This window comes from Bombina bombina, chromosome 6 (assembly GCF_027579735.1).
Source record: "Bombina bombina isolate aBomBom1 chromosome 6, aBomBom1.pri, whole genome shotgun sequence".
Classification (NCBI taxonomy): Eukaryota; Metazoa; Chordata; class Amphibia; order Anura; family Bombinatoridae; genus Bombina; species Bombina bombina.
In genome coordinates, this window is record NC_069504.1 from 952,049,707 (window position 1) to 952,338,064 (window position 288,358).

Consider the following 288,358-nt stretch of genomic DNA (forward strand, 5'->3'; position numbering starts at 1 on the left):
TGCTTTTCTGAGATACCCTTTGTTCAGAAGTAGCAGACTTATATGGCTTTGGCGTTGCTTTTTGGTAATTAGAAGGCCAGTAAATGCTGCTGCGCACCACATGTGTATTATGCCCAGCAGTGAAGGGGTTAATTAGGGAGCCTGTAGGGTTAATTTTAGCTTTAGTGTAGTAGACAACCCAAAGTGTTGATCTAGGCCCATTTTGGTATATTTCATGCCACCATTTCACCGCCAAATGCGATCAAATAAAAAAAAAAAAAAAAACATTACATTTTTCACAATTTTACGTTACTCACTGAAATTACTTACAAACCGCTAAATCCTGCTGCGCACCACACTTGTATTATGCCCAGCAGTGAAGGGGTTAATTTAGGTAGCTTGTAGGGTTAGTTTTAGCTTTAGTGTAGAAATCGGCCTCCCACCTGACACATCCCACCCCCTGAACCCTCCCTGACCACCCTCAAACAGGTCTCTTCCCTTCCCCACCTCACAATTGTCACCGCCATCTTAAGTACTGGCAAAAAAAAAAAAAAAAAAAAAAAAAAAAAAAAAGGTATTGAAGTTGCCTCGGTATTGAGGCATCACTGTAACACCTTAGAAAGCGTTTGGAAGCGATCAGGATCGCTTCCGCCGCTTGAAATCCCTAAGGACGTACAGGGTACATCCTCGGTCACTAACTGACAGTTTTTGTAGGACGTACCCTTTACGTCCTTGGTCCTTAAGGGGTTAAATAACTTTCCAATTTATTTATTTTATCTAATTTGTTTTCTCTTTATATCCTTGGTTGAAAGTTATACTAAGGTAGGCACAGAAGCTGCTGATTGGTGGCTGCACATATTTGCCTCATCTTCTTGGCTTTTAGCTAGCTCCCAATAGCTGCTCCTTTGAAGGGAAATAAAACCCCAAAAATGTTTTCACGATTCAGACAGGAGCATGCATTTGTAAACAACTTTCCAATTGACATCAAATTTTCTTAATTCTCTTGGTGTCCTTTCTTGAAGCAGCAATGCACTACTGGGAGCTAGCTAAACACAACGGTAAGCCAATCAAAAGAGGTATATATGTGCATCTGCCAATCAGCACTTAGCTCCCAGCTCCTGAGCCTACCTAGGTATGCTTTTCAACAAAGGATACCAAAAGAAAGCAAATTAGATCAAATAAATAAATTAGAAAGCTGTTTAAAATGACATGCTCTATCTGAATGATAAAATAATTTTTTGGGGGTTTCATGTCCGTTTAACAAAGGATACCAAGAAAAGGAAACAAATGTAATTATAGAAGTAAATTGAATGCTCTAACTGAATCATGAAAAAAAAATGTTGTGGTTTCATGTCCCTTTAAGTTCACAGTCCAAACACAAATGTTAGCGTTAAACCAATAATACAATCTTTGTAGTATTTGGCCTATATTTGTTACAGATAAAATAGAAACCTAGACATGTGAGATATTCCTAATATCAGGACAAAATAATCAAATGTATTTGGAGGTATTTTTCTTTAGCTACACAATTTTTGTAATTTTTTTAATTGAATTCGTACTTTTTATTTTATTTACCCAAAAGGGTATCACAAGAAAGCCCTGGTTTTTTTTTTATAATATGTATGGTGCACTTAACAAGAGAGAAGATAATTATGGTGAAACCAATACAGAGCAAACATACTAAAATTGCCTGTCATTTAAGCGTAGAAACTGGGGAAATTATTTGTCCTTAAAGGGACATTAAACCCCCAAAAAATTATTTCATGATTTAGGTAGAGGATACAATTTTAAACAACATTCTAATTTACTTCTATTATCTAATTTGCTTTATACTTTAGATATCTGTCGTTGAAGAAATATCAATGCACATAGTTGAGCCAATCACACAAGGTATCTATGTGCAGCCACCAATCAGCAGCTACTGAGCCTATCTAGATATGCTTTTCAGCAAAGGATATCAAGAGAATGAAGCAAATTAGATAATAGAAGTAAATTAGAAAATTGTTTAAAAGAAAAAAATTGGGTTTCATGTCCCTTTAAGGGAATAAACAAAAGTCTGTAATCTAATATAAAGCAGTTATCTTAATTACAATGACAATAATAACGACACTACGTCATCACATCACTTTGGACATACATCTGAAAACTAATTGCAACATCTAAAATCTGAGTCACTAGAGGAAACTCTGCCCTCTGCTCATCTATTCCTTATGCTTCGCCTACCTGCTGGAGGGGAGCCCTGTAAAGGTACAGGCACCCTTTTATTTAGCGCTGTGCGTTTGCCACTCCCTGGCTGGTTTTGAAGCCCATATGAAAACTGTGGAGGATCATTCCAGCCCTTCTCCCGGTTACCTATTAAATAATAACAACAAACACAAAAGTAAATCTCACAATGAATGTGCGTAACTCCATTTAGTACCTGGAGCATGGTCCTCATTTACCAAAATGCTTGTTCAATTTCTTCTTTTTATTAAGATATTTCAGATCCTCGGTAAGTTACACAGTATGGCCACAGTCATCAGTGAGTTATTTCACCACATGAAGCATACAACACTGCATCAATTAACAGTTACTGGCAATATCTGATAATGATTCCTACTATGTTATGTTTTAGATTATTCTATAGACCTATTTACAAAAATATTTGCTTGCTTCAAAAAAAAAATAATAATAATAAAAAAAAAAAAAAAAAAAAAAAAAAAAAAAAGTTATGCTGGCTCTTCAGTTTTAAATTAATTTGTTAATATAATATATATTTTTTGTCCATTTACACCTGCAGTTTTAAAGTGAATCTAAATTTGAATGAATACATGCACGGATTTTAAAAATACTATTAAAAACAGGGGCACTTTCAGTCATTAAAATTTACATTGAAGCGTTTTTTTTTTTTTTTAATTATCTTTTTCTTTAGGAAAAACAGACCGGCGATCCTCTGCCCACTTCTACTGCTGTACTTAGCGTATCAATGACAAAACTAACTTCCTCCAATCGTTGCTCGGCCTCACGAGTTGAACGCCTTGGGGTGCTTGCAACGATTGGAAGAAGCCGGTTTCGTCATTGCGGTGCTAAGTACAGAGGAGCTGCGTGCGGAGGATCTCCGGTCTGGTTTTCTAAAGAAAAGAGTATTTAAAAAAAAAAAAAAAGCTTCAATGTTAATTTTAATAAATGAAAGTGCCCCTTTTTTAATAGTATTTTTAAAAACTGGGCACTTATTCATTCAAATTAACATTCACTTTAAGACACGGAATTCTGAGCTTTTCTGCCATTACACAAAATTAGAGGTCACAATAATTGCAAGGGTTGACAAGAATGAAAGGAGGGGGGGATATTTTGGGCCCAAGAAGGATTTATAGGAGCTTGTGTGAAGAAAGGAACTAATTGTTTAGGACAATTGGCAATTCACATGGATACATACTGTACATATATATTTTAGGCCCAAAAGTAAATGTTACTGTATTGGTACTTCTATCAACAAATAAACAGTTCACATTTGCTTTGTTAGAACCTGGGGGACTAAACATTGTCACTGTCATATTAAAGGGACAGTCTACACCAGAATTGTTATTGTTTTAAAAGATAGATTATATTTCCTTTATTACCCATTCCCCAGTTTTGCATAACCAACATTGTTATATTAATATACTTTTTACCTCTGTGATTACCTTGTATCTAAGCATCTTCTGGCAGCCCCCTGATCACATGTTTTTTTATTTATTTATTATCTATTGACTTTAGCCACTTAGTGCCGTGTTGTGCTGACTCTTAAATAACTCCACGGGCATTAGCACAATGTTATCTATATGGCCCACATGAACTAAGAAGTCTCCTGTTGTGAAAAGCTAATAAAAAGCATGTGATAAGAGGCTGTCGTGTAGTGGTTCAGAAACAGGCAGAAATTTAGATGTTTAAATGTGATAAAGTACAGGTATATTAATATATCAATGTTGGTTGTGCGCTGGGGAATGGGTAGTAAAGGCGTTATCTATATTTTAAAACAATAACAATTTTAGTGTTGACTGTCCCTTTAATAGGACATATTACTTAAAGAGAAAGTCTAGTCAAAATTAAACTATCCAGGGTGTTGAACCAAAAATGGACGGCTCCTAAGCTTACATTCCGGCTTTTTCAAATAAAGATACCAAGAGAAAAGAAGAAAAAAATAATAATAGGAGTAAATTAGAAAGTTGCTTAAAATTGCATGCCCTATCTGAACCATGAAAGACAAAATTTGGGTTGACACACAGTAGAAGTGCCACTCAGGACCTGCGGTTCACTGCTGGCCCGAGCAGAACCTGCCGCTAATCCAATCAGCAGTTCTAGTTGAACGACTCAGGTGTGCAACTAGCGCTGCTGTTTGGATCAGTGTCAGGTTTTCACGTTACTTTTCATCAAACCTATATTTAATAATTAAAAAATATAAACATTTTCAAAAGAACATCGTCTCTTATTAATGTTCCCCCCACTAAGATGATTCTGTAAATATAAGGGCTCTAGAAAAGTGAATCAGAAATATAGCAAAAACATGAATATGGGAGATTCCACACTGTAATGATTATGTTATCCTAAGAAACATATTCACTAAAGTATGATTATTCCCATTGTCTCATCTCTATAGAACACAGGAATTGGATTTATTGTTGTCACTAGAGAATTGTTTGAAATCTTAGTGAATTTTTTTTAACCTATGGAAATGATTAATTGAAGCAAGGTTCTTCAAACCACGAATCAGGACCCATTACTAAGTCGCAACACCATGTTTACTGGGTCGCAACTTGTGTGTGTTGCAGGAGAGTGTGTGTGCGTATATGTTGTAGGAGAGTGTGTATGGTGCATGTGTTGTATGAGGGTGTATGTGGTATGTGGGCGTGTGTGCTGTATGAGAGTTTGTGTGTTGTCTGTGTGAGTATTGTACGAGTGTGTGTATGTGTTGTAGGAGGGTGTGTGTGTCTGGTGTGTGTTGTATGAGAGTTTGTGTGTTGTATGAGAGTTTGTGTGTTGTCTGTGTGAGTATTGTATGAGTGTGTGTATGTGTTGTAGGAGGGTGTGTGCTGTATGAGAGTTTGTGTGTTGTATGAGTGTGTATGTTGTGTGTGTGAGTATTGTATGAGTGTGTGTATGTGTTGTAGGAGGGTGTGTGTGGTGTGTGTGTGTGCGTTGTATGAGTGAGTGTGAGTATTGTATGAGTGTGTGTATGTGTTGTAGGAGGGTGTGTGGTGTATGAGAGTGTGTGTGTTGTATGGGAGAGTGTGTGGTGTGTGTATTGTATAAGAGTGTAGTGTTGTATGAGTGTGTTGTGTGTATGAGAGTGTGTATGTTGTATGAGTGAGTATTGTATGAGTGTGTGTTGTAGGAAGGTGTGTGTGGTGTATGAGAGTGTGTGTGTTGTATAAGAGTGAGTGTGTGTGAGTGTTGTATGGGAGAGTGTGTGGTGTGTGTGTATTGTATAAGAGTGTAGTGTTATATGAGTGTGTTGTGTGTATGAGAGTGTGTATGTTGTATGAGTGTGAGCATTGTATGAGTGTGTGTTGTATGTGTTGTAGGAGGGTGTGTGTGGTGTATGAGAGTATGAGTGTTGTATGGGAGAGTGTGTATTGTATAAGAGTGTAGTGTTGTATGAGTGTGTTGTGTGTATAAGAGTGTGTGTTATTACCTTTTACAACACTTTCAAGTTTGACTACAACCAGGAATAAAGTACACACACATTTTAGTCACTTTGCCATAAATTGCAGCTATCCTGTATTTTATTTCATAAATTTCAGCCCAAGCATAAAAATAGGGTTGTGGTGGTATGTAGTAACATGGCACTGGGTCTAGGGAAAAAAAAGATTGAAGAACCCTCCATTAAAGTATTTAGAGGTTCTCAAAAATGTAGTGAATCAGCTATTTAAAACAAAATAAACTTGAGATATTGTCCTATCTCCAAATTCCTAGGGAAGTTAGGTAACTATTGTAAACCAGGAAACTATAGCTGAAAACCTGAGTATTACAAATAATAAAACTCCCAGCTCTGTCTAGTGTTAATGTCATTAGGTCTCCCTGGCAACTGCAGTTACCCAAAAAAAACTACCTTGTTCTTTCAGGCTGCTGTCCCTAATCCCTAACATACCTAAATTACTAGAGATCATCATCACATTTAATACAAATCATCCTTTTTCTCAAACTAATTATGCAAGCTCACCTTCCTTTCCAGTGATCAGAACTCAGCTCACATTCTTACCCCCTACCATAGCCACCAGTCTGACTTACCCGGCTTCACATACAGCTCAGCCATGTCACCTCCTCCCTTCCCAGTTCCCAGATCGACTCTGCCCATACAGGAAATCCCATGCTGTCACAGCTGCTTCGTGGCTTCTCTTTTTTTTTTTTATTATGATAATCCTTTCACAACTTTATTTAAAAAGTCCAGACAAACGAACATAAAATCTAGACGAATACTGTAGTTAGTTCAGGTGGATACACATGTGTTATTAAATTGTTAATTGTTCTGAATATTATGGTATGTAGTGACACTAGTCTTATACATTTCTTTGAAATAAAAACTGGGAAATATTACAATGCTACTTTTACATGATAAAGTGGTTATTATCCAATGTATATGTTTAGAGGACAGAAGGGCCAATGAAAAAAAACTCTTTAAAAATAGTTTCCAATAAACTTCTATTATCACACGTTTTGTTCTTATTGTATTCTTTAAGGGGATACCTAGATAGGTAGTTTGGTGGCAAACTGCTGCCATCTTGTGCTCTTTCAAATGTATAGCATTGTTATTTATCTATAAATACATAAACACCTGAATATAGAAAATGCTTTCTAATTGGAGACAACAATTTCAAGAGCAACTTCAAAAGTAAGTATATATACAGAAGGACTTTCCAGCAGAGTTAGTAAAACAAAACTATAATTAAAGAATTGTACAAATTCATAAGGCCTTTTGGTGGCTTTCTGTGACAAACATTCTGAAAAATGTATCTCATACAATTTACACAAATGAAATATTCATGTGGGTAAGCATACAATATAGGTACTGTATATTAAAATGAATGCACATTGATATTTTATACAGATATATACTTCTTGATTTTTTGTGAAGTGTTCCTGCTCTGCTACTGATCTTAGAGAAGAAAAGTTAGAATAAGCACATTGGTTGTTCTCAGTTACTAAAATGAAATTAATAAACCTGACTTAAAAGGGTATGAAACGCAAAATTAAACTTGCATGATTCAGATTTGAAGACACCTGCAATTAATTTTTAGACACTTTAAAAACATTCTAGTAAATTTACTTTGTTCTTTTGGCATTGTTTATTGAAAAACATATGTACATATCCTTAGCAGCAGCAATGCACTACTGGGAGCTAGCTGGTGATTGGGAGACTACACACATTTGTTTATTGCCATTGACTCACCAGATGTGTTCAGCTACCTCCCACTAGTGCATTGCTGCTCTGAACTGACTTTAACTACGTGTTTAACCCCTCTGAAAGGGGTTAAACACATAGTTATATGCAAGCAATAGTGCAATAATAAAATACTCTATCTTTTTTTTTTGCAATTGTATTTCCCTTGATTTAACACATAGCGAGCAAATACAAATTTTGGATTTGGAAAAAGATTTTTGAAACGTGTTGCTCAGTTCAACCGTGGGCTTCCTTAGTGGAGCACACTTGTGGATCAGCTGTGTATCATCCTGCAGAAACAGACTGCTCTGTTGTTGATTATTTTACAGGCTTAAGTTTGACCGTATCATTGCTAGAGGTGGAGGAGCTACCTGTTAATCAAGAAAGAGGATTGGTTGCTGTAAATTTCTGGTTCCACACACAGGAGAAGTCACGGCTGCAAAAGAAGTATCTGTTACACCCTGACCACATCTACACCGGATTTCTTACACTGAGATGTAAGTACAGATGTGTGAATATATCTGTTTACTGTTACCACATACAAGAGATTTCTTTCTCCCTGCATTAGGATCTGAAAGCCTCACCTTTGGTCCACACCCAGGACTGCTCTTTCTTCAGTTAGCACCTGGACTTCCATTACTCAAGGGGCAAGATTACATATGCGGCACAGGCTTCAGCGCAACTGCTGAAACCCACGCCACCTGTAATTTCACCTCTTACATCGGGGAATCACATTAACCCCGCCGCAGTTCATAAAGTGCCGTAAGTCGGATAAACTAGTGATGTCCAGAAATGTGCGGAAATACACATTTCATGGAGTCGCCAGTGATTTACGGCACTTTAGAAACTGCCGGCTCCTAAGAAAAAAATAAATAAATTAAATCTCCCGTAAAAGTGTAACCCGCCTCCCAGAAATAAACCCGACTCGTAAAAGCCCCTATATCCGCAATCCCCCCACATCGTAACTAATAATACAAGTATTAACCCCTAAACCGACAACCCACCACAAAGCAATATGCCCAATTAAACTATTAACCCATAATCCGCCATTCACCCACATCGCAATCTACCTAATAAAGTTTAACCCCTAATCCGCCATTCACTCACATCGCAATTTACCTATTACAAGTATTAACCCCTAAATCCGCCAACCCCAACATCGCAAACTACCTAATAAATCTATTAACCCCTAAACCGCCAAACCCCCACATTGCAATAAACCTAATTAATCGCAACCGTCAACCCCCCACAACGCAAATAACTAATTTAATTACTAAGCCCACTAACCTAACACCCCCTAAATTAAACCCAAATTACATAAAATACTAAATTACAATTAAAATTAAAAAAAAATGATAGTAAAAAAATTAAGATTAAATTAAATTAATCTAAAATTACAAAAAATACTAAATTACAATTAAAATAAAAAATCGTTATAGTAAAAAAAAAAACTAAGATTAAATTAATCTAAAATTACAAAAAATAAAAAAGTCTAACATTACAGAAAATAATAAACCAAATTATCAAAAATAAAAAAAATTAAACCTAATCCCTATGAAAATAAAAAAGCCCCCAAAAATAAAAACACCCCCTAATCTAATACTAAAATACCAATAGTCCTTAAAAGTCCCCCCCAACAGTAAAACCCACCAAACTCCCCAAAATAAAAAAAAAATAACACTAAAAAACCCATTGCCCCTAAAAGGGCATTCAACTCTTTTACTGCCCTTAAAAAGGCATTCAGCTCTTTTACCACCCAATAAAATCCCTAATCTAAAAAATGAAAAAAAAAATGTTTTTTAAAAAAAAGCCTTAGTCTAACCCCCAGATAGGTTCTCACGGTTCCTAAAGTCCGGCGGACTTCATGTATATTGTGATTCTGGCAGAGCGTACAACTTTAAAAAAAAGTTGTTACCATAAAATTTTTTGTTGCAGAGATATCTAGGTAGTCATACCCCCCAACTGTCCCGATTTTCTCGGGACAGTCCCGATTTTAGGCGTCTGTCCCGCTGTCCCGGGTTGCTAGCCATCTGTCCCGCATTGCCCCATGCATTAAAAAAAAAATTTTTTTTTCTAATTCTATTGGGCAAATACTCAGAAGCAGCTGGTTTTTCTCTCCCAGGGTTATATACCTATTAGATTCTTTGTGAAAAATTAATGGTGTGTGGGTTAAGCAGGAGTATGAAGGCTGTATACCCTCTGATACCCTCAGGTAATGGTAACCTCTTACCCCTGGTAGTGATGACTTCTAATCCCTGATGATAATACTAGCATGCCTTCAGTTTTATATGATGAGCAGTGCTAACACCAGGGTAATGAACAGTGGCAGCCTCAGACTGCCAGTTAATGTGCTTGCCAACCCCAGGACCCCATACAATAAGTTACAGATACCCATATATGATGTAGTGTGCGTCTATCTGTATCTTTGAGTATGTGTGTGTATCTGCATATATAAGTGTAAGCTGTGTATGTGTGTGTGTGTGTATCTGCATGTATACGTGTATGCTATGTAGTGTATGTGTCTGCATGTATAAATGTAAGCTATGAAGTGTGTGTATCTGCATGTATAAGTGTATACTATGTAGTGTGTGTGTGTGTGTATCTGTATGTATAAGTGTAAGCTGTGTAGTGTGTGTGTGTGTATCTGTATGTAAAAGTGTGTGTGTGTATCTGCATATATAAGTGTATACTATGTAGTGTGTGTCTGCATGGGTAAGAGTATGCAATGTAGTGTGTGTGTATCTGCATGTATAAGTGTATGCTATGTAGTGTATGTGTCTGCATGTATAAATGTAAGCTATGAAGTGTGTGTATCTGCATGTATAAGTGTATACTATGTAGTGTGTGTGTGTATCTGCATGTATAAGTGTAAGCTGTGTAGTGTGTGTGTGTGTATCTGTATGTAAAAGTGTGTGTGTATCTGCATGTATAAGTGTATGTTATGTAGTGTGTGTCTGCATGTATAAATGTAAGCTATGAAGTGTGTGTATCTGCATGTATAAGTGTAAGCTATGTAGTGTGTGTGTATCTGCATGTATAAGTGTATGCTATGTAGTGTGTGTGTTTCTGTATGTGTAAGTGTATGCTATGTAGTGTGTGTGTGTGTGTGTATCTGCCTGTATAAGTGTATGATATGTAGTATGTGTCTGCATGGGTAAGTGTATGCAATGTAGTGTGTGTGTATCTGCATGTGTAAGTGTATACTATGTAGTGTGTGCGTGTGTATCTGCATGTATAAGTGTAAGCTGTGTAGTGTGTGTGTGTATCTGTATGTAAAAGTGTGTGTGTATCTGCATGTATAAGTGTATGCTATGAAGTGTGTGTCTGCATGTATAAATGTAAGCTATGAAGTGTGTGTATCTGCATGTGTAAGTGTATACTATGTAGTGTGTGTGTGTGTGTATCTGCATGTATAAGTGTAAGCTATGTAGTGTGTGTGTATCTGCATGTATAAGTGTATGCTATGTAGTGTGTGTGTTTCTGTATGTGTAAGTGTATGCTATGTAGTGTGTGTGTATCTGCATTTATAAGTGTATGCTATGTAGTGTGTGTCTGCATGGGTAAGTGTATGCAATGTAGTGTGTGTGTATCTGCATGTATAAATGTAAGCTATGAAGTGTGTGTATCTGCATGTATAAGTGTATACTATGTAGTGTGTGTGTGTATCTGCATGTATAAGTGTAAGCTGTGTAGTGTGTGTGTGTGTGTGTGTATCTGTATGTAAAAGTGTGTGTGTATCTGCATGTATAAGTGTATGTTATGTAGTGTGTGTCTGCATGTATAAATGTAAGCTATGAAGTGTGTGTATCTGCATGTATAAGTGTAAGCTATGTAGTGTGTGTGTATCTGCATGTATAAGTGTATGCTATGTAGTGTGTGTGTTTCTGTATGTGTAAGTGTATGCTATGTAGTGTGTGTGTGTGTGTGTGTGTATCTGCCTGTATAAGTGTATGATATGTAGTGTGTGTCTGCATGGGTAAGTGTATGCAATGTAGTGTGTGTGTATCTGCATGTGTAAGTGTATACTATGTAGTGTGTGTGTGTGTGTGTGTGTGTATCTGCATGTATAAGTGTAAGCTGTGTAGTGTGTGTGTGTGTATCTGTATGTAAAAGTGTGTGTGTATCTGCATGTATTAGTGTATGCTATGAAGTGTGTGTCTGCATGTATAAATGTAAGCTATGAAGTGTGTGTATCTGCATGTGTAAGTGTAAGCTATGTAGTGTGTGTGTGTATGTGTGTGTATCTGCATGTATAAGTGTATGCTATGTAGTGTGTGTGTATCTGCATTTATAAGTGTATGCTATGTAGTGTGTGTGTTTCTGTATGTGTACGTGTATGCTATGTAGTGTGTATCTGCATGTATAAGTGTATGCTATGTAGTGTGTGTCTGCATGTATAAATGTAAGCTATGAAGTGTGTGTATCTGCATGTGTAAGTGTATACTATGTAGTGTGTGTGTGTGTGTATCTGCATGTATAAGTGTAAGCTATGTAGTGTGTGTCTGCATGTATAAGTGTAAGCTATGTAGTGTGTGTATCTGTATGTATAAGTGTATGATATGTAGTGTGTGTCTGCATGTGTAAGTGTATGCAATGTAGTGTGTGTGTGTGTGTATCTGCATGTATAAGTGTAAGCTGTGTAGTGTGTGTGTATCTGTATGTATAAGTGTGTGTGTGTATCTGCATGTATAAGTGTATGCTATGTAGTGTGTGTCTGCATGTATAAATGTAAGCTATGAAGTGTGTGTATCTGCATGTGTAAGTGTATACTATGTAGTGTGTGTGTGTGTATCTGCATGTATAAGTGTAAGCTATGTAGTGTGTGTCTGCATGTATAAGTGTAAGCTATGTAGTGTGTGTATCTGTATGTATAAGTGTATACTATGTAGTGTGTGTGTGTGTGTGTGTATCTGCATGTATAAGTGTAAGCTATGTAGTGTGTGTCTGCATGTATAAGTGTAAGCTATGTAGTGTGTGTATCTGTATGTATAAGTGTATGCTATGTAGTGTGTTTGTATGTGCATGTGTAAGTGTATGCATCTGCATGTGTAAGTGTATGTTATGTAGTGTGTTTGTATGTGCATGTATAAGTGTATGCTATGTAGTGTGTGTGTATATCTGCATATGTAAGTGTATGATATGTAGTGTGTGTGTGTGTGTGTGTGTATCTCAATGTGTAAGTGTATGCTATGTAGTGTGTGTGTATGTGCATATGTATGTGTATGCTATGTAGTGTGTTACTGTGCATTTTTGCTAACTTTAAAGGCCAGAATCTAGAATATTAATGGGGAATGCAGAGAGCAGTTTTAAAGAATCTATTATTAAATGTCCAATTAAAGGGACACTGAACCCCAAAAAATTGATTCTGTGATTCAGATAGAGCATACAATTTTAAGCAACTTTCTAATTTACTCCTATTATCAATTTTTATTCGTTCTCTTGCTATCTTTATTTGAAAAAGAAGGCATCTAAGCTTTTTGTTGGTTCAGATCTCTAGACAGCACTTATTTATTGGTGGATGAATTTATCCACCAATCAGCAAGGACAACCCAGGTTGTTCACCAAAAATGGTCCGGCATCTAAACTTACATTCTTGCATTTCAAATAAAGATACCAAGAGAATAAAGAAAATTTGATAATAGGAGTAAATTAGAAAGTTGCTTAAAATGTCATGCTCTATCTGAATCACGAAAGAAAAAATGTGGATTCAGTGTCCCTTTAAGATAAAAATATTTAGCACCGTCTCTGCAAAGGTTTGAGCTTGTGTTTGATTGGCTGCCTAAGAGTATTAAAAGATATGACTTTATTTAGAATTTTATTTATATTACTTTGGTCTTATGATTTTTTAAGCCCCGCCCCTGCTCCTGCCCACCACATTTCGAATTTTGAAATGTTGGGAGGTATGGGTAGGTGTCTGGAACACTAATAGAAAATAGAAAATAGCGCTGCTATCTATAATGCTCTTGCAAAAGGATAACATTTTTATAAAACTGCTGCATATAGTCAGGGTGGATTTGATTTAAGGGTTTTTTGGTGGGTTTTATTTTTAGATTAGGGTCTGGGCATGTAAAAGAGCTAAATGCCCTTTTAAGGGCAATGCCCATACAAATGCCCTTTTAAGGACAATGGGGAGCTTAGGTTATTTTAAATAGGTTTTTTTATCTGGGGGGGTTGGTTGGTTGGGTGGTGGGTTTTACTCTTGGGGGGTGTTTGTATTTTTTTTTACAGGTAAAAGAGCTGATTTCTTTGGGGCAATGCCTCATAAAAGGCCCTTTTAAGGGCCATTGGTAGTTTATTTTAGGCTAGGGTTTTTTTTATTTGGGGGGGCTTTTTTATTTTGAAAGGACTATTAGATTAGGTGTAATTCTTTTTTTTTTTTTTGATAATTTGTTTCTTATTTTTCATAATTTAGTGTTTGTTTTTTTTGTAATTTATTTATTTTATTTTTTTGTAATTAGATACTTTTTGTAATTTTTAGAGTAGTGTTAGGATTTTTTTAATGTGTAGTTTAGTTTAAATTAATTGGTAGTTAGTTTAATTGTAGTTTAATAATTATATTAGTTTAATTGTTAGTTTCAAATTAATTTATTTAATTTGACAGGTAATTTTTTAATTTAAGATAGGGAAATTGTAATTTTAATATAAAGTTAGGGGAGCGTTAGGTTTAGGGGTTAATAGTTTATTTTAGTATATTTTGTTGTGGGGTCTTGCGGTTTAGGGGTTAATAGGTTTATTATAGCAGCGGTGTGGGCGGACGGCAGATTAGGGGTTAATTATATTTAAATAGTGTTTGCGATGCGGGAGGGCGTCATTTTAGGGGTTAATAGGTTTATTATAGTGGTGACGATCTCGGGGAGCGGCAGAATATGGGTTAATACATTTTAACACTTTATTTATGAGTTTTATGTTACAGCTTTGTAACATAAAACTCATAACTACTGACTTTAGATGGCGGTACAGATCTTGTGGTTATAGAGTGGACCACTAACTTTTTGGCCTCCCAGGCAAACTCGTAATACCGCCGCTCTGGGAGTCCAATTGAAAAAGGACTTTTTAAAAAGTACAGTACTGACGTTGCATGACTGGCTAAAAGGTGTGCGGTACACCTATACCTACCAGACTTGTAAAAGCAGCGTTAGGGAAAATGAAGCGTTATGAGCCATAACAATGCTATTTGACTCATAACGCAAAACTCGTAATCTAGCTGATTGTTTTTCTTTAGTAGTTTACTTTTACCCTTCAAATGTAAATGTGCTTTGACATTAAAATTAAGGAAAGGGGTTTTAAAGTTTCTTCATCCTTAAAATGCATTTTCTGTCATTGGGAGTTTGACCCAATAATAGAGCATGAGATCAGTTCAGTGTAGGACTGCCAGTTTAGGTTTTACATATTGTAACAATGTCCCATTTTTAAATTTAAAAAATCCTTTGCCAAAAAAATATCTCAGTGAAGCCATTCTTCCTGACATCATCAGATAGCGCCAGTTTGATGTGTTTTCATGAGAGCTGGTCATATCTTATGTACGGTCACAAATGCTCATCCAAGATTACAAGTTCAATAATATATGCCCTGTCTTAAAGGAGTTTGTACTTTTTTTTTTTTTAAATTATCTTTATTAGTCTTAGCCATTTAGCAACAAAATGAAAATAACACAAAAATAACAATTTCTGAGTCACGCAGGACCAAAAAACAACAAAATATATATATTCAAAATTTTCGGTCAGCGTTGCCCCTATCAATTTCACAAATGCAATTCAGCTAAAAAAGGCTAATTTTCAAATAACTACCAGCCCCTCAGGGTAAAAAAGAAACTAAACAAAAACACAGAAGGAAAGAGAGAAAAAAAAAAAAAAAACGCATAAGGCCCCCCCCCCCCCTCCCACCTCCGGGCTCACTCCATGCCATCATATTACCTGGGGATCAAATTTTTAAGTATGACTACTCTATCCCGTTTCATTGGTAAACCAAGTATCAGGAAACACCTGGAGAATTACTAGTTCCGCAAAACTAATTGAGGCCACAAATGGGTTTAAAATCTGGCTTTGAAGGGAGATTGGAAATAACTTAATAACCGGAGACCAACCAACCAAGAATTCCTTAATTTTTCTTTCAGATACTTGCGACAAATGGAAAGATTCAAAAATAATCTGCGCTTGGATGTCTCTTAAGACAAGAGACAGGCTTGGGGGGTTCTTTGCTTTCCATTTTTTAAAGATGTTAAATCTCACTATTAATAAAATGGTATTTAAAATGCGCGTTTTAACACTCCCACCTATTACTGGAAAGAGTAACACAATGTCCTCGAAAGAAAAAAGGATGGAACTTTCAAAGACTCTATTATACCAAAATTGGACTTTCGCCCATAATTGAGAAATTTTAGGACAGGACCATAACATATGGCGGAGATCTGCAGAAATGTATAGACAATGCTCACATTTAAACACTTTGTTGGGAAAAAATTTAGACAATCTAGCCGGAGAGAAATAACAATTATTTAGTAATTTCAAGTGAGATTCTTTCCAGCTCACTGGAACAGGGAAACTGGCCACTAGCGCAAGGCTTTTACATAATTTCCCACGATCGATTGAAGAAATATAGGGGAGCCAAGGTCTAATTAATCTATCTTCATCTAGTACCCCTTGTTTGGTCAACATAATATCATAGATCAAAGAGATAGAAGCATCACCAACAATACATTTTTTGATACACAACTTAACCTCCGACCAGTTACCATAACTATCAGGGCACCAATTTTGAGATCTAACAAAATGCCGGATCTGAAAATAAGCAAAACGATTTGACCAGGGAAGAGAATACTGCTCCTTAATGGATTCCCAAGAAAGTAACTGTAGCTCATCATTCAGCAGTTGATGTACATATTCTAGACCTTTCACCTGCCACTCATAAAAACACTTCTGGTCAACCCCAGGAGGAAATAATGGATTCCCCTTAATGGGTAAAAATTCGGAAAGGGAAGGATCAATTTTTAGCAGTTTACAAAACCTATGCCATGCCACAATTATATTCCTAAAGGACAGAAGTGAAGACACCCCTGCAGGTAGAGAGCGAGGGGTACAATGCAATAGAGCTTTCAAGGTCCACGGTTTAATCATATACGCTTCACTATCCAAAGTAGTGACTAGATTAGTCTGGGAAATCCAGTCAATTGCCATTTTACATAATGATGCATAATTATACAGTCTAAGACAGGGTAAAGCTAACCCAGCCTCCACATATTTCTGAGAAAGCCTATTTAACGAGAGTCGAGGTTTTTTAGATTTCCAAATAAACTTTGAAAATGCAGAAGACAGTTTCTCAAGATCTTTATTTAAAATCAGGCGTGGGAGATTTTGTAAATGATACAAGATTTTTGGAAAGATTATTGTTTTAATCAGATTAATTGAAGCCGATAACGATAAAGGAAATGAAGCCCAAATCTTTAAATCATCTAATATTTTCTGAAAGAGCCGACCGAAATTCGCCTGATACCATAATTTAGGATTACTGTTAATTTCTAATCCCAGATATTTCACAGCCTTTACCTCCTGAAAGATTGTGGAGGGAAGATCTGAACGCTGCTGGCCAAGCCACATCAATTCACTCTTCTGCATATTAATCTTGTAGCCCGCAAATGAACTAAATAGGTTAATTGACTGGATTACTTCCGGTATAGTGACAGCCGTTTTGTTCAAAAATAAAAGAATGCCATCTGCATATAGCAAAATTTTCAAATTTTGGTCTCCCAAAGGAATCCCTGGTAAAATTTCACGAAGTTTAATAGCTAAGGGTTCCAAAACTATATTAAAGAGCAGGGGTGAGAGTGGGCAACCTTACCTTGTTCCTCTGTGAAGAAGGATCCTAGGGGAGATCAAACCATTGACTAACATATAAGAGACAGGTTTCTGATAAATCTTTTGAACAAAATTAAAAAAGTTACCCGAAAAGCCAAATTTAGATAGAGTGGAAAACATATGTCTCCAGGAGATGCAGTCAAACGCTTTGACTGCATCTAGGGTAAGGACCGCAATATCCTTAAGCTCCTTCCTCTTCTTACACTGATCTGTATTCCATAAAAAATCAACTAACGTTATAAGTTTCCTTATATTTTTAGCAGAACTCCGGGATGGCATAAAGCCAGCCTGATCTGGATGAATCAGTTTATCCAAACACTCGACTAGTCTATGGGAAATGATAGAGGCAAGAATTTTATAATCCGTATTAAGGACGGAAATAGGCCTATATGATGTAGGATCTTCCTGGTTTTTCCCTTTTTTCAAAATCAAGGAGATATTGGCTGCGGAAAAAAATGCTGAAATATTACTACTGTTTAAAAAATAACTATTGTATAAGTCTCCTAGAATAGGTATAACTTGCCTAGATAGGCTTTTATATAACTCTGCTGGTAAACCATCTGGCCCAGCTGCTTTATTAAGTTTAGCCTGGTAAATAGCCTTGCTTATCTCCTCAACCGAGATAGGCGCATTTAGTAAATCAAGATCTTCAGTTGAAATTTTAGGGACAATAATCTGAGACCAAAAGTTCATCTGATTTTCCTCATTAAACTCCCCTTCAGCATATAATTGCTGATAGAACTCTAAAAAGATTCCCAAAATCTCATCAACCTCAGAAGTACGTTTGCCCCTATATTGGATCAAGGGGATCAAATTCTTCTTGTCCCTAGCTTTAACCAATCTTGCCAGATTTTTAGCTGAGGAGCCATGAAATCCCTTAAACCGTAAAGTAGTTTTTAACTCCTCCTCCTGATGTTTCTGCATTAAGAAGACATCTCTCTCCTTCTTACTATTTGAATATGTGGACCAGTTTTCTCTAGAACGGTCACCACAATATTTCTTAAAAGCACTTGATTAGACAATTGCCTGTCCCTGGCTCGAGATTTCTTATATCTTATATCCAAGAAGCTCTTAATATCACCCCTTAATACGGCTTTGCCTGCTTCCCAAAAAACTTCTATTTTATGTGAGTATGAACCATTAAGCCTAGTATATTCCTCCCACTTCTGTTCTAACCAGGATAGAAATCTAGGATCACTATATAAGTACCGCGGGTAAAAAAATCTGGGAAATTTACCTTGAGTTCTATCATGAGAATGCAAGACAAGAAAAATTATGGCATGATCCGAAATTGCGATCTCTCCGATCCCTGTCTCCGGTTTACCCAACAGAAGTGACTCAGCAACAAGGAATAAATCTATACGTGAGAATGTTCTATGTGCTTTGGATTCACAGGTAAAACTTAGAAGATCTGGATTCTGTCTCCGCCATATGTCATAAACCTGTAATTTCTGGCAAAAATTTAAAAAATACTTAGAACTTCTACTGTTCTCCCGTGAGTTTCTACCTACCAACCTGTCTAGTTCTGGATATAGGGTCATATTAAAGTCCCCGCCAATGACCAAATTCTCTTTAACAAATGGAAACAGCTTACTTTTAATCATGTCCCAAAAGCTCCGATTAAATTTATTAGGACCATAAATATTACATAAAGTAATTTTGATATTATCTATACATATATGAAGAATAATAAATCTAGCCTTAGGGTCAATTTCAAACTGAATAATCTTGTAATCTAAGGATTTATTAAAAAGAACCGCCACCCCACATTTCCTACTTCTAGCCGAAGAAGAAATCACTTCTCCTACCCATTTTATCTGTAATTTCTTGGCTTCCATTTCTTCCAGGTGCGTCTCCTGCAAGAGTGCAATATCTGGTTTACTTCTGGCAAGAAGTTTAATAATCATTTTACGTTTAATGGGTGAAGACACCCCACCCACATTCCACGAAACTAGTTTAAGCTTCATATACTAAAAAATAACTAGAAAACCCCTGTACCAGATGTAAGGGAAGAAGGTGGGGGAGAGAGGAGGGAGAGGAAAAAAAAAAAAAAAAGGAGGAAGAGGAAACCTTAATCCAACATAACAACAAAGCATACCAGCATTTTCATAAAATACCTGAGAAAAAAAAATAAAAAAAGTTAAAAGAAAAAGCAAATATTTGGCATCAACATTAAATACTTGAAAAGACACCATTATAATGAAAAATAAAGAGGATTCGCTCTTATATAGGACTGACCCAGAACCTCATTTATCTTTCAAAAATTCTTTCACTTCATCTACCTCAGAGAAGACCAGACGGGAACCCTTGAACTCAATTACTATTTTGGCAGGATATAACATTCGGGCCTGAATACCTTTGTTAATAATTTGAGTGCAAAAAGGGGCCATCATACGTCTTCTCTGGGAGGTTTCCACTGAAAAGTCCTGAAACAAAAGGACTTTGCTGCTACCAATCATTAAGGGCTCTTTCAGATTTTTAAATAGTTTCAACATTTCTAACTTATCCTGAAAATGTAGTACCTTACAAATACACATTCTGTTCCTGCCTTGCCCGTACTCTGAAATTTTCTTTGGGCCAACTCTATGGGCTCTCTCTATCGCAATAGGTAACATCGACTGTGGAACTCCCAGTCTCTGCGGGAGTAATACAGAAGTAAATTTTAACAAATCTTCAAATTCCGGAGTTTCTGGGAGACCCACAATTCGGATGTTATTCCTCCTTGCCCGATCTTCCATGTCGTCTAGACGACCCTGTAAAGTATTGATTTTAACATCCTGCTGCATAATTGTATTCCCTTGTGCAGTAACTTGGTCCTCCAAGTCTGATATCCTATTCTCTGCTTCTAGTATTCTATTGGAGAACTGTCTAACTTCAGATGATAGAGAAGTAATTTCCAGGGAAATAGATCCCAACTCCTTTTTAATTACCTCAAATTAGGGTGAAAATAAATCTGATAGATGGGCAATTAAAGCCTGTGTATCTACCATATTCGTTCTTGACTCTGCCACAATATCTAAACTAGCATCAAGCGTCTTCGCTCTTCTATCTTTGGCTCTACTTGGCATTTTAGGGGACGAGGATTTCCCTTGTGAAATGAATTTATCCATAGATTCGTGAGTGAGTTAATGTGAAGAAAAAAAGAGAAAAAATATATCGGTCGACTTAATAGTGATAGTGAAACTAATAATAGTGTTAAGAGTATGCCCCGCGGGGCATACAATTAGTGAAAAGGGAGCAGGAGAGAGGACACAGCAAAGGTAAAAAAAAACAAAACAAAAAAAACCAAAGGTGCACTAGTGCAAGAAGAAGGAGAAAAAAGAAAAACAAATAACGTGAATTAGGCCAAGTGAATAGAGTCACCATAAAACAGAAAACAACCCAGATCTCCAAACAACACCCCGTGCTCTTGAGAGAAAATATACCAATTAAAAAGGTAGTTCTTACCAGCCTACAGAAGAACTCTCAAAGACTAAAATAACTAGAAATTAGAGCGAGAATATTTAAAGAGAGATTCTAGAGGACCGACCAGACTACTTCGCAACCTTCTCTAAATATAGATTAAGCTGGAATTATTACCAGTAACTGGCATAAACTAGAGTTGTCTATATTTTCGGGGTTACAATACTGACAACAACATGCGATGTATCCAAGACATAAGGAGAATTAGCAATGAGGTAGATATACTAACAACTTCGTATCTTGAGGAGCTAAGCAACCAGCCCCAAGAGAAACTAGACAATGATATAAACAAATAAACAGAGCAAGTTTTAAATAGGTATGTCCAGGTACTTCTTAACAGTGTGAGACTTTAAGCAACCTCCGTATTAACTGACTCCCAACCAGCCCTTTAACATACAGCGTCCTCCGTATTCTACCGGCAACTGTAGCTAGAAGTTCACCTGTCAGCACCCCCAGACAGCTGGCACTTCTTATAGGGGCTATGTCAGTGAGAAAAAATTTATATAGTGGGGAATAAAGGGGGTCCTTTCTCAACGGCTCCACAGACCATATAGCCTCTCAGTATGACCAGTTCCAATGGCACAGCTATATTCCAGGGACGGCTAGGGTTGAAGTCTACTTGCTGCAGCGGGCCCACTAGATAGCTCTGCTAATCACCAAGCAGGCTCAGATGGCGGATAGTTATTTCAAGTTCCCCGACTCTCTCCGCGGCTCTCCAGGGAGCACCCACACGGCCAACCAATCTGTTACTGAGTATTCCAACTCCGACTTAACCGCTCGCCAGGGAGCGATCTAGAAAGCAAACAGGAATGCTGCCAACGATCTCCGTAAACCTCTGCTGCTCACCAGGGAGCGTCGATGGGAGAAATCGGGCTTGCTGCTGTCGATCCGCTGCTGTTATTATAACGGCCCACACTCCGGGCCCTGGAACTCACCAGGGAGCGATCAAAGAAGTAAACAGGTTAGCTGCCAGACTCTCTCCGTGTACCTCTGCTGCTCACCAGGGAGCATCCATGTAAAGAATCGGCTTGCTGCTATCGACCCGCTGCTGGTAATGTAACGCTCCACACTCTGGGCCTTAGAACTCACCAGGGAACAATCCGAAAAGTGAACCGGTTAGCTGCCCAACGCTCTCCGTGTACCTTCGCTGTTCACCAGGGAGCGTCGATGAAAGAAATCGGGCTTGCTGCTGTCGGCCATGGACCTTCGGCAACCCCCTCAAGGTGTGCTTGTGAGTTTTAAAAATAAAAAGCTGACTGACAAGCAGCCGCAGCCACAGACTTGGTAGACTCTGTCTCCCGCGCGGGTCACAATCCCGCCGAGCGCCACACTCAAAACCTAGGCAAGCATCCTAGGTAAGTGGCGGAGAGTGGGGATCCGATGTAAACGGCGTCCTCTCAACACGCCGGCCGGCAAGTAACTGCAGGCTCCTCCCCTCACAGTGTCTCTGTCCTGACATAGGAGTTTGTACTTAACATGCATGGAGGCTTGTCCCCTATAAAAACCTGTACACGATTGCGCAATCTCGTTTAAGGGTCTCTTATTAAGATACTAAGCAGCAAGGAAGCGGGGTCAAGATTTAGGGGCCTATTTATTAAAGGTCTTGCGGACCTGATCTGACAGTGCGGGTCAGGTCTGCAAGACATCGCTGAATGCGGAGAGCAATACGCTCTCCGTATTCAGCATTGCACCAGCAGCTCTTGTGAGCTGCTGGTGCAACGCCTCCCCGTGCAGACTCGCGGCCAATGGGCCGCCAGCTGGGGGGTGTCAATCAACCCGATCGTACTCGATCGGATTGAATTGTGGCGATTCCTGTCCGCCTCATCAGAGCAGGCGGACAGGGTTATTTGTGACCGCTGCTCCATAACTTGTGTTTCTGGCGAGTCTGAAGACACGCCAGAATCACGGGCCTTCAAGCTCCGTTCAGAGCTTGATAGATAGGCCCCTCTCAGTTTAAAACAAATGAAAATCCTATAAAATAAAAGTTATTATAAGTCTTTACAGTTCACAGGAAAATGGAACCGGACCTTTAACAAACATAAGCAATTAATATAGTTTAAAAGTGAAAGTTGTCAAACACAGATATAGCAATAGAAAAACAGTGCACAGTCTGCCAATCCAGATAAAAGATGCAAGTAGATTGGTTATCAGTGGTGCGAATGTAAACGGATTAAAATAGATAACTATGAAACCTGCGATTAAGCAAACTCTTTTATAAAGCATAATGCCTATACTGCTTGTGACACTCACGCCAGTGCAAGTGACAAATGCAATCAAATATAAAAAATGAAATACAATTTAAAACTATTTGTAGATGTTGGTGTCCTGAGGTGAGTTTCCCAGGGCTGCCATCAGGGGGTGAAAGGGGTGACTGAAGTCAGGGTCCCGGGTCTCCAGGGGAGCCCCAACCCGGCCGCTTACTAAAACTTTCTATGTTTTTATATTGCCACTTATTTTTCACAAAATCCTTAAGCAGAGCTGGAATGCATGGGTACCTGATAGCCAAGCATAAGATGTGTCCAGTTAACTAGCAAGCAGCAGAGGCAGAGGTGGAACGACAGGCTGTAAAGGCAGTGTATTTGCACGGGAGCCTGTAGAGGGGCGTCTTTCAGCTCAGATAGCTTGTACTGCAGCGCGGGAAGAACTAGCTGAGATGTGACAGGCAGACAGGAGCCCCAAAGGTTAGTACTGAACAAGTAGTAAATTACAGTTTCCAGATGTTATAGTGTTTCCTACTAAGATAAGGAAATGGGGTCAAGAAGGGTAAAGGTCCTTGTGTGTGTGTTAGGAACGATGCTCACTGTCCCACCATGCAAAAACAGACATTTTGTTTATATGCAAGCTACATTTACTTTCAGGTATTCATAGATGGCAGCTAAATGGGAAATGTTAATTTCCAGATTTGTTGGTATTTCAGACAATGTTAACTGAAATGCAGATATCACATAATTGCTCCCTTCTTCTTATTTTTAAGTGTGGGAAGGGGGGGGGGGGTCTAAAACAAATTGGTTTTACTGAGCCCTATGTACTCTAGGCAACTTTTTAAAAGAGCTTCTAATCCTTGTATGTGTAGAGGGTATGGGCCAAATGCTTTAAATATTAGTTTTTTTTGTATTCAGAGGCATGTACAATGTATTGTGGGTTTTATTTGTGGCTTCCCTTACATCTGAAACCTAGTCATATTGGTTACATGCATGCAGTGCCGGCCTGGCTCTGCCCGCTATCTTACAGCATACTCTTTATGTAGTCATTTAAATATTTGCAGTGCAGCAGCACTTTTTTGTGTTAGAGTGTGTGGGGCATATTTATCAAAGTGCGAGTGGACATTATACGATGTAGCATATCATGTCCGCTGTCGGCATTTATCATTGCACAAGCAGTTCACCAGAACTGCTTGTGCAATACCGCCCCCTGCAGATTCACAGCCAATCAGCCGCTAGCAGGGGGTGTCAATCAACCCGATCGTATTCAATCGTGTTGATTTTTGTCCGCTGCCTCAGAGCAGACGGACAAGTTATGGAGTAGCGTATCATGTCTGCTGCACATCGATAAATGCAGACAGCATAAGCTGTAGGCATTTATCATTGCACAATCAGTTCACCATAACTGCTTGTGCAATACCGCCCCCTGCAGATTCGCGGCCAATCAGCCGCTAGCAGGGGGTGTCAATCAACCTGATCGTATTCGATCGGGTTGATTTCTGTCTGCTTCCTCAGAGCAGACGGACAAGTTATGGAGCAGCGGTCTTTAGACCGCTGCTTCATAACTTCTGTTTCCGGCGAGCTTTCAAACAAGGCACATCCATTCGGAGCTTGATAATTTGGCCCCTGTGTATGTGTCTGTATATGTGTATGACTGTGTGTTAGTGTATGTGTGTGTCTATATGTGTGTGTATGCCTGTGTGTGTCTGTGTATTAGTGTCTGTGTGTATGAATAAGCCTAACACTGCACCATCACTAGGAACTTCATGGCTACTGCATGGCTGGCACAGCTTTCACACGCTCAGGCTGCTGGCAGAGACATGGTTATCCCTGCAGGTCCATTATATGATGATGTAAGGTGACTGTGCTGTAGGTACTGCATTTAGCACCCAGTATGGTCAGTGCCTCTTTTGGGTTTATTATGATTAAGACACTGGACAGTAGGTGGCACTGCAAAGTTGTATTACTGCATGGTAAATGACAGTACTATATTGATTGCATTTAGGAACCTTGATGGGTAAATTACAACTCTATAGGTACTATGTCGGATCTTAGAGGATCTTTGTTAGTAGGTGTGGACAGTTTAGTTATTGTGTTTATGTCCCTAAATTATTAAAGATAGCGCTGTGGTTATGTTTAGGAGCCTGGAAGGTTGATGCATTGTGGTCACTACATTTAGACAACACATTCAGATACACATAGAGTATTGCATTGAGCAATGATACTTTTTTTAATGGAATAACTATACATTTATAAGTTACTAGGCGATAAGCCTGCCCAGAGGGCAGTCTATGTTTAAAAAATACAAACCCCCAAGCTAAAGTTACAAAAAAATAAAATTACAGAAAAAAAATAAACAAAGCTATTCAAAATTAAAAAAAAATTAAACCTAAACTAATACCCCTATAAAAATAAAAAATCCCCCCCAAAATAAAAATACCCCCTAATCTAATACTAAACTACCAATAGCCCTTAAAAGGGCCTTTTGTAGTGCTCTTTTACTTAAAAAAAATTACCAAGTACCCCCTAACAGTAAACCCCCCTGACCCAACCAACCCCCCCAAAATAAAAATCACTAACACTAAAAAAAACCTAAGCTACCCATTGCCCTAATGGGGCATTTGTATGGGCATTGACCTTAAAAGGGCATTCAGCTATCTTACAGCCCATTAAATCCCTAATTCTAAAAAAAAAAAAAAAAAAAAAAAAAAAAATCTTAACACTAAGCCCCAAATAGGTACTCACCGCTCCTGAAGTCCGGCAGAGAAGGTCTTCTTCCAGGCGGCTCCATCATCTATCTTCATCCTGTGCGAAGGAGGTGCGGAGCAGTCTTCCCCGATGTGCGGCTCAGGAGCGGCAGTCTTCAGCGTCAGAGATCCTCAGCGGTTTGGAGGCTCCTCTTCATCCGATCTCCGGCGTACACTGAAAATTGAATGCAAGGTACTGCAATCAATTTGGGGTACCTTGCATTCCTATGGGCTGAAATTTTGAAATCAGTCAATAGGATTAGAGTTACTGAAATCCTAATGGCTGTTCAAAATTTCAGCCAATAGGAATGCAAGGTACGCCAATAAATATGGGGTACTTTGCATTCAATCTTCAGTGTGCGACGGACGATCGCATGAAGAGGAGCCTCCATGCCACTGAGGACCACCACCACTCAAGACCACCGCTGAGGATCCGTGGATTGGGGAAGCCAGCTCCGCGCCTCCGCTCTGCGCCGCCTTAGCTCCGGATGAAGACAGAAGATGATGTAGCCACCTGGAAGAAGACCTTCTCCACCGGATTTCAGAAACGGTGAGTACCTATTTGGGGCTTAGTGTTAGGATTTATTTTTTATTTTTAAGATTAGGAATTTAATGGGCTGTAAAAGAGCTGATTGCCCTTTTAAGGGCAGTAAAAGAGCTGAATGTGCTTTTAAGGGCAATGATCATACAAATGCCCCTTTAGGAGAAATGAGTAGTTTAGGTTTTTTAGTGTTAACCTTAGTTTTTTTATTTCGGGGGGTTTGGTGGGTGGGGGGTTTTTACTGTTAGGGGGTATTTAGTCATTTTTAAATGTAAAAGAGCTGTTTAACTTAGGGCAATGCCTTACAAAAGGCCCTTTTAAGGGCTATTGGTAGTTTAGTTTAGGGGGTGTTTTTATTTTGGGGGGCTTTTTTATTTTCATAAGGATTAGGTTTAATTTTTTATTTTTTTTTTGATAATTTTGATTATTTTGTTCTGTAATTTTAGAGTCTTTTAGTTTTTTTGTAATTTTAGATTATTTTTTTGTAATTTAATGTTAGGTTTTATTTAAGTGTAACTTAGTATTGGGGTTTATTTAAGGGGTGTTAGGTTAGGAGGCTTAGTAATTAAATTAGTTATTTGCGTTGTTGGGGGTTGGCGGTTTAGGAGTTAATTGATTCATTAGGTTTATTGTGATGTGGGGTGTTGGCGGTTTAGGGGTTAATAGGTTAATTAGGTTTATTGCGATGTGGGGGGTTGGCGGGTTTAGGAGTTAATAGCTTTATAAGGTTTATTGCAATGTGGGTGTTTGTCGGTTTAGGGGTTAATAGGTTAACTAGGTTTATTGCGATGTGGGGGTTTGTCGGTTAAGGGGTTAATATTTTAATTATGTTATTTGCGGATTAGGGGTTAATTACTTTATTATTTTGCGATGTTGGCGGTTTTGGTGTTTGTTAATACTTCGCGCAGGAGGTTTATTTTTTTCTTTGTTATACTTCGTGCGGGCGGTTAGGTTTTTTTTGTTTTGTGCGGGTGCGTGTTTTTTTTTATTTTTTTTTAAAGGCTTTGTTTGCCTATGCTGCATCCAGGTGGATTTCTAAAATGGCAGGGTGGTGAAAGAATCCCTGCCATTTTCAGAATCCACCGGGATGCAGCTTGCTTGCTGCATATAGGTGGATTCTTTTGACTGCGCGCGCAGCCAACATTATTTTGGCTGCCTTGCGCAGCCAACATTCCTTTGAGGATGCATGTGCAACTGGTGACGGCAACAGACACGTTACAAACGCAATTATAGTATAGATAAATGTATAGTTAGTCCAATAAAAAGTATCATTGCTCAATGCAATACTCATACTGTATATATTAAAAAATAACAGATTTTTAGGCTGGCTCCTAGATTTTCAACAAATTGTGCAAGCCCTGTACTATGTGTATCTGTATGTATGTGACTGTGTGTGTGTTTGTGTCTGAGTTTATGTGTGTAGTTCTGTGTATGTGTGTTATTACTTTTACAATATTTTCAAATATGACTGCACTCAATGATAAAGTGTGCACACATTGTAGTCACTTGGTCTAAGATTGATGGCCCCAATCAATGGCTTAGTAAGGGGCCTCAAAATTTCTAGTGGTGGCCCCAGAGTTCCCCTGCAGATCTCCTTATCTGTACATGATATAATGTAGTCTTCACATTCACATATGTTTATGTACCAACACATATGTAAATGTATACACTGTTGACTGTATACAGCCTCTCGAATAGGGATGAATGGAGCTTTAATGTATCAATACCACATATTTTAAAGGGACATGAAACCCAAAATTTGTCTTTCTTGGTTTAGATAGAGCATGTGATTTTAAGCAACTTTCCAATTTACTTCTATTATTTAATTTGCTTCATTCTCTTGGTATTCCTATGTTGAAAATAATACCTATGTAGGCTCAGGAGTAGCAATGGATTACTGGGAGCTTGCTGCTGATTGGTGGCTGCATATATATATATATATATATATATATATGCCTCTTCCCATTGGCTCACTAAACGTGTTCAGCTAGCTCCCAGTAGTGCATTGCTGCTCCTTGAACAAAGGATGCCAAGAGAAGGAAGCAAACTGGATAAGAGACATACATTGGAAAGTTGTTTAACGTCCCTTTAACAAATCTTTAAAATGTCTCCAGTGGCCATTTCAGAGTGTTTTACCATAGGTGTAATCTAAATAACTGTTTGAAAGCTGTGAAAAATCTAATAGGTGCCCGTAAAGCCCTTCCGACGACTTATCATGTTCCTAGAGGTGACAAATTGGATAAGCCAAAACTGGGCTAGAAAAGTAGTTGAAAAGTGAGCAGAAATGTATTGTAATCCCCAAGCAGTTTTCGGTTCCAATGGGTAACAGGGCTTTTTTTTAGCAATCAAAAACCTGTTTGCGAGTGCATGAATCAGCCAAAATTGTGCTATTGTAATCATGCCGAATCAAAAAGCCAGAAAAACAAGCGAAAACACGGCTCCCGATAGATTGTGATCAAGGCCAAAATGTATTATTATTATGTATTAGTGTATCATACATGAAAGATATATAATTATACACCTTGGCTGCTACTAACACAGAGATTAGTCAATTGTACCCGTCCTCCTTTTCTGTCATTATCACACATAGAGCAGTGATGTTGCTAAATTCTGGCTTTCAGTGACAGACTGTCATACTCTGCAAGGGAGCAGGTTCAGGAGTAAGGAGCTGTTGTACAGAGGTGTCAGGTTTTGGGGTTAATGTTGTGTTTTGTCTGCGTGAGTCTTTCCTTTTAGGCATAATTAAACAGGTACAACATTTTAGGAAATAATGGAGATGGTTTTATTTATAGGATAAAGCAATGTAGAGATATGCAATTAGATAAGACAAAGTCTATAGGTTGTAGTATAAGGCAGGAATACAGTTCTTTGTAATAACAGGCTGGAATGCAGAGCTTTGTAATAACAAACAGGATATTTGCATATGCTGTAGACTGGAACTGTGTAATAACACTCAGGAAAGCAGAGCTTTGTAATAACAAGCAGGAATACGAACTTTGTAATAACAAACAGGAATACGAGCTTTGTAATAACAAACAGGATATTTGCATATGCTGTAGACAGGAACTGTGTAATAACACTCAGAAAGCAGAGCTTTGTAATAACAAACAGAATACTTGCATATGCTGTAGAAGTGGAACTGTGTAATAACAGGCAGGTATGCAGAGCTTTGTAATATCAAACAGGATATTTGCATATGCTGTAGACAGGAACTGTGTAATAACACTCAGGAATGCAGTGCTTTGTAATAACAAACAGAATACATGCATATGCTGCAGACTGGTACTTTAAGGAAACTTGCATAAACTGCACACTGGTACTTTGTAGAAACAAACAGGATATTTGCATAAACTGCAATTTGGAACTTTGTATAAACAAACAGGATATTTGCATAGACTGCAATTGGAACTTTGTAGAAACAAACAGGATATTTGCATAAACTGCAATTTGGAACTTTGTAGTATCAGGAAACAAGCAAGCAAAAGTACCTGAGTAGTCCTTAGGAAAGAAAGTTTTAGGCAAGCTCAATTGCCAGGAAATCAGTCCCAAAATGAAACACAGTGCCAAGGGATTATCCAGAAGAGTAGTCAGTAATTGAAGCAGAAATCAGGAACCAGGAAATCCAACAATTCTGTATTTTTCACAGGATACAGGAGCAGAGAGTCTTTCAGAGTATCACACTTAATGTGAAAGCACAAAATTGCAAACAAACCTCCCAGATAAAGCAGGCTGCTGATTAAATGATTTATTTCAGCTGGCAAGCAGGTGGAGCCAGAGAGCCAAAGTTGCAGCAAACAGAAAAACACAATATTCCTTTCCTATGATCAAGCCATCTGGTGGCATAGTGGTAAAACAACAGCAACAGAGACAGGTCCCAGGTTCAATTCCAGGCTGAACCCTGACAGTACCCCCTCCTCAAGGACGACCTCTGGGCGGACTTGGCATTCTCATATAACTTCAAATCTTTGATGCGTACCAAAGTGCCATTAGAGGCATATGCACAATCAGAGGGTATTATCTTTTTTGAAGGGCTCTTCAGGAGAGGATTCTGGAGACTGGAATTAGTATAGAGGGCCCCAACAGGACTGATCTTTGGTTTCTGTGCAGTTCTAGGCTTGTAGGTTCTGGAGAGGTGGGTTTGAGGTAGAGGTGGTAAAGGACCTTTTGATCGCACAGCAGTTTGAAGCACTGTCCCTCCAGTGTCAGAATCAGTATCATCTTCAATGGTAGAATAGTTAGACATCTCCTCTGGAAAGCACGAAGATAAGAATGTAGCTGGATCTGGTAGGAAAATCTCTGGATTCATAGTACTAGGATTCTGTGGGTGACATGTTAGTACTTCACAGGAATCAGAGTCTTTGAAAGGTGCAGTCCTAGGCTGATCAAATTGGGGATGTAAAATAGAACCCATGCAGAGCTCATCTCCAGAGGAATCCAAAGTGGGATAACAGTTTGACTTCCTCTCTGTAGCCTGTCCATTTGATGCCTCAGGATTTAGAGGTGGAGACCGCGGAACAGACTCACTGGACAATAGGATATTACATGCCCAGTAGCTCCACAATAGAAACATAAGCCATTATTTCTCCTTCTGGCCATTTCATCAGTGGTAAGAGGGGTTGAAATCCTCCTTTTGATTGATAAGGATACAGCTTTGGGGTAGTGGGCACAGGAGTAGGAGTGCCTAACCCAAAATTTTTTTTATTGAAAAAGTCTTTCAGGCTATCCTGTAAAGTCTGGAATCCCGCAGTGAAATCTTGGATAAGTGACTTCAATGCATCTGGAAGAGATTTTAGAAGTTGGTTAAGTTGTAGTAGATGAGAGTCCACAGACAAAATTCTCTCTGACACTTCAGTCAAAGAGTGAATCACCTCTGCAAGCTCCAATTTAGGGCCTTCACATTCTGGCATACTCTGCAAGGGAGCAGGTTCAGGAATAAGGAGCTGTTGTGCAGAGGTGTCAGGTTTTGGGGTTAATCTTGTGTTTTGTCTGCGTGAGTCTTTCCTTTTAGGCATAATTAAACAGGTACAACGTTTTAGGAAATAATGGAGATGGTTTTATTTATAGGATAAAGCAATGTAGAGATATGCAATTAGATAAGACAAAGTCTATAGGTTGTAGTATAAGGCAGGAATACAGTTCTTTGTAATAACAGGCTGGAATGCAGAGCTTTGTAATAACAAACAGGATATTTGCATATGCTGTAGACTGGAACTGTGTAATAACACTCAGAAAGCAGAGCTTTGTAATAACAAACAGAATACTTGCATATGCTGTAGAAGTGGAACTGTGTAATAACAGGCAGGTATGCAGAGCTTTGTAATATCAAACAGGATATTTGCATATGCTGTAGACAGGAACTGTGTAATAACACTCAGGAATGCAGTGCTTTGTAATAACAAACAGAATACTTGCATATGCTGCAGACTGGTACTTTAAGGAAACTTGCATAAACTGCAAACTGGTACTTTGTAGAAACAAACAGGATATTTGCATAAACTGCAATTTGGAACTTTGTAGAAACAAACAGGTAATTTGCATAGACTGCAATTGGAACTTTGAAGAAACAAACAGGATATTTGCATAGACTGCAATTGGAACTTTGTAGTATCAGGAAACAAGCAAGCAAAAGTACCTGAGTCAGTCCTTAGGAAAGAAAGTTTTAGGCAAGCTCAATTGCCAGGAAATCAGTCCCAAAATGAAACACGGTGCCAAGGGATTATCCAGAAGAGTAGTCAGTAATTGAAGCAGAAATCAGGAACCAGGAAATCCAACAATTCTGTATTTTTCACAGGATACAGGAGCAGAGAGTATCACACTCAATGTGAAAGCACAACATTGCAAACAAACCTCCCAGATAAAGCAGGCTGCTGATTAAATGATTTCTTTCAGCTGGCAAGCAGGTGGAGCCAGAGAGCCAAAGTTGCAGCAAACAGAAAAACACAATATTCCTTTCCTGTGATCAAGCCATCTGGTGGCATAGTGGTAAAACAACAGGCTGGGAAGCAACAGCTGCAGAAACAGAGACAGGTCCCAGGTTCAATTCCAGGCTGAACCCTGACACAGACATAGATCAGTGATTTTGTTGTTTTTAGATGTCTGTAGTGCAGAAGTGATTGTGCCCCTTTCTCTGTCAGTAATGCACAGAGACCAGTGATTTTACCCTTTCGTAAGCCAAAGCCAAACATAAATCAGTGAGTATCCCCTTTTGTAAGCCAATGCCACACAGAAATCAACAATTTCCCCCTTTTATAAGCCAATTCCACACATATATCAGTGAGTATCCCCTTTTGTAAGCCAATGCCACACAGAGATCAGTGATTTTACCCCTTTTGTAAGCCAAAGCCACACAGATAAGTGATTTTACCCATTTGTAAGCCAATGCCACACAGAGATCAGTGATGTTACCCCTTTTGTAAGCCAATGCCACACAAAGATCAGCGATTTTACCCCTTTTGTAAGCCAATGCCACACATACATTAGTGATTTGCCCCTTTTGTAAGCCAATGCCATACAGAGATCAGTGATTTTACCCCTTTTGTAAGCCAATGCCACACAGATAAGTGATTGTACCCCTTTTGTAAGCCAATGCCACGCATAAATTAGTGATTTTACCCCTTTAGTAAGCCAATGCCACTCATAAATCAGTGATTTACCCCTTTTGTAAGCCAATGCTCCACAGAGATCAGTGATTTTACCCCTTTTTTAAGCCAATGCTCCACATAAATCAGTGATTTACCCATTTTATAAGCCAATGTTACACAGAGATCAGTAGATTTACACTTTTGCAAGCCAATGCCACACAGAGATCAGTGATTTTACCCATTTGTAAGCCAATGCCACACAGAGATATCAATGATTTAACCCCTTTTGTAAGCCAATGCACACAGAGATCAGTGATTTTACCCCTTTTGTAAGCCAATGCCACACAAAGATCAGTGATTTTACTCCTTTTGTAAGCCAATGCCACACAGAGATCAGTTATTTTTTTCTCTTTTGTAAGCCAATGCCACACAGATAAGTGATTTTACCCATTTGTAAGCCAAAGTCACACAGGTAAGTGATTTTACCTGTTGTAAGCTAATGCCACACAGAGATCAGTGATGTTACCCCTTTTGTAAGCCAATGCCATACAGATAAGAGATTTTACCCCTTTTGTAAGCCAATGCCACACATAAATTAGTGATTTACCCATTTTATAAGCCAATGCCACACAGAGATCAGTTAATTTACACTTTTGCAAGCCAATGCCACACAGAGATCAGTGATTTTACCCCTTTTTTAAGCCAATGCCACACATAAATTAGTGATTTGCCCCTTTTGTAAGCTAATGCCACTCAGAGATCAGTGATTTTACCCCTTTTGTAAGCCAATGCCACACAGATAAGTGATTTTACCCATTTGTAAGGCAATGCCACACAGATAAATTATTTTACCCCTTTAGTAAGCCAATGCCACTCATAAATCAGTGATTTACCCCTTTTGTAAGCCAATGCCACACATAAATCAGTGATTTACCCCTTTTGTAAGCCAATGCCACACAGAGATCAGTGATTTTACCCCTTTTGTAAGCCAATGCCACACAGAGATCAGTGATTATACCTCTTTTGTAAACCAATGCCACACATAAATTAGTGATTTACCCCTTTTGCAACCCAATGCCACACAGAGATCAGTGATTTTACTCCTTTTGTAAGCCAATGCCACACAGATAAGTGATTTTACCCATTTGTAGGCCAATACCACTCATAAATCAGTGATTTACCCCTTTTGTAAGCCAATGCCACACAGAGATCAGTGATATTACCCATTTTGTAAGTCAATGCCATACAGATAAGGGATTTTACCCCTTTTGTAAGCCAATGCCACACATAAATCAGTGATGTACCCCCTTTGTAAGCCAATGCCACACATAAATTAGGGATTTTACCCCTTTGGTAAGCCAAAGCCACACATAAATCAGTGATTTACCCCTTTTGTAAGCCAATGCCACACAGAGATCAGCGATTTTACTCCTTTTGTAAACCAATGCCACACATAAATTAATGATTTACCCCTTTTGCAAGCCAATGCCACACAGAGATCAATGATTTTACTTCTTTTGTAAGCCAATGCCACACAGATAAGTGATTTTACCCCTTTAGTAAGCCAATGCCACTCATAAATCTGTGATTTACCCGTTTTGTAAGCCAATGCTACACAGAGATCAGTGATTTTACCCCTTTTGTAAGCCAATGCCACACATAAATCACTGGTTTATCCCTTTTGTAAGCCAATGCCACACATATATCAGTGATTTACCCCTTTTGTAAGCCAATGCCACACAGCGATCAGTGATTTTATTCCTTTTGTAAGTCAATGCCAAACAGATAAGTGATTTTACCCATTGGTAAGCCAATGCCACACATATAAGTGATGTTACCCCTTTTGTGAGCCAATGCCACACATAAATCAGTGATTTACCCATTTTGTAAGCCAATGCCACACAGAGATCAGGGATTTTAGCCCTTTTGTAAGCCAATGTCACACATAAATTAGTGATTTACCCCTTTTGTAATCCAATGCCACACAGAGATCAGTGATTTGACCCCTTTTGTAAGCCAATGCCACACATAAATCCGTGATTTACCCCTTTTGTAAGCCAACACCACACAGATATCAGTGATTTTACCATTTTGTAAGCCAATACCACACATAAATCAGTGATTTACCCTTTTTTAAGTGAATGCTACACAGATATCAGTGATTTTCCCCTTTTGTAAGCCAATGCCACACAGATATTAGTGATTTCCCCTTTTGTAAGCAAATGCCACACAGAGATCAGTGATTTTACCCCTTTTAAAAGCCAATGCCACACAGAGATCAGTGATTTTACCCCTTTTTGTAAGCCAATGCCACACAGATATCAGTGATTTTACACTTTTTGTAAGCCGATGCCACACAGATATCAGTGAGTTTACCCTTTTTATAAGCCAATGTCACACAGAGATCAGTAATTTTACCCCTTCTGTAAGCCAATGCCACACAGAGATCAGTGATTTTACCCCTTTTGTAAACCAATGCCACACATAAATTAGTGATTTACCCCTTTTGTAAGCCAATGCCACACAGAGATCAGTGATTTTACCCCTTTTGTAAGCCAATGCCACACAGAGATCAGTAATTTTACCCCTTTTGTAAGCCAATGCCACACATAAATTAGTGATTTACCTCTTTTGTAAGCAAATGCCACACAGCGATCAGTGATTTTACTTCTTTTGTAAGCAAATACCACACAGCGATCAGTGATTTTACTTCTTTTGTAAGCCAATGCCACACATAAATCAGTGATTTACGCCTTTTGTAAGCCAATGCCACACAGATATAAGTGATTTTCCCCTTTTGTAAGCTAATACCACACATAAATCAGTGATTTACCCATTTTTTTAAGTGAATGCCACACAGATATCAGTGATTTCCCCTTTTGTAAGCCAATGTCACACAGATATTAGTGATTTTTCCCTCTTGTAAGCAAATGCAAAATAGAGATCAGTGATTTTACACCTTTTTTAAGCCAATGCCACACAGAGATCAGTGAGTTTACCCTTTTTATAAGCCAATGTCACACAGAGATCAGTAATTTTACCCCTTTTGTAAGCTACTGCCACACAGAGATCAGTAATTTTACCCCTTTTGTAAGCCAATGCCACACAGATATCAGTGATTTTCCCCTTTTGTAAGCCAATACCACACATAAATCAGTGATTTACCCCTTTTTTAAGTGAATGCCACACAGATATCAGTGATTTTCCCCTTTTGTAAGCCAATGCCACACAGATATCAGTGATGTTCCCCTTTTGTAAGCAAATGCCACACAGAGATTAGTGATTTTACCCCTTATGTAAGCGAATTCCACACAGATATCAGTGAGTTTACCCCTTTTGTATGCCAATGCCACACAGATATCAGTGAGTTTACCCCTTTTATAAGTCAATGTCACACATAGATCAGTAATTTTACCCCTTTTGTAAGCCAATGTCACACAGAGATCAGTGATTTTACCCCTTTTGAAAGCCAATGCCACACAGATATCAGTGATTTGACCCCTTTTGTAAGCCAATGTCACACAGATATCAGTGATTTTACCCCTTTTGTAAGCCAATGCCACGCAGAGATCAGTGATTTTACCCCTTTTGTAGGCCGATGCCACACAGACATCAGTGATTTTACCCCTTTTATAAGCAAATGCCACACAGAGATAAGTGATTTTTCACCTTTTGTAGGCCAAGGCCACACAAATAGTGATTTTACCCCTTTTGTAGGCCAATGGCACACAGAGATCAGTGATTTTACCCATTTTGTAGGCCAATGCCACACAGAGATCAGTGATTCAACCCCTTTTGTAAGTCAAGGCCACACAGAGATTAGTGATTTTGCCTCCTATGGCTGTCAGTAACACAGAGGGAACATACATTGTACTCCTGTTAACACAGATTAGTAAATTAAACCCCTGTGTGCAAACAGTAGACATAATTATTTTATCCAGATTAGCAAACAGCAAATCATGCAAAGTAACAATTTCTTGATTTTCTGTATGTAGTGATGATACTTAAAGAGACAGTCAACATTGCAATCGCACTCACCTATTTCTAAAGAGTGTCACTCGGTAATCCTCTTTCATCATGTTCCAGCCCGACCTCTATATATAATTAAAAAGTTATTTTTATTTTTTTGCTGTGTATATCTAATGCAAATGGACACCAGACTCCTCCCACACATTACATAGTGTTTTCTGGAGCCTTAGCCCGCTGTTACCATTGTCTTGCAAATAATACTTTCTGGTGTTCACGGTGGTTTGCACATGTGCAGTTTGCCGTAGTTAGGGCAGACTGTTGGCAAGAATCCAGAACCTTTTTTCAGAACCTTTTTTGCTGCATATAGAAAGCTTTCTTCAAATCTATTGTGAACATAAATGAACCGTGATGAACTAGGGTAAAATGGACCAAACATAATTCATCTTAAAAGAAGGCACTCTGAGACATCTGTTAAAGATTTGAAATCCAAAATAGGCCATAAAAGTTCTATCTTTGTTGGGAATAAAGAACAAATTGGGATAAAATCCTGATCTAATTCCAGAATAACCTTAATCATATGAAATGTAGGCCTGAAACCCAGACTGTAACCATAAGCAATTATGATTGGAATCCAGAGATTCTGGACATACTATAACTACGCCCTTTGAGAAAGGAATAACCTACTGTCTACCAGAATAGAATCTGGATTCGTGGTTCAAGTTATTTGTAAGAGGAGGAAGGCTTCTTAGATTGTATAGTCTTATTCTAAATAACACTAGACTTCCAGGCACATCTGGAAAAATCTAGAGTTTGTGAGAAAGAGCATAATTTAGGATCATAGATTTATTAAGGGATGGAAAAGGGCTATTAAAATGAGTATTTTCCTTTAGACTTCATGTCCTGAGGAAGCCCCTTGTAATAATAGGTGTTTGTCTAAAAGAGTGATTTCTGTCCCTGCTTCAGTTAGGCATGCTGTACCTTTAAAGGGATACTAAACCCAATTTTTTTCTTTCATGATTCAGATAGAGCATGCAACTTTCTAATTTACTTCTATTATCATTTTTTCTTCATTCTCTTGCTATCTTTATTTGAAGCCAAATTTTGGTTTAGTACCCTGGGCAGCATGTATCCACCAATCGGCAGAGACAACCCAGGTTGTGAACCAAACATCAGCCGGCTTCTAAACTTACATTCTTGCTTTTCAAATAAAGATAGCAAGAGAATGAAGAAAACAAATATAATAGGAGTAAATTAAAAAGTTGCTTAAAATTGCATGCTCTATCTGAATCATGACAGATAAAGTTTGGGTTCAGTGTCCCTTTAAGGAGGCAGAGAAGATAATTTAGACCTTAATTGCAGTAGGGTATATGAGCGCTGTGTTTGTAGCCTGAGGTTGCTTGTGTATTAAGTTATTTAATCTTGCTCCTGCAATTACTATTTGGATATACTGGTTTGAGATCTACTTTCCCTGACTATGATTCTGTGTAACCCTTTGTTTGGACTGACTTCCCTGCCATAGAGCATTTTAGAGCCCCTCTCGTTCTGGCACACTGAAACAGATGCAAGACCATTTTGGGATTTAGAATCAGACACCATCTTCCCCCCATGGATCTTTTGAACATCCACTGCATCTCCCATTTTGTTCTCAGGTACAACCCCCCTTTGTTCCTGTGTCAGTTACTGATTTGGATAAATACGAGGTCAAAAAGATTTTGGATTCTCATATTTCCAGGGGTCGTCTGGAGTATCTTGTCAGATGGAAGGGTTGTGGTCCTGAGGATAATTCATGGGAGCCTGAAAGTGATATCCATGCTCCTCATTTGGTGGCTTCTTTTCATAGAACTCATGCATCCAGACCATGTAGGCTCACCCTGAGGTTGTCCTTGAGGGGAGGGCTCTGTCATGACAGGTGTTTGTCTAAAAGAGTGATTTCTGTCCCTGCTGCAGTTCGGTGTACTGTACCTTTAAGGAGGCCTAGTATATCAATTAGGCCTTAATTGTAGTATACAACAAAAAAATCACCTAGGGATATCCTGTATGGGGTGCCTTAAGAGAATAGCAAACAATGCGCACAGTGTGTATAATTTTTTTTGTAATGCTACTGTACCAAATTTGTCTAGCATAAAAATAAATACACATATTGAATACCAAATCTTTGAGAATAAAATGTGTAAACAATAATAATAGACCCTAAAAATAAAACAAATGACATAAAAATAGATAATGTCCCATACAAAACAAACCCAAAAGTGATATATGAAAGTACTGTAATGTGGATGATATATGGTAGATCCAATCCAAAAAAAGGGTGAAAAGTTATATAAAGGCAGATTCACTAGAAAACCTGATGCTGGAGGTCATCTGTAGTAAATAGAAGAGAGAAAACAGGGGCGCCTCATAGTGTATTTCGTATATCATATACTGTGGAAAAAAGAGATAATGCACTCACAAGATAGTTGGCACCCATCCTAGAAAAGGTGCAAACAGGCAGGCTATCACTTTGCAGTGGTTAGCTCACTGGTGGCGGTCACTCTGTCTGCAGATCTGCGGATTGTGTTCCTGTCCAGACAGCTCACTGCATCAGCCGCTGTGGTTAGGCGTATCCAGAACCACTCTGTGGAGAACTGGTACAGGCTAGGCAAGGACTGTTCAATTCCCAAAGTATGGGTAAAAAGGGAGATAACGGACAACTTCCCTAAAAAGAAAAGACTTTTTTATTTAAAAGGTGCGGAGTTAAAAAAAATCTGCAACGCGTTTCTCAACCGCTCTAAGGTCGTTTCTTCAAGCAGGTAGATAAAAAAAACGGATATAAAACAACAGATTGACAATCCTTAAATACACCTAGTTGATCATTTACCGGAAATAGTTCTATTTCGAAATGTCCATTCATAAGCATTTAGACCAGATAGTAATCAGGAGAAATACAGCAAAAATATAACAAATATATAAGTGTCCGCTAGGCGGTTACATATACAAATAAAACACAATGTATAAAATTTACAAACTAGTATAAAATGATAATAATAACACAATTGTTTTTTTTTTTTTTGTTTTGTTTTTTTGTTTTCAAAAGAGCTTTATTCAAGTATAATAAACATACAAAATAAAAAGCGATCTTACAACAAAAGGATTGTTAATGTACAAAACAAAACAACTTGAACAGCTTGTCGCAGTCAATTAAATTACAACTTGAATCAGTGCATTAAAGGTAAGTTTACATACAGCCAATGGTGTCTCACTGGATCCCTAATTGTGATAACCAGTCTACTACCATAATTTTATATTCGTTTTTCATTGTATACCCCATCGGGTTGCACATAATATCACTCCTAAGAATGGTGTAGGGTATGAGTCCATGAGATTTTAATCCAGTCCAGGTTCAGTGAACTTAGGTTTCTATTGCATTATACCTTAAAAAATCTAGAAAAACTGCGTAACTGCTAAAGAATCTACAAATCCTAACAAGTTTTCCACCGTGAGGGCCACTCTGCATTACTGTTCTGGGTACTATCGACACATCTTCTAATACATATATATTACATATTATGCACTATCTTACATACTTTCAATAAAGATCAATTGCCTGCCACCTCTAAACCATACATATACTGCTCCCATAGAAATAACATATCATGATACAAAGTTAAATTTCCTATTTTAAGATAATGTAGCCTTTCTAATATTAAGGTGTGCTTCACCAAGTCACGCCAATCGCTAAGTGTAGGTGCGTGTATTTTCTTCCAGGCTCTGGCTATGAGCCTTTTTGCTGCATTAATTTGTATTTGATAAAGGTTTCTCCTAATCTTACATGAGATCTCTATACTAGCATTAAACAAAACACCTTCTGGTGACAAGGTCCGATCAATACCAATCGTTTTACAGATCTGATTATTTATTTGTATCCAAAATGCGTGTATTGCTCTGCATTCCCACCATATGTGATACATAGTACCTTCCTGCCCGCAACCCCTCCAACATTTGCCACTAGCATTCTTAAACATGTGTTTTAACTTGCCTGGTGTTAAGTACCACCTAGTGAGGGTTTTGATATTGGTTTCAAGTGCTGATGATGAGTGTGCTGATTTGGCTGTTGCCTGAAACCATGTATCCCACTGTTTACAAGAAAAACTTCTGCCCATCTCAGCCTCCCATTTAGATATGTAATTCGGTTTGGCCGGAAGGCTTGACCTAAGGACCATTCTATACATTGTGGAGATCACCCCCTTAGGGCGATGGTGTGAGATGCAAAGATTTTCAAATACCGTGAGCGGCCTGATCAAGTCTTGCTTGCTTTTGTGCATAGCTAGATAATGGCGGATCTGATGGTATCTCAACCAGGATTGAAAAAAAGAGTAGCCATGTGTTAGTAGGGTTTCTCTCTGTGCTAATCTTCCTTTTTCTAATAACAGATATATAGGGATATAATCCTGTAGTTTAGATGCTTGATCTACCTTTAATTTCATTCCTGACCAGCCATGTAGGAATTCCTCATTTGGGTCAAGTATTGTTAGAGGGGAGTAGGTGGTTGTTATGTGTTTGTGTTTGTTGCGTAATTTTAACCAATCGGACCAGGTTTCCTTGATAATTGGGTAAGCTTCCATTTTTTCTATAGGTGGTTTTTGAGGAGCCCAGCACATCCCACCTATGTGTGGGACTCCTAACAGTTGGGATTCTAAATGGACATTTCTCTTATAAGAGTTATCCCCCTGTCTGCACCATTCTACTACTTTATTTGCGGCAATTGCCAATTTATAAAAGTGTAAATTAGGAACCCCCAATCCCCCTTCTTCTCTGTGTCTATAAAGCGTAGTCTTAGCTAGACGTGGGGGCTTCTTATCCCAAATATAAGTGTCTATAATCACTTGTAGCTTGTTGATGTCTGCTGACACTCCAGATATGGGCAGTGCTTGCATGACATATAATGCTTTTGGTAATAATGTCATCTTGGCAGCGGCAATTCTGCCCAGCCAAGAAATGTGTTTTTTCGGTAACCAAGAAGATACCAAATGTTCGAATTCCCCCAACAATCGGCCATAATTTAGTTTCCTTAGGGAGATAGGATCTTGTGTCAAGAATATCCCCAAATATTTTAATGCTTGACTCTGAATTTTATAGGGGAACATATGTTTAATTTCTAATATTTCTGACTCTGCGAGATTTATCGGGTATAATTCCGATTTGTTAATATTTATCAAGAAATTTGATACTGCCCCAAATGTCTCCAGTTTACTTTGGATGTGCGGGAGAGAGAGTAGTGGGTCAGCTATTGTCAGGAGAATATCATCAGCGAACATTGCTAATTTATAAGATTGGTCTTGTATAGTAATACCTTTTATTCCCGAATGTTCACGTAGTTTTGTGGACAATGGTTCTAATGATAATATAAAGAGGATGGGGGAGAGCGGGCAGCCCTGCCTCGTCCCATTCCTGATTTCGAGGTATTCAGACAGAGTCCCATTAACTCGTATCTGGGCCGATGGGGTAGAATATAGGGCGAACATTTTTGAGATAAATGTTTTGGGGAAGCCGAATCTTTGAAGAGTTGTTAATAAAAAGGTCCAATCTAATCTATCAAATGCTTTTTCAGCATCAGTTGATAGATAAATTGCAGGAATTTTGAATTTTTTAATGTAGTCCAATAGGTTTAATACTTTCCCAATATTATCTTTAGCCTCCCTCTCTGGAACAAAGCCAACCTGATCGTGGTGTATTAGATTTGGGAGAACTTTATTTATCCTATTTGCTATTATTTTGGAGTATAATTTGATATCTACATTTAACAAGGAGATTGGCCTGAAATTAGCTGGGGTCTCTGGTTTTTTGCCGGGTTTAGGGAGTACTGAAATATGGGCCTGCAGCATTGTGTCAGGGAAAACTACAGTGTCAGATATTTGATTGAAAAGGGTAAGTAAGTGTGGGATGAGTTGGGGCCTGAAAACCTTATAATACCTATTACTGAGACCATCTGGTCCTGGGGCTTTATCCGGTTTTAATTCTTTAATAGCTTCTATTATCTCCTTACTGGAAATCTGTGCTTCCATTATCTTACATTCATCTTCTGTGAGTTTAGGGAGATTTATACCTTCTAAGTATTTTTCACACTCTGACTGATGGTTATTTGGCGACCTATTGGGGAACAAATTATAAAGTCTGTGGTAAAACTTCCTGAAGGAGTCCCCAATGGATTTTGTGTCCTCAATATCAGTATTATGTGGTGATTTGAGCGAGTGAATGTAGGAGTTTGTGCGTTGCTGCTTTAGTGTTCTAGCTAATAGCTTCCCCGATCTATTTCCCTCACCATAGTATTTTTGTTGTATGTGCAATTGACTTCTCTGTGTTTCAAGTTGCAGGTGTTTATTTAGGTTTTCCCTTTTATGTTGTAGAATCTTAGCTAGTTCCTGATCCCTAGGGTGTAATTTCAATGACATATCAGCCTCAGATACTTCTTGTGCCAATTTAACATATTCTGCAAGAGTTTGTTTGCGTTTATATGCTTGTAATTTGATAAATTCGCCTCTGATATAAGCTTTATGAGCTTCCCATACTGTCGCGGGGCTGACATCTGGTGTGTTATTAATAAGAAAATAGTTATCTAGAAACTCCGCGAATGATTCTATTACTTTTGAGTCAGCCAGCAGCATATTGTCGAGACGCCATGTAAAGGGTTTGATGGGGGCAGAAGGCCATGCCATCACACATTCCACTAAAGAGTGGTCTGACCATGTTGTATGTTTGATATTTACATGTTTAACTAATGAGAGTGAAAGATGGTCTACTAGAATGTAGTCCAATCTTGAGTAACTTTTTTGTGGGTTCGAAAAAAAGGTGTAGTCTCTAGTTTGCGGGTGAGTGTAACGCCATGTGTCATGTAGTGTCAAGGCTCTAATATCTTTCCAAATAGAATGAAGCATTTTTTGGTTCTGCCGAACATGGGGGTTAGAGCTGTCTAGGTCAGGGTCGAGAGGAGTATTAAGATCTCCAGCTGCTATTAGGGGGCCTTTGGCAAGAACTGTAATCCTATCTGAGATCTGTGAAACAAAACGGTCCTGTCTCACATTGGGAGCATATAAATTGACAATAGTCACAGGCCTACCAAACATCAGACCCATAATTCCCAAGAATCTCCCTTCCTTATCCTTATCTATTTTTTGGGGTTTAAATGGGATTGATTTGTGTACCAAAATGCTGACCCCATTAGTTTTTTTATTGGAGTTCGTGCTGTGAAAATGTTGCGGATATTGAGTTGAAAAAAACCTGGGTATCTTACTCGCCTTAAAATGTGTTTCCTGTAGTAGGAGGATTTTCCCTCCTCTCCTATACAAGTCTCTGATAGCCATATTCCGCTTTCTAGGGCAATTGAAACCTTTTACGTTTTGAGTAATTATATGTATATAGGGTGTATTAGTTTCTGTCATCTAGAGAGTTGAAGCTATTTGTTGATAGTCCCAGGTTAAGTGGCAGTATTGTATATAATTCACAGTGATATTTAACCCAGAGTACATATCTAAGAATAAGGTGGCCCTCACGGCAACAACTAAAAAAATAATAAGCAAAACAAAATTCAAGCAATATAAGTATTGCACAACTGGTGTGAATGAAAAAACCTATAACTCGCATTCTTTTATGGGGAGAATACAAAACCCCTATTTGGGCATGAGATAGATATTACCTCAGGCTTGCACCGTGGTGCATCTTGGGTATTGCTTAGTGAGTGCGCCTATAAACATTTGGACATAAGATATGCTACATCTCGCTTTGCAAGTTAAACAATGTTGGCCTCTAGACATTACATTCAAATAAACACGTGATTCCTACCATTACAGCATTCAAATATTTACTTTACGATGTGATTTCTATTTAGGTCAAAGGCAATAATCATATCTTATTTACAAGGCATGTCTCACCTCTCTTCATCCTCAAGAGCTCTCGTCTGTCATTCAGTATGACCATACCCCAACAGAGTGCCATCCGTGAGATCATCCCACCCCGGCCCACTCCACTTTTAAATCACAGAGCGGGCCAGTGCAGGCTACCCCCAGGTAACAAATACTGCTGTATCTACTGCAATCCTATATTCAATTAAATACAGACCCGCAACAGAGGGAAAGAAAGAAAAGTTCACTTTTCTGAAGTTGTTGCCGAGTCCACTTTTTGAATGTCTTTATTGACCAACTTTCCTGGGATTCTCTTCCATTCCGATCTCTGTGGTAGAGGTGGTGCCATATGGGGTCTCTCCCCTCTTCTTTCACTGATTTCATCTTGCTGAGGCATATTGGTGATTTCCAGGTCCTTACAGACCTTCTGTATATCCTCTGTTGTATTGCAGATTAATCTTCTTCCTTTCCATGGGATTTGCAGATTGAAAGGGTGGCCCCATCTGTATGGGATATTACGCTGTCTCAGTGTGGTGGTAAAGAATCTAAATTCACGTCTCTTCTGTAATGTTCTTGGAGTCAAATCTTCAAATAGCTGAATGGGGTCAGCCCTGAACTTAAGAGGGTATTTCTGTCGTGCTTTTTTCATTATCTCCTCTTTGATTTGATAGCTAGTAATCTTGACAATTACATCTCTTGGGGGCTGGTCGCCCAGAGGTTTTGCTCGTAAAGCCCGGTGAAACCTATCCAGTGCTATCGTGGCTTCTGAGTCCACTCCCAAGACAAGAGTAAACACTCCTTGTAGGTAGTCTTCCAGATCTGCTGGTAGGATGGTCTCTGGGATACCTCTGATTCGAATGTTGCTACGACGACTACGGTTTTCCAAGTCATCTAGCTTGTTCTCCATATGTAACAGTTGCTCATCTTGAAAGGCCACCTTAGACCTGAGAAAGAGTATGTTGGAATCAGTGAGGGCAGTCGTATCTTCTAATTTTTCTACTCTCTGGCCCATATCTGAAATTTCCTTTTTAATCTCGGAGATTTCCTCCCTTATGCATTGTTTAACTTGGCCAATTAGGTTGGAAAAGTCCTTTTTTGAGGGCAAAGAGTTCAGCAGGGCTCTAGGAACTGAGATAGCATGTTCTGAACTCTCTCCCTCCGATTCAGATGAGGCCGATGAAGCATCCCCCCTGGCCTCACTTGTAGCTGTTAGCACTTTCCCAGGTGTGTCTATGTGTTTGAAAAAATTATTCACAGAAGGATTTGTTGCTGTCCATTTTTTTGCGCCCTTGTCTGGCTTATTTCCCTTTTTGGGAGACATTTTAACTCCTATGAGAAAGAGATCGGTACTTGGTATCTTGATAGAAAGGGCAAGGTGCAGTATCAATCAACTGTAGGTGTATTAAGTAAATTAGTTTCAGTAACACAACAGCACATGTATTTATCATCAGCTATAAATCTGCGGCCGAGGCGTGTTGTTTACTACCTTTTCTACCCTCCTAGGCTGGTCGTACATGTCCAGGAGTGCGCAGCATGCGTCAGTGGGGTGTATTTTTATTTACATGATAGGCACAGTTCATACTGATCAATATTAAACATATCTCTTGCTCCGTTGTTATGTTTTATTGCTGCCCCCTTATAGCAAGTTTACCGGTCGTCACTGTAAAAGGCCATGTATTCCGGTTCATTATGGTCAGTTGCGGCCTTCCACTAGATTTGGCGCTTCCCTTCCCGGGGCCTCACATAAGCACAGTAAGTCCACAAAAAGACACCCACTTCAGGCAACACATATCCGCTTACCACTGCGGTCACTCATCCCCCCGCGGGCTTTATAGCAGCTTTCACTTCTGACCGCGATCAGTGACATGCAGCGTCTCCTTCATATGGCGCTTGGGTGCGATGTAGGCCGCATGCCTCGGTGTCATGAAATGTCGTCTTCTTACTGTTACACTGTAAATCCGGTCAGATGTCAATCCGGGTTGATAAGTGGGGCTTGTCGAGGCTTCTTAGCAGATCAATTGAGCTAGGTACACTCACATTTAAGTTGATTTAGCCCTTAAGGGAGACTAGAGCTCACAAACGTGCAGCCATCTCCTGTGAGCGCTGGCTCCGCCTCCTATCAACACAATTGTTTTTATGATCAATCGATGTTCTATATGGTCATAACAATTACAAAAGAAAATAATCGAAAGAGAGTGATCTGTAAATGCTTACTGCTATAAATATGTCTACATATAAGTTTGTGTACTGAAAATTAAAAAGTACTATAAATTAAAACTTCAGGTATGCATCCGAAATTCAAAATAGAATTTCAAACATTTTCAATAAAATTTGGTGTATATGTAAAACACACATGTTTGTGTGCTGATCTTTAAAATGCGGTGTGACGTGATGTTTAGAATAATCAATATATAAAAAACAATAAATGAAGTGTTGTAGAATGATAAAATCAAAAGGATTTTTTATGTAACTATCTGTGTAAACTGGCCTAAAAAGAAAAAAACATGGGTTTGTGTGTACAATATGTGATCACAGAACAAAGGATGGAAAAAAGGAGGAGGGAGGGGCAAAAAACATAAAAAAATGTAAAGTATATTAATTTGATGATTTTTTTTATAATTAATTACTATTCAGAGTTTAGACAATTTACACCTGATATGCGGTGTTAAAATAAGCCCATATTTAAAGCAATATTTCTGTCTAATGGTGTGTGAGTGAGTTTTAAGAGGAGAAGTGTCATATGAATAGGTGTGAATTGATGTTTCTAATAAAAATACTTGGGAATAGTGTGGTTAATAGTGTAGATTGTACTTAATGTACACTGTGTGAGAATGTGAATGATGGATAATATGTGAAAGTGTAAAAGGTTTTAATGGTTGTGTAAGAAAATAAATAAAAAATGAAATAAAATAAAAGATGAAATAAAAATGATGGTGCAAAAGTTTAAAAATAAAAAAAAACAAATATTTTTTGTCTAAAAGTTGTTTAATTGAATGCAGCCACATCAGTGTTGGCATTGAGTCCTAATGGTTACAGTGTTTTTAATTTGAAAACTCAAAAGATCTCTCGTTGTCTCAATCTGATTAGTCTATTGTAATCATTGGATTTGGGGACGTAATCGATGGGTAAAATTGTTAAATTTGTGCGTTACTTGAATGAACCATCAAACAATGGTTAGGAATACTGTGTTTTACCTTGCCAATTTGGCAATTTTTACAGTTACGGAAATGTTCGTCCCATCGGGTGCGTATCTTCCTAAAGGTGCAGCCTACATATTGTTGGCCACATAAACATTCTATTAGATAAACTACAAAATTGGAGTTACAGTTAAAAAATCCAGGTATAGGGAAATTCTCCCCAGTCACTGTGGATGTAAATGATTTTTTCTTAGCACATTTAAATTTACAGGAGTTGCATCCCTTCTTTCCACTCCTTTTAGGCTAAAACTCCCACTTTTTGTTTGATTTTTATTTCTTGTTTGGAAGTTGACATGTTTGACCCTCTTACTGGGGGCCAATTTGTTTCTAAGGGAATGGCTCTTCTGTATACTATCCTTGGTTTGTCACTCACAAAGTTCTTTAAAATGGGATCTCTCTGTATGATGTGGCAATGCTTGTTGAGTGTGTCTTTAATTTTTTGATGGTTGCTGTTATATTGTGTGATGAACATTGAATCTTGTTTGGGTTCCATGGTTATCTGTGTCTTATTTTCTCTCATGAAAAGAGATGATCTATCTAAATTCTTGTCATTCTTTTTCTAGAGCTTGATCTAATAGATGTGTAGAATAGCCCTTGTCTAGGAATCTTTCATACAGAATCTTGCTTTGTTCTTTACCGGCAAAGAGGACAAAATAAATAATGAAAGTATATTGCAGAGTTGTTTTATTATATACTATTTATCATATTATATTACTATCTCAAAGTGTTTAATGTCCCTTTAAGAATACCTAAATTGCAACCCTTATCTATGAGAGTTTGGTATGTTGTTAGAAAATGGTCTGTAGGGTCCCTATCCAAAGTTTTATAGTAATCATTATCTCCCCAAAAAAATATGCTTCTTTCAAATAGTCTTGAATATCCTGAATAATAATTCTACCCCCTTGTCAGCATCCCAAATGATGATATTGGGTTATTCTGTAAATTGTGTAAAGCTTTTTTCTCACCTAAACTCATGTAGTAACTTTTTTTGTGAGATTTTTAATTTTCTCTAGATCCTCCATTACTAAGTTTTGATAAAGTTCTATGTAATGGTTGGTTGTGTTACTGGGGTTGAAATTGGATTTTCTCTTTACAGAATTGTGTATGTAATCTTCAAATATGTGTGATGTTAAAATGTCTACATCTGAAAAAATACAATTTGTTTCTTTGTTAGATGGCATAGAATCTGTAAGTATCAGTTGACAGTTCTCAGCGTCTATTTTATTTTGTTTAAGTTTCTTTGCGGCAAAATATTTTGTAAGGCCAATTTTCGGGTAAAACTGTTTATCTACAAATATGTCAAAAATCTTATGGGAATTCATTCACCGGACAATATGATAGACCCCTTTTAAACCCCCTTGAGTGCTAACGACAGCTCTGAGCTGTCGCAAATTGTCTCAGTCAGGTGCACGACGGCTCAGAGCCGTCGCTAGCACTTTCCCACCTTGAGGGAGATCTGGGGGCTCCCACCGGCTCCTACGCTGGTGAACGGGCCTGTATAGTGACAGGCATCACCTGGGCTTCACGTTTTGTGCGGTAACATGATGATGTCACCGCGCAACTTTATTGAAAAATTACAATGACAAGTATAGGGAAAGGGGGCATGCTGCTTAGACCCCCACAACCCACCATTGGAAAGGTAATTGCCTAACCTTTCCAACGGTATAAGTCTTGGGGATTTAAAAAAAAAAAGTTTCAAAAAATATATATTTAAAAAAAACAAAAAAACTCAAATCAACTTAGCACCCAGGTGGGAAATTGCTTAGCACTCAAAGGGTTAATACTTCAATTGAGTTTTTCTACAATTGTGAGCACATAAGATGATAAATTAAAGATCCCTTTGTCTAATTTGGAAAGTTTCTCTTTCTTGTCGGCAAGGGCTCTGCCTCTAGAGCCTTGTTTTCTGTAAAATTAGTTATTTTTCCTGGTCTTGGTGTTAAACCCTCTGCTTCGATATATGTTCTTGCCCCTAAAAAAAGAATTAGATGTACATGCTTGATGGAATCGAATACATCCTCTTTTGTGGTCAATCCTAAAATTGAGTATCTGTTGTTATGTGTGTATTGTTCATAATCATTAGCAATGTGATCTGGTGTTCATTTATTAAAGTTGGGTGTGTAAGATGTGTAAGGTGTTGGGCATTGGGAAATGGGGTATCTATTCATGTTAGGATATCTTTTGGTAAATGGTATTGTTCTGATTGGCCTTCCAATCGTTCCCCTGGTTGGTATTAAAACCATTATTGTGATGTGTGTATTGGTGACCATAGTTAGTGTGCTGTCCATTGTGGTGACGTGTGTATTGTTGATTTCCCATAGATCTGGAATATTGATCTGTATGATAATTTGTGGATTTGAAAGGATTTTTCCCAAAAGTGTGGTTTTCATTTCTGTGTGGTATATTGTATCCTTTTTTGATGTGGAAAAGATTGGTTTGGGATGTTATGTTGCCCTCTTGGTCTATTGTTCTTATTGTTTTGGACTTTTTTCCATCCATTGTGTTGATCTAATGTTGGATTAGTAGGAGCTTTATCAATTATTATTCAGGATATTCAAGCCTATTTGATAAAAACAGAAAGAATTTTGGGAGATCATGATTACTTTAAAACTTTGGATAGGGACCCTACAGACCATTTTCTAACAACATACCAAACTCTCATAGATAAGGGTTCCAATTTAGGAATTCTTAACAAAAATGAAAGGGACTTTCTTAGGACATCAAATCCCAGTGTTGCACATTATTATCACTTACCAAAACTGCATAAAAATAAACAAACCCTCTGGGTCATCCCATCATTGCGGGAATTGGAAATCTCACATACAACTTGTCCAATTACATAGACCTATTCCTAAAAAATGTGTGACCACATTACCATCATATATACAAGACAGTACACATTTTTTGCAACAGATAGAGAACATCAAAAATTTAGATAACAAATTATTGTGGATCACATGTGACGTCAGCTCTTTGTATTCGAACATTGCGCATGAGTTGGGTCTCCTAGCTGTTTCACATTTTTTAAGACAAGATACATATATGCCAGATTTACTAAGATCTTTCATTCTTGAAAGTTTTGAATACATTTTGACTCATAATTATTTTGTTTTTCAAGACAAATTTTATTTACAGATTAAAGGTACGGCCATGGGGACCAGGTTCGCCCCCAGTTTTGCAAATCTTTTCATGGTTCTTTTTTAGGAGAAATACATCTACAACAGCCAACTGAGGGCGAGCCTGGTCTACTGTGGCCGGTACATTGATGATTTTCATATGGGATGGAGACATATCAATCGCAAACTCTTTAATTTCTCACATTTATAATAACAATTTAGGTATTTCATTTATTGCAAATATACAAGCAACTTCTATTGAATTTCTTGATATCGTTTTAAGTTGGGATCCTTCCAATAATATTGAATCAAAGACACAATTCAAAGAAGTTGATAGCAACAGTTACCTTAAATATTCTAGTAACCATCACAAGGGATGGATTAGGAATATCCCTTTTAGCCAATTTAGACGAATAACAAAAAATTGCACTAATATAGACACCTTTATAGAACAAAGCAAGATTCTGTATGAAAGATTCATAGACAAGGGCTATTCTACACATCTATTAGATCAAGCTCTAGAAAAAGAATGACAAGAATTTAGATAGATCATCTCTTTTCATGAAAGAAAATAAGACAGATAACCATGGAACCCAAAAAAGATTCAATGTTCATTACACAATATAACAGCAACCATCAAAAAATTAAAGACACACTCAACAAGCATTGGCACATCATAGAGAGAGATCCCATTTTAAAGTACATTGTGAGTGACAAATCGAGGATAGTATACAGAAGAGCCTCCACCCTTAGAAACAAATTGCCCCCCAGTAAGAAGGTCAAACATGTCAACTTCCAAACAAGAAATACAAATCAAACAAAAAGTGGGATTTTTGGCCTAAAATGAGTTTATACGTGTGGAAAGAAGGGATGCAACTCCTGTAAATTTACATGTGCTAAGAAAAAATAATTTACATCCACGGTAACTGGGGAGAATTTCTCTATCCCTTGATTTTATAACTATAACTCCAATTTTGTAGTTTATCTAATAGAATGTTTATGTGGCCTACAATATGTAGGCCGCACCTCTAGAAAGATATGCACTCGATGGGGCGAACATTTCCGTAACTGTAAAAATTGCCAAATTGGCAAGGTAAAACACAGTATTCCTAACCATTGTTTGATGGTTCATTCAAGTAACGTACAATTTTATAAATTTTTACCCATTGATTACATCCCCAAATCCAATGATTACAATAAACCAATCAGACTGAGACAACGAGAGACCTTTTGGATTTTAAAATTTAAAACACTGTAACCATTAGGACTCACATTAATGTGGCTGCATTCAATTAAACAACTTTTAGACAAAAGTTATTTCACGTTTTTAATTTTTAAACTTTTGCACCATCATTTTTATTTTATCTTTTTTTTTATTTAATTCTTTTATTCCTTTTCTTACACAAACATTAAAACCTTTTACACTTACACATATTATACATCATCCTCACACAGTGTGCATTAAGTACAATCTACACTATTAACCACACTATTCCCAAGTATTACTATTAGAAACCTATTCATATGAAACTTCTCCTCTTAAAACTCACTCACACACTATTAGACAGAAAAATATTTCATTAAATATGCGCTTATTTTAACACCACATATCAGTTGTATGATGCCTTAACTCTGAATAGAAATTAATTATAAAAAAATGTCATTAAATTTATATACTTTACATTTTTTATGTTTTTTGCCCCCCCCTCCATCCTTTTTTCCATCCTTTGTTCTGTGATCACATATTTTACATAAAAAAAATTTTTTATTTTTAAACTTTTGCACCATCATTTTTATTTCATCTTTTATTTTATTTCATTTTTTATTTATTTTCTTACACAACCATTAAAACCTTTTACACTTTCACATATTATCCATCATTCACATTCTCACACAGTGTACATTAAGTACAATCTACACTATTAACCACACTATTCCCAAGTATTTTTTATTAGAAACATCAATTCACACCTATTCATATGACACTTCTCCTCTTAAAACTCACTCACACACCATTAGACAGAAATATTGCTTTAAATATGGGCTTATTTTAACACCGCATATCAGGTGTAAATTGTCTAAACTCTGAATAGTAATTAATTATAAAAAAAATCATTAAATTTATATACTTTACATTTTTTATGTTTTTTGCCCCCCCCCTCCCTCCTTTTTTCCATCCTTTGTTCTGTGATCACATATTATACACACAAACCCATTTTTTTACCTTTTAGGCCAGTTTACACAGATAGTTACATAAAAAATCCTTTCGATTTTATCATTCTACAACACTTCATTTATTGTTTCTTTATATATTATTTATTCTAAAGAATACGTCACACCGCATTTTAAATATCAGCACACATACAAGTCACGGCAGATCTTGTTATACATGTAAACCAAATTTTTTATAAAATGTTGGAAATTCTATTTTGAATTTCGTATGCATACCTGAAGTTTTAATTTATAGTACTTTTTAATTTTCAGTACACAAACTTATATGTAGACATATTTATAGCAGTAAGCATTTACAGATCACTCTCTTTGGATTGTTTTCTTTTGCAATTGTTATGGCCATATAGAAAATTGATCGATCGATCAAAAAAAAAAAAAAGTGTTATTATCATTTTATACTGTATAATTGTAAATTTCTTCTGTTAAGTGTGATCAGTCCACGGGTCATCATTACTTCTGGGATATTACTCCTCCCCAACAGGAAGTGCAAGAGGATTCACCCAGCAGAGCTGCATATAGCTCCTCCCCTCTACGTCACTCCCAGTCATTCTCTTGCACCCAACGACTAGATAGGATGTGTGAGAGGACTATGGTGATTATACTTAGTTTTATATCTTCAATCAAAAGTTTGTTATTTTAAAATAGCACCGGAGTGTGTTATTACCTCTCTGGCAGAGTTTGAAGAAGAATCTACCAGAGTTTTGCTATGATTTTAGCCGGAGTAGTTAAGATCATATTGCTGTTCTCGGCCATCTGAGGAGTGAGGTAAACTTCAGATCAGGGGACAGCGGGCAGATGAATCTGCATAGAGGTATGTAGCAGTTTTTATTTTCTGACAATGGAATTGATGAGAAAATCCTGCCATACCGATATAATGTCATGTATGTATACTTTACACTTCAGTATTCTGGGGAATGGTACTTCACTAGAATTACACTGTAAGAAATACATAAAGCTGTTTAATAACTAGAGATTATGTTTAACGTTTTTGCTGGAATGTAAAATCGTTTTCATTTGCTGAGGTACTGTGTGAATAAATGTTTGGGCACTATTTTTCCACTTGGCAGTTGCTTAATCTGTTTTTCTGACAGTTTCTGTTCTCCCTCACTGCTGTGTGTGAGGGGGAGGGGCCGTTTTTTGGCGCTTTTTCTATGCATCAAATATTTCAGTCAGCAACTCATTGTATTCCCTGCATGATCCGGTTCATCTCTACAGAGCTCAGGGGTCTTCAAAACTTATTTTGAGGGAGGTAATTTCTCTCAGCAGAGCTGTGAGAATTATAGTTTGACTGAGATAAAAAACGTTTATTCTGTAATTTGTTTCCTGCTTTCAGAATTTGTTATCTTTGCTAATGGGATTAAACCTTTGCTAAAGTTGTGTTGTTTACAAGGATTGAGGCTATAACTGTTTCAATTTATTAATTTTCAACTGTCATAGATCTTCTGTGCTTCTTAAAGGCACAGTACATTTTAATATTATTCTAATTGAATTGTATTTCCAAGTTGCAAGTTTATTTGCTAGTGTGTTAAACATGTCTGATTCAGAGGATGATACCTGTGTCATTTGTTGCAATGCCAAAGTGGAGCCCAATAGAAATTTATGTACTAACTGTATTGATGCTACTTTAAATAAAAGTCAATCTGTACAAATTGAACAAATTTCACCAAACAACGAGGGGAGAGTTATGCCGACTAACTCGCCTCACGTGTCAGTACCTACATCTCCCGCTCAGAGGGAGGTGCGTGATATTGTAGCGCCGAGTACATCTGGGCGGCCATTACAAATCACATTACAGGATATGGCTACTGTTATGACTGAGGTTTTGGCTAAATTACCAGAACTAAGAGGTAAGCGTGATCACTCTGGGGTGAGAACAGAGTGCGCTGATAATATTAGGGCCATGTCAGACACTGCGTCACAGGTGGCAGAACATGAGGACGGAGAACTTCATTCTGTGGGTGACGGTTCTGATCCAAACAGACTGGATTCAGATATTTCAAATTTTAAATTTAAACTGGAAAACCTCCGTGTATTACTAGGGGAGGTGTTAGCGGCTCTGAATGATTGTAACACAGTTGCAATACCAGAGAAAATGTGTAGGTTGGATAAATATTTTGCGGTACCGACGAGTACTGAGGTTTTTCCTATACCTAAGAGACTTACTGAAATTGTTACTAAGGAGTGGGATAGACCCGGTGTGCCGTTCTCACCCCCTCCGATATTTAGAAAAATGTTTCCAATAGACGCAACCACAAGGGACTTATGGCAAACGGTCCCTAAGGTGGAGGGAGCAGTTTCTACCTTAGCTAAGCGTACCACTATCCCGGTGGAGGATAGCTGTGCTTTTTCAGATCCAATGGATAAAAAGTTAGAGGGTTACCTTAAGAAAATGTTTGTTCAACAAGGTTTTATATTGCAACCCCTTGCATGCATTGCGCCGATCACGGCTGCAGCGGCATTCTGGATTGAGTCTCTGGAAGAGAACATTGGTTCAGCTACTCTGGACGACATTACGGACAGGCTTAGAGTCCTTAAACTAGCTAATTCATTCATTTCGGAGGCCGTAGTACATCTTACTAAACTTACGGCGAAGAATTCAGGATTCGCCATTCAGGCACGCAGGGCGCTGTGGCTAAAATCCTGATCAGCTGATGTTACTTCTAAGTCTAAATTGCTTAATATACCTTTCAAAGGGCAGACCTTATTCGGGCCCGGGTTGAAAGAGATTATCGCTGACATTACAGGAGGTAAAGGCCATGCCCTGCCTCAGGACAAAGCCAAAGCCAAGACTAGACAGTCTAATTTTCGTTCCTTTCGTAATTTCAAAGCAGGAGCAGCATCAACTTCCTCTGCACCAAAACAGGAAGGAGCTGTTGCTCGCTACAGACAAGGCTGGAAACCTAACCAGTCCTGGAACAAGGGCAAGCAGACTAGGAAACCTGCTGCTGCCCCTAAAACAGCATGAATTGAGGGCCCCCGATCCGGGATCGGATCTAGTGGGGGGCAGACTTTCTCTCTTCGCCCAGGCTTGGGCAAGAGATGTTCAGGATCCCTGGGCGCTAGAGATAATATCTCAGGGATACCTTCTGGACTTCAAATACTCTCCTCCAAGAGAGAGATTTCATCTGTCAAGATTGTCAACAATCCAGACAAAGAAAGAGGCGTTTCTACGCTGCGTACAAGAGCTCTTGTTAATGGGAGTAATCCATCCAGTTCCACGATCGGAACAGGGACAGGGGTTTTACTCAAATCTGTTTGTGGTTCCCAAAAAAGAGGGAACTTTCAGACCAATCCTGGACTTAAAGATCCTAAACAAATTCCTAAGAGTTCCATCGTTCAAGATGTAGACTATTCGGACAATTTTACCTATGATCCAAGAGGGTCAATACATGACCACTGTAGATTTAAAAGATGCTTACCTTCACATACCGATTCACAAAGATCATTATCGGTACCTAAGGTTTGCCTTCCTAGACAGGCATTACCAGTTTGTGGCTCTTCCATTCGGATTGGCTACAGCTCCAAGAATCTTCACAAAGGTTCTGGGTGCTCTTCTGGCGGTACTAAGACCGCGGGGAATCTCGGTAGCTCCATACCTAGACGACATTCTGATACAAGCTTCAAGCTTTCAAACTGCCAAGTCTCATACAGAGTTAGTGCTGGCATTTCTAAGGTCACATGGATGGAAGGTGAACGAAAAGAAAAGTTCACTCGTTCCACTTCCTGGGGACTCTTATAGATTCTGTAGAAATGAAGATTTACCTGACAGAGGACAGGCTAACAAGACTTCAAAGTGCTTGCCACACCCTTCATTCCATTCAACACCCGTCAGTGGCTCAATGCATGGAGGTAATCGGCTTAATGGTAGCGGCAATGGACATAGTACCCTTTGCACGCTTACACCTCAGACCACTGCAACTGTGCATGCTAAGTCAGTGGAATGGGGATTACTCAGACTTATCCCCTTCTCTGAATCTGGATCAAGAGACCAGAAATTCTCTTCTATGGTGGCTTTCTCGGCCACATCTGTCCAGGGGGATGCCATTCAGCAGACCAGACTGGACAATTGTAACAACAGACGCCAGCCTTCTAGGTTGGGGTGCCGTCTGGAATTCTCTGAAGGCTCAGGGACAATGGAGTCAGGAGGAGAGTCTCCTGCCAATAAACATTCTGGAATTGAGAGCAGTTCTCAATGCCCTCCTGGCTTGGCCCCAGTTGACAACTCGGGGGTTCATCAGGTTTCAGTCGGACAACATCACGACTGTAGCTTACATCAACCATCAGGGAGGGACAAGAAGCTCCCTAGCTATGATGGAAGTATCAAAGATAATTTGCTGGGCAGAGTCTCACTCTTGCCACCTGTCAGCAATCCACATCCCGGGAGTGGAGAACTGGGAGGCGGATTTCTTAAGTCGTCAGACTTTTCATCCGGGGGAGTGGGAACTTCATCCGGAGATCTTTGCCCAAATACTTCGACGTTGGGGCAAACCAGAGATAGATCTCATGGCGACTCGACAGAACGCCAAGCTTCCTCGTTACGGGTCCAGATCCAGGGATCCAGGAGCAGTCCTGATAGATGCTCTGACAGCACCTTGGGACTTCAGGATGGCTTACGTGTTTCCACCCTTCCCTTTGCTTCCTCGATTGATTGCCAGAATCAAACAAGAGAGAGCATCAGTGATTCTAATAGCACCTGCGTGGCCACGCAGGACTTGGTATGCAGACCTGGTGGACATGTCATCCTGTCCACCTTGGTCTCTACCTCTGAAACAGGACCTTCTGATACAGGGTCCCTTCAAACATCAAAATCTAACTTCTCTGAAGCTGACTGCTTGGAAATTGAACGCTTGATTTTATCAAGACGTGGATTTTCTGAGTCAGTTATTGATACCTTAATACAGGCTAGGAAACCTGTTACCAGAAAGATTTACCATAAGATATGGCGTAAATACCTATATTGGTGTGAATCCAAAGGTTACTCTTGGAGTAAGGTTAGGATTCCTAGGATATTGTCTTTTCTACAAGAAGGTTTAGAAAAGGGTTTATCTGCTAGTTCATTAAAGGGACAGATCTCAGCTCTGTCCATTCTGTTACACAAACGTCTGTCAGAAGTTCCTGACGTCCAGGCTTTTTGTCAGGCTTTGGCCAGAATTAAGCCTGTGTTTAAAACTGTTGCTCCACCATGGAGTTTAAACCTTGTTCTTAATGTTTTACAGGGCGTTCCGTTTGAACCCCTTCATTCCATTGATATAAAGTTGTTATCTTGGAAAGTTCTATTTTTAATGGCTATTTCCTCGGCTCGAAGAGTCTCTGAATTATCAGCCTTACATTGTGATTCTCCTTATTTGATTTTTCATTCGGATAAGGTAGTCCTGCGTACTAAACCTGGGTTCTTACCTAAGGTAGTTACTAACAGGAATATCAATCAAGAGATTGTTGTTCCTTCTTTATGCCCAAATCCTTCTTCAAAGAAGGAACGTCTACTGCACAACCTGGATGTAGTCCGTGCTCTAAAATTTTACTTACAGGCAACTAAGGAATTTCGACAAACGTCTTCTCTGTTTGTCATTTACTCTGGGCAGAGGAGAGGTCAAAAAGCTTCCGCTACCTCTCTTTCTTTTTGGCTTCGTAGCATAATTCGTTTAGCTTATGAGACTGCTGGACAGCAGCCTCCTGAAAGAATTACAGCTCATTCTACTAGAGCTGTGGCTTCCACTTGGGCCTTCAAGAATGAGGCCTCTGTTGAACAGATTTGCAAGGCTGCAACTTGGTCTTCGCTTCATACTTTTTCCAAATTTTACAAATTTGACACTTTTGCTTCATCGGAGGCTATTTTTGGGAGAAAGGTTCTTCAGGCAGTGGTTCCTTCTGTATAAAGAGCCTGCCTATCCCTCCCGTCATCCGTGTACTTTTGCTTTGGTATTGGTATCCCAGAAGTAATGATGACCCGTGGACTGATCACACTTAACAGAAGAAAACATAATTTATGCTTACCTGATAAATTCCTTTCTTCTGTAGTGTGATCAGTCCACGGCCCGCCCTGTTTTTAAGGCAGGTAAATATTTTTTAATTTATACTCCAGTCACCACTTCACCCTTGGCTTTTCCTTTCTCGTTGGTCCTTGGTCGAATGACTGGGAGTGACGTAGAGGGGAGGAGCTATATGCAGCTCTGCTGGGTGAATCCTCTTGCACTTCCTGTTGGGGAGGAGTAATATCCCAGAAGTAATGATGACCCGTGGACTGATCACACTACAGAAGAAAGGAATTTATCAGGTAAGCATAAATTATGTTTTTCTACATTGTGTTTTTATTTGTATATGTAACAGCCTAGTGGATACTTTGTTCAGTTTTAGTTTCAAGTTATATTGAGACAAAATTTGTTATATTTTCGCTGTAGTTCTCCTGATTACCATCTGGTCAAAATGCTTATGATTGGACATTTCGAAATAGAACTATTTCCTGCAAACAATCAACTACAACAGGGGAGGGGGCGCCCTATAGCAAAATGTTCACTAGATCTGATAGTTAAAACTGTACAGTCTTAGGTAGACATGATGGAAATATATCAACCTCAATAGAGAAAGGAGTAAAAATACTAGATAGTAAATAAGTAACTATACTTCAGTTTGCAATACCTCAGAATAGATTGTAGATAGATGTGAATATATTATACTACAGGTTAGTGGTGTCAGAATATAAAAAAGCAGTATAATAATACAATAATATATGATAGAATGTATACGATGATATATCAAGCAATCTAAATCATAAACATATGTTAATAATAATAACCAAATTATTATTATTTAAGAGTCTCAAAAATGAGTAAAAAGTCTCTGATGGGAAGATCAAGGCAGCTATCTGTTCAGCCTTGAAACAATCAACTAGGTGTATTTAAGGATTGTCAATCTGTTGTTTTATATTTGTTTTTTATCTACCTGTCTGAATAAATGACCTTAGAACGGTTGGGAAATGCGTTGCAGCTTTTTTTAACTCAGCACCTTTTAAATAAAAGTGTTTTCTTTTTACAGAAGTTGTCCATTATCTCCCTTTTTACCCACACTTTGGGAATTGAACAGTCCTTGCCTAGCCTATACCAGTTCTCCACAGAGCGGTTCTGGATACGCCTAACCACAGCGGCTGATGCAGTGAGCTGTAGGAACACAATCCACAGATCTGCAGACGGAGTGACCGCCACCAGTGAGCTAACCACTGCAAAGTGATAGCCTGCCTGTTTGCACCTTTTCCAGGACGGGTGCCAACTATCTTGTGAGTACATTATCTCTTTTTCCACAGTATATGACATACGAAATACACTATGAGGCGCCCGTTTTCTCTCTTCTCCTTAATTGTAGTAGTCTATATTAGCTCTGTGTTTGTAACATGAGATTGCTTGTGTATTAATTCCTCTTGCTCTGGCAATTAATATTTGGACATACTAGTTTGACTTTGGCTTCCCTTGACTACATTTCTGTTAAACTCTTTGTTTGGATTGACTTGGTTTATGTTTGTTGATTCTGCATTTGTTTAATGATTTGTGCTGCTTTTATCTATAAAGGCCTTGACCTGGACTGTCTTACTTAGATTTCCTTTACCTTGGATTCTTCTGCTTACAGAAGATCTGTATTTAAGTATCTTTTGAAGGCTTATGTTAGTCTGGATAGCAAGATTAATTTTTGCAAATGTATGTCTTTCTTTGATATTTGAATTGATATTTGAATTCATAAGCTTACAGTTACTTTTTAGTACTTAATTATTGTTTGTTTTGTAGGAGCTGATTAAAGTACTAGAGAGAGTTCAGCTACTAAGTTTAGTCTCATTGGTCTCTTACCCCTGGCCCTTGATTCGATATTGTTACCACATTGATCCCATCTTGTTTCATTTTAAAACAACAGCACTCCACCTGACACAAAGGAAGACCGGTGCTCAGACAGGAAAGTGGTTTACTGTTTGTTATGCCCCTACATCCTCCAGTCATAGTAGAATAAAGGAATGTAACCTTACCCAGAAAAAGCAGAAATAAAGTCTACCATAAAGACCATGGGGTAGATTTATTAATAGTCAAGTGAACATGATTCGCTGTAGTGAATCATGGCCGCCCGAACTTGCTAAATGCAGAAAGCATTTTGCAATGCGCCCCTGCTCACTGGCAGCCAATCGTCGGCTAGCAGTGGCTGTCAATCATCCTGATAGGGATGTTTTCAATCTGCCACCTAAAAGGTGTCTGACAAGTTAAGGAGCAGCGGTCTTACGGCCGCTGCTTCTTAACTTCTGTTTCAGGTGAGCCTGAAACGATTGGGCTCCGAAGGGGCATCCTCTGCTTAATAAATGGAGCCCCATGTCTGCAGAGCATGAATTGAGCCACAGAGCTCTTCTGTATGGACTGTAATGGACATATCTTGGCATTAATATGAATGACTAAAATCACTGCCAATAAAGGAATTTGCTGATTTTAGAAGATTCAGAGTATCTTGAAAATCTTCATCAGCAAAATCTTCATCAACTGGAACAGACTAATTTTCACATCAAAGTGAAGATACTGCAATTGCCCCAGCAATGTATAAGCTGTTGTAAAAGAAAGAGTCCAATTGTATTATCCATAGGGCCCCTAAAAAAAAAAGAACTATCCACAAAGGTAATAGTAAATCAAAAGGCTAAAGTGGTAACTGTTACTTTGGAGAAGGTTCCCAAGCACTACAGTAGAAAACTGAGTAAATTAAGGTCTGGCATGGCCTATTACTTGTAAATAAATTCCGAAATATCATCAGGAATAGGAAAAACATCAAAAGTTTTAGCAGAAGTCTAAAACATAAATCAAACTGTATGATGTATTTTTCTAAAAATGGATTAGGGTCTTGGATACCTAAAATACTAAAAATGTCTCTTAGCAAAAAGCCAACAGGTAGATAAAAACAATCTCTCCTAAAAGTAGCTATTCTAGGGCTGTTCTTAAAGGCATCAGCTGTCACATGTCTGAGCTGAGATGGGTATTGAACCTGCATCTGCAGAATTGTAGAGCCTAAGCTACAGGTAGGCTTCTTGCATATCTTGAGCAGGATCCTAATCCTCATTATAAGAGAAATCAAAGTGATCCTTACATAAAAAAAACAATAAATAAAAAAGAGCACCTTACTTCTTCACCTTCCTCCTGAAAGGCAAAGATGTGAGAGGGATTCAAAGTTTGTGAAGTGTTGGGTATCTTTTTCTCCTCCTAGTGGCCAGGAGTTGAATTCTCAGGAGTAAATGACTTGTGGACTCTCACCACCTTATGAAAGAAATAGTAATTTTTATTATTTTATTTATTTTTTAATTATTATTGAATAATTCTGGATTTTGGAGTTCGTGATTTGGGGATTTGTACCTGTATTATCATTCTATACATACAATCCCGGATGTGGGTCCTTCCTGCAATATTTTTTTATCCGATTTAAATACTGTATTTTATAATGTTATTTACTATTTTTCAAGGGATGGGTTTTAGATCTAATTTCAAGGGACTAACAATTTTATTTTCATAGATAAATGAGAAAAGGTTTAAAGGAACATTGAACCCAAAACTTTCTAATTTACTCCTATTATCAATTTTTCTTCGTTCTCTTGCTATCTTTATTTGAAAAAGAAGGCATCTAAGCTTTTTTCTTGGTTTAGGACTCTGGACAGCACTTTTTATTGGTGGATGAATTTATCCACCAATCAGCAAGGACAACCCAGGTTGTTCACCAAAATGGGCCGGCATCTAAACTTACATTCTTGCATTTCAAATAAAGATACCAAGAGAATAAAGAAAATTTGATAATAGGAGTAAATAAGAAAGTTGCTTAAAATTTCATGCTCTATCTAAATCACAAAATAAAATTTTTGGGTTCAGTGTCCCTTTAAGTAATTTAGTACATAGGCATAAAATGATGTCTACACATCCTTGTTTAGAGGCACATTAACAAAGGCCCTCAAACCATTCAGTAAGGTAGAGACAATTTTATATTTTACCTTCCAATCAATTAAGGCAACACTAACACTTTGCTGAAATGCTTTAATGAGAACAAAGCCACTGAGAAACTAGTGGTTCCATTGATTATTTACAATCAAAGCATATTCTGCAAGTAAATAACGCTTCCTTGACATTATCGAACTCCTATAAAGCATTTATCCTGCTAAATAAAATACTATTATACTATATACTAGTATATTCTTACCTTGCACCTTATCTTTACAGAGTAATTCTTTATATGTATAATATTCTTTGTTGTACAAGATGCAACTGTTACAACATGGCAAGCAGGCTTTCAAAGCATATCCGTGCTCTTCCTCTGTTGGCTGTCATGATGGTTTATTTTTTTATTTGTGTTTTTTTTGTTCATACATCATACCTATATTCATACTAAGTATATTATTTAACTCTAGAATGAATTTCAGCACCTGACACCTCTAGATATAAAAGTGACCAGTCATCCCAAAATAAATTAGGTTCTCTTTAAGAATGTCAAAATATCTGTTTCAGGTATACTTCCTTTTCCCTTGGTAACACAATATGTTATTAAAGGGCACAGAATAATGCAGAGGTGGTGAGCTAACTGCATGAGAAAATCACCAAAAAATATTTATATTAGAAAAATAAATAGTAGAATTTATAGTGAGTTGGTCAAAATAATTAAAAACAACCGAAATTGTTTTGTGATGGCAGGAATCTTAAAAAGACATGGAAATTGTGTATTCACATTAATTTCTGCAATTCTCCTACAAAGACACAGAAAGTGTATTTATTTCCTATAACTATTATGCCTGTGAACAACTACATCACGTTCCCAGCATCCTTGGAAACAATGCTTCTGCAAAGGTGTGCACATTTGTGTGAGTACATAGATATTTATCCCAGCATTCACAAGAAGAAATAGATTGCACACTATTAAAAAAAAACAACAGAATTTATGCTTACCTGATAAATTACTTTCTCTTGCGGTGTATCCAGTCCACGGATTCATCCTTACTTGTGGGATATTCTCATTCCCTACAGGAAGTGGCAAAGAGAGCACACAGCAGAGCTGTCCATATAGCTCCCCCTCTAGCTCCACCCCCCAGTCATTCGACCAAAGGTTAGGAGAAAAGGAGAAACAATAGGGTGCAGTGGTGACTGTAGTTTAAACAAAAAATTTTTTAACCTGACTTAATTGCCAGGGCGGGCCGTGGACTGGATACACCACAAGAGAAAGTAATTTATCAGGTAAGCATAAATTCTGTTTTCTCTTGCAAGGTGTATCCAGTCCACGGATTCATCCTTACTTGTGGGATACCAATACCAAAGCTTTAGGACACAGATGAAGGGAGGGAACAAGACAGGTAACCTAAACGGAAGGCACCACTGCTTGCAAAACCTTTCTCCCAAAAATAGCCTCCGAAGAAGCAAACGTATCGAATCTGTAAAATTTGGCAAAAGTATGCAGTGACGACCAAGTCGCTGCCTTACAAATCTGTTCAACAGAAGCCTCATTTTTGAAAGCCCATGTGGAAGCCACAGCTCTTGTAGAATGAGCGGTAATTCGTTCAGGAGGCTGCTGGCCAGCAGTCTCATAAGCCAATCGGATGATGCTTTTCAGCCAGAAAGAAAGAGAGGTAGCAGTCGCTTTCTGACCTCTCCTCTTACCAGAATAGACAACAAACAAGGATGATGTTTGTCTGAAATCTTTAGTTGCTTGTAAATAGAATTTTAAAGCACGAACCACATCAAGATTGTGTAATAGCCGTTCCTTCTTTGAAGATGGATTAAGACACAGAGAAGGAACAATGATTTCATGGTTAATATTCTTATTAGACACAACTTTAGGAAGAAAACCAGGTTTGGTACGCAAAACTACCTTATCTGCATGGAACACCAGATAGGGTGAATCACACTGTAAAGCAGACAATTCTGAAACTCTTCGAGCAGAAGATATAGCTACCAAAAACAAAACTTTCCAAGATAATAACTTAATATCTATGGAATGTAAAGGTTCAAACGGAACCCCTTGAAGAACTGAAAGAACTAAATTTAGACTCCATGGCGGAGCCACAGGTTTATAGACAGGCTTGATTCTGACTAAAGCCTGAGCAAACTCTTGAACATCTGGTACCTCTGCCAGACGCTTGTGTAAAAGGATAGACAGAGCAGATATCTGTCCCTTTAAGGAACTAGCCGATAAACCTTTCTCCAATCCTTCTTGGAGAAAAGACAATATCCTGGGAATCCTAATCTTACTCCACGACTAACCCTTAGATTCACACCAACAAAGATATTTCCGCCATATCTTATGGTAAATTTTCCTGGTGACAGGCTTTCTAGCCTGGATCAGAGTATCTATAACTGATTCAGAGAAACCACGCTTTGATAGAATTAAGCGTTCAATCTCCAAGCAGTCAGCCGCAGAGAAACTAGATTTGGATGCTTGAATGGATCCTGTATTAGAAGATCCTGCCTCATTGGCAGTGTCCATGGTGGGACAGATGACATGTCCACTAGGTCTGCATACCAAGTCCTGCGTGGCCACGCAGGCGCTATCAGAATTACTGAAGCCTTCTCCTGCTTGATTCTGGCGACCAGACGAGGGAGAAGAGGAAACGGTGGAAAGACATAAGCCAGATTGAAGGACCAAGGCGCTGCTAGAGCATCTATCAATGCCGCCTTGGGGTCCCTGGACCTGGATCCGTAGAGAGGAAGTTTGGTGTTCTGACGGGACGCCATCAGATCCAATTCTGGAATGCCCCATAGCTGGGTCAGCTGAGCAAAAACCTCCGGGTGGATTTCCCACTCCCCCGGGTGAAAAGTCTGACGACTTAGAAAATCCGCCTCCCAGTTGTCTATCCCTGGGATGTGAATCGCTGATAGATGGCAGGAGTGATCCTCCGCCCACCTGATTATTTTGGTTACTTCCTTCATCGCTAGGGAACTCTTTGTTCCCCCCTGATGATTGATGTACGCTACAGTCGTGATGTTGTCCGACTGAAATCTGATGAATTTGGCCGCAGCTAGTTGAGGCCATGCCTGAAGCGCGTTGAATATCTATCTCAGTTCCAAAATGTTTATCGGGAGAAGAGACTCTTCCTGAGACCATAAGCCCTGAGCTTTCAGGGAGTCCCAGACCGCACCCCAGCCTAACAGACTGGCGTCGGTCGTTACAATGATCCACTCTGGTCTGCGGAAGCATATTCCCTGAGACAGGTGATCCTGAGACAACCACCAGAGAAGAGAATCTCTGGTTCCCTGGTCCAGCTGTATTTGAGGAGACAAATCTGCATAATCCCCATTCCACTGCTTGAGCATGCACAGTTACAGTGGTCTGAGATGTATTTGAGCAAAAGGGACTACGTCCATTGCCGCTACCATTAATCCGATTACCTCCATGCACTGAGCTACAGATGGCCGAGGAATGGAATGAAGAACTCGGCAAGTAGTTAAAAGCTTTAACTTTCTGACCTCCGTCAGAAATATCTTCATTTCTACCGAGTCTATTAGTGTTCCCAGGAAGGGAACCCTTGTGAGCGGGGACAGAGAACTCTTTTCGATGTTCACCTTCCACCCGTGAGACCTTAAAAAGGCCAGTACAATCTCCGTGTGAGCCTTGGCTCTGGGAAAAGACGACGCCTGTATTAAGATGTCGTCCAGATAAGGTGCTACTGCAATGCCCCGCGGTCTTAGTACCGCCAGAAGGGACCCTAGCACCTTTGTGAAAATTCTGGGAGCAGTGGCCAAACCGAAGGGCCATGAACTGGTAATGCTTGTTCAGAAAAGCGAACCTTAGGAACTGGTGATGATCTTTGTGGATAGGAATATGTAGGTACGCATCCTTTAGATCCACGGTAGTCATATATTGACCTTCCTGGATCATAGGTAAGATTGTTCGAATGGTCTCCATCTTGAATGATGGAACTCTGAGGAATTTGTTTAGAATTTTTAGATCCAGGATTGGTCTGAAAGTTCCTTCCTTTTTGGGAACCACAAACAGATTTGAGTAAAAGCCCAGTCCTTGTTCTGCAATTGGAACTGGATATATCACTCCCATCGTGAGTAGATCTTCTACACAGCGTGAGAACGCCTCTTTCTTTGTCTGGTCTGCAGACAGACGAGAAATGTGGAACCTTCCTCTTGGAGGGGAGTCCTTGAATTCTAGAAGATATCCCTGAGTAAAAATCTCTAATGCCCAGGGATCTTGAAAATCTCTTGCCCAAGCCTGAGCGAAGAGAGAGAGTCTGCCCCCTACCAGATCCGGGCCCGGATCGGGGGCTACCCCTTCATGCTGTCTTAGTAGCAGCTGCAGGCTTCTTGGCCTGTTTACCCTTGTTCCATCCCTGCAAGGGCTTCCAGGTTGCCTTGGGCTGTGAAGCGTTACCCTCTTGCTTTGCAGCTGTAGAGGTTGAAGCAGGACCGCTCCTGAAGTTGCGAAAGGAACGAAAATTAGCTTTGTTTTTAGCCTTAAAAGACCTATCCTGCGGGAGAGCATGGCCCTTTCCCCTGGTGATATCTGAAATAATCTGTTTCAACTCAGGCCTGAAAAGGGTCTTTCCCTTGAAAGGGATATTTAGTAATTTTGATTTAGACGACACATCAGCCGACCATGACTTGAGCCAAAACGCTCTGCGCGCCATAATGGCGAAACCTGAATTTTTTGCCGCTAACTTAGCGATTTGCAAAGCGGCATCTGTGATAAAAGAATTAGCCAGTTTTAGAGCATTAATTCTATCCATGACTTCGCCACATTCACTTTACACTCCCGTGGAGAGGCCCTACTGCTAGAGCCGGCAAAGATAATGACTGGGGGGGTGGAGCTAGAGGGGGAGCTATATGGACAGCTCTGCTGTGTGCTCTCTTTGCCACTTCCTGTAGGGAATGAGAATATCCCACAAGTAAGGATGAATCCGTGGACTGGATACACCTTGCAAGAGAAATGTTATTAGGTTACTTTTGTAATCATTTACAAAATAAAATTCCAGTCACTGTATGGAACTAATATTTCATGTTGATATTGGCGACTTCTCTTAAGTGTGCGCAAATGTTAACCCCCTTTTTGTATTATAAAACATTTTGTGCACATATAGCTTGGAAACCTGCATCTCAATGAGCTTAAAGGGACAGTAAACACCTTGAGATTATTATCTAAAATGTTTAGTTATGTGAATTGAAACTGCTTTGCAATATACTTTCATGATTTATTTTGCCCCATTTTCATGTAATTAAGCTATGAACATTAAGGAATTTTCAATTCTTAAAATGCACCCTGCTGACTTATCAAGGCTAACTCTGATACATATCTATCCATAATTGGATTTTGTTGATAACAGCTACAAAACGATGTACTTTATATTAACATTATGACAATGCCTAGCCTTGTTGTCGGCAAACTAAAGCCCAGCTTGGCTCCTCCAAATAAGGAAAATGGTGGGTGGAGTTTTGCAATTAATAAGTTAATTTGTTTTAAAAAAACGTTTAGAGTTTTCTGATATCTTATTCTATAGCACTGGTTTTCAAACCTGTCCTCAGGCCTCCCCAACAGGCCTAGTAATTACAAGGTGTTTACTGTCCCTTTAACCGTTTCGCTACTAAGCCTTTTTACACCCCAGTGCTGAGCCAATTTGAGCTTTTTTGCTACCTAGATTTAAACCCTATTGTAAGTCAAATTTCAGTGAGTGACCCACACAAATTACATTTTTTTCAGCAGGTCCAGCAGATTCACAATATACCATTATTACATTTATAATTCATGGCATGAGATAGCTGTGTGAAAAAAACTGTAATTTTTTTTTTTTATAAAGTATAATTATTTCTTAGGTTTAAGTAAATAATACTGAAAATGGCCAAGTGACCACTGCTGTTACTGTGATCACCTTTCTAAATTGTCATCATGTGAAATAGGGGCCCATACGGGCTTTTGGGGGTTATAATATATTAGAAAGACCCCATTGTTCAGAACAGAAATAAAAGCACTTTTTTCTTGCAAGGTGTTCAATGTGACCACAGTGACCACCAACCTATACAGAGAAAATTCATATCTTTTTTTGAGAGAGGGACTTGTCTACTAGAACATAAACTTTATTACGGATATCTACACATACCAGATTTTTATGGCACATATGAGCCGATCCCAAGCAAATCCCCATGTGTTTTTTTCTACTTTATTTTTAAAGGATAGTTTGTGTGATACTGCTCCAAGACCACTATCATTTAAAAGAGCAGGGAATTCTCTTTCAAATTACTTCTTGAAGATTTGTAGCTCCTATGGGAGTTGAGATTGAGGGGTTTGAAGAACCTCCACCTATCCAGCTCCCTTGCAGCTACAGTGAGTTTTCCAGTTCTGCCCCCTTTCTTGTGACATTATCACGTGCATACATGGTGACATTAGTGGCACTCCCATGAAGCCAGAGAGCGCCACCCACTAGGCCACCAACTATCCCTGGCTTGTAGTAAGGGGGATTGCCGAAAACAGCGTTTGATCGGCGATCCCCCTGCATGAAGAGAAGGGCTCATCATGCGCCTACAGGTAGCAATATGCATGACGAGAACGCCTTGTCATGAGAATCAAAGGGCTTAATGTTTTTGAAAAAACAAATGGTTCAACCACTCCAAGCTTTAATTGCAGAAAGGAAAGTGATGTAGTGATGTGGTAACATAAGCACATCAATTCCATGTCCCTTTAAGTAAGTCTTATAAACATAGTTGGTTCAGTATTCAACTACGGAGAAAAAAAAAAAGCTTCTAAAATATCTACAAAACAAACATTTCTAAAAGGATTAGTTCTTGCATATCCAGTCTTAAGGGGTATGAGTGACATGTTTCTGTTTAAACGATTCAAAGAAAGCCAACACTCCTCTTCTTTTGGTTGTTCCTGCGCCTTTCTGTAGAGTGTGTCCTGAGGAGGAGAAGGGAGAGATTGGAGAGTCCACAGATGCTGTCCTCTTCATTTTCAGGAGAGATTTGCAATGCGCTCCTGCCTTTGATTTTACACGGGTAGATGAGGTCACCAGACATTTCTGGTACTGGACCTATAGAAGGAAGCACATATATTTTTTCCTATGAATTACATTTCTCTGGTCTAATATGGTGCAAGTGATTGGCAATGTAAGATAGTGTATTTATTAAAACCCCATTTTCATTAACACATTATAAATAATATTCCCAAAACACAAACTTTGCATTAACATCCATTTAAAGCAGACTGCCCAAACTATGACCCGCAGGCCACATTCAAGTGTTTTTGTCCTCAGCCTCAGACATCAATAATTTGTTATTGAAAAAGTAGTTCCACGCTTCGTATGACTATTAACCCTTTAACTGCCACAGACCCCATGCAAAAAGCCTCTATTGCCTCCCTAACCTCACCTCCAGACCCCCTAAGCTAAAGTCTCCCTTACTATTAACCTTGAAACCACCAGAATCCATTGCAAAATAAAATGCTAACCCCCTGATTAGCAGTTAGGGGATTAATGGGAGAGATTGTTTTGTGATAAGGGTCTGGGGGCTTATAATTTAATAGCTGGGGTATTTTTAGCAAAGGGAATCTGACATCACAGAGGTTAATAACAGTGGTTTTTTTTTTCTTTTGGGTTAAAGGTTGTGGTGGTTTTGGGGTTAATATCAGACAAGGTATTTGCATTGGGGGTTCAGGGGGTTTATAGCAGATGGGGTTTATTGCATGATTAAGGGCTGTTGCCTGAAATGTTGCCATGTATGTCTTGAGCTACAATAAAGTCTACAGATTGATTTTGGAGTGTTGCTGCCTTGTGTGCTTTACATCGATGATTGGTCTGAAGGGGCACAGCCTACAGCACTGCTTGCACTGCCTAAAGCACTGCTGCACCCAGTGTGATATTTATCTACAGGTGCTGGATATATTGTGGTTTATTGCAATATGGCTGTTGTCATAGGAAAATAATGCATTTTTATTTTTGGCTTAATTGTTTGTTTCTATATATTGATTGTGCTAGAACAAACTACTTTCTTTAAGATACAGCAATGTATACTTCTATGTATACTTTTCACAAAATTGTTCTAAGGTACATAAAAAAATAATCAACTTCTTTATGCTTTGTTTGGATTTTGTGTGAGCAGTTTAACGCATAGACTTTATAATTACATATAACGTGGGCCGTAGGCTTTAGTGAAAAAATGTTTGCAGAAAATATGATCCTGCCATATTTAATAATTATGCTTACAGCAATACAAGTTTGCTTTTTTACAATTGCCCCTTCTACTGGAATCTATTTTAATCCATATGAAGAGCCAGACGGGATGTTGCCAGGCTTTTTGCAGGGTTTTCAAAATCACCAATTCATTAAAAAAAAATAAAAACAATAGCAAATGAAGTTATTGTGTGGCCTCGCACTACATTCAATAACATGCAAGTTATTTCCACCGCTCACCTTTAATAGCGCTGCTATTACAGGTTTGCAAAAACCCGGCGTTATCGGGCAATATGGCAGCGTTGAGCTCCATACCGTACACAAATACCAGCCCTGCTTTGAGCTGGTTTTACGTGCTCGTACACAATTTCCCCTTAGACATCAATGGGGAGACCTGGCTAAAAAAAAGCCTAACACCTGCAATAACGGAGCGTAAAGCTCCGTAACGCAGCCCCATTGGGTTTAGAAAATGTATGTTTAAACCTAACACCCTAACATAAACCCCGAGTCTAACACCCCTAATCCAATCAGCCAATAGGATTGAGCTAGCATTCTATTGGCTGATTGGAACAGCCAATAGAATGCAAGCTCAATCCTATTGACTGATTGGATCAGCCAATAGGATTAAAGCTCAATCCTATTGGCTGATTGCATCAGCCAATAGGATTTTTACCCTTTAATTCCGAAAATTGGAATTCAAGGGACGCCATCTTGGATGACGTCATTTAAAGGAACTTTCATTGTTCAAGAACCATCGAAAGAAGCGGATGCTCCGCGCCAGATGTCTTGAAGATGGAGCCGCTCCGCATCGGAAGGATAAAGATAGAAGATGCCGTCTGGATGAAGACTTCTGCCTGCCTGGAGGACGACTTCTTGCCGCTTGGATGAAGACTTAAACTGTAAGTGGATCTTCGGGGGTTAGTGTTAGGTTTTTTTCAGGGTTTATTTGGTGGGTTTTATTTTTAGATTAGGGACTTTGGGCAATGGAAAAGAGCTAAATGCCCTTTTAAGGGCAATGCCCATCCAAATAAGGGCAATGGGGAGCTTTTTTTAGGTAGTTTTTTTTGGGGGGTTGGTTGTGTGGGTGGTGGGTTTTACTGTTGGGGGTTGTTTGTATTTTTTATTACATATAAAAGTGCTGATTTATTTGGGGCAATGCCCTGCAAAAGGCCCTTTTAAGGGCCATTGGCAGTTTATTATAGGCTAGGTTTTCTTTTATTTTGGGAGGGCTTTTTTATTTTGATAGGGCTTTTAGATTAGGTGTAATTAGTTTAAATATTTGATCATTTCTTTTTTATTTTGTGTAATTTAGTGTTTATTATTTTCTGTAATAATTTAATTTATTTAATTTTAATGTAATGTTAGGTTTTAGTGTAAGACAAGTTAGGTTTTATTTTACAGGTAAATTTGTATTGATTTTAACTAGGTAGCTAGTAAATAGTTAATAACTATTTACTAACTATTCTACCTAGTTAAAATAAATACAAACTTACCTGTAAAATAAAAATAAGACCTAAGATAGCTACAATGTAACTATTAGTTATATTGTAGCTAGCTTAGGGTTTATTTTACAGGTAAGTATTTAGTCTTAAATAGGAATTATTTAGTTATTAATAGTAGGTTTTATTTAGATTTATTTTAATTATATTAAAGTTAGGGGTGTTAGGGTTAGACTTAGGGTTAGGTTTAGGGGTTAATATATTTATTTAGTGTTAGTGATGTGGGAGGCCAGAGGTTTAGGGGTTAATAACTTTAGTGGTGGCTGGGGGCAGCAGATTAGGGGTTAATAATATTTAACTAGTGTTTGTGATGCGGGAGTACAGAGGTTTAGGGGTTAATATGTTCATTATAGTGGCAGCGATGTCCGGAGCGGCAGATTAGGGGTTAATAATTTTATTTTAGTGTTTGCAATGCGGGAGGGCCTCGTTTTAGGAGTTAATCGGTAGTTTATGGGTGTTAGTGTACTTTGTAACACTTTAGTTATGAGTTTTATGGTACAGCTTTGTAACGTAAAACCCATAACTACTGACTTTCAGTTTACGGTACGGATCTTGTAGTTATGGGCTGTACCGCTCACTTTTTGGCCGGACAGGCAAACTCGTAATACCCGCGCTGTGGAAGTCCCATTGAAAAAGGACTTTTTAAAAAGTGCGGTAGTTATGTTGCGTGATGACCAAAAAAGTGTGCAGTACAGCTGTACCTACAAGACTCGTAATAGCAGCGGTAGTGAAAAAGCAGCGTTATGAGGCTTTTTCATTCATAACGCAAAACTCGTAATCTAGCCGTAAGAACCTTATACACGGCTGAAATAGACCTGTTCCGATCAGCCAATAGAATGCGAGCTCAATCTGATTGGCTGATCCAATCAGCCAATCGGATTGAACTTGAATCTGATTGGCTGAATTTTCCTACCTTAATTCCGATTGGCAGATAGAATCCTATCAGCCAATCGGAATTCGAGGGACACCATCTTAGATGACGTCCCTTAAAGGAACCTTCATTCTTCAGTTGGACGTCGAACGAAGAGGATGGATCCGCGCCGGAGGTCTTCAAGATCAGCCGCTCGTCATCGGATGGAACAACATAGAAGATGCGGCTAGGATGAAGATGTTTGCCGGGCCGGATCTACTCTTCTGCCCGGATAGGATGAAGACTTCTGCCCGAAGATGGACTTCTTCATTTGCCGCTTGGATCAAGACTTCAGCCGGAAGATGGACGTCACTCTTCAGCCCCCGCTTGGATCAAGACTTCGGAGGCTTGGATCAAGACTTTGGTGGACAGATCGGTGAACCAGGCGTGGTGAAGATAAGGTAGGAAGATCTTCAGGGGCTTAGTGTTAGGTTTATTTAAGGGGGGTTTGGGTTAGATTCGGGGTATGTGGGTGGTGGGTTGTAATGTTGGGGGGGGTATTGTATGTGTTTTTTCTACAGGCAAAAGAGCTGAATTCTTTGGGGCATGCCCCGCAAATGGCCCTTTTCAGGGCTGGTAAGGTAAAAGAGCTTTGAACTTTTTTAATTTAGAATAGGGTAGGGCATTTTTTTATTTTGGGGGGCTTTGTTATTTTATTAGGGGGCTTAGAGTAGGTGTAATTAGTTTAAAATTATTGTAATATTTTTCTAATGTTTGTAAATATTTTTTTATTTTTTGTAACTTAGTTCTTTTTTATTTTTTGTACTTTAGTTAGTTTATTTAATTGTATTTATTTGTAGGTATTGCATTTAATTAATTTATTGATAGTGTAGTGTTAGGTTTAATTGTAGATAATTATAGGTATTTTATTTAAGTAATTTATTGATAGTGTAGTGTTAGGTTTAATTGTAACTTAGGTTAGGATTTATTTTACAGGTAATTTTGTAATTATTTTAACTAGGTAGCTATTAAATAGTTATTAACTATTTAATAGCTATTGTACCTGGTTAAAATAAATACAAAGTTGCCTGTAAAATAAATATAAATCCTAAAATAGCTACAATATAATTATTCGTTATATTGTAGCTATATTAGGGTTTATTTTACAGGTAAGTATTTATCTTTAAATAGGAATAATTTATTTAATAAGAGTTAATTTTTTTCGTTAGATTTAAATTATATTTAACTTAGGGGGGTGTTAGTGTTAGGGTTAAACTTAGCTTTAGGGGTTAATACATTTATTAGAGTAGCGGTGAGGTCCGGTCGGCAGATTAGGGGTTAATAATTGAAGTTAGGTGTCGGCGATGTTAGGGAGGGCAAATTAGGGGTTAATACTATTTATTATAGGGTTATTGAGGTGGGAGTGAGGCGGATTAGGGGTTAATAACTTTATTATAGTAGCGGTGAGGTCCGGTCGGCAGATTAGGGGTTAATTATTGTAGGTAGCTGGCGGCGACGTTGTGGGGGGCAGATTAGGGGTTAATAAATATAATATAGGGGTCGGCGGTGTTAGGGGCAGCAGATTAGGGGTACATAAGTATAACGTAGGTGGCGGCGGTGTGCGGTCGGCAGATTAGGTGTTAAAAAAAATTAATCGAGTGGCGGCGATGTGGGGGGGGGCCTCGGTTTAGGGGTACATAGGTAGTTTATGGGTGTTAGTGTACTGTAGAGCACAGTAGTTAAGAGCTTTATGAACCGGCGTTAGCCCAAAAAGCTCTTAACGCCTGTTTTTTTTCTGCGGCTGGAGTCTTGTCGTTAGATTTCTAACGCTCACTTCAGCCAAGACTCTAAATACCGGCGTTAGAAAGATCCCATTGAAAAGATAGGCTACGCAATTGGCGTAGGGGGATCTGCGGTATGGAAAAGTCGCGGCTGGAAAGTGAGTGTTAGACCTTTTCCTGACTGACTCCAAATACCAGCGGGCGGCCAAAACTAGTGTTAGGTGTTATTTTTTTTATATATATATATAATTAAAGCTTTCTAGCAACAGCTCATTTAGATGTGGAATGCATAAGGAAGCCGAGTGTAGATTATTAATAGCCATTTCACCTGGTAGTGTTAAAATTACAACCCCGACTTACTAAATAATATTAAGTTCCATTGAAAAATAATACGAATACAATATGAATGATAGAAAAAAGTTTGTTTTTTTTCCTCAGGAGGAGCACAAACCTGCATAAACTTGCAAACTGAATCTAACGAATAAAATATCCAGACAAAATATGATAGAATAAATAAAATTATCTAAAAAATAAATAACAAACAAACATAAACTGGCAAAGTGACTCCAACAAAAAAATATCCACAGACACAATATGATCGAATAAATAAAAATTTACACCAGGAAACTCACCATGCAAGCTGCCTGGACTGCCTCTGAGACGTTCCCTGCATCTGGCTCACACCAAAACACTGTGCACTGGAAGCATTGCTTTCCCACGTCTACAATTAGTGCAAATGTATGGGGGTCTTTTCCAATCCCCATGAATGTAACATAACGCACTTCACATTGCCACACAGGGTCTCCTTCGTCATCCTTAAGAAAACATAACATTTAATATTATAATTATTCTGTAGAAGGGAAACATTCATAGTAGTTGGTTAATATGTTGTAGAATGAATTAAGCATTGACTATACCTTGTTTTTCATAAAAAAATGCCTATTTTGTCTGCACAGTTGTGAAAGTCAGAAGTGGGCTAAGAAGAAACATCTTCCTACTGACCATCCGCATTATCCCACATCCCAACAAGCGGCTAAGATGCATTTGTTAAACAATGTAGATCTTCTGAAACATAAGTTAAGAAGCAGCGGTCTTAAGACCGCTGCTCCTTAACTTGTCCGCCACCTCTGCGGTGGACTGAAATTATCCCGATCAGGATGATTGACACCCCCTGCTAGCGGCCGATTGGCGGTATTGCACAAATGCACAAGCATTTCACACGAATCGCTTGTGCAATGATGAATGTTGACAGCGTATGCTGTCTGCATTTATCGATGTCGGGCGCACATGATCCGCTACAGCCCAGCACAGAGAAAATAGGTAGCAGTTTTGACTGCAATTACAAAAACTAAACACAATAACTCATAACAAAAACGATAAACAATGATTACAGCTAAGCATACCAAACAGTACGGAGGATCATCTGTAGCTTCAGTCATGTTTTAAAGTCATACGGCTAGATTTGGAGTTTTGTCGGTAACGAGCCGAAAAACTAACGCCCGCGTTTTACTGGCCGCACCATAAAAATAACTCTGGTATCGAGAGTCCACATAAAGGCTGCGTTAGGCTCCAAAAAAGGAGCGTAGAGCATTTTTAACGCAGCTTCAACTCTCGATACCAGAGTTGCTTACGCAAGCGGCCAGCCTCAAAAACGTGCTCGTGCACAATTCCCCCATAGGAAACAATGGGGCTGTTTGAGCTGAAAAAAAACCTAACACCTGCAAAAAAGCCGCGTTCAGCTCCTAACGCAGCCCCATTGTTTGCTATGGGGAAACCCTTCCTACGTCTGCACCTAACACTCTAACATGTACCCCGAGTCTAAACACCCCTAACCTTACACTTATTAACCCCTAATCTGCCGCCCCCGCTATCGCTGACCCCTGCATATTATTATTAACCCCTAATCTGCCGCTCCGTAAACCGCCGCTACTTACATTATCCCTATGTACCCCTAATCTGCTGCCCTAACATCGCCGACCCCTATATTATATTTATTAACCCCTAATCTGCCCCCCACAACGTCGCCTCCACCTACCTACAATAATTAACCCCTAATCTGCAGACCGGACCTGAGCGCTACTATAATAAAGTTATTAACCCCTAATCCGCCTCACTAACCCTATATTAAATAGTATTAACCCCTAATCTGCCCTCCCTAACATCGCCGACACCTAACATCAATTATTAACCCCTAATCTGCCGACCGGAGCTCACCGCTATTCTAAGAAATGGATTAACCCCTAAAGCTAAGTCTAACCCTAACACTAACACCCCCCTAAGTTAAATATAATTTAAATCTAACGAAATAAATTAACTCTTATTAAATAAATTATTCCTATTTAAAGCTAAATACTTACCTGTAAAATAAATCCTAATATAGCTACAGTATAAATTATAATTATATTGTAGCTATTTTAGGATTAATATTTATTTTACAGGTAACTTTGTATTTATTTTAACCAGGTACAATAGCTATTAAATAGTTAAGAACTATTTAATAGCTAAAATAGTTAAAATAATTACAAATTTACCTGTAAAAGAAATCCTAACCTAAGTTACAATTAAAACTAACACTATACTATCAATAAATTAATTAAATAAAATACCTACAATTACCTACAATTAACCTAACACTACACTATCAATAAATTAATTAAATACAATTCCTACAAATAAATACAAATAAATAAACTTGCTAAAGTACAAAAAATAAAAAAGAACTAAGTTACAAAAAATAAAAAAATATCTACAAACATAAGAAAAATATTACAACAATTTTAAACTAATTACACCTACTCTAAGCCCCCTAATAAAACAACAAAGCCCCCCAAGAAGTTCAGCTCTTTTGCCTGTAAAAAAAAACCATACAATACCCCCCCAACATTACAACCCACCACCCACATACCCCTAATCTAACCCAAACCCCCCTTAAATAAACCTAACACTAAGCCCCTGAAGATCATCCTACCTTGTCTTCACCTCACCAGGTATCACCGATCCGTCCTGGCTCCAAAATCTTCATCCAACCCAAGCGGGGGTTGGCGATCCATCATCCGGTGCCTGAAGAGGTCCAGAAGAGGCTCCAAAGTCTTCATCCTATCCGGGAAGAAGAGGCGATCCGGACCGGCAACCATCTTGATCCAAGCGGCATCTTCTATCTTCATCCGATGACGACCGGCTCCATCCTGAAGACCTCCACCGCGGACCCATCTTCTTCCGGCGACGTCCAACTGCAGAATGACGGTTCCTTTAAGGGACGTCATCCAAGATGGCGTCCCTCGACTTCCGATTGGCTGATAGGATTCTACCAGCCAATCGGAATTAAGGTAGGAATATTCTGATTGGCTGATGGAATCAGCCAATCAGAATCAAGTTCAATCCGATTGGCTGATCCAATCAGCCAATCAGATTGAGCTCGCATTCTATTGGCTGATCGGAACAGCCAATAGAATGCAAGCTCAATCTGATTGGCTGATTGGATCAGCCAATCGGATTGAACTTGATTCTGATTGGCTGATTCCATCAGCCAATCAGAATATTCCTACCTTAATTCCGATTGGCTGATAGAATCCTATCAGCCAATCGGAAGTCGAGGGACGCCATCTTGGATGACGTCCCTTAAAGGAACCGTCATTCTGCAGTTGGACGTCGCCGGAAGAAGATGGGTCCGCGGTGGAGGTCTTCAGGATGGAGCCGGTCGTCATCGGATGAAGATAGAAGATGCCGCTTGGATCAAGATGGTTGCCGGTCTGGATCGCCTCTTCTTCCCGGATAGGATGAAGACTTTGGAGCCTCTTCTGGACCTCTTCAGGCACCGGATGATGGATCGCCAACCCCCGCTTGGGTTGGATGAAGATTTTGGAGCCAGGACGGATCGGTGATACCTGGTGAGGTGAAGACAAGGTAGGATGATCTTCAGGGGCTTAGTGTTAGGTTTATTTAAGGGGGGTTTGGGTCAGATTAGGGGTATGTGGGTGGTGGGTTGTAATGTTGGGGGGGGGGTATTGTATGGTTTTTTTTTACAGGCAAAAGAGCTGAACTTCTTGGGGCATGCCCCGCAAAGGGCCCTGTTCAGGGCTGGTAAGGTAAAAGAGCTTTTAACTTTAGTAATTTAGCATAGGGTAGGGCATTTTTTATTTTGGGGGGCTTTGTTGTTTTATTAGGGGGCTTAGAGTAGGTGTAATTAGTTTAAAATTGTTGTAATATTTTTCTTATGTTTGTAGATATTTTTTTATTTTTTGTAACTTAGTTCTTTTTTATTTTTTGTACTTTAGCAAGTTTATTTATTTGTATTTATTGGTAGGAATTGTATTTAATTATTTATTGATAGTGTAGTGTTAGTTTAATTGTAGGTAGTTTATTTAATTAATTTATTGATAGTGTAGTGTAAGGTTAATTGTAGGTAATTGTAGGTATTTTATTTAATTGATTTATTGATAGTATAGTGTTAGTTTTAATTGTAACTTAGGTTAGGATTTCTTTTACAGGTAAATTTGTAATTATTTTAACTATTTTAGCTATTAAATAGTTCTTAACTATTTAATAGCTATTGTACCTGGTTAAAATAAATACAAAGTTACCTGTAAAATAAATATTAATCCTAAAATAGCTACAATATAATTATAATTTATATTGTAGCTATATTAGGATTTATTTTACAGGTAAGTATTTAGCTTTAAATAGGAATAATTTATTTAATAAGAGTTAATTAATTTCGTTAGATTAAAATTATATTTAACTTAGGGGGGTGTTAGTGTTAGGGTTAGACTTAGCTTTAGGGGTTAATCCATTTATTAGAATAGCGGTGAGCTCCGGTCGGCAGATTAGGGGTTAATAATTGAAGTTAGGTGTCGGCGATGTTAGGGAGGGCAGATTAGGGGTTAATGCTATTTATTATAGGGTTAGTGAGGCGGATTAGGGGTTAATAACTTTATTATAGTAGCGCTCAGGTCCGCTCAGCAGATTAGGGGTTAATAAGTGTAGGCAGGTGGAGGCGACGTTGTGGGGGGCAGATTAGGGGTTAATTAATATAATATAGGGGTCGGCGGTGTTAGGGGCAGCAGATTAGGGGTACATAAGGATAACGTAGGTGGCGGTCGGCAGATTAGGTTGTCGGCGATGTGGGGGTCCTCGGTTTAGGGGTACATAGGTAGTTTATGGGTGTTAGTGTACTTTAGAGTACAGTAGTTAAGAGCTTTATAAAGCGGCGTTAGCCCAGAAAGCTCTTAACTACTGACTTTTTTCCTGCGGCTGGAGTTTTGTCGTTAGATATCTAACGCTCACTTCAGAAACGACTCTAAATACCGGAGTTAGGAAGATCCCATTGAAAAGATAGGATACGCAATTGACGTAAGGGGATCTGCGGTATGGAAAAGTCGCGGCTGAAAAGTGAGCGTTAGACCCTATTTTGAGTGACTCTAAATACCGGCGGTAGCCTAAAACCAGCGTTAGGAGCCTCTAACGCTGGTTTTCACGGCTACCGCCAAACTCCAAATCTAGGTCATAGTAAGCACAGATGTTATGAACGAGTGTCACGTAAACTAGCATTTTACAATAGGCAAAGTCTTTCTTTAAAAAAAGGGTTATGCACAGGGGTGGCAAGAAGGTTTTTTGTCAATTTTTGTAAACAGGTACATTTATTTATATAGCAAAATTGTAAGAAACACTTTGCCTATTGTAAAGCACACATCACTTTAGTGTTTTCAAATGTATTTAACACAACGATTTATAGTCAGATTCATAATATAATATAGGCACAAAACATCATTCATATCAACATTAACTCAATACTGATATTATTTAATTCAATAGACATAATATTATTTCTGAAGGTGAATAAAAAATAATTAATATTGTAATGTAAAACAGTTTTTTTTATTAAAGAGACAGTAAAGTGAAAATGAAACTTAAACTGATTGGATAGAGCATGACATTTTAAACAAATTTCTCATTTACTTCTATTATCAATTGCTTAGTTCTCTTGATATCGTTTGTAAAGAGTAATACTAGGTGAGCTAAGGAGCGAGCATGCATCTTAAGCCACCTTTCAGCAGTGTTTGCAACACTATTTATAGCAATATTATACCTAAATATGAACACAGCAGCCCTAGACTGCTAGACACACGTGCACGCTCCTAAACTCTTATCAACCTACCTAGATTTAGCGGCAGATTACGAGCTGAGCGCAAAATATTGCTTATGCTAAAGACATATTTGAGCTCAACTGAGTAATACCAGCACACGCTAATGTGCACTGGTATTATGAGTTAGGTGCAATGTGAACGTGACCTCGCGTTCACATTGCACGGAAGCATTGCGCTCACGAGAGAGCGCTTCTATAGGCTCCAATGGGAGCTTGGTTCTGATGCCGTCATACACAGCACAGAACCTTAGTGCATCGAAGGGGGTAAGTAGCGCAGCAATTTTAAATATATATGTATATGAATATTCCTTCCAATCACAGCTTTCCCCCCAGGGTAGTCATTGCCTGAGGCCATGCTGTGAATGGAGGAAGCCGGATTAGTCATTGCTGACGTGTAAATAGAGGATCTCTAGGTGGGAGAAGCTGCTTTAGCTGTGAAAAGAAAAAAAGGTAATTTTTTTAACAAAATGGCTGCTTTGTAAACTTTGATGAATGAAAGTGCCCCTGTTTTTAATAGTATTTTTTAAAAAACGGGCTTTCATTCACCAAAGTTTACCTTCACTTTAATAAAGAATACTAAGAAAACAAAGCAAATGTAATAATAGACGTAAATTGGAAAGTTGTTTGAAGTTGCATGCTCTATTTGAATCATGAAAGTTTAATTTTTACGTTACTGTCCCTTTAAATGTGACAATGAAATAAGTAAATGTTTTAAGTCTGATGTGGAAAACAAAAATTTGATAATGGGGAAAGTAAATAGAAAAATTATGTTGAATCTCATATATATATTTTATATTTAAAAATAAACCTCTTTAATGCAGAAGAGCCCTCATAAAATGACAAAAAGCAAATAACCGGTTATTATGGTTAGGTAACAGATTTGTGGAGAGGCAGTTTGCACTCCTGCTCACGCATTAAGTTTACTAGATGGAGGCTTTTTGCAAAGTTGTACAAAGTTGTCACATGAGAGCTAACCCGATGTGAGCAAAAAGCCAAAGCCAAATATCACAACTCTATTAATGTATTCCCCATAGACTTCAATTTTTTTAAATAATTTTTATTAGTTTTATTATGAGTGTAACTATACTTTGAAATGTATTTTTGATGTATTTTGTGACACTTTTTTGTTTAGCGAAACAGTTATCCAGAGCTCTGAGACTGTGCTATCTCGAGGCGCGTTTACTTTTAACTTGTAATACAAGAGCTACATCCGCCGTGTGCAAACAGCTTCGATAAACCAGATACCTGTTTGCCAATTGTAATCTGGCTCTAAATAGCACTGCAGAGTTAAACCTTTAAAAAAAATACAAATATTAATGAAATATATTTTTTTATTTAAAAAATGGATCAGGCTTTTAGATTTAAGGAGGAGGAGAGCGAGTGTATAAGCTCTATGGCAGCAGGGAATAATGCTCACCAAATAAACGTTTCTTCCCCAAGGAACATTTAAAATGACTAAATGTATACAAGAGTGAGGTGGCGCAAAACATAATTTATGCTTACCTGATAAATTTATTTCTCTTGTAGTGTATCCAGTCCACGGATCATCCATTACTTGTGGGATATTCTCCTTCCCAACAGGAAGTTGCAAGAGGATCACCCACAGCAGAGCTGCTATATAGCTCCTCCCCTCACTGCCATATCCAGTCATTCGACCGAAACAAGCCGAGAAAGGAGAAACCATAGGGTGCAGTGGTGACTGTAGTTTAATTAAAATTTAGACCTGCCTGAAAAGGACAGGGCGGGCCGTGGACTGGATACACTACAAGAGAAATAAATTTATCAGGTAAGCATAAATTATGTTTTCTCTTGTTAAGTGTATCCAGTCCACGGATCATCCATTACTTGTGGGATACCAATACCAAAGCTAAAGTACACGGATGATGGGAGGGACAAGGCAGGAACTTAAACGGAAGGAACCACTGCCTGTAGAACCTTTCTCCCAAAAACAGCCTCCGAAGAAGCAAAAGTATCAAATTTGGAAAATTTGGAAAAAGTATGAAGGGAAGACCAAGTTGCAGCCTTGCAAATCTGTTCAACAGAGGCCTCATTTTTAAAGGCCCAGGTGGAAGCCACAGCTCTAGTAGAATGAGCTGTAATCCTTTCAGGAGGCTGCTGTCCAGCAGTCTCATAGGCTAAATGGATTATACTCCGAAGCCAAAAAGAAAGAGAGGTTGCCGAGGCATTCTGACTTTTCCTCTGTCCAGAGTAAACAACAAACAGGTTAGATGTTTGGCGAAAATCTTTAGTAGCCTGTAAGTAAAACTTCAAGGCACGGACTACGTCTAGATTATGCAAAAGACGTTCCTTCTTTGAAGAAGGATAAGGACATAATGATGGAACAACAATCTCTTGATTGATATTCTTGTTAGAAACCACCTTAGGTAAAAAAACAGGATTTGTACGCAGAACAACTTTATCTGAATGAAAGATCAGATAAGGAGAATCACAATGTAAGGCAGATAACTCCGAGACTCTTCGAGCCGAGGAAATAGCCATCAGAAAAAGAACTTTCCATGAAAGAAGTTTGATATCAATAGAATGAAGGGGTTCAAACGGAACCCCTTGAAGAACTTTAAGAACCAAGTTTAAGCTCCATGGAGGAGCAACAGGTTTAAACACAGGCTTAATTCTAACTAAAGCCTGACAAAATGCCTGAACGTCTGGAACTTCTGCCAGACGCTTGTGTAAAAGAATAGACAGAGCAGAAATCTGTCCCTTTAAAGAACTAGCTGATAATTCTTTGTCCAAACCCTCTTGGAGGAAGGACAATATCCTAGGAATCCTAACCCTACTCCATGAGTAATTCTTGAATTCACACCAATGAAGATATTTACGCCATTTCTTGTGGTAAATTTTCCTGGTGACAGGCTTTCGTGCCTGTATTAAGGTATCAATTACTGACTCGGAAAAGTCACGCTTTGATAGGATCAAGCGTTCAATCTCCATGCAGTCAGTCTCAGAGAAAGTAGATTCGGATGATTGAAAGGACCTTGTATTAGAAGGTCTTGTCTCAGAGGCAGAGTCCATGGTGGAAAGGATGACATGTCCACTAGGTCTGCATACCAGGTCCTGCGTGGCCACGCAGGCGCTATCAATATCACCGATGCTCTTTCCTGTTTGATTTTGGCAATTAGACGAGGGAGCAGAGGAAACGGTGGAAACACATAAGCCAGGTTGAAGAACCAAGGCGCTGCTAGAGCATCTATCAGTGCCGCTTCTGGGTCCCTGGACCTGGATAAGTAACAAGGAAGCTTGGCGTTCTGGCGAGACACCATGAGATCCAATTCTGGTTTGCCCCAACGGAGAACCAATTGAGCAAACACCTCCGGATGGAGTTCCTATTCCCCTTGATGAAAAGTCTGACGACTTAGAAAATTTGCCTCCCAGTTCTCTACACCTGGGATATGGATCGCTGACAGGTGGCAAGAGTGAGCCTCTGCCCAGCAAATTAACTTGGAGACTTCTGACATCGCTAGGGAACTCCTGGTTCCCCCTTGATGGTTGATGTAAGCCACAGTCGTGATGTTGTCCGACTGAAATCTGATGAACCCCAGTGTTGCTAGCTGAGGCCAAGCCAGAAGAGCATTGAATATTGCTCTTAACTCCAGAATATTTATTGGGAGGAGTTTCTCCTCCTGAGTCCATGAACCCTGAGCCTTCAGGGAGTTCCAGACTGCACCCCAACCTAGAAGGCTGGCATCTGTTGTTACAATTGTCCAATCTGGTCTGCGAAAGGTCATACCCTTGGACAGATGGGCCCGAGATAACCACCAGAGAAGAGAATCTCTGGTTTCCTGATCCAGATTTAGTAGAGGGGACAAATCTGTGTAATCCCCATTCCACTGACTGAGCATGCATAATTGCAGCGGTCTGAGATGCAGGCGCGCGAATGGCACTATGTCCATCGCCGCTACCATTAAGCCGATTACTTCCATGCACTGAGCCACCGTGGGGCGCGGAATGGAGTGAAGAACACGGCAAGCATTTAGAAGTTTTGATAACCTGGACTCCGTCAGGCAAATTTTCATTTCTACAGAATCTATTAGAGTCCCTAGGAAGGAAACCCTCGTGAGAGGAGATAGAGAACTCTTTTCTTCGTTCGCTTTCCACCCATGCGACCTCAGGAATGCCAGAACTATCTCTGTATGAGATTTGGCAATTTGAAAGCTTGACGCCTGTATCAGGATATCGTCCAGGTAAGGAGCCACCGCTATGCCTCGCGGTCTTAGGACCGCCAGATGTGAACCCAGAACCTTTGTAAAAATTCTTGGGGCTGTAGCCAACCCGAATGGAAGAGCTACAAATTGGTAATGTCTGTCTAGAAAGGCAAACCTCAGGAACTGATGATGATTCTTGTGAATCGGAATGTGAAGGTAGGTTGGATCATGGGTAAAATGGTTCGAATAGTTTCCATCTTGAATGACGGAACTCTGAGGAATTTGTTTAGGATCTTTAAATCCAAAATTGGTCTGAAGGTTCCCTCTTTTTTGGGAACCACAAACAGATTTGAATAAAACCCCTGTCCTTGTTCCGTCCGCGGAACTGGATGGATCACTCCCATTACAAGGAGATCTTGTACACAGCTTAGGAATGCCTCTTTCTTTATCTGGTTTGCAGATAATCTTGAAAGGTGAAATCTCCCTTGTGGAGGAGAAGCTTTGAAGTCCAGAAGATATCCCTGAGATATGATCTCCAACACCCAGGGATCCTGAACATCTCTTGCCCACGCCTGGGCGAAGAGAGAGAGTCTGCCCCCTACTAGATCCGTTGTCGGATAGGGGCCGCTCCTTCATGCTGTCTTAGAGGCAGCAGCAGGCTTTCTGGCCTGCTTGCCCTTGTTCCAGGACTGGTTAGGTGTCCAGGCCTGCTTGGATTGAGCAAAAGTTCCCTCTTGTTTTGAAGCAGAGGAAGATGATGCTGCACCTGCCTTGAAATTTCGAAAGGCACGAAAATTAGACTGTTTGGCTTTTGATTTGGCCCTGTCCTGAGGAAGGGTATGACCCTTACCTCCAGTAATGTCAGCAATAATTTCTTTCAAACCAGGCCCGAATAAGGTCTGCCCCTTGAAAGGAATGTTGAGTAATTTAGACTTTGAAGTCACATCAGCTGACCAGGATTTGAGCCATAGTGCCCTACGCGCCTGGATGGCGAATCCGGAATTCTTAGCCGTTAGTTTAGTCAAATGAACAATGGCATCAGAAACAAATGAGTTAGCTAGCTTAAGAGTTCTAAGCTTGTCAACAATTTCAGTCAATGGAGCTGTATGGATGGCCTCTTCCAGGGCCTCAAACCAGAATGCCGCCGCAGCAGTGACAGGGGCAATGCATGCAAGGGGCTGTAAAATAAAACCTTGTTGAATAAACATTTTCTTAAGGTAACCCTCTAATTTTTTATCCATTGGATCTGAAAAAGCACAACTGTCCTCAACCGGGATAGTGGTACGCTTTGCTAAAGTAGAAACTGCTCCCTCCACCTTAGGGACAGTCTGCCATAAGTCCCGTGTAGTGGCATCTATTGGAAACATTTTTCTAAATATAGGGGGTGGGGAAAGGGCACTCCGGGCCTATCCCACTCCTTACTAATAATTTCTGTAAGCCTTTTAGGTATTGGAAAAACATCAGTACTCACCGGCACTGCATAGTATTTATCCAGCCTACACAATTTCTCTGGCACTGCAATTGTGTCACAGTCATTCAGAGCAGCTAATACCTCCCCAACCAATACACGGAGGTTCTCAAGCTTAAATTTAAAATTAGAAATCTCTGAATCAGGTCTCCCCGATTCAGAAACGTCACCCACAGACTGAAGCTCTCCATCCTCAGGTTCTGCATATTGTGACGCAGTATCAGACATGGCTCTTACAGCATCTACGCGCTCTGTATCTCGTCTAACCCTAGAGCTATCGCGCTTTCCTCTCAATTCAGGCAATCTGGATAATACCTCTGACAGGGTATTATTCATGATTGCAGCCATGTCCTGCAAAGTAATCGCTATGGGCGTCCCTGATGTACTTGGCACCATATTAGCGTGCGTCCCTTGAGCGGGAGGCGAAGGGTCCGACACGTGGGGAGAGTTAGTCGGCATAACTTCCCCCTCGACAGACCCCTCTGGTGACAATTCTTTTATAGATAAAGACTGATCTTTACTGTTTAAGGTGAAATCAATACATTTAGTACACATTCTCCTATGGGGCTCCACCATGGCTTTTAAACATAATGAACAAGTATCCTCTGTTTCAGACATGTTTGTACAGACTAGCAATGAGACTAGCAAGCTTGGAAAACACTTTAAAGCAAGTTAACAAGCAATATAAAAAAACGTTACTGTGCCTTTAAGAGAAACAAATTTTGACAAAATTTGAAATAACAGTGAAAAAAGGCAGTTACACTAACAAAATTTTTAGTGTATGTAACAAGTCAGCAGAGCATTGCACCCACTTGCAAATGGATGATTAACCCCTTAATTACAAAAACAGAATAATAAATGACAAAAACGTTTTTTAAACACAGTCACAACAACTGCCACAGTCTACTGTGATTGTTACCCTCCTCAAACACGACTTTGAAGCCTTTTGAGCCCTTCAGAGATGTACTGTATCATGCAGAGGGAAGCTGAATGTCTCTGTCAGTATTTTATCTGCACAGAAAAGCACTGAAATAGGCCCTTCCCACTCATATTGCAACAGTGGAAAGCCTGTTTCTAGGCAAAAATCAAACCAGCCATGTGGAAAAAAACTAGGCCCCAATAAGTTTTGTCACCAAACATATATAAAAACGAATAACATGCCAGCAAACGTTTTATATTACACTTTTATAAGAGTATGTATCTCTGTTAATAAGCCTGATACCAGTCGCTATCACTGCATTTAAGGCTTAACTTACATTAATCCGGTATCAGCAGCATTTTTCTAGCAAATTCCATCCCTAGAAATATATTAACTGCACATACCTTATTGCAGGAAAACCTGCACGCCATTCCCTCTCTGAAGTTACCTCACTCCTCAGAATATGTGAGAACAGCCATGGATCTTAGTTACTTCTGCTAAGTTCATAGAAAATGCAGGCAGATTCTTCTTCTAAATACTGCCTGAGATAAACAGTACACTCCGGTACCATTTAAAAATAACAAACTTTTGATTGAAGTTAAAAAACTAACTATAATACACCACTCTCCTCTTACTACATCCATCTTTGTTGAGAGTTGCAAGAGAATGACTGGATATGGCAGTGAGGGGAGGAGCTATATAGCAGCTCTGCTGTGGGTGATCCTCTTGCAACTTCCTGTTGGGAAGGAGAATATCCCACAAGTAATGGATGATCCGTGGACTGGATACACTTAACAAGAGAAATAAATGCTATTTCCCTTTGAATGTATGATGTGATAATCACAAATGAAATAAAGTCCTATAAGGTATAAGTAAAACCAGAAATGTACTCTGACATACAGTTTATTAAAAAAACTTATTGCTATATAAACAGTTAAAATTAACTAAATTAGACACCGGTGTCACTTTAACGATATCTTAAAATTCAATCTAAAACATATGTTAAAAATGATGACTAAGCTGCAAATATATGATCCAATAATTCTATTTACAGACCCATGTAGATAATATTCAGTAAGCTACAATGAGATACTAAATGTTGTTTTAATATATAGCAACGCAACAAAATGAAAAAAGTGTTACAATGGGTAGAGGGAATAATTATATAACATTCCAATCATCTTAACTGTGTACAATATACAATGTCCTGTGCACAAATATCAGCTGTATTGGCCAAGATATAAAAATTATAGTAGACTAATGAATATATGATTCAATAGCCACAAGCGTTCAGCTTTACAAAGTTGTCCGTGTGTATTTATAAAAGCGTGATATTCCAATGTGCTAGTAACTGCAGTTTGTCATAGTCAAAATGGTTCAGATGTATTTATAAAAAAAATAAGTGACTTGATTAGCACAGCGTACAGCTCTGATAATATCCGTGTGTAGTAAACAAATACGTGGATGTCCTATGTATATGTCACAGCAGTTAGTGTCACAGCAGTTAGTGTCACAGCGGTTAATGCCAAATGAAAAAGACCCACGGCTAGATTTAGAGTTTTGGGTAACGACCCGCGTAGCTAACGCTGGCTTTTCTCTTGTAAGGTGTATCCAGTCCACGGATCATCCATTACTTGTGGGATATTCTCATTCCCAACAGGAAGTTGCAAGAGGACACCCACAGCAGAGCTGTAATATAGCTCCTCCCCTAACTGTCATAGCCAGTCATTCTCTTGCAACTCTCAACAAGCTAGGATGTTGTAGGAGAGAGTGGTTAAATATAGTTAGGTTATTTTCTTCAATCCAAAGTTTGTTATTTTTAAATAGTACCAGAGTTGTGCTATTTTATCTCAGGCAGTAAATAGAAGTAGAATCTGCCTGAGGTTTCTATGATCTTAGCAGGTTGTAACTAAGATCCATTGCTATTCTCACATATGTCTGAGGGAATTACACAGATGAGGTAACTTCAGTGAGAGAATGGCGTGCAGTTTATTCTGCTATCAGGTATGTGCAGTAATAATTTTTTCTAGAGATGGAAAACACTAGAAAATGCTGCTGATACCGGATTAATGTAAGTTAAGCCTGAATACAGTGATTTAATAACGACTGGTATCATGCTTACTCCCAGGGGTAATACCCTTATGATATTGCAATATAAACGTTTGCTGGCATGTTTAATCGTTTTTATATATGCATTGGTGATAAAACTTTATTGGGGCCTAGTTTTTTTCCACATGGCTGGCTTATAGTATAAAAGTTACAGTTGGTGCAGTTAAAATTACAAACTGTGACATCCAGCTTCCCTCAGGAGTCCCCTGTATGCAATAGGACATCTCTAAAGGGCTCAAAGGCTTTCCAAAGTCGTTTATTGGGGAAGGTAGGACCACAGCTTGCTGTGGCAGTTGGTTGTGACTGTAAAAAAAACCCAAAAAAAACCAAAAAAAAAACGTCTATTTCGTTTTTTTGATCCGTTTTTTGAACTAAGGGGTTAATCATCCATTTGCAAGTGGATGCAATGCTCTGCTAGCCTATTACATACACTGTAAAAATTTGTTTGATTTACTGCATTTTTTCACTGTTTTTCAAATTCTGACAAAATTTGTTTCTCTTAAAGGCACAGTACCGTTTTTTATATTTGCTTGTTAACTTGATTTAAAGTGTTTTCCAAGCTTGCTAGTCTCATTGCTAGTCTGTATAAACATGTCTGACATAGAAGAAACTCCTTGTTCATTATGTTTAAAAGCCATGGTGGAACCCCCTCTTAGAATGTGTACCAAATGTACTGATTTAATTTTTGCAATAAAGATCATATTCTGTTTTAAAAAAAATTATCACCAGAGGAATCTGACGAGGGGAAAGTTATGCCGACTAACTCTCCCCACGTGTTAGACCCTTTGACTCCCGCCCAAGGGACTCACGCTCAAATGGCGCCAAGTACATCTAGGGCGCCCATAGCATTTACTTTACAAGACATGGCGGCAGTCATGGATAATACACTGTCAGCGGTATTAGCCAGACTACCTGAACTTAGAGGTTAGCTAGATAGCTCTAGGGTGAGACAAAATGCAGAGCATACTGACGCTTTAAGAACCATGTCTGATACTGCCTCACAATATGCAGAAGCTGAGGAAGGAGAGCTTCAGTCAGTGGGTGATGTTAATGACTCAGGAAAGATACCTGATTCTAATATTTCTACATTTAAATTTAAGCTTGAACACCTCCGCGTGTTACTTAGGGAGGTTTTAGCTGCTCTGAATGACTGTGATACCATTGCAATGCCAGAGAAATTTTGTAGACTGGATAAATGCTTTGCAGTGCCGGTGTGTACTGATGTTTTTCCAATACCTAAAAGGTTTACATAAATTATTAATAAGGAATGGGATAGACCAGGTGTGCCGTTCTCTTCCCCTCCTATTTTTAGAAAAATGTTTTCCAATAGACGCCACCACACGGGACTTATGGCAGACAGTCCCTAAGGTGGAGGGAGCAGTTTCTACTCTAGCAAAGCGTACTACTATCCCTGTCGAGGACAGTTGTGCTTTTTTAGAGCCAATGGATAAAAAATTAGAAGGTTACCTTAAGAAAATATTTATTCAACAAGGTTTTATCCTACAGCCCATTGCATGCATTGCCCCTGTCACTGCTGCTGCGGCGTACTGGGTTGAGTCTCTGGAAGAGGCTTTACAGGTAGAGACTCCATTGGATGACATACTTGGCAAACTTAGAGCACTTAAGCTAGCCAATTATTTTATTTCTGATGCCATTGTTCATTTGAATAAACTAACGGCTAAGAATTCTGGTTTTGCTATACAGGCGCACAGAGCGCTATGGCTTAAATCATGGTCAGCTGACGTGACTTTAAAATCTAAGCTACTTAACATTCCCTTCAAGGGGCAAACCCTATTCGGGCCTGGTTTGAAGGAGATTATTACTGATATCACAGGAGGAAAAGGTTGTGCCCTTCCTCAGGACAGGTCCAAATCTAGGGCCAAACAGTCTAATTTTCGTGCCTTTCGAAACTTCAAGGCAGGTGCGGCATCAACTTCCTCTAATAATAAACAAGAGGGAACTTTTGCTCAATCCAAGACGGTCTGGAGACCAAACCAGACCTAGAAAAAAGGTAAGCAGGTCAAAAAGCCTGCTGCTGCCTCTAAGACAGCATGAAGGAATGACCCCCTATCTGGTAACGGATCTAGTAGGGGGCAGACTTTCACTCTTCGCCCAGGCGTGGGCAAGAGATGTTCAGGATCCCTGGGGGTTGGAAATTATATCCCAGGGATATCTTCTGGACTTCAAAGCTTCCCCCCCAAAAGGGAGATTTCACCTTTCACAATTATCTGCAAACCAGATAAAGAGTGAGGCATTCTTACACTGTGTACGAGACCTCCTAGTTATGGGAGTGATCCATCCAGTTCCAAAGGAGGAACAGGGTTTTTACTCAAATCTGTTTGTGGTTCCCAAAAAAGAGGGAACCTTCAGACCGATTTTGGATCTAAAGATCTTAAACAAATTCCTCAAAGTTCCGTCGTTCAAGATAGAAACTATTCGTACCATCCTACCACTGATCCAGGAGGGTCAATATATGACTACAGTGGATCTAAAGGATGGTTATCTTCACATTCCGATACACAAAGATCATCATCGGTTTTTCAGGTTTGCCTTTCAAGACAGGCATTACCAGTTGTAGCTCTTCCCTTTGGATTAGCTACAGCCCCAAGAATCTTTACAAAGGTTCTAGGGTCGCTTTTGGCGGTCCTAAGGCCGCGGTGCATAGCAGTAGCCCCTTATTTAGACGACATCCTGATACAGGCGTCAAACTTCCAAATTGCCAAGTCTCATACGGACGTAGTACTGGCATTTCTGAGGTCGCATGGGTGGAAAGTGAACGAGGAAAAGTGTTCTCTATCCCCACTCACAAGTTTCCTTTCTAGGGACTCTGATAGATTCTGTAGAAATGAAAATTTACCTTGACGGAGTCCAGGTTATCAAAGCTTCTAAATTCCTGTTGGGTTCTTCATTCCATTCCGCGCCCTTTGGTGGCTCAGTGTATGGAAGTAATCGGCTTAATGGTAGCGGCAATCGACATAGTGCCGTTTGCACGCTTACATCTCAGACCGCTGCAACTATGCAGGCTCAGTCAGTGGAGCGGGGATTACACAGATTTGGCCCCTCAACTGAATCTGGACCAAGAGACCAGGGATCCTCTTCCCTGGTGGCTATCTCGGGTCCATCTGTCCAAAGGTATGACCTTCGCAGGCCAGATTGGACTATTGTAACAACAAATGCCAGCCTTCTAGGTTGGGGCGCAGTCTGGAACTCCCTGAAGGCTCAGGGATCATGGACTCAGGAGGAGTCTCTCCTTCCAATAAATATTCTGGAACTAAGAGCGATATTCAAGGCTCTTTTGGTTTGACCTCAGTTAGCAACTCTGAGGTACATCAGATTTCAGTCGGTCAACATCACGACTGTAGCTTACATCAACCATCGAGGGGGGAACAAGAAGTTCCCTAGAGATGTTAGAAGTTTCAAAAATAATTCACTGGGCAGAGATTCACTCTTGCCACCTATCAGCTATCCATATCCCAGGTGTAGAGCACTGGGAGGCGGATTTTCTAAGTCGTCAGACTTTTCATCCGGGAGAGTGGGAACTCCATCCGGAGGTATTTGCACAACTGATTCTCCATTGGGGCAAACCAGAACTGGATCTCATGGCGTCTCGCCAGAACGCCAAGCTTCCGTGTTACGGATCCAGGTCCAGGGATCCCAAGGCGACACTGATAGATACTCTAGCAGCGCCCTGGTCTTTCAACCTGGCTTATGTGTTTCCACCGTTTCCTCTGCTCCCTCGACTGATTGCCAAGATCAAGCAGGAGAGAGCATTGGTGATTCTGATAGCACCTGCGTGGCCACGCAGGACCTGGTATGCAGATCTAGTGGACATGTCATCCTTTCCACCATGGTCTCTGCCTCTGAGACAGGACCTTCTACTTCAGGGTCCTTTCAACCATCCAAATCTAATTTCTCTGAGGCTGACTGCCTGGAGATTGAATGCTTGATTTTATCAAAGCGTGGCTTCTCCGAGTCAGTTATTGATACCTTAATACAGGCACGAAAGCCTGTCACCAGGAAAATTTACCATAAGGTATGGCGTAGATATCTTTATTGGTGTGAATCCAAGGGTTACTCATGGAGTAAGGTCAGGATTCCTAGGATTTTATCTTTTCTCCAAGAAGGTTTGGAAAAAGGATTGTCAGCTAGTTTCTTAAAGGGACAGATTTTTGCTCTGTCTATTCTTTTGCACTAGCGTTTGGCAGATGTTCCAGACGTTCAGGCATTTTGTCAGGCTTTAGTTTGAATCAAGCCTGTGTTTAAACCTGTTGCTCCACCATGGAGCTTAAACTTGGTTCTTAAGGTTCTTCAAGGAGTTCCGTTTGAACCTCTTCATTCCATAGATATCAAACTTTTATCTTGGAAAGTTCTTTTTTTTTTGGTAGCTATTTCCTCGGCTGGTAGAGTCTCTGAGCTATCTGCCTTACAATGTGATTCTCCTTATCTGATTTTTCATACGGATAAGGTAGTCCTGCGTACCAAACCTGGGTTCTTACCTAAGGTGGTATCTAACAAGAATATCAATCAAGAGATTGTGGTTCCATCCTTGTGTTACACAATCTGGACGTGGTCTGTGCTTTAAAGTTTTACTTACAAGCTACTAAAGATTTTCGTCAAACATCTGCTTTGTTTGTTGTCTACTCTGGACAGAGGAGAGGTCAAAAGGCTTTGGCAACCTCTTTTTCTTTTTGGCTAAGAAGCTTAATCCGCTTAGCGTATGAGACTGCTGGACAGCGGCCTCCTGAAAGGATTACAGCTCATTCCACTAGAGCTGTGGCTTCCACTTGGGCCTTTAAAAATGAGGCTTCTGTTGAACAGATTTGCAAGGCGGCGACTTGGTCTTTGCTTCATACTTTTTCAAAATTTTACAAATTTGATACTTTTGCTTCTTCGGAGGCTATATTTGGGAGAAAGGTTTTACAGGCAGTGGTTCCTTCCATTTAAGTTCCTGCCTTGTCCCTCCCTTCATCCGTGTACTTTAGCTTTGGTATTGGTATCCCACAAGTAATGGATGATCCGTGGACTGGATACACCTTACAAGAGAAAACACAATTTATGCTTACCTGATAAATTTATTTCTCTTGTGGTGTATCCAGTCCACGGCCCGCCCTGTCATTTTAAGGCAGGTAATTTTTAAATTTAAACTACAGTAACCACTACACCCTATGGTTCCTTCTTTCGATCGAATGACTGGCTATGACAGTTAGGGGAGGAGCTATATTACAGCTCTGCTGTGGGTGTCCTCTTGCAACTTCCTGTTGGGAATGAGAATATCCCACAAGTAATGGATGATCCGTGGACTGGATACACCACAAGAGAAATAAATTTATCAGGTAAGCATAAATTGTGTTTTTTCTGGCCGCACCTTTAAAATAACTCTGGTATTGAGAGTCCACAGAATGGCTGCGTTAGGCTCCAAAAAAGGAGCGTATAGCATATTTAACGCAACTTCAACTCTCGATACCAGAGTTGCTTACGGACGCGGCCAGCCTCAAAAACGTGCTCGTGCACGATTCCCCCATACAAAACAATGGGGCTGTTTGAGCTGAAAAAAAACCTAACACCTGCAAAAAAACGCGTTCAGCCCCATTGTTTCCTATGGGGAAACACTTCCTACGTCTGCACCTAACACTCTAACATGTACCCCGAGTCTAAACACCCCTAACCTTACACTTATTAACCCCTAATCTGCTGCCCCCGCTATCGCTGACACCTGCATATTATTTTTAACCCCTAATCTGCCGCTCCGTAAACCGCCGCTACTTACATTATCCCTATGTACCCCTAATCTGCTGTCCCTAACAGGTTGGCGGCGACGTTGAGGGGGCAGGTTAGGGGTTAATAAATATAATATAGGGGTCGGCGGTGTTAGGGGCAGCAGATTAGGGGTACATAAGGATAACGTAGGTGGCGGTCGGCAGATTAGGGGTTAAAAAAATTTAATCGAGTGTCGGCGATGTGGGGGGCCTCGGTTTAGGGGTACATAGGTAGTTTATGGGTGTTAGTGTACTTTAGAGCACAGTAGTTAAGAGCTTTATGAACCGGCGTTAGCCCAGAAAGCTCTTAACTACTGACTTTTTTCTGCGGCTGGAGTTTTGTCGTTAGAATTCTAACGCTCACTTCAGCCACGACTCTAAATACCGGAGTTAGAAAGATCCCATTGAAAAGATAGGATATGCAAATGACGTAAGGGGATCTGCGGTATGGAAAAGTCGCGGCTGAAAAGTGAGCGTTAGACCCTTTTTTGACTGACTCCAAATACCGGCGGTAGCCTAAAACCAGAGTTAGGAGCCTCTAACGTTTTCACGGCTACCACCAAACTCCAAATCTAGGCCCCAGTGTGGTTAGGTCGTTTGTAATTCCGTTAGAGTACTCACAGTGCACTGCGATTATCGGGACTCCAGTTGTCGGGACTCCGATTTCCAAGATGATCCTAGTTATCGGTTCAATCAGGTTTCCTACCTGATTGAACCGATAACTAGGATCACTTTGTTCGGCAAAGAAGCAGAACAAAGTGTGTCTTGATAGGACCTGAGTCTGTTGGTGAGCTGGTTCGATAGGGGCTGAACGTAAGAGCACCCAAGGAAAGACCGGTGTAAAGCCGAATACCGAAATCAGAGTCCCGACAACTGGAGTCCCGATAATCGCAGTGCACTGTGAGTACTCTAACGGAATTACAGACGACCTAACAACACTGGGTCTTTTTCATTTGGCATTAACTGCTGTGACATTAACTGCTGTGACACTAACTGCTGTGACATATACATAGGACATCCATGTATTTGTTTACTACACACAGATATTATCAGAGCTGTACGCTGTGCTAATCAAGTCACTTATCTTTTTTATAAATACATCTGAACCATTTTGACTATGACAAACTGCAGTTACTAGCACATTGGAATATCACGCTTTTATAAATACACACGGACAACTTTGTAAAGCTGAACGCTTGTGGCTATTGAATCATATATTCATTAGTCTACTGGAATTTTTATATCTTGGTCAAGACAGCTGATATTTGTGCACCGGACATTGTCTATTGTACACAGTTAAGATGATTGGAATGTTATATAATTATTCCCTCTACCCATTGTAACACTTTTTTCATTTTGTATGTTAGTGTTGCATTGCTATATATTGAAACAACATTTAGTATCTCATTGTAGCTTACTGAACATTATCTACATGTGTCTGTAATAGAATAATTGAATCATATATTTGCAGCTTAGTCATCATTTTTAACGTATGTTTTAGATTGAATTTTAGGATATCTTTAAAGTGACACCGGTGTCTAATTTAGTTCATTTTAACTGTTTATATATCAATAAGTTTTTTTTAATAAACTGTATGTCAGAGTACATTTCTGGTTTTTCTTTTAGATTTGAGGGACATGAAACGCAAAGAGATAATTTCATGATTCAGACAGAGCATGCCATTTAAAATAAAAAAAAGTTTCCAAATAACTTCTATTATCAAATTTGCTTCATTCTTATGGTATTCTTTGTTAAAGAACTACCTAGTTAGCTAGCATGCATATGTATGAAGCACTGTTTGGAACTACTGCCATCTAGTGCTCTTCGAAATGTATAACATTGTTAAAAACATTGCAAAACTGCTGCATTATAGTGCTCAGGACTCACACCCCTAACTGTTTTTCAGCAAAGTATAAAAAGAGAATGAAGTAAATTTTATAATATAAATAAATAAATTTTGGGGTTCAATGTTTCTTTAATTTTATAATTTGAAGAGACATATATTTATCTGTGTATATCTATCTGCCTATCTATCTTTCTATCTAAACACACAACTTTATTAAAACACTTCACCTGTTAATGGCCACTGATGTACCCTGTACTATTAAACAATCCCTCATATCTGCATGCTTCCGGAGATAAGGCATGCAGTACTAGCATAGTTTTTCCGCTTATGGCAAAGCTGGACTTGGAAACCCCTTTACGACCACGCAACGTACAGGGTATGGCGGTCGTTATGGGGTTAAATATTTTCATGCCAAAAAAAAGTAAAAAACAAAGAAACAATACACAAAATAAACATATCAATGACTACCACTTTATATGTTTTCTATGGGAAGAATACTTGAATAACCAAATGTAACGGCATTAGATCCGTACACAATCTAATGTAAGACAATTTATCCACATCATGAAACTCATTTATCATCAGGGTCAAACCCCCCACTACATTACAGCAAATGAAACCAATCACCAGCAGCACACATTATATTTCCCATTGTGAGACATTCCGTGAAATGCTATTTGGTATGTTATGTACATTGATGCTAAAACTGTTTCTCATCTGTTACCTCTGCAGACTCACTTGTTTTTACACTTTAAACCAAGCATGTTTTGGATTGTTACTTTCAAATGTTGACAGCCTCATAGCATATTGTATGTAATTTAAAACTAAATAAACAGTTCTTCAATTAAAAAAACAAAATGAGTTGAAGAGTTTTCTCACTGCACCACTCCATTTATTATGTGTTGTGTTCAAGGGCTTGATTTATCAATTATTTGGGGAATTCTCCTTTCTGTTCTCCTATCAGTTCTCCACAGCTCTCCTTTGAAGAGGCGCACCTGTGCGCCCGTATTTATCATAAAAAAGGTTGTTTTTTCTTTGCGCTTCTCCATAGTAAATTGGTAATTAGTTTAAAATTCCATACTGTATCTGAATCATGCACTTTTAATCTTGCCTTTACTGCCCCTTTAAAAGTAAAAGAAATACATTCCTTGTGTTAGAGTTGTTTTGATAACAATCCTAATTCATTTTCCTAATAGAGTTGGCTTTGAGCGAAGGATCAGTGTATTGGCCATGATATGATGCATTTTTACTGGCTGCTGACTCATTTATATGGATTTCAGTACTGCATTGCGGTGATTTTCATTCCAAGAACTGATGTCCAAATACATGGTATGAGTAACAAGTTTTATTTTATTACATATGGGAATTATTTCCATACCAATGTGTTTCAGGTTTCCCCTCAACATACGTGCTTTATGTAATTTAACCATCAATACACTTATGTTATCCTAAGGGAAGCAATGCACTACTTGCATCATAGTAACTATTATATTAATTGATATTGACTTGCTACGTTAACTAATTTTATCCCTAAATTAACTAATTTTATCCATATTCATTTTGTAAACTATTAAAAGAATTAAAAAAAATGTATTAAACTGACATAAAAGTATAAATATAAATATGGCTATCGGACCACAACATAAAATTTATTACACAGTTGCAGTTTTTTTTTATTTAAGACAATTTCCATCTACATGTAATTAACTGTGAGACTTTCTCCCTTTGCAAACTACAGAATTTAAACCATATAGAAATGATTGAGTAACAATGAAACCTGTGCATTGAGAATGTGATCCTCTTTATACTCCAAGATCAGCTTTGTAGGATTGTGAAAGAAACTGCTTTTAATTTCTTTTACATCTAGAAAATGTTTGGGGTGAAAAAGCTCCATTTGTGGTGACACATATCTTAAAATTGTAATTATAGAGATAGTAAACTATGACCTATACAAATAAATAAAGACTGGTGTTCAAGGTAAAATGGTGTTCATATAACAGAAATGTGGTTGATTTGGAATTCACAGAAGAATAATATAGAGATGTATCTCCAAAGACCACAACTTATGAGTTTGAAAAATTTAGATAAACTTGGTTAAAGACAGGGGCTTCAAATGTTGGCCAAAGTTGTAATATCTACAAAAAGCCAACAGGAAAACAGGTACAGGTAGACTTTGAGATCACTAGACCTTAACAGAGTCTAACTGAGTTTATAATCAGTCTTGCATACATTTTATTCTATCCATTAAGCATTTGCTCAGTTTCAATGAAAATGACTTTAAAAACAAAATAAATAGCCATACACATCATGGATGTTTTTATTTGTTTAATCCTGTCCAAATGTACCTAACTATTAATAACTGCTAAATATTATCACACAAGAAGATTACAGTTTTGTTTTGAGTACTAGACATAGGAAGTTGGTAGATGAATGACATGTAACTTGAAATCACCGAAATTACATAAAGTTGGCTCAATTTAACAAATTCAGTTACAAGTTGTTGCTTTGTAGATAGATGACTAGTTATTTTAGTACCAGTAAATCATCTTATTCAGATAAAAGGCCTTGAACTGACTAAGACTGTGTGAGTCAGTTGTAGAGAATGACTTGCTCTTTTAAAAAAGCCAACTTGGAATAGCTCAAAGGATACTCTAAAGCTATTCTTAATATTATTTACTTACCAAGTAGTTTCCCAGATGCCTATTGCTACCACACAAGAAAAAAAGCATGTTTGGCTTGACATATACGTGTTCATGTTTGTTTTATTGCATCCCTAGTCATGTCTGATTGGTAGACAAGAGTAATAGAAAAGTAAATGAATAATGTTAATGGGATACCTCTTGCTGATGAACAGTAAGAAGAATATCAGTCACTTCTATGGCAGCAGGTTTCCAGTGTTCCCTGGGAGTACTGCTTGTTACAGCCTTAATTGTTTCATTCAAAACATCCATTCCTGCATGCAAAAAGACAGGACTTTAAGTTTGTTATACAGTTACTTACAGAAATGTACACAAAGTTCAAATTACGTCATTAAATTACTGTTTTTTTCACTTTTAGCTGGGAAGTAAATAAAGTTTTAAAGAAGTGAATGGCTATACATCTCGTAACATAAAAGTGGTTTAACAATACAAATTACAAATGGCAGTTACATTCACAGCACTGAAACACCTAGAATGCTGTCATAAAAGGCAACCCTATGTTTGGTGTTAAATATTTTCTTATTCTTATTATCCTGATACATATATACATGTGCCTATATACGTTGTATCAGAATTAACTAAAAGTAATTTATTGCCATTTTTAATATTAAACATTTACTTTATATATCCTCAGCTTAAAGTGATTATGGGGCCGATTTATCAAGTTCCATATGGAGCTTGATGCCCCTGTTTCCGCGCGAGCCTTCAGGCTTGCCGGAAACAGCAGTTATGAAGCAGCGGTCTACAGATGGCTGCTCCATAACTTGTCCGCCTGCTCTGAGGCCGCAGACAGAAATCAACCCGATCGAATAAGATCGGGTTGATTGACACCCCCATCTAGCGCCCGATTGGCTGCGAATCTGAAGGGGGCGGAATTGCACCAGCAGTTCACAAGAACTGCTGGTGCAATGATAAATGCCGACAGCGTACGCTGTCAGCATTCATCGATGTGCAGCGGAAATGTTACGCTACATCGTATCATGTCCGCTCGCACTATGATAAATCTACCCCAAAGTGCGGATGTAGTTCGTGATAACTATCTAGGAATTGCTTATTATGATTTTTTTTTCTTTAATCTGCAAGTATAGCAAGTACTGCCTGTTTATATTTTATCACTAAAAGCAGATTAGCGGTAAGAATGGAGTCTCTTCATTGCAGTGTATTTTATGGATAGAATTTGCTGACGTCATTAGGAGTTTGGTGGTTGTTTTGTCTGTATTGTACACTTTTAAAGCAGGAATTATTAGTGGTGTAGGGGAATGTGGTCATGATAAAGTCATCAAAGAATGATAAAGTCACTGCTTATCTATAAATAAATGGTATGTTTAATGAGTGCATGTTATTATGGAATACCTTCTCTCTGTCTCAGCCAACCAGATACGTGAACCTCGTTAGTATGGTTTAAAACTATACAATAGCAAGAACACCAATAACACCGCTTAATTTATGGGACTAGCTAGAATATGTATATTACAGATTAAGTTAATGTTTTAGACATACTTTTTGATATATAATTGGGATACCTAATATCAGAAACATGCCCTATTCTCAAGAGAAATACCTCATTAACTGAGATATAAGATAAAATACAGCAAAAAATACTACCGGGTCCCAATTTTGCCACATCCACCATTTACTATTCAGAATATGCTAAACAGAAAGAGAAGCAGTCTGCCAGGAACGAACAGCTGCATCAATAGCTTGTTCTATGGCCCGGTTGCCACCTGGGAGTAGCTTCTTTCTGCCCAATTGTGCTTTTCATAGAGGAAAACTTTCCTGTAGTATATCAGTCTGATCCCGCCAACATGGTCAGTCCAGCCCCGAAATACCAGGCAATTTTCCTCTGAACAAGGAACATGACACCCCAAGATGATTGTTTTGGCTTTCTTTGTGCCTCGTCAGTGAGGTGCAGCCATATCCCTCTAAGCACATTGGACAAGGAGTCCACATCTGGTTTCCCCTATCACCCTTAGGGAGACTATCCCCAGGGTCATATTTACATATGCAAAACAGAAAGAGAAGCATTCTGCCAGGAAGGAACAGCAGCATCAATAGCTTGTTCTATGGCCCGGTTGCCACCTGGGAGTAGCTTCTTTCTGCCCAATTGTGCTTTTCATAGAGGAAAACTTTCCTGTAGTATATCAGTCTGATCCCGCCAACATGGTCAGTCCAGCCCCGAAATACCAGGCAATTTTCCTCTGAACAAGGAACATGACAACCCAAGATGATTGTTTTGGCCTTCTTTGTGCCTCGTCAGTGAGGTGCAGCCATATCCCTCTAAGCACATTGGACAAGGAGTCCACATCTGGTTTCCCCTATCACCCTTAGGGAGACTATCCCCAGGGTTATATTTACATATGCAAAACAGAAAGAGAAGCAGTCTGCCAGGAACAAACAGCAGCATCAATAGCTTGTTCTATGGCCCGGTTGCCACCTGGGAGTAGCTTCTTTCTGCCCAATTGTGCTTTTCACAGAGGAAAACTTTCCTGTGGTATATCAGTGTGATGTACCTTTCAATTTTCACTCCCACTTGACCTTCATCCCTATTTAAGGAAGCACTTCCCAGTTTGTAATTGCCTGAAAATTAAAGACCTAATAGCGTGTGTTCTTGGGAACACTATTCTGATTTTTTACCTCAGGTCCTGTTTACTAAAGGTTACAACCTTTATTCCTATTTCAAATATTCGTTCTCACTTATTCTACTGCCTGTTACTAAGGCTCTTATAGAGATTTACCGTACCGGAGCTTTAGCCTAAGGATTCCTGAGCCTCCGGATCTACTTCCTGACTTCCGGCCAAGCCTCGCTCACACAGCGGTAACCGCTTCACACAAGTTGTCGTTCTCGGCTCTCCACGCTAACCCTGCAGCTCCTAAACGGACATTGACACACCGCTCTCCACGCTACAGTTTGGTAATGTACAACGTAAAACAGTGACTTTCATTAGGTTGTACTTACTCGAAATTTAGTTATACTTAAATTCAGAGCTGTTGCTTCATTTCCTTCTAAGCACATTTGATTCCTAATCTGGGGCTATTAGTGTGTATGGAACTTTGTATATATTTTAGTGTGGCTGTGTGAGTGCGTGAAGAATCTGCAGGAAAATCTACTTGCAAGTTCAAAGATATCTTTTCTTGTTACTTATCTGAACTAAGTGTTTACTTCAGGAGGCACATTTAACAGGAAAATTACACATTCTTATGATATTCATCGTCTTAGGACTTATTTACCTTCAACTCCAATCCTATATCATTTTCTTATCTTATTGAATAACTAGATTTTATTCATATAAGAATTACAATTACTAACATAACTTGACTCACCTTGTCTATACTGGTAAAATCAACTATTTTTACCAGGTTAGTGCAACATAGAGCTACAAACCCTCATTTAAAGGCACAGGGTATATTAAAACTTGTATTCACCATACAAGTGGTTTACCTCAATACCACAGAATTTTCAGGCCGATAAAAAAGTATTATAGCTCTATTGTTTCATTACATTAATAAGATGGATCCTAGTGAAATAAAAAACGAATTTTCAAATATACATCAAAAGCTAGAATATTTAGCTAGGGCTTTAACTGAGGTCCAAACAGAAAACACAGCCCTAAAAGCTTTAATTAAAGATTGTATACCTACTAAAAGCACAGAAGTTCCTGAACCTCATATTCACTACCCACAACCCTTCATGGGAAAACGCAGTGAATTCAGAGACTTCAAAAACGCTTGTAACCTCCTTTTTTCCCTGAGACCTAAAACATATCATACGGAGAGGATCAAGGTATGCACCACCATTTCCTTCCTCCAAGGGGAACCCCGGTCTTGGGCCAATAGATTATTTGAGCATAACCATCCGATTTTAGACTCTTTACAGGATTTCTTCCAAGCTATGACAGCTTTATATGAGGACTCCCACACTCAAATAAACGCTGAGACCAGAATAAAATCCCTAAAACAGGGAAAAAGAAATGTGGAAGAATATATAACCGAGTTCCAAATGTGTGCTGATGACTCACAATGGAACGAGATCAGTTTAAAAAAAACTATTTAGACTTGGACTTTCAGAAATGCTCAAGGACGAATTATCCCGTTTGGAGATACCGGAGACTCTAAACGGACTCATCAAGTTAAGCACCACACTTGACCGAAGAATGCGTGAAAGGAGGGCAGAAAAGGCTACATATGATCCCACTACTAAACGACCTTACTCTTATACACCATCTCAGGAGAGAGTGTCTTCCAACCAAACCCCTATGGAAATTGGAGCCATTAAGGGACCCCTATCACCAGAAGAGAAAGCTAGAAGAAGATCAGAGAATCTATGCCTCTACTGAGGTCAAAAAGAGCATACCGTCACCAACTGTCCACTGTTACAGAAGCAGAAGGGTAAGCCAGCAAAGAACCATAATATCTTTCATATTTCAAAGATTTCCCAATTGACTTTAACCCTTTCTTTACAGTGGTACCAGAAAAATGTTCGTACTAGTGCCCTGATCGACTCAGGGGCCTCTCTCTATTATTTGCAAACCAAATCCTGTTTCTGTTAGACTTATTGATGGTTCTCTTATACAACAGGGTCCTATTACTCAACAGACTATCCCTATATTGCTCTCGACTAACAAAGGACATACCGAATATCTCTCTTTTGATTTAATTCCTATACATATGCATTCACTTATTTTAGGTTACTCTTGGTTACAAAAGCATAACCCTACAACTGACTGGACTAAGACTGAGTTAACACTTAACTCCCCCTACTGTTCAAAGACCTGTTACCCCATCACATAATTTCCACACTTAAACATGAATTACCTTGTATTTATCAGGACTTGGCAGATGTGTTTGATTTAAGAGGCAGAAAATCTTCCTCCCCACAGAGAATTCGACTGCCCTATAGATCTAATACCAGGCTCTCAAATACCACATGGGAAAATATATCCCCTATCACAAGATGAACTGGTATACCTAAGATCTTATCTAGATGATAATCTCTGAAAAGGATTTATCTCACATTCCACATCTCCAGCAGCTGCTGGAATGTTTCTAGTTCGAAACAAGGATGGTACTATGCGTCCCATCATTGATCATAGAGCTTTAAACAATATTACCATCAATAATATATACCCCCTACCCTTAATACCCAAACTTTTAGAACATCTACATGAAGCTACTATATATTCTAAATTGGATCTAAAGGGGGCATATAACTTGATCAGAATGAAAGAGGGGCGTGAATGGAAAACTGCATTTAGAACTCGTTATGGATTATTCCAATACAATGTAATGCTATTCGGACTGAGCAACGCCCCCGCAACATTTCAACACTTTATTAATGAAATTTTCCACGACTTAATGGATATCTTTGTCATTATCTACCTAGATGACATCTTAATTTATTCCAAGACACCACACGAACATGAAAAACATGTTCGTTGGGTTCTAACGCGCCTAAAGGAACATAAACTCTATGCTAAATTAGAGAAATGTGAATTTCATGTCACAGAAATCAAGTTCTTAGGCTATATAATCACTCCAAATAAGATACAAATGGACCCAGAAAAAATAGCAGCTATAAAAGATTGGCCAATACCTACATTCATGAAATCTTTACAAAGATTTATCGGTTTAGCAAACTTCTACAGAAAATGTATTAAAAAAATTTCTACAATAGTGAAGCCTTTGACTCAGTTAACTAGTATCAAACAAAGATTCAGATGGTCAGAAAAAGCTCAAGAAACCTTTGACCATCTTAAGATTTGTTCACTACTGCACCAATATTATCATTGCCAGACTATGAGTTGCAGTTCCTACTAGAGGTGGATGCCTCTAACACAGGAATAGGTGCAGTCTTATCCCAACAAAACAAGGAAAAAACAGAGATACATCCCATAGCATTCTATTCTAGAATGCTTACAAGTGCCGAGACTAACTACAGTCTGGGAGATAAAGAACTTTTAGCTATAAAGAGCTCCCTAGAACACTGGAGGCACCTTTTAGAGGGATCCAAAGTTCAGTTTATGATCTTTACAGATCATAAAAACTTGGAATATCTGAAAAGAAATAAATCATTAACCGCTCGCCAAGCACGTTGGTCCATATTCCTTGACCGCTTTAACTTTCTAATCACCTACAAACCAGGAAGCCAAAATACCAGAGCTGATGCTTTATCACGTATTAATGAAACTGCACCTCAAGAAGTTCCTGAACAGACTATCTCCCCTGAGAAGATAATAGGGATATTGACACATATTGAAGAGGAGATCCTTAAGGCATTAAAGCAAGACTCCACTGCACCAAATATCTGTAAGGAAGACCCCCTTACAGGACTTTTCTACCATGACACTAAGTTATACATCCCAAAAAGTATCAGGAAATCAATCCTGACCCACACCCATGATGCAACTTTATCTGGTCATCCTGTTATCCAGAAGACGATCAATCTAAGAAGAAGAAGGTTTTGGTGGCCTGGGATGAATCATTTTATCTATGAATATGTATCAAGTTGCGATAATTGTGCTCTAAATAAATTAGACCACAAAAGGCCTATTGGTCTCCTCTCACCTCTGCCCATTCCTGATAAACCATGGAGCACTATAGCCATGGATTTTATTGTGGAGTTACCCAATTCTTAACAATTCAATACAATAATGGTAGTTGTTGACCACTTAACACGATTAGGTCACTTTATTCCTTTAAAGGGTCTACCCACATCTATAACAACGGCTAAGGTTTTTCTTGACCAAATTGTAAGACTACATGGCCTACCTTCTAACATTATCATGGACCGGGGCACACAGTTTACATCCTCTTTTTGGAGGTCTCTATGTAAACTAATAAAGATCGACTCACGTTATTCCACCGCTTTCCACCCACAGACCAATGGGTTAACAGAAAGACTCAACCAGACTATAGAACAGTACTTACGCTGCTATATATCACACTTACAAGACGACTGGACTTCATATCTCCCAATGGCCGAATTCTCTTACAATAACGCAATCTCTGCCTCCATAAAGGTATCACCATTCTATGCAACTTATGGATACCATCCTAATACCATTACCTTATCTAATAGAATAGTAAATTCACCAAAGGCACTAGAATTTTCCTCCAGATTGCTAGAAAGAATGAAAATACTAAAAAAACATCTAGTTGAAGCAAAAGAGTATCAAAAGAAATATTATGACCAGAGACATAGAACTGGCCCAGAATATAAGATTGGAGATTTAGTATTACTTTCCACCAAAAATTTAAAATTACACGTTCCATGTAAAAAGTTAGAGAACCAATACTTGGGTCCGTTCACTGTGGAAAAAGTGATCAACACTAACGCTGTTAAACTCAGACTACCAAATGAATATAAAATACACCCAACTTTCCATATTTCTCTATTAAAACCTTACAAATCTCTGCCTACCACCTCTAGTCCCTCACCTCCACCAGTTTCTATCGATGGTCATGATGAATATGAGGTTGAGGCTATTTTGGACTCAAGAGTGATCCGACGACGACTAGAATACCTTATCAAATGGAAAGGTTATGGTCTAGAAGAAAACTCTTGGCAGGCTGATAAGGAAATACATTCTCCTCAGCTGATCCGTGCCTTTCATAAAAGGTACCCACTCAAACCCAATCTGGAATCCCCGGGGTGATTCCCTGAGAAGGGGGACATGTGATGTACCTTTAAATTATCACTCCCACTTGACCTTCATCCCTATTTAAGGAAGCACTTCCCAGTTTGTAATTGCCTGAAAATTAAAGACCTGATAGCGTGTGTTCTTGGGAACACTATTCTGATTTTTTTACCTCAGGTCCTTTTTACTAAAGGTTACAGCCTTTATTCCTATTTCAAATATTCGTTCTCACTTATTCTACTGCCTGTTACTAAGGCTCTTGTAGAGATTTACCGTACCGGAGCTTTAGCCTAAGGATTCTTGAGCCTCCGGATCTACTTCCTGACTTCCGGCCAAGCCACGCTCACACAGCGGTAACCGCTTCACACAAGTTGTCGTTCTCGGCTCTCCACGCTAACCCTGCAGCTCCTAAACGGACATTGACACACCGCTCTCCACGCTACAGTTTGGTAATGTACAACGTAAAACAGTGACTTTCATTAGGTTGTACTTACTCGATATTTAGTTATACTTAAATTCAGAGCTGTTGCTTCATTGCCTTCTAAGCACATTTGATTCCTAATCTGGGGCTATTAGTGTGTATGGAACTTTGTATATATTTTAGTGTGGCTGTGTGAGTGCGTGAAGAATCTGCAGGAAAATCTACTTGCAAGTTCAAAGATATCTTTTCTTGTTACTTATCTGAACTAAGTGTTTACTTCAGGAGGCACATTTAACAGGAAAATTACACATTCTTATGATATTCATCGTCTTAGGACTTATTTACCTTCAACTCCAGTCCTATATAATTTTCTTATCTTATTGAATAACTAGATTTTATTCATATAAGAATTATAATTACTAAAATAACTTGACTCACCTTGTCTATACTGGTAAAATCAACTATTTTTACCAGGTTAGTGCAACATAGAGCTACAAACCATCATTTAAAGGCACAGGGTATATTAAAACTTGTATTCACCATACAAGTGGTTTACCTCAATACCACAATCAGTCTGATCCCGCCGACATGGTCAGTCCAGCCCTGAAATACCAGGCAATTCTCCTCTGAACAAGGAACATGACAACCCAACTCCTTGCCCAAAGTGCTTAGAGGGATATGGCTGCACCTCACTGACAAAGCCCAAAGGAGGCCAAAACGATCGTCTGGGGTTGTCATGTTCCTTGTTCAGAGGAGAATTGCCTGGTATTTCGGGGCTGGACTGACCATGTCGGTAGGATCAGACTGATATACTACAGGAAAGTTTTCCTCTGTGAAAAGCACAATTGGGCAGAAAGAAGCTACTCCCAGGTGGCAACCGGGCCATAGAACAAGCTATCGATGCTGCTGTTTGTTCCTGGCAGACTGCTTCTCTTTCTGTTTTGCATATGTAAATATGACCCTGGGTATAGTCTCCCTAAGGGTGATGGGGGAAACTAGACGTGGACTCCTTGCCCAATGTGCTTAGAGGGATATGGTTCCTGCTGTTCGTTCCTGGCAGACTGCTGCTCTTTCTGTTTTGCATATTTTTCAGAATACTCAGAGTTAAAGGGAATTGAAACCCAAAATGTTTCTTTCATGATTCAGAGAATACAATTTTAAATACCATTCCAATTCACGTCTATTATCTAATTTGCTTCATTCTTTAGATATCCTTTGTTAAAGAAATAACATTGCACTTGGGGAAGCCAATCACATAAGGAATCTATGTGCAGCCACTAATCAGCAGCTACTGAGCCCATCTAGATATGCTTTTTTACAAAGAATATCAAGAGAATGACGCAAATTAGATAATAGAAGTAAACTGAAAAGTTGCTTAAAACTGCATGCTATTTTACCATTAGTGGTAATAATATATTTTGAGGAGCAGAACAAAAAAAAGAGAGGGAGCCCCACCAAAACAGTATTTTATTGAAAAATTATTACTTTTAAGCTTATTAGAAATTATTTTGTAATATACACACATACACATGGAAATAATATTAATTTATAAATAACTTAAATGAACTGACGCCAAAGCATTGTTTAAAATGCTTTATTTATAAAACAAGAAAATGATTGATGTAAGTATTTGTTTTTGTGGAACTACAGCTTCCTTCTGTAGACATTTAAACAAAATCAAAACATATCCAAAATACTGATTCAAATGGTTATTTAGATTTGCATTAAATAAAAACTTAAACCAAGGAATTTTCCTATTTGTATGCATTGTTCTGAGCACATACATAAAAAATTATTTAAAAGGCACACCAAGGGCGCGATCCGATAAAGATCGTAGTTTGCGGCGCAAGCGAGGAAACCCCTGCCGCCCGTAGTTTCAGCTTGCAACGCGAGCTATCCTATATACGGCGCCGTCAGAGGCTAAAGTGCCGTAAGTCTGACAAACCAGCGATGTCCAGAAATCTGTGTAAGCACAAATTTCTGGAGTCGCCAGTGACTTACGGCACTTTAGAAACTGCCGGCGCCTACAAACTAAAATTAAATTATTAAATTATTAAAATCTCCCGTACTGTCTAACACGCCTCCCAAACATAGCCCGACACGTCTAACCCTCTATCCGCTATCCCCCCTCACTATCCTAACAATGAAAAATGTATTAACCCCTAAACCGCCGCTCCCGAACCCCGCCGCCACCTAATAAAGTTATTAACCCCTAAACCGCCGCTGCCGGACCCCGCCGCCAGCTATATTAAATCTTTAACCCCCTAATGTGAGCCCCTACCCCGCCGCCATCTACCTTACCTACCCCCTAAAGTGAGCCCCTACCCCGCCGCCATCTACCTTACCTACCCCCTAAAGTGAGCTCCTACCCCGCCGCCATCTACCTTACCTACCCCCTAAAGTGAGCTCCTACCCCGCCGCCATCTACCTTACCTACCCCCTAAAGTGAGCCCCTTACACCGCCGCCATCTACCTTACCTACCCCCTAAAGTGAGCCCCTTACACCGCCGCCATCTATTTTATAAATAGTAACCCCTAATTTAATCCCCCTACACCGCCGCCAGCTATATTAACTATATTAACCCTAATTTTGCCTGTAAAAAAAAAAACACAATACCACCCCCCAACATTACAACCCACCACCCACATTCCCCTATTCTAAACCCACCCAAACCCCCCTTAAAAAAACCTAACACTACCCCCTGAAGATCTCCCTACCTTGTCTTCACCCAGCCGGGCAGAACTCTTCATCCGATCCGGGCGATGTCCAATCAAGCGGCAGAGAAGTCTTCTTCCATCCGGGCAATGTTTTCAATCAAGCGGCAGTGAAGTCTTCTTCCATCCGGGCGATGTCTTCAATCAAGCGGCAGTGAAGTCTTCTTCCATCCGGGCGATGTCTTCAATCAAGCGGCAGTGAAGTCTTCTTCCATCCGGCGATGTCTTCAAGCAAAGCGGCATTTTCAATCTTCTTTCTTCGCTCCTCCGCAGCGGAGCATCCATCCGGCATGAAGACTGAACGAGGAATGAGGTACCTTTAAATGACGTCATCCAAGATGGCGTCCGTCGAATTCCGATTGGCTGATAGGATTCTATCAGCCAATCGGAATTAAGGTAGAAAAATCTGATTGGCTGATTGAATCAGCCAATCGGATTGAACTTGAATCTGATTGGCTGATTCAATCAGCCAATCAGATTGTTCTACCTAATGTGCTTGATTGGACATTGCCCGGATGTTCTGAAGACAAGGTAGGGAGATCTTCAGGGGGGTAGTGTTAGGTTTTTTTAAGGGGGGTTTGGGTGGGTTTAGAATAGGGGTATGTGGGTGGTGGCTTGTAATGTTGGGGGGTGGTATTGTGGGTTTTTTTACAGGCAAAAGAGCTGTTTTCTTTGGGGCATGCCCTGGTAAGGTAAAAGAGCTGTGAACTTTTTTAATTTAGAGTAGGGTAGGGAATTTTTTTTATTTTGGGGGGCTTTATTATTTTATTAGGGGGCTTAGAATAGGTGTAATTAGCTTAAAAATCTTGTAATTTTTTTTATTTTTTGTAATTTAGTTTAGTTTAGTTTATTGTATTTTAGTTTAGATATTTGTAGTTTATTTAATTTATTGATAGTGTAGGTGTATTTGTAACTTAGGTTAGGATTTATTTTACAGGTAAATTGGTAATTATTTTAACTAGGTAACTATTAAATAGTTATTAACTATTTAATAGCTATTATACCTAGTTAAAATAAATACCAAGTTACCTGTAAAATAAATATAAACCCTAAAATAGCTACAATGTAATTATTAATTATATTGTAGCTATCTTAGGGTTTATTTTATAGGTAAGTATTTAGATTTAAATAGGAGTATTTTAATTAATAATATTAATATTAATTAGATCTATTTTAATAAGAATTTAGTTAGGGATGTTAGAGTTAGATAGGGTTATTATACCTAATATATATATAATATAATAACGATATTAACTATATTAACTCTAATATAATTAGGGTTAATATAGTTAATATATATAATATAATAACTATATTAACTATATTAACCCTAATATAATTAGGGTTGATATAGTTAATATAGCTGGCGGCGGTGTAGGGGGATTAAATTAGGGGTTAATATTTATAAAATAGATGGCGGCAGTGTAAGGGGCTCACTTTAGGGGGTAGGTAAGGTAGATGGCGGCGGGGTAGGAGCTCACTTTAGGGGGTAGGTAAGGTAGATGGCGACGGTGTAGGGGGATCACATTAGGGGGTATGTAATGTAGCTGGCGACGGTGTAGGGGGATCACATTAGGGGGTTATACTTTTAATGTAGGTGGCGGCGGGGTCCGGGAGCGGCGGTTTAGGGGTTAAATACTTTATTAGGGATTGCGGCGGGGGATCACGGTTGACAGGTAGATAGACATTGCGCATGCGTTAGGTTTTATTTGGCAGCTAGTTTAGGGAGTTACGGGGCTCCAATAGACAGCGTAAGGCTTACTACGGCTGCATTTTGTGGCGAGGTGAAAATGGAGTAAGATTTCTCCATTTTCGCCACGTAAGTCCTTACGCTGTATATTGGATACCAAACTGCGCTGGTTTGGTATACCTGCCTATGGCCCAAAAAACTACGGGCGAAGGCAGAAATATACGAGCATAACTTCTAGGTTACGCCGTATATAGGATACCAAACCAGCGCAAATTTCGGCGTCGCCGGCTTTTGCGGGCGACGCTGCATATCGGTTCGGGCCCCAAGGCTTTTGCAAATTTGTTTGTGATCTGCTATCATTGTAATAGTGATAAGTTCTAATGTGTATGCAACCCACTACAAATAGATTGGTAAGAACATTTGTACACTTCATGTGTTGTCATCACATTTATGCCCCTTTAAATTTTGTCTTAGAATTTGCCGTTTTGTTTTATAAAAAGAGATAACGGTAATTGAACCAAGAATGCACACAAGTACTATCTCTTAAAGTATCTCACATGTTCTTGCCTTTGCGATTTCATTATACGATTTTATACCCTCGGTGGAATTCAAAGCCAAGTCTCTTAAATAAAGAAGTCAGTAGCTTAACCTCAGCCTAGGCTATTTTAGATTATGATCATTTAATTAGCAATTTTCCAATTATAAATAAATGCAGTGAAATTTTAATCAGGTGCATTATTCACAGGTTACATTCGTTCACAAGTAGGGATGGGCAAAGTGTAATTTGTTTGGTAGAACAAATAGTCCTGTGGATATTCGTTTTGGACAATCAAATGTTGATAAGAATGAAAATCCATTAAAATTGTGTAAATCGAATGTTACTTTCGTTTTCGAATGTTCATAATGAAGTCGAATATCCACATTCCAAATTTCGAATGTAACATTCGATTTAACAAATACTATTCAGAAGTTCAATAGTTTACGTGGTAGGGAATTTAGCAAATTGATACATAATAGATACAAATATATCAATTTGAATGTTTCTATTTCGACTATTGCATAATATGAATATTACATTTAAAGAGAGCATTAGAAATACTATTACAAATATATAGATTCAGATTTTCTAATTTCAATATTACATAATTCGAATCGAATAATTAGAAAAATTTGAACCGAATATTACATTTAAAGAAAGCATAAGAAATACTATTATATAAAACGAATGTTAGAATGTTGTACAAACATTCGAAATTCGAAACAAACGAACAAATTCATTTAAATTTCATGTTGCAAAACATTCACCCAGCCCTATTCACAAGCAAGCTCTCTATGTAGATAATTCTTTTTTGATGAAAAATAACTCATGTTTGAGAGTATTCTGTTGATGTTTTAATCATTTTTCAATGAGTAAAGTGTTGTAAAAACAAACTTGAAAGGGCTAAATACATTGTTTAGCAGTATTTGCTGGATATAAAACACTATAAGATAGAAAGACAAGCTAATAAAAGCAAATTCTGTGCTATTACTCACCCATAGGCTTTGAGACTGGTAGGCTGCCAAGATAAAGCACTTCATATTTCTGAACAGACTCACGAACAGCTTCCAGAATCCCAACTAGAAAGACAGACAGTAGTAGTTTGTAGGAATTACCAAAACATCAACACTGATGTATACAATCCTAATGTATTTGTGTTCAAAGATGATGTGAAAACAGACTGAAAGGTTTTATGCTTAAAGAGACACTGAACCCAAATGTTTTCTTTCATGATTCAGATAGAGCATGCAGTTTTAAGAAACTTTCTAATTTACTCCTATTATCAAATTCTTCATTCTCTTGCTATTTTTATTTAAACAGCAGGAATGTAAAGCATCGGAGCCAGCCCATTTTAGGTTCAGCACCCTGGATAGCGCTTGCTTATTGGTGGCTACATTAAGCCACAAATAAGCAAGCGTAACCCAGGTTCCAAGCCGGTTTCTAAGCTTTACATTCCTGTTCTTTAAATAAAGATAGCAAGAGAAAAAAGAAAAATTGATAATAGGAGTAAATTAGAAAGTTGCTTTAAATTGCATGCTCTATCTGAATCATTAAAGAAAAAAATTGGATTTAGTGTCCCTTTAAGTGTATAATATGCTGCACTTGATCAGTAAGATATAATGTTATAGTAAAATAAAATCATGGTTGTTATTATTATTGCTACTACTAACTACCTTTCATTTAGAAAGAAAACTCCATTGATGGGAAGGAACTCAGGGGAGGGGGATGACATGGTGGAGAGGATTGGTCCTGGAGAGGAGAAGTTTTTGTTGCAGTAGGATAGATTTAGCAGGGAAGCAAGGTCAGAGGGAAAAAGTATTTGACCAGAACTCCTCCCCATATTGCATATATTGGGGTTTAATCTTTGGGTGGAGTTTAATTTTGCTTCTTAGGTTTTAGTTAGTTTGCTGGTTTGAAAGGGAGGTTTTTCCTGCATTTGGGGGTATCTGGAGAGAAATCCAGCATCTAATAGTGGGGTGAATGCCCCCCTTCCAAATGCATCACAGCCTGGTTTTTAAGGGGACATGATTTTCCCTCAAGGAATATGGAGATATGAAGAGGTAGGAACTTAGAACAAGAGGTTCCTAGGGTCTCAATTGTGAAGATGGCTGTAGTATTAGAGAAAGGTAAGGAATGATCAAAATATTTATGTGTTCTAGAAGTTATGGTTATGTGTTTAACATTAATAATGCTGCAGAAAATCTATTTACTAAAGTATTTTTTGTATGACTCTTTTTTTTAAAGGGGGCTGTTAAGGGGTGTGTGAGGGGAGTAGTTTCAATGTGGTTGTGTGGCAGGTGGTAGATTGATCACTTCATGATCAAGCATTAAAATCCTATGCAGAGATAAACAGCAGAGTGCAGAAAGATTATATTACATATTGTATTACTGAATTATCATCAATTCAGGAGCCTGACCAACATATACGGCAGAGCTACACATAGTTAAAATGCTGAATGTTCTAAATGCAATAAATGGAAAGCCAAATATATATATATAAATATTTATTTTTATTTTTTAACTACAATAAAAAATAAGAAATAAAGTTTAAATTGTTTAGGTAAACTGCATTTTCCTTCTCATGTGCTTATATGTGAAACAGTAGATTCATCCACTTTTCTATCAAATGTGAAACGAGCATCAATGATACAGCAATAACATCAAATTTAAGAGACTGTATTTCATGGCAAATAACTGGGGTTATTTATTTACTACACTGCTCGTGTCCTATGTATTACTTAGGGAAAATGAAAAGGGATCTCAAAGAAAGAGTAAAAGGACACAGAGATGACATTAAAAACAAGAATAAAGATATCCCAGTAGCAATAATTCAGACTTTACAATCCTCAAAATAACTGGAATAGAGCATATTGAACGGCATCATAGAGGTGGGATGTGGATAAGGTTTTATCACATCATGAGTCACAATGGGAACATAAACTGAATATAGGTTTTTAGATGAAAGGATTACGTTATGTTTTTTTTGAGAGAAACTGTAAATAAGTAACTGCATAATTATGTTTACAACTAGCTATTCAGGACTATCTACTAATGAAAAATAAAATATGTAAGTGAGGGGGTGGAGTCTAAACCTCATATTTAACACACATTTTGATCACACATTATAAAAGCAGTTGCCTTTAAAAATCCACTGCAAAATGTCTTGAAAAGGCCAAGGTCTGTGATGTCACCCTTTTGTAATATTGGGGGGAAAAAGTAACAAAAATATATAGAAACAATTGCATTTTTTTTATTAATGTTGTTATGAGTAAGATAGATACAAATTCATAGGTGAATTATAAGCGGTTCTAATAAACAACTTGGGCACTATTTGGGACCATCAGAGTATGGTCCCTATGAAATGGAAGGTATACCTTTTTATTACAGCAGTGGATGCAGTATACACAAATCAAATCCAGTAGCAAGGTTATCCCTGGGTTGAAAGAGCCAGCTAAGCAATAGGAAACACACATCTGACGAAACCCCGTAAGCCAGCCCAGTGAAGGGGTGGGGCGAAACGGTCATGTACGGCGCTTTTGGAACTGGCATTGAAGATTGAGCATTCCTGACTTTTGGTGTGGATGTGGCCTGTCCTATAACTTGTAACACCATGCTGGGATATCCTTTAACACATGTGGGCACTTAACCATTCCATGCTAGCTATATCCAGGATTAGAGTGGTCCTTATGCTCATGAAATGTGCACAAAAGGAATGCAAGGAGCATGTTTAATCACTAAGTGCTCCGTTTATTACTCATCCTAAGTGGACATCGACATCTGCATTGAGGACTGCTGGCCAGCTTTTAGTGTTTAAATACATTTAGAACATAACTTTAAGGGGGTGTGCAGTGGCACTAAGAGCCCTGGCGTTTAATACATCTGTGATTTATATGTGAAAAACAGGGTCTCTTGTATATGGTTTATTTATATTGTCAGGAACTGTGATTTTAATTAATTTTATTTGATTTATGTGTCATGTAGTGTAGAGGATATGGGTCTAAATAAACTTTTTATATTTTTCAAGTGATATTAAGTGCAGCTTGGTCATTCTTTAAATTCTAAAGATAATATTAGATGTATTTTTCTTTTTGAGTAGTATTTGTAATGTGTGACCCATATATATGTCCAGTTAGGGGTGAATGATAGACACCTCAGATTTTTGCAGATTCATCTTGCAAAAAAGCACCTTTAACTGATGGCTTTGGACAGATAATGAAATGGTGAATACAAGGTAATGCTCCTTTCATTCAAAGCCATTAGCTTATCTGTATCCCAGTATGTAGACCTTCTATTTCAGTTTAAGGTTCTCATTTACACTACCGATACTCTCTACTACTACTACTGATATTTCATCAACAGTAATATGCATACATATTTATTTTTTATACAAGATATTTGAGACCTATTTTTATATGGAGAGGTCAATCCACAAACCTTCCAACAGACTTGAGTAAAAAAAAAAAAAAAAGTTGGATGAGTTTGGTTAAACTGGCCAAAAGTCAAGCTATGTAAACTTAAGCTGTCAGAAAAGGAAACTGACTTAAAGGGACAGTCTAGTTAAAATTAAACTTTCATGATTCCAATAGGGCATGCAATTTTAAACAATGTTCCAATTTACTTTTATCATCAAATTTGCTTTCTTCTCTTGGTATTCTTTGTTGAAAGCTAAACCCATTTAGGCTCATAACTTAATTTCTAAGCCCTTGAACAACGCTTCTTATCACAGGGATTTTGACAGTTTTTCACAGCTAGACAGCACTAGTTCATGTGTTCACTCCCGTGGAGTTATTTATGCATCAGCACTGATTGGATAATATGCAAGTCTGTCAAAAGAACTGAAATAAGGGGGCAGTCTGCAGACCATGTCAGTTCTGCAAAGCTGGGGAATAGGTAATAAAGGGATTATCTATCTTTTTAAACAATAACAATTCTGGAGTAACCTGTCCCTTTAATGATAGTCCTGTGAATTGGACGCTTGGGCCCCTATTTAAGAAAGTCTGGCGGACCTGATCCGACAGTGTGGATCAGGTCCGCCAGACCTCGCTGAATACGGAGAGCAATACGCTCTCTGTATTCAGCATTGCACCAGCAGCTCACAAGAGCTGCTGGTGCAACGCCACCCCCTGCTGACTCGCGGCCAATCAGCCGCCAGCAGGGAGGTGTCAATCAACCCGATCATACTCGATCGGGTTGAATTCTGGCGATGTCTGTCCGCCTGCTCAGAGCAGGCGTACAGGTTATGGAGCAGGGGTATTTGTGACCGCTGCTTCATAACTGCTGTTTCTGGCGACCCTGCAGGCTCGCCAGAAACACGGGGCATATTCACTAGTTTTATCCATGAAACAGTGTGAGTTATTTGCAATTCTGTATTCTCAGTATTTTTTAATACAAGTTTTGTACAATAAATAAATAAAAAAAATGTCCTCCTATTCAAAACACATCTGAAATCCTACTGAAAAATGTTCAGTTTAATTTCATTTAATGCAACATATGGCATTTTCTACAGGGTGGAGGGGAGATAAAAACCAGTGTTACCTTATATGCCCCAGATACAGACAATGCAACTGTATATAACCCAGACAGATGAATCTCAATTCTGGATAAATTAAAACATTTTAAAATCCTTTTATTTGTATTAGATTGGCAACACAATTATTTTAGTCTGTGTTAAAGCAGATTTTACATCTTTTTAAAAAAAATATATTTAAAAAAAAATATATATATGTATTTTTTTTTGTCTGGGTCTTGCACTAAAAATTAAATCCCAAATCCAATGTAATCACCTAAAACTTTATTAATTTAAATGCAACCGTTTAGTATTATATTGTACAATAACATATACTATATATATATATATATATATATATATTATTATATTTATGTTTAAATATTTTTTTGTTCCAGGACTGCCTGGTACTTAGCTATGGAACAATATTTGTATGTTCTTATCACTTTTAAAAAAATGTTTATATTTAACAGTATAAGTTACTATTGATATTTTTTTGTTTTGATATAAATAAAATGAATGAGCATGCAATAAATGTGTAATTATTGTTCATATATGTTGATTATCTATCTTTACTTAATTAAAGGGACATAAAACCCAAAATATTTATTTCATAATTCAGACAGAATATGCAATTTTAAACAACTTTTAAATGTACTTCTATTATCTAATTTTCTTTTTTTTCTCTTGGTATCCTTTGCTGAAAAGTATCCTTAGATGGCTCACAAGCTGGTTACAAAATTATCATATGATTTTCTTCATTCTCCTCACAAATATTGTCATTATTATATTATTATTGAATTCTAATTAAATGTATGTTATTGTTCATATTTAACTAAATTTCTATGAATTGACTAATAATTGGAATGATGACATCTGCTCTAATAATTTGTTTTATCTTTTTTTTTTCATATAGAAGTAACTAATTTATAATATATGCAAAAACAAGAGAGCAGGGCAAAATATGTAAAGGATAATCACAACATATATTGTCTAGGGAGGCGCTAAACGTGTTAAAAATAGCTAAGATGTGTTAGGAACAAAAGAATTTGAGGCCCTCACAAATTCTACAGAATAAAATGAATAATGAAAAGGAAAAGCACAGCGTGTGTATTGAAAAGTGAATATGAAATTTAAAATATAAAAAAATGCACAAAGTTTATATATATATATATACCCGTATTGTCCCGAGTATAGGCCGCTCCTGATTATAGGCCACACCCCTAAAGTTTGGTGCCATTTTAAAGAAATTTAATTTTTAACTGCACCCCTGACCCTTTCAGCCCCTCTCCCTCATACACCTCTCTCCCTCCCAAAAAGTATATCCTTACAATCTCAGCCTCCTCCTTCACACAGCTCTAATCTTATGCTCATGCACAGCCCCTCTCATCCTCCCCCCCTCTCAAATGCAGACGCTTCCTTAACCTCTTAGCCCCCTCATAACTCTAACAGGCTTCCTCCTCTTAACCCACTTAGGTTCCTTCCTTCACATAGTGCCACTACTCACCCTATTAAGCAGTGGTGTGCTGGCTCTGTGTCTCTCCTGTCAGGTTCTGTCAGATTAGATTTTAAAGCGCATGCGGACCCGGGCGCACGCGCACTTATAACACTGGCTCCTTCATTGGCCAAATGAATCATGGGCATTGTAGTTTTAAATAAATAAACAGCGCTTACCGTTTTTACCGTATACCCTCACCTGCCTGTCTGGTGTTTGTAGGGAAAATACAGTTAAAGCCAGGCACTCTGCGGAATGCCAGAGGGGGAGGAATACCGGTAATTAGCATTTTCAGTGGCACATTGTTCGTAGGGGCACAATTCTCCCTGTATGAGAGCAGCAGAGAGTAACATCCCGAATGTAGGCCGCACCCCTAGTTTAAAGACTTACATTAGGGGAAAAAAGTGCGGCCTATACTCGGGACAATACGGTATATAGAAATAATTCATGAGCAGTAATGCAATTCACTTTAAAGAAATATGTATAATAGGCAGGAGGCAAACAGTATACAAACAAAAGCACAAAGATTCAACAGTGTGTGCCCCTTACTGAATATAACACATAGATATTACAGAAATACACTGACATAAAAAACCTCAAACAGATATGAGGTATGATAATAGCACAATAAAACGCCCACCTCGGGTGGAGTTACCTGGCCATATAGACTGCATCACATTCCCCTCTTGGTGCTCACTAATATTCCTATTGGACTTTATATGGACGTGGTGCCGAGATTTGGATGTTATATTGTGATTTTATCATACTTCATATCTGTTTGAGGTTTTTTATGTGAGTGTATTTCTTTAATATCTATGTGTTATAATTCATTAAGCGGTACACACTGTGTTGAATCTCTGTGCTTCCTTTAAAGACCACCTGCTGAGTTCAAATTGAATAATTTACACACTGCATGGAAATTCTACCTACTACAGAAGGCGGTGAAGTCTATACAGACGTGGGAACTTCTTCCTCTCTAATTGTGACTGACAACTACATCATTCAATTGAGGTTCTGTCTGTGAGTATACTGTTTGCCTCCTGCCTAGGAAACACAACTCTTTAAAGTGAATTGCACTAATGCTCATGAACTATATACAGTATATATATATATATATATATATATATATATATATATATATATACAGTATCTCACATAAGTGAGTACACACCTTACATTTTGTAAATATTTTATTATATCTTTTCATGTGACAACACTGAAGAAATGACACTTTGCTACAATGTAAAGTAGTGAGTGTACAGCCTGTATAACAGTGTAAATTTGCTGCCTCCTCAAAATAACTCAACACACAGCCATTAATGTCTAAACTGTTGGCAACAAAAGTGAGTACACTCCTAAGTGGAAATGTCTAAATTGGGCCCAAAGTGTCAATATTTTGTGTGGCCACCATTATTTTCCAGCACTGCCTTAACCCTCTTGGGCATGGAGTTCGCCAGAGCTTCACAGGTTGCCACTGGAGTCCTCTTCCACTCCTCCATGATGACATCACGGAGCTGGTGGATGTTAAAGACCTTGCGCTCCCCCACCTTCCATTTGAGGATGCCCCTCAGATGCTCAATAGGGTATAGGTCTGGAGACATGCTTGGCCGGTCCATCACCCTTTACTCTCAGCTTCTTTAGCAAGGCAGTGGTCATCTTGGAGGCAGCGTATCAGGAGTCAAGTCGCAATGTGTGTATATGGATCGTGTCATTTACACGCGGTTAATTAGCATATTTAAATAAAAACTATAAATACATAAGGCTAAATAGGGATGCGCTAACAGCCTTATTGCAAAAGCGTATCAGAGGCTATTGCCACAATCACTCTAAGGAAATATCACATAGGTACTAGTTTGTTTTATATATAGGTTACTAAACCAATTGTGTTTAGTATACCAGCATAAGTATTAAAGTCCACTACATTCATGACATATCTAGGGGGACGAATCCTTATTGTTATATACTCCTTACGTCTATTTTTTCTGTATTTCACAGAAATTTAAGAGCCTAATAGTAGGATATGTAGACAGATCAGTGTGACATTAAAACTATATCCAAAGATCAAAACATCTCCTTGTGCCTGGAATCCAAGAATTAAGTATTCCATAACTAAGACCTCTATGATTGATCATAGGTCCTAATGAAACAAGTGACAATCAAGGTTTATAAGCAACACAAAATAACTTGTAGGATAATCGGCAACACATAACTTGTAAGATAATAGACAAATAAATGTATGTATCCAAAGTCAGCCAGTTTGAGCAGCAAATATAGCAAATGTAGTCAAGTGTAGTCAAATGTAACATTGGGCAAATACACTTGTAAACTAGATGAGGCCATCGCAATATCCTTATCCGTAAAACTTTTAAACACCGAAAGGAGAGCCAAAAGAACTTAGAATCCTCCCTTTGGTGTGCCACAGAAGGGACCATTTACCGCCGGAGTACCCACTGGTGTATGACCCTTCCCCGGAACTTACCTTACGGGGTTTACAGGAAGCAGTGCCATTTGTCATATTTAGACCATTGGGGTATAAAGTGTTCAAGCAGTGTATTCACCAGGGTTACACCCTCAATAGGGCTTTATCCCTATCCCCACCCCTCTTAAGTGGGGGGACATGGTCAATCAAGATGAATCTCATATCCGAAAGTGTCTAGCTACCGGTTGTTCTGTAGTGTTGTTCTTCAATGCTGCTCTAATGGCTGACCTGTGGTTTGCCATTCGTATCCTGGCATTATCAACAGCCTTACCCACAAAGAATTGTCCACAACAGCAGCTTAGGTGATAGATCACATGGCTGGTTGTGCATGTGATATAGTGTCTAATCTCAAATCTCTGGTTCGGGTGTCTAAATATTTTGCATTGAATCATACTACTGCAGGTAGTGCATCCTGCACAGCGGAAGCATCAGACTTTTTGGGTTTTAAGCCATTGCCCCTTCTTGTAGCAATGGCTAGGGTCAGTTGGCATGACCAAGTCACGGATGTTTCTACCCCGCTTCTATTCTACCACTGGTGGATCCGTCTTTTTAAAAGGTAGGAGGGGATCTGTTTTCAATACTTCCTATCTTGTGCGCAGAGCCCCAGCTAGTATATGTTTTTCAGTGTTATAGATTGTTGTAAAAATAATGTTTTGTACTAATCCAGTGCAGTCCCTGGTTTTTGATATATATATATATATATATAAACTTTGTGCATTTTTTATATTTTAAATTTCATATTCACTTCACTTTACAACAGGAGTTGAGATACATGCTGTGATTTTCCTTTTCTTTGTTCACTATAATATTTATTTAAAATAAGGTAATTTTAACGGTATGTTTTAAGATAAAATATTTAAATGAATAGAACAACATTAAATGCATAACTGTAATAAAATTAAATTATAACATTTTAAATGTTTTAATGAATGCGTTTATGAATAACTCTAAGAAAAATAAACATAATGAACAATTAGATAACAGCACTGAAAATTACATAGAAAATATTTATATACAATGGAAATTAATAATATTTGTTTAGTGTAACCTGAGCTTGTATATTTTGTTAGTGAAATATACATCTGTATATTGTTCTGATTCAATAATCTTTCTACTGACTATAATGTTTTTTAAATATGAAACTAGTATTTTTTTAATAACAATTTATAGCTGAAAATTGTCAAATGTCAATGCCATAAAATTTCACATTAAATCTAATGCTGTCAAATAAAAATAAATTAATACTGATTGTCAAACTATTATTATTATTATCATCATCATCATCATCAATTATTATTCATTTAACTGCAAAGTTCTGTAATGCTATGAACCACACGAAAAAGAGAAACAAAAATGATTTTATGATAAAAAAATCTAAAATAGTTAAAAAACATATACCTAGATTACGAGTTTTGCGCTAAACAGGGTGCGAAAATAATGGCCAAAAATTGCGTTATTGCACTCTCCATAGCGCTGCCATTACGAGTTACTGAAAAGCCTCCTTGTGCTGTGCGTTATGGTGCATTAAGCTCCATACCGCACAAAAGCCAAGGGCTGAGTTTACGCGCTCATGCACACTTTCCCCTATAGACATCAATAGGGAGAAAGTGTTAGAAAAAAACCCAACACATGCGATCAAGGAATGGAAATCGGCGTAACGCAACCCCATTAATGTCTAGGGGGAAAAGAAAGTTACGTTAAAACCTAATACCCTAACATAAATCCCTAGTCTAAACACCCCTAATCTGCCGCCCCCCGACATCACCAACACTAATAATAGTTTTTAAACCCTATTACGCTGCCCCCCAACATCGCCGACACTAATAAAAGTTATTAACCCCTAATCCACCGCCCCAGACATCGCAGACACTAATAAAAGTTATTAACTCCTATTCCGCCACCCTCCGACATTGCCGACACCTAAATAAACCTATTATCCCCTAAACCGCCACCTCCCCCACATCGCCAACACTATAATAAAGTATTAACGCCTAAACCTCCAGCCCCCCACATCGTAACTACTAAACTAAACCTATTAACCCCTAAACTGCCGGCCCCCCCACATCTCAAAACACTAAATTAAAGTATTAACCCCTAAACCTAACACCCCCCAAACTTTAAATTAAAATTACAATATAACTATCTTTAAAAAAATAAAAACTTACCTGTGAAATAAAAAAAAACTAAGTTTAAACTATAAATTAACCTAACATAACTATCCTAATAAAATTAAAAAAAATCTACCAATTAAAAACCTAAATTAAAAATTTTAAAAACCCTAACACTACATATAATAATAAACACTAAATTACAAAAATTAAAAAACTCTTAAGATTACAAAAAATAATAAACGAAATTATAAAAAATAAAAACAATTACACCTAATCTAATAGCCCTATAAAAATAAAAAGCCACCCCAAAATAGAAACACTCCCTAACCAATAAACTACCAATAGCCCTTAAAAGGGCCTTTTGTAGTGCATTGCCCTTAGTTAAACAGCTCTTTTACCTTAAAAAATGACTAAGTCTCCCCTAAAAGTAAACCCCCCCACCCAACCAACCCAAAGTAAAAAAAACTAAATCTAAAAAATCCTAAGATACCCATTGTCCCTAAAGGGGCATTTGTATGGGCATTACCCTTAAAAGAGAATTCAGCTCTTTTACAAGTGCCCAAATCCCTAATCTTAAAAAAAACGCCAACATTTAAAAAAAAAAAAAAAAATAACACTAACCCCCAAAAATCTACTCACGGTTCCTGAAGTCCAGACATCCATCTTCATCCAGGCGGCGAGAAGTCTTCATCCAGATGGGGACACCTTCAGCCATCTCGGAGACGTCTTCTATCTTTATCCTGGTGGCGCGGAGCTATCCAGGAGGGTGATGGCATCCTGCGCGGAGCTTCCTCTTCATACGATCACCGCCATACACTGGAGTTGAATGCAAGGTACCCGTTTCAAAATGGCGTACCTTGCATTCCTATTGACTGATTTGATTCTTGAAATTCAAATCAGCCAATAGGATGAGAGCTTCTTAAATCCTATTGGCTGTTCAAAACAGCCAATAGGATGAGAGCTACTGAAATCCTAGGGCGGTTTGAATCCTGTTGGTATAGGCTGTAACGCAAGCATTTTAGCCAGACCACACAACCTGTAATACAGGCGCTATGAAAATCCTGCACTCAAACTTAATTTTTTTGATTGCCGAATGGACATTACGTTACAGGCTAAAATTCTTGCGGCATAGCTATACCGCCGCGACTTGTAATATGTGTTCCCAGCCATTCCACGCGCATTGGCCAATTTTTCAGCGGTATAGCTGTACCGCAAAACTCGTAATCTAGCCGATATTGATTAACAAATTACATACCTTGCAGAGGTAAATCTTCTGGTGAGATGGTTTCCAAGGTAACAGAACGTGTGATGGCATTACTAGCTACTGCTCTTTCTGACATTATCTGAAAGCAAAAAAAAACCTATCATTTTAATTGGTATTTTTTTTTTTAAATTACAATTTTAAAGTTCATAAAAACAATAAAATAGGAATGGTCAACTGATCAAACTTCACAAAATGTTTTGAATAATGTATCATAAAAAAGTCACTTCGGGGCTATCATATGTAAACTAGAAATGTAATAAAAGTAAACACTGAAATTCGAACTCTAAAATGACTAAACTGTTTGCAAATAAATAAATAAAAACAAATAAATCATTATCAACATATATATTTCTCATGAAAGACAGGAAAAAGGCATTTATAAAAATGCATAATTTATATGTCCTTTTAGGAGAGACTGAAACCACAGATTCCTTCATCTGCAAATGGATTGTATAGTTAAAGGGATACTAAACCCAATTTTTTTCTTTCATGATTCAGATAGAGCATGAGATTTTAAGCACCTTTCTAATTTACTCCTATTATCAATTTTTCTTTGTTCTAATGTAATCTTGATTTGAAAAAGCAGTACTGTAAGCTTTAGAGCCGGACCATTTTTTGTTCAGCACCTAGGTAGCACTTGCTGATTTGTGGCTAAATGTAGCAAACCAATCAGCAAGCGCTACTGAGGTACTGAACTAAAAATGGGCCGGCTCCTAACCTTTTATTACTGCTTTTTCAAATCAAGATAACATGAGAACAAAGAAAAAATTATAATAGGAGTAAATTAGAAAGTTGCTTAAAATTGCATGCTCTATCTGAATCATGAAAGAAAAAAAATGGGGTTAGTATCCCTTTAAAGCATCCAAAGAAAAGCTCCAGTGTTGGAAAATTTAGTTAGAAATGAATGAGTCTCTCGGGGTCTGATATTCAAAACCTCTCCGCTCAGGTGAGATATTCTAAAATGATCCTCCAGCACTGCAAAATCCCTAGTGAAATTTTCAAAAGGAAGATTTTGATATACTTTTCCAAGGGACATTCTCTGCATTTCTGTATGTGAAGGAGAGACAATCCCACTTCAATATAGCACTGCATGACATCAGAGTTCTGCTGCATTTACACTTTGTGTTTTGTATTTTATATTACTTTACACCTCAGATTAACTTTTATTATATTTAAACTTTCTATGTTGTATTTTATTTTGTATACAGAAGTGTGTTTAGTATTGTGATTTTATAAATTCTGACTATACTTTTACAGTTTCTGTGTAACTTTAACAAATTAGTCTCATACTTTGTATATGTATGTGTATCTTTTACAAATTACATTGCACTTTGCATTCCTTTTTATTAAAATTCAAACTGAAAAACTGTCAGTTTCCCAGAAAGCTTCATTACTTTCTATAGGCTTAATTACTTACTATGCTATATTGCACTGGGCTACTTCACATACATAAATGAGAGAAATCTTTGAGTTCAGCCCCTGTGAAGTCTGAACTACAATTTCTCTGCAAGCTGGAGAATCCTTTGAATATCATGGCCTCAAAAAGAACAAGCTAGAGAATTATAAAGATAGCAAGAAAAGGGGAAAAATGCACACTGTTTTTACATAACTTTCAGTACCAAGTACATACAACTTGTGCAGTCTCTTGGTTCCCCTTTCTTCAAAAATAGCAGACATGCATGTTAACATCAGGGACTGTCTGTGCAATATATATCAATATATATGAGAATATGTTATGTACATACAGTGTATCTCAGCATGCAAATCTCTGTTTTAACCCTTTGAGTGCTAATGACGGCTCTGACCCGTCACAGAGTTTCCCACTTTGGTGCTAATAACGGCTCAGAGCCGTCACAAGCACTCTCCCACCTTGAAGGAGATCTGGGGACTCCCAACCACTCCTACCCCGGCGATCGTGCCTGTAGAGTGACAGGCATCGCTGGGGCCTACCGTTTTGCGTGGTGACGTCACGCGCAATAACGTGATGACGTCACCGCGCAACTTTATTTATACTTAACAATGTTAAGTATAGGAGCAGGGGGCATGCCGCTAAGAAGCCTGTATCTCAGGCATCTAAGCAGCTACAGACCCCCAAGACCCACCATTGGAAAGATAATCACCTAACCTTTCCAACAGTGTAAGTATTGGGGGACTGAAAAAAATAAAAAATTAGTTTAAAAAAATTGTTAAAAAAATAAAAAAAACATTAAAAAATCTTAGCACCCAGGTGGGAAAGTGCTTAGCACTCAAATGGTTAAGATTATCCAACACATACCCTGCCAGTGCCCCACCCACAGTATTTTTCAGCATCAGACTGATCTGTTTTTGTTTTTACGACACTCTGCAAATTCTCTGTGATCTCTCTCGCCTCCTGTCCTTTCCACATAGCCCCCCTTCTTTCCAGATATCAATGAAAAAATTCTATCATATTGATCAGTATTGCTTCAAACCTAAGGAAGAGAAAAATCTCGAAAGCTTGTCTTTTACTTTGCAATGTTAGTCCAATAAATAAAATGTATTACTGCATACTGTAATACTCTTGTTATTTTGATATAGATATAGATAGATTGATTGATAGAGATATAGATAGATATATCAGAAACTTACATTAAACCTAGAATTTAAGTTTTCCTTTAAATATTTAAATAGCAAGGAAATTCCTAATTTAAACTCCCCCCACTTCGCTACTTGGAGCTTTTATATTTAGTTAATATATTTCAATATATTTTTCATTATGGTTGTTTAAAATTCCCAATTATATAAATGTATTGTTAACAACTTTACAATTTACTTCTATTATCATATTTCCTTTGTTTTCTTGTTATCCTTTGTTGAAAAGCAGGCAGGTAAGTTCAGGAGTGTGCTCGTGCCTGCACCATGGCAGCAGTTTTGCAACAATGTTATACATTTGCAAGATCACTAGATGGCCGCACTATTTCATGTCCTGTAGTGTTCCACACATGTGCACGCTACCTACATAGACAGCTCTTCAACAAAGAATAACATAAGAACTAAGCAAATTTGATAATGGAAAAAAAAAATTGGAAACTTTTTTTAAAATTACATTCTCTATCTGAATCATGAAAGAAAACTTTTAGGTTTTATGTCCCTTTAATTATTCATATATGATTGTTTTGGAATATATGTGTGTTTTACATGTTTTTCACATTTTAAAACACTGTCTAGCTATGAAATTGCATTGAGATAAGAGGCGGCCTTCAACGGCTTAGAAATAAGCCTATAAGCCTACCTAGGTTTAGTCTTCAACAAAGAATACAAATAGAACAAAGCAAATTTGATGATAAAAGTAAACTGGAAAGTTGTTTGAAATGGCATGCCCTATCTGAATTAGGAAAGTTTCATTATGAATTTACTATCCCTTTAAGCAAATCGAGCATACTTTTTTTGCAAAAATCGTGCAAATTTATGCACATGATTTAATATCTGCAAAAGAAAAGGCTGTGCTTGCAAGGGGCTGCTACAGGGCATACCAGAGATAAGCAGATAAGTCACTGGAAAGCAAAGAAACGTGTTTGAAACTAAAGATAATACCCACATATCTGTACAGCAGGTGAAACACAGTTGAAATTAATATTAACAAAACAGACAACTGCTGTGGTGCATTGTGCATGATTGATCTTGCTATTAATATTAGTTTGGTTCTCTAACAATGCACAGCAGTGAATCAGGTTTCCGTACCTTAGAGCACATTTCATGAAGAGCGCTGGCGATAGCTTTAGCAGGAACATCACAACGGAACACGTGGCATTTTAACATACACGTATCTTTGTCATTGGCCACAAATGCAAAATCCCTGAAGTGAAGAGAAATGTCACACAATAGCAATAGAACATACATATTCTGAACCAGTTAACTTTTCTAGCGGCCTTTAGAGGGCAATATTTATTATATATTTGTAGGTGGTTTGTTAGGCTGTTTATCTATTCTTTTTAATACTGTGATACTGTCTGTAATAAATATTTCGCTGATACAGGATTGATTCCTTTATTTATATTTATAGTACAGGTAGCCCTCAGTTTACGCCGGGGTTAGGTTCCAGAAGGAATGGTTGTAAATCGAAACCGTTGTAAATTGAAACCCAGTTTATAATGTAAGTCAATGGGAAGTGAGGGAGTTAGGTTCCAGGCCCCTCTCAAAATTGTCATAAGTAACACCTAATACATTATTTTTAAAGCTTTGAAATGAAGACTTTAAATGCTAAACAGCATTATAAACCTAATAAAATAATCACACAACACAGAATATATAATTAAACTAAGTTAAATGAACAAAAACATTTGCTAAACTGCATTATAAACCTAATAAAATAATCACACAACACAGACTTCACTTGCATTTTTCTGCAAACAGTTCTTTCTATGCATTCCAATCTGGACTGATTTATAGACAGGAAGATCTTGTTCCTTTGAAATATGCTCGATAGCTCAGGTCTGGTTAAATTGATTAATTTCAGCTTGCTTGGCTTTGCTGCAACACAAGCGGACAGCTCCACCTACTGGCTATTTTAATAAATGCACTGCTTCTCAATGCTTTTCAATAGCAGTCACATGATTGGAAAAAAGGTTGTTATTCGGAAACGGTGTAAATTGAACTGTTGTAAAACGAGGGCCACCTGTACTGTGCAACGGTTTTAGGAAGGTGTGAAAAAATGCTATGAAGTAAGAATGCTTTAAAAAATAGAAATATTAATAGTTTATTTTTTATCAATTGACAAAATGCAAAGTGAGTGAACAGAAGAAAACTTCCCCTATATGACTTTAACCCCTTAGTGACAGACCATTTTTCAATTTTCTTACTCTTAAGGACCAGGGCTATTTTTACATTTTTGCATTGTTTGTGTTTAGCTGTAATTTTCCTCTTACTCATTTACTGTACCCACACATATTATATACCGTTTTTCTCGCCATTAAATGGACTTTCTAAAGGTACCATTATTTTCATCATATTTTATAATTTACTATAAAAGAAATGATAAAATAATGAAAAAAATGGAAAAAAAACCCCACTTTTTCTAACATTGACCCTCAAAATCTGTTAAACATCTACAACCACCAAAAAACACCCATGCTAAATAGTTTCTAAATTTTGTCCTGAGTTTAGAAATACCCAATTTTTAAATGTTCTGTGCTTTTTTTGCAAATTATAGGGCAATAAGTACAAGTAGCACTTTGCTATTTCAAAACCATTTCATTTTTTTTCTACAAAATAAACGATAGTTACATTGTAACACTGATATCTGTCAGGAATCCCTGAATAACCCTTCACACATATATATATATTTTTTTTAGAAGACATCCCACAAAGTATTGATCTAGGCCCATTTTGGTATATTTCATGCCACCATTTCACCGCCAAATGCTATCAAATAAAAAAAATTGTTAACTTTTTCACAAACTTTAGGTTTCTCACTGAAATTATTTACAACCAGCTTGTGCAATTATGGCACAAATGGTTGTAAATGCTTCTCTGGGATCCCCTTTGTTCAGAAATAGCAGACATATATGGCTTTGGTGTTGCTTTTTGGTAATTAGAAGGCTGCTAAATGCCGCTGCGCACCTCACTTGTATTATGCCCAGCAGTGAAGGGGTTAAATAGGTAGCTTGTAGGGTTAATTTTAGCTTTAGTGTAGAGATCAACCTCCCACCTGACACATTCCACCCCCTGATCTCTCCCTTAACCCCTCAAATAGTGCTTTTCCCTCTCCCACCTCACAATTGTCACCGCCATCTTAAGTACTGGCAGAAAGTCTGCCAGTACTAAAATAAAAGCTTTTTTTTATATTGATTCTGCAGTGTTGGATCCCCATTTCGCCCCCAACCTTCCTGATCCCCCCCCATACAGCTCTCTAACCCTCCCCCTCTACCTATTTGCTCCCATCTTGGGTACTGGCAGCTGTCTGCCAGAACCAGTGACGTGCGGTGAGGTCAGAGGCAGGTGAGGCACTAGATATGATACGCCGTTGAAACACATATACCGCGGGCCGCAAGTACCTCCAACAGGGCAGGTTTTAATTATAGCTGAACAAGTGCACAGGTGAAATAATCACTCCCAGTGGGGTGCAGGATAGTTAAGTAATAAAATGATAATGTTCCACTGTTCTCTCTATGTATTGAGCTTTATTTTTCCAGACTAATATAAGACAAGGAAGCAAGTGTGTGTATAAAAAGTGATAACATAATGAGATCTGATATTACCTGAAACTCAACCCATTGTAACAGGCTGTGGTTTAAAAGCACAACACCAGCTACTTCATATACACAAATAAACCTGAAAATGCAATTTTTCATACATTTTATACTCTGCAGCTGGTATAACAAGTCATAATGTAAATACATTAATATAAAAAAATGTTTTCCAGTGTACTATCCCTTTAATGATCAACCATCTTGGACTACACAATAATAGACTTCTCTTGTGAAATGCCAAAGACTCTACAATAATAGACAGCTATGATACCTAAAATGAATCATTATTACGTCTTGTTGCTTTACATGCTTTATATACTAAGATTTTTCTTAACTGTTATAACAAACTGCCAAATTGATTTCAATATTTTTCCCCCCAACAAAAAATAATGTTTCTTGACATTTGAACAATGCATTCAGAATAACTTAAAGCGACATGAGCCCCAATATTTTTCTTTCATGATTTAGAAAGCATGCAATCTTAAACAACTTTCAAAATAATTTGTGTTATATAATTTGCTTAATTCTCTTTATATCATTTGTTTTAATACGGAAAAATGGTAGTAGTCCTGGAGATTATGAATTAAAAAGTCTTTATTTAAACAAACAGTGTTTAAAATCGAAAGGCAACACACAGATAAAAGCAAACCAGGTGTGGCACTGTCTGGCTTACGCGTTTCGGCTTGGAGCCGTAGTCATAGCCTGTAGTGCTATGTGTCACACCTATAATATACCCATACCTAAAATCTAATTGGTTAAGAAAAAAGAAGACACACCTGTTGCTTAACTACTCTATACAATATTAAATAATACACCGACCTCCTAACAATTAGAGCCCTTAGCTAGCATACTAATATCCTGAGTCTTGTGAAGTGAGGAGTTATGTAAAGCAGATAAAATACACACGATTTGAACACTATGAGAGAAACTTCTAAATTACTAAAAGATAAGTCTTCCAAATACTAGGGGATCAACAGTAAAATGCAATATATGCAAAGTATTGAGAAAGAATAGGAGTAAATACATCCTATAAACCCTGCCCTCAGTATAATCCAAAATAATCTCAAAGGCATAATAGTAGGAAAGTGAACTTGTTAGATCACTCTATGAATACAAAAGGGGGGACGATTGCTTAAACTCAGTGTTGAATGAATATACTGAAGTAAATCTATACTAATATTTAAACGTGTTAGGTACAACTGTATGCATGAAACCCATATATAAAGGTGAGGCTTGATGTAATTGATACATAGTTAACCTTATGTTGCCAGGGGGATTACCATAGATTCATAATATCATACTTCGAGTTGAGACCATTAGGGATACGGGTGTTCATTGTGAAAATCCAATGTGCCTCTCTCAACTCAAGAAGACGATCAATGGAACCCCCTCTTTTAGGTCTGTAGACCCTTTCTATGGCACTCCAGGAAAAGGAAGACAAGTTACCCTCATGATACACCCCAAAATGCTGAACTACAGGGGTGCTGGATTTAGCTGTATTGAAAGAGGAAAGATGTTCCCTAATTCTAGTGTTTACATCTCTGGAGGTGAGACCTATGTATTGAATTTTACATGTTGAGCAATTGAGAACATAAATCACATTAGTACAAGTGCAATTTAAGAGTGTTTTAATGTTAAAAGTTTTTCCTGTAACGTAACTGGTAAATGTACTCCCTGTGTGAACAAACTCACATGGTTTGCACTTCTTATGGCCACATTTATGCATGCCCTGGTGTCTGATCCAGGCACATGCTTGATTGGTGTTAGTGGGCAGCATAGTGGGAGACAACAGAGATCCTAATGTAGGCCCTTTCTTGTATGCACATCTGACCCCCCTTTTTACTGTTTCAATTAGTTTATCATCCGCTTTAAGTATATTGAAATGTTTACGTATGATAGAACAGATGTCATTGTATTGTCCACTATGTGTAGTGATTGCTTCAAATCAGTTCTCTGTCTGTCATCAAGAAGACTAGCTCTGGTTTTAAGATTAACTGTATGTTTGGCCCTACAGATGGCTTTTTTAGGGTATCTGCGTTGATATAACCTGGATTCAAGATCTTTTGCAAGTGTCTTGAAATCACTGTCATCTGAACAGTTCCTTTTGAGTCTGATCATCTCTCCCTTAGCAATCGCTTCAGGGACATGTTTCGGATGACAGCTCGTACCAAACAGGACAGAGTTCCCTGAGATGGGTTTCCTGTAGGAGACAGTTTTTATTTTACCATTGGGGAGTCCTATTAGGGTAAGATCTAAGAAATTAGCACTTTCGTCATTAGATTCAAAAGTAAATTTGAGATTCATATCATTTTTGTTAAGGTATGAGCAGAATTCTTCTGCCTGCTGTTGGGTATCTGTCCAAATAAAAATCAAATCGTCTATATATCTTTTGTATGTGGATATATAGACGCGGAAGGGGTTACTATCTCCAAAGATGTGGAAAAATTCCCAGAACCCCAAAAAGAGGTTTGCATATGAGGGGGCAAATTTCGCCCCCATCGCTGTTCCACATCTCTGGAGATAGTACACCCCCTCAAACACAAAAAAATTATGTGTCAGGAGGAACCCTACCACTTTCACAATGAAACAATTGAAGTCTTCAGTGTAATTTGCAAAATTGTCAAGGAAAAAACATATGGCCTTCAGACCTATGTCATGGGGTATACAGGAGTAGAGTGAGACAGCATCCACAGTCAGCCATCTGGATTGAGATGTCCAGGTAACATCATCCATTAGCTGCAAAACATGTTTAGTATCTCGCAAATGCGAGGGCAGTGAAGTTACCATTGGCTGTAGGATGCTGTCCACCCACTCAGAAAGATTACACAACAGGGAGTCCACTCCACTAACAATGGGACGACCCTTGACTTCAGAGAGGGACTTGTGAACCTTGGGAAAATGGTGAAAAGCGGGAATCCTTGGAAAATCAGGAACCAAATAGGCAAACGTTGTTGAATCAATAAAGCCTGCTTCCATTCCCTCATTCAAAAGATCCACAAGTTCCCTCCTGAAGACAGAGGTGGGATCACCTTTTAGGATGGAATAATCATCCTTGTTATTGAGTTGCCGTAATGCTTCAGCAACGTAAGCTTCCCGGTCAAGAACAACAGTCATTCCACCTTTATCTGCTTTTCTTATAGTGATACTGGAATTATCTTTTAACTCTTTGACTGCTGTTCTTTCCCTGAAGCTTAGGTTGTTCTTGGGTCGTTTATTAGATTGTTTAAGGGCAATAAGATCCTGTTCCACCCTATTGTAGAAAGTTTCCACAATATTTCCCCTGACCTGTATAGGGTAAAAAGTGGATTTGACCCTCCTAGAGGGGGTTCCATTGATCGTCTTCTTGAGTTGAGAGAGGCACATTGGATTTTCACAATGAATACCCGTATCCCTAATGGTCTCAACTCGAAGTATGATATTATGAATCTATGGTAATCCCCCTGGCAACATAAGGTTAACTATGTATCAATTACATCAAGCCTCACCTTTATATATGGGTTTCATGCATACAGTTGTACCTAACACGTTTAAATATTAGTATAGATTTACTTCAGTATATTCATTCAACACTGAGTTTAAGCAATCGTCCCCCCTTTTGTATTCATAGAGTGATCTAACAAGTTCACTTTCCTACTATTATGCCTTTGAGATTATTTTGGATTATACTGAGGGCAGGGTTTATAGGATGTATTTACTCCTATTCTTTCTCAATACTTTGCATATATTGCATTTTACTGTTGATCCCCTAGTATTTGGAAGACTTATCTTTTAGTAATTTAGAAGTTTCTCTCATAGTGTTCAAATCGTGTGTATTTTATCTGCTTTACATAACTCCTCACTTCACAAGACTCAGGATATTAGTATGCTAGCTAAGGGCTCTAATTGTTAGGAGGTCAGTGTATTATTTAATATTGTATAGAGTAGTTAAACAACAGGTGTGTCTTCTTTTTTCTTAACCAATTAGATTTTAGGTATGGGTATATTATAGGTGTGACACATAGCACTACAGGCTATGACTACGGCTCCAAGCCGAAACGCGTAAGCCAGACAGTGCCACACCTGGTTTGCTTTTATCTGTGTGTTGCCTTTTGATTTTAAACACTGTTTGTTTAAATAAAGACTTTTTAATTCATAATCTCCAGGACTACTACCATTTTTCCGTATGCCATTGCCAGTGATTCCTGGATGATCACGCTGTGGGGAGGTGTGTGTTTTCATTCTACAGCTACAGGTGAATCTTCAGCTGGAATAGCATTACGGATTGGTCCGTGTTCATCGACATCAGAACCAGCCAATAGGATTTGGCGCTTGCCGAAAGTGGAGAGACGCGGTTCATACCCAGACCCACGAGGACGCCAAGCAGCAGAGCCGGCAGAAGGACGAGCACTCGACTGAGGTACAAGGTACCCGTGCATCTGAGATCCATACATATACCGGTAAATGCTTGGGCAGCAGTGGGGGTACTGACTTGGGCTACAGACGTTGCAGCATTGGAAATTGTTATAATGTATTCCATTTGAAGGCTGGTCCATTGCTTATTATACACCCAATAGTAGCTGTTGTAAAGTGACGTAACTCACTACATTCATTATTTTTGCTCTACTGAGTCCTTTTGTTGCATGATTGATTATTTGGGTACTTACTGGCGGTACCAACACTCAGTAGTAGCGCAACCTATACACACACATTTATAAGCTCTGGGCTCCCCACAGCAATATGGACGAAATGGCTCACACCTCTATACAACTTCCTAGTCAGCAATTTTATTCCCTGATGCCTTACACAGCAAGACAAGAAGGGACTGTAAACAGTGAAGTGATTTTCTCTGAGGACAAGAGTGTATTGACTCTGAGTTCACTCTTTGACATGATGGAGAATCTGCTTATTAAGGAGTCTAAAATTCAGTGGGACATTTGGACTATTGAAAAATACCGGTCATTACAAATGATTCCCAGAGGCCTACGAATTTTCAAATTCCCCACTTTTGATGTGGACTGCAATGACAAAGACTTTGTGGAGCAATGGAATCAAGTTTTGTCAAATTGTTCACTTAACTTGATGCTTCTTATGTTACAATATAAGGTTAAACAACTTGAAAATATCAAATTAGAAATTGCAGAGTTACAGGCAGAACTTAACCTACGTAGCACAGCTTCAGACTTTGTTAAATTTGATAATATCCTCAGAGGTATACTAGCCACTAGCAGATCCACTATTATGGAGAGGAAACACACTAAATTTTTGAGAGACAAGAATGATTACCTTAACAATACAGTATATATATGGAGTAAAAAACAGAGGTCCATTTTCAGACAAAATCAGCCAAGGTTTGGGAGAAGAGGAAGGGGACAGAGAAATAGACATAGACAGACAAATGATACTAGAAATGTAACTTTTACTGGAAGTGACACAGAATATAGCACTGATGGCAGTGACGAAACACTTAATACACAAACACCAGGTCTAACTGCTAATGCTATTATCCTTAAACCTCAGTCTGTAGGAGAAACACAGAGTAACTTACAATCTGGTTATAGGTATGCAATTGCCCCTATGATACACCCAGCTGAGACACTGCACACTTCAACTGTTAACTCGAATTATCCGATGTACCCTATTTCTGCACCACAGCCTGGCACACATTATAACTCTGTACCAACAGGGAACACAGGTCTTATAGAACAGGTTTTTCCCCAGGAACAGATTTCACACAAGGGGGGGGGGACCAAACCCAAGAAACAAGTTTATCACAATTCACAGGGACAACAGAGATACCCGTTGAGACAGGCCAAACCAATGTCAAAGTACAAATAAATACTATATATAATAATGTCATTAATCTTTCATCCATACCGCTTACCACTGACCAATTGAAGGTACTGAGTTTGGGTTTAAATTTTTCACCCACTAATGATTTTGATGTGTTCAAGACCTTACTAGATTTAAACAAATTCATTAGGAATATCACTTTGAGAAAGTTTTTTTGCCAACACTAATGGGGTCAACGATAGTGAACAACAGGGGGGTTCAACTCGCGTTGAATCTCTCTCTTTCTCACAAACCTGTGATGTGGTTTCTCTGCAACAACTTCAGTCTGAGTCCACACACTATTCGCAACGTCTAAACAGTAGAGGCCCCTCTAGGAGGGTCAAATCCACTTTTTACCCTATACAGGTCAGGGGAAATATTGTGGAAACTTTCTACAATAGGGTGGAACAGGATCTTATTGCCCTTAAACAATCTAATAAACGACCCAAGAACAACCTAAGCTTCAGGGAAAGAACAGCAGTCAAAGAGTTAAAAGATAATTCCAGTATCACTATAAGAAAAGCAGATAAAGGTGGAATGACTGTTGTTCTTGACCGGGAAGCTTACGTTGCTGAAGCATTACGGCAACTCAATAACAAGGATGATTATTCCATCCTAAAAGGTGATCCCACCTCTGTCTTCAGGAGGGAACTTGTGGATCTTTTGGATGAGGGAATGGAAGCAGGCTTTATTGATTCGACAACGTTTGCCTATTTGGTTCCTGATTTTCCAAGGATTCCCGCTTTTCACCATTTTCCCAAGGTTCACAAGTCCCTCTCTGAAGTCAAGGGTCGTCCCATTGTTAGTGGAGTGGACTCCCTGTTGTGTAATCTTTCTGAGTGGGTGGACAGCATCCTACAGCCAATGGTAACTTCACTGCCCTCGCATTTGCGAGATACTAAACATGTTTTGCAGCTAATGGATGATGTTACCTGGACATCTCAATCCAGATGGCTGACTGTGGATGCTGTCTCACTCTACTCCTGTATACCCCATGACATAGGTCTGAAGGCCATATGTTTTTTCCTTGACAATTTTGCAAATTACACTGAAGACTTCAATTGTTTCATTGTGAAAGTAGTAGGGTTCCTCCTGACACATAATTTTTTTGTGTTTGAGGGGGTGTACTATCTCCAGAGATGTGGAACAGCGATGGGGGCGAAATTTGCCCCCTCATATGCGAACCTCTTTTTGGGGTTCTGGGAATTTTTCCACATCTTTGGAGATAGTAACCCCTTCCGCGTCTATATATCCACATACAAAAGATATATAGACGATTTGATTTTTATTTGGACAGATACCCAACAGCAGGCAGAAGAATTCTGCTCATACCTTAACAAAAATGATATGAATCTCAAATTTACTTTTGAATCTAATGACGAAAGTGCTAATTTCTTAGATCTTACCCTAATAGGACTCCCCAATGGTAAAATAAAAACTGTCTCCTACAGGAAACCCATCTCAGGGAACTCTGTCCTGTTTGGTACAAGCTGTCATCCGAAACATGTCCCTGAAGCGATTGCTAAGGGAGAGATGATCAGACTCAAAAGGAACTGTTCAGATGACAGTGATTTCAAAACACTTGCAAAAGATCTTGAATCCAGGTTATATCAACGCAGATACCCTAAAAAAGCCATCTGTAGGGCCAAACATACAGTTAATCTTAAAACCAGAGCTAGTCTTCTTGATGACAGACAGAGAACTGATTCGAAGCAATTTGATGGCGTGACTTTTGTCACTACACATAGTGGACAATACAATGACATCTGTTCTATCATACGTAAACATTTCAATATACTTAAAGCGGATGATAAACTAATTGAAACAGTAAAAAGGGGGGTCAGATGTGCATACAAGAAAGGGCCTACATTAGGATCTCTGTTGTCTCCCACTATGCTGCCCACTAACACCAATCAAGCATGTGCCTGGATCAGACACCAGGGCATGCATAAATGTGGCCATAAGAAGTGCAAACCATGTGAGTTTGTTCACACAGGGAGTACATTTACCAGTTACGTTACAGGAAAAACTTTTAACATTAAAACACTCTTAAATTGCACTTGTACTAATGTGATTTATGTTCTCAATTGCTCAACATGTAAAATTCAATACATAGGTCTCACCTCCAGAGATGTAAACACTAGAATTAGGGAACATCTTTCCTCTTTCAATACAGCTAAATCCAGCACCCCTGTAGTTCAGCATTTTGGGGTGTATCATGAGGGTAACTTGTCTTCCTTTTCCTGGAGTGCCATAGAAAGGGTCTACAGACCTAAAAGAGGGGGTTCCATTGATCGTCTTCTTGAGTTGAGAGAGGCACATTGAATTTTCACAATGAACACCCGTATCCCTAATGGTCTCAACTCGAAGTATGATATTATGAATCTATGGTAATCCCCCTGGCAACATAAGGTTAACTATGTATCAATTACATCAAGCCTCACCTTTATATATGGGTTTCATGCATACAGTTGTACCTAACACGTTTAAATATTAGTATAGATTTACTTCAGTATATTCATTCAACACTGAGTTTAAGCAATCGTCCCCCCTTTTGTATTCATAGAGTGATCTAACAAGTTCACTTTCCTACTATTATGCCTTTGAGATTATTTTGGATTATACTGAGGGCAGGGTTTATAGGATGTATTTACTCCTATTCTTTCTCAATACTTTGCATATATTGCATTTTACTGTTGATCCCCTAGTATTTGGAAGACTTATCTTTTAGTAATTTAGAAGTTTCTCTCATAGTGTTCAAATCGTGTGTATTTTATCTGCTTTACATAACTCCTCACTTCACAAGACTCAGGATATTAGTATGCTAGCTAAGGGCTCTAATTGTTAGGAGGTCGGTGTATTATTTAATATTGTATAGAGTAGTTAAGCAACAGGTGTGTCTTCTTTTTTCTTAACCAATTAGATTTTAGGTATGGGTATATTATAGGTGTGACACATAGCACTACAGGCTATGACTACGGCTCCAAGCCGAAACGCGTAAGCCAGACAGTGCCACACCTGGTTTGCTTTTATCTATGTGTTGCCTTTCGATTTTAAACACTGTTTGTTTAAATAAAGACTTTTTAATTCATAATCTCCAGGACTACTACCATTTTTCCGTATGCCATTGCCAGTGATTCCTGGATGATCACGCTGTGGGGAGGTGCGTGTTTTCATTCTACAGCTACAGGTGAATCTTCAGCTGGAATAGCATTACGGATTGGTCCGTGTTGATCGACATCAGAACCAGCCAATAGGATTCGGCGCTTGCCGAAAGTGGAGAGACGCGGTTCATACCCAGACCCACGAGGACGCCAAGCAGCAGAGCCGGCAGAAGGACGAGCACTCGACTGAGGTACAAGGTACCCGTGCATCTGAGATCCATACATATACCGGTAAATGCTTGGGCAGCAGTGGGGGTACTGACTTGGGCTACAGACGTTGCAGCATTGGAAATTGTTATAATGTATTCCATTTGAAGGCTGGTCCATTGCTTATTATACACCCAATAGTAGCTGTTGTAAAGTGACGTAACTCACTACATTCATTATTTTTGCTCTACTGAGTCCTTTTGTTGCATGATTGATTATTTGGGTACTTACTGGCGGTACCAACACTCAGTAGTAGCGCAACCTATACACACACATTTATAAGCTCTGGGCTCCCCACAGCAATATGGACGAAATGGCTCACACCTCTATACAACTTCCTAGTCAGCAATTTTATTCCCTGATGCCTTACACAGCAAGACAAGAAGGGACTGTAAACAGTGAAGTGATTTTCTCTGAGGACAAGAGTGTATTGACTCTGAGTTCACTCTTTGACATGATGGAGAATCTGCTTATTAAGGAGTCTAAAATTCAGTGGGACATTTGGACTATTGAAAAATACCGGTCATTACAAATGATTCCCAGAGGCCTACGAATTTTCAAATTCCCCACTTTTGATGTGGACTGCAATGACAAAGACTTTGTGGAGCAATGGAATCAAGTTTTGTCAAATTGTTCACTTAACTTGATGCTTCTTATGTTACAATATAAGGTTAAACAACTTGAAAATATCAAATTAGAAATTGCAGAGTTACAGGCAGAACTTAACCTACGTAGCACAGCTTCAGACTTTGTTAAATTTGATAATATCCTCAGAGGTATACTAGCCACTAGCAGATCCACTATTATGGAGAGGAAACACACTAAATTTTTGAGAGACAAGAATGATTACCTTAACAATACAGTATATATATGGAGTAAAAAACAGAGGTCCATTTTCAGACAAAATCAGCCAAGGTTTGGGAGAAGAGGAAGGGGACAGAGAAATAGACATAGACAGACAAATGATACTAGAAATGTAACTTTTACTGGAAGTGACACAGAATATAGCACTGATGGCAGTGACGAAACACTTAATACACAAACACCAGGTCTAACTGCTAATGCTATTATCCTTAAACCTCAGTCTGTAGGAGAAACACAGAGTAACTTACAATCTGGTCATAGGTATGCAATTGCCCCTATGATACACCCAGCTGAGACACTGCACACTTCAACTGTTAACTCGAATTATCCGATGTACCCTATTTCTGCACCACAGCCTGGCACACATTATAACTCTGTACCAACAGGGAACACAGGTCTTATAGAACAGGTTTTTCCCCAGGAACAGATTTCACACAAGGGGGGGGGGACCAAACCCAAGAAACAAGTTTATCACAATTCACAGGGACAACAGAGATACCCGTTGAGACAGGCCAAACCAATGTCAAAGTACAAATAAATACTATATATAATAATGTCATTAATCTTTCATCCATACCGCTTACCACTGACCAATTGAAGGTACTGAGTTTGGGTTTAAATTTTTCACCCACTAATGATTTTGATGTGTTCAAGACCTTACTAGATTTAAACAAATTCATTAGGAATATCACTTTGAGAAAGTTTTTTGCCAACACTAATGGGGTCAACGATAGTGAACAACAGGGGGGTTCAACTCGCGTTGAATCTCTCTCTTTCTCACAAACCTGTGATGTGGTTTCTCTGCAACAACTTCAGTCTGAGTCCACACACTATTCGCAACGTCTAAACAGTAGAGGCCCCTCTAGGAGGGTCAAATCCACTTTTTACCCTATACAGGTCAGGGGAAATATTGTGGAAACTTTCTACAATAGGGTGGAACAGGATCTTATTGCCCTTAAACAATCTAATAAACGACCCAAGAACAACCTAAGCTTCAGGGAAAGAACAGCAGGCAAAGAGTTAAAAGATAATTCCAGTATCACTATAAGAAAAGCAGATAAAGGTGGAATGACTGTTGTTCTTGACCGGGAAGCTTACGTTGCTGAAGCATTACGGCAACTCAATAACAAGGATGATTATTCCATCCTAAAAGGTGATCCCACCTCTGTCTTCAGGAGGGAACTTGTGGATCTTTTGGATGAGGGAATGGAAGCAGGCTTTATTGATTCGACAACGTTTGCCTATTTGGTTCCTGATTTTCCAAGGATTCCCGCTTTTCACCATTTTCCCAAGGTTCACAAGTCCCTCTCTGAAGTCAAGGGTCATCCCATTGTTAGTGGAGTGGACTCCCTGTTGTGTAATCTTTCTGAGTGGGTGGACAGCATCCTACAGCCAATGGTAACTTCACTGCCCTCGCATTTGCGAGATACTAAACATGTTTTGCAGCTAATGGATGATGTTACCTGGACATCTCAATCCAGATGGCTGACTGTGGATGCTGTCTCACTCTACTCCTGTATACCCCATGACATAGGTCTGAAGGCCATATGTTTTTTCCTTGACAATTTTGCAAATTACACTGAAGACTTCAATTGTTTCATTGTGAAAGTGGTAGGGTTCCTCCTGACACATAATTTTTTTGTGTTTGAGGGGGTGTACTATCTCCAGAGATGTGGAACAGCGATGGGGGCGAAATTTGCCCCCTCATATGCGAACCTCTTTTTGGGGTTCTGGGAATTTTTCCACATCTTTGGAGATAGTAACCCCTTCCGCGTCTATATATCCACATACAAAAGATATATAGACGATTTGATTTTTATTTGGACAGATACCCAACAGCAGGCAGAAGAATTCTGCTCATACCTTAACAAAAATGATATGAATCTCAAATTTACTTTTGAATCTAATGACGAAAGTGCTAATTTCTTAGATCTTACCCTAATAGGACTCCCCAATGGTAAAATAAAAACTGTCTCCTACAGGAAACCCATCTCAGGGAACTCTGTCCTGTTTGGTACGAGCTGTCATCCGAAACATGTCCCTGAAGCGATTGCTAAGGGAGAGATGATCAGACTCAAAAGGAACTGTTCAGATGACAGTGATTTCAAGACACTTGCAAAAGATCTTGAATCCAGGTTATATCAACGCAGATACCCTAAAAAAGCCATCTGTAGGGCCAAACATACAGTTAATCTTAAAACCAGAGCTAGTCTTCTTGATGACAGACAGAGAACTGATTCGAAGCAATCACTACACATAGTGGACAATACAATGACATCTGTTCTATCATACGTAAACATTTCAATATACTTAAAGCGGATGATAAACTAATTGAAACAGTAAAAAGGGGGGTCAGATGTGCATACAAGAAAGGGCCTACATTAGGATCTCTGTTGTCTCCCACTATGCTGCCCACTAACACCAATCAAGCATGTGCCTGGATCAGACACCAGGGCATGCATAAATGTGGCCATAAGAAGTGCAAACCATGTGAGTTTGTTCACACAGGGAGTACATTTACCAGTTACGTTACAGGAAAAACTTTTAACATTAAAACACTCTTAAATTGCACTTGTACTAATGTGATTTATGTTCTCAATTGCTCAACATGTAAAATTCAATACATAGGTCTCACCTCCAGAGATGTAAACACTAGAATTAGGGAACATCTTTCCTCTTTCAATACAGCTAAATCCAGCACCCCTGTAGTTCAGCATTTTGGGGTGTATCATGAGGGTAACTTGTCTTCCTTTTCCTGGAGTGCCATAGAAAGGGTCTACAGACCTAAAAGAGGGGGTTCCATTGATCGTCTTCTTGAGTTGAGAGAGGCACATTGGATTTTCACAATGAACACCCGTATCCCTAATGGTCTCAACTCGAAGTATGATATTATGAATATATGGTAATCCCCCTGGCAACATAAGGTTAACTATGTATCAATTACATCAAGCCTCACCTTTATATATGGGTTTCATGCATACAGTTGTACCTAACACGTTTAAATATTAGTATAGATTTACTTCAGTATATTCATTCAACACTGAGTTTAAGCAATCGTCCCCCCTTTTGTATTCATAGAGTGATCTAACAAGTTCACTTTCCTACTATTATGCCTTTGAGATTATTTTGGATTATACTGAGGGCAGGGTTTATAGGATGTATTTACTCCTATTCTTTCTCAATACTTTGCATATATTGCATTTTACTGTTGATCCCCTAGTCTTTGGAAGACTTATCTTTTAGTAATTTAGAAGTTTCTCTCATAGTGTTCAAATCGTGTGTATTTTATCTGCTTTACATAACTCCTCACTTCACAAGACTCAGGATATTAGTATGCTAGCTAAGGGCTCTAATAGTTAGGAGGTCGGTGTATTATTTAATATTGTATAGAGTAGTTAAGCAACAGGTGTGTCTTCTTTTTTCTTAACCAATTAGATTTTAGGTATGGGTATATTATAGGTGTGACACATAGCACTACAGGCTATGACTACGGCTCCAAGCCGAAACGCGTAAGCCAGACAGTGCCACACCTGGTTTGCTTTTATCTATGTGTTGCCTTTCGATTTTAAACACTGTTTGTTTAAATAAAGACTTTTTAATTCATAATCTCCAGGACTACTACCATTTTTCCGTATGCCATTTCCAGTGATTCCTGGATGATCACGCTGTGGGGAGGTGTGTGTTTTCATTCTACAGCTACAGGTGAATCTTCAGCTGGAATAGCATTACGGATTGGTCCGTGTTGATCGACATCAGAACCAGCCAATAGGATTCGGCGCTTGCCGAAAGTGGAGAGACGCGGTTCATACCCAGACCCACGAGGACGCCAAGCAGCAGAGCCGGCAGAAGGACGAGCACTCGACTGAGGTACAAGGTACCCGTGCATCTGAGATCCATACATATACCGGTAAATGCTTGGGCAGCAGTGGGGGTACTGACTTGGGCTACAGACGTTGCAGCATTGGAAATTGTTATAATGTATTCCATTTGAAGGCTGGTCCATTGCTTATTATACACCCAATAGTAGCTGTTGTAAATTGACGTAACTCACTACATTCATTATTTTTGCTCTACTGAGTCCTTTTGTTGCATGATTTATCATTTGTTTTAAAGCATATTTAAATACACTAATTAGATGCTAATTGGTGGCTGCACATAGATGCCTCGTGTGACTGTGATTGGCTCTTTTTTTAAATTGATATTTCTTCAACAAAGGATATCTGAAGAATGAAGCAAATTAAATAATAATACAAAAGAGGTAAGAGAACCTCAAGAGTTGGGTTCATTAAGCACTCATTCCTACTAGTGATTACTAAAAAAATAGAATTTTTAATATATTAGTTTGACCCATTAAACAAGACAGTAAAGTACCCAGAGAACTGCTGATCACATTATCCCCTTGTTTCCTGGCCGATAACAGCTCCCTCGGCTTCAGGTGACAGGCAGTGTTCCCTATAAGGCCAGTTTTGTGAGCAGCCCAGCAGTGAAACAGTTAATAAGGTAACCACACCTTGTAGTCTGCATTGTGTAGTGTTTGCTAATTGCTGTATTTAACTATTTCACTGCTGGGCTGCTCACAAAACTGGCCTTAGAGAGAACACTGGTGACAGGGACAATGGACAGCTATATATAAAACCAATATGTGTGCACCGAGGTGCTACTGTGAACACAAACGCGTTTCGGCTGTGATATCAGCCTTTTTCAATGTGGCAGGACAAACGCATTTGTGTTCACAGTAGCACCTCGGTGCACACATATTGGTTTTATATATAGCTGTCCATTGTCCCTGTCACCTGAAGCCGAGGGAGCTGTTATCGGCCAGGAAACAGGGGGATAATGTTATCAGCAGTTCTCTGGGTACTTTACTGTCTTGTTTAATGGGTCAAACTTTTAACCAATTATATTAAAAATTCAATTTTGTAGTAATCACTAGTAGGAATGAGTGCTTAATAAACCCAACTCTTGAGGTTCTCTTACCTCTTTTTTATATTGTTGTATGTATGTAGGGTTAGCACCGGAAATATTTTCCATTTATTCCACTAATACACTATAACTAGTGCCAGTTCTCTCCCCTTATATTATTGCAAATTAAATAATAAAAGTAAATTGGAAAGCTGTATAAAATCATATTCTCTATCTGAAATTCTGATTCATGAAAGAAAAATGTTGTGTTTAATGTCCCTTTAAAATACAATAATCCTTTTATGTTAATATACAAAAGAAATGGCTTATATAACGAATATGAGCGTGCTGTGCTCTGTTGCACACACAAATTGTGTAGTTTGTTCCCTATTTCAAAATGTTATTTATCACACACTTTTATTACTGCTTATAATTTGAACTTACAATTATGCAAACTTATGCTCACCACACACACATACACATCATATAAATAAATAACAAGGCTAAGGTCACGTGATGAAAATAAAAAAATGCCTCAAACAAAATAATTAGTAGTGACATGGACATGACAGCACTGCAGAAGATTTTGTATACATGAGCTGTGCATCATTTTCACATTGGTTGCTGAGCTCACTGGCATGAAAAAAGTGTCTAAAATGGGTGCCACTGCTTGCAGTTGCATTATTTAGTCTGGAGCTTCCCTTCCTCCAATTGAGGAAGGAAATAATATTAATCCACTTATAAGTTAACCAAGAACAGTGAGACATGACTTGGTATGATGATGATCTGCTAATTGTCAACCATATTATAATTATGGGTGACAAACGTTAGCAGATCATATACCATGGCAAGACAGTTTAATGTCAAACGTCATACGCCATGGTAAGATTGAGCACAGCAACAAGACACAAGGTAGTTATACTGCATCAGCAAGGTCTCTCTCAGGCAGACATTTTAAGGCAGACAGGGGTTTCCAGATGTGCTGTCCAAGCTCTTCTGAAGATGCACAAAAAAACATACAACAATGAGACCCATAGTCAGTGGTGGCCAAGGAAATTTAGTGCAGCAGATGAATGATATATCATGCTTACTTCCCTTTAAAATCGGAAGATGTCCATCAGTGCCATCAGCTCAGAATTGGCAGAGACCAGTGAGACCCTGCAACACCAATCTTCTGTCCGGAAAAGTCTGGTCAGAAGTGGAAGACTTGAAGCCAAAAAGCCATACCTCCGATGTGGTAACAAGGCCAAGTGACCCAACTATGAACAAAAATACAGGAACTGTGGTACAGAAAAATGGCAGCAGGTGCTCTGGACTGATGAGTCCCAATTTCATATATTTGGTTGTAGCAGAAGGCAGTTTGTTCACCTAAGGGCTGGAGAGCGGTATAAGAATGATAACTGTAGGCAACAGTGAAATATTGTCAAGGTTCATTGCAAGTTTAGGGCTACCTTTCTGCAAATGGAGTTGGTCTCCTCAATGCTGAGAAGTACAGGCAGATACTTATCCATCACGCAATACGATCAAGGAGTCAGCTGATTGGCTCCAAATTTATTCTGCAGCATGACAACAACAGCCAAGCATACACCCTCTATCTTCAGCATAAAGAAGAACAAGGAGTCCTGAAAGTGATGGTATGACCCCCACAGAGCCATGATTTTAAAATCATTGAGTCTGTCTGGGATAACAGAAAGAGACAGAAGCAACTGAGGCTGCCTAAATCCACAGAAAAACTGTGGTTAGTTATCTGAGATGTTTGGAACAACCTAGAAGTTTACCTAGAAGAATTGATGGCAAAGAGTGGTCACACCAAATATTGATTTTATTTACATTTTTCTTCTGTTAACTTTGCATTTTGTTAATTGATAAAAAAAAACAAGCTACTACCATTTCTATTTTTGAAATCACTCATACTTTACAGCATTTTTTTCACAGCTGCCTGAAACTTTTGTGTGCATATATATATATATATATATATATATATATATATATATATATATATATATATATATATATATATATATGTGTGTAATTTCATGGTTTTAAATAGTTGTTCTTTTCAAATGTAAAATGTTTGTAAAACACAAAACTTATTATCTGATAATAAGTGGATGAGGGTTATGGCTTGCATCTTTTACATGATGATGGATTCTTAGAAAATGTTGATAGATGTTAACCTTTTGTATGCACTAGTGAGAATTAAAATGTCTTTTTTTGCCAATCCAATTTGGGTAAGAGGGGCACAGATAGCCATGCATTTAAATATGTTAATTGTTTGTTGTGTGTTGCAGAGCTATCTGAACTACTGTATTTGTAAAAATATTGTTAAATTATCCTGGCTGGTAGGTTGTAATTGAGTCATTTTACTTCTATATCAGTCTACAGCTTTATTTTACCTGGGTGCTCATGTGTAACCCTGAACAGAATACAAATACATTTAATGATATAATGACTTTTAGGAAAAAATGATGCAATAAAATTAATGGTAAAGACTATTTACCTGTCTCTTTAAGCACCACAGATGGGAAGCAAAGGAAAGACAAAAAAGGAATAACATTTTATTTCATGGTTTTACACATACTGGCAGTTTTATTATTGTGGTCTGCAGGAAGCCTGGATGCCCTCCAAGTTTTGGGCTTAAGTCAATCCATGTGGTAAAACTGCTAAATATAACAGACATTTAAATAGTAACACTGACAATAAGGACTCTAGGAAATTTCTGATATTTGAACCTTTCCCCGATGTTCATATAACAATAATATGTTTAAATGAATAGCATAAAAGATAAGTAGGTAAGTGAAGGAAACATTTGTTGGTCTTAATACAAAGCTGTGGTATTCATGATGTAGTAAGAAGCATTTGGGCAATGCAACTAATAGTAATGACATAAATATTTCTAGGATAGATAACTCTACAAACAATTTGACATCTGTGTGAATATAAACTGATATCACACTCATAACAGTACACCCCAGTTGGGAATCTTCTTACTCTTTTAAATAATTTACACATCATCACTAGACACCATAAAATGCTTTTGTAGGTTTCAGTACCCCCTCTGCGCTGGTAATATTAGTAATGATTATTAATAATACGAACAATAACAATTATTATTATTTATTTGTAAAGTGCTGCCGCATTCTGTATTGCTGGGTGAATAATGAAGGTTACACAAATTTCATGTTAAAAGAATACAGATACAGTAAGTGTGGAAATATAGCTGGGGCGAGGTTGTTGAGAGCATTTTAGGTTAAAGGGATGTGAAACCCAAAATGTTTCTTTCATGATTCAGACAGAGCGTGTGATTTTACACAACTTTCTAGTTTACTTCTATTATCAATTTTTCTTCGCTCTCTTGGTATCTTTGTTATAAAGCAGGGATGTAATGCTTAGGAGTCAGTCCCTTTCTAGAGCACTATATGGCAGCAGTTTTGTAAGAATGTTATCCCTTTGCAAGAGCACTATATGGCAGCACTATTTCCAGCCATGTACTGCTACAGATGCCTACCTAGGTATCTCTTCAACACAGAATATCATGAGAACAAATCAAATTTGATAATGGAAGTAAATTGGAAGCTTATTTTTTAAATTGTATAATCGGTCTCAATCACAAAATACCATTTTTGGGTTTCATATCCCTTTAAGGTCCATATTCTATATTCTGTGTCTTTTACTGCGATTTATCACAGTATCTAAAGTTCAACACCAACTAAAAGCCAAGCTTATTCCGCCCCCAATGTCTTCTAATCCATACATTTTTCTTTCCTCCTCATATTCAGATGATGACTAAATCCTATTATTTAATGACATTATTACTTCACAGTTCATTATCATTGTAAATGTTGTTTCTGTTGCATTTTCACTCTCTGCACTGTACCTGTGAGCTGAGATTATGTGAATTGCGGACAAAACAGGAGCTACAGAACCATCTGGCATGGTGCAAATTTAAACACCGAGAACAGCCAAATCTGCTATCTGCTTCAAACGTCTTCCTCCCCTTTGTGTTGGCAAATATTTTATTAGCATAATTCCGCACCAGGTAATGTGGCATAAAGAAGCATTTACTGCATACAGAATGTCTGTGTACTAAAAAGATCTAACTTTACTAAAACAGTAAAGGGCAGTAAAGGGCCATAAAAACGGAACATAATTTGACAAATTTGAGCATGTCATTTTATGACTATCAACCCTGCTCTACCATGTGTTTAACCCCACAAAGGGACCAGCAGTGCTCCGCAGGTCCCAAGTGGAACCCTTTGCAGAACCAGATCAGCAGCCCTAGTCACAAGCAGTGTACCGTGGGTCCTGAGGGGCTCTTCTACTGTTTAACCTCTTTGCTGGGGTTAAACACACAGTAGAGCAGGGTCGATAGTTGTAAATGACATGCTCTAATTGTTTTACTTTTAAGGTAGGTAACAACAGCACTTTTTAAACAATGATGCATTTGATTTCTATTATTGCACTGCATACAGATACACTAGTGCATAGTCCCACATATGTAACATATAATTCAATCAAATATCCACTAAATACATTTTTTTTTTTAAATGTATGCAATATTCGTGAAAAAAAAAGTGTTTGGTTTGGAAATCTACCTTGACTGAGATGGACCAATAAATGACCATTCTCCTTTAACTTGCTGTCAATACATTTGGAATCAAACACTGATTATGTTTTCATAATATAATATGCGGATAACCTCACCTGCCATTATTACAGCCAACGCCCCAAACACGAATATTGATGATTGGCTGAGAATGTATTAGACTGTGATCTAATGGGTCCACCAAGCTCATTGTGTCTTTCTTTAAAACCATCACCATATTTTGACCCTAAAATGAGAATATTTTAAATGAAATCTCATATGTTCAAGAAACACAATATATGAAGAAACAACCGACTATGCAATGGAGTTTTGCTGCTTAAAGGGACAGTAAAGAAAAAAATTAAACTAAAATGGATAGGATAAAGCAAACAGCTTTCCAATTTACTTATATTACCAATTTAGCTTAGTTCTTTTGATATCCTTTGTTAAAGAGTAACCATAGGTGAGCTCAGGAGCGTGCATGATCGTTTAAAATTGCATGCTCTATCTGAATTATGAATGTTTAGTTTTGACTGTTTATTATTGTACTGGTAGTTACATATTACTGTGTGTTTAACCCCCACAAAGGGATTAAACACATAGTTAAAGTCAGTTGCAAAAAAGCAATGCACTACTTTGAGCTAACTGGTGAGCTAATGACAAGAAGCATATGTGTGTACCCACCCACTACCAGCTAGCAGCCAGTAGTGCATTTATATTGTTGAGGTTATGTACTTATTCTTCTCAACAAAGTTTATCAAGAGAACAAAGTAAATTTGATAATAGAAATGAATTTAAAAGTGTCTTAAAATTCCCATGCTCTATCTTTATCATAAAAACTGAATTTTGACATTCTTATTCCTTTAAATTTTGTCTACCATTAACAAACATAAAACTCAATTGAAAATTTCACCCAAATACTGAGGAACTATGATGACAAAAATGTAAAACCTATGTTACAACCTATTGGGGTGCTCCTGTGTGCGTAGCACTTCCATACACAACTCAAATTACTCTAAATTCATTACTTTTTAAACAAAACCTAAAAAAATCTCTCTTCAGGGCAGCATATGGACAATAATGACACACATCTCTCCAGTAATTCCTTTAGCACTATCATTTTACTATTCTCCAGTATTAAACAATTCATTTTATTGTTTTTAAAAGAGGTAAATATGCAGGGATAGGCACAGACAAAGGCTGTGGTGGACATTTTCCAAAGTACAGACCTTAGTGAAGGACACCAAGGTACATTTGAAATTAAAACCATTATTTTATAGTGCTTGGTGGTATTATACTGATGCAGATACCACTGATTCTATAACCAGCCCTCCTCTGGCTATACCCATGTGCCAGTGTCACTACTGTGTCATTATATAGTGCTGGGTGTTATTATACTGATGCAGATACGACTGACCCTATAACCAGCCCTTGTCTGGCTTTACCCATGTGCCAGTGTCACTACTGTGTCATTATATATTGCTGGGTGGTATTATACTGATGCAGATACCACTGATCCTATAACCAGTCCTCCTCTGGCTATATCCATGAGCCAGTGTCACTACTGTGTCATTATATATTGCTGGGTGGTATTATACTGATGCAGATACCACTGATCCTATAACCAGCCCTTGTCTGGCTATACCCATGTGTCAGTGTCACTACTGTGTCATTATATAGTGCTGGGTGTTATTATACTGATGCAGATACCACTGATCCTATAACCAGCCCTCCTCTGGCTATACCCATGTGTCAGTGTCACTACTGTGTCATTATATAGCGCTGGGTGTTATTATACTGATGCAGATACGACTGACCCTATAACCAGCCCTTGTCTGGCTATATGCATGTGCAAGTGTCACTACTGTGTCTTTGTATAGTGTTGGGTGTTATTATACAGATGCAGATACACATCCAGTATTTCACTCAGGCTTTATTTATTTATTTATTCCATAACTTAGTACCCAATATCGCTAGCAGTCTCTTGACAGCCACTAACTTTATTCACACTACATATTTTTTTTATTCCTATTATTTAATCAGAAAGAAAAGATATACTAAGGCTGTGGCGGACACTGCAAGGGCTACTCACGGACACCAGTGTCCTTGTACGGACACCTTGCCTATCCCTGTAAATATGTTTATTAGTTTTTTTAAGATTTTAGACCCTTCTTTATTCCCATACCTGTGCACCTTCTCAAATGATGTAATGGCTGTTATGTAATGCTTTATATGGCATCCTATGTGAAAGATTGCAAGTGATATACTATCAGAATGTTTTACTTGCATACTAATTGCGCTCAAAGTAAAATACAGTAGTAATGCGTGGAGGTTAGCGTGCGGATTACAAGTTAAAAAGTAAAAAGTTAGCAAGCAAGTGAAACCTGATGCATGCTAACTTCAGGATTTAGGATATCGCTCCCTAACCCAACACCCCGTTAGACCAACTGAGCTGCCTATGGTAGTTATGACATATTAAAACACATTAAAAAATGAATAAAAATTATATTGTTTCAAGGTTTTTCACTGAAAAGGGCTCAAGGTGTATATACTGTATATGTGTATATAAGAGTATACATGTGTATTTATGTGTATATATGTACGTATGTGTGCACATACATATTTACAAATATAAACACATATATACACTTACTGGTGAGGGGAACCCCTCAAGAAAAGGCTGCACATATAGCACTCTCAGCCTGGACTCTAATTAGGAGAGATGATAAATGTGAATAAAATATAACTTTTATTTATGATTATTTAAAAATAAGGGACCTGATGTGTGACGTTAAAAACAACTGAAGATCTGCTACCGTAATTCCTTGAATTAATATAATTGCCTTTGAGCTGTATTAGTATCCAAAAAGGAATTATAGTTGTGCGGTTATAGTCTATACCGAGCCACCACGTTCTCAAATTTGTGGAAATAATCAACTAAATAGAGGTTATTTAATAAGATAGGAAAAAATATCCAATCTCACTAATATAGGTTTAAAATAATATAGAAGTGTATCAAGTCGTGTGCTATGTTGTGCTTAAACTCATGTTTGATGTATTAGTGATAGCCTCTTGTTTAGAGGTAGTATAATTTTGAGAACAACCTGTACGTTCAAGTATTTCGACCTTGATTGGTATTTGTATCAACATTTGTATCTGCCCAATTGTAGCGTTATTTAGTACTCTTGTCGCTGTGGTCTGTTATCTCACAATCCTCATTAGGATATATAAATGTCATATTAAATAAAAATGCCACATTTTCATGTATATTTATTTGTATACTTTTCACTTGCTGACTGAATTGTTTGGGGTAATTGAATAATCATTCAAGTATGGATAACTTATTCGGTACTGTAATTACCTGTATAATACCATATTCGTATAAATATTAGAGCCTCGCAAGAAAAAAAGGGAAGTCACTTGGTATAACAATGTATTGGTTTCAAATTGAGAGTTATTTAGGATCTTCAAATACAAGATATATAATCTATATAAAGTAAATTGTTTTACTAAATACAATATACATCACTATTGCTGGCCTTGATATCACCGCAACATATATTGAAATGGTTTCTAAATATACACGTAGTCTCTAAACGTTACTGCGGTAATTTGCAGCGTCTGATATAGTATCTTACTCCAACTGACTAGTAGCATAAAATTGGAATATCAAGAATTAGGAGTGATGTAATCTCTGTGAGATGCAATGCGGTATTGAATAGTGTACTGATATCGGATGGATACAGTTACTATCTGTAGGTAGATTATAGTAAATTTATATGCGCATGCACTAGTAACCTGTTACATTGTTTCCCAATATCCCGATCTTAGTTTCTATTCCACTCACTTATGTTTCAATATGTGATATAGCATTTAAACCACATCAAGCATAACTATGTGGGGTATAAATTTACAATATATGGAGTGCTGATATCTTACTGAAACAGATGTAGTCTTTTATCATATGCTTATTGTATTAGTATGATGCATGTGTTGGTATTTCTCAAACGATCGTTTAAACTAGAACATCCGTTCAGTTCTAAATGTTTGTATAGCTGTTCTCACGGCAGCTTGTGATATTAACATTTACTCGCAACTTGGCCGTGACCAGGATATATGCGGTTAGAAATAAAAGAAGCTTTCTTGATGATTATATTCTATATTTCGGTAAGTAGCGATTAGGGATTTCAAAACCACAAGCAGGTTTGCTTTAGCGTGGTGGCTATGTGTTAAGTTAGACTAGATCAATATTATAGTACAAGTAATTTATATTAGATTACTGCTATTGCGGTCAACAGATCTAAAGTATAATATAAAAACTATGGAGCTCCCCTTAGCTCCCAACCCCCTGACGCGTTTCGCCCGAATAGGGCTTTTTCAAAGGTGGTGAGCCGTCGGATGTTTGGGTTTTAAATGTTGGCATTGACCCCAGTCATGATCTCATCTCTCCAATGTGATTGGATAGGCACCCCGTCACTCAAATGTGTTTCCGCTAGTGACCGGAGCAAGGTATTCAATAGATTCTAATAATACTACTTGTAATTTAATAGTGTGAAATGACAGAAAGCTTGAAGGAACATCAGTCATGTTGAATGTACATTAATGACATATTGATTTTATCACCAATATTAGTTGGTATTTAGGTTGAATTATAGATAATGGCGAATAGCTAACGTGTATATATTTATTTCCCCCTTTTGTATTCTGTCATAGGTTTAGGGTTATTCTGGTGTTATTATGAAAAGCAACCTTGTTATTTTTGCTGTAAGATATAGCTGTTGGACAGAAATCCAAAGTTTAGGCTATCTATGTTAAGGAGCTAATCATTTGAGTATGTGTAGACTAAATCATATCGTTGTGCCATCATGCCATGACCATACTGTTGTCCACTATACTTATTCTGTGGGTGTAACTTAAACTGTTACCTTGCTTCAGAAAAATCGATTAATCTAAATATCAGGGATTGCTCACAATTGTGATACAATAAAGACAGAACATAGTGTGTAAACAAACACTCGTGAAACAATTCATTTTTTGTGTACAATGTGTCACAAATTCAATTGTGAGCAATCCCTGATATTTTGTTTGCGAAATACCAACGCGTGCATCATACTAATACAATAAGCATATGATAAACGACTACATCTGTTTCAGTAAGATATCAGCACTCCATATAGTGTAAATTTATACCCCACATAGTTATGCTTGATGTGGTTTAAATGCTATATCACATATTGAAACATAAGTGAGTGGAATAGAAACTAAGATCGGGATATTGGGAAACAATGTAACAGGTTACTATTGCATGTGCATATAAATTTACTATTAGCTACCTACAGATAGTTACTGTATCCATCCGATATCAGTACACTATTCAATACCGCATTGCATCTCACAGAGATTACATCACATTCACTCCTAATTCTTGATATTCCAATTTTATGCTACTAGTCAGTTGGAGTAAGATACTATATCAGACGCTGCAAATTACCGCAGTAACGTTTAGAGACTACGTGTATATTTAGAAACCCTTTCAATATATGTTGCGGTGATATCAAGTCCAGCAATAGTGATGCATATTGTATTTAGTAAAACAATTTACTTTATATAGATTATATATCTTGTATTCGAAGATCCTAAATAACTCTCAATTTGAAACCAATACATTGTTATACCAAGTGACTTCCCTTTTTTCTTGCGAGGCTCTAATATTTATACGAATATGGTATTATACAGGTAATTACAGTACCGAATAAGTTATCCATACTTAAATGACTATTCAATTACCCCAAACAATTCAGTCAGCAAGTGAAAAGTATACAAATAAATATACATGCAAATGTGGCATTTTTATTTAATATCACATTTATATATCCTAATGAGGATTGTGAGATAACAGACCACAGCGACTAGAGTACTAAATAACGCTGCCATTGGGCAGATACAAATGGTGATACAAATACCAATCAAGGTCGAAATACTTGAACGTACAGGTTGTTCTCATGACTATACTGCCTCTAAACAAGAGGCTATCGGCTAGATATTATGAGTCTTGCGTTAGGTTTAAAAAGCAGCATTGGCCGGTCCCAACGCTGCTTTTTAACGCCCGCTGGTATTACGAGTCTTGAATATACAGGTGTACCGCTCACTTTGTTGGCCAGACTCTGAAATACCGCAAATCCACTTACGTCAATTACGTATCCTATATTTTCAATGGGACTTGCATAGCGCCGGTATTACGAGTCTGACCAAAAGTGAGTGGTAGACCCTCTTCTCATAAGTCTGGTACTGCATTTAAAAGTCAGTAGTTAAGAGTTTTACACTACAACGCCGTAGCATAAAACTCTTAACTAAAGTGCTAAAAAGTACACTAACACCCATAAACTACCTATTAACCCCTAAACCGAGGCCCTCGCACATCACAAACACTAAAACAACATTTTTAACCCCTAATCTGCCAAACCGGACATCGTCACCACTATAATAACTATATTAACCCCTAAACCGCCGCACTCCCGCATCGCAAACATTAGTTAAATATTATTAACCCCTAATCTGCCGGCCCTAACATCGCCGCCACTATAATAAAGTTATTAACCCCTAAACCTAAGTCTAACCCTAACACCCCCTAACTTAAATATAATTTAAATAAATCTAAATAAAATTACTACAATTAACTAAATTATTCCTATTTAAAACTAAATACTTACCTATAAAATAAACCCGAAGATAGTTACAATATAACTAATAGTTACATTGTATCTATCTTAGGGTTTATTTTTATTTTACAGGCAACTTTGTATTTATTTTAACTAGGTACAATAGTTATTAAATAGTTATTAACTATTTAATAACTACCTAGTTAAAATAAAACATAATTTATGCTTACCTGATAAATTTATTTCTCTTGTAGTGTATCCAGTCCACGGATCATCCATTACTTATGGAATATATTCTCCTTCCCAACAGGAAGCTGCAAGAGTCCACCCACAGCAAAGCTGCTATATAGCTCCTCCCCTAACTGCCATATTCAGTCATTCGACCGAAAACATGCAGAGAAAGGAAAAACCATAGGGTGCAGTGGTGACTGTAGTTCAAATGAAAAAATTACCTGCCTTAAAGTGACAGGGCGGGCCGTGGACTGGATACACTACAAGAGAAATAAATTTATCAGGTAAGCATAAATTATGTTTTCTCTTGTTAAGTGTATCCAGTCCACGGATCATCCATTACTTATGGAATACCAATACCAAAGCTAAAGTACACGGATGATGGGAGGGACAAGGCAGGTACTTAAACGGAAGTTACCACTGCCTGTAAAAAACCCTTTCTCCCAAAAATAGCCTCCGAAGAAGCAAGGTATCAAATTTGTTAAATTTGAAAAGTATGAAGCGCAGACCAAGACTCTGTCTTGTAAATCTGTTTAACAGAAGCCACATTTAAAAAAGGCCCAAGTGAAAACCACAGCTCTAGTAGAATGAGCTGTAATCCCTTCAGGAGGCTGCTGTCCAGCAGTCTCATAAGCTAAATGAATTATGCTTTTTAACCAAAAAGACAGAGAGGCTGCTGAAGTCTTTTGACCTCTCCTCTGTCCAGAATAGACAACAAACAAGGTGAACGTTTGATGAAAACTGTAGTAGCTTGTAAGTAAAACTTTAAAGCACAAACCACGTCCAATATTGTGTAATAGACATTCCTTCTTTGAGGAAGGATTAGGATACAAGCATGGAAAAACTATCTCTTGAGTGATGTACTTGTTAGATACCACCTTAGGAAAAAACCCAGGTTGGTACGCAGGACTACCTTATCCGTACGAAGGACCAGATAAGGAGAATCACATTGTAACACAGATAACTTGGAGACTCTACGAGTCGAGGAATTAGCTACCCAAAAGGAACTTTCCAAGATAAAGATTGATATCTATGGAACAAAAAAGGTTCAAACTGAACTTCTTGAAGAACCTTAAGAATCAGGTTTAAGCTCCATGGCGGAGCAACAGTTTTAAACACAGGCTTGGATCTAACCAAAGCCTGACCAAATGCCTGAACGTCTAGAATACCTGCCAGACGCTTGTGAAAAAAATAGACAGAGTAAAAATCTGTCCCCTTTTAAGGAATTAGCTGACAACCCTTTTCTCAAAAACATCTTGGAGAAAAGATAATATCCTGGGAATCCAGACTTTACTCCATGAGTAACCCTTGGATTCATAACAATCAGATATTTACACCATATCTATGTTCAATTTTCCTAGAGACAGGCTTTCATGTCTGTATTAAGGTATCAATGACTGACTCGGAGAAGCCATGCTTTGATAACATCAAGCGTTCAGTCTCCAGGCAGTCCATCTCAGATTGATTCTATTTAGATGGTTGAAAGGACCCTGAGGTAGAGGGACCTGTCTCAGAAGCAGAGACCGTGATGGAAAGGATGACATGTCCACCAGATCTGCATACCAGGTCCTGCGTGGCTACGCAGGCGCTGTCAAAAACACCAAAGCCCTCTCCTGCTTGGTCTTGACCTCCGGAGGAAATCCCACTCCCCCGGAAGAAAAGTCTGACGACTTAGAAAATCCACCTCCCAGTTCTAAACACCTGGGATATGGATAGCTGATAGACAAGAGTGAGTCTCTGTCCAGTGAATTATTGTAAGACTTCTAACATCGCTAGGGAACTTCTGTTCCCCCTTGATGGCTGATGTAAGCCACAGTCGTGTATATTGTCCGACTGAGTATGATGTACCTCAGAGTTGCTAACTGAGGCCAAGTCTGAAGAGCATGGAATATCACTCCCAGTTCCAGAATATTTATTAGAAAGAGGGTCTCCTCCTAAGTCCACTATCCCTGAGCCTTCAGGGAGTTCCAGACTGCATCCCAACCTAAAAGGCTGGCATCTATTGTAACAATTGTCCCATCTGACCTGCGGAAGGTCATACCCTTGGACAGATGGACCCGACATAGTCACCAGAGAAGAGAATCTCTGGTCTCTTGGTCCAGGTTTAACAGGGGGACAAATCTGTGTAATCCCCGTTCCTCTGACTGAGCATGCATAGTTGCAGCGGTCTGAAATGTAGACGTGCAAACGGTACTATGTCCCTTGCCGCTACCATTAAGCCGATTTCATTCATGTACTGAGCCACCGAAGGGCGCGGATGGGATGAAAAAACACGGCAGAAATTTAGAAACTTTGACAACCTGGACTCCGTCAGGTAAATTTTCATTTCTACAGAATCTAGGAGGGAAACCCTTGAGATTGGGGATAGAGAACTCTTTCCTTGTTCACTTTCCACCCATGTGATCTCAGAAATGCCAGTACTACGTCCGTATGAGACTGGGCAATTTGGATGTTTGACGCCTGTATCAGGATGTCGTCTAAATAAGGGGCCACTTCTATGCCCCGCGGTCTAAGGACCGCCAAAGCGACCCCAGAACCTCCATAAAGATTCTTGGGGCTGTAGATATCCCAAAGGAAAGAGCTACAAACTGGTAATGCCTGTCTAGAAAGGCAAACCTGAAAAACGATGGTGATCTTTATGCATCACAATGTGAGGATAAGCATCCTTCAAATCCATTGTAGTCCTCTATTGACTCTCCTGGATCATAGTTAAGATGGTACGAATAGTTTCCATCTTAAATGACGGAATTCTGAGGAATTTGTTTAAGATCTTTAGATCCAAAATAGGTCTGAAGGTTCCCTCTCCTTGGGAACCACAAACAGATTTGAGTAAAAACTCTGTCCCTGTTCCTCTCTTGGAACTGGATGGATCTCGTACACAATGTAAGAATGCCTCCTTCTTTATCTGGTTTGCAGATAATTGTGAAAGGCGAAATCTCCCCTTTTTTTGGGGGGGAATCTTTGAAATCCAGAAGATATCTCTGGGATATAAATTCCAATGCCTAGGGATCCTGGGCATCTCTTGCCCACGCCTGGGCGAAGAATGAAAGTCTGCCCCCTATAGGATCCGTTACCGGATAGGGGTCCGTTCCTTCATGCTGCCTTAGAGGCAGCAGCAGGCTCCTTGGCCTGCTTATCTTTGTTCCAGGTCCGATTGTCTCCAGACCGCCTTGGACTGAGCAAAAATTCCCTCTTGTTTTGCCTTAGAGGAAGAGGATGCCACACCTGCCCTGAAGTTTTTAAAAGGCACGAAAATTAGACTTTTTTTTTTTTTTTTTTTTTTTGGCCCTTGATTTGGACCTATCCTGAGGAAGGGCATGACCTTTTCCTCCAGTGATATAAGCAATAATCTCCTTCAAACCAGGCCCGAATAGGGTCTGCCCCTTGAAGGGAAGTTAAGTAGCTTATTTATTAAAGTCACGACAGCTGACCATGATATAAGCCATAGCGCTCTGCGCGCCAGTATAGTAAAAAACAGAATTCTTAGCCGTTAGTCTAGTCAAATGAACAAGGCATCAGAAAACAAAGGAATTGGCTAGCATAAGCTTGTCAAATATATTCATCCAATGGAGTCGCTTAACTGTAAAGCCTCATCAAGAGACTCAACCCAGAACGCCGCAGCAGCAGTGACAGAAGCAATGTATGCAAGGGGCTGCAGGATAAAACCCTGTTGAATAAACATTTTTTATCCATTGGATCTAAAAAGCACAACTGTCCTCATCAGAGGTAGTGGTACGCTTAGCTAGAGTAGAAACTCTTCTCTCCACCTTAGGAACTGTCTGCCAGAAGTCCTGTGTGGTGGTAACTATTAGAAAACATTCTTCTAAAAAATAGGAGGGGAAGAGAACGGCACACCTGGTCTATCCCATTCCTTATTAAAAAATTTTTAGTAAACCTCTTTAGGTATTGGAAAAACATCAGTACACACCGGCACTGCATATTATTTATCCAGTCTACACAATTTCTCTGGCCCTGCGATTGTACACATTCATTCAGAGCAGCCAAAGCCTCCCTGAGCAACAAGTGGAGGTTCTCAAGCATAAATTTTAAATGTAGAAATATCAGAATCAGGTTAAATCATCTTCCCTGAGTCAAAAAAAATCACCCACAGACTAAGCATATTGTGAGGTAGTATCATGCATGGTTCTTAAAGCGTCTGTATGCTCTGTATCTACCCCCAGAGCTAACTGCTTTCCTTTAATTTCAGGTAGTCTGACTAATACTGCTGCCAGAATATTATTCACCACCTTTGCCATGTCTTGTAAAATAAACGCTATGGGCGCCCTTGATGTACTTGGCGCCATTTGAGCGTGAGTCCCTAAAGCGGGAGTCAAAAGGTCTGACACGTGGGGAGAGTTAGTCGGCATAACTACCCCCACGACAGAATCCTCTGGTGATAATGTTTTTAAAGACAAAAAATGATCTTTATTGTTTAACATGAAATCAGTACATCTGGTACACATTCTAAGTTGGGGTTCCACCATGGCTTTAAAACATAATGAACACAGAGCTTCCTCTATGTTAGACATGTTAGAACAGATTAATAATGAGACTAGTAAGCTTGGAAAACACTTTAAATCAAGTTAACAAGCAAATATATAAAACGTTACTGTGCCTTTAAGAGAAACAAATTTTGTCAAAATTTGAAAAAACAGTGAAAAAAGGCAGTAAAACAAACGAAATTTTTACAGTACATGTAATAAGGTAACAGAGCATTGCACCCACTTGCAAATGGATGATTAACCCCTTAATGCAAAAAAACAGATCAAAAAAACGACATAGACGTTTTTAAAAACAGACACAACAAACTGCCACAGCCAACAGTGGGAAGCTTCAGTTAACTGTTTCTATGCAAAATTTAAGCCAGCCATGTGGAAAAAACTTAGGCCCCAATAAGTTTTATCACCAAACATATGTTAAAAAACGATTAAACATGCCAGCAAACGTTTTAAAACACATTTTTACAAGAGTATGTATCTCTATTAATAAGCCTGATACCAGTCGCTTTTACTGCATTTAAGGCTATACCAACATTACAGTGTTATCACCAATGTACGTTAAAAAACGATTAAACATGCCAGCAAACGTTTTAAAACACATTTTTATAAGAGTATGTATCTCTATTAATAAGCCTGATACCAGTCGCTATCGCTGCATTTAAGGCTTTACTTACATTACTTCGGTATCAGCAGTATTTTCTTAGTCAATTCCATTCCTAGAAAAATATTTTACTGCACATACCTTATCTGCAGGAAAACCTGCACGCCATTCCCCCTCTGAAGTACCTCACTCCTCAGAATGTGTGAGAACAGCAAATGGATCTTAGTTACGTCTGCTAAGATCATAGAAAAACGCAGGCAGATTCTTCTTCCAAATACTGCCTGAGATAAACAGCACACTCCGGTGCCATTTAAAAATAACAAACTTTTGATTGAAGAATAAACTAAGTAGAAAGCACCACAGACTCTCACGACCTCCTATCTATGTTGAGGCTTGCAAGAGAATGACTGAATATGGCAGTTAGGGGAGGAGCTATATAGCAGCTTTGCTGTGGGTGGACTCTTGCAGCTTCCTGTTGGGAAGGAGAATATATTCCATAAGTAATGGATGATCCGTGGACTGGATACACTTAACAAGAGAAAGACAAATTTACCTGTAAAATAAAACCTAACCTAAGTTACAATTACACCTAACACTACACTACAATTAAATTAATTACCTAAATTAAATACAACTAATTACAATTAAATAAAATTATCTAAAGTACAAAAAAACAACAACACTAAATTACAGAAAATAATAAAGAAATTACAAGATTTTTAAACTAATTACACCTAATCTAATCCCCCTAACAAAATAAAAAAGCACCCCCCCCCAAATAAAAAAAGCCCTACCCTACACTAAATTACAAATAGCCCTTAAAAGGGCCTTTTGCGGGGCATTGCCCCAAAGTAATCAGCTCTTTTACCTGTAAAAACAAAAGTACAAATACCCCCCCAACATTAAAACCCACCACCCACACAACCAACCCTACTCTAAAACCCACCCAATCCCCCCTTAAAAAAACTAACCCCCTGAAGATCACCCTACCATGAGATGTCTTCACCCAACCGGGCCGAAGTCCTCAACAAAGCCGGAAGAAGTCTTCATCCAACCGGGCAAAAGTGGTCCTCCAGACGGGCAGAAGTCTTCATCCAGACGGCATCTTCTATCTTCATCCATCCGGCGCGGAGCGGGTCCATCTTCAAGACATCCGACGCGGAGCATCCTCTTCTTTCCACGGCCGACGACTGAATGAAGGTTCCTTTAAATGACGTCATCCAAGATGGTGTCCCTTCAATTCTGATTGGCTGATAGAATTCTATCAGCCAATCGGAATTAAGGTAGAAAAAATCCTATTGGCTGATACAATCAGTCAATAGGATTGAACTGGCATTCTATTGGCTGATTGGAACAGCCAATAGAATGCCAGCTCAATCCTATTGGCTGATTGGATCAGCCAATAGGATTGAACTTCAATCCTATTGGCTGATTGCATCAGCCAATAGGATTTTTTCTACCTTAATTCTTAACTGAAGGGACGCCATCTTGGATGACGTCATTTAAAGGAACCTTCATTCAGTCGTTGGCCGTGGGGAAGAAGAGGATGCTCTGCGTCATATGTCTTGAAGATGGACCTGCTCCGCGCCGGATGGATGAAGATAGAAGATGCCGTCTGGATGAAGACTTCTGCCCGTCTGGAGGACCACTTCTGCCTGGTTGGATGAAGACTTCTCCCGGCTTCGTTGAGGACTTCGGCCCAGTTGGGTGAAGACATCTCATGGTAGGGTGATCTTCAGGGGGTTAGTATTAGTTTTTTTTAAGGGGGGATTGGGTGGGTTTTAGAGTAGGGTTGGTTGTGTGGGTGGTGGGTTTTAATGTTGGGGGTAATTTTTTTTCAGGTAAAAGAGCTGATTACTTTGGGGCAATGCCCAGCAAAAGGCCCTTTTAAGGGCTATTTGTAATTTAGTGTAGGGTAGGGCTTTTTTATTGGGGGGGGGGGCTTTTTTATTTTGTTAGGGGGATTAGATTAGGTGTACTGTAATTAGTTTAAAAATCTTGTAATTTCTTTATTATTTTCTGTAATTTAGTGTTTGTTTGTTTTTTGTACTTTAGATAATTTTATTTAATTGTAATTAATTGTATTTAAATTAGGTAATTAATTTAATTGTAGTGTAGTGTTAGGTGTAATTGTAACTTAGTTTAGGTTTTATTTTACCGGTATATTTGTCTTTATTTTAACTAGGTAGTTATTAAATAGTCAATAACTATTTAAAAACTATTCTACCTAGTTAAAATAAATACAAACTTGCCTGTAAAATAAAACTAATCCCTAAGATAGCTAAAATGTAACTATTAGTTATATTATAGCTAGCTTAGGGTTTATTTTATAGGTAAGTATTTAGTTTTAAATAAGAATTATTTAGTTAATGATAGTAATTTTATTTCTATTTATTTAAATTATATTTAAGTTAGGGGGGTGTTAGGGTTAGACTTAGGTTTAGGGGTTAATATGTTTATTATAGTGGCGGCGGCAGATTAGGGGTTAATAAATATAATGTAGGTGCCGGCGATGTTGGGGGCAGCAGATTGGGGGTTCATAAGTATAATGTAGGTGGCGGCGGTGTCCGGAGCGGCAGATTAGGGGTTAATAATATAATGCAGGTGTGGCGATGTCGGGGACGGCAGATTAGGGGTTAATAAGTGTAATATTAGGGGTGTTTAGACTCGGGGTTCATGTAAGGGTGTTAGGTGTAGACATAAAATGTATTTCCCCTTAGGAGCTTTACGCTGCTTTTTTGCAGGTGGTAGGTTTTTTTTTCAGCCGGCTCTCCCCCATTGATTCCTATGGGGAAATCGTGCACGAGCACGTTTTACCAGCTCACCGCTGGTATTGAGGTGAGATGTGGAGCAAAATTTTGCTATTTGCTCACTTTTTTGTGTTTAACGCCGGGTTTCTAATAACCTGTAATACCAGCGCTGTCTGTAAGTGAGCAGTGAGCATAAACTGCTCGTTAGCACCACACAGCTTCTAACGCAAAACTCGTAATCTAGGTGTATATTTCTATCACTAATACATCAAACATGAGTTTAAGCACAACATAGCACACAACTTGATAATTTCTATATTATTTTAAACCTATATCAGTGAGATTGGATATTTTTTCCTATCTTATTAAATAACCTCTATTTAGTTGATTATTTCCACAAATTTGAGAACGTGGTGGCTCGGTATAGACTATAACCGCACAACTATAATTCCTTTTTGGATACTAATACAGCTCAAAGGCAATTATATTAATTCAAGGAATTACGGTAACAGATCTTCAGTTGTTTTTAACGTCACACATCGGGTCCCTTATTTTTAAATAATCATAAATAAAAGTTATATTTTATTCACATTTATCATCTCTCCTAATTAGAGTCCAGGCTGAGAGTGCTATATGTGCAGCCTTTTCTTGAGGGCTTCCCCTCACCAGTATGTAATATTTGAACACTCCATAGAACCACTTCCCTTTACAAATATATATTAAGACTATAATTAGATAGTCTCAAAATTATTGAAATAATAGGGAAGCTATCCATTGTGGTGCCACTGTACTTTAGTTGTGTACATATATACACTTGTATACGCTCTTATATACACATATACAGTATGTATATATATATATATATATATATAAATATATATATATAGACAAAAGAAAGAGACCGCACTCATAGGACTTGATTTCACCACATCTGTGGTATTTTAATACATAGTAACGTTTCAGGGTTTCCCCCTTTGTCAAACTTGTTTGACAAAGGGGGAAACCCTGAAACGTTACTATGAATTAAAATACCACAGATGTGGTGAAATCAAGTCCTATGAGTGTGGTCTCTCTCTTTTGTCTACATTGTACTTATATGCACCGCACCTAGGCATTATTGGAAAACGTGAGTGCTTGGTGACCAGGATTTTGATATATATATATATATATATATATATATATATATACACGCACATATACTGTATATTACACAGATACACATATTTAGAGATATCAATATACATTGGAGCCCTTCCCAGTCAAACACTTTGCCATTTACCATATCCCTTTAACTCTTATAAAACCTTTTTATTAATATTTAAATGATATATTTTATTAAAAACTGTAAATATGTGTGTAATACTTTATTGTAATGTGATTTACATGTGTTTTTGTAATTTTTTTAATCCTTACAGTTTACTTCTGGTCTAAAGGTGCGCTAAATATTATAGCGCAGTTTCAGCTTGCGCTTGAGCACAAACTATAACTTTCAACTTGTATTATTTATGAGTACAAATTAGCGAGGTCACAATATTGAAAGTATTGGTTGTGCTCCAGTGAAGTTGGGGGAGCTAACCAGAGAATTGTTATATCAAAGTAACCTGTTGGTGCTTTATAAATAATAACCATTAAAGATCTGTGGGGTTGTGTTTACATGTTATATATATATATATATATATATATATATATATATATATATATATATATATATACACACACACACACTGAATACTCTATATGTACTGTATATGCTGAATTTCAACTTGGGACAGTTAAATGATTATAAGACATTTCTGTTGTGCTGCTATAGAATAAAATATCAGCCAATTTTTTTTAAAAAACAAATTAACATTCTTTTTACTGCAATTATTTTCAATAGCCAAACTTCACCCGCCATTTGCCAATTTGGGCTTACGTGCACAAACAATTGGGGACTTATATGTAGCAGAGTTAGCCTTGATAAGTCATCAGGGTGCTTTTTTTTTCCAGAGCTTAATTACATGAAAGAGGGGCAGATTAAATAATTAAATATATATGCATAACAACATTTTCTTTAAAAATCTCATACTTTTCGCTGTCCCTTTAAGGACTATCTTAACCTGTATATAGTTCACACAGTCCAGGGCTTTAATGGGATATGAAACCCAAATTAACGATTTTAAACAACTTTCCAATTTACTTCTGTTATCAAATTTGAGTTATTCTCTTGGTGTCCATTGTTGAATGAGCAGTAATGTATTACAGGGAGCTAGCTGAACATATCTGGTAAACCATTGGCAAGAAGCATCTATGTGCAGCCACCAATCGGCAACTAGCTGTCAACATTACTTTGCAGATTCTGAGCTAGGTATTCTCTTCAACAAAGGATACCAAGAGAACATAGCTAATTAGATAATAGAACTAATTTGGAAAGTTGTTTAAAACTACCTGCACAAGATCTGGAAGTTTAATTTTGACTTTACTGTCCCTTTAAGGGCCATGTTGATATGTATACTTGTCAAGATGGTCCAAAGATCTGTGAGATACCTGGAACTCAAAGGGTTTGTGACCTTGTTTCTCAAGTTGTGGATCATTTACCCCTGTGGTGCTTGATGCTTCTGTAAGGGGTACTCAGTGATATCCCTTCATTATGTTTTTGCCCTGATGCAGCTAAAGTGAGCAGTCGCTGAATCACAAAAAGCAGTGTTTCTCAGTTCTACTCTTATATGCCTTATGGCTACCACAGCTATTGGGTAAGAGGTGGAAAACAGAATTTATGTTTACCTGATAAATTACTTTCTCCAACGGTGTGTCCGGTCCACGGCGTCATCCTTACTTGTGGGATATTCTCTTCCCCAACAGGAAATGGCAAAGAGCCCAGCAAAGCTGGTCACATGATCCCTCCTAGGCTCCGCCTACCCCAGTCATTCGACCGACGTTAAGGAGGAATATTTGCATAGGAGAAACCATATGGTACCGTGGTGACTGTAGTTAAAGAAAATAAATTATCAGACCTGATTAAAAAAACCAGGGCGGGCCGTGGACCGGACACACCGTTGGAGAAAGTAATTTATCAGGTAAACATAAATTCTGTTTTCTCCAACATAGGTGTGTCCGGTCCACGGCGTCATCCTTACTTGTGGGAACCAATACCAAAGCTTTAGGACACGGATGAAGGGAGGGAGCAAATCAGGTCACCTAAATGGAAGGCACCACGGCTTGCAAAACCTTTCTCCCAAAAATAGCCTCAGAAGAAGCAAAAGTATCAAACTTGTAAAATTTGGTAAAAGTGTGCAGTGAAGACCAAGTCGCTGCCCTACATATCTGATCAACAGAAGCCTCGTTCTTGAAGGCCCATGTGGAAGCCACAGCCCTAGTGGAATGAGCTGTGATTCTTTCGGGAGGCTGCCGTCCGGCAGTCTCGTAAGCCAATCTGATGATGCTTTTAATCCAAAAAGAAAGAGAGGTAGAAGTTGCTTTTTGACCTCTCCTTTTACCGGAATAAACAACAAACAAGGAAGATGTTTGTCTAAAATCCTTTGTAGCATCTAAATAGAATTTTAGAGCGCGAACAACATCCAAATTGTGCAACAATCGTTCCTTCTTTGAAACTGGTTTCGGACACAGAGAAGGTACGATAATCTCCTGGTTAATGTTTTTGTTAGAAACAACTTTTGGAAGAAAACCAGGTTTAGTACGTAAAACCACCTTATCTGCATGGAACCCCAGATAAGGAGGAGAACACTGCAGAGCAGATAATTCTGAAACTCTTCTAGCAGAAGAAATTGCAACTAAAAACAAAACTTTCCAAGATAATAACTTAATATCAACGGAATGTAAGGGTTCAAACGGAACCCCCTGAAGAACTGAAAGAACCAAATTGAGACTCCAAGGAGGAGTCAAAGGTTTGTAAACAGGCTTAATTCTAACCAGAGCCTGAACAAAGGCTTGAACATCTGGCACAGCTGCCAGCTTTTTGTGAAGTAACACAGACAAGGCAGAAATCTGTCCCTTCAGGGAACTTGCAGATAATCCTTTTTCCAATCCTTCTTGAAGGAAGGATAGAATCCTAGGAATCTTAACCTTGTCCCAAGGGAATCCTTTAGATTCACACCAACAGATATATTTTTTCCAAATTTTGTGGTAAATCTTTCTAGTTACAGGCTTTCTGGCCTGAACAAGAGTATCGATAACAGAATCTGAGAACCCTCGCTTCGATAAGATCAAGCGTTCAATCTCCAAGCAGTCAGCTGGAGTGAAACCAGATTCGGATGTTCGAACGGACCCTGAACAAGAAGGTCTCGTCTCAAAGGTAGCTTCCAAGGTGGAGCCGATGACATATTCACCAGATCTGCATACCAAGTCCTGCGTGGCCACGCAGGAGCTATCAAGATCACCGACGCCCTCTCCTGATTGATCCTGGCTACCAGCCTGGGGATGAGAGGAAACGGCGGGAACACATAAGCTAGTTTGAAGGTCCAAGGTGCTACTAGTGCATCCACTAGAGCCGCCTTGGGATCCCTGGATCTGGACCCGTAGCAAGGAACTTTGCAGTTCTGACGAGAGGCCATCAGATCCATGTCTGGAATGCCCCACAGCTGAGTGACTTGGGCAAAGATTTCCGGATGGAGTTCCCACTCCCCCGGATGCAATGTCTGACGACTCAGAAAATCCGCTTCCCAATTTTCCACTCCTGGGATGTGGATAGCAGACAGGTGGCAGGAGTGAGACTCCGCCCATAGAATGATTTTGGTCACTTCTTCCATCGCTAGGGAACTCCTTGTTCCCCCCTGATGGTTGATGTACGCAACAGTTGTCATGTTGTCTGATTGAAACCGTATGAACTTGGCCCTTGCTAGCTGAGGCCAAGCCTTGAGAGCATTGAATATCGCTCTCAGTTCCAGAATATTTATCGGTAGAAGAGATTCTTCCCGAGACCAAAGACCCTGAGCTTTCAGGGATCCCCAGACCGCGCCCCAGCCCATCAGACTGGCGTCGGTCGTGACAATGACCCACTCTGGTCTGCGGAATGTCATCCCTTGTGACAGGTTGTCCAGGGACAGCCACCAACGGAGTGAGTCTCTGGTCCTCTGATTTACTTGTATCTTCGGAGACAAGTCTGTATAGTCCCCATTCCACTGACTGAGCATGCACAGTTGTAATGGTCTTAGATGAATGCGCGCAAAAGGAACTATGTCCATTGCCGCTACCATCAACCCGATCACTTCCATGCACTGAGCTATGGAAGGAAGAGGAACGGAATGAAGTATCCGACAAGAGTCTAGAAGTTTTGTTTTTCTGGCCTCTGTCAGGAAAATCCTCATTTCTAAGGAGTCTATTATTGTTCCCAAGAAGGGAACCCTTGTTGACGGAGATAGAGAACTCTTTTCCACGTTCACTTTCCATCCGTGAGATCTGAGAAAGGCCAGGACAATGTCCGTGTGAGCCTTTGCTTGAGGAAGGGACGACGCTTGAATCAGAATGTCGTCCAAGTAAGGTACTACAGCAATGCCCCTTGGTCTTAGCACAGCTAGAAGGGACCCTAGTACCTTTGTGAAAATCCTTGGAGCAGTGGCTAATCCGAAAGGAAGCGCCACGAACTGGTAATGTTTGTCCAGGAATGCGAACCTTAGGAACCGATGATGTTCCTTGTGGATAGGAATATGTAGATACGCATCCTTTAAATCCACCGTGGTCATGAATTGACCTTCCTGGATGGAAGGAAGAATAGTTCGAATGGTTTCCATCTTGAACGATGGAACCTTGAGAAACTTGTTTAAGATCTTGAGATCTAAGATTGGTCTGAACGTTCCCTCTTTTTTGGGAACTATGAACAGATTGGAGTAGAACCCCATCCCTTGTTCTCTTAATGGAACAGGATGAATCACTCCCATTTTTAACAGGTCTTCTACACAATGTAAGAAAGCCTGTCTTTTTATGTGGTCTGAAGACAACTGAGACCTGTGGAACCTCCCCCTTGGGGGAAGTCCCTTGAATTCCAGAAGATAACCTTGGGAGACTATTTCTAGCGCCCAAGGATCCAGAACATCTCTTGCCCAAGCCTGAGCGAAGAGAGAGAGTCTGCCCCCCACCAGATCCGGTCCCGGATCGGGGGCCAACATTTCATGCTGTCTTGGTAGCAGTGGCAGGTTTCTTGGCCTGCTTTCCCTTGTTCCAGCCTTGCATTGGTCTCCAAGCTGGCTTGGCTTGAGAAGTATTACCCTCTTGCTTAGAGGACGTAGCACTTTGGGTTGGTCCGTTTCTACGAAAGGGACGAAAATTAGGTTTATTTTTTGCCTTGAAAGGCCGATCCTGAGGAAGGGCGTGGCCCTTACCCCCAGTGATATCAGAGATAATCTCTTTCAAGTCAGGGCTAAACAGCGTTTTCCCCTTGAAAGGAATGTTAAGTAGCTTGTTCTTGGAAGACGCATCAGCCGACCAAGATTTCAACCAAAGCGCTCTGCGCGCCACGATAGCAAACCCTGAATTCTTAGCCGCTAACCTAGCCAATTGCAAAGTGGCGTCTAGGGTGAAAGAATTAGCCAATTTGAGAGCATTGATTCTGTCCATAATCTCCTCATAAGGAGGAGAATCACTATCGACCGCCTTTATCAGCTCATCGAACCAGAAACATGCGGCTGTAGCGACAGGGACAATGCATGAAATTGGTTGTAGAAGGTAACCCTGCTGAACAAACATTTTCTTAAGCAAACCTTCTAATTTTTTATCCATAGGATCTTTGAAAGCACAACTATCCTCTATGGGTATAGTGGTGCGTTTGTTTAAAGTGGAAACCGCTCCCTCAACCTTGGGGACTGTCTGCCATAAGTCCTTTCTGGGGTCGACCATAGGAAACAATTTTTTAAATATGGGGGGAGGGACGAAAGGAATACCGGGCCTTTCCCATTCTTTATTAACAATGTCCGCCACCCGCTTGGGTATAGGAAAAGCTTCTGGGAGCCCCGGCACCTCTAGGAACTTGTCCATTTTACATAGTTTCTCTGGGATGACCAACTTGTCACAATCATCCAGAGTGGATAATACCTCCTTAAGCAGAATGCGGAGATGTTCCAACTTAAATTTAAATGCAATCACATCAGGTTCAGCTTGTTGAGAAATGTTCCCTGAATCAGTAATTTCTCCCTCAGACAAAACCTCCCTGGCCCCATCAGACTGGGTTAGGGGCCCTTCAGAAATATTATTATCAGCGTCGTCATGCTCTTCAGTATCTAAAACAGAGCAATCGCGCTTACGCTGATAAGTGTTCATTTTGGCTAAAATGTTTTTGACAGAATTATCCATTACAGCCGTTAATTGTTGCATAGTAAGGAGTATTGGCGCGCTAGATGTACTAGGGGCCTCCTGAGTGGGCAAGACTCGTGTAGACGAAGGAGGGAATGATGCAGTACCATGCTTACTCCCCTCACTTGAGGAATCATCTTGGGCATCATTGTCATTGTCACATAAATCACATTTATTTAAATGAATAGGAATTCTGGCTTCCCCACATTCAGAACACAGTCTATCTGGTAGTTCAGACATGTTAAACAGGCATAAACTTGAAAACAAAGTACAAAAAACGTTTTAAAATAAAACCGTTACTGTCACTTTAAATTTTAAACTGAACACACTTTATTACTGCAATTGCGAAAAAACATGAAGGAATTGTTCAAAATTCACCAAATTTTCACCACAGTGTCTTAAAGCCTTAAAAGTATTGCACACCAAATTTGGAAGCTTTAACCCTTAAAATAACGGAACCGGAGCCGTTTTGAACTTTAACCCCTTTACAGTCCCTGGTATCTGCTTTGCTGAGACCCAACCAAGCCCAAAGGGGAATACGATACCAAATGACGCCTTCAGAAAGCCTTTTCTAAGTATCAGAGCTCCTCTCACATGCGACTGCATGCCATGCCTCTCAAAAACAAGTGCGCCACACCGGCGCGAAAATGAGGCTCTGCCTATGCTTTGGGAAAGCCCCTAAGAATAAGGTGTCTAAAACAGTGCCTGCCGATATTATTATATCAAAATACCCAGATAAAATGATTCCTCAAGGCTAAATATGTGTTAATAATGAATCTATTTAGCCCAGAAAAAGTCTACAGTCTTAATAAGCCCTTGTGAAGCCCTTATTTACGATCGTAATAAACATGGCTTACCGGATCCCATAGGGAAAATGACAGCTTCCAGCATTACATCGTCTTGTTAGAATGTGTCATACCTCAAGCAGCAAGAGACTGCTCACTGTTCCCCCAACTGAAGTTAATTGTTCTCAACAGTCCTGTGTGGAACAGCCATGGATTTTAGTGACGGTTGCTAAAATCATTTTCCTCATACAAACAGAAATCTTCATCTCTTTTCTGTTTCTGAGTAAATAGTACATGCCAGCACTATTTCAAAATAACAAACTCTTGATTGAATAATAAAAACTACAGTTAAACACTAAAAAACTCTAAGCCATCTCCGTGGAGATGTTGCCTGTACAACGGCAAAGAGAATGACTGGGGTAGGCGGAGCCTAGGAGGGATCATGTGACCAGCTTTGCTGGGCTCTTTGCCATTTCCTGTTGGGGAAGAGAATATCCCACAAGTAAGGATGACGCCGTGGACCGGACACACCTATGTTGGAGAAATGTCACTTCATGAAAGAAAGTTAGCTTTGATGTGGACGGCCAGAGGGGGTTAATTTTAATAGAAAGATCAACAAAATAAAGGAAAGTTTATGGCATATTCACTTAAAAAACATGAATGAAGGCATCTTTTATTTATTCTTTAGCTAATGGCTAGCATTTAAAAAACGCTAAGATTAACAATCCCTTTAAGTACCTCTAACAGGCCAGGTTGTAATTCCCTGCCAGGCTGGCTAACTACTTGCTCATCGTGACTGACTCACCTACATTCAAGTAGGGAAGTCCTTAAATCTGTCCGGTTAGTGATGTTTGAGAACTGGAGTTGAGAAGCACTGATATAAAGTGCATAACGGGTATGATGAAAGGTGAAGTGTATATTACTGTAAAAAAGTATAACAGAGACGTGCCATATATATTGCCGCAGTGAAACATCACAAGGAAAATATTCCATGATGAAATGTGCCAGGTTAGGTGTTCTATATGAATTGAAAGAAGCCTGATAAGCTGCATTTTTAATTGAGTTATATGTAATGCAACTACATTTTAAAATAAATTCCTGAGAACAGAAAAATATACAATGCCTTGCAAAAGTATTCACCCCCTTGACTTTTTACCTATTTTGTTACATTACAGCCTTAAGTTCAATGTTTTATTAATCAGAATTTTATGTGATGGATCAGAACACAATAGACTAAGTTGGTGAAGTGAAATGAGAAAAATATATACATAAAACTATTTTTTAGAAATAGAAAACAGAAAATTGGAATGTGCGTATGTATTCACCCCCTTTGTTATGAAGCCCATAAAAAGCTCTGGTGCAACCAATTACCTTCAGAAGTCACATAATTAGTGAAATGATGACCACCTGTGTGCAATCTAAGTGTCACATGATCTGTCATTACATATACAAACCTTTTTTGAAAGGCCCCAGAGGCTGCAACACCTAAGGCAAGAGGCACCACTAACCAAACACTGCCATGATGACCAAGGAACTCTCCAAACAAGTAAGGGACAATGTTGTTGAGAAGTATAAGTCAGGGTTAGGTTATACAAAAGTATCCAAATCTTTGATGATCCCCAGGAGCACCATCAAATATATCATAACCAAATGGAAATAACATGGCACAACAGCAAACCTGCCAAGAGACGGCCGCCCACCAAAACTCACGGACCGGGCAAGGAGGACATTAATCAGAGAGGCAGCACAGAGACCTAGGGTAACCCTGGAGGAGCTGCAGAGTTCCACAGCAGAGACTGGAGTATCTGTACATAGGATGACAATAAGCCACACGCTCCATAGAAGTGGGCTTTATGGCAGAGTGGCCAGAAGAAAGCCATAACTTTCAGCAAAAAACAAAATGGCACGTTTTGAGTTTGCGAAAAGGCAGGTGGGAGACTCCCAAAATGTATGGAGGAAGGTGCTATGGTCTGATGAGACTAAAATTGAACTTTTCGGTCATCAAAGAAAACGCTATGTCTGGCGCAAACCCAACACATCAAATCACCCAAAGAACACCATCCTCACACTGAAACATGGTGGTGGCAGCATCATGCTGTGGGGATGTTTTTCAGCAGTCGGGACTGGGAAACTGGTCAGAGTTGAGGGAAAGATGGATGGTGCTAAATACAGGGATATTCTTGAGCAAAGCCTGTACCACTCTGTGAGTGATTTGAGGCTAAGACGGAGGTTCACCTTCCAGCAGGACAATGACCCCAAACACACTGCTAAAGCAACACTTGAGTGGTTTAAGGGGAAACATGTAAATGTGTTGGAATGGCCTAGTCAAAGCCCATACCTCAATCCAATAGAAAATCTGTGGTCAGACTAAAAGATTGCTGACCACAAGCGCAAACCATCCAACTTGAAGGAGCTGGAGCAGTTTTTCAAGGAGGAATGGGCAACAATCCCAGTGGTAAGATGTGGCAAGCTCATAGAGACTTATTCAAAGTGACTTGGAGGTGTGATTGCCGCAAAAGGTGGCTCTACAAAGTATTGACTTTAGGGGGGTGAATAGTTATGCACATTGACTTTTTCTGTTATTTTGTCCTATTTGTTGTTTGCTTCACAATAAAAAAAAAATAACATCTTCAAAGTTGTGGGCATGTTCTGTAAATTAAATGATGCAAATCCTTAAACAATCCATGTTAATTCCAGGTTATGAGGCAACAAAACATGAAAAATGCCAAGGGGGGTGAATACTTTTGCAAGGCATTGTACCTGATACCACATTGTCACATTTTGTGGTATGCACAATTGCTTTATAGTTTTTTTAACATAATATTTATCTGTTATATTTAGGGGTACTCAGGTAAAAAAAAGTATGCCTGTATGGGTACTTGCTACACAGAGGTTGTGAAACATTGATTTATGAGACGCGGGTAGTTTCTCACAGCACAGAGCATATGGAAGACGTCAATAACCTCCCTGCCTCATTATGCGCCACTACTACACCCCTAAGCCAATCAGGGAGGCTATAACAAGGTACATCAAAAGTGAAATAAATATTTAGTCTTAGACAGAGGCGTAACTAGAAACCACAGGGCACAGGTGCAAGAATCTAAAAAGCCCCCCCCCCCCCCAAAAAAAGTAAATTTTTGATACATATCTTTTCTTTCTTTTTTTTTACATTTAACACAGAATAAAAATGTGAATCAGATTACATGTCTGCAAAAGGAGGTACCCTGTGCCCACAGTCAGTGAGATGATCTGACCCCCTATTACTGTATATAGTGACACTGTTTAACCCACCAATACTGTATATAGTGAGTTAGTGACACAGTCTGTAATCTGCCAGTGAGAGAGCTGGCCTGACCCTACCCACCCCAGTACTTTATAAAGTGACCACAGTAGTCTGTGACATAGTCCGGCACCCCCATACTGTATATAGTGGTACTGTATAGTGACACTGTTTACCCCCTCCCCCCATGCTGTAGTAACAAGGTCTGTAATTTGCTGGTTCCACAAACACACATACATGCATAAATACACACACAGTCAAATACATACATACACACACACACACACACACACACATACACACACATACACACACACACATACATGCATAAATACACACACACACATACATGCATAAATACACACACAGTCAAATACATACATACACAGACACACACACACACACACATACACACACACACACACACACATACACACACATACATGCATAAATACACACACAGTCACATACATACACACACACACACACACATACATGCATAAATACACACACAGTCACATACATACATACACACACACACACACACACATACATGCATAAATACACACACAGTCACATACACACATACACACACACACACATAAACACCAATGGGTAAAACAGAAAGACTAACCCCTGTAGTCATAGACACTAGTGAAGCATCACATCACACTCACATGATATCAGTGCAGGCAGTGGCAGGTCAATGTAGTTTCGCCCCTGGTCTTAGCCAAGCTAACTACCATGGTCCTTAGGTTTAAATATAACTGTTTTAGTTTATGCATAATATCTTATAACTGAATTTCACAGCTTTGGGCATGGCTTATCCCATACAATATACTTCTTACAACCATTACTGATTCTTTTGAAAGTATAAGCAGATGTCATGCTATTTTATATCTTCCAATCTAAATGAAAAATATTAATTCAAGATTGTCTTAAAACAAGCCATGGCATTAACAATGATCTCATTAACGGTACAATTATATTATAAACTTCAGTATTTAGATATTTGTAGATAACACAACCATATCTCACCTCGTTAGATTCAACTGCTACATCAATACCATCACATTTGGTATGAGCAAGCTGTTGGATGCAGTTGTTCACCGTAATACTGCTCTTGCCGGGTGCCAGGTCTTCTTCGGGTATTTCCACCCATCCAAGGCAATGAACTGCAAAGCTCTAGAAACATCAAATTATCATCTAGTTGTTTTCATTCAATGTTAAAGAAAGCAAAATACATTTTTTTTTCATGGATTTAGTTAGCTAAATCTCCAGCAGACAATCAATAGGATTAATAGCTTTTCCTATTGGATAATTTAAATTTGAATCTAAATTAGCCAGAAGAAGGGACAGAACACCAGTATATAGAGGCAAACATGCTGGAGAAATGTCAGATTCTGGCATATGACTGATAGAAGACAGCCCTGATGTGGAGTGGAAGAAGAGGGCTTAGCCATTAAATGAGGAAATACATTTGAGAATAATTATTTCAGATGAATTAACAGAATGATCACCTCTACATGTAGATGTATTAGCAGTAAGAATATAAGGTACTTATGCTTCTCTATAGGTTACTAGTTATGTATCATCTGGAAATATATATACAGTCTTGGAGACCATATCTCCAGAAGGAAATAAACTTAGGATATAAAAACCTACATGGTCTAAACAATAAAAATGTGAAAGGAAAGACTTCATAAACTTAATATGGGTTTAGAGGGGAGAATGGAGGGGCGTTATATGATAGAAACTAAAAGTATCGTAAAGGGGCTTATTAAAGTTCAGGAGAGATGCATTTTCTACAAAAAGTGAAATACCAGAACATGGGTTCATTAATTCAAGTAGGAAAGTAAAAGAGTAATTTGCGTAAACAATTCTTTCCAGAAACAGTGGTTGATTCCAAAAGAAGCTTTAAGGACAAATACAGTAATAAAATTCAAGAATGCCTCAGATATGCATAAGGCTATTTTAAAGTGAAGGTAAACTTTGGTGAATGAAAGCCTGATTTTTAAAAATACTATTAAATACAGGGGCACTTTCATTCATCAAAGTTTACAAAGCATCCGTTTTGTTAAAAAAATCACCTTTTTTTCTTTTCACAGCTACAGCAGCTTCCCCCACCTAGAGATCCTCTATTCACATGTCACCAATGACTAATCCTGCTTCCTCCAATCACAGCATGGCCTCAGGCAATGACTACCCTGGGGGGAAAGCTGTGATTGGAGGAAGCAGGATTAGTCATTGCTGACGTGTGAATAGAGGATCTCTATCTGGGGGAAGCTGCTGTAGCTGTGAATAGAAAAAAACAGAATTTATGCTTACCTGATAAATTACTTTCTCTTGCGGTGTATCCAGTCCACGGATTCATCCTTTACTTGTGGGATATTCTCATTCCCTACAGGAAGTGGCAAAGAGAGCACACAGCAAAGCTGTCCATATAGCTCCCCCTCTAGCTCCACCCCCCCAGTCATTCGACCAAAGGTTAGGAAGAAAAAGGAGAAACCATAGGGTGCAGTGGTGACTGTAGTTTAAACAAAAAAAAATTTTTTACCTGACTTAAATGCCAGGGCGGGCCGTGGACTGGATACACCGCAAGAGAAAGTAATTTATCAGGTAAGCATAAATTCTGTTTTCTCTTGCAAGGTGTATCCAGTCCACGGATTCATCCTTTACTTGTGGGATACCAATACCAAAGCTTTAGGACACGGATGAAGGGAGGGAACAAGACAGGTACCTAAACGGAAGGCACCACTGCTTGCAAAACCTTTCTCCCAAAAATAGCCTCCGAAGAAGCAAAAGTATCAAATTTGTAAAATTTGGCAAAAGTATGCAGTGAAGACCAAGTCGCTGCTTTACAAATCTGTTCAACAGAAGCCTCGTTTTTGAAAGCCCATGTGGAAGCCACTGCTCTGGTAGAATGAGCAGTAATTCTTTCAGGAGGCTGCTGGCCAGCAGTCTCATAGGCCAAATGGATGATGCTTTTCAGCCAAAAGGCAAGAGAGGTAGCAGTCGCTTTCTGTCCTCTCCTCTTACCAGAATAGATAACAAACAAGGAAGATGTTTGTCTGAAATCCTTAGTTGCTTGTAAATAGAACTTTAAAGCACAAACTACATCAAGATTGTGTAGTAGACGCTCCTTCTTTGAAGATGGATTAGGACACAGAGAAGGAACAACTATTTCCTGGTTAATATTCTTGTTAGAAACAACTTTAGGAAGAAAACCAGGTTTGGTACGCAAAACTACCTTATCTGCGTGGAACACCAGGTAAGGTGAATCACACTGTAAGGCAGATAATTCTGAAACTCTTCGAGCAGAAGAGATAGCTACCAAAAACAAAACTTTCCAAGATAACAACTTAATATCTATGGAATGTAAAGGTTCAAACGGAACCCCTTGAAGAACTGAAAGAACTAGATTTAGACTCCATGGCGGAGCAACAGGTTTATAGACAGGCTTGATTCTGACTAAAGCCTGAACAAACGCTTGAACGGCTGGTACCCCTGCCAGACGCTTGTGTAAAAGGATAGACAGAGCAGATATTTGTCCCTTTAAGGAACTAGCTGACAATCCTTTCTCCAATCCTTCTTGGAGAAAGGACAATATCCTGGGAATCCTAATTTTACTCCATGAGTAACCCTTGGATTCACACCAACAAAGATATTTCCGCCATATCTTATGGTAGATTTTCCTGGTAACAGGCTTTCTAGCCTGAATCAGAGTATCTATAACTGACTCAGAGAAACCACGCTTTGATAGAGTTAAGCGTTCAATCTCCAAGCAGTCAGACGTAGAGAAACTAGATTTGGATGCTTGATAGGACCCTGTATTAGAAGATCCTGCCTCATTGGCAGAGTCCATGGTGGGACAGATGACATGTCCACTAGGTCTGCATACCAAGTCCTGCGTGGCCACGCAGGCGCTATCAGAATCACTGAAGCCTTCTCCTGCTTGATTCTGGTGACCAGACGAGGGAGGAGAGGAAACAGTGGAAAAACATAAGCCAGATTGAAGGACCAAGGCGCTGCTAGAGCATCTATCAATACCGCCTTGGGGTCCCAGGACCTGGACCCGTAGAGAGGAAGCTTGGCGTTCTGACAGGACGCCATCAGATCCAACTCTGGAGTGCCCCATAGCTGAGTCAGCTGGGCAAATACCTCCGGGTGGAGTTCCCACTCCCCCGGGTGAAAAGTCTGACGACTTAGAAAATCCGCCTCCCAGTTGTCTACTCCTGGGATGTGAATTGCTGAGAGATGGCAGGAGTGATCCTCCGCCCACCTGATTATTTTGGTTACTTCCGTCATTGCTAGGGAACTCTTTGTTCCCCCCTGATGATTGACATAAGCTACAGTCGTGATGTTGTCCGACTGAAATCTGATAAATTTGGCCGCAGCTAGTTGAGGCCATGCCTGAAGAGCGTTGAATATCGCCCTCAGTTCCAGAATGTTTATCGGGAGAAGAGTTTCTTCCCGAGACCATAAGCCCTGAGCTTTCAGGGAGTCCCAGACCGCACCCCAGCCTAACAGACTGGCATCGGTCGTTACAATGATCCACTCTGGTCTGCAGAAACATATTCCCTGAGACAGGTGATCCTGAGACAACCACCAGAGAAGAGAATCTCTGGTCTCCTGGTCCAACTGAATTTGAGGAGACAAATCTGCATAATCTCCATTCCACTGTTTGAGCATGCATAGTTGCAGTGGTCTGAGGTGTATCCGAGCAAAAGGGACTATGTCCATTGCCGCTACCATTAGCCCGATTGTCTCCATGCACTGAGCTACAGATGGCTGAGGAATGGAATGAAGAGCTCGGCAAGTAGTTAACAGTTTTAACTTTCTGACCTCCGTCAGAAATATTTTCATTTCTACCGAGTCTATCAGAGTTCCTAAGAATGGAACTCTTGTGAGGGGGGAGAGAGAACTCTTTTTTACGTTCACCTTCCACCCGTGAGACCTCAGAAAGGCCAATACGATCTCCGTGTGAGACTTGGTTCTTTGGAAAGTCGACGATTGAATTAAGATGTCGTCTAAGTAAGGCGCCACTGCTATGCCCCGCGGTCTTAGCACCGCCAGGAGGGACCCTAGCACCTTTGTGAAAATTCTGGGAGCAGTGGCCAACTGAAAGGAAGAGCCACAAACTGATAATGCTTGTCCAGAAAAGCGAACCTGAGAAACTGGTGATGATTTTTGTGGATAGGAATATGCAGATACGCATACTTTAGATCCACGGTAGTCATATATTGACCCTCCTGGATCATTGGTAAGATTGTCCGAATGGTCTCCATCTTGAATGATGGGACTCTGAGGAATTTGTTTAGAATTTTGAGATCCAGGATTGGTCTGAAAGTTCCTTCTTTTTTGGGAACCACAAACAGGTTTGAGTAAAACCCCAGTCCTTGTTCTGCACTTGGAACTGGGTGGATCACTCCCATTGTAAGTAGATCTTCTACACAGCGTAAAAACGCCTCTTTCTTTGTCTGGTCTGTAGACAGACGTGAAATGTGGAACCTTCCCCTTGGAGGGGAGTCCTTGAATTCTAGAAGATATCCCTGGGTAACAATCTCTAATGCCCAGGGATCGTGAACATCTCTTGCCCAGGCCTGAGCGAAGAGAGAGAGTCTGCCCCCTACTAGATCCGGTCCCGGATCGGGGGCTACCCCTTCATGCTGTCTTGGTAGCAGCTGCAGGCTTTTTGGCCTGTTTTCCCTTGTTCCAGCCCTGGTAAGGCTTCCAGGTTGCCTTGAGCTGTGAAGTGTTACCCTCTTGCTTTGCAGCTGTAGAGGCTGAAGCGGGACCGCTCCTGAAGTTACGAAAGGAGCGAAAATTAGCTTTGTTTCTAAGATTGTGATAAGCTAAGTTATTTGAACATTCACATTTTGGTTTACCACTAATCAATATCAATTGATATTAATTGTGACATTGATTTTAAATTTTATGTATTATTTATATATATTTTATATTGTTTAGTAACATTTCAGCACTGTAACTGTTGGCGCACTGTTCACTTATAATAATTTTAGCTTTGTTTCTAGCCTTAAAGGGCTTGTCCTGAGCGAGAGCATGGCCCTTTCCCCCGGTGATTTCTGAAATAATCTCTTTCAATTCTGGCCCGAAAAGGGTCTTTCCCTTGAAAGGGATATTTAATAATTTGGATTTTGATGAGACATCGGCCGACCATGACTTGAGCCAAAGTGCTCTGCGCACCATAATGGCGAAACCTGAATTTTTTGCCGCTAACTTAGCTAATTGCAAAGCGGCATCTGTGATAAAAGAATTAGCCAGCTTTAGAGCCTTAATTCTATCCATAATTTCGTCATATGAGGTCTCCGTCTGGAGCGACTCCTCCAGCGCCTCAAACCAGAAAGCCGCTGCAGTAGTTACAGGAATAATGCAGGCAATAGGTTGGAGAAGGAAACCTTGTTGAACAAAAATTTTCTTAAGTAAACCTTCTAACTTTTTATCCATAGGATCTTTAAAAGCACAACTGTCTTCAATTTGTATGGTTGTGCGCTTAGCCAGTGTAGAAACAGCCCCCTCTACCTTAGGGACCGTCTGCCACGAGTCCCGCCTGGGGTCAGTTATGGGGAACATTTTCTTAAAAATAGGGGGGGGGGAACAAAAGGGACACCTGGTCTATCCCACTCCCTAGTAACAATCTCCGCAACCCTTTTGGGGATCGGAAACGCATCAGTGTATACAGGGACCTCTAGGTAATTTCTCTGGGACCACCATAGGGTCACAATCATCCAGAGTGGCTAATACCTCCCTGAGCAATACGCGGAGGTGTTCCAGTTTAAATTTAAACGCTAATGAATCTGACTCTGCCTGATGAGAAACCTTTCCTGAGTCGGAAATTTCTCCCTCAGACATCAAATCCCTCACCCCCACTTCGGAGTGTTGTGAGGGTACATCAGATAAGGCTACCAAAGCTTCAGACTGCTCATAATCTGTTCTTAAAACAGAGCTATCGCGCTTTGCAGGAAAAACTGGCAGTTTGGATAGAAAGGCCGCAAGGGAATTATCCATGACTGTCGCTAGTTGTTGCAATGTAATAGGGGCAGACGCACTAGAGGTACTAGGCATCGCTTGAGCTGGCGTAACTAGTTGTGACACATGGGGAGAGGTAGGCGGACTATCCTCGTTACCTTCAGTCTGAGAATCATCTAGGGCCACACTTTTAAGTGCAACAATATGATCTTTAAAGTGTATAGACGTATTAGTGCAATTGGGACACAGTCTGAGAGGGGGTTCCACCATGGCTTCTAAACACATTGAACAAGGATTTTCCTTAGTGTCAGACATGTTTAACAGACTAGTAGTATACACAAGCAAGCTTGGAAAACACTTTAATCAAATAAAAACTCAATTTGAAAAAAACGTTACTGTGCCTTTAAGAAATAAAAAGAGCACACAATTTTACAAAACAGTGAAAAATGCACCAATCTTTTTGAAATTTTCACAGCATGTACCTAAGGCTTTAATATGATTGCACCACAAGTTTCAGAACGATTAACCCCTTAATGCCCAAACCAGAGCAGCCTAAAGCCAACAACCGGTTAATTAACTACAGCACCTTGCCACAGCTTACAGCTGTGGCCCTACCTGTCCTTAGGGATCAGATTTGGGGGAATAAAGCTTCTTTTAGGCCCTCAATCATCAGCTGGACCTTCCATGTGAAGCAGCATGAACAGTCTGTCAATTCTAACTGCGCATCTGAGGCGCAAAATTAGGCCCCTCCCACTCCACTCCGGAGTTGTGAGGCCTACAAAAATCACTTCTAAGTGACTAAATTTATGCCATGTGGATAATAACCCCAGTAAAACACTCCCAAGTGCTTAAAAAAGTGTCTCCAACGAGTATTTCTTAAATAAATAATCGATTGCCCTGCATTAGTGTCAACCAGCCTATTTAGCCCTGTTATGTAAGCATGCAATTATATACTAAGTCTCAGAACATAGCTTACCCTCCCCACATGGGGATCTTGTCAGTCTTCTAGCATTATCTCAGTCTTGTCTAGAAAAAATTGACTGTACATACCTCATTGCAGTCAAGCCTACAAACTGTTCCCCCTAACTGAAGTTTTCTGGTACTCCTCAGTCCTGTGTGGGAACAGCAGTGGATTTTAGTTACAACATGCTAAAATCATTTTCCTCTCAGCAGAATTTTTCATCACTTTTCTGCTAGAGAGTAAATAGCACAAACCGGTACTATTTAAAAATAACAAACTCTTGATTGAATATATAAAACTACAATTCTAACACCACATTCACTTTACCCTCCCGTAGAGAGACCCTAGTGCTTAGAGCCGGCAAAGAGAATGACTGGGGGGTGGAGCTAGAGGGGGAGCTATATGGACAGCTTTGCTGTGCGCTCTCTTTGCCACTTCCTGTAGGGAATGAGAATATCCCACAAGTAAAGGATGAATCCATGGACTGGATACACCTTGCAAGAGAAAAGGTAATTTTTTTAACAAAACGGCTGCTTTGTAAACTTTGATGAATGAAAGTGCCCCTGCTGTTAATAGTATTTTTAGAAAAAGGGCTTTCATTCACCAAAGTTTACCTTCACTTTAAAGAGTAATTATACTAATGTTTCAGATAGGAATATGTGCAGTCTAGATGGGTCGATTGGTTCCTATCTGCTGTATAACGCTATGGGACAGATTACGAGTAGTGCGCTAACAGTTACTCGTGAGCGAAAAGGGGTTTATCATGGGTGTTTCCACATGTCATGTTTATTGTTCGTATTACAGTTGAAAGTAAATGCAATCACTTGAGGACAACTGAGGTTAACGCAAGCTGGGATATCGCATCCTCAAAGCTCTGGTTAATTGTTTCACAAAACAAAAAAGTGTCACAAAACACATCAAAAGTTTTTTACAATGTATAGTTACACTCATAAAAATACTATCTAATAAAAATTATTTTAAAAAAAATTGCACAAAACAGTTATCAGGGCTCAAAGATATGAGGTCTCAGGTAGGCAAAGGGATTTAACATTGAGATACATGCACATGTCTAAAAACATATATGTATGTGTATATATATATATATATATATATATATATATATATATGTATGTATGTGTATATATATATATATATGTATGTGTATATATATATATATATATATGTGTGTATATATATATATATATATATATATATATAGTAATAATGAAGAAAACTTGCACTCGCTGGTATGTTTCAGGGGAGGGATATATTGTCCCCGAAACGTTACACTGTCACAGTAAAGATTTTTTTTGAAAAGTACCAGTGAGTGCAAGTTTTCTTCATTATTACTATTAATACTCACTAGCACCCTAGCAGACGATACGGAAGTGAGAGTGCACATCTCTGCTATTATATATATATATATATATATATATATATATATATATATATATATATACATGTTTATATGTGTGTACATATGTATTTATGTATTCATATGTGTATAAATGTATTTACAGACATACTGTATATACACATATAAACACATAAATACATATGTATACATATATACGCATACATATAAGTGTATTGGAGCCCTTTGCAGTCAAGTAGATGAAAACATGTAAAAGCATATTTATGCAATATTTATTATTAATTATTGGCTAGATTACAAATTTTTGCGGTATAAGTGAAAAAGCAGCGTTAAGGCTCTTTTTCACTACCGCTGGTCTTGCAGGTTTAGGGGCACCGCACACTTTTTTGGCCGTAACACAACGTAATTACCGCAGCTTTCAAAAAGTCCTTTTTCAATGGGACTTCCATAGCGCCAGTATTATGAGTCTGCCTGGGAGGCCAAAAAGTGAGCGGTACACCCTATACCGCCAAGATCGATACCGTAAACTGAAAGTCAGTAGTTATGAGTTTTGCGCTACAAAGCTGTAGCATAAAACTCATAACTAAAGTGCTAAAAAGTACACTAACACCCATAAACTACCTATTAACCCCTAAACCGAGGCCCTCCCGCATCGCATATACTAAAATAAAATTATTAACCCCTAATCTGCTGCTCCGGACATTTTGCCACCACTATAATAAACATATTAAACCCTAAACCGCCACCCTCCCACATCACAAACACTAGTTAAATATTATTAACCCCTAATCTGCCGCCCCTAACATCGCCGCCACCTACCTACATTTATTAACCCCTGATCTGCCGTCCCCAACGTCGCCGCCACTATACTAAATTTATTAACCCCTAAACCTATGTTTAACCCTAACACCCCCTAACAAATATAATTAAAATAAATCTAAATAAAACCTATTATCATTACCTAAATAATTCCTATTTAAAACTAAATACTTACTAATAGTTACATTGTATCTATCTTAGGCTTTATTTTTATTTCACAGGTAAGTTTGTATTTATTTTAACTAGGTAGAATAGTTACTAAATAGTTATTAACTTTTTAATAACTACCTAGTTAAAATAAATACAAATTTACCTGTAAAATAAAACCTTACCTGTCTTACACTAACACCTAACCTTACACTACAATTAAATAAATTACATTAATTAAATCCAATTAAATTACAAAAAACAAACAAACACTAAATTACACAAAATAAAAAATAAATTATCAGATATTTAAACTAATTACACCTAATCTAATAGCCCTATCAAAATAAAAAAGCCCCCCCCCCCCCCCAAAAAAAAGGGCCTTTTGCGGGGCATTGCCCCAAAGAAATCAGCTCTTTCACCTGTAAAAAAAATACAAACAATCCCCAGTAAAACCCACCACCCACACAACCAAACCCCCCAAATAACATCCTATCTAAAAAACTTAAGCTCCCCATTGCCCTGAAAAGGGCATTTGGATGGGCATTGCCCTTAATAGGGCATTTAGCTATTTTTCCACACAAAAGCCCTAATCTAAAAATAAAACCCACCCAATAAACCCTTAAAAAAAAACTAACACTAACCCCCAAAGATCCACTTACAGTTTTTGAAGACCCGACATCCATCCTCAACGAAGCCGGCAGAAGTCCTCAACGAAGCGGCAGGAGTCTTCATCCAACCGGGCAGAAGTCTTCATCCAACCGGGCAGAAGTCTTCATCCAGACGGCATCTTCTATCTTCATCCATCCGGCGTGGAGCGGGTCCAAATTGGTCTGCATGGCTGTCGTCCCAGAAGGAAACCTCTTCTAAAGATGATGCACAAGAAAGCCTGCAAACAATTTGCTGAAGACTAGCAGACTAAGGACATGGATTACTGGAACCATGTCCTGTGGTCCGATGAGACCAAGATAAACTTATTTGGTTCAGATGGTGTCAAGCGTGTGTGGCGGCAACCAGGTGAGGAGTACAAAGACAAGTGTGTCTTGCTTACAGTCAAGCGTGGTGGTGGGAGTGTCATGGTCTGGGCCTGCATGGGTGCTGGGGAGCTACAGTTCATTGAGGGAACCATGAATGCCAACATGTACTGTGACATACTGAAGCAGAGCATGATCCCCTCCCATCGGAGACTGGGCCGCAGGGCAGTATTCCAACATAACGACCGAAAACACAATGCCTTGCTAAAGAAGCTGAGGGTAAAGGTGATGGACTGGCCAAGCATGTCTCCAGACTTAAACCCTATTTAGCATCTGTGGGGCATCTTTAAACGGAAGGTGGGGGAGCGCAAAGTCTCTAACATCCACCAGCTCTGTGATGTCATCATTGAGGAGTGGAAGAGGATTACAGTAGCAACCTGTGAACTCCATGCCCAAGAGGTTTAAGGCAGTGCTGGAAAATAATGGTGGCCAAACAAAATATTGACACTTTGGGCCCAATATGGACATTTCCATTTAGGGGTGTACTCACTTTTGTTGCCAACGGTTCAGACATTAATGGCTGTGTGTTGAGTTATTTTGAGAGGACAGCAAATTTACACTGTTATACAGGCTGTACATTCACTACTTTACATTGTAGCAAAGTGCCATTTCGTCAGTGTTGTCACATGAAAAGATATAATAAAATATTTACAAAAATGTGAGGGGTGTACTCACTTTTGTGAGATACTGTATATTGTACCAAAATACCATCAGATATAAGTAGAAATATGTATTTATGAATAAATAGAACATATTCTTCTATGTGAAGAACAATGGAGTGTGAAATATATTGGTTAGCGCACTTGAGAATATGCACGCGAGTAGATTTTTTCCACTTTTCTTTCTCCATTGACTTCTATGGGGGAATACATTAACGCACGTGCAATATCCTAACTTCTGGGTTTTTTGCGCACATCGGGGTAGCGCTTGTGCGAAAACTTTTTACTTTCAACTTGTAATATGATCCCTTCCGGACCCCACAAAAAGCTTACTTCAAGCGGAGTTAGTGGGCGAGCATTAAATACCGCTCCATTTGTACTCTGGCCCTATATTTCTACAGTTCTTCCTGGAGTAATATATTAACATTTTGACTGAAATATACAATTAACATATAAGATCAGGCTTTGTTGTTCAATATGCTATGCTATAGAACACTGGCACATTAGTTATCAGTCAATACCTTGCAGTCTGGTCCATTACTATTGTGGAATAAGTCTTCATCATTCCAATGAAGAGCTGGCCTATAAGAAAAAAGTCCAAAACTTTATATTGCCACTGCCAGTATATTATGCAATAATGTTACTACCTGAGTTAATCAGTAAACCAGAGTTCTATGATATTATAACATAATTTATGCTTACCTGATAAATTTATTTCTCTTGTAGTGTATCCAGTCCACGGATCATCCATTACTTATGGAATATATTCTCCTTCCCAACAGGAAGTTGCAAGAGTCACCCACAGCAAAGCTGCTATATAGCTCCTCCCCTAACTGCCATATTCAGTCATTCGACCGAAAACATGCAGAGAAAGGAAACCATAGGGTGCAGTGGTGACTGTAGTTCAAGTGAAAAAATTACCTGCCTTAAAGTGACAGGGCGGGCCGTGGACTGGATACACTACAAGAGAAATAAATTTATCAGGTAAGCATAAATTATGTTTTCTCTTGTTAAGTGTATCCAGTCCACGGATCATCCATTACTTATGGAATACCCATACCAAAGCTAAAGTACACGGATGATGGGAGGGACAAGGCAGGTACTTAAACGGAAGTTACCACTGCCTGAAAAAAAAACCCTTTCTCCCAAAAATAGCCTCCGAAGAAGCAAGGTATCAAATTTGTTAAATTTGAAAAAGTATGAAGCGCAGACCAAGACTCCGTCTTGTAAATCTGTTCAACAGAAGCCACATTTAAAAAAGGCCCAAGTGAAAACCACAGCTCTAGTAGAATGAGCTGTAATCCCTTCAGGAGGCTGCTGACCAGCAGTCTCATAAGCTAAATGATTTATGCTTTTAACCAAAAGGACAGAGAGGCTACTGAAGTCTTTTGACCTCTCCTCTGTCCAGAATAGACAACAAACAAGGTGAACGTTTGATGAAAACTGTATTAGCTTGTAAGTAAGATTTTAAAGCACAAACCACGTCCAATATTGTGTAATAGACGTTCCTTCTTTGAGGAAGGATTAGGATACAAGCATGGAACAAATATCTCTTGAGTGATGTTCTTGTTGGATACCGCCTTAGGAAAAAACCCAGGTTGGTACGCAGGACTACCTTATCCGTACGAAGGACCAGATAAGGAGAATCACATTGTAACACAGATAACTTGGAGACTCTACGAGTCGAGGAAATAGCTACCCAAAAAGAACTTTCCAAGATAAAGATTGATATCTATGGAACAAAAAAAGGGTTCAAACGGAACTTCCTGAAGAACCTTAAGAACCAGGTTTAAGCTCCATGGCAGAGCAAAGCTGACAACCCTTTTCTCAAAAACATCTTGGAGAAAAGATAATATCCTGGGAATCCAGACTTTACTCCATGAGTAACCCTTGGATTCATAAAAATCAGATATTTACACCATATCTATGTTCATTTTCCTAGAGACAGGCTTACATGTCTGTATTAAGGTATCAATGACTGACTCTGAGAAGCCATGCTTTGATACCATCAAGCGTTCAGTCTCCAGACAGTCCATCTCAGATTGATTCTATTTAGATGGTTGAAAGGACCCTGAGGTAGGGGGACCTGTCTCAGAAGCAAAGACCGTGATGGAAAGGATGACATGTCCACCAGATCTGCATACCAGGTCCTGCGTGGCTACGCAGGCACTGTCAAAAACACCAAAGCCTTCTCCTGCTTGGTCTTGACCTCCGGAGGAAATCCCACTCCCCCGGAAGAAAAAGTCTGACGACTTAGAAAATCCACCTCCCAGTTCTCAACACCTGGGATATGGATAGCTGATAGACAAGAGTGAGTCTCTGTCCAGTGAATTATTGTAAGACTTCTAACCTCGCTAGGGAACTTCTGTTCCCCCTTGATGGCTGATGAAAGCCACAGTCGTGTATATTGTCCGACTGAGAATGATGTACCTCAGAGTTGCTAACTGAGGCCAAGTCTGAAGAGCATGGAATATCACTCCCAATTCCAGAATATTTATTAGAAGGAGGGTCTCCTCCTAAGTCCCCTATCCCTGAGCCTTCAGGGAGATCCAGACTGCATCCCAACCTAAAAGGCTGGCATCTATTGTAACAATTGTCCCATCTGACCTGCGGGAGGTCATACCCTTGGACAGATGGACCCGACATAGTCACCAGAGAAGAGAATCTCTGGTCTCTTGGTCCAGGTTTAACAGGGGGACAAATCTGTGGAATCCCCGCTCCTCTGACTGAGCATGCATAGTTGCAGCGGTCTAAAATGTAGACGTGCAAACGGTACTATGTCCCTTGCCGCTACCATTAAGCCGATTTCATTCATGTACTGAGCCACCAAAGGGCGCGGATGGAATGAAAAACACGGCAGAAATTTAGAAACTTTGACAACCTGGACTCCGTCAGGTAAATTTTCATTTCAACAGAATCTATCAGAGTCCCTAGGAGGGAAACCCTTGAGATTGGGAATAGAGAACTCTTTCCTTGTTCACTTTCCACCCATGTAATCTCAGAAATGCCAGTACTACGTCCGTATGAGACTTGGCAATTTGGATGTTTGACGCCTGTATCAGGATGTCGTCTAAATAAAGGGCCACTTCTATGCCCCGCGGCCTAAGGACCGCCAAAGCGACCCTAGAACCTCCATAAAGATTCTTGGGGCTGTAGATATCCCAAAGGAAAGATCTACAAACTGGTAATGCCTGTCTAGAAAGACAAACCTGAAAAACGATGGTGATCTTTATGCATCACAATGTGAGGATAAGCATCCTTCAAATCCATTGTAGTCCTCTATTGACTCTCCTGGATCATAGTTAAGATGGTACGAATAGTTTCCATCTTAAATGACGGAATTCTGAGGAATTTGTTTAAGATCTTTAGATCCAAAATAGGTCTGAAGGTTCCCTCTCCTTGGGAACCACAAACAGATTTGAGTAAAAACTCTGTCCCTGTTCCTCTCTTGGAACTGGATGGATCTCGTACACAATGTAAGAATGCCTCCTTCTTTATCTGGTTTGCAGATAATTGTGAAAGGCGAAAACTCCCTTTTTTATTGGGGGGGAATCTTTGAAATCCAGAAGATATCTCTGGGATATAAATTCCAATGCCTAGGGATCCTGGGCATCTCTTGCCCACATGGGCGAAGAATGAAAGTCTGCCCCCTATAGGATCCGTTACCGGATAGGGATCCGTTCCTTCATGCTGCCTTAGAGGCAGCAGCAGGCTCCTTGGCCTGCTTATCTTTGTTTCAGGTCCGATTGTCTCCAGACCGCCTTGGACTGAGCAAAAATTCCCTTTTGTTTTGCCTTAGAGGAAGTGGATGCCACCCTCCAGTGATATAAGCAATAATATCCTTCAAACCAGGCCCGAATAGGGTCTGCCCCTTGAAGGGAAGTTAAATAGCTTATTTATTAAAGTCACGACAGCTGACCATGATATAAGCCATAGCGCTCTACGCGCCAGTATAGTAAAAAAACAGAATTCTTAGCCGTTAGTCTAGTCAAATGAAAAAAAGGCATCAGAAAACAAAGGAATTTGGCTAGCATAAGCTTGTCAAATATATTCATCCAATGGAGTCGCTAACTGTAAAGCCTCAACCCAGAACGCCGCAGCAGCAGTGACAGAAGCAATGTATGCAAGGGGCTGCAGGATAAAACCCTGTTGAATAAACATTTTTTATTCATTGGATCTAAAAAGCACAACTGTCCTTGCCAGAGGTAGTGGTATGCTTAGCTAGAGTAGAAACTCTTCTCTCCACCTTAGGAACTGTCTGCCAGAAGTCCCGTGTGGTGGTAACTATTAGAAAACATTCTTCTAAAAAAAATAGGAGGGGAAGAGAACAGCACACCTGGTCTATCCCATTCCTTATTAAAAATTCTTTTAGTAAACTTCTTTAGGTATTGGAAAAACATCAGCACACACCGGCACTGCATATTATTTAACCAGTCTACACAATTTCTCTGGCCCTGTGATTGTACACATTCATTCAGAGCAGCCAAAGCCTCCCTGAGCAACAAGTGGAGGTTCTGAAGTATAAATTTTAAATGTAGAAATATCAGAATCAGGTTAAATCATCTACCCTGAGTCATTCACCCAAAGACTAAGCATATTGTGAGATAGTATCATTCATGGTTCTTAAAGCGTCTGTATGCTCTGTATCTACCCCAAGAGCTATCTGCTTTCCTTTAATTTTAGGTAGTCTGACTAATACTGCTGCCAGAGTATTATTCACCACCTTTGTCACGTCTTGTAAAATAAACGCTATGGGCGCCCTTGATGTACTTGGCGCCATTTGAGCGTGAGTCCCTGAAGCGGGAGTCTAAGGGTCTGACACGTGGGGAGAGTTAGTCGGCATAACTTTCCCCTCGACAGAATCCCCTGGTAAAATAAACGCTATGGGTGCCCTTGATGTACTTGGCGCCATTTGAGCCCCTAAAGCGTGAGTCAAAAGATCTGACACGTGGGGAGAGTTAGTCGGCATAACTACCCCCACGACAGAATCCTCTGGTGATAATGTTTTATTTTTTTTATTTTTTTAAAAACAAAAAATGATCTTTATTGTTTAACATGAAATCAGTACATCTGGTACACATTCTAAGATGGGGTTCCACCATGGCTTTAAAACATAATGAACACAGAGCTTCCTCTATGTCAGACATGTTAGAACAGACTAATAAAGAGACTAGTAAGCTTGGAAAACACTTTAAATCAAGTTAACAAGCAAATATATAAAACGTTACTGTGCCTTTAAGAGAAACAAATTTTGTCAACAGTGAAAAAAGGCAGTAAAATAAACGAAATTTTTACAGTACATGTAATAAGGTAACAGAGCATTGCACCCACTTGCAAATGGATGATTAACCCCTTAATGCAAAAAACAGATCAAAAAAACGACATAGACGTTTTTAAAAACAGACACAAGAAAACTGCCACAGCAGAGCTGTGGATTACCTTCCCTATAAACGATTTTTGAAGTCTTTTTAGCCCTTTAGAAATGTCCTGTAGTATTCATGGGACTGCTGAGGGAATCTAGATGATTCATTTTGTAATTTTAACTGCGCCTCCCACTCATATTACAACAGTTGGAGGCTTCAGTTAACTGTTTCTATTCAAAATTTAAGCCAGCCATGTGGAAAAAACTTAGGCCTCAATAAGTTTTATCACCAAACATATGTTAAAAAACGATTAAACATGCCAGCAAACGTTTTAAAACACATTTTTACAAGAGTATGTATCTCTATTAATAAGCCTGATACCAGTCGCTTTTACTGCATTTAAGGCTATACCAACATTACAGTGTTATCACCAATGTTCGTTAAAAAACGATTAAACATGCCAGTAAACGTTTTAAAACACATTTTTATAAGAGTATGTATCTCTATTAATAAGCCTGATACCAGTCGCTATCGCTGCATTTAAGGCTTTACTTACATTACTTCGGTATCAGCAGTATTTTCTTAGTCAATTCCATTCCTAGAAAAATATTTTACTGCATATACCTTATCTGCAGGAAAACCTGCACGCCATTCCCCCTCTGAAGTACCTTACTCCTCAGAATGTGTGAGAACAGCAAATGGATCTTAGTTACGTCTGCTAAGATCATAGAAAAAACGCAGGCAGATTCTTCTTCTAAATACTGCCTGAGATAAACAGCACACTCCGGTGCCATTTGAAAATAACAAACTTTTGATTGAAGAATAAACTAAGTATAAAGCACCACAGACTCTCACGACCTCCTATCTATGTTGAGGCTTGCAAGAGAATGACTGGATATGGCAGTTAGGGGAGGAGCTATATAGCAGCTTTGCTGTGGGTGACTCTTGCAACTTCCTGTTGGGAAGGAGAATATATTCCATAAGTAATGGATGATCCGTGGACTGGATACACTTAACAAGAGAAATATATATATATATATATATATATATATATATATATATATATACAGTATATATAAATGTTGAATAGTAAAAATATAGAACTAGATAACAAGATAATAAAGTTATAAATCAACTAACATATGGTTAATGTTAAAGGAACAGTAAAGTCAAAAGTAAATTTGAATGATTTGGATAGAGCATAATGTTTTAATAAACTTTCCAAATTTACTTATGTCATTAATTTTGCTTAGTTCTCTTGTTATGCTATCATTGGTGAGTTTAGGAGTGTGCACTTGTCTTTAGTCATCTGGCAGTAATTTTTGCAACAATGTTTATAGCAATATTATATGTAATTGCAAACTCTGCTGCCATAGAGTGTCTGTAGCATTTGACTGTATGGCAGCAGGGTTTGTCACAATGTTTTAGAGCAATGTTATACATACAAAACTGCTGCCATAGAATGCTACAGACACTCTCCTATGGCAGCAGAGTTTGCAAATATATATAATATTGCTATAAACATTGTTGCAAACACTGCTGCCATATGGACATTTGCAAGCTCCCGAGCTTACCTAGAATCTCTCTTTAACAAAGAATACCAAGAGAACTAAGCAAATTGACAATAGAAGTAAATTGAAAAGTTGTGTAAAATGCATAAATCTTCTGTGCAAATCCACAGCTGGTTAATGAAATTAAACTAAAGCACTATGGGGTCAATTTATCAAAGCGTCAATCTCAGTGAATTCACCGGCGTCAATACACTCGCCAGACATTGCTGACGTGGATCTGAATACGATACCCTTATTTATAAAAAAGCCGTCAAAAACACGCGTGTCAAGTACGGTGTGAAGAGGATCGGACTGTTGTTAACTAACAGTCATCAATGTCGCGGTTATTCAGGTTTTTCCCAACTTTATTTATACCATTTCATTACTGTCCATGAACAAGCACATTTCTCTGAAGCTAATCTTTTATTTTTCAACTGTTAATGTCCAAGAAATAGCTACATTTATACCTCAACAAACAATATCTCATAGAAAGTTATGTTTATATTTATTTATTATATGACAAACAATATCTCATAGAAAGTTATTTTTATATTTATTTGTTATATGATATGATACTTCACATAAATTAATGTGTATTTGTATTTCTAGAAGTCATGATATGCTTTTATCTCATATTTTTTGTTATAAATGATTATTAAAGCTAGAATTTGTACATATATCTTTGCACATACTTGTATGTATGTGTGTATATATATATATATATATATATATATTGTGTGTGTTATGTCAGAAATCTTTTGCAAACATATTTACATGTCCCTAAATTCTGTTTTTTTGTTCTAAACAATGTTGTTTTTCATATCTTTGTGTTTATTTATACCACTATATGTGTATTTATTATTCTGAGCAGGAATAATTGCAAATATAACATGTAATCAGGGTATCATATGTATTTATTTGCAATCAATGGATATTTTAAGAGCTGGGCCAGTTTTCTCTCCGTATCTGTGTAATCCTTCCTGATTGTAATCTAGTTTTAAAAACCACCCCTTCACAGGTGTTATAAAATGGGCTGGCATATAAAATGACATTTCTTACTGAAAAATAAATTCAAGAGAGGGAAGAAATACACTGAAAATAGCATGACAGTAAAGAGATTATTTTAATTTCTGCTGTATCTTAATCATGACAGTTTAATGTTAGGTGGGTTATCCCTTTGAGCTATCATTTTAAGATTATATTGAATCAAACATCAATTCGAATTTTAAAATCCTTGTCTAAAATATCACTGTGTGTCCTAATGTCAGCATCAATGTTTATCTTCAATTCTAAATTCGCATATACATACATTTAAAGTATAATACACAATGTAAAAAAAATGGCACTTACTGATGAGTGATTAATGACACAAGTATCAAGCAGTTTGATTCATTAGTGATAGTTTAAAATGTATATTTATTCAGATTGGCTGATGTCATAAATTATGTGTTTATGCATATTCTAATCAAAAGTGATTGAAAAATTCACTAGTGTGTGGGTTGTTTAGGAGTTTGTGTCATAATTGGTGCGAAAAGTGTTGTGTCAAAATTGGTGCGAAGTGGAGAGTGGGACTTGTATTACGTGGCTTAAACATGGTGCACATAGATTTTTCACAAAAAATAAAAAAGAAGTTAGCTATATTATGTTGTGTATTTATTTCATTTTTATCTCTATATCTATTAGTGCGACAATTTTGGGGCAAACGGTTTCAACAAATTTGTAGAAATAATAATGTCCCCTTGCTTTGTAATGAGAGACACATGTGTAGCATAATCCATAAGTAGTAATGTATTTTTCATTTTTATCCCTATATCTACTAGTGCACCAAATGTGGAGCAATAATATTGTTTGATTTAGAAAGGGTATACAATTTTAATAGAGTTTCGAATTTACTTTTATTATGTAATATACTTCATTCTCTTGCAGCATCAAACATAAGCTTTCTGTGTTTTCAGACTCCCATTGAGTTCTATAGCATCCGCGACCTCAAGGTTGGCGGATTGAAAACTAGGTACGCTGCATCGGAATAGACGCAAGCGTACCTGTTAAATGTTTGATAAATTGAGAAAAGTGTCAAATAGAGTTGAATGTGAATTTGAAACATCTGTAATGACGCAAGCATCGATCTGCGTCGGATTGAGATTACGGGATCATATTTTACGTCACAAATTTCAACATTTGCCGATCTTGACGCTTTGATAACTATGGCAGATCAATTTGGCGACAAATACGATGTGGAATTCAAGCATATTATCAGTTGACGCTTTGATAAATTGACCCCTATACGTTAATTGGATTCAGAATGTTATCCTAGATATTTTATTTCTCTGAGGTAAAAAGTAAAAATAATGCATACACAGTAAAGAAATAAGCACTGTATTTTATGCATTAGTGTGTTACATGTACAAACTGTAATTACATAGTAATGCTATTATGATATCCACCCATTTAAAGGAACATGAAACCCCAACATTTTCTCTTTAGATTTATATAGAGTATACTATTTTAAACAACTATCAAATTTATTCTATTAAAAAAATTGCTTTATTCTCTTGTATTCCTTTTTGAAGGAGCAGTAATCCACTAATGGGAGCTAGCTGAACACATCTGGTGAGTCAAAGACAAAAGGCCACCAATCAGCAGCTATCTCTCAGTAGTGCACTGATGCTCCTGGGCCTATCTAGATATGTGTTTCAATAAAGGATACAAAAAGAACAAAGTAGATTCGATATAGAAGTAAATTAGAAAATTGTTTAAAATGCATGCTCTATCTGTTTCATGAAATTTGAATTTTGACTTTACGTTCCATTTATAGATATAGTGAGCACAATTGCATAAAGGCCTTTACTGCTTAAAAGAAGCCAGATTTCTTGTTTTTTGCAAGTAGCTATGAGAATACAAAATACAAAGTTAGATTATTTCATTTAACTTTTTTCTTTCCTGGCAGGATTTCAACAAATTCTTATTTTCCTGTTATTTTTACTTTAATATAAGACATAGTTATGACTTTGCAACATTCAAAATCTGAAACACATTTGTTCATGCTATCTTTAAATTTAATATTCAATTCAAATGTTTCTAATTCAAATATTGCATAATTTAAATCAAAATATGTACTTTTGGAATTAGAAAAATTCAAATCGATATATTTGTAATGGTATTTCTAATGTTCTCTTTAAATTTAATATTCTAATTATTCAATTTTCAAAATAGAACTTCTAATAGAAATTCTAATCAATATATTTGTTTCCATTATGTACCAATTTACTAGATTCCCTACCACATGAACTACTGAACTTCTGAATAGTATTTGTTAAATCGAATGTTAAATTCTGAATTTTTAATGTGGATATTCGATCTTATTATTAACATTCGAACGAAAACTAAAGTAACATTCGAAAACTGGAACTAACATTTGATTACCAAATTTTAATGAATTTTCATTCTTATCAACATTCGATTGTCCAAAACGAATGTTCACGGGACTGTTCGTTGTACCAAGCGAATTACACTTTCACCACATTCGCCCATCCCTACTCAGTAACCAGCAAAATGTTACCTTCTTTCCGCTACCAATGAGCCTCTGGAGAAAGGCCGAGCAGGTATCATTTCACTCACTGAAGCTTGATGGTGTTTCTAAGCAGGAAATAAGCGATGAAAAAGGAACATTTAAATGTTACTCATTCAAAGACATAGCAATAGAGTATTTTGCACAATAAACAATTAGACATCATCCACGCTATGAAATGTCAGCCTGACAGAATCCATAAAAAAAAAGATTATAATTAGAGTAATAAAAATATATTGCATGGAATTTCTCATTAAAGGAGCACTAAACATAGCAGAATTGAATCATTGACAGATATGACAGAAAAAGACAATGCAATATGTAATATGGGTATATATCAAATTCCTAGTCCCCAGATTAATTCATTTGTGGACTTGACCTCGGACACATGCAGTACTTTTCAGCCAAGCAGGTCCATTAGATTAAGGAGATTAAAAACAATTGCATCAATAATGTGGTAATTATTTTCACCCATTTTAAAATATACCTAAAAAAGATTAATGTTTTTAATTCAATATTCACGTTAACACACCTTTGATATGAAAGGCATGAGTGCTTGTAATGCTATCCTATACAGCCTCTATGCTGGAATATATAAATAAAATACCAATCAGCAGCTAGCTCCCACTAGTGTAGGATATGTGCGTATTCCTTTTCAACAAGGGATACCAAGAGAAAGAAGCACATTTGAAAATTTGAGTGTTTTAAAAGTGTTTTAAAATGACACGCTCTATCTGACTCATGCAAGTTTAAATTTGACTTTCCTATCCCTTAAATCCAATTTTCCTTCCCCCTTTATTATGTGACAGCTATCAGCCAATCAAAAAATGCATATGTATATATTGTACACTTTTGCATATGCTCAGTAGAAGATGGAGCCTCAGAGAGTGTTTATATAAAAATACTGTGTACATTTTGATAATGGAAGTCTATTGGAAAAAATTCTGTTGTGATTCAGACAGAGTATTAAATTTTTTTAAAAAATGTTTAATTTACTTGTACTACTAAACGTCCTTTGTTCTCATGGTATTATTCTTTGTTGAAGAGATATCTAGATAGGTAGTGTGCACATTTCTTGAGCAGTACAGGGAAAACATAAATGGAATAAATGCCTGTATTAATACCTTAACATTTTCAATATGATATAGAAAACGAATTGTCTGTTTGGGTCTGTAGGTTGATGAAGATATTTTCATGCCTCTGTATCCCGACTAATACTGAACATTTCAATACTTAAAGGGATAGTAAACCTACATTTTTTCTTTCATGATTCAGATAGAGCACGCAATTGTAAGCAACTTTCTAATTTACTCCTATTATCAATTTTTCTTCCTTTCTTTTGGTATCTTTATTTAAAAAGCAGACATGTATGTATGGCTAATTGTAACCACCAATCAGCAAGTGCAACCCAGGTTCTGAACCAAAAAAGGGCCAGCTCTTAAACAAACATTTCTACTTTTTAAATAAAGATACCAAGAGAAGGAAGAAAAATTGATCATTGGAGTAAATTAGAAAGTTGCTTAAAATGACATGCTCTATCTGAATTGTGAAAGTATTTACTATGGGAAAGCTGTCTAAACATAACCAGGAGAAGACATTACACTTCCAATGGTGGACGTAGAGCTAAGTCTTCAAATGTTAATTTTCAGTTCTTCTCTCTAAGTATACAAACTGAGATAACATAAGGAGGGTTTGTGTGTGTGTATAAAGAGTGATAATGTAAGGAGAATTACTAGCAAGCTTCAATCAAATGAAAGGCAACTTGCTAATAAATATGTTATGGATAATGCTACAGAGGTCTCATATGAGACTGGTTTGGAGAGGGTACAGTCCTTTGTAAATCTCCATATTGCACATTTTCTTAGAACATGTAGTGCTGGGGTTTCAGTATACATTTAAGCACCATGCAAGAAATGTCCTTGCACTAAAAGCCCCCAGTTGTCTTCTTATTTTGTACCTTTTCCTGAATAGCGCTCAAGCTGTGAGCTAACCCTGAGTTGTACATGGGATGTTGCCACTGAGTGGTACCAGTAGGTACATGCCAATAATAGGTCCCTGAAGTGTCGCGGATGGTCCTCCATCCAGGTGGTAGGTCAGGATCTGCCTCCAAGTTCTGATCACTCCAAAGGTTGTCTAAAAAAATAGGTAGAGAATATGTATATTATTAAAACAAATATATTTATCAGAAAAACATAAATTAAAATAGCTTGGTTAACAATAATATATGCAATAATGGTTGCAGATATAATATGGAAGGACTGTTTATAGATGCAGCATGGAAATGGTTAAATTTTACACCAACTTGGCTCCAGATGCTTTATAGACTGCAATTTTGCAAATGTTAGTGAATAGCCTTATTTATTAAATTAAATTAAACATGGAAGGTAAGTAACACACAAAAAACAATGTATAGAAAGTTTTTTTTTAATAATATTTTTATTGAAATAATTAGTAGTTAAACAGAATTCAAAATAGTGTGCTGTTTAAAATACAATACGTTGTTAATACTTGTTACAAGCTTTAGATAGTTGTTGCAAAGTGTCCATTTTAAGTGTCCTGATATGGTGCCATTTAACATCTGCCGGACAATTGCTGTTGCTCATACAATCTTATACATATTGAAAGAAAAATCAAAGAAAAAGATAACATAGGTAACATACATGGCTCTCCGAGCATCTACAAAGTGATATGTCAAAAAATGTAATAAGCTTCTCACCCTGGTAAAGCGCGCTAGGTACAGACTAGATCCCTGTATTTATGCCCCTAGCCTGGGCAGTCTGCTCTGAGTGTCTTTTACTTTTAGTCCACTGCTCTAGCATAAGTTCATGTGTGTCTATCATTCCATGTTTAATGTGGTGGTATCTTTCTAGGTGAATCAATGTATCTACCTGTCTTTGGCATTCTTCTATTGAGGGGGCTACTCAGGACTTCCAATGCTTAGGTTTTAGTAACTTAGCGCTGTTCAACATGATCAGCAGCAGGGCTTTGCTCGCTTTGTCATCAGGCTTAGGGAGTGAAAGATACAGCAGTGTTTTTGGGCTATTTAGCAATGGTTTCCCCAAAGTGTTCTCTATGTGGCTGAGTATACCCACCCAGTAGTTGTCTAACTTAGGGCAGTCCCACCATATGTGGGTTGGCGATCCGTCCCCTCCCAGACTCTCAAGCATTTGTCTGAGGCATGTTTGTATATTCGTTGCAATCTGCTAGGGGTAAGGTACCATCTTGCCAAGAATTTGTAGCTGGACTCTTGCACCCTTGTAGATATTGAAGCCGTTTTGGTGATTTGGAAGGCTGTCTGCCACTCTTTGTGTGATATCTCAATTTGTAATTCCTTTTCCCATGCTTTTGTGTATGATGGGAGAATTTGTGAATCCTCTGCTAGGAGTAATTTGTACGTTGTAGAGATTGTATGTGCCGTGGGGGTATTTCGTAGGCATAAGCTCTCGAGAGGGGTGGGTCGCCCCGTGAGGCTATGTTTGTGTTTATGTGTCGCGAGAAAATGGTTTAATTGTGCGTGTGAGTACCAGCTCATAGTAATGTTGGGCATTGTTTCCAGGATATTGCAATGTGTTTTAAGTTTGCCCCCTGTAAGTAATGTCGCAAGAGTGCAATCTCTGAAAGGCTTTTCAGGGTCTATCTCTTGCTCTGTGTAGTTCCATGGTACTGTGGTGTTTTGGTATACAGGTGTCAGTGGTGAGTATTTTTAAAATATGTTCATCGAGGTGTGAATAATCCTGTCCCAGATTGTGTAGACGTCTATGAACAATGGGTATGTTGTTGTTGTTACTGGTCTATCCTTCTTCAGGGCCCAGGCCCTCAGGCCTGCGTTTCTTGTATTTAAAATGTTGCAATCTAGCTGTACCCACAATTTGTTAGGGTCATTGAAGCACCAATCAATATGTTTGTAAATTTGGACGTTTGGTACTCCAAGGTCCCCCCTGTCCCTTGGTAGGTAGATTGTTTTCTTGGTTACTCTAGGTCTGATTCCCCCCAGATGTACTGTTCCATGATATTTTGTAACTTATGTAGGTAGTTGACTGGGAGGGGGACAGGTGTAGTTTGGAGTAGGTATAGTAGTCTGGGGAGTAAGTTAATTTTTTTTTTTTTTTTAAATTCTTTATTTATATATCCAGCACTGAATAAGGCAACAAATGATATGTACAACAAAATTTGCAAGATATGATGACAATAATTGCTACCAAAGACAGTACTGTATTTTCTTCTATAATCTATTAACATAGCTACTCCAGACATTACTTGTCTTCTCTCTCTCCTCATCTAACTTCTTATATCTAGTTACCCTAGGAGTAAGTTAATTTTTATCACATTGATCCGCCCCGCCCAGGAGATTGACTTGTTTATCCAGCTGGACAGGTCGGTAACTAAAATATGTTCTAAAGCTTTAAAATTTTCCCGAAAGATAACCTGGGGGTTTGGGGGGAGGTACATTCCCAGGTACTTCATTTTGACTCTTTGTAGTCTCAGGGGACAGTCCTGTAGTGCCATGTCTAGGTCGTCTGGGTGATACATAATATTTATTAGTTCCGATTTTGTTATGTTAAGGTGAAAGTTAGAGAACCGTCCGTAGTCCCTACAGGTAGTCAAGGTTTTATTGAGTGAAGTATCAACATTGGTCAGAGTTAGTAGGATATCGTCCGCATACAGCGCCAGTTTATGTTCGCATGATTTAGTGTGTATCCCCGAAATTTGTGTATCCCCTCAGACCCTCTGCGCCAATGCCTCTATTGCCAAGGCGAAGAGGATAGGCGAGAGAGGGCAGCCTTGCCTTGTGCCATTTCTGATGGGAAATCCATCAGATAAGAGTCCGTTCACCTTAACTCGTGCAGAGGTGTTCCTGTATAGTGTAAAGATTTGGTCTATGAAGGTCTCGCTAAATTTCATCTTTGTCAGGACTGCTTTTAAAAATGGCCAATGCACGTGATCAAAGGCTTTTTCAGCGTCCATCAAGACCAGTACTAATGGTATGTGTTGATGTTGGGCGTATGCTACCAACTGTAACACTTTCAGCGTATTGTCTTGCGCCTCCCTTCCCGGGACGAAACCCACCTGATCTGGGTGTATCAATTTAGGTAAGAACTTATTAATTCTGTTTGCTATAATTTTGGCGTATATTTTAATGTCCGAATTCAATAGTGAAATGGGGTGAAAATTCTCTGGTTTTTCCGGGTTTTTCCCCTGCTTAGGGAGTACAGTTATATTTGCCTCCAACATTCAGTCTGGGAACCCTCTCACTTTCAGTAATGAGTTTCATAGGGATACTAATGGTGTCAACAGGTGGCGCATGTATGTCTTGTAGTATTTAATTCCTAGCCCGTCTGGGCCAGGACTTTTGCCATTTGGCATTGATTTAATGCTGATTTTGACCCCGTTGCTCGTAATTGGCATGTCTAAGGATTCAATGCCCTCTGGAGATAGTGTGAGTAAGTGTACCTCATCTAAATATTTGTCTATGTCAATTTGTGTGCTGTAATTTCTGATGTTGTAGAGTTTTTCGTAGTATTGTCGGAACGTCTCTGCTATTTTCTCGCTGTCATTCTGTATTTGTCCTGCCATGTTGGTCAGTAAGTGTATATACATATTCAACTGTTTTCGTTTTAATGCTTTGGCTAACGATGACCCTATCTTGTCATTCATGTCAAAATATTTTTGCTGCAAGATTGAGGCCTTTTGCTGATATATTTTAGTAAGGTGGTTGTTCAGGTCGATCCTAACTTTAGTCAGGGATTCTAGTATGGTCGTGGAAGAGGGGGCTTTTTTCAGTTCCAATTCCCAATATCTGATTTGGGACAGGGAAGAATTCACAAATTGTTGGTTGTTTTAAGTTTCCCTCGCCTTAAACTTAATAAACTCACCCCTCACCACACATTTGTGGGCTTCCCATACTGTAGATGTGGGCATGGTGTCTGAGGTAGTAGTGTCTCAGGGTCGCATCTATACCTGAATTAACCAGTCTAGAGTGTATTCATCAAGTCTCCATAGAAGGGGCGTGTGGGCATGTCTGGCCAAGATAATGTGCATTGTACTGGTGCGTGATCGGACCATGTGATTCGGAGAATGCTGGAACCCTCTACTAGCGACAGCCCCAGCTGATCCATTATACATGATGGGGGGGTGAGTAAGGATTCACTGACCTCCACACATCATGTAGCCTTAGATGAAGCTGGGTGTTTATAGCTTTAATCACCTTTTGTGGTGTACCTGTCTTGCCTGCCGAGGTGTCCCATATGGGGTCTAGTGGTACATTGAAATCCCCTGCTAAATATAGTATGCCTTTCATATGTTCTAGCAGTATCTGTGCTACGTGTTTGAAAGCTATGTGTTGCCCCTGATTAGGGAGGTATATGTTTGCTAGCGTGACATATGAATTGAACAAAATGCCTATGACCAGTATGTAAGAGCCATTGGGGTCTTTGAATATAAATGTTGGTAAAAAGGGATCGAATTCTTGATGAAAATTCCCACCCCACCTTTCTTAGAGTCGCTAAATAGAAAGTTCTATACCTATGATTTACAAATTTGGGCTCTCTTCCTTTTTTAAAGTGGGTCTCCTGTACATATAAGATAGCTCCTGCTTCCCTGTGTAGTTGATGGAATGCTATAGACCTCTTTTCTGGGCTATTGAGTCCCTTGGCATTAATTGAAATCAATTTAAGTGGGTGTGGTTGCATCTTTCCTGATTCTATCTGCCTCCTGCGGTGTGAGTGTGGGGCGTATGTCAAGAGTATCTTCCCACTGGGTAGTGTGTGTAAGTCAAGTTATTTGCTACACTAGGGTGCCTAGTTTGTCTCCTCCCCTCTGAGTACCAATACGCCAGCTGTACTATAGTGTGTGAGATGTATGCAACCAGGTGAGGTGCGACAAGTATGTACAGCAGCGCAGAAAGAGTGAACCAGTATGAACAGTCAAATAAATTGTGCAGTAAATGTAAACAGTGCAAAAAAGAATTGACAATGAATAGAAATATCACATGAAAATAAGCAGTGAGTAGAAATATCACACGAAAATAAACAATATAACAGACAGGGTAGTATCCCCACCTCCAAACCCAACATTTGAAATAAAAACATGTATTTCTCTTGTTAAGTGTATCCAGTCCACGGATCATCCATTACTTATGGGATATTAACTCCTCCCCAACAGGAAGTGCAAGAGGATTCACCCAGCAGAGCTGCTATATAGCTCCTCCCCTAACTGCCATTACCAGTCATTCTCTTGCACCCAACGAATAGATAGGATGTGTGAGAGGACTGTGGTGATTATACTTAGTTTCATACCTTCAATCAAAAGTTTGTTATTTTTTTTTTTTTTTTTTTAAATATTTTTTATTGAGGTGAAAGATAAAGTAGTACATAGTAACCACATACATAGGCCTCCAGCCAGTGGGGGCGGTTTAGAAAAGTAGACATCACTGTTTATACATAGAGCGTTACAACAATAATAGAAGGCATGCAAACATTTCAGACAATAAGAAACTAATAACCATTAGCAATTCCAAGAAATGTAATGTAATCTAAGTGGTTAATGAACCTGTGAATCAACCTCAGATTTTAAAATTTTTGGTATATAGGACCCTTTTTTAAGTCCTCACATCTGTATCTTCTTATTGAATTCAATAACATATAGGGTTAAATAAAAGGTACTCTTTCTCATTTTTTCACATATAAATCAAAAGGTAAAGTCATACATCTGTAAAAACGCGTCTATACATAGCGTCAAGTAGGAAATAACATCACGTTCATTAAATAGCATATATATACATACTTGATCATTTGTGAGAGAACATGTTCAGGTTAAGTAAGAATCCCAAATAACAAAACAAGGAAATCTAAAGCTTGAAATAACAGTATGTTAACCATATAAATTATATGAAACATTAACAACCACATGCATAACAGCAAAAGGTTCCAGTTCTTTGATCTGATCTTGCTGTCTCTTACAACTAAGAACCATGGGATACACGGCAATGGCAATATTTATATACAAGTAGAATTAACTGTATGTTGAACATACTTTGTCTAGGCGCGCCATAATCATGGACTATAGGAACTCATGGTCATTGAATAGTAATATGAAAACCTTGTTTTATAATACAATACCATTCAAATACAAATCATCCCAGTCATATTTTAGGACATAAACGCTAGTTTACATCTCGATAGCCTAAAATAGCAGTGGTGTAAGTGCCAGAGATGGTTCTATGGCTGCAGTATTCCCCATATGGTTAACAGAATCAAAATATCCGAATAAATTGAAGCTGTTCCTAGGAACAAGTAAGATTATAGGTAGTGAACTGTTATGGATGTATTTATAGACGTCCAAGCATCAAGTTATATAAGAGCATGAAAAAAAAATACTAAAGCCGGAGTGTCCCTTGAACCAGTCCATAAGTCACAAACCGGTTACCCTATTCCGGCTTTCTCAGGCGGAAGCCTGCATCCTGTTTTGATAGAAACGTTCTGTTCACTGGGCCAGGGGAGGCAGAGGAAGATAGTACTGCAGGGCTGTATATCTGTTGGTACAGCGGCTTCGGAGCAAAACAGCCGCGGTGGGATTAGAGGATCTCTGCTCATCTGTATATACGAGCGTCCGACACTCCTCTCTCTCCAGGGCAGCCCAACAGAAGAGTAAGGCGTCAATATCAGGCAGTCAGGGCCCCTCGCTCCCCACCATAGCCCGTCAGGTAGGGTATGAAAATAGTCCCGGGGGTTGCTCTGTATGGGTATTAAACTGTCACATGTATAGGCCAATTGGGGTACCTCCCATGTCTCCGGGTCTGCCGCTTTACCCATGGCCAAGCTATCCCACAACATCTCACCACATTCGGGTTCCCACTCCCGCTGCTCTGCGATCAATGGTGCATCTGTAGGTACTTGCTTATGATCCGGGGATTGCACCGCAATGGGTTTAGTACTCTTTCCAAGCCGCTCCAGCTGCCTCCCCAGCTCCACCTTGAAATCTGCAAAGAGGGCTTGCAGCACTTGCTGGATATCCTCCATGTTAGGCAGCGGCAAAATCCAAGTAAAGTTCTCTCAATAAGTCCTGAATATAGCGCAAGGGCTTAGAATGACGATAGTATCTGTGTACTTTCAAACCTTTACTCAGGTATTTTTAGGGGGGGTAGATGAAGGTCTAGGCCGCGGGAGGGCCTCCGCTGTATACCTCCTCTAGCATGGTCTGCTGGGCTGAATTGTCGTAGGAAAAAAATATATAAGTTCGTTCCTTAGATGTTTAAATAAACTATTCCCCTCAGGGATGCTATAAATTGTGTGGTAGTTAGGCAATAACCAGCGGTTTGAATTTCACTAAATAACAGCTCGAGTTTTAAGCAGCCATCTTGGGCGATGGTCAGGCACGCCCCCAAAAGTTTGTTATTTTATAATAGCACCGGAGTGTGTTATTCCTTCTCTGGTAGAATTTGAAGAAGAATCTACCTGAGTTTTTCTATGATTTTAGCCGGAGTAGTTAAGATCATATTGCTGTTTCTCGGCCATCTGAGGAGAGGTAAACTTCAGATCAGGGGACAGCGGGCAGATTAATCTGCAAAGAGGTATGTAGCAGCTTATTATTTTCTGACAATGGTATTGATGAGAAAATTCTGCCATACCGATATAATGTAAACTCAGCCTTAAATGCAGTAGCAGCAACTGGTATCAGGCTGTCATGTATGTATATTTTACACTTCAGTATTCTGGGGAATGGCACTTCACTGGAATTATACTGTATGCATAAAACTTTAGCCTAATTTGCAGGGACTAGCAACAGGCTTTTTAATAACACTCAATTTATTAATGTTAAACGTTTTTTGCTGGCATGTAAAATCGTTTAATTTTCTGAGGTACTGGGTGAAAAAATGTTTTGGGCACTATTTTTTTCCACTTGGCAGTCGTTTTATTTAATTTATGACAGTTTACTGATCTCTCTCACTGTTATGTGTGAGGGGGAGGGACCTTTTTTGGTGCTTTTGCTACGCATCAAAAAATTCAGTCAGAAGTTTATTGTCTTCCCTGCATGATCCGGTTCATCTCTACAGAACTCAGGGGTCTTCAAAACTTGTTTTGAGGGAGGTAATCACTCACAGCAGAGCTGTGAGATTGTAGTTGACTGTGATAAAAAAACGTTTATTTCTGTATTTTTTTTTTTTTTTTTTTCTGCTATCAGGGTTAGTTATCCTTTGCTAATGGGAGCAATCCTTTGCTAAAATTGTGTTTTTTACAAAGATTTGATGCTATAACTTTTCAGTTTATTAATTTTCAACTGTCATAACTTTTTCTGTGCTTCTTATAGGCACAGTACGTTTTCATATTATAGTAAATTACTTGAAAAGTATTTCCAAGTTGCTAGTTTATTTGCTAGTGTGTTAAACATGTCTGATTCAGAGGAAGATATCTGTGCTATATGTGCTAAAGCCAAAGTGGAGCCCAATAGAAATTTATGTACTAACTGTATTGATGCTACTTTAAATAAAAGTCAATCTGTACAAATTGAACATCATTCACCAAACAACGAGGGGAGAGTTATGCCGACTAACTCGCCTCACGTGTCAGTACCTGCATCTCCCGCTCGGGAGGTGCGTGATATTGTAGCGCCGAGTACATCTGGGCGGCCATTACAAATCACATTACAGGATATGGCTACTGTTATGACTGAAGTTTTGGCTAAATTACCAGAACTAAGAGGTAAGCGTGATCACTCTGGGGTGAGAACAGAGTGCGCTGATAATATTAGGGCCATGTCAGACACTGCGTCACAATTTGCAGAACATGAGGACGGAGAGCTTCATTCTGCGGGTGACGGTTCTGATCCAAATAAACTGGATTCAGATATTTCAAATTTTAAATTTAAGCTGGAAAACCTCCGTGTATTACTAGGGGAGGTGTTAGCGGCTCTGAATGATTGTAACACAGTTGCAATACCAGAGAAAATGTGTAGGTTGGATAAATATTTTGCGGTACCGGCGAGTACTGACGTTTTTCCTATACCTAAGAGACTTACTGAAATTGTTACTAAGGAGTGGGATAGACCCGGTGTGCCGTTCTCACCCCCTCCGATATTTAGAAAGATGTTTCCAATAGACGCCACCACACGGGACTTATGGCAAACGGTCCCTAAGGTGGAGGGAGCAGTTTCTACTTTAGCTAAGCGTACCACTATCCCGGTGGAGGATAGCTGTGCCTTTTCAGATCCAATGGATAAAAAGTTAGAGGGTTACCTTAAGAAAATGTTTGTTCAACAAGGTTTTATATTGCTACCTCTTGCATGCATTGCGCCTGTCACGGCTGCAGCAGCATTTTGGTTTGAGTCTCTGGAAGAGACACTTGAATCAGCTCCATTAGATGAGATTACACACAAGCTTAAAGCCCTTAAGTTAGCTAACTCATTTATTTCAGATGCCGTAGTACATTTAACTAAACTTACGGCTAAGAATTCCGGATTCGCCATTCAGGCGCGCAGAGCACTGTGGCTAAAATCCTGGTCAGCTGACGTTACTTCTAAATCTAAATTGCTTAATATACCTTTCAAAGGGCAGACCTTATTCGGGCCCGGGTTGAAAGAAATTATCGCTGACATTACAGGAGGTAAAGGCCATGCCCTGCCTCAAGACAGAGCCAAACCTAAGGCTAGACAGTCTAATTTTCGTTCCTTTCGTAATTTCAAAGCAGGAGCAGCATCAACTTCCTCTGCACCAAAACAGGAAGGAGCTGTTGCTCGCTACAGACAAGGCTGGAGACCTAACCAGTCCTGGAACAAGGGCAAGCAGGCCAGGAAACCTGCTGCTGCCCCTAAGACAGCATGACTCGAGGGCCCCCGATCCGGGAACGGATCTAGTGGGGGGCAGACTTTCTCTCTTCGCCCAGGCTTGGGCAAGAGATGTCCAGGATCCCTGGGCGTTAGAGATCATATCTCAGGGATACCTTCTAGACTTCAAATTCTCTCCCCCAAGAGGGAGATTTCATCTGTCAAGGTTGTCAACAAACCAAATAAAGAAAGAGGCGTTTCTACGCTGCGTACAAGATCTTTTATTAATGGGAGTGATCCATCCGGTTCCGCGGTCGGAACAAGGACAAGGGTTTTACTCAAATCTGTTTGTGGTTCCCAAAAAAGAGGGAACTTTCAGGCCAATCTTGGATTTAAAGATCCTAAACAAATTCCTAAGAGTTCCATCGTTCAAAATGGAAACTATTCGGACAATTTTACCCATGATCCAAAAGGGTCAGTACATGACCACAGTGGATTTAAAGGATGCTTACCTTCACATACCGATTCACAAAGATCATTACCGGTATCTAAGGTTTGCCTTTCTAGACAGGCATTACCAGTTTGTAGCTCTTCCATTCGGATTGGCTACGGCTCCGAGAATCTTCACAAAGGTTCTGGGTGCTCTTCTGGCGGTACTAAGACCGCGAGGAATTGCGGTAGCTCCGTACCTAGACGACATTCTGATACAAGCTTCAAGCTTTCAAACTGCCAAGTCTCATACAGAGTTAGTACTGGCATTTCTAAGGTCGCATGGATGGAAGGTGAACGAAAAGAAGAGTTCTCTCTTTCCACTCACAAGAGTTCCCTTCTTGGGGACTCTTATAGATTCTGTAGAAATGAAGATTTACCTGACAGAAGACAGGTTAACAAAGCTTCAAAATGCATGCCGTGTCCTTCATTCCATTCAACACCCGTCAGTAGCTCAATGCATGGAGGTGATCGGCTTAATGGTAGCAGCAATGGACATAGTACCCTTTGCACGTCTACATCTCAGACCGCTGCAATTGTGCATGCTAAGTCAGTGGAATGGGGATTACTCAGACTTGTCCCCTACTCTGAATCTGGATCAAGAGACCAGAAATTCTCTTCTATGGTGGCTTTCTCGGCCACATTTGTCCAGGGGGATGCCATTCAGCAGGCCGGACTGGACAATTGTAACAACAGACGCCAGCCTACTAGGTTGGGGCGCTGTCTGGAATTCTCTGAAGGCTCAGGGACAATGGAATCAGGAGGAGAGTCTCCTACCAATAAACATTCTGGAATTGAGAGCAGTTCTCAATGCCCTTCTGGCTTGGCCCCAGTTAACAACTCGGGGGTTCATCAGGTTTCAGTCGGACAACATCACGACTGTAGCTTACATCAACCATCAGGGAGGGACAAGAAGCTCCCTAGCAATGATGGAAGTATCAAAGATAATTCGCTGGGCAGAGTCTCACTCTTGCCACCTGTCAGCAATCCACATCCCGGGAGTGGAGAACTGGGAGGCGGATTTCTTAAGTCGTCAGACTTTTCATCCGGGGGAGTGGGAACTTCATCCGGAGGTCTTTGCCCAAATACTTCGACGTTGGGGCAAACCAGAGATAGATCTCATGGCGTCTCGACAGAACGCCAAGCTTCCTCGTTACGGGTCCAGATCCAGGGATCCGGGAGCGGTTCTGATAGATGCTTTGACAGCACCTTGGACCTTCGGGATGGCTTATGTGTTTCCACCCTTCCCGATGCTTCCTCGATTGATTGCCAGAATCAAACAGGAGAGAGCATCAGTGATTCTAATAACGCCTGCATGGCCACGCAGGACTTGGTATGCAGATCTAGTGGACATGTCATCCTGTCCACCTTGGTCGCTACCTCTGAAACAGGACCTTCTGATCCAGGGTCCCTTCAAACATCAAAATCTAATTTCTCTGAAGCTGACTGCTTGGAAATTGAACGCTTGATTTTATCAAAACGTGGTTTTTCTGAGTCAGTTTTTGATACCTTAATACAGGCTAGGAAGCCTGTTACCAGAAAGATTTACCATAAGATATGGCGCAAATACTTATATTGGTGCGAATCCAAGAGTTACTCATGGAGTAAGGTTAGGATTCCGAGGATATTGTCTTTTCTACAAGAAGGTTTAGAAAAGGGTTTATCCGCTAGTTCCTTAAAAGGACAGATTTCAGCTCTGTCCATTTTTTTACACAAACGTCTGTCAGAAGTTCCGGACGTTCAAGCTTTTTGTCAGGCTTTAGCTAGGATCAAGCCTGTGTTTAAAACTGTTGCTCCACCATGGAGTTTGAACTTAGTTCTTAATGTTTTACAGGGGGTTCCGTTTGAACCCCTTCATTCCATTGATATCAAGTTGTTATCTTGGAAAGTTCTGTTTTTAATGGCGATTTCCTCGGCTCGAAGAGTCTCTGAGTTATCTGCCTTACATTGTGATTCTCCTTATCTGATTTTTCATTCAGACAAGGTAGTTCTGCGTACTAAACCTGGGTTCCTACCTAAGGTGGTCACTAACAGGAATATCAATCAAGAGATTGTGGTTACATCTTTGTGTCCTAATCCTTCTTCGAAAAAGGAACGTCTGCTACACAATCTAGATGTAGTCCGTGCCCTGAAATTTTATCTACAGGCAACTAAGGATTTTCGACAAACGTCTTCCCTGTTTGTCGTTTATTCTGGTCAGAGGAGAGGTCAAAAAGCTTCGGCTACCTCTCTCTCCTTTTGGCTTCATAGCATAATACGGTTAGCCTATGAGACTGCTGGACAGCAGCCTCCTGAAAGAATTACAGCACATTCTACTAGAGCTGTGGCTTCCACTTGGGCCTTTAAGAATGAGGCTTCTGTTGAACAGATTTGCAAGGCTGCAACTTGGTCTTCTCTTCATACTTTTTCCAAATTTTACAAATTTGACACTTTTGCTTCTTCAGAGGCTGTTTTTGGGAGAAAGGTTCTTTAGGCAGTGGTTCCTTCCGTATAAAGAGCCTGCCTGTCCCTCCCGTCATCCGTGTACTTTAGCTTTGGTATTGGTATCCCATAAGTAATGGATGATCCGTGGACTGGATACACTTAACAAGAGAAAACATAATTTATGCTTACCTGATAAATTTATTTCTCTTGTAGTGTATCCAGTCCACGGCCCGCCCTGTCACTTTAAGGCAGGTAATTTTTCCATTAAACTACAGTCACCACTGTACCCTATGGTTTTCCTTTCTCTGCATGTTTTCGGTCGAATGACTGGTAATGGCAGTTAGGGGAGGAGCTATATAGCAGCTCTGCTGGGTGAATCCTCTTGCACTTCCTGTTGGGGAGGAGTTAATATCCCATAAGTAATGGATGATCCGTGGACTGGATACACTACAAGAGAAATAAATTTATCAGGTAAGCATAAATTATGTTTTTATATTATACGACCTGTCGCCCTGGCTGATTAGCAAGAGTCTCTTTGTGAGGGTAAGTGTGGCTGTCAGGGATCTGATAGGTGTCACCCTGTTCCACTGTGGCAGTCGCTGTAGGAGGTTGCTTTGCAGAACCCGGTGTGTTGTTTCTTCCGCTGAGGCCCTTGCCCTACTTCGAGGTGGTTGTTGTGTAGGGCATCCATCTTTCAGTTGTTCTGAAGCGTGTATTTTTATCCCTAAGGTTTCGCAAAAGTGTGGCAAGTCTTCCCTATTCTTGTAGATCGCTGTGGTGTCTCCTCTAGTCGCAATGATGCTGAAGGGAAGCCCCACTGGTAGGGTATCTTCTGCTCTCGGAGGACCATGGTGATATGTCTCAGGTCCCTCCTCTTCTGAAGTGTTGTAGCGCTCAAATCTGTGAAGATTTGTATACGAATTCCAGCATGGGTAAGATCCTGCTTCTGCCTGGAGTGCTTTAGTATCTCCTCTTTATCTTTAAAGTGGAGCAGCTTTAGTATTACAACTTGTGGTGGGGCCTTGGGTGGTGGCTTAGCTCTCAATGCACGGTGCGCTCTCTCTATGACAACTTCTGGCGCGCTGCTGTCCCCCTTAACTTTGCGAAACAAGGCTTGTAAACACCCCTCCAATGCCCCTGGTTGTATGGATTCTGGTATCCCACACACTCTGAGGTTGTTCCTCCTGCCCCTGTTGTCTAAGTCCTCCACTTTTTCCAGCAAATTATATATGGTTTCCTCCTGGTCATACACTAGGCAAGACATATGTTGTATGTCGTTGTATGTAGTCTTATGGTTTTCTTCTAGATTGGTGACTCTCTGAGTCACCCTTGTCAAGTCTCTTTTTAGTTCCCCATACCAATTTTTAAGTTCTGAAATAATCTATTTAAGGTCATTCTTGGTACATAGTGCTTTTAGATCTTCCTTTGTTAAACTTTGTGATTCAGCTGATGGGGGCGATGGGTTTTGTTGTTCCTCCATCTGTACGTGGTCATTGGAAGTGGCAGGTGAGGTGGCTGGGTAGGTCTCCGTTGGCTTTAGGATTTGCTGCATCCTTCTGGAGTGCATATTATTGTTGGGTTTGTTGGATTTAAGCCCAGGCATATCTGAGGGCATGTAGGGATGGGGGGGCTGTATTAAGCACTTGGGGTGAGCATTGTGGGGGGTTGTGTGTACAGGATATTTAAATCTGGATGCTACGCTGATTCGTTCACCATCTGCCTGTCTTTAGAGTATGGCTAGTTGCACAGATTGCTTGTGTGGTTTCTTTCTGCGGCCGGTATGCGCTGCTTGGGGGGTAAAGGGGTTAACACCTGGGTAACTGTTGTGGGTCAGTGTTGCTGATGACCTGATTCCAGCCCTCTGATTCTGGGTGAAAAGTATGTGAGCGTTGCACACTGCTATTTACTCTGTTATGCTTAAGTCTGTGTGTATCGTTGCAGGGCTTGGCTGATGTGTTGCTGCCTTAATTTGTTATTCTGCTCACTCAGCTTATGTCCTCCCTGACCCACTATAATTGATCTTCCCCAGTGCAGGTCTCCTATCTCTCTTCAACCCCAGTGCGGCCTTTCCTTTGCTGTGCCCTCTGCTTCCCAGCGCCACCGGACGTTATTTCATGGCCCTACCTCATGGCGCATGCAGCGCGTGTTTGCTCAGAGCCTTGTCAGTCCCCGTGATGCTGTCTGTCTCCTTGCGTGTCGGCTGCTGCCTCCGGAATCGTGCTGTAGGTAGTTTGATTGATGTGTATATCCGCATCTGCTGCCAGTCCGGGACAGCTATGGGCCACACTGGATTCCGGCCCTGCTGTGACATTGCTGGACGACCCCAGCAGATGCGGAAATCTCCCCCTGTGCTTCAGTACTGTAATTGCCGGTTCCTGGGGAGATCTGCTAGGCTTGGGGAAGTCTTTTGAGGCTGCGGTCTCTTATGTCTGTTGGGTTTGGATGGCGTGAGCCTAGGAGCTGTTCCTTTACACGGCCATGTCGCTAACGGCCAAGCTCCACCCCTCAATATATAGAAAGTTTTAACCAATTTAGTAATATTGTGTTTATAAATATTTTCAAACATTGAACTTAAGATATTATACAATTAAATAAAAAAGGACAGTTTAAAATTAATACAACTATGAGTTCTAGGCTATACAAAGCAGATTTAAAGGGACAGTCTACAATAGAATTGTTATTGTTTTAAAAGATAGATAATTCCTTTATTACCCATTCCCCAGTTTTGCATAACCAACACAGTTACATTAATATACTTTTTACCTCTGTGATTACCTTGTATCTAAGAACCTTCTTCCAGCCCCCTGATCACATGACTGTGACTGTTTATTATCTTTTGTCTTGAATTTAGCATTGTAGGGCCCGATCCGATATGCAGCGTCGCCCACAGAAGCCGGCGACGCCAAATTTTGAGCTGATTTGGAATCACATATATGGTGTAGCATACAACTTACGCGAGTATATTTCTGCCTTAGCCCATATTTTTTTTACCCATAGACTGACATACAAAACACGCGCAGTTTGGTATCCAATATACAGTGTAAGGACTTACGCGCGCAGAATTCAGAAAATCTACTCAATTCTCATCAAATTGCACAAATTGCAGGTGCAGGACTGCTCTAGATAACCAGACACAGCGAAACATTCATTTCCCCCGTACCCCCCAGGAATGGAGTCGTCTTAAACAAGGCTTCTATCGACTGGGGGGTATTCCCAATGTCATGGGGGCAAGTGATTGCACACGTGCGTATCGTGGGCCCACATGAGGAGCCAATCCTCTAAATTAACAGGAAAGGGTTTTACTCGTTGAATTGCCAGATGGTCTGCGATATCACTCTGAAATTCACACATGTGTATGCAGGCTTTCCAGGTAGTGCACATGATTCCTACATCCTGCGCCAGACCTCCTTATTCCAGCTTTTCAAATCTGGCACACTCTCGGGAGGATGGCTGCTTGGTGAGTACCTTCATTATGTCCGTATATTTCTACTAAAGGGACACTAAACACAAAATAATTATCTCATGTTTGAGATAGAGAATACAATGTTAAACAACATTACAATTTACTTCTATTATCTCATTTGATTTATTCTTTAGATATCCTTTGTTTAAGAAATAGCAATGCACATAGATGAGCCAATCATATGAGGCATCTATGTGCAGCCACCAATCAGCAGCTAATGAGCATATCTAATATGCTTGTCAGCAAATGATATCAAGAGAATGGAGCAAATTACATAATAGAAGTAAATTATAAAGTTGAATTAAATTGCAGCTTCTTTTTAACTCATGAAAGAAGAAATGTGTGTTTCATGTCCATATAAAGGGACAGTATACTATAAATTGTTTTTCACTTAAAGGACATTTTCTTAAAGGGACAGTCTACACAAGAATTTTTATTGTTTTAAAAGATAGATAATCCCTTTATTACCCATTCCCAAGTTTTGCATAATCAACACAGTTAGAATAATATACTTTTAACCCCTGTGATAATCTTGTATCTAAGCCTCTGCAAACTGCCCCTTTATTTCAGTTCTTTTGACAGACTTGCAGTTTAGCCAATTAGTGCCTGCTCCCAGATAACTTCATGTGCACGAGCACAGTGTTATCTATATGAATTACGTGAACTAACACCCTCTAGTGGTAAAAAACTGTTAAAATGCATTCTAAAAAGAGGTGGCCTTCAAGGTCTAAGATATTAGCATATGAACCTCCTAGGTTAAAGGGACATGAAAGCCAATTTTTTTCTTTCGTGATTTAGAAAGAGCATGTCATTTTAAACAACTTTCTAATTTACTTCTATTATCTAATTTGCTTCATTCTCTTGATATCACTTGCTGAAAAGCATATCTAGATATGCTCAGTAGCTGCTGATTGGTTGCTGCACCTAGAGGCCTTGTGTGATTGGCTCACACATGTGCATTGCTATTTCTTCAACAAAGGATATCTAAAGAATTGAGCAAATTAGATAATAGAAGTAAATTGGGAAATTGTTTAAAACTACATGCTCTATCTGAATTACAAAAGAAAAAATTTGTGTTTTATACGAATCCAAACTTTGTTTGGATTCATATAAAAGTAGATCGCTTACAATGCACCAATTTAATGTTTTTGGAAAAAAATTCTTTAAAATGAAATCCATGTTATGTCCCTTTCAGCACATGATGAACCTGTAGTAATCAGAATACATATGTTACATGACAGGTGACGCAGGGTACGGCTGCAGACCATGGCTGTTAACCCCCTTGGTGCACCCCCTTACAGAGCCTCAACTCAGGTACCAGGAGGCCCACATACGGACCCGAAATGTCATCGAAAGGAGCTTTGGCCTGCCCAAAACCAGATTCAGGTGTCTGGATTTGACAGGTGGAGCTTTACAGTATAACCCCAACAAAGTGTGTTCCATTGTCAATGCATGTTGTATTCTACACAACATTGCTGTGGACACACGTATATTGGGGGACATGGAACCAGAAGAACATCAGCTGGTTCCTGTACCTGAGGATGTGGACAGGGGGACACTGAGGGGGAATGAAGTGAGGGACTTTGTGATCCGTGAATACTTCACCTGTAAGTGACCTGTTCATAAATACAGTAAACCGTAACATTCACATGTATTATGATGTTTGACTGTACCTCACCAACCATTGCATGTAAGTGAAACTACTACATCCCACCCCCCCTTCCTTTAACCACCCTAATTACTGAAAATGTCTCATTTGTTTAATTCATGTTTAGGTCACTATGATTTATTGACTATCATTAATAAGAATGAAAATGTATGTTTATACCTTATGTTCACACCTTCTGGAAATACATTATTATTTAGATATACCCATGTGTCAATTTATATTGGATGTGAGAAACCTTGATTTACATCTTATAAGTGAATATTACTATATGTACCCTTCATACACAACTATGTGATGTGGTTTATAGAACATGAATATGTCATAAACATGATAATATGACCTTTTTTGGGCCATTTCCACACAGGTCTTATTATATGTTTTAACAATATTACTGTACTAAAACACACCTCACATGGATGTGGATGACAAATATATGGTAAATAACAGAGGACAAGATTTATGGTGAACTATAAGAATATACCGTATTGTTCCGAGTATAGGCCGCACTTTTTTCCCCTAATGAAAATCTTTAAATTAGGGGTGCGGCCTATAATCGGATGCGGCCTATAATCGGATGTTATTTGCACTTATTGCATCAGCGTGTGTACTATGGGCGGTTGAAGGCTGGAGCAGACAGGAGTATGCAGCAGCAGTGAGGAGCGTGACGATGGGAGCTGCTGAGGGCGTCTGGAGCTGGGCAGTGGGCGGACAGACTAGGAGATGGCAAAAAATGAAGAGGATCCCGGGTGTTAAAGTTAAAAGGTGAACTTTATTTATCTTCAGTAAAAAACATCATATAGACATGTCTATAGGATGTTTTTTGCTGAAGATAAATAAAGTTCAACATCCGGATGCTACTGGGGTTGCTCCTGGGATGCTACTGTTGGCTCCTGTGAAACCTGTGTTGGCCTTTTTTTCTGCTTTCGCAGCTTGTTATGAGCCTCCTCTGGAGTGAAATGTATTCTTCGCCCAGGGGAGAATACAGTGGAACTACAGGCTCTTGAGCAGCAGTGATTCTAGGTGCAGGTTCAGCTCTATCTGCTGGTGCATCATGGACAACTTCAGCTGCTGGTGCATCAGGGACAACCTCAGCTGCTGGTGCATCATGGTCAACTTCAGCTGCTGGTGCATCAGGGACAACTTCAGCTGCTGGTGCATCAGGGACAACTTCAGCTGCTGGTGCTTCAGGGACAACTTCAGCTATATGCTCATCTGAGGATGGTGGAGCTCTCCCTAGGGAAGTGGATGGTGGAGCTCTCCCAAGGGAAGCGGATGGTGGAGCTCTCCCAAGAGAAGCGGATGGTGGAGCTCTCCCAAGGGAAGAGGATGGTGGAGCTCTCAGGCTGGATTGGTAGTCCCATTGACGACTAGTGTGTGACCACTCAGCCTGTCCAGCTTGCATTTCTTGCGACATCCCCTGTGTGTAAAAGCCATGACTGGCCTGATATTGTGTTGGGGGGGGGTAAAGACATGGACCCTTCGTGGCTGACTTAGCTCCCCCTCAAAGCCAAAAGGATATTCCTCAGGCCATGTATCTTGCCAGGGGTCGTATGCCAATGGTGGTGGCATCACTTCTAGGTCATCAACTGAGGCAATCCAACCCTGCTCATGCCTGGGAGCATACTGTCCATGTTGCTGCCTGAAGACTGGTGGTGGAGGTGGCTGCATGGCTGTGACTGGTGGTGGAGGTGACTGCATGCCTGTGACTGGTGGTGGTGGTGGAGGTGGCGGCATGCCTGTTTGCAACCTGGTGACAAGAGGTTCTGTGGAGGAGTCAAATGATGAGAGGGATTAGTACAGTCATATATATGTCAATGTGGGCATACAATATACATTGATACATGCTAGGGACAATACTCATTCTCATGTCAAACTGTATAACATGCATGTGCACAATGTGATTTGTGATATGAGGGATTTTAATCTGCACAGTATACAGGTATGTGTTTCATACAATAGTTATGTGTACATGTCAGTGATGGAGAAAAACATAATTTATGCTTACCTGATAAATTTATTTCTCTTGTGGTATATCCAGTCCACGGATCATCCATTACTTGTGGGATAGTCTCCTTCCCAACAGGAAGCTGCAAGAGGATCACCCACAGCAGAGCTGTCTATATAGCTCCTTCCCTAACTGCCACTACCAGTCATTCGACCGAAGACAAGCAAGAGAAAGGAGAAACTATAGGGTGCAGTGGTGACTGTAGTTTAAAAATAAAAAACACCTGCCTTAAAATGACAGGGCGGGCCGTGGACTGGATACACCACAAGAGAAATAAATTTATCAGGTAAGCATAAATTATGTTTTCTCTTGTAAGGTGTATCCAGTCCACAGATCATCCATTACTTGTGGGATACCAATACCAAAGCTATAGGACACGAATGAAGGGAGGGACAAGGCAGGCGCTTAAACGGAAGGCACCACTGCCTGCAAGACCTTTCTCCCAAAAATAGCCTCCGAAGAAGCAAAAGTATCAAATTTATAGAACTTTGAAAAAGTATGAAGCGAAGACCGTTGCCGCCTTACAAATCTGTTCAACAGAAGCCTCATTTTTAAAAGCCCATGTGGAAGCTACCGCTCTAGTAGAATGAGCTGTAATCCTTTCAGGAGGCTGCTGGCCAGCAGTCTCATAAGCTAAGCGTATTATACTCCTTAGCCAAAAAGAAAGAGAGGCTGCCGAAGCCTTTTGGCCTCTCCTCTGTCCAGAGTAGACAACAAACAATGCAGATGTTTGACTAAATCTTTAGTAGCTTGTAAATAAAACTTTAAAGCACGAACCACGTCAAGATTGTGTAAAAGACGTTCCTTCTTTGAAGAAGGATTAGGACACAGTGACGGTACAACAATCTCCTGATTGATATTTTTATTAGATACCACCTTAGGTAAAAAAACAGGTTTGGTACCCTTGAAGAACCTTAAGAACTAAATTTAAACTCCAAGGCGGAGCAACAGGTTTAAACACAGGCTTGATTCTGACTAAAGCCTGACAAAACGCCTGCACGTCTGGAACCTCAGCCAGACGTTTGTGCAAAAGAATAGACAGAGCAGAAATCTGTCCTTTTAAGGAACTAGCTGACAAACCCTTCTCCAATCCTTCTTGGAGAAAAGATAATATCCTAGGAATCCTGACCTTACTCCATGAGTAACCCTTGGATTCACACCAATGAAGATATTTACACCATATCTTATGATAGATTTTCCTGGTGACAGGCTTTCGCGCCTGTATTAAGGTATCAATGACCGACTCGGAGAAACCACGCTTTGATAAATCAAGCGTTCAATCTCCAAGCAGTCAGCCACAGAGAAATTAGATTTGGATGGTTGAGCCTCAGAGGCAGAGTCCATGGTGGAAAGGATGACATGTCCACCAGATCTGCATACCAAGTCCTGCGTGGCCACGCAGGTGCTATCAAAATTACCAATGCTCTCTCCTGCTTGATCTTGGCAATCAGACGAGGGAGCAGAGGAAACGGTGGAAACACATAAGCCAGGTTGAAGGACCAAGGCGCTGCTAGAGCATCTATCAGCGCTGCCTTGGGATCCCTGGACCTGGATCCGTAACAAGGAAGCTTGGCTTTCTGGCGAGATGCCATGAGATCCAGTTCTGGTTTGCCCCAACGTTGAATCAACTGTGCAAACACCTCCGGATGGAGCTCCCACTCCCCCGGATGAAAAGTCTTATGACTTAGAAAATCTGCCTCCCAGTTCTCTACTCCTGGGATATGGATAGCTGATAGATGGCAAGAGTGAATCTCTGCCCATTGAATTATCTTTGAAACCTCCAACATCGCTAGGGAACAAATTGTTCCCCCTTGATGGTTGATGTAAGCTACAGTCGTGATGTTGTCCGACTGAAATCTGATGAACCTCACTGCCGCTAGCTGAGGCCAAGCCTGAAGAGCATTGAATATCGCTCTTAGTTCCAGAATGTTTATTGGAAGGAGTGCCTCCTCCTGAGTCCACGACCCCTGAGCCTTCAGAGAGTTCCAGACTGCACCGCAGCCCAGAAGGCTGGCATCTGTTGTTACTATTGTCCAATCTGGCCTGCGGAAGGTCATACCTTTGGACAGATGGACCCGAGATAGCCACCAGAGAAGAGAATCCCTGGTCTCTTGATCCAGATTTAGTAGAGGGGACAAATCTGTGTAATCCCCATTCCACTGACTGAGCATGCAGAGTTGCAGCGGTCTGAGATGTAGGCGGGCAAACGGAACTATGTCCATTGCCGCTACCATTAAGCCGATTACTTACGCCACCGAAGGGCGAGAAGTATAATAAAGAACACGGCAGGAATTTAGAAGTTTTGACAACCTGTCCTCTGTCAGGTAAATTCTCATTTCTACGAATCTATCAGAGTTCCCAGGAAGGAAACTCTTGTGAGAGGGGATAGAGAACTCTTCTTTTCGTTCACTTTCCACCCATGAGACCTCAGGAATGCCAGAACAATGTCCGTATGGGACTTGGCAATTTGGAAATTCGACGCCTGTATCAGAATGTCGTCTAAGTAAGGGGCTACTGCTATGCCCCGCGGCCTTAGGACCGCCATAAGTGACCCCAGAACCTTCGTAAAGATTATTGGTGCCGTAGCTAACCCAAAGGGAAGAGCCAGAAACTGGTAATGCCTGTCTAGGAAGGCGAACCTGAGAAACCGATGATGATCTTTGTGTATCGGAATGTGAAGATAAGCATCCTTTAAGTCCACAGTAGTCATGTATTGACCCTCCTGGATCATAGGTAGGATGGTTCGAATAGTCTCCATCTTGAAAGATGGGACCCTGAGAAATTTGTTTAGGATCTTGAGATCTAAGATTGGTCTGAAGGTTCCCTCTTTCTTGGGAACCACAAAGAGATTTGAATAGAAGCCTTGCCCCTGTTCCTCCTTTGGAACTGGGTGGATCACTCCCATAACTAGGAGGTCTTGAACACAATGTAAGAATGCCTCTCTCTTTATCTGGTCTGCAGATAATTGTGAGAGGTGAAATCTTCCTTTTGGGGAAGAAGCTTTGAAGTCCAGAAGATATCCCTGGGACACAATTTCCAATGCCCAGGGATCCTGGACATCCCTTGCCCAAGCCTGGCGCGAAGAGAGAAAGTCTGCCCCCTACTAGATCCGTTACCGGATCGGGGGCTGATCTTTCATGCTGTCTTAGAGGCAGCAGCAGGCTTCTTGGCCTGCTTACCTTTGTTCCAGGCCTGGTTAGGTCTCCAGACCGGCTTGGACTGGGCAGAATTTCCCTCTTGTTTTGCATTAGAGGGAGTTGATGCCGCGTTTGTCTTAAAGTTTCGAAAGGCACGAAAATTTGTTTGTTTGGTCCTTAATTTATTAGACCTATCCTGAGGAAGGGCATGACCTTTCCCTCCAGTAATATCAGAAATGATCTCTTTCAGTCCAGGCCCGAATAGGGTCTGCCCCTTGAAGGGAATGTTGAGAAGCTTAGACTTTGAAGTAACGTCAGCTGACCAGGATTTAAGCCATAGCGCCCTACGCGCCTGTATAGCAAAACCTGAGTTCTTAGCCGTTAGTTTGGTTAAATGAACAACGGCGTCAGAAACAAATGAATTGGCTAGCTTAAGCGCTTTAAGCTTGTCAAGTATATCATCCAATAGAGTTTCTACCTGTAAGGCCTCTTCCAGAGACTCAAACCAGAAGGCCGCAGCAGCAGTGACCGGGGCAATGCATGCAAGAGGCTGGAGAATAAAACCTTGTTGAATAAACAACATTTTCTTAAGGTAACCCTCTAACTTTTATCCATTGGATCTAGGAAAGCACAACTGTCCTCGACGGGAATAGTTGTACGCTTAGCTAGGGTAGAAACTGCTCCCTCCACCTTAGGGACCGTTTGCCATAAGTCCCGTGTAGCGGCATCTATTGGAAACATTTTCTTAAAAATAGGAGGGGGAGAGAACAGTACACCTGGTCTATCCCATTCCTTAGTAATAATTTCTGAAAACCTTTTAGGTATTGGAAAAACATCAGTGTAAACAGGCACTGCATAGTATTTATCCAATCTACACAATTTCTCTGGCACTATAATGGTGTCACAGTCATCCAGAGTAGCTAAAACCTCCCTGAGCAACACGCAGAGGTGTTCAAGCTTAAATTTAAATGTAGACATATCAGAATCAGGTTGAAGCATCTTCCCTGAGTCAGAAAAATCACCCACAGAAAGAAGCTCCTGCCTCAGCTTCTGCATATTGTAAGGGGATATCAGACATAGCTACTAAAGCGTCAGAGAGCTCTGTATTTTTTCTAGTCCCAGAGCTGTCTCACTTTTCTTGTAACCCTGGTAGTTTGGACAATACCGCTGTAAGGGTATGATCCATAACTGCCGCCATGTCTTGTAAAGTAAACGCCATGGGCGCGCTAGATGTACTTGGCGCCACTTGAGCGGGAGTCCCTTGAGCGGGAGTCAAAGGTTCTGACACGTGGAGCGAGTTAGTCGGCATAACTTCCCCCTTGTCAATTTCCTCTGGTGATAAATCTTTTAAAGACAGAATATGATCTTTATAACTTAAAGTAAAATCAGTACATTTGGTACACATTCTAAGAGGGGGTTCCACAATGGCTTCTAAACATAATGAACAAGGAGTTTCCTCTATGTCAGACATGTTTAAACAGACTAGCAATGAGACTAGCAAGCTTGGAAAACATTTTGATAAATGTAAACAAGCAAAAAATAAAAACGGTACTGTGCCTTTAAGAGAAACAAATTTTGTCAGGAATTTGTTTAAACAGTGATAAAAAGCAGTAAATCTTACGAAATTTTTACAGTGTGTATAATAGACTAACAGAGCATTGCACCCACTTGCAAATGGATGATTAACCCCTTAGTTCAAAACCGGATCAAAAAAACGATATAAACATTTTTTAACAGTCACAACAAACTGCCACAGCTCTGCTGTGGCCCTACCTGCCCATACAACGACTTTTGAAGGCACAAAAACCCTTTGTAGAGGTCCTAAATGTTCAGGGGACTCCTTCAGGGAAGCTGGAAGTCTCAAGCTGCAAAAACTACTGCACGATTTAGGCCTGAAATTAGGTCCCTCCCAACCTGTACTCACAGTGAGAGGGCCATAAAAAACTATCCCTAGGCAAAATCTAGCCAGCCATGGGGAAAAAACTGGGCCCCAATAAAGTTTTATCACCAATATGTAGAAAAAAACGTTTAAACACTTCCAGCAAACGTTATCTTATTTTCAGTAATGTGAGAAAGTAATAAGAATATTACCTTTTACAGCAAGCATGATACTAGTCGTTATTAAATCACTGTAATCAGGCTTACCTTAAATAAATCCGGTATTAACAGCATTTTCTAGCATATTCATTTCTCTAGAAAAATTTAAACTGCACATACCTCATAGCAGGAGACCCTGCACGCCAATTCCCCCAGCTGAAGTTACCTCATCTCTTCAGTTATGTGTGAGAACAGCAATGGATCTTAGTTACGACCTGCTAAGATCATCAAAAACCACAGGCAGACTCTTCTTCAACTTTCTGCCTGAGGCTAAAACAGTACAACTCCGGTACCATTTGAAAATAATAAACTTTTGATTGAAGATAAACTACATAAATTCACCACATCTCTCTAGCTACTTCCTATGTTGTTGAGAGCTGCAAGAGAATGACTGGTAGTGGCAGTTAGGGGAGGAGCTATATAGATAGCTCTGCTGTGGGTGATCCTCTTGCAGCTTCCTGTTGGGAAGGAGAATATCCCACAAGTAATGGATGATCCGTGGACTGGATACACCTTACAAGAGAAATTTGTTCTTTAAGTGACACTATGGTCACACAATTTACTTTAGCCTTATGTAGGCACAGAACCTGCTTTCTGAGCTAAAAGTATTGTGATGGCTATAGTGTCCATTTACTGAAAACTCAACATGTGGCTTGTGGCCTATGTTACTCTGAGACATGTTAGTATTGCACTATTCCACCTCATATCATGAATTGCATTGTGTTAAGTAGCATTAATGTGAAATATAATTGTAGATGTTTTTGTTAGTAGGCCAAATACCATGCTCCTCATTGTGTACATGAATGTGTGACATTAAAGGATGTTATATCTCAAATACATATGATACTGGTGTGTGGGATGTTACTCACCAGCATGAGGTGCTGTGGTTGCAGCCCCTGAGTCACGAGCCCCTGGAAGTCCAAGGACTGCTGTGATACTCAGGGAGCTGCGTACCATCTCCTGCCAGGTGTTGTATTCGGTTTCCAGGGGTGGACCACCGCCTGTTCCCCTCTGGTGCATGGCTTCCTGCCCCATCTTCTCTTTCACCCGCCTCTTACAATCGTTCCACATTTTTTTAAGTCCCTCGACAGTCCTCCTCTGCGGGGCCACACTGTTTACAGCATCCTCTACCGCCAACCATGCTGCCTTACGCCTTCAGGCAACACCTTTGCCCTTCTCCTGGCCAAAGAGGGCACTGTGGTTGTCCATTATGGCCTGGACTAGCGCAACATTCTCATTGAATGAGAAGTTTGGGCATCTCATGTGCTCCTCCTCTGTGGCCACCTGGCTTGCTCCTTGGGATGTCCCTGGTGTGGGTTCCTCCCTATCCTCTCCCTCCTCCCCCCTTCTGTCCCCATGTGCACCCTCTGTCCCTCTTCTAAGTGTGCCTGGTCTCTGGGCATCTCCCCTCCCATCATCCCTTCTAACTCTCCCTCTCCCCACTCCACTTACTCCCTGACGGGGACCCCGCTGCTCCTCCTGTCCGCTACAATACTCCTCTCCCTGCAACTCCACTCCCCTCCTCCCCTCCGCCCTACCTCTCCCTACCATCCTCACACTACACACACTCACTCCCAGTTCAATCACACACAATCACAACTAAACACTCAGCCTATCACACTGTAAAATTGAAATAAAATGTGTGAGGTGTTACAAAAAAAAAGTGTTGTGTATTTTGTATATGTATGTATGCAATATGTGTGCAATATGTAAAAATAAGTGTAAGTAAATGTACAAGCTTACCCAAACAAAAATCTGACTTAACTAACTATTATACTGCGCCTCTCTCACTACTCTTACTAATCCTAAACTCACTGTAGTGTGCTGTAGCTCAACGAACCATCCAAACACACTGAAGAAAATGGCGGCTGCGCATGGGTTTATATATGACTTTTGTATAGCGTAATTACATTGCGCATTTTTAGATGGAGTCGCGGGTAATTTTTACGAGTCTTAGACTAATTTGCATAAAACTACACTTTATTGAGACTTTACGTGGACAAAATACTGGCGTAAGTACTTGCGACAACTAAAATGTGTATTTGCGCACTTTTCGGAACAACGCCAGTTTGTCCTACTTACGCCACTTTAGCATCTGACGGCGCCGTATATTGGATAGCCCGATGTGCGAGGTGAAATTACGGGCGGAGCGGGTTCCCTCACTTGCGCCGAAAACTATGCCGTATATCGGATCGCGCCCCCAATGTGCTAAATCTTAAATAACTCCCTGTGCCTGAAAACAGTGTTATCTATATGGCCCCACGTGTACTTTCAGTCTCTTTGTGTTGAAAAGGAATTTAAAAAGCATGTGATAAGAGGCAGCCCTCGAAGGCCTAGGTTTAGTTTCAACTAAGAATACCAAGAGAAAAAAACAAATTTGTTGATAAAAGTAAATTGGAAAGTTGATTAAAATTACAAGTCTTATCTAAATAATGAAAGTTTCATTTTGACTAGACTGTGTGCAATGTATTTGGAATTTTATCCCAGGAAGAGAGAGAGTTCCAAACAGATGCAGCTTGCAACCTGTAATTTTCCATTAGCACTGCTGTAAGAACTGCCTTTTAAATATCTTCACTTGTGCTACATCTGTCCAATTAACTCTTTGTAAAACCTACTACTTATTTTTTCCCCCTGTGGCTGACTTTATACCCAGCTATAACCTTATTTTTTAACGCATGGCAATCTGTCATACCTTTAATCACTTGCCTGTGGAGAGGCTGCACTAAAGTGATATATTATATGTAGTGGTCTATAGTAACAGTGTAATGAACATTTGTTTATAAGATAGACTTAGAGCAGAACGAATATGTAGTTAAAATGCACAGCTGCTATTTCACACTATTCATGTGCACACATTATGCTCAAAATAATCTATAATGCATTGTCCATTTATTCATTTATTTTATTTACTTTACAATACTGCTATCATTTATACTAGGCGCTATTAAAAGGACATGAAGCTCGAAATTTTTCTTTCATGACTCAGATAGAGCATACATTTTAAACAACTTATCAATTTACTTCTCTAATCAAACCAACTTCACTCTCTTGATATCCTTTGTTGGAGGAGCAGCAATGCACTACTGAGAGCTAGCTGAACACATGGTGAGTCAATGACAAGAGGCATCTAGCTCGCAGTAGTGCACTGCTGCTCTTGAGCCTACCTTTTTATGTTTTTAATAGGCTGCCAAAAGAACAAAGCAAACATGTTAAAATAAATAAATTGCAAAGCTGTTTAAACCTTTCAGTCTATTAGTCCAGTAACCCCTTCCACGTGCACCTGAGTAAAGTTGTGAAGATTACTTTCTATAGTGCTGAGCTCAGTCTTTACACTTTGCATTTAGTCCGTTGGGACATTCCATGCCATTCTGAAAACGCCAGGCTTTAAGGACGTTAGGACGGCATGGAACATCCTAACGTGTACAGCCCCCTGCTCCACCTCCTTGTTGACAAATGTGGTGGATTCAACTGGGGGACTTGTCTGGCAACTTAGCATCCCATCCTGGCTACCCCTCTTTTCTCAGGGATTATAAAGAGGGATAGATATAAGCAACTGCTGAGGTTTCTTCATTTTATTGACAATGCCCAGTGCCCCCCTAGAAATGACCCCTTGCATGACAGGCTTTATAAAATACTGCCCCTGATAAAACACTGGTCTGAATTGTTTTCTGAAAATTACACCCTAACCAGAACATCTGTGCAGATGAATCCTTGATGAAATTTTAAGGAAGATGGCTTTTTAAAGAATATGAATGAATATATTCTTTAAAAAGCCATCTTCCTTTAAATTTAATCAAGGATCCATCTAAGCGTTCTCACTATGGAATCAAATTTTATAAATTGTGTGAATGCACTACAGGTTATGCTTGGGCATTTTGCATGTATGAAGGGAAATATAGCCATCTTTATCCACCTGGCTGCCCAGATTCTACTGACACAATTGGCAAGATTGTGTGGGATCTCCGCCTACTCTTGCTGGACAAAGGCTACCATCCATAGCTGGATAATTACTATACCAGCATAGATTTGTTTAAACATGTATTTTGTTTTGAAACCCTAGCCTGTGGCACAGTGCGCAAATATCGCACAGGTTTCCCCCAGCAGCTGACATATGGCAAAATCATAGAGGCACAACATCAGCTTTATGCTATGACAAAGTGCTGCCCCTTTGGTATACTGACAAACATACTGCATGATGAAAGTACCATGCCAGGGAAATGAATACACAAATACAAAAACCAGTTCATTGTTCAGTACAGCAAATATATGGGGGTAGTAGGTTTAGTTGATAAGTACATACAACCATATCTGGCTCAGTGCAAGACCAAAGCCAGGTACAAAAATCTTGCCATATACTTAACACAGATAGCAGTACATAAATCATATGTGCTGTACAAAAAAGCAGGCACAGGAAAGCCATGCACTTTCTTGGAATTTACACTAAAGATTTTATCAGATATTTTGTTTAACCAGACCCCTAATCCTCCCACTTTTAAATCAGAGAATGTCAAGAGACTTTGTGGCAAGCACTTTCCTTGTAGGGTCCCCCCACAGATTACAAAAAGTCACCCCAGAAAAAGTGCAGAGTCTGGGGGTCATTTTCATTCCTGGGCTACCACACTGTCTCAAAGGCAAAAAGGCCCAGAAAATCAATGTGACATTTCCATGTATGAAGACTGAAATAGGCATGTCCCATATTTTGCCTTTTAAATTACCAAAGCCCTATAAAACCTGTACATGGGGGGTATTGTTGTACTTGTGGGACATTGATGAACACAAATATGGGTGTTATATAGCAGTAAAACATAAAAGGATGATAATATAAAAAGCAAAAGAGCAGTGTTTGTGTGAAAAATGCAAAAGAAAATCATGAGCAATAAATTTGGCCAAGTGTTGTGACTAAGTGGCTACAAAAGTGGCTACTGAACATACCCCTGGGTTGTCTACTTTTGCTAATGGTATGCCATGATGGGGTCATTTTCATTCCTGGGCTGACATAATGGGGGATATTTATCAATGGTCCGCCAGACCTCGCTGAATCTGGAGAGCAATACGCTCTCTGTGTTCAGCATTGCACCAGCAGTTTTTGTGAGCTGCTGGTGCAACGCTGCCCCCTGCAGATTCGTGGCCAAGTCGTGTCAGATTCGTGTCAATCAACCCAATCGTATTTGATCGGGTTGAATTGTGGCGAAGTCTTTCCGCCTGCTCAGAACAGGCGGACAGGGTTATGGAGCAGCGGTCTTTAGACCGCTGCTTCATAATTGGTGTTTCTGGCGAGCCTGCAGGCTCGCCAGAAACACGGGGCCTCAAGCTCCATCTGGAGCTTGATAGAGATGCCCCAATGTCTCAAAGACAACATAGACCCAGAAAATCAATGTGTCAAATTTCCATATAAATGGGCAGGTCCCATATTTGGGCCTGTAACAACCCCAAATCCTAGAAAAGCTGTACATGGAAGGTCTTGTTGTACTCGCGGAAAATCGCTGAACACAAATATGGGTGTTTATTGCAGTATAAATGATCAGGATTATGATATTCACAATAAAAAATGTGTGTGAGTGCTTGGAAAACATAACATTTCTTAATTTCTCACACTTACTTAGATTTTATTCATATTAAATTATAGTTCATATATAAATATTTGATGTCAAAACAAATCCCTATCGGCTAGATTACGAGTCTTGCTATAGCCTTAAAAAGCAGCGTTAAGGGGTCCTAACGCTGCTTTTTAATGCCCGCTGGTATTACTAGTCAGGCAGGTACAGGTGTACCACTCACTTTTTTCCGCGATTCGAACATACCGCAAATCCCCTTACGTCAATTGCGTATCCTATCTTTTTAATGGGATTTTCCTAACGCCGGTATTACGATCGCTGGAAAAAGTGAGCGGTACACCCTCTCCTCTCCAGACTCCTAACGCATTTAAAAGTCAGTAGTTAAGAGTTTTATGGGCTAACGCCGGAACATAAAACTCTTAACTAAAGTGCTACAAAGTACACTAACACCCATAAACTACCTATTAACCCCTAAACCGAGGCCCCCCACATCGCAAACACTATAATAAAATTATTTAACCCCTAATCGCCGCCACTTTAATAAATGTATTAATCCCTAAACCGCTGCACTCCCGCCTCGCAAACACTAGTTAAATTTTATTAACCCCTAATCTGCCGTCCCTAACATTGCCAACACCTACCTACATTTATTAACCCCTAATCTGCCGCCCACAACATCGCCGCCACTATAATAAATGTATTAACCCCTAAACCTAAGTCTAACCCTAACCCCCCCTAACTTAAATATAATTTAAATAAATCTAAATAAATTTACTATAATTAACTAAATTATTCCTATTTAAAACTAAATACTTACCTGTAAAATAAACCCTAAGCTAGCTAAAATATAACTAATAGTTACATTGTAGCCATTTTAGGATTTATATTTATTTTACAGGCAACTTTGTATTTATTTTAACTAGGTACAAAAGCACCTGTAAAATAAACCCTAACCTAAATTATAATTACACCTAACACTACACTATAATAAAACTAATTACCTAAACTACCTACAATTAATTAAAATTAATTTAAATAACCTAAATTACGGAAAAAAACACTAAATTACAGAAAATAAAAAAAGAATTACAATTTTTTTAAGCTAATTACACCTACTCTAATCCCCCTAATAAAATAAAAAGCCCCCCAAAATAATAAAATTCCCTACCCTATACTAAATTACAAATAGCCCTTAAAAGGGTTTTTGCGGGGCATTGCCCCAAAGTAATCAGCTCTTTTACCTGTAAAAAAAAAAAGACAATACCCCCCCAACATTAAAACCCACCACCCACACACCCAACCCTACTCTAAAACCCACCCAATCCCCCCTTAATAAAACCTAACACTACCCCTTGAATATCACCCTACCTTGAGATGTCTTCACCCAGCCGGGCACAAGTGGACCTCCAGAGGGGCAGAATTCTTCATCCGATCCGGCCAGAAGAGGACATCCAGACCGGCAGATGTCTTCATCCAGATCTTCTACCTTCTTCCATCCAGAGCGGAGTGGGTCCATCTTGAAGACATCTGACGCGGAGCATCCTCTTCCTTCTTGATCCGACGACTGAATGAAGGTTCCTTTAAGTGATGTCATCCAAGATGGCGTCCCTTCAATTCCGATTGGCTGATAGAATCCTATCAGCCAATCGGAATTAAGGTAGGAAAAATCCTATTGGCTGATGCAGTCAGCCAATAGGATTGAAGTCCAATCCTATTGGCTGATCCAATCAGCCAATAGGATTGAGCTCGCATTCTATTGGCTGATTGGAATAGCCAATAGAATGCGAGCTCAATCCTATTGGCTGATTGGATCGGCCAATAGGATGAAAGCTCAATCCTATTGGCTGATTGCAACAGCCAATAGGATTTTTTCAACCTTAATTCCGATTCGCTGATAGAATTCTATCAGCCAATCGGAATCTAAGGGACGCCATCTTGGATGACGTCATTTAAAGGAACCTTCATTTGGAAGAAGACGTAGTAAGAAGAGGATGCTCCGCGCCGGATGTCTTGAAGATGGAGCCGCTCCGCGCCGGATGGATGAAGATAGAAGATGCCGTCTGGATGAAGACTTCAGTCGCTTGGATGAAGACTTCTGCCGGCTTTGATGAGGACTTCTGCTGCTTCGTTGAGGATGGATGTCGGCTCTTCAAAAACTGTAAGTGGATCTTCGGGGGTTAGTGTAAGGTTTTTTTAAGGGTTTATTGGGTGGGTTTTAATTTTAGATTAGGGTTTGGGCTTTTGAAAAAGAGCTAAATGCCCTTTTAAGGGCAATGCCTATACAAATGCCCTTTTCAGGGCAATGGGGAGCTTAGGTTTTTTTAGTTAGGTTTTTATTTGGGGGGTTTGGTTGTGTGGGTGGTGGGTTTTACTGTTGGGGGGTATTTGCATTTTTTATTTACAGGTAAAAGAGCTGATTTCTTTGGGACAATGCCCTGCAAAAAGCCCCTTTAAGTGCCATTGGTAGTTTATTGTAGGCTAGGGTTTTTTTTTTATTTTGGGGGGGCTTTTTTATTTTCATAGGGCTCTTAGATTAGGTGTAATTAGTTTATATATTTGATCATTTAATTTTTATTTTGTGTAACTTAGTATTTATTTATTTTTTGTAACTTAGTGTTTGTTATATTTTGTAACTTAGTTGTTAGTTTTTTGTAACTTTGTAATGTAATTTTTAATTGTAGATTTAAATTATTTGAGTAGGGTTAGGTGTTTAAATATGTAATATAGTTAATTTCATTTGTAGTTTAATGTAATATAGTATAACAGTTAGGGTAGGTTAATTAATAGTTTAATATAGTTTAATTTAAATCTAAAGGTAAGATAAATGTATTATAAGATAGCTATGAGTTAATATTTAATATAAAGTTAGTGGGTTGTTAGGTTTAGGGGTTAATAGGTTAATTTAGTTTATGGCGATGTGGGTGGTTGTCGGTTTAGCAGGTTAACAGGTTTAGTAAGTGCTAGTGATGTGGGAGGCCAGAGGTTTAGGGGTTAATATATTTAGTTAGTTGCGGCGGGGTCCGGGAGCGGCGGAATAGGGGTTGATAAGTTTATTAGAGTTGCGGCGGTGTCAGGGAGCAGCGGAATAGGGGTTAATACATTTATTCAGTTGCCGTGAGCTCCGAGAGCGGCGGGATAGGGGTTAATAACATTATGTAGGTGGCGGCGGGGGCCGGGAGCGGCGGAATAGGGGTTAATAACTTTATGTAGGTGGCGGCGGTAGATTAGGGGTTAATAAGTATAATGTAGGTGGCGGCGGTGTAGGGGCGGCAGGTTAGGGGTTAATAAGTATAATGTAGGCAGCGGCGGTGTAGGGGGCGGCAGATTAGGGGTTAATAAGTATAATGTAGGTGGCGGTGATGTAGGGGGTGGCAGATTAGGGGTTAATATGTATAATGTAGGTGGCGGCGGTGTAGGGGGTGGCAGATTAGGGGTGTTTAGACTTATGTTAGGGTGTTAGGTGTAAACGTAACTTTTAATCTCCCATAGGAATCAATGGGATATCGGGCAGCAGCGAACATAAGCTTTCGCTGCTTTCAGACTCCCATTGGTTCCTATGGCATCCGCTGCCTCCAGGGTGGCGGATTGAAAAGCAGGTACGATGGGCCGGAATAGTGGCGAGCGTACCTGGTAGATATTTGATAACTAGCAAAAGTAGTCAGATAGTGCCGAATTTGCATTCGGAACATCTGTAATGACGTAAGCATTGATCTGTGTCGGACTGAGACCGGCAGATTGTATGTTACATCACAAATTTTAACTTTTGCCGGTATGTAGGCTTTGATAAATAAGGGGAATCAGGCTGTGGAATTCCAGCATATTTGCAGTTGACGGCTTGATAAATAGGCCTCCTAGTCTCAAGACCGGTAGAGAGATAATGTTGCGGTCATGGAGACTTCTTTCCTCAGTTACGGTAGGTTTGTGGAAGGATTCCTTAGCATGCAGCATTCTCAGTTCCGATATTAGGCTATCATACCCGTTATGTATCTTTCTTCCAAGTTCTATAAGCAAGGCATGTATTTGTAGGCGATTTTCCTCTATAGCTTACAGGATTGGAGTTATATATATAGGTGAGTAAATTGGACAGTGTTCAGGATTTGCAGGTCTGGGTCTCTCAATTTTATTTAAGTAAATTTATGTATAGTAGAGCAATGTTGTATGTAGCATAAAAGGCACAGCTCCCTGTGATAAGTGCTTCACATATGAAGGCCAAAGTTTATTAACTGGGTGTTCATTGCAAATAGAATGCTAGTGCATTAACCGGTGGCAGAAAAAGTTTTCAAGTGGTTGCTCTTTATTTTACAGGAGTGATTACCTCTGATCGGGTATGGCATCTATCGCCATATCAAGTGGGCCGCATGGCGTCTCTTCTTTTTGGCCTCCTGCAGCAGGTCTGCAGTAGCGAGTTTGCCCGCGATCAATAGGTGCGGTTCTGATGCCCAGGATGATCCGTAGGAGAGGATCTTCATTTGTGGGTAACATGCAGTTGGCGGTAGTGATCTTTAAAGGGACATTATACACTCATTTTTTCTTTGCATAAATGTTTTATAGATGATCTATTTATATAGCCCAGTTTTTTTTCATTTTTTTTATAGTTTTGCTTATTTTAAATAACATTGCTCTGATTTTCAGACTCCTAACCAAGCCCCAAAGTTTTATGAAAATACCGTCAGCTACCTACTCCAGCTTACTCCTGTTTGTGTAAAGGGTCTTTTCATATGCAAAAGAAGGGGGAGGGGGAGGGTCTTATTTCCCACTTGCAGTGGGCTTTCTAACTTCCTTTTCAACATAGCTAAACTGAGAGCTTCTAAGTAAGTGTTTAAACAGTTTGAATTTTTATATCAGTATCTGTGCATCTTATTCTTTATAGTAGTGTCTATTACATTCAGTTATATGAAAATGAGTGTATACTGTCCCTTTAACTGTGGTTTTACTCAGTGCTATTAATCTGCTATTTCTATATTATGGTTTCCCTGGACTCAGTGCCCCTGTTTTTAATAGTATTTTTAAAAACCGGGCACTCATTCATGAAAATTTACATTTACTTTAACTCTACTGAGTTTCTATAAAGTAACGAGTGTTGCCATGTTTGAACTTAAGTTGTCCCTTTTCTGTTTCCTCTGCTGAAGACAATTAGGGACAGATATAAAACAGGCAATAAAAGACACCGTCCAAACATGAATTCCACACAGCCTTTTTTGCACAAACCGAGAAAAATTGAAAACTAGTTCAAACATGGTGGTGCCCATTACTTTTATAGAAACTGTGCCTTTATACTTATATTTTCACTATTTAAACAAATAATATAATTGTAAAATTACATCTAAGTACTGTTCTAAGGCTAATATTTGCTTTGAATATATCATTATGTCTGTATTTACTGTTAAAGGGATATGACATCAAAATGTTTTCTTTCATGATTCAGATAGAGCATGCAATTTTTTTTTAACTCTTTATTTATAACCCAACAGTGTGTACATATTAGACAACTCACATTTTACATTTTCATTGGACATCACAGGATGTTTTAAATGAATCAAAACAGATAAATCAACATAATCGCAGTGGTGTACAAAAGCAGTATAGATCAACCTGGCCCTTCTTAGACCGTAATACAAATACAAAATTTGACTCTCATATAGATAAAAAGGAGGAAGGCCCTATATATATATATATATATATATATATATATAATATATATATATATATATATATATATAGATAGATAGATAGATAGATAGATAGATAGATAGATAGATATGATATTTTACTCCTTGAATCAGAATACGATGTTGGGGTATTTTTTAAATTAAAAAAAACGATCAAAACAAAACACAGACAAAAATTTTTTTTATAATACTTTAAAAAAATAGAAGAATTAGGATACGGTAGGTTAGCATACGCCCAGCAATACCAATTCTGTGTTTCTAAAAGGATTTATAAGATGTTCAACCCCTCTAGGGGGAAGGGCTTTGATAAATAGTGACCATTTGGAAAAAAAAACCTTATATCATGATCACTAAGTAAATTAGTGTCAAATTGTTCGATAATACATTGTTTCTTCAGACAGTTCTTTACTTCTAGGATGCTAGGGATTGCTTTTGTTTTCCATTTTTTTAAATATTAGATATCTAGCAGCTAAAATCACGAGGTTAATAGTTTTATATTTGTGCTGATGATTTCCAATTTCAGAACAAAGAAAAACTACATTTGCCGATGATAAGATCAGAGGAGGAGCAGCCAGTGAATTGGTAAGCCAGTATTGTAACTTGGACCACAAATTTCTGATATTTGGACAATTCCAAAGCATGTGGAGTAGGTTAGCTAATGGAAATTAGCATTTCGGGCATACACTGAAGTTGGTATTCCGACATTTAGACCCTTTATCTGGAGAAAAATAGGCCATATAGAGTAGTTTGACATGTGACTCCCTCCATGAGGCAGAGAGGGTCACACAAGAAACCTCTTGTAGTGAAAATGAGGGTAATCTAGGATCGAGAGAGTTTTGCATTGTCATTGTTGTCCATTTTTAATGGATTTTTACGAGGTTATCTGGACCCTTAGCCGAGGTCAAAGTTTGATAGATATAAGATACTGACATTTGGCCATTTTTAGTTAGAAGTAGCCAATTCTCAACAGCCCCCAAGGTCCAGTTCCAGCCATGATCAGTGACAAGTTTAAGTACAAAATGTTTTGCTTGAAGATAAGCGAAGACGTTTTTATGCAAGAGATGAAATTCCTCCTTAAGAGAGTCAAATGATTTAATACATCTTCTTTCAAAATCTATAAATTGATAAACGTTAGCGAGACCTAAAGACTTCCATTCATGAAAGAGTATTGAGTGTAACCCTGCTTGGAATTTGGGATTACCACATAGAGGGATGTATCGTGTGGCTCTAGATTCAATAAGCAGAGAGTTACATATCCTCTTCCACATCTGAATTGGATTGTAGATAGATCTTAGTTTTTTATTTCAGGGGGGATTGCAGTATTGTTGCAGTGTATTAAAGCAACCGGGTAAAAAGGGTAGGTTATATTATTTTCAAGCTCGTTATTTGTTACATAGTCCCTAAGACATAACCAATCTGTAACAATTTGTGCAATAAAAGCTTGGTTATAGGAGAGAAGGTCCGGAAGGGCAAGCCCTCCAAACTTCGTAGGTAAGAATAGTTTAGAAAGTGAGATTCTGGATTTTTTGTTTTGCCAGATAAAGGATCGTAATGCCGAATTGAAAAGATTAATATCCTTCGTCTTAAGAATCAACGGGGTATTCTGGAGGATATAAAGGATTTTAGGAAGAAGGATTATTTTATAAATAGCTATATGCTCAGAGAGGGATAGAGGAAGATTCTGCCAGTTTTTAAAAGTTTATTTTATTTTGTTAAGGGCTGGCAAGATATTCAAAGTATACCAATTATCGGGGTTAGAGAATATTCTGATAACTAAATACTTAAATGAGTCCTGAACTATACTAAAAGGTACAGCTGAAGGAGAGTCTTTGGTCTGTTTGATCCAAAGAAATTCCGACTTTGTAGTATTAACCCTATAGCCAGAAAAGGATCCAAACTGTTTAATTATTAGGAGAAGCTTTGGGATATTTATAGACAAATTTGACATATAAATCAAGATGTCGTCAGCATAGAGTGCTATTTTAAGTTACTTCCTCTCGACTTTGATTCCTTAAAGTTGCTGCCTGATTAAAATAGCCAGAGGTTCAATAGAGAGGTCAAAGAGGAGCAGGGAGAGAGGGCACCGCTGTTTAGTTCCCCTCTCCAATAGTATGTCACGAGACATGAAGCCATTCACTAACATTCTCGTAGAGGCATTTTTATAAAGATTGTCAACAAACTGAAGAAATTTACCTCTGAGACCAAATTGGTATAAGGTGAATAAAAGATGGCCATGGTGCACTGAGTCAAAGGCTTTTTCAGCGTCTATAGAGATAATTGCCATATCATAAGTGCCCTCTCCCCCCATACGCCCCGTGGCCTCCATTGTTTTGAAATAGTCTATTGTAAGGAAACTTCCCTTATTTTAGCTGAGAAATTGCAATTCAGCAGGAACCCGGCTTGATCTTTGTGGATTATGGAAGAAAGAAGAGGTTGGAGCCTTTGCGCTAAGATAGCAGTGAGCAATTTGTAATCCGTATTAAGAAGTGCAATAGGTTTATAGGACTCTTTCCTATCTGGGTCTTTACCCTGTTTTAATATTAATACAGTGTGTGAAGCAGCAAAATTAGCTGTGGGCTCAGTACCTTTTATATATATATCATTAAATAAGAGAGCTAGATGTGTTATTATTGAGGGAGATACTATTTTATAAAGTTCATTTGGGAGGGCATCCGTGCCCAGAGCTTTATTAGAAGAAAGATTCTGAATTGCAGTAGCCACTTCTAGCTAGGAGATAGGAAAATAAAGAGTTTCCAGTAAATCAGGGGTAAGGGACCGACAAGATATTTTATGCCAAAAGTTTTCCCGTTCAAGATTGTCTGAAACCTTAGAAGAGTATAAAGTCTTATAATAATCCGAGAAGACTTTAAGCAGTTCTTCTGGTGATTTAAGATGCTTACCTTCAAAACAGATGGAATCTATCATAGAGGGAGTTTTGTCTCGTTTAACCAATTTTGCTAACAGTTTCCCTGATTTATTTCCGTAATGATACAACTTAGCTTGAAATCTAAGATCCCTCTGAGAAGCCCTATATAATAGAAAATAGTCTCTTTCCCGTAGTGCAGAGATATATCTAGTAAAGTTCTCTGGGTTTTTTTGATATAGATATTGGTTATAGGCATCAATATGCTCTCCCTTGTTTTAAGTTTTTTAGATCTGGTGATGCTGTATGCTAAAATTTCCCCGCTAAGAACCGCTTTTGCTGTTTCCCAGAACAGCGCTGGGCGGGAGGTATGTTGCTGATTGAATAGGGTGAACTCGTGAAATTTGGCAATAAGCCATTTTTTAAATTTGATGTCAGAAGCTAAGTACGTAGGGAAGGAAAAGCGAGCATTCCAATTAGCCGGATGGTTTAGCTGAAATTTGAGAAAAATCGGAGCATGAGCAGAAGTAAGCCTATTCTTGACAATGATTTATGAGCCTTGGAGAGGCATGTAAAATCTCTAATATCTGGGTTTTGTGATCTCCAGATGTCACAGAGCCTCAAATTACGGAAAAGCCTGGTGAATAATTTTGATTCTAAGTTATCCCTTTTTGCTTTCACGGGTAGAGAATTCTGTCTCATCCTATCCAAAGGATATTGCAGAGCCATGTTGAAGTCCCCTCCTAGTATCAAATAACCTTCTGCAAAGGATATAATCTTGTTTTGTAGTGCTTCCCAAAAGGCAAGATGAAAAACATTAGGAGCATAAACATTGCAGAAAGTATACAATATTTTGGCTATCTTAATTTTTACCAATACATATCTCCCCTCCTGATCTGCATCAACATGCAGCAGTTCATAGGATATTTTTTTTCCCAGAAGGATCGCTATACCGCTTTTCCTTTTCAAGCTAGAAGAAAATAAAACCTCCTTAACCCAGGAGGATTTAAGCTTAAGAACTTCATCTGATTTTAAATGAGTTTCCTGTAGGAAAGCAATATCAGTATTAGTTTTCCTAAAATGAGATAATATTAATTTTCATTTGATGGGAGATGTAAGACCTCCTATATTCCAGGAGGTAAGAGCAAAAGAAGAAAACAAAAAACAAGAAAAAAAAAAAAATAACCCATTTAAAAACTGAACAATTCAGAGGGCCATTACCCCTGATTCCCTCCGAACCCATGTGCTCAAAAAGACTGGACATCTATAGAAAAGGGTGTCATATATGCAGATAGTTATGTTCAAGTTCAATTTTAACCTAAGGGATAAATCTCAAGATAAAAAAATTCTGCCTCTTGGGCAGATTCAAAGAAATGTGTGTGACTTTCTATCTGCAGTTTCAGCCTTGCTGAGTACAGCAAGGTTGCCCGGAGACCCTGATTTACAAATTTTGTACAGGCTGGAGCAAGCTCCCTCCTCTTTGCTGCTGTCTCTGCAGAGTAATCCTGGAACAAAAGGATTTTTGCGTCCCTTAAGTAGATAGGCTGATGTTTGCGATAGGCTTGTAACAGCAAGACTTTATGTTGGAAATTTAAAACCTTAGCTATAATTGGCCTAGGTCTTATGTTGGTTTTGTTCGGAATAAATGCACCTATCCTGTGGGCCCTTTCTAAGACTATCTGAGGTTGGGACTCCAGTATCTGCAGGAGCTGGGGAAGTGTGACTGTAAAACATGTATCTAAATCCTCATACTACTTCTCTTCTGGGACCCCAATAACTCTAAGATTATTTCTTCTTGAACGATTTTCTAAGTCTTATAGTTTGCCCTGCATTTTCAGAAGTGTAGTGTTTGTGGATTCAAGATTAGAATTATAACCCATAATAAGATCATCAAGATCTGAGATTCTTTGTTCAGCCTCAGAAAGTCTACGAGCAAATAGTTTTACTTCATTAGATAAAGATGCAATATCTTGTTTAATCTCGTTTTTAAGTATGTCAAATTTGGGAGCCAGGGCTTCTGAGATGCTGGAGACTAGCGACTGAATATCTAATGACTCAGTCCCTGGCGGAAAATTAGGGGTGGTTGGTTGTATATCCGTTGAAGTCTCCGGGGTGGCTTTATTCCTCTTATCTCTTTGTCTACCCGCCATGACTGAAGGTGAAGTTTTGGGAAAGCTGTGAAAATATTTGTCCATGTGGTTGTGAATTGTGGCAGAATAATACAAAAGTGGTGATTTGTGGAAGAAAAAAAAAGGGACAGGCAAACCCTTTGGATGAAGGGATAGAAGGAGGAGTACTTACCGCTTACAATGAAATCATGCCTAAGTGCAGGAGAATTTATCCGGCTCTATGAGGTGAAATAGGAAAACTATATTGTGAAAGGTGAAATCAATGTGCGATGGTGATTAAAAGAAAAGTGCAATCTACTAGTGATACAGTGAAGTGAAGTCAGAAGATTCTCTAAGACAGTGATGAGGGGAGACAAGGGACGAATAAGTGCCGCTGCGGCTGCTACGTCTATTTTGAGATCTCCAGCAGAATCTATCTCAATCAGTAAAGACTCATTTCTTCATAGTGTGCGAGAACAATATTTCTAAAAATAGAAAAGAGATAGTTTAAGCAACTCTTTTATAGATACAACTGGGGTCATATAAAAAAAATTGCTACAATGGATAGCATCAGATTGGTAAGAATAAAGGCAAGGAACAAGGAGCAAATTCTTGCAAATATACATAGGACTTAGAAAATCCAGTCCTCCTCCTTTTCTCCTCTTTCAGTCCCTTTTTCTCTTTCTGCCTTTATTCTTTCTTAATTGGGGAGTTTCGATAATGTAGAGCTAAGGTTGCCTATTGCTTCATGCAAGTCTGAAGCGGAGGAGATTATAGGGGCAGAGAGCCTAAGCTAAGGCCTTTAATTTAAAGGGACACTGTACCCAAATTTTTTCTTTTGTAATTCAGAAAGAGCATGCAATTTTAAGCAACTTTCTAATTTACTCCTATTATCAATTTTTCTTCGTTCTCTTGCTATCATTATTTGAAAAAGAAGGCATCTAAGCTTTTTTTTTGTTTCAGTACTCTGGACAGCACTTTTTTATTGGTGGATGAACTTATCCACCAATCAGCAAGGACAACTCAGGTTGTTCACCAAAAATGGGCCGGCATCTAAACTTACATTCTTGCATTTCAAATAAAGATACCAAGAGAATGAAGAAAATTTGATAATAGGAGTAAATTAGAAAGTTTCTTAAAATTTCATGCTCAATTTGAATCACAAAAGAAATTTTTTGGGTACAGTGTCCCTTTAAGCTAGGCTTTGCTAAAGGGGATGAATACGAGAAGGTTAGACCAATAATAAAGATTATCAGGACCCTCAGGGAATAGTATGTTTAAATAAAGAGATTTTGTTTCCCCTTCCACCCCTTTGTTTTCCTGCTTCTTTATTCTCTTTCTATTACTCAGATAAAAAAGCAGTAGGAGAGTGATTAGATTAGAAGGATATATAGGTGTGGGGGCACACAGGAAAAAAAACAATCATGCTTTTCATATAACGTTAGAATAGGGGGCATACATTCAGTAGAATAATGTTCATGTTATTGACAATGTCCCAAACAACAGCGAGAGATAAGAAAAAAAAACACAAAAAAAACACTTCTGAGTTTAGCTGGGCCTTTCCTTAATGATGCTAATATGTATAATGGGGAACCAAATAAAGAAAAATCCATTTATGTGATGGTCATCAAAATAGAGGGAAAACATCCCAAATTTCAGGAAAGATACCAAGTCCAGTGATGGAGATTTAGTGATAGCTTACCGAGAGTTACCGTTCAAGGGAGTCCTCAATGCCTCCTCAATGCCTCTTATTACAGCAAAAAATGAAAGAAGCAAAACCTCTGCGATACAGCAACAGTGCCTTAGGAGCCAGAGAGAAGGAGATAACTCCTGCTACTTTAGTATAAAGCAGGTTCAGCTTGTGAGTAGACTTGAAGCCACAGCCCCGGAGCTCAACCTAAGCAGGTACCAGAGCATTCCCCCTCTCGCAGCACCGGTGGGAGGGGGAAATGATATAGACCAGACAGGAGTGGCAGCCTCAGTCAACGGGCCGGAGGGAACAGTTAACAAGGCAACTCCAGGCAACGAACAATTCAGAGGGCCATATGCAGCAGGCAAAAAGCAGAAACCACAAACAGGTTCCAGCTCTCCAGGAGACACTCAGCTGCCGCTTCGAGATCCAAGAGTGCCGGACACCAACACAGGACCCCTCACGCAGCAATGGTGGGAGGGGGGTACAGTTCAAACCGTACTAAGGCGGCAATTTCCGATGAGATGTCGACAAACAGACTACAATCAGGTAAGCGGAGGGGGGGTAACGATATAGGGATGATGCACCTCCGTACTCACCCCATGGCTTCCGTGGAGAGAACAGAAGGTCACCAGAAGAAACGGGTACAGCTGGCTGCAATGCTCCCTTCGGTTATCTAGCTGAAGCCGCCAATTGCGGTAGAAACAAACTGCTTCTTTATGGGGCTCCTATCAAGGGCACTGCCAGGTAGATCTTAAGTTGGGTTTTTTTTCCAGCCAGGGAGAGTTGTAGGCATTAATGGAAGTAGAAAAAGACAACCCAGCGCTGAGATCTAGTACACAAAGCTGCTGTAAAGTAGGTTTCCCCACAAAACCTTAACAGTGCTATTACAGGAAAATTACAAAGTCTGCAGAGTCTGCAGATTGGTAATGGATTACAGCTGCGCTGCCCAAAGGTAGCTTAATGTGTAAAAAAAATGATTTTTTTTAAAGACCCTATATAGGTAAAATATAATGTTTTAATTAAACTATTTGATTAAAAAAATATACAGAAATCAATGTGCACAGTGGTAGTAAATAACAACAAAAAAAGTTTCACATTAAAAGGGCATAAATAGCACAAAGCACATACTCATATAAACCAATATTAGAGTGTAGCATATGTTTGCAGAGCAAAAGTCCTTTACATTACATTTATTTTTCTAGCGGGGCAAATTTATCATCACTTTAAGGTCAAAACTAAACACATTTGATGAGCCAATGACAACAGACATATCTGTAGCTACCAATCACCAGCTAGATCGCAGTAGTGCGCTGGCGTTATTGAAAATTTGGTAATAGACGTACATTGAGAAGTCTTTTAAAATGACATTTTCTGTCTGATCCATAAATGTTTCATTTTGGGTCTCATGTCCCTTTAATGTCGGCTCCAGACAATGCACCATTGGTCTGCAGCTGAAAATGGCTGCTGAGCCAATCAAGCTTAGCATATGTGTGTAGCCACCAATCACCAGCTACGTTTAACTCAGGACTGCCTATCTGAAGCTGCCTTTAACTCTTTTTGCAGGGGTTAAACACATAGGTATAGGCAACCAACAGTACAATAAGAAAGTGCTCTAATGCATTAGATCATTTTGTTATTTAAAGGGATATGAAATCCATAATTTTTCGTTCCTGGTTTAAAAAGAGTACGTGATTTTAAGCAAATTTGCAATTTACTTCTATTATCAAATTTGAAGAAGCAACAATGCACTACTGGGAGCTAGCATAACACATCTGATGAACCAATAAAAAGAGGCATATATGTGCTGCCACCAATCAGCAGCTAGCTCCCAGTAGTGCATTGCTGCTTTTGAGCCTACCTAGATATGCTTTTCAACTAAGCATATCAAGAGAATGAAGTAAATTAGATAAGAGAAGTAAACTGAAAGTTATTTAAAATCACATGCTCTGTCTGAATCATGAAAGAAAGATTTGGGGGTTCATGTCCCTTTAAGCTTTATGTCCATTTAACAAAGAAAGATCCATAAAGCACAGGCGTCTGTTTAAAAACAATGTACTTTTTCCCTTGGCACATAACATATCTATGCTGATTTATTTTGTGTTGTCATTACTAATCATATTTATAGCATTAGTCATAAATATGAATTATTTGCGATGCATTTGATTTAACCCACTAAAAAGGTTTTTGGAAATGTTTTTTGATATGTTGATGTAGAAATGTGGAATTATCTGAGTTCTCAAAACAGACAATTATTTTTACTTCTTAAAGCTGCATTTAATTTGAAATTTCTCATTTTAAAGGGACAGTCTACCATAGAATTGTTATTGTTTTAAAAGATAGATAATCCCTTTATTACCCATTCCCTGTTTTTGCATAACCAACACAGTTATATTAATATATGTTTTACCTCTGTGATTACCTTGTATCTAGGAACCTTTTTCCATCCCACTGATCACATGACTGTGACTGTTTATTATCTGTTGTCTTGCATTTAGCATCATTGTTTTGTGCTAGATCTTAAATACCCCCCTGTGCCTGAACACAGTGTTATCTATATGGCCCACGTGCACTTTCTGTCTCTTTGTGTTGAAAAGAGATTTTAAAAGCATGTGATAAGAGGCAGCCCTCACAGGCTTAGAAATTAGCCTATGAGCCTACCTATGTTTAGTTTAAACTAAGAATACCAAGAGAAAAAAGCAAATTTGATGATAAAAGTAAATTGGAAAGTTGATTAAAATTAAAAGTCCTATCTGAATAATGAAAGTTTAATTTATACTAGACTGTCCCATTAATCATATTTGAAATGTGAACTACAAAAATGCAAAAAAGTATTAATAAAGACCAATGCATTAAGAAACAATAATATATTTGCTAATATACCAGCAAATTCATCTATATGGTTTCAGAACAACAGTTAAAGGAGGGAACAGATTTCTAACAGATTGCTTACAATGCTGAGTATTTAATCAAGAAAATGAAAGCTTTTAGCTGGAGGATTACTGAACAAAAACAGAGCGTATTGACGGTTTAGCACTGTATGTGTCTATGCCCACACATTTCCTAGGGTAAGCAGATTGACAAGTGAAAACGCTTCTGAGCCCTGCAAAGTCTTTTTCACATAAATGTTTAACCCCTGTGCTTCTATAGAAGTGCTTTGAATGTGTCACCCATGGTGGTAGGGTACGGAACATATATCAAATGAATACATTCAACCCAACTAAAGCCATACTTTATGAAAGAAAAGCACAAATTTAGTAGAAATGATTTTATAGCGTTATGTATAAAACATATGTTAAATCTTTGTCAACTCATGTTTATTTTTGATAAAAATTGACATAGTAGCACAGATGAAGTTAAAAGATTAAAGGGATAGTAAACCCAATTTTTTTTCTTTCGTGTTTCAGATTAAGCATGCAATTTTAAGCAACTCATATTATGATTTTTTAGTAATTTTATTGGTATCTTTATTTGAAAAAGCAGGAATGTAAGCTTAGGAACTGGCCCATTTTTGGTTCAGCACCCTGGATAGTGCTTGCTGATTGGTGGCTACACAGGTACTGCTTTTCAAATAAAGATACCAAGAGTACAAAGAAACATTGGCCTAGATTTGGAGTTTGGCGGTAGATGGGCTGTTAACGCTACGCAGGCTTTTTTCTGGCCGCACCATAAAATTAACTCTGGTATCGAGAGTTCAAAAAAATGCTGCGTTAGGCTCCAAAAAAGGAGCGTAGAGCATTTTTACCGCAAATGCAACTCTCGATACCAGAGTTGCTTACGGACGCGGCCAGCCTCAAAAACGTGCTTGTGCACGATTCTCCCATAGGAAACAATGGGGCTGTTTGAGCTGAAAAAAAACCTAACACCTGCAAAAAAGCAGCGTTCAGCTCCTAACGCAGCCCCATTGTTTCCTATGGGGAAACACTTCCTACGTCTGCACCTAACACTCTAACATGTACCCCGAGTCTAAACACCCCTACCCTTACACTTATTAACCCCTAATCTGCAGCCCCCGCTATCGCTGACCCCTGCATTATATTATTAACCCCTAATCTTCCGCTCCGTAAACCGCCGCAACTTACATTATCCCTATGTACCCCTAATCTGCTGCCCCTAACACCGCCGACACCTATATTATATTTATTAACCCCTAACCTGCCCCCCACAACGTCGCCGCCAGCTACTTACAATAATTAACCCCTAATCTGCCGAGCGGACCTGAGCGCTACTATAATAAAGTTATTAACCCCTAATCCGCCTCACTAACCCTATCATAAATAGTATTAACCCCTAATCTGCCCTCCCTAACATCGCCGACACCTAACTTCAATTATTAACCCCTAATCTGACGACCGGAGCTCATCGCTACTATAATAAATGGATTAACCCCTAAAGCTAAGTCTAACCCTAACACTAACACCCCCCTAACTTAAATATAATTTAAATCTAACGAAATTAATTAACTCTTATTAAATAAATTATTCCTATTTAAAGCTAAATACTTACCTGTAAAATACATCCTAATATAGCTACAATATAAATTATAATTATATTGTAGCTATTTTAGGATTAATATTTATTTTACAGGCAACTTGGTAATTATTTTAACCAGGTACAATAGCTATTAAATAGTTAAGAACTATTTAATATCTACCTAGTTAAAATAATAACAAAATTACCTGTAAAATAAATCCTAACCTAAGTTATAATTAAACCTAACACTACCCTATCAATAAATTAATTAAATAAAATACCTACAATTACCTACAATTAACCTAACACTACACTATCAATAAATAAATTAAATACAATTGCTAAAATAACTACAATTACATAAACTAACTAAAGTACAAAAAATAAAAAATAACTAAGTTACAAAAAATAAAAAAATATTTACAAACATAAGAAAAATATTACAACAATTTTAAACTAATTACACCTACTCTAAGCCCCCTAATAAAATAACAAAGACCCCCAAAATAAAAAATGCCCTACCCTATTCTAAATTAATAGAGTTAAAAGCTCTTTTACCTTACCAGCCCTGAACAGGGCCCTTTGCGGGGCATGCCCCAAGAAAATCAGCTCTTTTGCCTGTAAAAAAAAAACATACAATACCCCCCCAACATTACAACCCACCACCCACATACCCCTAATCTAACCCAAACCCCCCTTAAATAAACCTAACACTAAGCCCCTGAAGATCTTCCTACCTTGTCTTCACCATCCAGGTATCACCGATCCGTCCTGGCATCCGGTGCTGAAGAGGTCCAGAAGAGGCTCCAAAGTCTTCCTCCTATCCGGCAAGAAGAGGACATCCGGACCGGCAAACATCTTCTCCAAGCGGCATCTTCGATCTTCTTCCATCCGGTGCGGAGCGGGTCCATCTTGAATCAGCCGACGCGGATCCATCCTCTTCTTCCGGCGTCTCCCGACGAATGACGGTTCCTTTAAGGGACGTCATCCAAGATGGCGTCCCTCGAATTCCGATTGGCTGATAGGATTCTATCAGCCAATCAGAATTAAGGTAGGAATATTCTGATTGGCTGATGGAATCAGCCAATCAGAATCAAGTTCAATCCAATTGGCTGATCCAATCAGCCAATCAGATTGAGCTCGCATTCTATTGGCTGTTCCGATCAGCCAATAGAATGCGAGCTCAATCTGATTGGCTGATTGGATCAGCCAATCGGATTGAACTTGATTCTGATTGGCTAGTGTAGTGTTAGGTTAATTGTAGGTAATTGTAGGTATTTTATTTAATTAATTTATTGATAGGGTAGTGTTAGGTTTAATTATAACTTAGGTTAGGATTTATTTTACAGGTAATTTTGTTATTATTTTAACTAGGTAGATATTAAATAGTTCTTAACTATTTAATAGCTATTGTACCTGGTTAAAATAATTACCAAGTTGCCTGTAAAATAAATATTAATCCTAAGGTAGGAATATTCTGATTGGCTGATGGAATCAGCCAATCAGAATCAAGTTCAATCCAATTGGCTGATCCAATCAGCCAATCAGATTGAGCTTGCATTCTATTGGCTGTTCCGATCAGCCAATAGAATGCAAGCTCAATCTGATTGGCTGATTGGATCAGCCAATCGGATTGAACTTGATTCTGATTGGCTGATTCCATCAGCCAATCAGAATATTCCTACCTTAATTCCGATTGGCTGATAGAATCCTATCAGCCAATCGGAATTCGAGAGACGCCATCTTGGATGACGTCCCTTAAAGGAACCGTCATTCGTCGGGAGACGCCGGAAGAAGAGGATGGATCCGCGTCGGCTGATTCAAGATGGACCCGCTCCGCACCGGATGGAAGAAGATCGAAGATGCCGCTTGGAGAAGATGTTTGCCGGTCCGGATGTCCTCTTCTTGCCGGATAGGAGGAAGACTTTGGAGCCTCTTCTGGACCTCTTCAGCACCGGATGCCAGGACGGATCGGTGATACCTGGATGGTGAAGACAAGGTAGGAAGATCTTCAGGGGCTTAGTGTTAGGTTTATTTAAGGGGGGTTTGGGTTAGATTAGGGGTATGTGGGTGGTGGGTTGTAATGTTGGGGGGGGTATTGTATGTTTTTTTTTACAGGCAAAAGAGCTGATTTTCTTGGGGCATGCCCCGCAAAGGGCCCTGTTCAGGGCTGGTAAGGTAAAAGAGCTTTTAACTCTATTAATTTAGAATAGGGTAGGGCATTTTTTAATTTTGGGGGTCTTTGTTATTTTATTAGGGGGCTTAGAGTAGGTGTAATTAGTTTAAAATTGTTGTAATATTTTTCTTATGTTTGTAAATATTTTTTTATTTTTTGTAACTTAGTTATTTTTTATTTTTTGTACTTTAGTTAGTTTATGTAATTGTAGTTATTTGTAGCAATTGTATTTAATTTATTTATTGATAGTGTAGTGTTAGGTTAATTGTAGGTAATTGTAGGTATTTTATTTAATTAATTTATTGATAGGGTAGTGTTAGGTTTAATTATAACTTAGGTTAGGATTTATTTTACAGGTAATTTTGTTATTATTTTAACTAGGTAGATATTAAATAGTTCTTAACTATTTAATAGCTATTGTACCTGGTTAAAATAATTATCAAGTTGCCTGTAAAATAAATATTAATCCTAAAATAGCTACAATATAATTATAATTTATATTGTAGCTATATTAGGATGTATTTTACAGGTAAGTATTTAGCTTTAAATAGGAATAATTTATTTAATAAGAGTTAATTAATTTCGTTAGATTTAAATTATATTTAAGTTAGGGCGGTGTTAGTGTTAGGGTTAGACTTAGCTTTAGGGGTTAATCCATTTATTATAGTAGCGATGAGCTCCGGTCGTCAGATTAGGGGTTAATAATTGAAGTTAGGTGTCGGCGATGTTAGGGAGGGCAGATTAGGGGTTAATACTATTTATGATAGGGTTAGTGAGGCGGATTTGGGGTTAATAACTTTATTATAGTAGCGCTCAGGTCCGCTCGGCAGATTAGGGGTTAATAAGTGTAGGCAGGTGTCGGCGACGTTGAGGGGGGCAGATTAGGGGTTAATAAATATAATATAGGGGTCGGCGGTGTTAGGGGCAGCAGATTAGGGGTACATAAGGATAACGTAGGTGGCGGTCGGCAGATTAGGGGTTAAAAAAATTTAATCGAGTGGCGGCGATGTGGGGGGACCTCGGTTTAGGGGTACATAGGTAGTTTATAGGTGTTAGTGTACTTTAGGGTACAGTAGTTAAGAGCTTTATGAACCGGCGTTAGCCCAGAAAGCTCTTAACTCCTGCTTTTTTCCTGCGGCTGGAGTTTTGTCGTTAGATGTCTAACGCTCACTTCAGAAACGACTCTAAATACCGGAGTTAGAAAGATCCCATTGAAAAGATAGGATACGCAATTGACGTAAGGGGATCTGCGGTATGGAAAAGTCGCGGCTGAAAAGTGAGCGTTAGACCCTTTAATCACTGACTCCAAATACCGGCGGTAGCCTAAAACCAGCGTTAGGAGCCTCTAACGCTGGTTTTCACGGCTAACGCCAAACTCCAAATCTAGGCCATTGATAATAGGATTAAATCATTATCTGAATCATGAAAGAAAAAATTGGGTTTAGTATTCCATTAAAGTGAATGTCAAGTTTGATGAATCAGTGCCCAGTTTTTAAAAACCCTACAGGGGCACTTTCATTCATCAAACTTTACATTTCACTCGTTTTGTTAAAATACTTACCTTTTAATCTTGAAAGCCACTCCAGTGCTTCCCCCGCCCGTTGCAAGCCTCTTCATATGTCAAAAATGACAAATCCGACTTCCTCTAATCAGGCAATGATACCCCTGGGGGGGGGGGAGTCGTGATTGGAGGATGCCGTATTCGTCATTGCTGATGTATGAAGTGATAAAGCAGCAGGAGGGGAATCGCTGGAGCGGCTTTCAAGATTAAAAGGTAAGTATTTTAACAAAACGAGTGAAATGTAAAGTTAGATGAATAAAAGTGTCCCTGTTTTTAATAGGATTTTTAAAAACTGGGCACTGAGTCATTAAACTTGACATTCACTTTAATGCTAAAGGTACTATATATGCATATATTTAAACCAACATAAAGATACAATAACATAATTTATTCTTACCCAATAAATTCATTTTTTTCTTGGTAGTGAGAGTCCACGATCCTTACACTTGGGAATTACATTACCTGGCCTCTAGGAGGAGGCTAAGACACCCTACCAGAGCTTTCATATAGCCCTCCTACTTCCCCTTCCCTCCCAGTAGTACTTAAAGCTGAGGAAAGAAAGTAGGAAAGACATTAGGGCAAAGAGGTGCAAACTAGGACGGCCAAATCCATGTACTTCAATGTTTAGGTGGGTTTGTGGACTCTCACTACCAAGAAATTTTTTTATCAGGTAAGAATTAATTATGTTTTCTTTCTAATGGTAGTAAGAGTCCACAATTGGGAATGCAATACCCAAGCTAAGAAGTCCACAAAATAAATAAAAATAATAGGCAGGCACCTAAGAACCTTTCTACAAAAAAGCAACCTCTGATGAGGCAAACACATCAAAATGATATAATTGTGTAAACGTGTGAAGAAAAGACAAAGTTGCAGCTTTACAAATTTGTTTGACTGAAGCCTCATTATTGAACGCCCAAGAGATAGTGACTGAACCAGTGGAATGAGCAGTAATTCTGACCGATGGATCTTGGCTAGCTTCCAAGTAAGCTCTATGAATGATACTCTTTAATCAGAATGAGAAAGACAACCCTGTGGCTTATTGACCCTTGCATTTACCTGAAAATAACACAAACAAACTAGAAGACTGACTAAATCTAAGTTATACAAGAACCTTTTCTGTGGGGACTTTTGATTAGGACATAAGGAACTATTATTTACTGATTAATATTTTCACTAGACACTACCTTAGGAAGAAAACACAATTTCAGTCATAAAAAAAGCCTTATCCTGGTGGAAAACCAAATAAGGAACCTCCCAATAAAGTGCTGATAACTCAGACACTCTATGAGCTGAAGAAATAGCCAACAGGAAAAGAACCTTCCAGGAAAAAAGCTTGATATCCAGCTCATGCATAGGTTCAAAAGGAGGATGTTGCAAAACCTTTAAAATCAAATTCAAACTACAAGGAGGCGATGGTGACTTTATCACTGGTCTGATTCTTCAAAAAGCTTGAACGAAATATTGAATGTAAGGTAATCTAGCTAATTTCCTTTGCAACAGGACAGACAAAGCTGAAATCTGACCCTCCATGGAACTAGTTGCAAGACCCTTATCCAGGACTTCTTTTTAAACTAGAGAATTTGTGGAATTGGAATGGAATGCCAAGAATAACCTTGTTTTGAACATCAATAGAAATACGTCTTCCAAACCTTGTGGTAAATTTTTCTAGTAACAGACTTACGAGCCTGAATTAAGGTATCAATTACCGAATCAGAGAAACCTCTTTGAGAAAGTAACAGTCGTTCAATCTCCAAGCATTTAAATTGAGAGACTGAAGATTCTGATAAAAGAAAGGACCCTGAGACAGAAGATCAGACCTCCGAGGAAGATGCCAAGGATGATTGCTGGACATTTTTTCTAGACCTGCGTACCAAGTCCTGCGAGGCCATGCCGGAGCTATATCACAATGTATCCATTATATAGAATTCTAAATATTCAATGTATCAGATATTTACATTCAAAGAAATTTGTAAAATTTGGAAAAAGTATGAAGAGAAGACCAAGTTGCAGCCTTGCAAATCTGTTCAACAGAAGCCTCATTCTTAAAGGCCCAAGTGGAAGCCACAGCTCTAGTAGAATGTGCTGTAATTCTTTCAGGAGGCTGCTGTCCAGCAGTCTCATAGGCTAACCGTATTATGCTACGAAGCCAAAAAGAGAGGGAAGTAGCCGAAGCTTTTTGACCTCTCCTCTGACCAGAATAAACGACAAACAGGGAAGACGTTTGTCGAAAATCCTTAGTTGCCTGTAGATAAAATTTCAGGGCACGGACTACATCTAGATTGTGTAGCAGACGTTCCTTCTTCGAAGAAGGATTAGGACACAAAGATGGAACCACAATCTCTTGATTGATATTCCTGTTAGTGACCACCTTAGGTAGGAACCCAGGTTTAGTACGCAGAACTACCTTGTCTGAATGAAAAATCAGATAAGGAGAATCACAATGTAAGGCAGATAATTCAGAGACTCTTCGAGCCGAGGAAATCGCCATTAAAAATAGAACTTTCCAAGATAACAGCTTAATATCTATGGAATGAAGGGGTTCAAACGGAACACCCTGTAAAACATTAAGAACTAAGTTCAAACTCCATGGCGGAGCAACAGTTTTAAACACAGGCTTGATCCTAGTTAAAGCCTGACAAAAAGCTTGAACGTCCGGAACTTTTGACAGACGTTTGTGTAAAAGAATGGACAGGGCTGAAATCTGTCCCTTTAAGGAACTAGCGGATAAACCCTTTTCCAAACCTTCTTGTAGAAAAGACAATATCCTCGGAATCCTAACCTTACTCCATGAGTAACTGTTGGATTCCCACCAATATAAGTATTTGCGCCATATCTTATGGTAAATCTTTCTGGTAACAGGCTTCCTAGCCTGTATTAAGGTATCAATAACTGACTCAGAAAAACCACGTTTTGATAAAATCAAGCGTTCAATTTCCAAGCAGTCAGCTTCAGAGAAATTAGATTTTGATGTTTGAAAGGACCCTGTATCAGAAGGTCCTGTTTCAGAGGTAGAGACCAAGGTGGACAGGATGACATGTCCACCAGATCTGCATACCAAGTCCTGCGTGGCCATGCAGGCGCTATTAGAATCACTGATGCTCTCTCCTGTTTGATTCTGGCAATCAATCGAGGAAGCATCAGGAAGGGTGGAAACACATAAGCCATCCCGAAGGTCCAAGGTGCTGTCAAAGCATCTATCAGGACCGCTCCCGGATCCCTGGATCTGGACCCGTAACGAGGAAGCTTGGCGTTCTGTCGAGACGCCATGAGATCTATCTCTGGTTTGCCCCAATGTCGAAGTATTTGGGCAAAGACCTCCGGATGAAGTTCCCACTCCCCCGGATGGAAAGTCTGACGACTTAAAAAATCCGCCTCCCAGTTCTCCACTCCCGGGATGTGGATTGCTGACAGGTGGCAAGAGTGAGACTCTGCCCAGCGAATTATCTTTGATACTTCCATCATTGCTAGGGAGCTTCTTGTCCCTCCCTGATGGTTGATGTAGGCTACAGTCGTGATGTTGTCCGACTGAAACCTGATGAACCCCCGAGTTGTCAACTGGGGCCAAGCCAGAAGGGCATTGAGAACTGCTCTCAATTCCAGAATGTTTATTGGTAGGAGACTCTCCTCCTGATTCCATTGTCCCTGAGCCTTCAGAGAATTCCAGACAGCGCCCCAACCTAGTAGGCTGGCGTCTGTTGTTACAATTGTCCAGTCCGGCCTGCTGAATGGCATCCCCCTGGACAGATGTGGCCGAGAAAGCCACCATAGAAGAGAATTTCTGGTCTCTTGATCCAGATTCAGCATAGGGGACAAATCTGAGTAATCCCCATTCCACTGACTTAGCATGCACAATTGCAGTGGTCTGAGATGCAGGTGTGCAAAGGGAACTATGTCAATTGCCGCTACCATTAAGCCGATTACCTCCATGCATTGAGCCACTGACGGGTGTTGAATGGAATGAAGGACACGGCATGCATTTTGAAGCTTTGTTAACCTGTCTTCTGTCAGGTAAATTTTCATTTCTACAGAATCTATAAGAGTCTCCAAGAAGGGAACTCTTGTGAGTGGAAAGAGAGAACTCTTCTTTTCGTTCACCTTCCATCCATGCGACCTTAGAAATGCCAGTACTAACTCTGTATGAGACTTGGCAGTTTGAAAGCTTGAAGCTTGTATCAGAATGTCGTCTAGGTACGGAGCTACCGAAATTCCTCGCGGTCTTAGTACCGCCAGAAGAGCACCCAGAACCTTTGTGAAGATTCTTGGAGCCGTAGCCAATCCGAATGGAAGAGCTACAAACTGGTAATGCCTGTCTAGAAAGGCAAACCTTAGATACCGGTAATGGTCTTTGTGGATCGGTATGTGAAGGTAAGCATCTTTTAAATCCACTGTGGTCATGTACTGACCCTTTTGGATCATGGGTAAAATTGTCCGAATAGTTTCCATTTTGAACGATGGAACTCTTAGGAATTTGTTTAGGATCTTTAAATCCAAGATCGGTCTGAAAGTTCCCTCTTTTTTGGGAACCACAAACAGATTTGAGTAAAACCCTTGTCCTTGTTCCGACCGTGGAACCGGATGGATTACTCCCATTAATAAAAGCTCTTGTACGCAGTGTAGAAACGCCTCTTTCTTTATTTGGTTTGTTGACAACCTTGACAGATGAAATCTCCCTCTTGGGGGAGAGTATTTGAAGTCCAGAAGGTATCCCTGAGATATGATCTCTAGCGCCCAGGGATCCTGGACATCTCTTGCCCAAGCCTGGGCGAAGAGAGAAAGTCTGCCCCCCACTAGATCCGTTCCCGGATCGGGGGCCCTCAATTCATGCTGTCTTAGGGGCAGCAGCAGGTTTCCTGGCCTGCTTGCCCTTGTTCCAGGACTGGTTAGGTCTCCAGCCTTGTCTGTAGCGAGCAACAGCTCCTTCCTGTTTTGGTGCAGAGGAAGTTGATGCTGCTCCAGCTTTGTAATGTCAGCAATAATTTCTTTCAATCCGGGCCCGAATAAGGTCTGCCCTTTGAAAGGTATATTAAGTAATTTAGATTTAGAAGTAACGTCAGCTGACCAGGATTTTAGCCACAGTGCTCTGCGCGCCTGAATGGCGAATCCGGAATTCTTAGCCGTAAGCTTAGTTAAATGTACTACGGCATCTGAAATAAATGAGTTAGCTAACTTAAGAGCTTTAAGCTTGTGTGTAATCTCATCTAATGGAGCTGATTCAAGTGTCTCTTCCAGAGACTCAAACCAAAATGCTACTGCAGCCGTGACAGGCGCAATGCATGCAAGGGGTTGCAATATAAAACCTTGTTGAACAAACATTTTCTTAAGGTAACCCTCTAATTTTTTATCCATTGGATCTGAAAAGGCACAGCTATCCTCCACCGGGATAGTGGTACGCTTAGCTAAAGTAGAAACCGCTCCCTCCACCTTAGGGACCGTTTGCCATAAGTCCTGTGTGGTGGTGTCTATTGGAAACATCTTTCTAAATATCGGAGGGGGTGAGAACGGCACACCGGGTCTATCCCTCAGTAAGTCTCTTAGGTATAGGAAAAACGTCAGTACTCGACGGTACCGCAAAATATTTATCCAACCTACACATTTTCTCTGGTATTGCAACTGTGTTACAATCATTCAGAGCCGCTAACACCTCCCCTAGTAATACACGGAGGTTTTCCAGCTTAAATTTAAAATTTGAAATATCTGAATCCAATCTGTTTGGATCAGAACCGTCACCCGCAGAATGAAGCTCTCCGTCCTTATGTTCTGCAAGTTGTGACGCAGTATCTGACATGGCCCTGATATTATCAGCGCACTCTGTTCTCACCCCAGAGTGATCACGCTTACCTCTTAGTTCTGGTAATTTAGCCAAAACTTCAGTCATAACAGTAGCCATATCTTTTAATGTGATTTGTAATGGCCGCCCAGATGTACTCGGCGCCACAATATCATGCACCTCCCGAACGGGAGATGCAGGTACTGACACGTGAGGCGAGTTAGTCGGCATAACTCTCCCCTCGTTGTTTGGTGAAATGTGTTCAATTTGTACAGATTGATTTTTATTTAAAGTAGCATCAATGCAGTTAGTACATAAATTTCTATTGGGCTCCACTTTGGCATTAGCACATATAGCACAGATATCTTCCTCTGAATCAGACATGTTTAACACACTAGCAAATTAACTAGCAACTTGGAAATACTTTTCAAGTAATTTACTATAATATGAAAACGTACTGTGCCTATAAGAAGCACAGAAAGAGTTATGACAGTTGAAAGATAATAAACTGAAAGGTTATAGCATCAAATCTTTGTAAAAAACACAATTTTAGCAAAGGCTTGTTCCCATTAGCAAAGGATAACTAACCCTGATAGCAGAAAAAAAGTTACAGAAATAAACGTTTTTATATCACAGTCAACTACAATTCTCACAGCTCTGCTGTGAGTGATTACCTCCCTCAAAACAAGTTTTGAAGACCCCTGAGTTCTGTAGAGATGAACCGGATCATGCAGGGAATACAATAAGCTTCTGACTGAATTTTTTGATGCGTAGCAAAAGCGCCAAAAAAGGCCCCTCCCCCTCACACACAACAGTGAGAGAGATCAGTAAACTGTCATAAATTAAATAAAACGACTGCCAAGTGGAAAAAAATAGTGCCCAAAATATTTTTTCACCCAGTACCTCAGAAAATGAAACGATTTTACATGCCAGCAAAAAACGTTTAACATAAATTAAGTGTTATTAAAATGCCTGTTGCTAGTCCCTGCAAATTAGGCTAAAGTCTTATGCATACAGTATAATTCCAGTGAAGTGCCATTCCCCAGAATACTGAAGTGTAAAATATACATACATGACAGCCTGATACCAGTTGCTGCTACTGCATTTAAGGCTGAGTTTACATTATATCGGTATGGCAGAATTTTCTCATCAATTCCATTGTCAGAAAATAATAAGCTGCTACATACCTCTTTGCAGATTAATCTGCCCGCTGTCCCCTGATCTGAAGTTTACCTCTCCTCAGATGGCCGAGAAACAGCAATATGATCTTAACTACGCCGGCTAAAATCATAGAAAAAACTCAGGTAGATTCTTCTTCAAATTCTACCAGAGAAGGAATAACACACTCCGGTGCTATTATAAAATAACAAACTTTTGATTGAAGATATAAAACTAAGTATAATCACCATAGTCCTCTCACACATCCTATCTATTCGTTGGGTGCAAGAGAATGACTGGAGGTGACGTAGAGGGGAGGAGCTATATGGCAGCTCTGCTGGGTGAATCCTCTTGCACTTCCTGTTGGGGAGGAGTAATATCCCAGAAGTAATGATGACCCGTGGACTGACCACACTTAACAGGAGAAAAAGGCAGCAAAAAAAGAATCCAGGTTTAGGTTAGAGTAACTGGATGAACAATTCGGCAGGAAGCTACTAGCTCTAGTTTAGTACAGGTTAACACAGAGCTTAACTTGAGAACTGCAGGAAGTAGTTCTCAAAAAAATACACAAAAAATACAGCACAGAATCACACCTTACTGTTCACAAGGTAATTACAGAATATTCAGCAGAAGGGAGAGGAACTTGGTATAATGTTGGATATGTAGAGAAGTCTGTCACAAAGCGAACAACATGCTGCAGGTAATTAGTGAGCGTTTGTATCTGAGATCCGGAGTTCAGAATGGTATAGCAGGAATCAATTCACACAGTAAGTATATCCGGCCGTAGCAGTTTGAGCTTACCGGATTGAGCTGCGGTAGTGACAACTTTGGAAACTATCCAGCAGAGCAGATGGAGACCGGAATGGTTGATACAGAATGGAAGTGTGGAGAGGAGGTTCTAACTGAATGTCTGACAAACAGACCAGAGAAGTTGGTAAATCCAGAAAATGCCAAAAGGCAAACAAACAATGAAGCTGAAAGAGAGACTGGTTTGCAACTGTTAGTACTGAAAGCCACATGTACAAGCTTGACTATAACCAAGCACCTCCCTGTTAGAGCAAGTGCCTTTTATTAGGATACTGACGTCAGAAATTGAGAGAGAGGTAGATCAAAGATACATGACTAAGTATGTGACAGCTATGAGAATAGCTGGAACACGTTCCCATTTGAGGAATGCCAGTATCCGTGGAAGAAGCACAATCAGAGGAAACAAGTATCTTAGATTGTACTGCTAAGGATCGGTCAGTGCATCTATAAATTCCACTTGAGAGTCCCTCAACCTCGAACCGTACCAACCGAGGTAATTTGTTATTAGGCGAGAATCCATGAGGTCTAGCTCTGGCATTCCTCATCTGTGCATGATACAGTCGAAAATCTCCTGATTGAGAGAACACTTCCATGAATGAAGAGTCTGACGACTCATGTAATCCGCTTCCCAGATGTCAACTCCTGGGATATGAATGGTTGAAATTGTGCACTGATATGTCTCTGCCCATGACACTCCTTGTGTCCCCTTGGTGGTTGATGTGCGCCCCCTATCTCACATTGCCCAATTGGAAATGGATAAATAGAACTGAACAAAGAAGCAGCCACGCTTGTAAGGCATTGAAAATCACCCTAAGTTCCAGAATATTGATAGGTAATGATCCTTCTTGAGGAGACCAGATACCCTGAGTCCTCCGATGATTCCAAACTGTACCCCAACCCGTGAGGCTGGCATCTGTAGTGTTTATCTCCCACTACAGATGGCTGAAGCCCATGCCTACAGTAACTGGATGAAGATTTAACCACCAGGTCAGAAACTGTCTGGTGAAGTGGTTCATTGTTATTTGTTGAGAAAGATTTGAATGATCCCCATTTCACTGATGAAGCATGCAAAGCTGCAGTGGTCTCAGGTGTAATCTTTCAAAAGGAATGGAGTTGGATGCTGCAACCATGAGGCCTATTACCTCCATGCAATAAGCTACAGATGGGGAAGGAATCCCCTGAAGATCTCAACAAGCTGAGTGGAGTTTGATCCTACACTGATCTGTCAGGAAAATTCTCATTCACACTAAAACTATAATCAATCCCAAGAAACACACCCTTGTCTGAGGAGTGGGAGAACTTTTGGGAAATTTGATAATCCAACCATGTCTGCGCAGAAACCCAAGTAACTTCACTGTGTGGGAAATCGCTGAAGGTGAAGATGGAGCTTGAACTATACCCTGAAGACGAATGGCAGTAAGAAGAGTTCCCAACACCTTGGTGAAAATTCTAGGAGCAGTAGCCAACCCGAAGGGAAGAGCCACAAACTGGTAATGTTTGTTTAGAAAGGTAAACTGGAGAAACTGATGGTGATCTGGATGAGTAGCAATGTGAAGGTCTCCATCTTCAAGGATGGTACTCTCAAAAATAAATACAAAAGTACCTGTAAAATAAAACCTAACCTAAGTTATAATTACACCTACACTATAATTAAATTAATTCCCTAAATTAAATAAAATTATCTAAAGTACAAAAAAACACTAAATTACAGAAAATAATAAAAAATTACAAGATTTTTAAACTAATTACACCTAATCTAATCCCCCTAACAAAATAAAAAATCCCCCCAAAATAAAAAAAGCCCTACCCTACACTAAATTACAAATAGCCCTTAAAAGGGCCTTTTGCTGGGCATTGAACCAAAGTAATAAGCTCTTTTACCTTTAAAAAAAATTACAAATCCCCCCCAACAATAAAACCCACCACCCACACAACCAACCCTACTCTAAAACCCACCCAATCCCCCCTTAAAAAAACCTAACACTAATCCCTTGAAGATCACCTTACCGGGAGACGTCTTCATCCAACCGGACAGAAGTGGTCCTCCAGACGGGCAGAAGTCTTCATCCAAGCCGGTCAGAAGTGGTCCTCCAGACGGCATCTTCTATCTTCATCCATCCGGCGCGGAGCGGGTCCATCTTCAAGACATCCGACGCGGAGCATCCTCTTCATCCGACGGCTCTTCTGGAATGAAGGTTCCTTTAAATGACGTCATCCAAGATGGCGTCCCTTCAATTCCAATTGGCTGATAGAATTCTATCAGTCAATCGGAATTAAGGTAGAAAAATCCTATTGGCTGATTGGATCAGCCAATAGGATTGAGCTCGCATTCTATTGGCTGATTGGAACAGCCAATAGAATGCCAGCTCAATCATATTGGCTGATTGGATCAGCCAATAGGATTGAACTTCAATCCTATTGGCTGATCCAATAGGCTTTTGGAAGACTCGTAATACCGGCGCTATGCAAGTCCCATAGAAAAAATAGGAAACGCAATTGACGTAAGTGGATTTGCGGTATTTCCGAGTCTGGCCAAAAAAGTGAGCAGTACACCTGTACCTGCAAGACTCGTAATACCAGCGGGCATTAAAAAAACAGCGTTGGGACCGGCCAACGCTGCTTTTTAAGCCTAACGCAAAACTCGTAATCTAGCCGTGTGTTTTTTCATAGGTAAATTATAGCATATAACTTTTTCAAAATAAGTCTATGGTTCTTTTTTCTTTTGCTTGCAGGACTAGCAAAAAACACATTTTTGAACCTCTATTAAATAAAAATATATATATATTTCTAATCAAAATTATTTTAAACAGAAATATTTTTAAGTCTTCTTTTTCAACTACATGAATGAATCACATAATTGAGCAATGGTGTTTATCAGAGCTCCTTAACACCTTACATTATGTTGGGCTCTGTTCCCCTGTATCTCTAACCATTTTCCCTAACCAATCTAAATTTTCCTCAAACCACCCCAGTTCACACTCACTTTGCCTTGATCTTAGCTTTCAGTGTTAGGAGGTTGCATGTGGGTATAGGTAGATGAGAAGTTTGGAATCACAATTAAAGGGAAACTAAACCCAATTTTTTTTTTCTTTCATGATTCGGATAGAGCATGCAATTTTGAGCAACTTTCTAATTTACTCCTATTATCAATTTTTCTTCGTTCTTTTGCTATCTTTATTTAAAAAGCAAGAATGTGATGCATAGGAGCCGGACCATTTTTGGTTGAGAACCCGGGTTATGCTTGCTTATTGGTGGGTAAATGTAAGCCTCCAATAAGCAAGCGCTATTCATGGTGCTGAAACTAAAATGGGCTGGCTGCTAAGATTTACATTCCTGCTTTTAAAATAAAGATAGTAAGAGAACGAAGAAAAAATGATAATAGGAGTAAATTAGAAAGTTGATTAAAAGTGCATGCTCTATCTGAATCATGAAAGAAAAAACAGAATTTATGTTTACCTGATAAATATCTTTCTCCTACGGTGTGTCCGGTCCACGGCTTCATCCTTACTTGTGGGATATTCTCTTCCCCTACAGGAAATGGCAAAGAGAGCACACAGCAAAAGCTGTCCATATAGCCCCCCCCTCTGGCTCCGCCCCCCAGTCATTCGACCGACGGTTAGGAGAAAAAGGAGAAACTATAGGGTGCCGTGGTGACTGTAGTGTACAGAAATAAAATTTTGAAAACCTGACTAAAAGCCAGGGCGGGCCGTGGACCGGAACACACCGTAGGAGAAAGAAATTTATCAGGTAAACATAAATTCTGTTTTCTCCTACATTGGTGTGTCCGGTCCACGGCTTCATCCTTACTTGTGGGAACCAATACCAAAGCTTTAGGACACGGATGAAGGGAGGGAACAAGTCAGGTTACCTAAATGGAAGGCACCACAGCTTGCAAAACCTTTCTCCCAAAAACAGCCTCCGAAGAAGCATAAGTATCGAATTTGTAAAATTTGGCAAAAGTATGCAGAGAAGACCAAGTCGCTGCCTTACAGATCTGATCAACAGAAGCCTCGTTCTTGAAGGCCCATGTGGAAGCCACAGCTCTAGTAGAGTGAGCTGTAATTCGTTCAGGAGGCTGCCGTCCGGCAGTCTCATAAGCCAATCTGATGATGCTTTTCAGCCAAAAGGAAAGAGAGGTAGCAGTAGCTTTCTGCCCTCTCCTCTTACCAGAATAAACAACAAACAAGGATGATGTCTGTCTGAAATCCTTTGTTGCTTCTAAATAGAATTTTAAAGCACGGACCACATCTAGGTTGTGTAACAAACGTTCCTTCTTCGAAACTGGATTCGGACACAGAGAAGGAACAACTATTTCCTGGTTAATATTCCTGTTGGAAACCACTTTTGGAAGAAAACCAGGCTTGGTACGTAAAACTACCTTATCTGTATGGAATACCAGATCGGGTGAAGTACACTGCAAAGCAGATAATTCAGAAACTCTTCTAGCAGAAGAAATAGCAACCAAAAACAGAACTTTCCAAGATAGTAACTTAATATCTATGGAATGTAAGGGTTCAAACGGAACCCCTTGAAGAACTGAAAGAACTAAGTTTAGACTCCATGGAGGAGTCATAGGTCTGTAGACAGGCTTGATTCTGACTAACGCCTTTACAAACGCCTGTATATCTGGCACGGCTGCCAGACGTTTGTGCAACAAAACAGACAGAGCAGATATCTGTCCTTTTAGAGAACTAGCTCACAAACCTTTATCCAAACCCTCTTGGAGAAAGGAAAGTATCCTAGGAATTTTAATTTTATTCCAAGAGAATCCCTTGGATTCGCACCAACGGATATATTTTTGCCATATCTTATGGTAAATTTTCCTAGTCACAGGTTTTCTGGCTTGAACCAGAGTATCTATAACTGAATCTGAAAATCCACGCTTAGATAGAATCAAGCGTTCAATTTCCAAGCAGTCAATTGCAGAGAGACTAGATTTGGATGTTCGAATGGACCTTGTACTAGAAGATCCTGTCTCAAAGGTAGCTTCCATGGTGGAGCCGATGACATATTCACCAGGTCTGCATACCAAGTCCTGCGTGGCCACGCAGGAGCTATTAGAATCACAGAGGTCTTCTCCTGTTTGATCCTGGCTACAAGCCTGGGAAGGAGAGGGAACGGTGGAAACACATAAGCTAGATTGAACGACCAAGGCGCCACCAGTGCATCCACTAGTGTCGCCTTGGGATCCCTGGATCTGGACCCGTAGCGAGGAACCTTGGAGTTCTGACGAGACACCATCAGATCCATATCTGGAATGCCCCATAGTTGAGTTAACTGGGCAAAGACCTCCGTGTGGAGTTCCCACTCCCCCGGATGGAAAGTCTGACAACTCAAATAATCCGCCTCCCAGTTGTCTACTCCTGGGATGTGAATTGCAGATAGATGGCAGGAGTGATCCTCCGCCCATTTGATGATCTTGGATACCTCTCTCATCGTCAAGGAACTCTTTGTTCCCCCCTGAAGATTGATGTACGCTACAGTCGTCATGTTGTCCGACTGAAATCTTATGAATCTGGCCTTCGCTAGTTGAGGCCAAGCCAGGAGCGCATTGAATATCGCTCTCAGTTCCAAAATGTTTATCGGGAGAAGAGACTCTTCCCGAGACCATAGACCCTGAGCTTTCAGGGAGTCCCAGACCGCGCCCCAGCCTAAGAGACTGGCGTCGGTCGTGACAATGACCCACTCTGGTCTGCGGAAACTCATTCCCTGAGACAGGTGATCCTGAGTCAACCACCAGCGGAGTGAGTCTCTGGTTACCAGGTCTACTTGAATCTGGGGAGACAAGTCTGCATAATCCCCATTCCACTGTTTGAGCATGCACAGTTGCAATGGTCTTAGATGAATTCGAGCAAAAGGAACCACGTCCATTGCTGCAACCATTAATCCTATTACCTCCATGCACTGAGCTATGGAAGGCTGAGGAATAGATTGAAGAACTTGACAAGCGTTTAGAAGCTTTAACTTTCTGACCTCTGTCAGAAAAATCTTCATTTCTACAGAATCTATTATTGTTCCCAGAAAAGGAACCCTTGTGGACGGGGACAGGGAACTCTTTTCTATGTTCACCTTCCACCCGTGAGACCTGAGAAAGGCTAAAACAATGTCTGTATGAGCCCTTGCTTTGGAAAGGGACGACGCTTGGATTAGAATGTCGTCTAGGTAAGGTGCTACAGCAATGCCCCTCGGCCTTAGAACCGCTAGAAGGGACCCTAGCACCTTTGTGAAAATTCTGGGAGCAGTGGCTAAACCGAATGGAAGAGCCACAAACTGGTAATGTTTGTCCAGAGAGGCGAACCTCAGGAACTGATGATGATCTTTGTGGATAGGAATATGCAGGTACGCATCCTTTAAGTCCACGGTAGTCATATATTGACCCTCCTGGATTGTTGGTAAAATCGTCCGAATGGTTTCCATTTTGAATGATGGAACTCTGAGGAATTTGTTTAGAATTTTTAAATCCAGAATTGGCCTGAAAGTTCCCTCTTTTTTGGGAACTACAAACAGGTTTGAGTAAAAACCCAGACCTTGTTCTGCTGTTGGAACTGGGTGTATCACTTTAATAGGTCTCCTACGCAATGTAAGAATGCCTGTCTCTTTATCTGGTCTGAAGATAAGCGAGACATGTGGAACCTTCCCCTTGAAGGAAGTTCCTTGAACTCTAGAAGATACCCCTGAGAGACTATTTCTAGTGCCCAGGGATCCGGAACATCTCTTGCCCAAGCCTGAGCAAAGAGAGAAAGTCTGCCCCCTACTAGATCCGGTCCCGGATCGGGGGCTACTCCTTCATGCTGTCTTGGTAGCAGCAGCAGGCTTCTTGGCCTGTTTACCCTTGTTCCAGCCTTGCAATGGTTTCCATGCTGGTTTAGGCTGGGAAGCGTTACCCTCTTGTCTAGAGGCTGCAGAGTTAGGAGCCGGTCCGTTCCTGAAATTGCGAAAGGAACGAAAATTAGATTTGTTCTTAGCCTTGAAAGGCCTATCCTGTGGGAGGGCATGGCCCTTTCCCCCAGTGATGTCTGAAATAATCTCCTTCAATTCACCACAGAATATAAGCCTTCCTGAGTCCGTTTCTCAGCCACAGGATCCTCTCACATGAAGCTGCATGCACTGCCTTGAGAAGTAACTGCGCAACTGAGGTGCGAAAATGAGGCCTCCTCCCTCTGCATACTAGAGTGAAGGGGCCTTTCTGACTAGATTAGGCGTCTAAACAAGTGCCAGGCGAAATAAAACGTTCCCAAATGTGTTTCAAAGTTCACAAAACACTCTCAAATGTCATATAAATATGATATAAACCAATCGATTTAGCCCACAATAGTGTCAACCAGTATAGAGCCCAATTTATAAGCCTTAATTCTGTTACTGAGTCTAAGAAAATGGCTTACCGATCCCTTAAGGGAAACTGACAGTCTTCTAGCATTACTACAGGGAGTGCAGAATTATTAGGCAAGTTGTATTTTTGAGGATTAATTTTATTATTGAACAACAACCATGTTCTCAATGAACCCAAAAAACTCATTAACATCAAAGCTGAATAGTTTTGGAAGTAGTTTTTAGTTTGTTTTTAGTTATAGCTATTTTAGGGGGATATCTGTGTGTGCAGGTGACTATTACTGTGCATAATTGTTAGGCAACTTAACAAAAAACAAATATATACCCATTTCAATTAGTTATTTTTACTAGTGAAACCAATATAACATCTCAACATTCACAAATATACATTTCTGACATTCAAAAACAAAACAAAAACAAATCAGTGACCAATATAGCCACCTTTCTTTGCAAGGACACTCAAAAGCCTGCCATCCATGGATTCTGTCAGTGTTTTGATCTGTTCACCATCAACATTGCGTGCAGCAGCAACCACAGCCTCCCAGACACTGTTCAGAGATGTGTACTGTTTTCCCTCCTTGTAAATCTCACATTTGATGATGGACCACAGGTTCTCAATGGGGTTCAGATCAGGTGAACAAGGAGGCCATGTCATTAGATTTTCTTCTTTTATACCCTTTCTTGCCAGCCACGCTGTGGAGTACTTGGACGCGTGTGATGGAGCATTGTCCTGCATGAAAATCATGTTTTTCTTGAAGGATGCAGACTTCTTCCTGTACCACTGCTTGAAGAAGGTGTCTTCCAGAAACTGGCAGTAGGACTGGGAGTTAAGCTTGACTCCATCCTCAACCCGAAAAGGCCCCACAAGCTCATCTTTGATGATACCAGCCCAAACCAGTACTCCACCTCCACCTTGCTGGCGTCTGAGTCGGACTGGAGCTCTCTGCCCTTTACCAATCCAGCCACGGGCCCATCCATCTGGCCCATCAAGACTCACTCTCATTTCATCAGTCCATAAAACCTTAGAAAAATCAGTCTTGAGATATTTCTTGGCCCAGTCTTGACGTTTCAGCTTGTGTGTCTTGTTCAGTGGTTGTCGTCTTTCAGCCTTTCTTACCTTGGCCATGTCTCTGAGTATTGCACACCTTGTGCTTTTGGGCACTCCAGTGATGTTGCAGCTCTGAAATATGGCCAAACTGGTGGCAAGTGGCATCTTGGCAGCTGCACGCTTGACTTTTCTCAGTTCATGGGCAGTTATTTTGTGCCTTGGTTTTTCCACACGCTTCTTGCGACCCTGTTGACTATTTTGAATGAAACGCTTGATTGTTCGATGATCACGCTTCAGAAGTTTTGCAATTTTAAGAGTGCTGCATCCCTCTGCAAGATATCTCACTATTTTTGACTTTTCTGAGCCTGTCAAGTCCTTCTTTTGACCCATTTTGCCAAAGGAAAGGAAGTTGCCTAATAATTATGCACACCTGATATAGGGTGTTGATGTCATTAGACCACACCCCTTCTCATTACAGAGATGCACATCACCTAATATGCTTAATTGGTAGTAGGCTTTCGAGCCTATACAGCTTGGAGTAAGACAACATGCATAAAGAGGATGATGTGGTCAAAATACTCATTTGCCTAATAATTCTGCACACAGTGTATGTCTTGTTAGAAAAGAGACTGGTCATACCTGGAGCAGAGAAGTCTGCAAACTGTTCCCCCCAACTGAAGTTCTCTGGTTTTCAACAGTCCTGCGTGGGAACAGCAATGGATTTTAGTTACTGGTGCTAAAATCATACTCCTCTTTTAACAGAAATCTTCATCACTTTCTGTTGTAGAGTAAATAGTACAAACCGGCACTATTTTAAAATAACAAACTCTTGATAGAAGAAATAAAACTACAACTAACACCACATACTCTTTACCATCCCCGTGGAGATGCTACTTGTTCAGAGCGGCAAAGAGAATGACTGGGGGGCGGAGCCAGAGGGGGGGCTATATGGACAGCTTTTGCTGTGTGCTCTCTTTGCCATTTCCTGTAGGGGAAGAGAATATCCCACAAGTAAGGATGAAGCCGTGGACCGGACACACCAATGTAGGAGAAAAATTTAGGTTCAGTGTCCCTTTAAATGTTTCACTATAATGCTACGTAACCATGTACTACATTGAATCTACTTACAATATCACATCGTCTTTTTTTAATAAATTTTTAAAAGGGTTTTAGTCATATAGAAACATAAATGAGGTATGTAATACAAAATCACATATTGAGAATATGTCAATTGCACAAAAATATACCTCAAGAAAAGAAAAAGAGACAAAAGAAGAGAAAAAAGTTACACCATACAGCAATCAAAAGTAAAAAAAAAAAATCACAAATATTCCAGCACATTCCAATTTGTGAAGAGAAAAAATATTTACATAAATAATATACCGCTTAGTCTAAGTACCACAAAATAACTATAAATCAATTAAAAATGTTATACAATTTAAAGGGGCATTACAGTCAACTTTTTTCATTGTTTAATCTAAAAACTTTGACTGGAATTAGCTAATTTTTTTACTTTCATACTCTATCTACCAGTAAACCATTGGCAGTTGTTTTTATTAACCAGTAAGAATTAATAAAAAGAACACAAGAAATACTGCAGTATTACTTTAGTTTCAATTTAAATTTAAACCGCTTTTACTTAACACTTTCAAAATATTTTAACATGTGTAAGTGCTGCCCATTCATATGCAAGATAGAACATTCTTAAGTATGGTGTCCTTCTAAGGAAGTTAAGGACAGGCGAAAAGCACTTGAGGAAAACAATTGTGTGACTTTTGGGAATAAGCTTAGACAACATTAAAACAATTTTGTTTAAATATCCGGTACAAAATGGTACTATACCATCCTTTTTTAATTGCTAAAACTGTGTTACAAAACTAATAATTTTATGGAGGTAATTAAAAAAAATATTTTGTTTCACATAATAACTTGTCATAAAAGCCACTCACCACTCTATAATATTCGTCCATATTGTGTCTCAACCATTCAAGTGTCAGTATGACTCATTTGCACTTCTGCAAGAAAAGTGTAATTCTATAAATGTTTTGTGACTGCATCATTATTAACGCCAAGCTGGATGCATGACTTTGGAATTAATAAAGATAACAGCAAATTATGCAGCAGTAACATAATTAGATTTTTCATAAACCACCTACATTAAATCACACTTGGAATTAGCCGCAGGGAACATTCAATTTATAATGTAACTAACAGTAATTTCTTTTGAGATATCTCATTTTGACAGGTACATTTTATATTTTGGAATTCCTTTGCTAGTGAATCACACATTATACTCTAATATATTTTTTACAATATAAGAGAATAAAGCATTTTAAAACACTGCTGGTAGATTTAGGGCCAAAATCAATAGGCCCGATAACATATTTGCCGACAGCCGCAAAACTCGGCATCGCCAATTTTTAGTCAAATCGAGCAATCACATATACGGCGTACCAGACAAGTTACGCGCTTATATTTCGCACTTCGCCCGCAGTTTTTACTCCCATAAACTAACATAGAACTTGTGTCGCAAGTTGGTATAACATATTCAGCGTAAGGACTTTTACTCCATTTTCACCTTGCCACACATAGGCAGGCGCAGCAAGCCTTGCGCTGAGTAAAAATGTACCGTAACTCCCTGGAAGCCTTAACAAACATCTAATGCATGCGCAATATCCACCCCTAAACCTCCATCCTCCCACATCGCAATGTCTAATAAAAGTTATTAACCCCTAATCCACCATCCTCCCACATCGCAATGACTATTAAAATGTATTAACCTCTAAACCGACAAACCCCACATAGCAATGTCTATTAAAAGTTATTAACCCCTAATCCGCCAACCCCCCAACGCAAACTACCTAATTAACCTATTAAACTCTAATCCGCTAAGCCACACAATGCAAAGTACCTAATTAACATATTAACCCCTAAACCGCCTACCCCTCAAAACACAAAGTATTAACCTAATAACTAAGCCCCTAACCTAACACCCCCTAACTTAACCCCAATTAAAATACACTTACATATAATAAAAAATACTAACTGCATTAAAAAAGTATTAAAAATTACAAAAAACAAACAAACAAATAAAAAAACCTGAAACAAATTTACAAAAAATAACATTACAAAAACAAAAAAAGACAAGCTAAAATTACAAAAATAAAAAAACGAACATTACAGAAAATAACAAACAAAATTATCCAAAATAAAAAAACTTATTCCTAATCTAATTTCCCCTTAAAAAAAACAAAAAACACCCCAAAATAAAAAAAAATCTGAATCTAAAAATAAATCACCAATAGCCCTTCTTAAAAGGGCCTTTTGTAGGACAATGCCCTAAGTTTAACAGCTCTTTTGCCAAAAAAATACAAAGTACCCCCTAACATTACAACCCCACCAAAATAAAAAAAAAAACATTCAGCTCTTTTTCAGCCCATTAAATAAAAAGCCCTAATCTAACAAAAAGAAACCACCCCTTCATCCAGGCGGCTCCATCTTCATACATCTCTGGTCCATCTTCTATCTTCTTGGCAGAGGCGTGGATCGGTCGTCGGAAGCTGGGATCCATAGCGCTCATCGTCATCACTGATGTCCTCTTCATGCGATCGTCCGTCGCACACTGAAGCTTGAATGCAAGGTACCTCTTTTATATTGGGGTACCCTTTCATTCCTATTAGCTGAAAAAATTCAAATCAGTCAATAGTATGAGAGTCTCTCCCCATCCGACGACTGCTCCGCCTCCCCTAAGAAGATAGAAGATGGACTCGCGATGGATGAAGATGAAGCCACCTGGGTGAAGACCTTTCGCTGCCGGGAAGAAGATGGATCGCTGGACTTCAGTAATGGTGAGTACCGATTTTTCGATTTTTGGGTTAGTGTTTTTTTTTTGGGGGGGGTTATTGGATTATGGCTTTTATTAGTTTTATGGGCTGTAAAAGAGCTGAATGCCCTTTTAAGGGCAAAGACCATACACATGCCCTTTTCGGGGCAATAGGTAGATACGTTTTTTTTTTTGTTAGGTTTTTTCCATTTTGGGGGGTTGAGTGGGTGGGTGGGGTTGTAATGCTACGGGGTACTTTGGTTTTTTCAGTGTAAAAGAGCTGTTAACTTTAAGGCAATGCCCTACAAAAGGCACTTTTAAGGGCTATTGGTAGTTTATTGTTTTTTTTATTTTGGTGTGGCTTTTTTGTTTTAACGGGGGTATAAGAATAGGAATAACTTGTTTTATTTTGGATAATTTAGTTTGTTATTTTTTGTAATGTTAGCTTTTTTATTTTGAGTAATAATAGTTTTTTTTAATTTTTGTAATTGTTTATTATTTTTTAATGTAGTTAGTATTTTTTTCAATATATGTAAGTGTATTTTAATTGGGGTTAAGTTAGGGGGTGTTAGGTTAGGGGGCATAGTTATTAGGTTAATACTTTGCGTTGTGGGGGGTTGGTGGTTTAGGGGTTAATAGTGTAATTAGATACTTTGCGTTGTGGGGGTTGGTGGTTTAGGGGTTAATAGCTTAATTTGTTACTTTGCGTTGTGGGGGGTTGGCGGTTTAGGTGTTAATAGGTTAATTAGGTGTTTGCGTTGTTGGGGGATGGTGGTTTAGAGGTTAATAGGTTTATTTAGTAATTTCCACTGTTGGGGGTTGTGGTTTAGGGGTTAATGCGTTTATGAGGTAGTTTGTGATGTGGGGAGAAGGTGGTATAAGGGGTTAATAGGTTTATATAGTGGTTTGCACTGTGGGGGGATGGCGGATTAGGGGTTAATAACTTTTATTAGTAGTTGCGATGTGGGGGGATGGCAATTAGGGGTTTTGAATGGCGTCTTGACGTGTCAGTTTAATTTTTTTCCTGGATTAGATTTTTACGTGTGATTTTAATTTTTTTTTATTTATTTACACGCCGCAAGATGATATACTGGAGACACCAGAAATGTGTACTTGCGCACATTTCTGAACTTCACCAGTTTGTTCGACTTATGGCAGTATAGCATCTGCCGGCACGGTTTAGATGATTCACCTGATGTGCGAGGTGAACTGACGGGTGACGTGGGTTTCAGCAGTTGCGCTGAAACTTACGCCACAAATGTAATCTTGCCCATAGTCGGCAAATGCCAGCACATGACATGCATATTGTTGTTGTACATTTCATTTAATAAACATATTGTTCATAAGAAAGACACATTTAACCAGCTTTTACTTTACATTTTGTTCAGAAAAAAAGCATGTCTAGAAACTAAAGTGAACCCAAAAATGTATTTTGTGTACAGAGCGTGCAATTTTAGAAAAGTTTCGAATTGACTTCTATGATCAAATTTGCTTCATTCCCATGATATTCTGTGTAGAAGAGATACCTAGGTATGCAGGAAATAGTGCTGCTATCTATTGCACTTGCAACACTACTGCCATATAGTGCTCCAGACATGGTCAGGCACCTGAGCTTATGCTTCTGCTTTTCAACAAAAGATACCTAAGGAACAAAAAATATTTTACACAAAAACACATATAGACCCTTCTGTATTTAAAGGGACACCCAAGTCAGAATAAACTTTTATGATTCAGATAGAACATGCAATTTTAAGACACTTTCCAATTTACTTCCATTAGCACATTTTGCATAGTATTTTTATATACACACTTTCTGGATCCTACTGAGCATGTGCATAAGCTCACAGGGTATACGTATACTAGTCTGTGATTGGCTGATGTCTGTCACATGATACAAGTGGCTGAAAATTGGGAGAAAAAATAAATTTGTCAGAAAAAAAAACGACTGCTTATTTCAAATTCAGAGATTTTAAATCATTGCCTTTTTATAATGCTCTATTCCACAAAATACCTGGCCTGCTCAATATTTACTTTTTTTTGTAAACAAATATTTGTTATTTAGTTTTATTGTGGATTGTGACATTTGTTTAAATTCAAATGGGATAATTATGAACTAAGAAATCATCAGGTAACTAAGGGCAGTTTTTAAAATGTTTAAAACTGTGTGCGTGTCCGGGCAGCTGTCAAGTATGGCAGCATTATCGGCTACAGCATGAAGGACACTGACTTTCCACGAATATCAGTCGATCTCTATTACATCTGCCATTAAATGTCATAGGAATCGATTTAGCAACTTAACCTGCATCAACTACATCTATATTGGAGACTCTTGTTGTATGCTTTTGGGCCATTGAGACCTACGGTGTCCACTTGTGGATAGGCCTCAACACCCCCTTCCCCGGTAAATGGGGTAAGCAGTGAAAGTACACTGCTTCTAAGAGGAGCCATATACTACCTTTCTTATATTGTTTAGCTAAGTGGAAGAAAAGACTTTGATTTTACTTTCTTCTCCCAGTGAATATGGCTATGATCGACAGGTTGGAAGAAGCGGTACAGAGTCTCATACAACAGCACTTCCATAGGCTGGAACAGCAGTTGTGCATAGGTATCGCGAATATCTCAGCACCCTAAGCGATCGCAGAGGATACTACTTAAAGAGCTTACCTCAGAGACCACTAGAGACCTCATCATTCCCAGATCTAATTTTCTGGAGACCTCATCATTCCCAGATCTAATTTTCTAGAGACCTCATCATTCCCAGATCTAATTTTCTAGAGACCTCATCATTCCCAGATCTAATTTTAAACTTGCTTTATAGAGTATCCTTTCTGAGGCCTTGCTTCAGATGCCAGAGCTTTGATTTTATTTATATTCATCCAATATTGAGGGGAGCTCGCTATCATTGAAAACGTCCCCATCGCTTAGGTTTAAAAAATAAAGGAAAGAAAAAGCGCACAAGGAGAGACTCAAGTGAAAGGTTTTATTAGATACAATTGCACACACAGATGATGTTGCACTTACTACAAAAACATGGTAAAATAGCCTTCAGATGTAGCATTCAATTGTCAGTGCTCCTCGTCGCTCACTATAGGATTTGTAAACGAGTTAAATAGCAAAATGTAATTTGTTTTTTGTCTTAGGTTTAAGACTGGAATCAGCTGAGATCTAGAATTTATGGCAGCTTCTCTTTTGAGCTTTATACTTAAACTCCTAGGCATCTACTTATCAAGCCGTCAACTGCAAATATGCTGGAATTCCGCAGCGTAATTGTGGCGAGCTTGATTCCCCTTAGTTATCAAAGCCTACAAATCGGCAAAAGTAGAATTTTGTGATGTAACATACGATGATGCTTACTGTGACGAATCAAACCTTCTCAGCTCTAATTAACAATGTCTCTGCTGCCACCACCAAAACTTTTAAAATTAAAGGGGAGTTTTGGGGAACCCCTAAAAACTCACACTATTTAACAGTTAGGTATAACGTGCCTTTAACCTTGTCTCAACAGGAGTGTGAATTCAGATATTAGAGCCCAAAAGACAGAATTAGATTTTCTATGTGTTTAATAACAAAAATATCAACACAGGTTACACAGTGCAAAATTATAAAGACATTCAAAATAACATACAATTACAAAGCTACAGTTCTTTAGAAACAAAATGGGATATGAAAAGAATTACTCACAATATCTAACTTATTATCAAATTCCTTTGGATATGTGGAGAGCTGCCATTCCAGATGTTTAGTGGTTTGGTCCCAAGGGCAGTTCTGACTAAAAAGTCTGTCTCTTGCATACTTGAATCAAATTCTCTTTGTCTTGTCAAAGACAACGCCCTGGTTATGATTTACAACAAGTTCAACCAATTACAAAAAAGTCTTAGCCTCCACTATCAGTCATCAAGGGGAGGAGTGTTCTGCATTCCTACACACAGTTACACAAACAGCATTTGGCTAAGGAGGGGGAAGGGGTCTCAGCCCACAGCTTCTCTGAATACAGATTCCACACAAAGAAATAACAGTTCACCTTAACCCCTTCCAGGCTGAGACAATACCACCTCTGCTGAGCAGCCAATCCAGGCATCAACTACTCCACATGATTGTATCATGACACATACGTCACTACAGATGTTCCGAATGCAAATTCGGCACTATCTGACTACTTTTGCTAGTTATCAAATACTTACCAGGTACGCTCGCCACTATTCCGGCCCAGCGTACCTGGTTTTCAATCCGCTGCCCTGGAGGTGGCCTGGAGGTGGATGCCATAGGAATCAATGGGAGTCTGAAAGCAGCGAATGCTCATATTCGCTGCTGCCCGATATCCCATTGATTCCTATGGGAGAATAAAAGTTACATTTACACCTAACACCCTAACATGTACCCCGAGTCTAAACACCCCTAACCTGTCACCCCCTATACCGCCGCCACCTACATTATACTTATTAACCCCTAAACTGCTGCTCCCGGAGCCCACCGTCACTATAAACTTATTAACTCCTAAACCGCCGCTCCCGGAGCCCACCGCCACTCTAATAAACTTATTAACCCCTAAACCATCGCTCCTGGAGCCCACCGCCACCTACATTATACTTATTAACCCCTAATCTGCCCCCCCCCCTACACCGCCGCCACCTACATTATACTTATTAACCCCTAATCTTCCCCCCCTACACCGCCGCCATCTACATTATACTTATTAATCCTTAATCTGCCATCCCCAGTGTGCCTCCCACCTTAACAGATTCAGTCCGGCTGCATCTGTCAGTGTCCCAGCAGACATTCTACAAGAAAACCACTCGCTCTCAAATCTCCAGACTGCCAGCTTATCCCCAGAGGCATATTCGAGAGGTCTAAGGCAGTAAGCATAGAGAGCTTGATCGTGGGGATCCAGCGGATATACCTCACCAAACCTGACGACTTTGTCAGCTCTACTGCCATCACTTTCAATCTCCCACCAGGTGCCGGCTGCATCTTCCTTGGCGGAAGCTGAGGTAAGAGGGACAGGACTTGTATCTGAGCTCAACGGTGAACCAGCAGGCACACTCTCTGTTGTAGGTATACTTTAGGGCTGCAACTAACGATTATTTTCATAATCGATTAATCGGCCGATAATTTTTTTGATTAATCGACTAATCGGATAAAAAGATAATCAATAATAGTTTTCTATGTTTTAAATAAAATCCACATAATGAGTGTTACAAATATAAACTTCAGACTAAAACTTTACATTAACACAACTGTTTCTTCAATTTTTAAGCAGCAGAGCACAGTTTTATAATTAAACAAAACAAAACAACAAACGGTTTGAATAGAGGTAGAACTAGAAAGAGTTAGACTATCACTGTTAATAACATTCTGTTATTCACTCTTTCAGAAACTTTACATTGAAATGCAAAAATCTCAACATGTCCACTTGCGTCTGGCTAAGGCTGGTTCTCTGTTTGCAGCTATATTTCCTGCAGCAGAGAAAAGGCTGTTGAGATGTATAAGTAGGGTTTTGCTAATTTCACCAAAGTGGGATATTTATATTTGTTAGCTCTTAACCAATGCTAAGTGTTTCTACCTTGGCAAGGGGCCTCTCAATAAAGTAACCCTTAACTTCATTCTAACATAAAAATATCTTGAATATCTATATGCAATGGTAAATAACCAGCTATAAGGTTAAGGAAAATATCTAGTCCGCTCTAAAAATCACGAATATATACTTATAAAGGTTGAATCTGGTACATATCACAATTGATTAAAAATATAAAAAAAACAATAAAAATCAAAAGCGCCAAGGACTATATATCAATAACAGGACAAAGCCTTACACATTAATTTATACAGTACATATAATCAGCAATAACAAGCAATACACTAATAATTGTGCAAACAGATAAAAGTGCACATCAATTTAAATAACTCCCATCAATCTAGGGGCAAGGTGTAAACAACAAGCTTGGCACTATATCATGCAAAGCATAGTTCCAAATCACCAGATTTAATATAAACAATCCAAATGATGACTATTATATCTGGGTTGCACATAAGCCAGGGGTAGTTGTAAACGTATACTGTCCTGAAAAAGTGATAAGTAGACGTTTGTAGACGTCCTGTAGGCTAAGGACATAACCATAAAACACAATACCATGTGCAGGAGTTCATTGGAGTGAAGCAGCTGGTGTTGTGCACAGACCAACTAATTGCAAACCAACTAGTCGATTAATCGATTATGAGATTCGTTGACAACTATTTTCATAATCGATTATTATCGATTATGACGATTAGTTGTTGCAGCTCTAGTATACTTATTTGGGCTTCTCCCTTCTGGCCTTTTACTTTAGCGGATGCCTCTGGTTCAAAGATGGCCGACTCCACGTGTATATCTCTGACTATAGAATGCAGGGTGCAAAACCTCCTGGACATCTTCTGCTCTAGTCTCAGCAGCATCTTGCATATAGTAATATTGTCTTCCTCCATAGTCATGGATATTTAAGGCGGCAGTCGTGTACTTACTGTAGTTAGAACCCAGTGACCGGAGGAATTAGTGCAGTCAGGTTGCTAGGCCATTACTGTGTAACTTGAGTTAGTCCGGGTTCCTGAGGTCATACTCGCAGCAAATTTGAGCTTAATGCAGATGGTAGCTTTAGGTTAGATATTGTTCAGCTTCCTTGATGTGGATTGTCAAAATTAACTTTTTAAGCTAGAAGCAGCAGGAGCTCAGCTCAGACACGTCCACTCTCCTTGAGCGCTGGCTCCGCCCCCCGGGCTTTTTTATTTTGATAGGGCTATTAGATTAGGTGTAATTAGTTTAAAGATCTGTAAAAAAAATCTGTAATTTAGTGGGGGGGGGGGTTGTACTTTAGCTAATTTAATTTATTTAATTGTATTTAATTTAGTTAATTTATTTAATTATAGTGTAGTGTTAGGTGTTTGTGTAACTTAGGTTAGGTTTTATTTTACAGGTAAATTTGTATTTATTTTAGCTAGGTAGTTAGTAAATAGTTAATAACTATTTAATAACTATTCTACCTAGTTCAAATAAATACAAACTTGCCTGTAAAATAAAAATAAACCCTAAGCTAGCTACAATGTAACTATTAGTTATATTGTAGCTAGCTTAGGGTTTATTTTATAGGTAAGCATTTAGTTTTAAATAGGAATTATTTAGTTATTAATTCTAGGTTTTAATAAGATTTCTTTTAATTATATTTAATTTAGGGGGTGTTAGGGTTAGGGTTAGACTTAGGTTTAGGGGTTAATACATTTAATATAGTGGCGACGACGTTGGGGATGGCAGATTAGGGGTTAATAAGTATAATGTAGGTGTCGGCGGTGTAGGGGGGGCAGATTAGGGGTTAACAACATAATGTAGGTGGCGGTGGGCTCCGGGAGCAGCAGGATAGGGGTTAATAACTTTATTAGAGTGGCGGTGGGCTCTGGGAGCGGCAGGATAGGGGTAAAAGAGTGTAGTATAGTGTAGGTGTTTAGTATACCAATAAAGCCGAATAGCAGCAAGATCGATGACTGTTAGTTAACAACAGTCCGCTGCTAATCGCCCCGTGCTTGGTGTGCGGCTTTTTGACAGCTTTTTGGGTAACTTTGGAGAGCGTATTCAGGTCCGTGGCAGCGATGTTAGGCGATCTTAGGCGAGCGTAATGGTGCCGTTGAATGCAAGTAAGTTGACGGCTTGATAAGTAGAAGCCCTAGTCTCTTCAGAGAACTTGCTTATGTACTAGGTTTGATGAAGGTTACTTACTGGAACATTTATCTGACTGTGTGTATAAATATTTTCAGTTTTTCTTTCATTATTGTTCTGATTGAGCTTTTTGTTATTATATAGAGATTGTTTTACTTATAGTAACTGCCAAGATGTTTTACGTTTGTTTATTATAGTTTTAGACAGCAAGACATTCAGTCACCTTCTGATATAAGCTAGTCACAATTGTGTGGAGCCCAGCAGTGAAATGATTAATTAGAGCAATTAGCAAACACTACAAAATTCAGACTGCAAGATATGGTTCCCTTATTAACTGCTTCACTGCTGGGCCGCAATATTTGTTTATAGGATTGATTATAGAGAGCTTAATATCAGATTTTACTTGTCTGTGCTACTTAGTCTAGTAAATTAATAAACAGATGAGAGATCTTAGGGGGATCCTTTTGTAGTTGACAGTAATGTTTATATATGTGACTTGTAATGTTGCTATAGAGGTGAGCTCACTATGGGTCCGATGATCTAAACCTCCCAATTTTAGAAGTGATTTTTCTCAACGACCATTGCAGGGGCTTCCCTGGCTAAATTATCGTAAAAAGGGGCAGTCCCTCCGCGTGTCGAGATGTCTCTTATTGAAAGTAATGGAGCTCGCTGGAAAGGGAACTTTGCACCGTGGAGCGACGTAAGCAGTGAGCAGGGGGCGCACTTTAAAAAGGAAATCCTGCAGCCAATATAAATCACATTATGCTGCTTTCTGCGTATAGCATCTTACAATCGCCTATCTTTTCATATGTAGGTGTTTTTCTATTAGGATTATAAGTATTTTGAGTGACCTTTTAGTTGGAGAGAAAAAACTGTGAACCCTTTAGTGTGAAAACTTAACAGAGAGACAATTTCATATATGCCCATGGAACGCCCATGTTCAGCCCATTTTACGAAAAAACAACAATCACGCTTTTATATTTTGTACTTTTAAGTACAAATGTCTTGCTTTTTTTTTTGCACATCCAGTGTACAAATTATGGTGCATAGTTAATACAATTTATTCCTGTGTAATTTACGTTTTTGATAAAATACAATTTTTGATGTACCTTAAAAATAAAAAATGTTGGTGCTTATCTTTGTGTAAATTGTTCAATTATTCGTTTTGTATGATGTTTAAAATATGAATTCTATTGTGCGCTTTTCATACGAATATGCAGTATACGCCCCTTAACGAGAAACCCTGTGATCAAGGTAAAAAATGGCTTTAGATCATTCTACCAGGGAAATAGAAGTACTAGCGAGCGTCCTTTAATAATCTTGCCACCCAGAGAGCTTTAGATTACTGGGCCTTAAGTGACTGTAGTTAAAGAGCAAAGCAATATGATCATAATACGCTTACTTAAGGTCCAAGAACAGCCTGTTTTTATTTTTTTAGTCTGCTGCATAGTTTCATTTAGATAAAAAGTCTATTCTTGACTTGTATGACGGGATCCAAGAGTGGTCTCATAGGCATTCAGATAAGGAATATGTCCTGTTAGGAGATAGTCTGGGTATTGAGTTTGAGGTACGAATGAATTATAACATCTCCAGCTTGAAATTTGACTTTAGCATATTGAAAAATTAGGTTGGATAATGTCTTTGAACGCTGCTTATATGCTTGTATTTGATTGTCTGTCATTACTTGATACACGCACTATGTGTGATTTCATATAAAGAGTGGTTTATCATGCATTTTCCCCAGATGTTTATATGTTTAGATGTCCTAGAAAGAGTTTAATCATTTGTTTGATGTTTGTACTTGGTTATAGAGGAGCTATAAATTCTGTCTATATCATTCTGTAATATTGTAAATTGCATTGATAGAGGCCATAGAATTAGCAAGGTTATCTAGTGTGTGTGTTACAGCTATTGCTATCAGTATTGTCTGTATTGTTCTACCATGTTGCTACTATATTGCTAATAACAAAGATAACCACTATAAGACTAACTGAGGCCACATACGTTTTTATTTGTTGACTTTGCATAGCCTATTGATAAAGGTATAGACTAATATATGAATATTTTTATTTTGGCAAGCTTATTTTGACAAAGCTATATTTACATTTATTATTGTATTGCTAGAATATTGTGTTGACATTTTATGTATTTAAATTTAATAACAATCATACAAAACAAAATATTAAAACTGCAATTAATACAAACTTGGAGACATGCATTAAATGTATTTTGTGTTTAATGTCCCTTTAATACACATAGCCTTTGGTGTATTTGAATGAATTAGCACATTTAAATATGATTCTGCAAATTTCAAATAAATCAGTTTATGATAATCTTGCTGGATGTGTTTATATAAGTTAATCAAGGATATTTTTAAATAACTTTTTGTTTGTTTGTTTTTTGTATAACATAATTATTTACAATTAATAATTGTGATATGTATTCATTGAGCATGGAAATAAAGGAGGATCTGACAGGATCCAACAGGATCTGGCATTTACCCTTTCCCATTGCGGTGTATGATTTATTGGCAATTTTAGGATGATGCCACAATACTGGAACATCAAAATAGAGGATCAATTCTATGAGCAGACACAGTGATCTTTGAGTTACATGTGAGCCCAAAAGCATTGTTCAATAGCTACAGCTAAAGATTCATAAAGAGATCAATGAGCTGTTGTGTGTTTCAAACTAAAAAAGTTATACAGCTGCAGCTTCAGATTATGAAAACTTTATTAATAAAGATACATAAACAACTGGCGAGTCTAAAACATGAAAAAAGGGAAGCATGGAAAAATTGCAGAGAAGAAGGGAGCCAAGATTAAATGTATATATATAGAGCAACCTCTTCTAGCAGTCTTCCAAAGACAATTTTGTTGAAATTTCTGCACCAGAGAAAGCTGATGTCTCAGACTGCAACAGCTGTTACTTCAACTCCAGAAGCGGAAGAAATAGAAGAGATCCACTAAAATATCTTCCTATCTCTGAAGGACTAAACAGTTTTTGGTTATAATGTCAGAAACTGGAATCCTGGTGCCATACGCCTTTCTTTGGCTGCTATCACATCAGCAAACCCATCTACATGGTAGTGAATATCACTGATGTGCTATAGACAAGCAAAGTTTACCATCTTAAAACCCCATCCAACAACACCGACCTACATCAGAGACTACAGAGTTTTCCATTTGGGGTTTATTTCAAACCAGTAGTTTACAATTAACAAATTAATTAAATGAAAAAAGGTTATCTCTGCTGGTATGCAACAACCTAGTCTAGATGAAATTAAGAGGAAGTGTCGATTAAAGGGGGTATGAACTATAAACTCAATTACCAGAATATCAGAGAGATAGTGAAAGTAAAAACTAGGTTCAGAAAATTACTTTATAATTAATGTCAGGAAAAAATATAACTTGTGAAGAAAAAGGCCATAGCAGAGGAATATAGAGTCCAGGACAAGGAAACATCAATCCAGGATCAGCTCAGTGATTTAGAATTCAAAGCAAAGCAGAGGTCTTGAATTGCTGGCAAACAAAGAACATCTCTGACACTAATTATATTACTCACTAAAACAGACAGTCGAACATTGTGGACCCTAAGAAATATTTAGCGACTAAAAGGCAAAAACACAGATTGTTCCCTGCATTAGGAAGCAATGTGCTTCCCAATTCATGTGATACTGCAACACAGAATTCCAGATTTGCTACATTGAAACAGCCACCTGAAGGACTTTTCTACCAAAAGCTGCTTCAGAAGCAGCAAAAACTTAAAAATGGTAGAATTTAGAAAAATTATGTAAGGAAGACCAAATAGCTGCCTTGCAAATTTGATTAACAGAGTCCTCATTCTTAAAGGCACATGAAGTAGCAACTGATAGAATGGGCAGTAATCCATTTAGGAGGAGACTGACCCACCTCCAAGTAAGCTTTATGAATCAAAAGCTTCAACTAAGAGGCTTACGAAAAGGCAGTAACCTTCTGACCCCTTCTGGAACCATAAAAATGAACAAACAAGCTACAAGATTGTCTAAAATCCTTAGTAGTATGTAAATAGAAGCTTGAAGCTCTGATGTCATCCAAATTATGGAGAAGCCTCTCCTTAGAATTCTTTGGATTAGGACAAAAATAAGGAACAACAATCTCCTGATTTAATCAGAAGAGACCAACTTAGGCAAAAAGTTTAACTTAGCTCTCAAAACTACCTTATTCTGATGAAAAACAAGATAAGGAAGCTCACAACACAGATAATACAATTCAGAAACTCTTCTAGCAGAAAAAATAGCCAAAAGAAACAAGACCTTCCAGAAAAAAAGCTATCTAAGTCGTGCAAAAGGATGGACCTTCAAAACTCTTAAAACTAAATTAAGATTCAATGGATGAGAAATTGGTTTAATCACAGGCTTAATCCTGACTAATACCTGGGCAAAATTCGAAATATCCGGAAATTCAGCAATCTTCTTGTGAAACAAAACCTTACCAGCATGGAGAGAACTACGCAAAATATTTGGGATTTTTTTTTTTTACCTTGTATTGTAATATAGGGGTCTCTTTTTCACACAAAGAACACTTCATAGCAACATAAACATGTCTCAAGTTAAAATTTGTGTTTCTAAAACAATTTCTAATCGCCTTCCTGTACCAATGAGACTTTTTAGAATATCTCACCTGAGCAGTGAGGTTTTGAATATCTGGCCCAGAAAGAGCAGAGATCTGGCCCTTTTTATTAACTAGCAGATAAACTCTTATCTAAACCATTGTGAACAAATTGAAGAATTCTAGGAAGTCTAAACGAGTGCAGACTGGACATATGTTCTACACACACGGAAATTAAAGCCTTCCAAACCTTGGAATAAATCTTCATTGTCACAAGTTTACAGACATGAACCAAAACGTTTCAATGACAGAATCAGCTAAACCTCTTTGTCTTAAAACGAAGTGTTCAGTCTCCAAGTCATCAAGCTTAGAGATATTAGATCCTGATAACAAAACGGACCTTGAGACAGAAGGTCGTGACACAGAGGAAGAGGCCCCAAAGGACAACTGGATATCTGCACCAGATCTGCAAACCAACCATTGGTAACAGAATAAGAGGTTTAAATATGTAGGCCAAACAAAACAACCAAGAAGCTACTATAGCAAACTCTTCCTGAGGATCCCTGGACCTCGCAAAGTATCTGGGGAGCTTGTTGTTCTAAGAAGAAGCTATGAGATATACTTCTGGAAGACCCCAAAGATCTACAATCTAACTAAAGACTTCCAAATGAACAGACCTGCCCCCTGGATGAAGGAAATGGCGAGTGAGACAGCCTGCTTCCCAGTTTCTCACCCCTAGAATATGTACTGCAGAAATTATACAGGACTTGCTCTCTGTCCACAACAAGCATTTGGGAAACCTCTCGCATCACCAGGGAACTGTGAGTTCCTCCTTCGTGATTGATGTTCTAGTGAAAGCAAAGAAAAGACAAGAGAGGTTTTAAGGGCTCTTTGCCTCTGCCAGGAGTAATGAATTGTGGACTCTCACCACCTTATTGAAAGAAATATAGGACTGGTGTTCTAATGGAGCTATAATGTTCCCTAAAAACTATACTCACACAAACAAAATTAATGAACATTCACTAGAAAGAAACACAGAAAAAAAGTATTGGAAGAAAGAAACTCAGGGAGAGAGCATAACAGACAGGTAAAATCAGAAAAAGAAGAATGAGACAGTTGAAAATTGAAAGTGATGGGAAAGAGGCATGAAAAAAAGAGTTTTTTTAAATGAATGAATATATATGTATATATATATTTGCATGTAAGTTATTCCCTAATTTAAAGACAAAAGTAGCATATTCTCTTTACTGACCACTCTGACCGTCGCAAAGGGGTTAAAGTCTTACACTGCTAAATTTACAAAGAAAATTTCTCTGGCCTCACCAGTTCCTATGTAATTCTATGAAGCAGAATTTCCAAAGCTCATTCATCTACTCCTTAGTGAATCACTTGCATAGAATACCTTATGGGTAGATGAAGCTGAGAGGCTGAAGAAATCTATTAATGAGTTTTACCCACTGTAATGTAGGATTATCATGTTGCATTTGGTGATATTTTCATAAGTTTTCATAAATATAGTAATGAGAACGCAACTGGAAAATCACATACAATATCTTCAGATGATCATACGAATTACCAACATGCAACATACTCAAAATGAAAAGGATGTAAAAAAGATTTTAAGAAGTCTTTTTTTTAATTTAAAAAAAATTTCGGGTAGATTACGAGTTTTGCAGTAACAGGGTTGCGGTCTGAATGAGCAGTTTTCTCTCACTGCTCACTTTCCTACAGCGCTGGTATTACAAGTTTTTACAAACCCGGCGTTAAAAGACAAAAAGTGAGCATAGAGCAAATTTTGCTCCACACTTCACTCCAATACCAGCACTGCTTAAGTCAGCGGTGAGCTCGTGTAACGTGCTCGTGCACGATTTCCCCATATGAATCAACGGGGAGAGCCGGCTGAAAAAAGTCTAACACCTGCAAAAAAGCAGCGTAAAACTCTAAAAAAATCCTAAGCTCCCCATTGCCCTGAAAAGGGCATTTGCATGGGCATTGCCCTTAAAAGGGCAGTTAGCGCTTTTGCGGCCCAAACCCTAATCTAAAAAATAAAACCCATCCAATACACCCTTAAAAAAAACCTAACACTAACCCCCTGAAGATCGACTTACTGTTCTGAACACCGGGCAGCCATCCTCAAGGAAGCGGCAGAAGTCTCAATCAGACATCACCAAAAAGGCGCACAAACACGTACAAGCGATAAGGGGTTTATTGCGGGTGTTTGCACGTGTCAGGTTTTATGCTCGTATTACAAGTTTAAAAAATGTGATTGCTTGAGCGCAATTGAAGTAAATGTGTATCAGGTAAGCGTGTCATCGGAGCTCTGGTTAACTTTCACAAAACAAAGTTAAACAAAACACATCAAAAAATA

At 39.1% G+C, this 288,358-nt stretch overlaps 2 protein-coding genes across 2 annotated transcripts in view; both read right to left on the reverse strand.

Annotated features, from left to right (window-relative positions):
• The window catches only part of SRA1 (steroid receptor RNA activator 1), a 15,606-nt gene extending 9,289 nt beyond the window's left edge, over positions 1-6,317 (reverse strand). The window contains exons 1-2 of the mRNA XM_053718593.1: positions 6,226-6,317; positions 2,203-2,331 (exon numbers count right to left, since the gene is read on the reverse strand). Of these exons, the coding sequence (XP_053574568.1) occupies positions 2,203-2,331; positions 6,226-6,292 (196 nt within the window). The 5' untranslated portion in view covers positions 6,293-6,317. The remainder of the gene's footprint in view (positions 1-2,202; positions 2,332-6,225) is intronic.
• A 63,401-nt stretch (positions 6,318-69,718) lies between these two features.
• Positions 69,719-209,672, reverse strand: APBB3 (amyloid beta precursor protein binding family B member 3). The gene is made up of 13 exons (XM_053719590.1): positions 209,492-209,672; positions 202,613-202,788; positions 200,647-200,723; positions 190,696-190,756; positions 179,228-179,374; positions 152,223-152,350; positions 150,019-150,024; positions 130,067-130,181; positions 126,359-126,446; positions 114,508-114,591; positions 100,653-100,768; positions 76,048-76,230; positions 69,719-70,148 (listed from the first exon to the last, which is right to left on the reverse strand). The coding sequence occupies exons 1-13, from the start codon at positions 209,670-209,672 to the stop codon at positions 69,918-69,920; spliced, it is 1,593 nt and encodes a 530-aa protein (XP_053575565.1). The 3' UTR covers positions 69,719-69,917.
• Positions 209,673-288,358: the final 78,686 nt, after the last annotated feature.

What these genes read in the sequence shown, in the direction of transcription:
- APBB3 (XM_053719590.1), bottom strand. Translation starts at nt 209,672, where the DNA reads ATGGAGGATATCCAGCAAGTGCTGCAAGCCCTCTTTGCAGATTTCAAG. An exon ending in TGAGCGCTATTCAGGAAAAG is followed by an intron (nt 200,724 to 202,612) that starts GTACAAAATAAG and finishes TTTCCTGCTTAG; the next exon opens with AAACACCATCAAGCTTCAGT. An exon ending in AGAAGATTTACCTCTGCAAG is followed by an intron (nt 114,592 to 126,358) that starts GTATGTAATTTG and finishes CTGTCTTTCTAG; the next exon opens with TTGGGATTCTGGAAGCTGTT.